Source organism: Amblyomma americanum, chromosome 9, assembly GCF_052857255.1.
Source record: "Amblyomma americanum isolate KBUSLIRL-KWMA chromosome 9, ASM5285725v1, whole genome shotgun sequence".
Taxonomy (NCBI): domain Eukaryota; kingdom Metazoa; phylum Arthropoda; class Arachnida; order Ixodida; family Ixodidae; genus Amblyomma; species Amblyomma americanum.
The window spans coordinates 135,509,038-135,772,247 of record NC_135505.1 but is presented as its reverse complement, the minus strand read 5'-3'; the positions used below and the strand labels follow the sequence as shown (position 1 = coordinate 135,772,247).

General features: G+C 47.6%; 2 protein-coding genes across 2 annotated transcripts; one reads left to right on the top strand and one right to left on the bottom strand.

The window, feature by feature from the left end:
* The first annotated feature begins 6,273 nt into the window (after positions 1-6,273).
* On the top strand, positions 6,274-21,451 carry LOC144105572 (uncharacterized). The gene is made up of 4 exons (XM_077638693.1): positions 6,274-6,396; positions 13,788-14,347; positions 16,783-16,992; positions 20,332-21,451. The coding sequence occupies exons 2-4, from the start codon at positions 13,808-13,810 to the stop codon at positions 21,010-21,012; spliced, it is 1,431 nt and encodes a 476-aa protein (XP_077494819.1). The 5' UTR covers positions 6,274-6,396; positions 13,788-13,807; the 3' UTR covers positions 21,013-21,451.
* Positions 21,452-29,161: 7,710 nt separating this feature from the next.
* Positions 29,162-241,920, bottom strand: LOC144104475 (uncharacterized). The gene is given in 37 exon segments (XM_077637516.1): positions 29,162-30,350; positions 31,834-32,088; positions 34,307-34,453; positions 38,240-38,445; positions 41,863-41,940; positions 50,389-50,541; positions 52,525-52,659; positions 54,720-54,860; positions 57,498-57,528; positions 93,683-93,738; positions 93,740-93,823; positions 146,435-146,502; positions 149,209-149,299; positions 149,838-149,874; positions 152,253-152,612; positions 153,127-153,208; positions 155,028-155,124; positions 159,716-159,817; positions 161,727-161,771; positions 163,055-163,086; positions 163,595-163,635; positions 179,291-179,403; positions 180,373-180,446; positions 180,902-180,954; positions 182,930-182,976; positions 184,391-184,492; positions 184,847-185,093; positions 188,045-188,109; positions 189,145-189,204; positions 191,813-191,947; positions 194,317-194,485; positions 194,923-195,081; positions 196,013-196,088; positions 201,599-201,804; positions 205,931-206,097; positions 208,124-208,457; positions 241,600-241,920. Coding segments are annotated over 36 exon segments (4,473 nt in total). The 5' UTR covers positions 208,418-208,457; positions 241,600-241,920; the 3' UTR covers positions 29,162-30,085.
* Positions 241,921-263,210: the final 21,290 nt, after the last annotated feature.

The following is a 263,210-nucleotide window of genomic DNA, read 5'->3' as shown; positions in this document are numbered from 1 at the left end:
GTCCATGCGCGCCGTGTTCCCATTTGTTGGTACGTAGTACTTTTTTCGGTTAATGGAACGGTTACATAGCATAAAATCTTTTTTTTTGCGTATTTGTGTTTACAAAACGGGTATGGGCGACATCAGCGTGTCATCGGCTCCGAACTGGCAGGTTGTCACCAGGCACCCTTAGGGCGTGTAGGGCTAGCGGTCTCAGTCACTAAGGAGATTCCCTCGACTAGGCGTGGCAAGCTCAGCCAGAGACCGGCTACCAAGTGACAAGGGTGGTGGTCGTTTGGTGCCCGGCTTTCGCCGGTCGCCAGCCAGAGAATGGGTCGGAGCCAAAGGTTCACAAAACAAAATAAAGTGTATTCACCAAAGATACGATATAGATGATTTCACAATCATTCGTACGAGCATATACAAGGTGATTTACAAATACAATGCAACTCGTGCAAAGGAACAATCGAGAGAGATTACTATTCAACAAAATCTTTGCACCTACAGTGCACTAACAATAAGAGACAAACAAGCAAAACATTATTTCTTCACCGGGCACTGCTACAGTCCGACGACCTGAGCAGCACGACAGAGCCGTCCCGCAGGGTGGCGCTCGTTGCCGCGCCGGTCCGTGGCAGGGCGGTGGTGTTCTCCCCGGAGTCGAACGGGCGCGCTTCTCAGAAGCTTAAACGGCGACTGGAGCTGACAGGCAGCGGTTAAAGCCCCTCATTTATAGGCGAGGTCCGCGTCTGTTCTTCGCGCCAAGGCAGGCGCGCACATACACGCAGTATCTACTGCACAATTTTCTCTTTTTCGCGCCTGGCGCGCAATACCATTGGTCGAGCGCGGAAGCCGACTTCCAGAGGATTCTGGGTCCTTCTCGCGATGCGAAGCCGCCGGCGCGAGAGCGAGGGGAGAGAGTACCACATCAGCGTGGTCAAAGTTACACCCTCTCCGTCGAGAATGAGTAGAAACTATTCGGACATTCTAGAGAAATCGACGGCGCGCGCGGCCATGTTTTCTTTCGCGCCGCGCCAGCGAGCTGAGTGGAAAGGGCAGCAGCCCACACAAAGTTTCGCGCTCTCCTGGGTTCCTTCTCCCCTGTTTTTGTTTTTACAGCGAAAGCTTTACTGGGCGCGAACTTGCGATTTCACCGTGGCGGTGCTCCGAGGAGGCACATGACGTCACAACGCGCGCCTCGCCGCGGAGCAGAACCGTTCTGGCCGGGCCGGTCGGCGGCTGGCGCACTCGACGCGAAATAAAGACGTGCTCCAAGTCTCCGCCAGTGCGGTCACAGTGCGCCGTAGCCGCCGAGCGCGTCGGCGGTTGAGCGCAGTTGTTATATAGAGGGTCTCGGTTTGGCCGATGTGACGTCACCGTGCAGCGCTCGCGTTACGCTGGAGTACAAACGCGCCTTAACAGAGCCTCCGCTTAAACGCTAATCAACGTATGCGGTGGCGGCATCTATGGGAGCCACTGAAACACCGCACACTCAATAATAAAAGGAAATCTGTGCCGAGGCTCCGAATCGAAGCAGGGCCTTTGGTTTTCGATGCGGAGACGCTGCCACTCCGCCACGACGGCGCAACGTTTAACCACGAATAAAGGCGCATCTAGCCAATGCACTCTTCCGATGCAGAAGACTCCGCGCTTTCGCTATGCATATCCTGGCCTATCAGATCTAGGCCATCAGCAATTTTTATTTACACAACGCGCGGGCGCAATTGCTTCTGCGCAGTGCCGTTTTGATTTTTGAATATGCGCCGCATTTTGTGACACAGGTACATAGGGAGGAACGAAAAAATACTGGCTGTGCGATCGTTGCGTCGCCGCACTTTTACACGCGAATACAAACGGCAAATGTATAAATGGTTAATGTTAAAGGTGCACTAAAGAGGTTTCTGAGCTCGTCTTTTCACCGGGGGAACTCGATCTACACACTCCCTGCATTCTTAGAAATTTCGAATTATTGCCCTGTGCGGCCCATTTCCCTATTAAACCGATTTAAACATCCTGGCTTCCAGATTTTTTTTTTTGGAGTCAAACAACGCGTGCAGTCTCTTTCAGCCAGTCGTGTAAGAGCTTCGCTTTTACATTTATTTTGTGTTTAGGTTTCTGCGAATAAATAGTTTCATTCCGAGGCAACATAGCCGCAAATTAGGCCCACAGAAATAAAAATACGCGTGGACTCTTTGCTTTACGTATCACTCCGCCGATGGCAGATCGGCGCTTAGTTCAGAAACGTTTCGTCAGTGATTCCACATTTCTCTGGACTTATCATGTTCAGAAAGATGGGAGCAGAAGGATAAGCGCAGGCACTGTGGGGAAAGAAGGATCCTCGACCATAAAATCTGGGAATGCGCTAGCTCCCCAGGGGCTAAAGCAAATATAAATTGTAGAGAAACCTGGGAAGCTCTGCTGTGGAGCAAGGTCCCTGGACCACAGCATCAAGCCATCCGCCTGGCGGAAGAAGCCGCGAGGTGTCAGGACCTCTTTGCTTGCTTCTAATCGCGGAGATCCCGGCCCCTGTCCCCCATGCATGCGTGCTGGAGACGGGGAGTAGGGGGCCTCCTTATCTGATGGAAAATAAAGTCGGTATCATCATCATCACATCATCATCCACATTTCTCCTTCAAACTTCCTGAAAATAAAGAGTGCAAGACGGGTGTGAGAATCCAAGAATGTGCCCATCTCCTAGATACACTGTTCGAAAAGTCTCAAAGAGCATTGTCCTGTGCGCGATTAATGATACACTACATAGGATTCTGAGCTCATCTTTTTATCGCGAGAACTCGATCTACGCACTGTAAGCATTCTTAAAAACTTCGAATTATTGTGCTGTGCGGCCGATGTCCCTATTAAATCGAATTAAACGTACCGGCTCCCGCTTTTTATACAGAGCGATACACTGGGCTACCAGTCGAGCATTTCGCCATGAGCCAGGCTATACAGTAGCGCGCATGCGCCGTTACCGTGGCAACCGGAGAGGAGCAGCAGGCGAGTCGTGCTGCGCTGTCGCCGCGGCCGCGCGCCCGCTCCACCGTCGGAGCCGCGCGTGACGCCACGAGGATGAGCAGTTGTGCGCATGCGCCGATACCATGGTAACCGGAGAGACCCCACAGGTGCGTCGCACGCTTCGTCGCCGTCTCGCCCCATGCCGCTGTAACACCCGAACCGCGCGTCGCGTGCGCAGCATTGCGTATAAAAGGCGGAGATGTTATGGGCGCCTGCATCACAACGTTTGACATGCATGTAGAGGAGAGTCCAGCGGCTGCTAAACGGCGGTATAGACAAGAGAGTTAATAATAATAATAATTGTTTTTTTGGCGAAAGGAAATGGCGCAGTATCTGTCTCATATATCTTTGGACACCTGAACCCTTCTTACGCTCATTCTGTCTGTTGAGTAGCCAACTGCCAGGCGACAACCTCAGGATCGGAAAAGTTGACAAGAGAGTTAAGGTTAACTTTTCCGATCCTGAGGTTGTCGCCTGGCAGTTGGCTACTCAACAAAGACAGAATGAGCGTAAGAAGGCGAAGAGAGCAGCGGAGACGCCCGAAGAGAGGAACGGCTTGCCAAACGGAGATGCCAGACTGCCAAGCGTAACAGAGGGCGCATAGCCACCGATATGGAGCCAAATGTCCCTCATTGCTTAACATAGACTGACCACAAGGTCAGCGAGGGAAACGTACCCCTCGCTACGTATATCCTGGCATAGCCGAGCTAAGCCACCGCCAATTGTTTTTGTTTGTTTTTTTTTTGGAAATCGGCTCCGAAAGTCGGTGATACAGAAGTAGGTGGCTCAGGAGTTAGAGCGTTCGGCTACTGAACCGGAGTACCCAGAGTTGCTAGAAATATTTGTTCTAGTAAGATTGGGAGTGCCTGGGGCGAAACCCAAAGGGCGTCCGTGTGCTGTGCGATGTCAGTGCAGGTTAAAGACCCCCAGGTGGTCGAAATCATTCCGGAGCCCTCTACTACGGCACCTCTTCGTTCCTTTCTTCTTTCACTCCCCTCTTCTTCCGCTTCCTTATGGCGCGGTTCGGGTGTCCGCCGAGATTCGAGACAATTACTGCGCCATTTCATTTCCTAAAAAATTTTTTTTTCAACCACTAAAATACATTGACATCGCGGTGTCAGTGCACGTTAGAGATCCCCAGGTTGTCAAAATTATTCCGGAGGCCTCCACTACCGCACCTCTTTCTTCTTACTCCCTCCCTACTCTTACGGCGCGGTTCAGGTGTCCGCCGATATGTGACAGATACTGCGCCATTTCCTATCCCCCAAAACCAATTAACTTCGCCTCCATCTACAAACCACGGCAAAATATTCAGAACGCGGCATAATATTCAAGTGATTCTGAACAAAACGAGATTGCTCATTCAAGTCAAGCGAAATGCAACTTGCGATGGAAAAAAATGTGCGAAAAAAAAAGTTTCACCGTGCGGTATTTGAACCCACGCAACGTCAGTTGGATGTCGATTCTCCGGAGCGACGCGTTAGAACACACGGCCACAGAACAGCGCGGAGTGACACGCCTCTATTTATTTCTTTTTTTTTTGCGGACTACTTCTGTAGCCTTCACAGCGTTGCACTTGATGTTTGAAACGGGGTATAACCACGGCTGGAAGTTTCCAGCGGCTTTGCGAGGAGGAGGTTGAACCATATAGTTTCTTACCATTAACTAGAGGGCACCGTGTAAGAATAACATACTTCGTGCTAGAGGGAAATGGAAAGCTGGCTACCCGCCTATGGGAGTTTGCATGGAGGTTCCTCGAGACCGCCTGTACCACCATGGGCGCTCTAAAGCATCATGGGGCGGAGAGCTACCGACTGCAGAACTACAACTTTTGGCCAAAAATAATGAAAAAACAAACGTCCGATAATCAAGAATGTCCTATCATTCAATATCCTGCCTATAAATTGCAACAAACGAGCAGAAAAGCATGTAACTGCAAATTTTGCTCAAAATAAGCGATGGCTTGCTATCCTATTGGCCAAGCATTGCAGACCACAAAAGCTAATATTTCGTGCTTAACAGGCGCATTTTTAAAAATAAATGTGCTTTTGAAAAAAATATTCGCTTCAACATGTTATAAGGTTTTTACACGGCATTTCGGAAAACAAAAACCTTTTATTGGTGTCGTGTGCTGTTGCGTTTTCGCTACTATGGCTTTTGCGCACTACTTTTTCGCAACTGGTCATTTAAATAGTCACCGCCTGGTTATGGCCAATCCCCCTTCTGGGTATGTGCCATTGTGTGAGGTCAACAACAACAACAACAACAACTTTTACGCCGAAGTCGTCTGCGCGTGGAGCGCGCCGTGGATACGGAATATGACATCTCAGTAATGCCACTCTATGTTCCTGAAAAAAACCTACTGTCCCGCACCAAGTAGCTAATCGTCCCATGATGCTTTGCGCGTACATGGGGGTTCAGATGCAGCGCCGCCAGCTTTCCCTTTAGTTAAAAAAACTCTGGGTCGAACTACATAGCACTGAAGAAAGTGTATGCGCATGTAGCCTTTCGAAAAGCTACGTCACGTTTCCTGGCTTTATCCCCCTCGCTCGATTGGGGCTCCCTCTGTCTATTCCGATCCTACTCTCCTTTGGGGCAAGCACCAAGGGATATGCCTTGAAACCTGTGTGCGATTTTATTCACGGGTATATAATTGCGTCAGTTCGATTATTATGCTTAAATGTGAATTCACGGCTTTTTCATTTCCTTTTGCCCCGCCGCGGTGGCTCAGTGGTTAGGGCGCTCGACTACTGATCCGGAGTTCCCGGGTTCAAACCCGACCGCGGCGGCTGCGTTTTTATGGAGGAAAAACGCTGAGGCGCCCGTGTGCTGTGCGATGTCAGTGCACGTTAAAGATCCCCAGGTGGTCGAAATTATTCCGGAGCCCTCCACTACGGCACCTCTCTCTTTCTTTCTTCTTTCACTCCCTCCTTTACCCTTCCCTTACGGCGCGCTTCAGGTGTCCAACGATATATGAGACAGATACTGCGCCATTTCCGTTCCCACCAAAACCAATTATTATTATTATTATTATTATTATTATTCATTTCCTTTTTCTCACCTTTTTTCTCCAAATTTGCGTCTTCTTCACAAAATTATCCAATTACTCTACTCCTTCCCCATGTGTGCTTTTGTATCAACAATGTACCCTGGCCAATCCCCCATCGTGGGTACGTGCCATTCATCCAGAGGGCACCATCATCATCATCTCCTTCTTTCTAGCCCTTGGTGCTCAGGGCCAGCGAATCAGATCATGCTTGTTCGGTGTGTGCGCGCTGTCTAGACTGCGAGTCGGCGTCCCATCGAAGGAGTGCGACTTTTCCCCCCTCCTGTATCATTTGCAGCAATAGGCTGTTGAGCTTGAACAGCAGCACCTAAGGGAAGCAACACCGTGACGGGGTGGTAAGTGTTCGGAAGGTTACTCGTTTCTTTACACGTTCGCACCACGGGTTCCTTCGTGGAACGCTTACCTACGATGCGCGTTTGCCGCCCTACTCGGGTTGGTTTTTTTTCTCGGGTGGCTCGTATCGAAGCCGTTATGAATGACAGCGCTGCCTTTGCTGTTTTGACTTATCGGCATGCAAACGTCGTATTGGGAGTTAGCCTCCAGTTCCGTGTAAATGTTTGTTGGTATGTGCTCACAAGATGCGAGGAGACTTAGCCCTGTCCGGCCTCCTTGATAAGGAGACGAATGCGCTGCCTTCGCTGGATTTGAGAGTCATGAGGCACTCGAGTGAAGAATTGCTGCGTTCTCACTACCTGCTACATGCTCAGGGTAGCGAAGTGATCAAGAAGGAAGTAGCCAAGTGGCCGCGTTTCTTTGTGTTTTCATGGTATCGTAGCCCCAGCGACAATATCGTCGGGTCATACCATGGAGGTTTTCTGACGTTCGCTGTTGCTTGGGCATAGAGGTATTATAGTGCCTAGAATAGAGCGAATGGTCTTGAGAAAAAGAAATGGCATGCGTCGGGGAGCTCACTACCTTAAAGAAAGAATGTCTGTGGGTTTTGTATTGCTACGCACGAAATATGTAAAAGCCCGGTTCATTTTGCAGGTGGACACCACCGCCGCATATACCTCAATGCGTGGTTGGTATGTCTTAATCAGAAGCTTTACGCCACCGCCTATTCAAAGCGCGATTGAAGTGCCTAGTGACCCTGCGAGACAGTTACACTTCATCCTCAGAGACTTTGACGCACTGCCACCGCTGAAACCCGAGGCATAGGAGGCCATGTCCGAGGATGCGGCTAGGGCTGCTTTCGCCCTGAAAAGGAAACGATACATTAAACAGTGGCACCTTCTCGAGCGCACCGTCAAAGACAGTTACGAGATGGAGTTTTCACACATGATTGGCCAGTCGATGGAAAAAAAATGAATCTGGATTTGCTCAGCTAATCGCGGATACACAACGCGAAAGCTGTCGGCGTTCATTGGCATTGGCGTTGATGATGTTCTAGACGCCGATGATTCTGAGGAAAGTAAGGGCGCATAACTGGCTCCCTGGGTCAGTGGACGCCTCAATCGCGCTTTGAGGTACGTGGGGGGTGGTGAGAGAGATGTGGGCTGCATGCATTAGTGCTGACAACGTTGTGGCAGCAGACAAGCGGCACTGCAGGAATAGGCCGCAGCGTTCATTGGGTGACCAACCCCTGATCAACCATTAATTGCCAGGCTGGCACGGTGAACGCGCTGCCTATCCAGTGTGCGGAACGCAGTCAAAGCAGGTTTTTTGCAGTTGGACACCAACGCCACATAAATGAAAGCGAGAATGAGGTGTCCGCTGAGCCAGCTATGCACCTTTTCTTTCGTGAAAATGAACGGCCTCTACAACGTTGTCTAAGCCAATGAACGCCGGTGGCTCACTTGTTTTGTTTGGTTTTTGAGGAAAGGAAATGGCGTAGTAACTGTCTCACACTTTTCGGTGGACATCCGGACCGCACCGTAAAGGAAGGGATAAAGGAGGGAGCGAACGAAGAAATAATAATAAAAATTATTATAATAATAATAACTGTTTTTTCAGGGAAAGGAAATGGCGCAGTGTCTGTCTCATATATCGGCGGACACCTGAACCGCGCCGTAAGGGAAGGGATAAAGGAGGGAGTGAAAAAACAAAGGAAGTAATAGGCGCCGTAGTGGATGGCTCCGGAATAATTTCGACCACCTGGGGATCTTTAACGTGCACTGACATCGCACAGCACACGGGCGCCTTAACGTTTTGCCTCCATAAAAACGCAGCCGCCGCGGTTGAGATCGAACCCGGGAACTCCGGATCAGTAGCCAAGCGCCCTAACCACTGAGCCACCGCGGCGGGTTGCAAGAGGTGGCACATGCGCAGTAGTGACTACGGACGCTTACCCGAAATGCGCCGCTGAATAGCCTAGTATAGGTTTCGCTACAAAAAGCTTCCCATGACGTTATTATTGGCTAGGGTGCCTCTGAAAAGGGCTGCATAGAGGCACCCTATGATTGGCGAATATCCGGTACGCGCCGCCTGGAGCATATAGGTTCTTGCAATGAGAGCGGGAACGGGCTGCTGTCGGACACGTGGCCGTTCTCTGCCTTCTAGAGTGCGCGCTCGGGTTCATCTCACAAGCTGTTCCCAGTGCAGTGGAAGCCACGAGCTCGAAGTGACATCTTCGACAGGGGCGTTGTCCAGACGCGCTCATGAGCCGACCTGACAAGTCTGAAAGACGACGCCGGCACACACGGGCTGCTTGCACTCCATGGACTACAATTAGCTTGTGAGATAGAGTAATGGAAATAGCGAAAACCCCTGAAGACTGAAGAAATGCGGGGGACACTGAGCTCCTCCTCAGCGGTAAGACGCGATAGTGTTAGTGGGTCCCTCTAGCTGACTGTTGTCCCCTGCATATCACGTCGCAGACACTGGCAATGTTCTGTGTTTAATCTTAGTTCTACTTTTACTCTTTAAAAAAATATTATTTACCGAAAGAAACGCAATGTCTCCCTTGCCAAGTCGAACGACCTTTCCTCAGTGGTAGTGGCATAGCGCGCCCGGCTCACGACACAAACAGCAATGGTTCGAGTACCGGCTGAACCCCGCCGCGGTGGCTCAGTGGTTATGGCGCTCGGCTGCTGGCCCGAAAGACATGGGTTCGATCCCGGCCTCGATGGTCGAATTTCGATGGAGGCGAAATCCTAGAGGCCCGTGTACTGTGCGATGTCAGTGTTCACGTGATGTTTAGCTTGGTTCATGCTGCAATTAGTGATTAGTGATTTTTGAGGAAAGGAAATGGCGCAGTAAGTGTCTCATTAAAGGAGGGAGTGAAAGAAGGAAGGATGAAAGATGCCGCAGTGGATGTCTGCGGAATAATTTCGACCCCCTGGGGATCTTTTACGCGCACTGACATCGCCCCTCACCCCAACCCCACTCGCAAGGACTGGGAGGCGACCTTCCTCGTCTGCTATGACGTGCTGGCCCAAAAGGCCTCGGTCGAGCACGCCCGGGCAGCGGCCGACGCCACTGGAGTCCCGTACTAGGGACCTAACCTTGTATTTGTAAGGGGCGGACTCTAAGGCACAGCTCATGCATACCTCCATGCACTTCTATTTTGAGGGCTATAAATGTTTTTCGCCATCCCCGCCTAGCAACAAACTATGCAGAACTAGGGCAGTCGCCTGGAGGCAATTACAAACATATACCTGAACCCGCTGCAGTACACATGATCTACCCCGAAATATATAACACTAACAACTGCAAGGTCTGCAAGACAGAAGTACTCACACTTAAACACATACTCTGGGAGTGTAAGGCACAACTAACCGGTGTTAATCCCGAAACCCTCTCGTTGAGATGGCCCTCCGCTCTGCGCAGCTCCACTCAACGACCAACTCTGGGCCGCCCAGCAGGCCCCCGAGGCGGCGAAGAGACAAGATTTCGAAGTCCCCACGTGGAAGACCTATAGACGCGCTTAACCCTACCGGACACTAAGGAAAACTGGCTGTGGTTTAGCTCCGGTTAACCCCAGTTTCATGAATTGCGAAAGCTTCGTTTCCACGGCACGTCGTCTACGCAGCGTCTCATTCCGACGCTCTCGAGAACTCAAGCCGGTCTCTTCCGCACTTGAAGAGTCACTCCGGGACGTGGCACGACTTCAAGCCGTATCTTCGTTACGACGCTTCTGGCGTCTATTGAGCGCAATGTCTCTTCCTCGCTTCGTTATGTCGTTGTTGCGTCTCTTTCGCGCTCTCCATAACGTCTGCAATACACTGAGGTGAAGCGCGCGCATATATATATATATATATATATATATATATATATATATATATATATATATATATATATATATATATATATATATATATATATATATATATATACAGTATTGTGCAGTTTCACCGCAAACGAGCCAGCGGTTGAGGCGGGGAAATTTTTGAAAGTGTCAGCGATAAAAACGCGCAATATTGTGTGTATGTATATATATATATATATATATATATATATATATATATATATATATATATATATTATATATATATATATATACACCCATCGCGAGGCGACACCTCCTCTCCCTCTAGCCCAGCGGAACACATCTGGTAGAGCGACGGCAGTGGCGTCGACGGCGGCGCCATCTGTTGGAGCGCGGCTGCGGTTTGCTAGTCAAAGGCGGCTCAAGGTCGGCCACGGCATACGGCGCGACGAGCCGAAATGGCTTGCTGGCTGGCGTAGTAAAGCTTTCGCTGTAATAAAGTTATTCTCACTAACCGGCACGCGGACGCCTTTGCGTTTCGTCTCCATAGAAACGCGGCCGCCTTCTTCTCTGCTCTTGTGGCTATGGCATTCTGTTATAGTGTTGATTCCCTAGCTCAGTCCCAGACGCTACGGAAAGCAGAAAAAATTCCCCATAAATGCTTGCGTAGCTACCCTGTCGATTAAATTTGTTTTCTAATATACTCTACAAACAAACAAAAATTCCGGCAATAGGAAAAAAATTAAACGAATATTTCGCGAATGCGATATCAAGTGAAGAGCGTTAGCTAAGCTGTTTTCGCCTGTGCTTTCGACAGATTTGGATACCAACGTGTACATCACGAAAAGACGGTTGGGTTGGTACCACCCGCATCCCTCTGCGACCACTGACCCGTTCGCCCGCCAAGGCCTTCCGAAGGTCGCCCCATTACGGTTTCGAGGAACAAAGGTCACCCGACGCGGTGGCTCAGTGGCTAGGGCGCTCGGCTACTGATCCGGAGTTCCCGGGTTCGAACCCGACCGCGACGGCTGCGTTTTTATGAAGGAAAAACGCTAAGGCACCCGTGTGCTGTGCGATGTCGGTGCACGTTAAGGATCCCCAGGTGGCCGAAATTATTCCGGAGCCCTCCACTACGGCACCTATCTCTTCCTTTCTGCTTTCACTCCCTCCTTAACCCTTCCCTTACGGCGTGGTTCAGGTGTCCAACGATATATGAGACAGATACTGCGTCATTTCCTTTCCCTCAAAAAACCAATTAATATTATACAAAGGTCATCGGTACGAATTCCTCACACACACCAGGCTTCAACCCGACTAACTGTCTGTTACAGCCATGGTTACGTGATTTAGCCGACATCTTGAAATCTCAGAGCGGACGGAGAAACGGACGTGAAACGAGCAAATGTAAGTAGTTAAGAGCTAACGCTCTTTTAAAAAAATAAGCTGGAGTTTAACTACTGCTGAACCTGGTTTGAGAGTGAAAGCTGTGGTGTATCGGGCAAGTAGACATGGCTTGGCGTCTGTAACGTTGAGTGAGTTCCCCGCAGTGGATAGGCAGTACGCCCACCTTGCCACCCTTGCAGGTGGCAGTTAAATTACTGGTTGATCGCGAGAGGTTGGCCACCAAATGAACGCTGCGGCTTATTGCTGCTGTGCCGCGTGTCTGCCGCAACGTTGCCAGTGCTAATGCATGCAGCCCACATCTCTGTCTCTCAGCCCGGACACGTACTTCAAAGAGCGACTGAGGCGTCCACTGACCCAGGGAGCCAGTCATGCGCTCTTCCTTTCCTCAAAATCATTACAGAACGTTGTCAACGTCAACACCAATGAACGCCGACGGCCTATAGTAGTAAGTGATTTACTAAAATAATAAAAAAGAAGGGAAAAGATTGTTGCTAGCCTCGGCATCTGCCATCGGTACTGAAGCACCTTAGCTGGGGCAGCGGAAATAAAGGATAGCAGGCAGAATGGAGAAATGAAATGAAAGTGGTCAGCGGACAGAGAGAGAGAGTTAATATACGGGTGGATGCCCATGCACAGGCGAGAACGCGGTTGTAGCCATCACGAACCGCTCCCTCCAACCGATTGCCACCCTTGACATATGCCCCACTGCCACTTCGGAGGCCGCCATTGCCTTAGCCATCACGCGCACGGAGGCCCGGTATATATACTGTCAGACTCATACTACAGCCATACTAAATTTTTCTCACGCGAGTGTTCACGTCCCTGCATTTCACAAACTGAACTCCTTCGCCGCACACCCGCCCCGCCACATATGGAGCTCATATGGGTGCCTGCCCACTCCGGGAATCGCGGAAACGAGGCTGTCAACGCTTTAGCCCGAGGTTCTCCCAACCGGGCACCGGCGGCCTCCGATCTAGGGTTCTCACGGGAGCGCATGCATTCATTCAGTGAACTGACGAAGGCCTGTAAAGCTGAGCGTCAGCTCTACCCTCCACCCCATCCCACCCTCGACAATTATCACCAGACAATGTTGTAGGCGGCTCCAGACACGCACCTTGCCCTCCCCTTAAATACGTCCACGCAAACCCCTCCTGTACCCTCTGCCACCGCTCCAAAGCCACTCTCGATCATATCCTTTTCCTCTGCCCGGCGGGTCCTCCCCCGCGGGTCCTGAAACCCCTTACCACTTGGGAGGCTTGGGAGATCCTACTGCGCCTGAGGACCCGGCCAAGCAAGCCATCGCCACAGGCCGGGCTGCCAGCGTCATGAGCCTTCGGGACATGAACGTTTTAGTGCAGTGGGGCCATGCCGGGGCCCATGGACCTGCGTGTCCTAAACTCCCCTGTGTCCATTAAATTTTTGACCTCCACCAAAAGGTATTTACGCAATAATAAATATGTACAGGATGCGCGCGTAATTAGTTCATGATGAAGCAGGCGGCCTATACCTTGAAGTTGAAATTGGTTTTTGAGGAAAGTAAATGGCGCAGTATGTCTTACGTCTCGGCGGACACCTAAACCGCGCCGTAAGGGAAGAGATAAAGGAAGGACTGAAAGAAGAAAGAGGTGCCGTAGTGGAGGGCTCCGGAATAATTTCGACCACCTGGTGATATTTAAAGTGCATTGACAGCACACGGGCGCCTTTGCGTTTCGCCTACATGGAAACGCGGCCGGCGCGGTCGGGTTCGAACCCGGGTACTGCGGATCAGTAGCGGAGCGCCCTAAACACTGAACCACCGCGGCGGGTAGCTTCAATGGCGCGTTTCTGCACCGCGTTTTCAATGCCAACGCATGCAGCGCACATCTGTCACTACCGCCACGTATACAGCGCGACTGAGGTGTCCACTGTCCCACGCGGCCATTTAGGCGCCTTTCCTTTGCTTTCGAAGCTCCCGCTCTTAATCGGTTTCGGCGCTGCTTCACACGCCATGAGCTGATGGTCAATTCTGCGTGGTCGGCGAAACCCGCGGAACCTGCCGTTGCAAAGCTTTCGTATTGAAAGGACAGAAGACGATATATACATGGGCATAAAGGCAGTGCCTAAGAAAGGGTACTTTCTGCCGCATAGAACATCCTCACCGACGAACCTGTTTGTTGCTCTATTTCTTAATTCCAGATTTCTGCGTCGTCGTCACCATGGAAGGAACGCAGCATTTCCGAGACCTACATGACTTGCTGCACGTGGAAGACTACATCGCCCTCAAGCTCGAGACGCCTTGGCCACGGGACTCGTCGCTTCCTGACGGTTGCTCGTTGGGCGACGACAGCGGCTTCCTGCTGGTGACCAGCCAGAACTCTCTAGTTGCTGCAAGCAGCGCTCTCTGCCAGGAGAGGATCTCGGGGGCCCTGTTCGCCGGATGTGCAGCCTTCAACACCTCGGACTTGTTCGAAACGGCCGCTCGGGAGATCCTCAGCGATGCCGAGGAGATCTGCATAGTCCACAACAGGGACACGGTTTACAAGCTCATCCGTATGTTCCCCAACGCCAAGGTTCTCGCCCTACCCCACGACCTCGGCAAGCACGCCTTGGAGATTGACGAGCCGTGCAGAGACCTGTGGGAACCGCTGGTGGAGTCCTCTGAGCTGAGACAACTGGTGGGAAGCGTCGAGGGCCAGCGCGACGGATGCCTCTTCTCCAAGAGAACAGTTCAAGCAATCCTGCTGACCTGTCCCCTGGTACGTCACGCTATGGCCTCGATATATCGTGCGCGTACGATCTTTGTTCGCATTGGAAACGTCTCGAATTGGGCGCAAGTTAAGAGTAAACGCCATGAAAGGCCCCATGCTGCGCTCCGAGAAAACATGGTTTGAAAACGCTTGCACTGAGCATTGCCGCAATTGCTATAAACAGCAGTCGGCAAGTGTGGCACACTGGAGAACTTGTAGATACATAGCATAGTGGGCGAGTTGGTATTGCATCTTACAGGAACGAAACTGCGCAACTAAAACGAAGGACCAAAAAAAGATACGCGAACACGCGCTGACTTATAACTGACTGTTTTAATCGGAAGAGCACACATAAATAATCTATTTACGCTGCGTCACAACCTCACGTCATCATCACAAACTTCCTAACCTAAAAAGAAAGGAAAATAACCATTGCTGAATCGTAAGCACCTGCAGGCTCCCACGTTGTTGCAACAGCCATATCACGCGCTTAGACAAGGCCATCGAAGTGCTGCTCACACACGAGTCAAGTTCTGTGAAGATATAATAAGCGTCTACTACTTCCCATACTAGTTGCTCTTTATGACGATACAGCACAACAGTGCTGTCAAAGTACGAAGTGCACAGACAGGATTTGCGATGTGCAACCAACTTTGACGGACAAGAGCCTCCCAAAGAATTAGTGTGTTCCAACAGGCGTTCATTGAGGCACCTGCCTGCTTGGCCCACGTAGAAATGGCCACACAAGAACGGAATCCTGTACACCACTCCAACTCTGCACCAACTCTGAGAAAGAATATAACGGGTGTTCCAGCTAAATGTAACGAAGCTTATAAAAACACGAAGTGTCCTAGCCCCCGTAAAATGAACTGAGGGTTATTCAGAGTCGTGCGGTCTAGTCTGCAGTATTTTTCGCTCTTCAGACTTCATTATTGGTTCAGCCTAATTAGCTAACCTTTTAATTATTGACACAAGGAACAAAGTGTGTATGGAAAAGTTTTGGATCGCCTCGAAACAGCAATGCTGTTTCCATCAAGATATGATTTACGCAGCTTTATTTAATAATAATAATTGGTTTTGGGGGAAAGGAAATGGCGCAGTATCTGTTTCTGGGGGAAAGGAAATGGCGCAGTATCTGTTTCATATATTGATGGACACCTGAACTGCGCCATAAGGGAAGGAATAAAGGAGGGAGTGAGAGAAGAAAGGAAAAAAGAGGTGCCGGAATAATTTCGACCACCTGGGGATCTTGGAACACGCACTGATATCGCACAGCACACGGGCGCCTTAGCATTTTGCCTCCAACTGGCCTTAAAACAAAGCTACCATGTGACCAGCTGCTGGGTCACATCTCTGCCCCAATGTGCACACAAAGGCTCACTGGGGAGAGGACTCCACAAAAAAAAAACGGATTTTGTTCTTTAAGTCTTGTGAGGTTGAGGTGGCACCGTTGTTACGTAGAAGCCTTTTTTTTTTACTGTGTGAGCTACGGTTTAAGGCCTGTAAAAATTAAACTATTTTACGTAACCGGTATCATGGTGCAAATATTTCAGTCAGCTGCATTTCAAATCGATCTACAACTTTTTCGTAGACAATTTCTTCCTCAAGTCAGTAACCAAAAAGCTAGGCAAATTAGGCTAAACTAATTAACTTTGAAGAACCAAAAAAATACTACATACTAGGTCAGGCGATTCTAAACAACCCTAAATCGGTTTCAAGCGGCTAGGACATTCTGTGTTATTTTAAACGCTTGGCTACATTTAGTTGGGGCACCTGGCATATTCTACACCTAATATAGGGGCTTGTGTGAGTGATCGTTGGGGATGAATATCTGCAGCAGTTGCATCCAGTGGCCTGCGTGTAAAAAAATGAAAATTGGTTTTTCGTGAACCCACCGCGGTGTCTCAGTGGTTAGGGCGCTCGGCTACTGATATTGAGTTCCCGGGTTCGAACCCGACCGCGACGGCCGCGTTTCGATGGAGGCGAAACGTTAAGGCGCCCATGTGCTGTGCGATGTCAGTGCCCGTTAAACATCCCCAGGTTGTCGAAATTAATCCGGGGCCCTCCACTACGGCATCTCTTACTTTCTTCTTTGACTCCCTCCTATATCCCTTCCATTACAGCGCTCCGCTCCAAGGTTTCATGTGTCTGGGGATATGTGAGACAGATACTGCACTATTTCCTTTCCCTCAAAACGAATTTTTATTCCTTTTTTGAAGGGAAGTGATAAAGGAGGGAGTGAAAGAAGAAAGAGGTGTTGTAGTGGAGGTACCAGGAATAATTTCGACCACCTGGGGACCTTTGTGTGCACTGACATTGCACAACACACGGGCGCCTTAGGTTTCGCCTCCATCGAAACGCGGCCGCCGCGGGCATGTGTGCATGAATTGTTCTGTACGCAGCCCGCTCCAGCGATTACCGCTTGCTTGCATGCCTACGTGCAGATCTGCCGCATCGACACCGCTAACTTCATGGCGAGTTTCCTCCGTGTGGGGTGCCTAGCCATACCGGCCACGTGCCCGCAAGTGAAGAACTTCACCCATCTGAGGCTGCTGACTGTGGCAGACAGACACTGCCCTGCACTGGAAGTCGCTGCAAACACAGCTGACGTCACTCTCGCGGCCAAGACGTTTACGCGCGTGGAGCACTTGGTGGTATGTGCACTCTACTGGTCTGAAACGTGCTGGCGGACAACGCACTATGCAGATGCTATCAGCAGGTGTTAAAAGGGTGGAGAAACAATTTTTTTGTTTTGTGTTTGTTCCTCGCAACGATCCATAAGGGAATAGGAGGTATTCACTGAGGCCGCGCTTCCAGACGGCGCGAGCGTCGCCGCGGAAAACGCACCATGTTTGCGGTCGTTTCACGAAAGCTCGCGCAGTGTCATGGTACGCCGTGAGGTATCCGGCCTGTATTGTTAGTGATCTGTAACATTTTTGCACGTTGTTAAATGCGCGAACGTCCAATTTTCTTAGTGGAACGCTTATTGTGCATCAAGTTTGCAGCAGAATTCTGTGCCGTAATTTAACCGAGCTGCGTGCCGCAACTCGGCAGCAAAACTGGCCGGCTGCATTGCACGCAAGGATGTACACGACTTGCCGCTTTTAATATCAGTTCATAACTGTCATCTACTAATGCAGGACAAATGGTGGATAACACAGCACATGACTGATTACCAATATTCCTAAACGGACGCTGCAGAACCTCATATTTCCAGCGGCTGTAGTCCGCGAACTGCCGAAGCCTCATTGTTTCAGCAAAAACGCATATTGCGTCATAGCTGCTTTATTTACGCGATAAAATGGTCGAGCAAATACTGTCATGCACTCGCAGCACGAATGGCAGACATAACAAGAATGTTTTGCAGGTTTTATTATAGAAACGTAGCGTTGCTTTCAGTGCACAAGACCTGGAATCTGTAGGCCGGTTCGCAGCAACGCGATGTGCAGCGATTCCGCTACATTCAGTAGTAACACGTCACTTTCAGCAGACAGAGATGACAAGTTAAGCTAGCTAAACGAACAGACACGTTTAACTACTCACCTATGAAAAACGGCACTTCGGCCGTCGGCACCCTCAGCACGGATGTGGGGCCCGGGTCGACCGCTTGTCAAGCAATTGAACACTCTCATAGATTTGCATGCTTTAATTCCTCGACCTGTCGGCAAAATTACGCCGTGCACAAGGCGGACCTTAATATGGGTGAATTCAACGCACGGCAGCCGTCTTGTAGTACGTCGCACACCACGCCGGCACCTGCACATTCCTACGCGTCGACGTTTTCACAAAGTGTAACATTTTCAGCGTGCCCGCTCTTTTCTGCTTCGCGCAGTTCACGGCGTATCCACTCAGTCACACAGTGTTACCGGTCGGACAGAAATGATTTGCGGCGAGACGCTAAATACACTCACATTTCACACATCACAAGCGAGGTAAATGCTGCGGCTGCCGCGCGCGCGACCCCCAACATGGCGAATGCCGCGCCAGACACTAGCGCCCCTTGCGGATGACGTCACGTGAATACCTCCTATACGTGTACTTAGGGCAGGTAGTGACTCCAGATCTGGATAAAGATAGTGAAATAACTAGAATAAGAATGGGGTGGAGCGCATTTGGCAGGTCCTCTCAGATCATGAATGGCAGTTTACTGATATTCCTCAAGATGAAAGTATACGACAGCTGTATCTTGCCGGTACTCACCTACGGGGCAGAAATGTGGAGGCTAACGAAAAGGGTTCAGCTTAAGGACAGTGCACGCAGGTATGGAAAGAAAAATTGTGGGTGTAACGTTTAGATATTGGAAGAGGGCAGAGTGGGTGAGGGAACAAACGCGGGTTAATGACATCGGATTTGAAATCAAGAGCACGAAATGGGCTTGGGCAGGACATGTAATGCGAAGGCAAGATAACTGATAACAGACTGGATTCCAATTCAAGGGTAAGTGTAGCACAGGGTGGCAAGAAATTTGGTGGGCGGATGATATTAAGAAGTTTGCGGGGATAGGGTGGCCGCAGCTGGCACAGGACAGGGTTGATTGGAGATATATGGGAGAGGCCTTTGTTCTGCAGTGGGCGTAGCCAGGCTGATGATTATAACACGTGGATCATCAGGTAGAAATTGCCTATGGCTCGTAAGTAAATATATATTGATTTATTATGCCACGCACTGTGTTTTGCTTTCAGCAGCCGACAGTTGGCTGTGATTCACAAATCTGAGATCCCGTGAGGCACACAAAAACTGGTATGCAAATGCTGGTTCTTCATTCACTGTCATTCCGGCTGCCGCGGCACAAGCTGGCATAAAAGTCGGACGAAATTTTAAAAAACGACGATTAAGCCAATGTAATGCAGTGTATCTAAAGCCCATGTAATCGATAACCTACTTGTGATGTAACAGTCACTGTTCGCCTATTGAAACGAAACCTCAAATTACACGAGAGAAATTCGATTGAAAATCATTTCTTGGTCGCAGGCGAAAATCATTAGGCGATCCAAGCTAGCTGTCTTGCGAAGCATCCCGGAAAAAATGCAAGTAACAAAACCTTTGTTGCCTATACCTCTTTAACTTGAACCTGCGCCAGGAGGAAACGCTTAGGGTGCCGAGGCATGAAAGTTTGTGAGTCTGGTATGTTTGTTTCTCCCCGTCATCATGCCTACACAAATTCGGCTTGGACTTCCTATCATCTCCTGTCCTAGATGACGAATTTTTTCGCCTCTTACAACCGTTGCGAGAGACATATTCGCTCGAGGCTGCGTGACGGCGCCACCATCATATTGCACTTTCCTGATGCCTACAATGTTCGGCAGAGAAACTCCGCGGAGTTTGCAAAGGGAAGAAGCTTTACTGCACGTTAATTTGGATCTCATATATTCCTAATAAGACGCCTATTATAGATGCCCTTTATTTTGGGTGGAGGGAGGGGGGGAGGACGAACAAAGAGCAGCTGAAAAAATCGTCTTTGTCGAGCATGCCTCGTTTTCCTGTATGGATGGATGGACAAACTGACGGACACTGTAATCTGTAAATTCGCCTTTCTTTAAATGCAGTTTTTGATTCTGAACATTTAACCTTACGTCATCGCCCTGCTCTTGAGCCCGCAATCGTCCAATCACTTTTTCTAAAATTCTGCCGCGGATTCATTCACACGACATTTGTCATCTCCAAAACCCTCAGGGAAAGCGGTTGTGCCTGCATCAACATCCGTATGGATACCGCCACATTCTAGTATAAGAAGTTGATACTGATTTTCAGAATATTCTAGAACACTAGCACCACACGCCTCGTGGTGGCAGCCATGTGAACTAGAAGCGTTTGTTGAGATTTTTTGGGCTTGAATAAGTATCATTTAAGAGTTTGTAAAGTTTTTTTAGGGGGTGCCTTGGTTTCTGATAACATATCACTGCCAGGAAATGACCGTGGTGCGTCGATTATATGATAAAAGTGCAATTATGTATTCCTCAGTGCCAGAATAATGACACACATGACTTTTGCAGGTGGCCGTGAGATCTGTGGAAGCAATTGTTGCCGTCTCAGGTTTCCGGCATCTTCGCAGTCTCTCGCTGAAGCTCGCACCTCGCATCCATTTCGCCGACGTCGATTCAAAGCTTCAGCGACTGTTGAAGTCATGGCCACGCTTAGAGAAGCTTTCCTTGGAGTGGAGCGGTGGTTTGCGACTCAGCACCATAGCAAGGCTTTGTCCGCAGCTCGAGAGCCTAAGCCTAGTGGATTCCAAAGGAGCGATGGACGACGTCGCATTAGAAGCCGACGCTTTCCCCAACCTTGAATCCGTCGAGTTAAACGTAACGCTGCCTATCTGCATTTACGATGAATTGTTCATGGCCACGAGCGGTAGACTGCGCCGGGTGCGGTTGTTCGGTGACGAATGTTCTGCGATATTTCTGCTCCTTTGCTGGCGTCGCAGCGAACGCATCTCCTTCGGGCGTCTCGAAGAACTCACTCTGGGCACAGCACGGACTGTGCGCGAGCTGGGATTAGAGCCTGAATGTTTACACGATGTGATGAAGACTCTGCCTGCACTGCGGCGCCTGGAGACGGACAGCTACGACCTGAGGCTGTTCGTCGATTACTACCGCGCTCCGCTTGGCCGAGTGTCTCTCAATTGGTGCGAGTGTGTTCACTGCATAGTGAGCGGTGTGAACGTCCAAAGGCGTTAGCTCCTAGCGAGGGAACTTTTGTTTTCTCCCCGGCTGTCAAGCTTGTTTGGCTGGGTAGTTGCTGCATGCAGTCTTCCCTCTCTGTCCTACGTTCAAAAGCTTTATCCCGAGTTAGTCAGGCTTTAGATAGGCTACAGATGTTTTATCGATTTGTGAAACAGTGCATGTCAAGACAAGGTCTTTGTTTTGTGTCGCTCCCATTGTGGGCTTTTTAACGAGACCTCCGTTCTGTTACTGCCTGTTATGGCTACAGGTTTTCGCAAGTACTCGAGACTGAATGTGATCTACTATGCCATTCAACTGTCATGCAAGAACTGCTCTGACGGCTAATTTCGGCAGTTCAAACTGTTTTCTGGTATTTGTGTGAAAAGCGGATGCATTTATTATGGTGTACGATGGCTGAGCACACTGCAGAAAAGAATAAAGCCGGACCACGCTCACGTTTGCTCTGGTGGTGGTGTTCACATTTAATGCGTTCTTCTTGGGTGTTCTCGGTACGTCCATTTTTTTTTTCTTAGAGTTTTGCAGCACTTTTTCTCCGTACCAAAGGTAGTATTATAGTGCTGCGCTCAGCAGTACAGTCAAACTTCGCTACAACGATATGGTATATATAGCGATCCCTAGGAGGCTCCCATAAAACCCAATGTATTTGAGATCTAATTTTCAAGGGTAAGATTTTCATTCAAAGGATTTAACGAACCTTGAACGAACCTCACATTTAACGTCTATTAAGTCGATATACGTAATGGTGTTCAATCCTTGAATACGCATTCGATCTCGCAAGTCCAAATTACGGCACATAACCAGCTCCACCAAGCACCGCACAAAACACGTCAAAAACTTCTCCAACGCATCGTATAAAAGACTCCGAAAACTTTTCCCGCCTACGATGGGCAGCTTGTTCCCGACACGCGGTTTTACCCGGTGGTACTATCCGTTGCAATCGGCTACGCCTTGCAGTGTCGTGCGCACGGTACGGTGCGGTGCGTTATGCTGTGCCTTGACAAAGTTGCCAAGGTCATTAGAGTTCCCTCATTCAAACCAGCATCTCTCTCTATGAACAGCCCACTGTGAGCACACACTGCTTAGCAGGTCAAGGATGCGGTTTATATATAAATTGGTTTTTGGGGAAAGGAAATGGCACAGCATCTGTCCCGTGCTGTAAGGGAAGGAGGGAAAGGATAAAGGAGGGAGTGAAAGAAGAGGTGCCGTAGTGGAGGGCTCTGGAATAATTTCGACCACTTGGGAATCATTTAACGTGCCCTGACATCGCATAGCACACAAGCGCCCGCGTTTCACCTCCATCGAAACGCAGCCGCCGTGGTCATGTACCACAGTTTATACTCGACGACAGATTTTCTTGGCAATGAAGGGAAGGCTGGAGGGATGGAGCATCCGTAACTGTGTAAGTCCAACAAACAACAAATAGTTTGGCCGCACGATGGTGCGGCTGGGCACCTGGCACGTTGCTCTCCATGGGGCACCTTTACTTCTTCGCTGGTGCATCTGTGGAAGCTCCTTTTAGGTAGACGTACGTGCTTAGCAACTTTGTTGCATCAAGAAAATGTCTTTTTCCTTGCTTGTGAATACTGAAAGTTGGTAACTGAGTTAAAAATATGCCTTAACGAATATTACGAATACGTCAAGTTTTGAGAAAAAAAAATCTAATAACTGCATGCCGGGACTATTTTGCTCTGCGTAGGAAGAGAGTGTGTGTTTCGGCTCCGCTGCTTCTGCTCCACCGCTGGAAAAAGTTGTCTCACAGTATAGCTTCCGTTTATGCAACGTGGTCGCATGTTTAGGACTGTCTCAGAGCGTTTGGTGTAATTTAAGGTATCGACGTCCCGCTGGCTACAAAAACTAAGCGATGGAAAAAGCAAGTGCTAAAACAATTGCACCGGGTGTGCTTTCCACAAGACACTGCTGTCATGCAGTGATGGGTTGTGGCCAGAGTGCTCGTTTGGGAAACCAAGACGGGTACCTGAGATGAAATCCATGTTCAGGCTAGCATGTATAGGAACACCAGGCCAAATAGCAACCATGTGCAGTCTTCTATGGCTACCTGTGTCGGCTTCGAAGAGCGCCATATTTTAATATGGCGCTCTTCTCTTCTTGTCCTTTGTGACGTCTTTCCTCCAAGATTAATTTACTAGGCGTTGAAACCGATGCAGCCGTGAAAAAATTGGTACGTGCTGAAGAAGCCTTTTTTAACACACACTGGCGGTAGACAGCACACCAGCTATGCTCTCCTCGCTATATACGATGCAGGTAAGCCGTCTAGGCATGCTATAGTTCTGGTCAAGGTCGCAACGGCTGCAACAAAGGAGCGGCTATAACGAAGCGATCGCGGGGACCCATTGTACTTCGTTATAAGTTTAACTGTATTGGCATGTCATTTACACAAGCACTTAAACTACAAGCCCGTCTCAACTTGCTCCAATTGCACGCGTGACGAATATGGCCGCTTTTGTCGCAACTGGTGACCGACTGTCTATCTACACCTAACTTCGAGGTTCAGCAGCTGTGCTGAAGGACGCAGGTTTGAGTCCAGGCCACAGCGGCCGCACTCAGTGGAGGCGAAATGCAAAAAAAAATGGTCGATTTGAGAAGTTAGGCAAATGCGACTTAGGTGCGATAGCATTTCGGTTTTCCCCTCGGTTCTGGTGTTCAGATCCAGAGTTCCCGGATGGCAGTTGCTCGGATAGCGATAATGGGTTAAAATCTATATACGCAGAATTGGTCCTTCTCTCTATACATCCCTGGCGTAGTGGTCATGTCAAGATGTGCCACTGTTCTTCAATGGCATGTGCTGCCATCTGTGGGACTCAGGTTGTTTAGGTTCGGGTGCAACCCAGGTTGCTGTTCCCGACCAGCCTCTTACGAGCTGCCACCTGACATGTTGAGCAGGTTGCTACATATATTATGTATATATATAAATTATATATGTACCTAGGCGGGCAAACACCCCTCAAAGTAGGCCTTCCAGCAAATGGCGTCGAGTAGTTCTCTTGACGTCATGGTTAATTCCTCAGCGTGATGTCGAAGATGAGCTGGCAGGCGCCTCCGTAAAATGGGATTAACAGCGTCACGAGAACCAGTAGGCACCACTGGCTGGAGGGCTTATTTTGAGGGGCATTCGCCGCTGCGTTCTTGAGTTCTATCCGACTAAAGGTTGGAACTTTCTCGTGCGAACGAGCTTTCCTACCACAACATAAATGGCGTTTAGTGTGCGGCCAGTATGCTCTGCGAGAGCCTTCAACAAGCGCTACGAGTGCCCATCCCTCGGCCGAATACATCAACTGAAATGCCTGCACTGGCAACGTGAGCACCTTGGAAACAACGGATCTTGAAGGAATAATGTCTTAGAAGACAAGGAGGAGGAGGGACAACAGTATTTTAAGAAAAGAACGAAGGTCTCAAGGATAGGCTTGTACTTGCCCAAGACTCCACGGTCTTGGGCCTCATGAAAAAGCTCTGTCCACTAGCCATGTTCGGCCAGCTGGTTGAGTAGCTCGCAGAGCGGTCTCCTATGAGGAGGGCTATGGAGGGTAACTGCCATGGGTTGGGAGCATTCCCATAGGTATTATGTGAGGGTGGCCCTCATGTATAGTCATAGTAAGGCAGGATTGTCTTGTGGCAAATGCATGTACCAGACCGAAGGCTTGATGATGGCGGAATTCTGGTTAACTGAAATTGATTTGTGCTTTCTGCCACTTAGCCCCGTGAAATCAGTGGGACGTCGATACCATCAAGCATGCCAGCTGCACTGCTGAACTGTTTTAACCATCAGACTGCTGCCGAAAAGAAAACTAAACTTCTCAAAGAACCAGGAAAGCAGCGTGGAGTTGAAGTTGAATCCGGGAAATTTTCACTTTTACGCGAAAGAGTAAAGGCCTGGTATCGCAGAAAAGCTGGTGTTGACGTTGTCGTCGGCATGACAAAAAAACCCCGGACTGATAGCAAAGATAACTGTTACAGGAGGCTCCCATAGATGGTGCCAGCCATTCCATCGGCGCGTCGGAAACTCTCGACTATAAGGTTGTGAGTCAGCCGTATCAACATGTCTGCGTGGCGTAGCGGGACCGTGCCTATATTAAAGAGGGGCTTCATATGCATGTGAAAGCAGTGCGAGTGATTGTGTCAGTGCACGTTAAAGAACCCATGTCACTGATACCCTACATAACACGTCACTTGGGAACACTAAACCCAGTATACTATACCAGGGAAACGCCCTGTGCAGGATGCACTTCAAGAGGCCATGGCACCCGATTTGCGAACATAAACTGCTTATTGCACTTTATTCCCCATATTCCGAATTACAGTTCCTCAAAATTTGAGGCTCAGTTAGTGCGGTCGATATATTCAAAATTAACTTTTTCGCTTCTTTTGTGAGCAGCCTCCTGGTCTAGCAACCTTTAATCGCTGACGTCAGAAGGGCATATCCATCCCACATCTTCTCCTGCATGCTGTTCTCTGTATTGAGGTGCATGCAAGCCAATGCTGCTGAGTGAAAAGCTTTCTGGCTTAGAGCGCAGCACTTCTAGCCGCAATCACGGATTTCGCCGATGTCTGTCCGGGGCCTCTCTCTCTCTCCGTGAACTTGAAGCACCAAAAAGGTTGCAACGCACGCGTCACGCAGCGCAGTGAGTAGGCGGTGCTGCCGCACAGCTGCAGCCAATGAGTGTGGCACATATCACAGTTGCGGCCATCACGGCCGTCACCGGGCAGTGCTGTAAAGGCGCTTGCTACTCCGGATTGTCGCTTGCGCACCCTCAACTTTGCCCTTAACTTTGTGTCATTCACCCCTCAGCTTTCACGGGTAGCAGACGTGTGCATGTGGTGCTCCCTAGACCTCTGCTTCACGCCGCTCGCTGCATTGTGTGCACGAGAACCTTTAATAACAAAGCATAACAAAGTGTAAAAATGTATAGAAAAGTATAGCAGGGGTAAGCAGTCCTAGTGCACCTGCTTCACATTTTATTAACTATGCAAATCAGCTACAATTTTTTATTTCATCGAAGTAAAGCTCATTTCCTTCTAGTTTTCAGAAGCCTTCAGCATAGTTAGCAAACTAAGTAATTCATCGAGAAGTGGGCTTGTTTCTGGCACTCGTTTTGAGATTGATGGAGGAACAGAAATGAGCTTATGCTGCATAATAAAGGATACACTTAGAAGTATACGATTATTTGCATGTTATGGAAGCAAACTCCTTTTAGTAGCCAAGTACTCCCACATGTGAACAGCCGATGAGCGCCATGAAACATCCGGCGGTAGCGTTGTGTTACCAACTACATTGTTCTTGTCTACAGCTAAGTCAGCTCGACAATTAAAAACTCACAATAGCACAAGGTGGCCCTAGAGTAAAACTTGGGACACTAAACAGAGCACAGCCAACAGCTGAATGTGACGGCTTCCTCGCTGCATGCGTGCTTGCTGAGATAATGCGCACGTGTGTTCCAAGCATTCTTTTCAGCTGGCCGCTTTCGGTGGAAGAAGTTTCCGGTTACAATTTCGATTGCGTTTTTTTATATACAGTGCATCCAGGACATTGAAATGTTGGAAATAGAATCACAGGCCCTTGCATTATTCACTGAAGTACAAATCTGCCATGTGTTGAACAACAATACTATGGTGCCGAATCGGCGCATAAATTTTGCACGGCGCATAAATTTTGCGCCCCGTAATGAATCAGCATAGTAAAAAATGGCCGATTAGGTCGCTATACAGTAATCTCTCGTTATAACGAAGTCAACGGGACGGCGGAAAAATTCGTTATAAGCGGTAATTCGATATAAGCGACCACCCGAGAAAACTCTAAAGCACTTGAGCTTTAATTGTGCCGCAATGGCGAGGAAGTCAAAATGCAATGTACTCAGCGAAGCAAACTTTATTCAGGTGCAAAAAAGGCAGTGAGCTTTGGCTGTTTCAAGTTCTTACCGGGCGCGTGCAACCCCTGCTCTCATCTGACCAAGCATTGCACGAGGCCGCGGTCGCCGCCCATGCATTCAACCTTCGGGGTATTTCGAATCGCGAAGGCAGTGGCCGCTTTCATGTGGGAGGCGGGAGGGGGGTCACGGAAATTCTGTGGCTGGGTCTGAGGTTGTGTTTGTTGTGCTCGAAAAACGATTAGCCAATCATTGTAGATATGCAGCGCGATCGTGAAAACTGAATGGTTTTGCAGTAGGGGCTTCTCATGATTACTGGGAAGTTTTTTTTCCCGAGGCGTATGGCTGTGAAATTTGCAATTGAGTTTTACGGCGCACCGTTGTCGACGACACTGTGCTAATTCTAAGGTTCGAGTGTCAGTGTTCGTGCAGCGTCGCGTCCGTGCTGCTGACCGATGTCTAGGAACAAAATTCAATGACCCTACCACGCATTTAGACCGTTTGTCTAGTCGGATGGCGCGAATCAAGCATGACCGGCTCGAGAAAATCGCCAGGAAAACAACGTGGTTGCGCTGACCCGCCATGTTGACAGCCTGACTCGCCGCTGGCGACGCTCGGATTTTTCGTGTTTTCGGCAAGTTATCGGTCGATTTGCATTGTCATAAGTGCAACGAAGCTAGGCGCGGTGTTTTATTGCGATGCAGGCAGGCTATGATGAGCGGCAAGCAAATTTCTAGACTGGCTTTCCCAAAGTCGTCTTCCAGATTTGTTAACGTAGGTTCTCGCGTCGAACATGGCAAAGGGCGTGCAACCTGCAGTCGCTTGCGACCAGGGAGCAGCTCGACAGCACCGTTGTTGACGCTTGCAAGCGCGACCTGCGGGTCGCCTTCTTGTTTGAAGCGAAAACTCTCGGGAATGACATTCGCGCACTTTCGAGAGTTTCCTGTTCTTTAGCCTATGTGAAACGGTAGGCTTAGCGACGGCTACAGCAGCCAGGGAGCAGCTCAGTTCGTTGCCGAAAGCTCACCTCACTCGCAACTCGCAAGCGTGAATGGGCTCATAATCGGAGGGACACTTCTTTTGTGCTTTTTGGCATGTTTCAGCGCCAGAAATGTTCTTCAGAGCGGTACAATTTTGCTCACCGAGCGCACCCCTTGGAATGCTACGGCGCAAGTCTGCCTGCGGTCTTTTGGCCACTTTTCGGCATCCAAGAGACTGTGGTTTTCTGGCATCGCAAAGCGTCGTGAAAAATTTTATTTTTGTTCGGATGCTATCACAGGGTACACCAGCGATGCGACTACGACCGATTCGGCGCGCTTCCGTTTGCATCCGCTGTAGACAGCTGGGGACACTTGGCACTCGCTTGGTACTCGTTGCTGGGCAAATCATCGGTCATAGGTTTGGTACTTTTCTGGCCTGTTCTGTGCCTGCCTGAGACTAATTCGTCAGCGATATTAATTTGTCACTGCATGCACAAAAGGGTCGCCGCTGCGGCGACGATGCCTCCGCTCGCCACTTCGCTCTAAGCGGATCATGCTCTTCGTGTGCTTTTGATAATGCGACTTAAGATGCATGCGCTTGGATCGGGACCGGAAGAAATTTCGAGTAAAGCGATTTCGTTATAACGAGGAATTACTGTATCTTGCTGTATGAAAATTTAATTTCTATAAATGAGGTATCTAAAACATAGCCATTAACTTTAAAAACTCCCATTAAAGCCCATTCCTTCAAAATAACTTATATCCATTATATTCAACAATAAACCATTTCCTTAAAGTGACGTTTAATTTTAAATATATCGACCAGGTTGGTACTGCATGCAGCGAGCTCACCTTTGATGTACTAGCAAGGATGATGTATGAAAGTTTTGGAAAAAGCTTAGTCTGGTATCATCTGGTTTTTGTATTAAATTACATGCATACATTTGTTTAAGGCTCAATTATGGCAAGAAAAAGTGTGTAGCAGTATTAAATTTGGGTGAATAGCATAGAGAGGTATAATGCTATGCATGGATTACTTATTTTAGCAACTGCACCAATAAGAAACACGAGGCAGATTTAAATTGAAGAGTGGTTGCTCACATAGCGTACAACTGTTGGACATTTACAACTTCACAAAACTAATAAAAATAGTCACCAAAAACTTTCTGAACCTTGTATTTGCATTTGCACATGAGAATGTTGCCACTACTACTATGTATGCAGAGACATTCTGCCATCAACATGCTGTGAGAAATGAAGCAACAGGTTCATGCGATGCAAGTAGTAATGAACACTTAACTAAAATTTATTTTTCAACCAAAGAAGGCATACTCTAACTGTGAAAATGGTCAATTCGAAACAACTTTCATCATAAACTTTCACAAACAGAAAAGAACCAACACTAAGCACTGTTGCTAACAGTTGCACACACAAGAATAATATTCTATTTAAATACAAATCCAGTGCACCTGACACTGGTCCAGATCTAAAAGCATGGCTGATGAGAAAACTGCCAAACACAGGATAAACTACCTTTCAGCTAAAGAGGTCTTTCTCAACTATGAAGATGGTCAACTTTAAAACTACTGCTGTTATAAACTATGGAACAAAAACAAAAACATCTTTAGCATTTTGCCAACTCTCACAGATGAAAAGGCCTGTTTGAACAAAAATAGTACACCTGGCACTGTTACAGATGTAAAAGCATGGCTTAGATAAGAATGCAAAGCACAAAGCTAAACCTTATATAGTGGATAAACAGGCCTTTGCAACTTGGGAAACAGTCAAATTTACAACTACTTTATTTGTAAACTTATTAGGAAAGAAAAACAAGAACATATTTAGCACTGCTGCTAATACACGGTAAGTCTTAATTAAATACAAACTGTGTAGTACACTCGACACTCGTCCAGACATAAAACAATGGCTTATGTGAGAGTGCCGCATCAACAGGAGCCTAATAATCTCTCGTCTCACATGTTTGAGAAAAATATTGTGGTAAGTATTGCACAGGGAACAGTGTTAGTTACATGGCACTCAGCAATGTGGCGAAACAAAAAATGAGTGCCCTGGGTTTCAAGCAACACTGACCTGGTTTCGGCGAGCATTCTGTATGCACTCTGTGAAATGGTGGCTGTACAGTCACCAGGACAGAGATAACAAAGAAAAAAAAATGAGAAAAGAACATTTCCATTCTTCTGAGAGTCATCACACTGGTGGCGGCCCGTCGCCGCTCCAGCGCGTCACAAATTCAGGTCCGTAGTAGCACAGGTCGTGCCAGAGCGCGATGAAGTTCGCGCTGTTCGTTGCGTGTGGGCAGGATGACGCTCCAGGAAAAAGCACCACGAGAGCAGTCACGAGGGCAGCGGTGACTAGCAGGCCGCCCAGAAAGTAGCGGGCGGCATTGAACCGCTGCTTGGTCACTGGCGCCAGCCTCTTGCGGCCGGCGAGCACCTGGCGACTTCGATTCAACCTGAATGGAAGCCGCCATGACGTCAGCCAAGAGAACAAACAGACACCTGCTAATTCTGAACTATAAATCTCGAAAATACAAAGGGAAGTACTGTAGAATATGAATGATAACTGTCAATATAAATTTGTAACGTCCCCTTGCTAGAGTGCACTCTGTACAATGTATAGAATTTCGGACGTTGTGAACACTGCGGATGACATGAATGTGCGAGCCGCAACAGCACCTTCAAGTGCTCACTAAGCACGGCCTGCACACCCTCAATGCCGGGGTCGCCAGTTGCGCGGTATGCACCACAAGCAGTGAGTGGTGGTAAGCGGCCCGTACATCATGGACATCGCGATCGCCAGTCGCACTGTACGGGCCGTGAGCAGTGGGCGGTGGCGCGCGGCCGTAAATAATTCCCACCAGCTGCAAACTTATCTGCAAGAATGCATTTCATATGCTTTTGCATACGAATTTTGTTCATTTTGAATGGAACAAGTTTCGGATGTTACGAATATTTTTCACGATCCTTTCAGGTTCGTGTCATCGAGATTCTGCTGCACCGCTTTGCCAGTATTGAGCAACTGTCCAAAAGGCTTTACAGTACGGGTAATAAAGGAAAACAAACGAAGGCTCATGCATATTCTGCATTTTCCTCTAGTTCCAGTCGCACTTTGATTAGGCTAAATTTAAGACTGAGGCAAACCGACATTTACGACTATTCTAAAGTTGAACACTCCCTAGTTACATTGGTGTAAAGTAGAACTGCGCTCATGCATTTTTTTCAATGCGGGGAAAGAACGCATTATACAGGAAAGCGTATGGCCCAAAGCCCTAAGCATTTGAAAAATGCAATAGAGGATAAGATAAAAAGGCATTCATTGACACTGATATTGTTGGTACTAGGTGATATTTTGTGCTCTCAGAATTCTATCCTCATTTGTGCAGTCTTTAAAGCTGAAGAGCCTTGAGAACGCATCTGATAATTCAAGTTGGCAATGATGAAAGTGGACAGGTTTCTACATCATCGCTTTAGGATACTTCGGCAGCCCGTGCCAGCGCACTGTGGGTAGGACGCCGGGGCGACTCAGTGTCACTGGTCTCTCTCAAGTTGCGTGAATCCGGTAAGGGCCCATACTGATCGCGCCATCATGGCAGATGACTGCCACCACCTCTCCATGTCACAAACCTCCATGTTCGGCCACCTCGTATGTGTATGCATCTGCTGTCAGTAGTTGAACATATCACACGACCAGAATATGTCGAAATTTTGAATGTAGTTATCAAGAAATATTATGTGACAACAGGTAACACGAAGAAAAAGTGTGATGTCTCTGGAACATTTTCATTACTCAGGAATTTGAGCGTATGAACAGGGAAACAGCGCTAACGTACCGAAGAGGTTCTCTACACATTATAAAAATATAGAGAAACTCATTTCCAGTTCTGACGGCCACCAAGCTTGACAGGATATCACTGTGCACAAAAATCTCCTACTCACCAGAACTTCACCCTAAGGACTACTCGGGCAGCCCAGTGCAGCAGGTCAATGCTGGCAATGTCCATCCGTCCACTTCCGCCTTCCCTCTCCCGCTCTTCCTCATCCACGTCATGTCCCTCATCCTCCGTGCCGTGAGCCCGCAGATCGTCCACATCCATCATCTCCTCAACACCGTTCAGCCGATCCGACAGCTCCAGGGTGTCTTGCACAGCAGCGGCCACCAAATCCTCCAACACACCGTTCTGGAGGGTGCCACTGCAAAGACAAGCACCAACCAACCACAGGAAACTCGAAAAGTAAGACACGTGGAAGAGGTGCGCCATGCGCAAAGAAAAGAAAAAATGAAGTTGACTCGAAAGTGAATGTGCAATGCCAGATGCCCAATTGACAGAGCTCTACTAATTACAGCAGCTCCAGGTTGATGCAAGCTGCTTACCTTGTAATTAAACACAGACGATGCAGTTATTTGTCCAACATCTAAGACCTCTAGCAATGATATACATCGCTGCATTTGTTTACCTACCTTGACAAAACAGTACCAACAGCAATGTTACCGTGTTTGCCGTATGGCTGTCCGGCAATGCTGAAACTCTCAAATATCTCAGAATGGGTCATGCTCCCAAGTGCTTGTACCTGCTTTACCAGTATGTTCATGGTAGAAAACACCTGTGCACCAACTTAACACTCATTGACTGAAACCATTTACTGTTATAGTCAGTCGATTCCATATATATATCGAATTACTGCTTATATCGAACAGTTAGAAAATCCTCTTGAAGGTCCCATGCGAAAGTATAGCACTATTGTTAGCATTTACGGAACTCGTCTTCAGCGCAACATTAGACATACTGAACACTGCTGCGCCCCTGCAAGTGGCGCTTCTCTTAGCGGCGCTCCCGCAATCACTTTTTGCGTGCAGAGACGGGTCCGCTACGAAGCCTCGGACTTGCAGTGCAGCGCTGTAAGTCCGCATGACGAGGTGAATGTGGGGTGTGCTTGAGGGAAGCTTTTGGTATCATAATCATTTTCCACATGACACCGCTGCTGTGCGATGAAGCCAACCTAGCTGACTGAAGGTTAACGGCAACCCTCGCCTAACGTGCTTCACTGCCAAAGGAGATAAACCAGCTGTAGCTTACTTTTAATGAGACATTATTATATTTGTGGCATACTCGTGACAGGATTATACCTCTTATGATAGGCAGTGGCTAGTTCCAAAGCACTGTCCACTGTAACTTTGATATGAAGGAAGCTAAGTGTATTTTACAACAGAAGATGGCGCGACGTACAAAGACAACGGAGGCACACAAAACGACAGGATCGGCACCTCCTTTGTCTTCATCTGTTGCGCCGTCTTCTGTGGCAAATTTCATGCACCAACTAGCCCATACAAGAGTCCTAGGTGTAACGATGCTTAGAGAACTGTGTGCTGCCAGTATGCTGGCAAGCAGCGCATTGCTACAGGAAGGGCGCCGCTTGCGCGAGTGCACTGTATTCTTGCTTTTATGCTACAGATAGTCTTATCTATTGCCAACTTTTGCATATTGAATCGTCAATTTATCGAATTACTTCATGACGTCCTTCAAGTTTGATACATGCGAGATCGACTGTTTTTCCGAGTGCATCTGGCCCCCAAAATTTTCCCACCATTTCCCAACCTGCCGCTTCTGCAGAAGAAATACCTGGAACGTGGGTCACCATCCCTGGCTTTTTTTCAGACCCAGAAAGTACCAGATGATAGTTTGCTGGTGCCTATCTTGCCAACGGTTGACTAGAAGGAAATATCCCATGGCCAGCGCAGGTGTTCAACAACAAACCTGTTTGCAGTCAAATGAATGCCTGACATTTCTCTTATGAAGCATGCTTTTCCCAGAATGAGGGCAAGCGGCATTTGGTGTACTGAATAGCCTCTCTTCAAATGACATAAAATCTTCTAGTGTGACGTGGTATAAGAATCGGTGGTGCTCTATCAAACTGCTAGCCCCTACAAAGCCAAGCACCAGGCTGAAGGACAGCTTTATCCATAAAAAAAAAAAAGCTACGAAATCTGGCCAGTAGTCAGATTTGTATACAATACCTCTTATATCTGACACAGATGAACTTTCTTGTAGGTGTGCACTCACAGTTTCATACTTCCCAACAGGTAACCCCAGTGAAGATACCAGCCAATCAGCACGATTAATTTAAGAGAGTTGGAATCTATTTCTATGTCATCTACAGTCCAACAATGTCTGCACCATGCACTACAATGTTGTAGTGTACTAGTATTGCACATGCATTGATCTCTCCTGGAAGCAGCATCTGCTTTGCCGTTCACTCGATGGCTTCAAGACAAGACCAATGTGACGTAACTTAGCGACACTGAAGTTGTTTTAGCATCAGATATGCAATGGACAGGGCACCCTGTTTTTTAATGCTGAAGCCCCGCCAGCATCTCATAAGCCCAAGTTCCTCACAGGATCTGAGGCCTTACCTGTCATCGGCACAAAGGCCATTGTGCTCGTGGGATGTGATGCTGGAAGCTCCAACACCATTGTTGACATCCCTCGCGCCATGGTGGTGGTGTGAGCCATCTGCGTTTGCCACAGAACTTGCCGTGTCTTCCTCCAGGTGGCATTCCCTGTCACAAAGCAGTGGCAAGCAGAGATGTTAGACACTGCTGTGTACTGACCCACTGTGATAGGTCAGTGGGTGTGGCATTTGGCTGCTGAGCCTATGGTCGTGGCATCAAATCATGGCTGTGTGACCAGATTTCGATGGCAATGCAATGTGAAAACGACTGTGTACTGTGCAACGTCAGTGCATGCTGAAGAACCTCAGAAAGTCAAAATTAACTTGCAGCTCTCGTCAAAATTAACTTGCAGCTCTCCACTACAGTGTCTGTCATGCCCTGTGCAGCTCTGGGATGGTTAACGCCAAAAGTCAAGTCACAAAATCAGGGTGCAAAGCCAACGAGCACTTACCAACCAGATTAAACAAAGTAAAAACCTTAGGAGACATTGCAGAATGCGCACAGTTTCAACTGTGCTTGAAAACTGCGTATCCAAATAAACCTGGAGTGACGCGATAGCTACAGCTGGCCAAGTGGAACTTGCTCAGTTGAATTGCAAAGTCAGTCTTTCCCGTAATGTAGCTATCGCTACAAAACTGAGTACGTTCTTGCTACTTAACAGGCATGTAAGCCCATCTCATGAAAAAACAGGACAAGTACAAATCTGAGCGTCCTCTCTTTCAACTACTACTTAACTTAAAGCCAATAGCAAAAGAATTTTAGAATAGATTCCTCAGTGGGTAACTTGAGGGGTAGAATACAGATAGTAGCTACTGTGAAAATACACCTGCTTCAGCCCTCTTGATTACTTCTTGCTCAACTTTCTAGTTCCTACATGCCACCACATGGCATTTACACTGCACAGAAAGACAAAGTTAACTGCATCTGGATTAGATGGCACCTGCTATATCCCCTTTTGTTCCACTCTATACAGGCAGCATATTAAGGGTAAATGTATAGTGCTCCGATTATATTCACGTAATTGCTTATTGAGTGGCTGGCTCTAATCCAGAACGCTGCAAAATGGCACTCTGAGATGGCAGCACGCTCATGATCTGGCACGGCAGTGTCATCATAATAGCCATTTTCACCACTGGTCACATTCACTTGGGCTCATGAGAGTGTCACCAGTGCTGTCACTGCACTGAAGAACTCACAAATGTTCTGACTAAAACAATGTTCCTTGGGATTAAATTGAGAGCTGCTGCTAATTTCGCAGCTGTGAAGCAAAACACTCAAGCGAATACCAAATATGCCAAAGGGTCAGTTCTATTTCCACACTGTTTGGCCCACTCAGAAGAACGGTAATAACCACACTGTTGGCCAGCTGTCCAGGCTCCTCACAGGAGAACAGTAATAACAACAACATGTACACAAGAGCTCCACAAAAGAAGGGCACAACATTTTCCAAAAAACAGCTAGTTTTACAGACCCAACTATAAAAGGCACCAGTAAAGACTGCACTATACGAGCATTTGTGTTGCACAGTTATCACTGCCTTCGTTTGTAGTTGGTGCTGCAGAAGTAATGTCTAGCCAACCAACTCATGCTAGTGTGTTGGCATTTGTCTCAGGAACTGGCAAAACAGTTGACATCCTGGCTTTGAATGATGCAAGCTGGAAGTTCAATCCAACAACTCAACTAACTACATCAGTAAAGAAGGACGAACGCAGGACGACACTGCGAGAATTGTAAGGCTGACAGTCAGGAGTGTTAAAGGGGAAGCGAGGACTTTAGTCTCGTTTAATTTTTTTTAGTAAAAATCAATTTCTTTGCCTGTTTCTGGCTGTGTTGACATTTGTCCAGCAGTGAAAAATGCACCTCTTACCAGGAAAATTGTGTTAAAAAAATTTTCCGTTACTCGATTCACACTCATGATTGGGATTTAAAAGCGAATGGCGCTGTTGCCTATCTTCAGCGATGCACAATAAAAAATGCTCCAAAGCACCACAGTTCGCTAGCAAAAACCTCCAGATGTAGCGACACATGTATTTCTTTTTTGACCTTTTCTAGCTTATAAAAGGTATGCTTTGAGTGAAATTAACTACTTCTGTCATTAGAATGCATTAATCTACCAATAGAGGTCACCTTAAGTTTGTTACTGCATAGTTCTTAGAGTTCTGCATTTGTTTTCTCTGCGGCGCTCGCTCATCTACTGGCAAAACGTGATCACATTTGAAAAGCATCTATGTATTGTGAAGAAGCCAACTCCTTTGCATCATTAAGCACTAGAGCATTGCTGACGGTCCATTTGTACACCAACTGGTCTCGCGCTTTGCGGCATTTCATTTTTTCCCCCGAGTGCATATTGTCACTGAAAACGATGTTTTTTATCGCAAGTGTTCGCCGATTGTTGAAACGTTTGTGACTTGTGACATTTACAACAGATGGCGCCACCCATCCACATGGCAAGCATTTTGTTCGTAACTAATTGAGATAGGGCTTAGTGCAGCAGACGCATTACTAGCAAGCTACATCATTCAGAGCAACAGTAATCTGCCAAGAGTAAAATGAGTTCGGCAGCAAGAATCAAAAGGACTGAGCCTGCACTCTAAGCACTGCACCATGTCTGCCTCCTGCATGCAAGAGATGCAGCTTTTCCTCAGAATTTGGGCACTTGGGAGAGCAATGTTGTGGGTCAATGCGCAACTCTTACCTTTACAGTAACTCAAGTCCTCGTGTCTCTCTATTAGACACCTTTAGTATAGCGCATACCGCTACCACTCACCGCCACTGTGCATGCGGAGATTACTTCGAGGGCGCCAGATGGCGCCATGTTCCCGTCAACAGCGCGCATGCCTCCCGCGTCAGGACCAATCAGAGCGTGCGCAGTGGCGGGGCGCGGTACGCGTTATGCTAAATATAGACACCTTTAGCATACCTTGTCACCATTGCCAGTGTACCGGGAGCCCGCCCATCGCCAGTGCGGCCGCGCTGATTTGTCTGATGCGGCTGGCGCGCGCGCAGCCGCCGGGTACCTGGCGCCCTCCAGACGATGTGCGCATGGGCCCTGACAACGCGCAGAATTATAGTACTCCGTAACGGTAGCCCGGTATGCTAAAGGAGTCTAGTGGACAGTTACAGCATAGCGTGATGCGCAATCCGCTACCGTGATCCTCTTCCGCGAGGCAATACTACGTACGCGATGATTAATCCCGAGGCAGCAGGCGCGCACGCAGCTTACGGGAACGTGGCGCCATCTGGCGCCGCCATACCGTTTTGGGCATGGCGGCGCCAGATGGCGCCACGTTCCCGTAAGCTGCGTGCGCGCCTGCTGCCTCGGGACCAATCATCGCGTACGTAGTAGTGACCCGCGGAAGAGGATCACGGTAGCGGATTGCGCATCACGCTTTGCTGTAACTCTCTGCTGGACTCCTTTAGCCTACCGTGCTACCGTTATTACGGAGTACCATGAGTCCGCGAGTTGTCAGGGCGCACGCGCACATCGCCTGGAGGGCGGCAGGTAACTGGCGGCTGCGCGCGCGCCAGCCGCATCAGGAAAAATCAGCGCGGCAGCACTGGCGATGCGCGGGCTGCCGGTACTCCTGTTAACGGGGTATGCTAAAGGTGTCTATTTTTAGCAAAACGCTTACCGCGCCCCGCCACTGCGCACGCTATGAATGGTTCCGACGCGGCAGGCATGCGCGCTGTTGACGGGAACGTGGCGCCATCTGGCGCCCTCGAGGTGATCTCCGCATGCACAGTGGCAGTGAGCGGTACGCGCTATACTAAAGGTATCTAACAGAGGGGCACGAGGACTAGAGTCACTGTAAAGGTAAGAGTTCCAGCTCGCCGAAACAGATCACGGTAGCGGATCGCGCTCTAGTATCTACTGGCGCGGTGGCCGCGACGTACGTTTTGCCGCCGGCGTCTCCCACGCGCGGCCCGGCGTCCGCTTCGTGCGCCGTGGGTGAGGGCAGGTGCACGGCGTGAGGCACGGGCAGCGAACAGCGCCGGGCGCCCAGGTTGAGCGCCCTCAGCGCACGCATGGGACCCGGCACGGAATTAGCCGAGCCGGCCACGCTGCCGCCCGGTATGCTGAACAGCCGGCCCCGGGAATCCTGCGAGGCACGCACACACTGACATCGCACTTGCAGACTTGTGAACACGCGGCTGACATGCTCCACTGACTGCAGGTAGAATATGGTTACGGTGTAACAGCCCACGTTGGTGACGCCACTGAGCCTTCCGTTACGCTTGCCACCGACGCTGTCAACCCTGCAATACAGCTAACGCTACGTAGGAATTGGTTTCTTTCAACTGTCCTCAAAATTGGCGGTGGTTTAGCTCTGGTTAAACCTGGAGTGACGCGATAGCTACAGCTGGCTGAGTGGTACTTGGTCACGTGATCAGCCACGGCGCCGGCAGCTGCTCCGCAACACGTGACCAACCACGTGAAAGGGTGGCGACGCCGCCACGCTGACGGCCCGAAATGCTACCGTAACGTAGCTATCGCTACAAAAACTATAATGCCGTGATAATAGTTATTTCCGCAGCGGGAACGACCCACACGCAGAGAAACACACTCATTGATAAATATACAATGACACTGCTCCGATTTCACATGACCATGTTAAATTAGCGGTGTCTTTTTAGAACACGCAAGAGACGTCAGCCAAACCAAATGGTTGCACTGCTTAAGTGCTCTAAACTAGCACCAAAAGGGTATGAATAAGCAAAACGGCCCGAAATGACATCTTGCAAACACATAAAGGACACATAATAAGAAACGAAAGCTGCCCAATTCAGCTGTATTTCCGGCGTAAACAACGCGAAACTAAGCGCAGATTGCGGGGCCTCATGTTGGGCCGTCAAATGGAAATCTTTAGCCAGTTAAAAGCACAAAACATACTGAACTAGTTTTCAGCGGCGGTTATGTGCCAGTGTTTAGAGGATATCGCGGGCTCAGTTCGCTAAAAACACAACGCATACCTGTCAAAACCTCAGTCACAGGAAACAAGCTTATATTCAATTCCTTGCTCTCGGTACCGAGAACCAAAAACCGCTTTTATCTCGGCCTTCCGGCCTCGTAAGTATAGGGAACACGCTTAGTCTCTAAACGAGGAATCACTTTCGTCCACAAACGCTACGTCCCGAACTGGCTCGCATGGCGCGGGACACAAACGGCGCTTCTATGATGTCTACACTCGCGGTCAACTTTTTTTACTCCACAGCGAAGGCTAAGCGGGAAACGGAAGGGGACGGGCCTTTGTCACCGCGCTGCGTTACTGCACCAATTAGTCCAGCCAGTTAAACGCGTTGAGAGAGGTCGATCATTTTCTGTGAGCTCGTTGGTCTCGTCCCCGTCGCCTTTCGTATACTATACGTTCTGCTTCGGTCCTCCAGCCTTCAGGAGACAAAGGCCCGTCTCCTTCCCTTTCCTGCCCAGCACTGGCTGCAGAGCCATAGAAAGTTCAGTATAGTGGCTCCACGTAGCGGTCATCGTAAGAACCTACCGGCTCCACTTACCGTTTCACTTCCTAGGCATCCGAAGGATGCCCTTGGGCGTCTGAGAGCAGCGTGTGGGGAGTAAGACAAACACGCACACAAAATGAGAGGAACAGCAGGGTTCGGTGTGTGTACGTAATAAGGGAAAATGACAGCGGGTGGTGCAGAGGAAGACAGTGCCGCCCCCCGGCCCGCATCCCTTGAGACATGCGCTGCATCCCAAGCAGCACAGGTAATCAGCCGAATATTGGAAATTGATAGTTTCACTCCGGTCCTTTGTAGGACAGGCCTTCGCCAATACATTCCCAATATTAGGCCGATTGGCTGAGCTGCTGGGGATAGTTTCCCGCAAATCAATTGCCCAGCCCGTTTCGCCGACAGCGCCACCTAAATCGCGCGTCGTGCTCCGTCGATTATACGGCGCACCGTGACTCGACGGCGGCAATTACAGGCGCGCCTGTAAGCAAAGGCTACCGACTCGAGTCAGCGGAAGGAAAGTTCTACGGGCCAATCACGGCCAGGAAGACCGTGAAGGCAGCGAGCAGCACCCACTCTACATCGTGATCAATTTCGCCCGAAGGCATGCCTCCAGGCCTCAAAGAGTGCGCAAGAGTGAATGGTAGAAGCGGGCCTCTGCAACGTGCGTCGCCACTAAAAAAACAACAACAACAAAGAAACGCGAGCGCCAAGTTTCCATAGAGGAAAGACCGTAATTTCTGAGCACGCATATCTGATGATTCGAGTTATCGGTCATACGAACGTCACGCTCAAGGTGAACGATGTTTTCATCGTTGGGGTTCCCACTGCAGACTTCCGAAGGTTATTACCTCAGCGGCTACCCCGAGAGCCCCCGCTTTGCCGATGGCACAACCTTCGTTTAGGCAAGCCGGGAGACGAATTAATGAAGACGAATTTAGAAGTGAATACGCTCGGCGCAACATAGGATTGGCATGCGAGTAAAAAAAAAAACAACTAAGGTAACGCTCAACAGGCGATGCACCAATAGGTTGCCATACGCTAATGCGACCTCGGTATTGATTTTTTTTTCTGCTCTGGCAGCCCAAGATATTGAGGTGTAACGGGCAGGGCAAGGGTTATTTCATTTCGGGCTGCTTTTTTTTTTCTTCTTCTGAAGTTCACTACCAAACTCCACTCAGGTCGTGAGGCATTGGAAGTGGCGGGGAGTACACCTATAGGATCCAAGTAGAGAAGGCAGATTTGGGCGCAACATGCAACGCCAAGGACATGGGTCTAATAGGGCGGCTACACAGAGGATATCGAGGAAATAAACATATTTGGAGGCAGCAGTGAAAAGGGTGCGTCGAGGAAGTCAAGGAATTCACAGGAACAGGTTGGCGTCATTGGGAACACTCTAGGGATGGAGGGAAATGGTGACTGGAGATTACTGGCCGCCGTCAAGGACCGCCGTACGAAGGCAACCACAGAGCAACAGGTCAGAGAGAACATACAACAGCTTGAACAGGTGCCGAGCTACACGAAACAATGCTAATCTTTTCTGCTCTTTTAGGCCAGACAGACACTTGCTCCTACAGAGAGCACGAGCAGAGAGGAGTGAGTGTTCTGGTGCTTCAAGAAAGCTTGTGCACGACAGAGGTCTCTATCTTCTGCCAGGACTATGAAGGGGATTGAAGAGACGGGATCGCGAACACAGGACAGGGGACACTAAAGGTCCAGGATGAGGTGAAGCACATCACGGGAGCTACCAAGAGTGAAGCCGAGCCCGTCACCAAAGGCAGCAACTCGAAGCGAAGTGGGATAGGCGGCCTCAGCCGCAAGGAATGTCGGGGAGGGGAGATGCGGCCTTAACCACAGGCCAGCGTGAAGGAAGCCATATACAAGCACACAAAGTGTGTCACGGGGAGAAGAAAGAAGCAAAGACTGGTACAGCCCCCAGCGTGAAAGCAACACAGAAGCACAACTACATGTGTTCGAGAAGCTGGACACTGAGGATAGACTGGCAATGCAAATGCCCAGCCATCATTTTTCTGCGTGTTTCTGAAGAAGCTTACGAGGTAGACAAGGTTTCCGCGGGAGTCGTCTCCCGAGGGTCGGCGGAAGCAAGCGACGCTGGCCCTTCGACGAGCATCCTGGAGGAGAGAAGATGGCGGGCCAACGCCCGTCTCATTACTCGTGTTCCAGCGGACAAGTGTTGAACGGCAGGCCATGCCGCAACACTTCCGTGAGAACGGACGGGCCAGAGAAGCCTAGGGCCGTGAGGTGTCCACTCAACCTAACAGTACGCCAACTGCACACGTGCAAACACCCGAAGTGTGTTATGCAACGAATACAAGGTTGACTATTGGTACCCTTCAAGCAGGGTAACGTCCTTTGCGTGTTAACACACTTTTACATTCTATATATGATGCTTGCCCTGAACATAATATGAAGGGACATGGTAAACTAAACTATGCTGGTACTGCTCTGGACAAACCTCACGGCCGCAGGCTGGGGGAAAAAAGCAAAGTGGCCCGTGCCATTCTCAAGGAAGCGTTGGCCATTCCGTAGGGAGGGACCGCAACCCAGGCAGTTTTAGTCGGGGGAGAAAGCGATGGTCGTGGATGCACCGATGATGCCAGAGGCATGCGCTTTTGAAAAGCACTGAAGGCTCTACCGCTTGTTAGTAACCGCAGAGTCCACCATCGACCACACACGTATCCCAGGAGGATGCCATTGCCATGCCACCAAGTGCACACAAGTAGCAACGTCAGAAAGTTCCCAAAAGGCGCAGAAAAAACCCACCGAGGCCCACGCTTTCCGCGACTGTGACCCGAACTAACTTGACGGACAAGTGGACGAGGAGATAGCAAACTGTGACCTAGAAAATCTCTCTCTGCAGCGTGTTAGTGAATTCGTTACTTTGCTGCTTAGCGTCAACGACGTTTCTGTCACGCAGTGCAAAGTAAAAAAAAAAAACGACGAAAGCAGACATTTTTGACGGCTGCTTCTTTGTGCGCGTTCCGAGTTTTGGCTCGCGATGTAACTCGAACACACCGGCTTGACGTCCCGGCTGCTCTCCGCCAGGTAGTTACACGCAGTGACCGAACGCTCCGCGAGTTCTACCTTGAACGCTTAATAACTGGACGCCCCACTCCAATTGTAGCCAACACAGTGCTGTGCGCGGGTGTGATTTATTTCCTCTAAAATGAACTAATCACGCGCACAACCTGGACACATTTCTTATTGTGTAAATAGTTTGTACACATTACTTCTCCCCCTATCCTCTCTTCCTGTCCCCTCACCTCTTTCATTTCATATCTCCATTCTGCCTGCTATCCTTTATTTCCGCTGCCCCAGCTCAGGTGCTTCAGTATCGACGGCAGATGCCGGGGCTAGCAAAAATCTTTTCCTTCCTTTTTACTATTATTTTAACAAAAAAAAAAAAACCACTACCACCACCACCTCGCGATATCACGCGGCATCGTGGGGACAACCAAGGCGGTAGGTAGCCAGGAAAGCTTAGCGCCACACCAGAAGAGAAACTAGTACTTGAACTGGCGTGACCAGTTTCACAGAACGCAACCTTGCCACGCACCCTGCTGAGGGCCCTTCGTACGAACTACACACTGCGCGAGTAGATCGCGCAGCCTATGTTTTCAGATCACGCGTTTGTACCAGTGCCGCTTATCTTCGAGATGTCGGCGATTTGCTAAGAATAGCAACTGCGAAATTATGTCGACAAGCTCATCGCATAATGTTTCGATGTGTTGCAGTCAGTACCTAAAAAAAAAAGCGAAGGAAAAGCTTGCCCCAAAATAAGATAAAATGTTCTCTAGTTCTGTCGTATCGACCGCCTTTTCTGTATTACTGCAGCATTTTACAGTAGTTGTGTTGCTAAGACAAGGGGGGGGGGGGGGCGTAACTACAAAAAAAATTGTGCTGTTACTACAAATTTTTCTGTTGTTACCACGTGTTTACGGCCAAAAATACTAAAAAAACTGTTGTGACTGCAGATTTTTTTTTTGAATTGGGTACCAATACAGCAAGTAGGCTCTGTATATACTGCACAGAACTCGGCACTAATTTGCGGGAAGCTTCTTCAGTTCCTTCCAGAACTGGAAATTAATTTATACTTAGTTTTCTTCACTGATCACCGCGAGTGTGCGCTATGATACGATCCGCTGAAACAGTTTCTCGGATGAAGACATTTTTTTTACGCAGTTTTTCGACGAAAATCGACAGCGCCAAAGCTCAAAAGTCATCTCAAAAAGAACTAGTTTTGCGGTGTCGAGTCGCTTGCGCCAATGACCACAAAAATTGGGACACTTACGCTCCGCCTTCAGGGTATGACGCGATATGCAGAAGGACATTCCCCCCTTTACATTCACAGACCTCTGGGAGTCCTCATACTCCTCCTGGCGCAGTGGTGCAGCGGATAAGCGATGCGCCACTGCCCTGCGATGACAGGTGCTACCAGCGGTGGGGTCTTGTGCGGGCCAGTTTGCTCTCCCCCAGCGCCCAATCATTATTTTAACTGCCACCTGTCACGGTGACCTGGTTGTGATGACGCCGCAAGGTCACGTGACCTAGGTTCCCCCACCCCCCTCCCCCCACCCCCTACCTTCAAGGTTGCTCTCTGGGGACCGCCTGCCAGAGCCATGCCCGTGATTTCTCGCTCACAACGGCGACATCAGATTTTCTGCAGACCGCCCGCGGCCTTTAACGCTGTCGCGTTAAAACTTCGTACAGAACGAACGCGGTACAAAATCGCGGCATTATCCAAACTCCGGAGAACCTGATGTCTTCCTCTACACACTCTGGTTTCTCGCCTTGCCTTGCACGGCGGGATGAGAAGCGGAGGCAGCGAAGCTAAAGAGTCGGCAGAAATCGGAAAAGCAGATCACGCACCACAAACGGCGCTCAAGCAGCGCGCGGGGACGGCTTACTACGGGAGGGGGGCTCTGCCAAGGTCACCGCAGGCGAGCGCGCCACTCCGATAAGCGGTACATCCTGCGTAGCGGCGACGGCGGCGCGCATTCTACAAGACTTCTCGTCCGGTTCTTGCTGTCGTCTCCTCAGAGGGGAGGGGGGCGGGGGGCAGTTAACGAGCACCGCCGAGAGACAAAAAAAAATACAAAACAAAGCCCGGAGCAATACAGATACCAAGCAGGCATTTTTCACTCGCAGGAGACGCGGCTGACACGTGCTCGAAAAGTTGGGCCGCTATAGCGACGCCCCGCTTAGAAAGGGAGACCTGAACGGCCCACCGAAGGGCGCTGCAGTTGCCGCGCGATAATAAATTTAATCCCCAAGGACAAGGGTCTTCAGCGTAACAAAAGGGCAATTACGATGGCGCGCAGTCCGAAGAGATTTAGCTGCTAGCTTGTTTTAGGCCTAAGCTTACCAGATGGTAAGACCCTTGCAAAAATGGTCAATAGACAGTCCATACACTTCTTACAGACTCTATTGCCTTGCTATAGATATTTGTTTTTGTCCATTCATAGTCTATAGACATGAGATTTGCATTGCCAATAGACTCTTCTCTAGGATTTGTCTATACAGAGTTATAGACTTTAGAGACAGAATTATATGGACAGTCTAAATAAATTTTCGTAAAGGAGAGCGCCCAGTCGCGGGTTACCAGTCGCATTAGTCGCCAGAACCCCCCCCCCCCCTCCTTCCCCTTTTAATTTTTAAAGGAATTAGGAGCTGGTACTTGACTACGCGAATGCGTCGTAACGGACCGTGTAACAATTGTCAGGCGCAACGTTGCGGCAAGCCACCTCGCAATAAAGTTCGGAATCCATGCGACGCCAATGACTTTTACCATACGCGGTGGGACATAGTGAAACGACACTCATCAATTTCTGTAGAAAGAGCCCCGAGAACTCTGTCCCGATTGGCTGCCCCCTCCAAATCAAAACGACACACCCGCGAGCACTGCGCGGAAGGTCCGCGAAGGCGGGGAACGCATGCACTAAAAGGGTGCCCACCAAGCCAGCATGCTCTACGCTACGGTGAGCGCTAGAATCACGGTGCAGAAAAAAATATAAAAACAACCCTTCCCCGCATGCTGCATTCGACATACACAATCTTCGACTATACTACGAATAGGCTCACTCAATACAACACATCACTCTCAGGCACACCCATTCAATCCGCGCATTCAATACAACACACCGCGGCGTCGAATCAAAATCGACACTCCATGGCCACAACACAGGCAGCGGCGCCGTTATACAAGAAAAGAGGCGCTCATGAATCACACACGCGCTGAAAAACGCGATAAGAAAAAAATAACGGATTGCGCAGCCCGTCCTCAACGCACCGCGTGGCCATCACCGAAAAAACTGCATTTTCCATCTTATTAATGAAACCTTTCTCAACGCACAGCGCGGCCATCACCGAAAAAGCTGCATTTTCAACCTTAATAATGACACTTCAAGCGTCGTTGCCAATACTCATTGTGACGGACACACGAGATCTGCGGTACCGCTGTTAATGACGCGCATGCGCTGTGGCAGCGTAGCAGCGGAGAGTAGCCGCTAGTGCGCTCAACTTTTCGAAGGCCCACATACGTGTGGAACTTGCAGTCTTCGGTCTTGTACCCGTACCAGCCACGTATGCCCGCTGTCACTCGTGAACGATGATTTAGATTAAGCCTCCACCCCAAACGCCGTTTTACGGGCTAAGCTATACATGAAAGCCGCTGCAGTCGTTACCTTCACGCCGTGAAGCGTCATTGCACTGACAAGAGCGTACAGCCCAGAGTAAATTATCAGCGGGAAAGAGCGACACGAGCGAGACACCGCGTATACTCTCTGCCACATTTTTTTTTTTGCAACTGAAGCGGAAGGTGCCAACCAGGAGCGCCGTCACTGTCACTCCCATGCAATCTACTTTTACAGGGCACGGCCCCTCGTCACGCATAAAAGTAGTTTGGTCGTCCCTTCGTCACGCATAAAAAAGCTGGGCACACCCCTTTGTCACGCATAAAAGTAGTTTGGTCGTCCCTTCGTCACGCATAAAAAGTTGGGCACGCCCCTTTGACACGTATAAAAGTAGTTTGGTCGTCCCTTCGTCACGCATAAAAGAGCTGGGCACGCCCCTTTGTCACGCATAAAAGTAGTTTGGTCGTCCCTTCGTCACGCATAAAAAAGCTGGGCACGCCCCTTTGTCATGCATAAAAGTAGCTTGGTCGTCCCTTCGTCACGCATAAAAAGCTAGGCACGCCCCTTTGTCACCCATAAAAAGCTGGGCACGCCCCTTTGTCACGCATAAAAACGGTCTGGGAGTGTCCCTTCGTAACGCATAAAACCATTCAGGCTGGTTACCTGCGCCAGCTTACCAGATGGTAAGAGACATTTAGAATATCGCTATCGTTTAGGGGCATAGGGGAATAGTGGGGGAGGGGAGAAAGTGCGCAGGCCCAGGACAATAAACGCGCCTCCATCCGGTTATTGTCTTGCGCCTGGGCGCTGCCCCCCGCTATTCCCCCTGACCTATAGCGTCACCCTATTCTTAAAGTCTCTTATGGCGTTCGCGTGAATAGCTGAGCACCGAAAAGTGTTGGATACTTGAGAGTTCCAAACCGGCGCAATGTTTATTTTGCTTTTTGCCGCGCGCGGTCAGATTGCGCCCGAGTTGCGCCACGTGCGGCTTCCAAGCCGATGCCAATAGATTGTGAGACAGTGTAGGGGCCCGCTCTGGCGACGCGACAAAACCGCCGCCGGCGCAACCTATTATTATATGTAGTCGCATATGCGGCGCACACACCCTTTTGCACCGCTTAGCGGAAGCGCACACAAGCAGTCAATGCCGCACGAGGTGGACGTTGAGACGGCAAAGAAGTTGCAAGGCAGGGCGCGTGAGAACAGCTCACACGGCCATGGCAGCGAAAACATTACGCAAGCAAGCGTTCGCTCAGCGAAAACTTCTACACCTATACACACACACACGCACCAATAACAGCAAGTGCCACATAAAACACTACGGGGTCATATTTTGTATCGTTTCGCTTTCCCTTCGTTTGGTCCTTTGCCATTGGTCGCTGATACCAGTGACGTTGGCAGCGGGGGATGACGTCAGGCTGTTCGTGACAGAAACACGTACGCCTATCCTTTACAAAAATTTCTTTAGACAGTCTATAGACTGTCCATACACTTGTCTATGAAGTCTATAGACTTTCTAGAGACCTATCCTATAGACTACTCTATAGGCAACACAAATGCTACAGGCACTACAGTATATAGACAATGGCCATACACTTTAAGTAGACTTTTTCGATCGACAGTCTATAGACTGTATGAATTGACACAAGGCAATATCTATAGGAAAAGAACAGAGTCTGTAAGAAGTCTACGAACAATCTATAGACCATTTTCATAAGGAATGACGCCGTAGTTACTCGCAGAAACGCAGCCAATGTCTATGCTGCACCGACGGACCGGAGCCGACGACGCCACTGACACACCTGGAGGTGCGGCCAACTGGGAAAGCTCGGTTCCTATGACACGGCCGGACTGGATGCCGCGGCCGCAGGGTGGCTAGCAGTAGTTCCGCATCCAGACCGGCCGTATCCGTGGGGTGTTTGACTCCCCACCATCGCTATCGCCACGACACATAGGGTCATGACCAAACGAACGGGGAAAACGAAACGAAAGGGTTGCAAATCACGGCACTATATAGGTCACTTACAAAGCCAGAGCAAGGCACGAGACACGTCACACTCAAGTTCCGCGCACACTTACAGCGCATGCGCCACAGAGCAGGGACAAGCGACCGCGCCATGCACAGAGCAGCGAGGGTGTGGGGCAGTGCACGACGACTATAGGGAGGCGTGTATGGCGACAGCCGTGGAGAAGGTCTGCAGGGGAGGCCAAAAGCCAGTGAAGCACTACGTTGCTAGACGAGGCGAGCAGAGGTGGGAAAAACAAAAAGAAAACGGAAAGCTGAAAGTAAGCAGCCAGAGAATGCACAGCGCTCAGGAGCAAGCAGCTAGCTTTAAGGATGCAGCGCTGGTGCCGAATGCGCGCCTCGACCACAAAGAGCGACCGCATAAGGAACGCGACAGGAAAAAAAAAAGCTGGGACCGCCACAAAGCCTTGCTCGCAAATCGGCGTTTCCCGAATGCCGGGATGATATTAATAATAATAATAATAATTGGTTTTTTGGTGGGAAAGGAAATGGCGCAGTATCTGCCTCATATATAGTTGGACACCTGAACCGCGCCGTAAGGGAAGGGATAAAGGAGGGAGTGAAAGAAGAAAGGAAGAAAGAGGTGCATAGTGGTGGGCTCAGGAATAATTTCGACCACCTGGGGATCTTTAACGTGCACTGACATCGCACAGCACACGGGCGCCTTAGCGTTTCGCCTCCATCGAAACGCAGCCGCCGCGGTCGGGTTCGAACCCGGGAACTCCGGATCAGTAGTCGAGCGCGCTAACCACTGAGCCACCGCGGCGGGGTTATCATTCGGTTTCAAAGTGCGGCCGGCGTATGCTACAGCAGCAGCAACTACAGTCGGATAGGAGTCAAGAAAAAGGCGGCTTTTCCCCACAAAGGGATCCCCTTACAGCCAATGGCGTCGGCCGATTCCCATGAACCTACATGCGAGACAATGTAGGGAGTCGCAGAGAGAAGGGGATAGTCACCTGTCTGCATCGTCACACCCCTCCCTGCACTGGCCCGCTAATCATGCTAGCAGGTTCTTAAGTATAGGCCGACGCCACTGGCTGGAAGAATGTCCTTCACGGGGAAAAGTGTTTTTTTCTTGAGTTGTATCCGACTACAGCCACAGCTGTGTTGAGCAGTTGGACAGAGCGAAACACAGTAAATGTCGTTCGAAAGCAATGGAATGATTTGCATTGCACAACAATTTTCGACTACCTAAAGCTCGAACTGTGCAATTCAGACGGTTGGGTTCTCTCTAATCAAATTACGGAGTTCATTACCTTATATTCTGAAAATAGTGTCATCTACTTCCTCATTTAAGCGTAAACTTAACTCATTCATTTTTGACTCTTGATGCATCACGACATTGTTTTTTATACCTATTTGGTCTTTGCTCTGTCCTTGAAATTTAGCGTATATTTTGGAATTATTTAGTATTTTTTCTATATGTTGCTAATCAACGTTTTTGTACCGATGCGCAAGCTGGCCCATTTTATTATATTTTCCTGCGTTTGATTGTAAAACGTCCCACTACAGCGCTGAAGTTTGGTATCTCTTTCGGTATTCTTTTCCTACATGTAAATTTTGCACATATTTTTCGAATAAAAGAAAGACGACCACTGTGTCTACAGGTCGTGAGCACAAAAACTTTAAGCTCAAATCAATGGCGGTACCATTTCATCATCGCAGAGGCGGCGGTCGCCAATGTGGTCGCAGCAGCGCGACTCTACGCGCTTATAAAACGCAAGCAAGCGCCGACGGCCAGTCGTTGCAGCGCGGGACCACCACAAGGCGAAGCGTGCAGGGCGCCAGGCTGGTGCGACGAACGACGCAAGCAGGGCGTGCGCAGGGAAGCGTGCTTCCTCCCCTGGCGGCAAAAGCGTGAAAGAAGCGTCGTCGCCGTCGTGACGTCGTTGGCGTCGCACCTTGGCGGGCGTGGCGTTGGCCACGTCGTGGAGCTGGTGGTCGAGCAGCAGCTTGCGGGCTTCCTCCAGCTCCCGGTGCTCCCGCTCGGAGGCCCGCTTGAGGTTCTCCACGTGGGCCACCATCACCTCGAAGGCCCTGCTCATGCGCTCCTCCTGGGACGGGGAAGCGCATGCGCGGTTCACTTCACGAGGACAGAAAAGGCGCACGGGGGCGCATGCACGACACACTCGAGGAGGGCAACACCCTCCACGGAGCTGGCATACTCACGAGAGGTACTGGACGGGGGTCGCGGTTTCGATGAAACGACGAGGCATGTTTGGCGCGCTTGTCTTGGAATTAAGCTTCACAGTTCACTCGCAAGGCTTCCGGAGTCAGTGCGGTTAAAACGTGATAAGGCCGTTTTAAGCAGCGAGGCTGTTTCAATGTAACAGCACATTAGTGTAGCTTTAAGACGTAGGCGATATTGTGCGACTGCGGAGCGTTGCCACCTCCATGCTCTGAAAGACAACTGTGGGCGCTCTCGGCCAACTCTCGGCACCATCGACCCTCAAAACTCTCGGCACCACTGACTCCCAACTCTCGGCACCATTGACCCCCAACTCGCGGCACCGTTGACCTCCAACTCTCGGCACCGTTGACCTCCAACTCTCGGCACCGTCGATCCCCAACTCTGGGCACCTTCTATCCCCAACTCTTCACACCAACAACACCCAACCCTCGGCACTGTCGACCCCCAACTAACGAGACCTATAGTTGCAGCTGTTCGGGGCCCTCATTTGCGCCACAGCGAAAGGAAGAATACACCTAAGCGCCTGCGTTGCGCAGGTGACCTGTGTTCATGAAAAGGAACATGCGATGACTATAGCAGCGACAGTAACAAAAAATAAAAGCAGAAGCAATTACCTACCTCAGCTGGTGCGCGAGCTTCAGGTGAGCCAACCACAAAAAGCGATAAGAATCGAGACGAAATCGCGTCCCCGCGGCCCGGAGCTCGAGCCCAGTATTATGAGCCAACTGTGAGGCCTGAATGACGTTCATCTTTGGATTGCGCTGAAAGCTTTGACCAGGTAGTTGCAGGACTTCGCGACGACCAGGTTGCGTTAGTCACCACGAGTTACGTGCCACGCCGGGAAGATGCGGTCACGGTAGCAGCAGTGAGCCGACAACTTTTAATGAGCGATCACAGCGCTTACTGCCGACGATGTCACATAGTGCCGAAGGCGCAAAATCGGGCACCAAAATTGGCGGCGACGCTTAAGCTCCGCCTTAACTGTATGACGCGATAGCGTAATGGGTTAATTCCCGTATATGCAGAGTTGGTCACTCTATTCAACATTCACAAATGCCTGTGGCTCTTCGTACCACTCCTGGCGCAGTGGTGCAGTGGTTAAGTGATGCGCCACTGCCCTGCGATGGCGGGTGCTGGCCTCGGTGGGGCTTGTGTGACCCATGTTGCTGTTATCAAGCAACCTCTCGCGACCAATGATTAATTGAACTGCCACCTGCCTAGTGCGCAGTTTGCTCCCAATCAGGTGGGCAGGTTGTGACGTCGCCGCAATGTTACGTGACCCAGATGGCCCACCTGCCTCCTAGGTTGCTTCTCTGGGGATTTGTCGCTCACGGTAAATAATCATAATAATAATAGGCTTTTGGGGGAAAGGAGATGGCCCAGTATCTGTCTCGTATATCGTTGGACACCTGAACAGCGCCGTAAAGGAAGGGATATAGGAGGGAGTGAAAGAAGAAAGGAAGAAAGAGGTGCGGTATAGTGGAGGCCTCCGGAATAATTTCGACCACCTGGGGATCTTTAACGTGCACTGACATCGCACAGCACACGGGCGCCTTAGCGTTTTGCCTCCATAAACGCTGACGGTCAACGACGTCGGATTTTCTCCGACACTGAGCTCCTTAACACTATCGTTAAAACTGAACGACTAATTGATTTTTACGTGCCACAGGCGGGCATAAGAGGTGTCACAGTGAAACGCCAGATCAATTCCAGCCGCCCGGACTTGTTTAACGTCAACGCAAACCGAGAAGACAGTATACGGGGGTGCTCTCATCTAGAAGCCACCGCAGCGGGCTTCAAGTGCGACAAAACGGGAGAGCAGAAGGCGGGCAGAGAACACACGCACCTGCTGCACGGCCCCGTAGACCTCGGCCTGGCTGGACACCCGGTCGGTGGACTGCTGGATGACGTCCACATGGTTGCGGATCTTGGCCACCACCTCGCGGACGCGCTCGTCGTCCGTGTACAGAGAGTCCAGAGTCTGGACCGGCGGGGGAGCAGACGTCACGACGTCGCCGCCGCACGCATGCGGAGACGGTAGCGCCACCAAGCAACTCTTTTTGCGAAGGATCCTTGTCTGGTCCTCTACCTCATTAGTCATCCACAAAGTCATCATAATCATCGTCAGCCTTACTACACCCACTGCAGGGCAAAGGCCTCTCCCATGTCTCTCCAATCAACCCTGTTCTTTGCCAGCTGTGCCCACTCTATGCCTGCAAGCTTCTTAATCTCATCCGCCCACCTAACCTTCTGCCGCCCCCTGCTACGCTTGCCTTCTCTTGGAATCCACTCCGTTACCCTTGAGGACCAGCGGTTATCTTGCCTTCGAAGTACATGTCCTGCCCAAGCCCATTTCTTCCTCTTGATTTCGACTAGGATGTCATTAACCCGCGTTTGTTCCCTCACCCACTCTGCCCGCTTCCGGTCTCTTAACGTTACACCTATCATTTCTCTTTCCATAGCTCGCTGCGTTGTCCTTAAGCTGAACTATTTTCGTTAGCCTCCACGTTTCTGCCCCGTAGGTGAGTACCGGTAAGACACAGCTGTTGTACACGTTCCTCTTGAGGGAAATTGGTAAACTGCCACTCATGATCTGCGAGAATTTGCCATTTGCGCTCCACCCCATTCTTATCCTTATAGTTATCTCCCTCTCATGATCCGGATCAGCTGTCACTATCTGCCCTAAGTAGACGTATTCCGTCCCAACTTCTAGGCTCTCGCTGCCAATTGTGAACTGTAGTTCCTTTGCTAGGCTGTTGAACATTACCTTGGTTTTCTGCATGTTAATATTTAGACCCATCGATCTGCTCTGCCTATCTAACTCATTGATCATGATTTGAAAAATCATGATCATGAAAAAATCATCCACAAAGTACCCTTTACATAATCTATCCCACCATTCTACCTTCTCTACAGCTGTCTTGTTTTGCGGGCAAGAGGGCGGGGTTCCAGTGGCCGCCGTTCAGAGCGGCAGTTACGGTGTCCAAGGTCACTAATCTTTTTCTGGCGCATAAAAAACCGCTACCACTGGCAGTGATTCCACCCTTTTACCACTTTATTGCTCCTCTCAGAAAATGCAACAAGAAGATAAAAAAAAGAGAGGAAGCCCGCACCAGCAACGCTTTCCCAGGCTTAACGCCAATTCACCACCCAGCCAGCATGCTTTGGTTTCGCTTAGGGAAGGCCTCCGGAAATTTCGACCGCCTGGGGTTCTTTAACGTGCACTGACGTCGCACAGTACACGGGCCTCTAGAATTTCGCCTTCATCGAAATTCGACCGCCGCGGCCGGGATCGAACCCGCGTCTTTTGGGCAAGCAGCCGAGCGCCATAACCACTGAGCCACCGCGGCGGTCAGCATGCTTTGTAGTGGGGTAGCTTTGTTTTTGACATTGCTTTCCTCCATTTAACCGGGAATGAGACTTCGATTGGGGTAGCTCCCTAGGGCCTAAAATTCCAAGGCCCTGTCAGTTCCTGCTCTCAATTACGAAAGGCCGAATTGCATAGTGCTAGCGTAAAATAAATGTCGCCATGTACAGGAAAACAACGCACTGCTGATGAATCGCGCATTGTCCCAATGAATGTTATCTGCGTTATAGCTTTTAACTGTGTAACCGCCATTTCGTAATCAAAACTTGCTAAACGGCTTTTCATCCATTTAACACACCGAAGCGCCAATTCGAAAGCTGTAGGATACTATACAACATACCTATTGATAAAACGTCCGCGCAATGATGATGCGACGGCACGTCTCGGGTGCTAGGTATACAGTGCCCTAAAACTTTGATGCAGACAACTAGAGAGATTCAGTCTCGCGCATTTTTTTTTTTTCAGAAAGCTTTGGGCTTGTGACGGCCCGACGGCCCGACGCTTTGAAAGCTGCTTGCCACGTTATCGCGGGAAGAGCTATAGGACACAAAGTTGGCGACGCCCTCCAGTGAGGACGTCCACCTTATAGCTTTCTTCGAGGGCACCATCGTCATCCGAATAAGATAAAGTCGTGTACATGTGACAGGTCTCTGACGACACGGCGAGTACCATACCTGGGCCAGTTCCCGGATGGCCTTCAGCTCGGCCTGGATGTTGCCCTCGGCAATGTCCCGGTGCCGCTGGTGGAGTTCCAGGCGCTTGGTCAGCGTCAGCCGGTCAGTCTTGAAGCCCAGCGAGAGGGTGGTGAACTTGTTCTGCGGAGAAAAACGCACACAAGCGACGATGACACACCGCCTGTTGCGGCGTGCTGCTTAGGGCGAGTTCATAGACCTCGGGCAGAGGTCCTCGCGATGAGTAAGCGTCGAGAGCACTGACAATGCGCACGGAAAGTGAAGTGAAGGCCTGGGTTAAGTGGTGGTCCCTTATCACCAGGAGGAACCAACGACCATGGACGGATGGCACACAACACATGGCGTTTTTTATTTTTTTCTGTTGATCTCGAAGCGATCTGTTGACTATCAAAGCGTGGCAGACTTCAGTGCATTGAACATCATCGCTATTATAATTAAAAATCACAATTCGCCCACTTGAGTCCACTGAAGAACAAGTTCCTCCGCCAAAGAGCTCCAATATGTCCTGTCTAGTGCCCACAACGGCCATGTTGTCCCGCCGAATTTGTGCAGTATACGTAACCAAGTCCAACGCTTCGGTCACCTCCTAACATGTTCTCGTTATCCTGCTGAACACTGTGTGAATATACGGAAGAGTATTCCGTAAACCGAACTGCGTCTGGACTGTGAACTGGTTTTGCGGTTTTACGGATTCTAACTTCCCGAGGCGACTCAGGCTATGAGGGACGCCGCAGTGGAGGGCTCCGGATAATTTCGACCACGAGGGGTTCTTTAACGTGCACTGACATTGTACAGTAGACATAGGTCTCTAACATTTTGCCTCCAGGGAAATGCGACAGCCGCGGCCGGGATCGAACCCGCGTCTTTCGGGTCGGCAGCCCGAGCACCATAGCCACTGGGCCACCGCGGCGGCTACTGAACTGAAGTGGACGACTTCAGTCGGGTTAAGAAAAAGCTGCCAAGCTTGCTTGTGCACGGTGTTAGGGAATGCAAGTGGGAAACGTATGCGTGTTACGAAAAAAAGCACCTCCAACAATGTTCTAAAAAAAAATAAAGAAACGATGCATCAACGGTCCCCGAGACGGAATAGAATTTTTCTTTGAGAACACTCAAATGTGACACATAAACCTACACAACTGCCAAGGTGGTAGTAGAAAAGGGACCTTATAAAAATGGTCTACGGACAGTCTATAGAATTTTTATAGACTATCGCCTTCCTATAGATATTTCCTCTTGTCTATCCATAGTCTATAGACTATCCATACCCAAAAGTCTACTAACAGTGTATGGCCATAAATCTATATTGTCTATAGACTGTCTACCAGATTTGCATTGCCTATGGACTATTCTTTAGGATTTGTCTATAGACAGTCTATAGACTGTCTAAATAAAATTTGTAAGAGGGGGAGCGCAGTCGTGCGCAGTTTCTGCAAAGCGAAAGTCTGCCAACTCCATTTTAGTGCGAAAGCACTAATACTTAACACCGTGCCAGCCAAACATCTGGTGTGAAGTCTCGGAGTAACTCGGGTAAGTTCGGGTTAGTTCGGAGGAGAGTCACGCCAGCTGCAGCCAATGGGAGGGTGACCTTGGCACCTCCAAGGTCCCTTGGCTTCGCACCTTTCAAGCAAGGTGCGCATTCGCACGTCTAGTCTACTTAACTAAGTTGAAACACTACCACTTTTTTTTTCCCTTCACAACTGCGGTGACAACAGGAAATCAAGAACTATAAAAATTGGGAGGCAACGTTGGTTAGTGAGCTTCGAGCGCGTTTACGAAAATTGGCGACCTAATGCCAGTGCTTAGGCCGTTCCAGTTTCGGTTATTTCCTCTGCCTTTAGACTAAAACGCGCGTTCCCACTGTAATTTTCCTGCCTTCAAACCTCGAAGACGGCGGCCTGAAGACAGGCCGCATTTACCAAGGTGAACTGAAGGGGAACGTCGAGAATTGATGCCACGGCCGCCGGTTCAGAAGAAACCTACGTACAGAAGAATGCGCCGCTGACTTCTGCTAAAAGCAATGTTACGCTATAATTGCTATAATTATGCGGACGCCAACCACGGGAAGGGACGGAAGAAAGGCCCGTCGTATGCTGCACTTCAGCCGACCCAGATGCCGACCCGTCAAGCCGAGCGAGTTGCCCGACAACGAAATCGCGACCACTCATACGCGGGCTCCGAGGACACTGCAACCGCGACGGGACGAGCACAAGTTGAAGCCACCCTCAAATCATGCATTCCATATTTACTCGTATATAGGCAGTCCAAGAACGCGTGCCGGCCATCGCCCGAAGTAAAGAGCCACTTGTGGATAAGAAACCCTGTCTGACCTCCAGCAGTATTTTATTTCATTGAAGGCCGACCTGAATCTTTACAAACTTGAACTATATAATATTCATGCGGCGTTGTCATTTTCAAACGCTTTCTTAGACGCCTGCGTGAGCATATGGGGTGAGCATATGCGTATCTCCATCGGGAAAAGCAACCGTCGTCAACCGTCAACATCAACCGTCGTCGGGGTTTGGGAAGACTAGGTCCTTATACACTCTAAACGGAAAGGAGTAAAAAAGAAGTAAGCCGTAATCCAGCGCACCCCGCCAGAAGGCAGCTTCCTCACTTTACTCCCATATAGGTGTATTCGTACTTTAGAGTGTAGAGTCGTGCATGCGGACACGATGGAAGACGCACCATTTTAGATATTAAGTGGGCATATATATATATTCGAATAAATAGGGTATATATGTAGCGGGACGCTATACTCACCTCGATCTCTTCCTCGGTCTGCTGGTCCGAGCTGCACGAAAAAAAAAAGCGAATCCAAAAGTCAAAACAAGCGCAAAATTTGCACTGGACACATAATTACACAACACGGCGGCCGCAAAGAGTGTTCGACCGAATGACATAAAGCGCAGAAACGACGTCAAAGAACGCCCGAGCATCTGCGGGGAAATACAACTGCCGCCGTCGAAGTATCGCCGCCACCCCGGCGGCATACTCAAACACGAACACGTCTATTGGGAGTAAAAAGGGGCTAAGCTTTTCTCTAGCGCACTCTGTTTTAAAAATGGGCGTGCGTCAGAGGACAGTCTATACACCATTTTTACTCCTCTCTGTTTAGAGCGTAGGGCCCAGTCGGAATTCAGCATTAAAAGGCTGCGCCACGCATAGAAACACAGCGTTTGAGCACACGGAGGCACGCCAAGCGTTTTCCTTCGTTTTCTGTCGAATGTGCTTATCCCACGTGGCTAAGCCAAGAAGCAATCACGTACACAATAAACTAGACACGGAGGACCCGCTCTGAAGTGAACCCTTACAAAAAATGTCCATAGACAGTCTATATAGACATTTTATAAACTCTACTGCCTGCCTATAGATGTTTATTTTCGTCTGTTAAGTCTGTAGACAAGTCTACTAAAAGTGTATGGCCATAAATCTATACATTGTCTACAGATTTTATAGACAGAAGTCTATGGACAGTCTACAGACTGTGTAAAGAAAATTTTTGTAAGGGAATGGCGGTTTAGCGTGGACTCCGAGAGCCGCGTCCGAAAGGCGTGTCGACGCTCGCATTTCACGTCCGAAATCGGCCGGTGGTGGCGACACCTGTTGCCGTTTATTTTATATATATTCGGAGATCGTGGGTACCGATCCCACCGGCGACATGGTTGCTTTTTCTGCTGCTTTATAAGTAATTTGCTTTAGGCAACAGGCTAATCAAAGTATTATTCTCCCATTGATTGGAACTGCAGAATAATAAATAAAAACATTCCCCTATGCACCTTGATTTCGGTGACAGTCGGCTATATATATATATATATATATATATATATATATATTCTGGCTTATAACAGCTCCGTTCTCGATAGTGGCACCTTCGAGATTGAAACTTGGTACACCTATATACCGATACATGCCAGCTTTTTCTTCTAGCTGTCCCCTAAAGAAAGGACCTTCACGAATGCCGCGAATCAAAGTGAGCCAACGTGCTCGGCACACTTAAGCGGTTCCCGGGGGGAACTTTCCTCGTGGCTTCCCCACACGGCCTTGCTATCTCCTCACGTCCGTCTCAACACGCACTACCGCGGCATTTTCACGCGTTTTGCCACAAGCGTAAAAAACAACAAGAATAGAGGCGACAAGAACCTCCCGGTTATTTTTGGCACAGCGCGTGTTCATAGGTTTCGCTCCAGTGACGCCACTGACTGCGCCGGTATAAGTGACACGGTTTCACCACCACCCGCTAGCACCAGCCGCATTGCCACCACCAAAGTACGGGGGAAAAAATAAGTGATCACAAAACAAGCAAAAAATGGAAGACCTTGTTTACCTTCAAGCAAGCGTAACGCGACCACGTCGGTAAACCGATACGGATAAACACCGCTGACCGCGGAGAATAACATTAGAAGCAGCGAGCCGCAACGAACGTGTATACACCCACCACGGCTTTTCCCTGAAAGTTAACGCACCCAGACATCGTCCAAGTTGTGTGCACCCGGTCTAACCGTCTCGTTCTGTACAATGCCTCCACCGGGTGCTTATTTACATAACGTAGCCGACACATAGCGTGCGACTTGAAGAACGTGGTGCAGAAGGGTGATGACAGAAAAAAAAAAAACGAACACAGACACAACGCTCATTTCCAGCAACGCTTTATTACAGACAAAGGATTCTTACCTCAGCCGTGTTAACAGCAGAATGAGCCGGTATAAGGATCCTATCATGTTCGTAATAAAAAGTTGCCGGAATTCAGCGCAGTGTCTGTGTGCTTTTTTCCCTTTCTGTCTTCGTCCATTCGCGCTGCAGCTCTATGCCATGTTCCAAGGGCAGCAACACGTTCAAGCCTCTACTCTTCACAATGCGCAAATGCAGTGCTACCTATATAGTCGCACTACTATAAGAACAAAGCCGCTATGAAAAATCCAATGTCCGGGATGTTTGGTGCCGTGTAATAGTATATGCCGCCACCACCACTCCGTTGGAGTATAGCTTGACCACGAACCGCTCGAGCTTTGCAGTTTCCTTCATTTTTTTTTCTTCTTTCTAAGATTACGCATCCCGAATTTCAGCCTCTTCGTGAAAGGAATTGTGTATGCCGGACTTATTTCTCGCGCTTACAACGCTCCGAATAATTTAGCTTCGTTCCCATACGCACTAACCGCAGAGAAATGCAAGCACAGATGCTGATCAGCCACTTAATCGCGGACAGCCAGTAACAGGACGCTGACGCAGCGTTTTCCGCCCATGGTTAATAATATATTTCTTCCGAAGTGCGACACAGCAACAGAATCAACTACTACGAGGGAACTGTAAAATACAGTCACGAAGCAACGTACATTAGTTCTCAGAGAAAACAAACGCCAGTTTAGGCATAAGTTCCACGCCTGCACTGCACGTTTGCTTGTATTGCAGAAGACAAAGAAATCCTTGCTCACACTAAGCAACGCCAATCACTATAGGCAATCATGCCATTCACGGCAGCTTGAGGTATATCGAGGCTCTACTGCCGGATCCCTATACCCTTAAATTTTTATTTGCACAGGTCTGGGCTGGCGCTTAATCCCGACTGTGTATTATGTGGTGAGCACGAAACCGTAGACCATTTTTTGTTGTTTTGTGGCCGATACACCATGATGAGAAGACGCGTCTTTTAGAGAACACCACTACAGCAGCTCGGCCTTTGTTTGAGCAGCCCAGTCATATTGTCGACTGGAGCCACCATACTTGGGTATACAGCCACAAGTCTGTTTTCACCGCCGTCCAAAACTTTTTTAATGGAATCAAATCGGCTACTTTGGTAACTTTTTAAAAAAATTTCAATATTATTTTTATTCTTACAATTACCATTATCATTTTACCACTCGGCTATAAACACCAGTCCCGATCTCCTGCGTGCGTTATGCATTTCCCGTTCCATTTCGTTGCTCCTTTTTGTTCACTTCTTGCTTCCTCAGCATTCGTTTCATTTTCGTCCAGGAAACATTTACCTGAAAAACTCTCTGTGCCCCCCAATTCTTGGCCAATCCCCCTATGTGGGCATGTGCCATTGCATGAGGGTAACGACAACTATTTACTGTGTGTGCGTACGTGTGAACGATAACGATCGTACACTCCTCTATAAGTGAGTATAGGCAGTGCCTCCTACTCGACACGGGGTGATCGCTTTAGGCGTCGTGGAAAGCCCTCACTCACGTACGGTGTTACGCAGAAGCTTCCTGGCTAGTAGAAAAGTACACCAAGACCCAGCTGCGGTAGCAAACGACATTTCTTGCAATCCCGGGGGTAAAGGAAGAACCGGCAATCAAGCGGTCATCATCGGGTCGGTTTTCACGAAATGCGGACGGTTTCCTAGCATCGTTCCCGTGGGCCGCACGCTCACATTACGGGGAAAAAGAAATCTACACCCATTCGCCCGCCCGCCCACCCGCTCCATGGCAATTCAGAATGGCAATCCTCCACGCGCACGTAACCGCTCGCTGTGTCGTGACACCGCAGGATTAATGGAAGACGGTTGCCGCCGCGGAGCCGATACCCGCCGCCCGGGATAATTGGCTGCTTTCGTATGCGGCTTTCGTATGCTTTCGTATGCGGAAAAAAAAATGAAGCGAGAACGAGGAAATATGAAAGATGGAAGGAACGCCTAAATTGAGAAAGTGAGGAAGGAATATGGCGCCTGTTAGACGCCTCAGTGTGGCTCATGACTGAAGCTTATAAATCGACAGCGCCTACCGAGTTTTACGCCAGCAAGGCCGAAAGAACGGGCCTGGCATTGCTTTGCGTAATTTTAGCGCTACTATGAAGGCCAAAAAGTGTACAGTGGGAAACTGCGCCACTTAGTCTGTGGTTAATCCGAAAGGTTATAGACCGAACGGTTATAGTCCGAAAGGTCATAGTCCAAAAGGTTATAGTCAGTGAGGAGACCAACAGTAGATGATGATCCTTTGCAGGTACTCCCTTAAGGGACTGGCTATGAGGCGACTCAGGATACGAGAGGAGCAGTAGTGGAGGGCTCCGGATCATTCCGGCCACCTGGGGTTCTTTAACGCACACTGACATTGCACAGTACGCTGGCCTCTATAGCGTTTGCCCTCCATCGAAATGCGACCGCCGCGGCCGGGATCGAACCCGCGCCTTTCGGGGTGAGCAGCCGAGCACCATAACCACTCCGCCACCACGGCAGTCCCCCTTAAGGGAGTAACGGTTGCTCTTTTGGGCACTAATGGTGGTGGCGAGCCCGTCTCAAAAGGAGTAACCCCTTGCAAAAATTTATTTACACGGTCTATAGACTTCTGTCCGTAAAACCTACGGACTGTCATAGACACACCCTAAAGAACGGTCTATAGGCAATACAAATCCTATAGACAGTCTATACACAATCTATAGATTTATGGCCATACACTTTTAGTAGAATTTTGTCTATAGACAGTCTATAGACCCTGAACAGACTTTAGACCCCATAGTCTATAGATCTATATAGGCCCTATAGACTATAGACTTTATAGTCTATAGACCCTGAAAAGAAATATTTATAAGAAGGAATGCCCCGCCGCGGTGGCTCAGTGGTTAGGGCGCTCGACTACTGATCCGGCGCTCCCGGGTTCGAATCCGACCGCGGCGGCTGCGTTTTTATTGAGGCAAAACGCTAAGGCGCCCGTGTGCTGTGCGATGTCAGTGCACGTTAAAGATCCCCAGGTGGTCGAAATTATTCCGGAGCCCTCCACTACGGCACCTCTTTCTTCCCTTCGTCTTTCACTCCCTCCTTTATCCCTTCCCTTACGGCGCGGTTCAGGTGTCCAACGATATATGAGGCAGATACTGCGCCATTTCTTTCCCCCCCAAAAAAACAATATTTATAAGAAGGAAATAGAGTCTACGAGAAGTCTATAGGCCATTCTTTTATAAGGGACCCTTGCAGCATTTCTGCAGTCCCACTAATGACACATGCGGCGAGCCAGCGCTGTGCGGTACTCGTTAATTCGGCCCCCAGCATTTCTCGAACCGACATACGCGCGATCGAGGGCACCGAATCGGGCACGGAAGGAGGTTACTCTAATATATGCGGCGGCAGATAGACGCACGCACGCGACCTTCCGCAGCGTGCCGACGCTTTTCCTGTACGCATAGTTACTCAACCCCACGACGCGCGAAGTGCGCAGTAGGTGCCTAATTGTTATTAACTACTGTAATCGCGCGCGCGCGTACCACGGCTGTTGCTAAGCCGCGTCGCGTACACGTAAAGAAAGAGAGAGATTAGACGTAATTTATAGCGCCCCAAGCGACAGTGCGTCGCCTTAATTCCACGCGCAAGACTCGGAACAGCAGGGGGTGCCGCCTTGGGCGAAGCCGATCGGTCAACCACGTCAAGCGTAAAATTAGGAGCCCATCGTTAGGGAATCATACGTTTCAGTCCCTGTAATGAAATATTCGGCCGCGACAAAGGTATTGAGAGCGGAAATACAATAATCCGCTTAATCGGTTTGGTTTAGTTTATGGGGGTTTAACGTCCCAAAGCGACTCAGGTTATGAGAGACGCCGTAGTGAAGGGCTCCGGGAATTTCGACCACCTGGGGTTCTTTAACGTGCGCTGACATCGCACAGTACACGGGCCTCTAGAATTTCGCCTCCATCGAAATTCGACCGCCACGGCCGGGATCGAACCCGCATCTTTCCGGCCAGCAGCCGCGCGCCATAACCACTCAGCCACCGCGGCGGCTAATCCGCTTAATCGGGGGAGGTCTGTAAGACTTAAAACGTTTTTTTTTTGTTTTGAAACAGTATAAAGCAGAACACGTAGTTTTTTTTTTTTTCATTAAATGCGCACCACTTACTAGGCTAAGAACTCTCAGGTGTTCGTGTAGCGTCGACAGAATACAACGTTATTCAGGTTACTCGAAGAAGACCAATAAGAAGTAGATGAAGAATGCCCCAGTACAATACAAGGTCTTCTATCGGTTGCTCTCAACTTCTTTTTTGTAAGTTACACCGTCTTAGAATTTGTTTATTGGTGCAGCTTCCGGAAGCATTTCAAATGTCAAGCATCTATAGACCGCCTTTGGGACATGCCACACACCGTTTTTTTTACTTTAATAAAACATAGACCTCAGAGATATACCGCGCAGATATGAAGCTTATAGCGGCCAAGCAGAACTGCGTACACATCTATCTCCACTACGGCACCTCTCTCTTCCTTTCTTCTTTCAGCCCCTCCTTTATCACTTCCCTTACGGCGCGGTTCAGGTGTCCAACGATATATGAGACAGATACTGCGCCATTGCTGTGCAGTGCTGTGCGATGTCAGCGCACGTTAAAGAACCCCAGGTGGTCGAAATTTCCGGGAGCCCTTCACTACGGCGTCTCTCATAGCCTGAGTCGCTTTGGACGTTAAACCCCCATAAACGAAACGAAACCTTCTCTTACGGCGCGGTTCAGGTGTACAGCGATATACGAGACAGACCACTGCGCCATTTCCTTTCCCCCAAAACCAGTTATTATTATTATTATTATTATTATTATTATTATTATTATTATTATTATTATTATTATTATTATTATTATCTATAAGGCCAACAGAGCTAATCCGAACGTCACACGCGCCTATAACGACTTTAGGTGGCCTTGACTGTAGATACCCAAGTCTTTAGAAAGCCTGGCCCGGGGAAAACCGGAGAACTTCGTCTGGACGACAAACTTAAAAAAAGGTCGCAATTTTCGACACGACGACTCGCGCCAACATGTCTCCGCTCACGTCTGCGGGCAATTACAGGCGTCCGATTACAGTACACTCATATGAGAAGCCACCGCGCTCCAGCACAGGAGGGATTATAAATATCCGCACACAAAGAAAAGTCTGCAAACGCACTTGAGTTCAGGTTATCTTCACGCTTATCTCGTCCTTAGCTTTCCATTAAGACGTTTACGCTGTAGCAAGGGATGCTCTATGCCCAAACCCTCGATTGAAGAATTTATGCGGGGTTGAAGTCGCAAGGTTCCACATGGGCGATGAGAGATGCCTTAGTGGAGGGCTCCGAACTAACCTCGACCCTAAAGTGGGGTTTGAAGTCCCAAAGTTCACCATGGGTTATGAGAGACGTCGTAGTGGAAGGCTCCGAATTAACTTCGACCACCTGGTGTTCTCTACCGAGCACCGACACCGAACAGTACGCGTATACGCTTTCTGCATTTTTCGACTGCCCCACCGCGGTGGCTCAGTGGTTAGGGCGCTCGACTACTGATCCGGAGTTCCCGGGCTCGAACCAGACCGCGGCCGCTACGTTTTTATGGAGGAAAAACGCTAAGGCGCCCGTGTGCTGTGCGATGTCAGTGCACGTTAAAGATCCCCAGGTGGTCGAAATTATTCCGGAGCCCTCCAGTACGGCACCAATCTCTTCCTTTCTTCTTTCACTCCCTCCTTTACCCTTCCCTTACGGCGCGGTTCACGTGTCCGACCATATATGAGACAGATACTGCGCAATTTCCTTCCCCCCAAAACCAATTATATTATTTTTCGACTCCATCGAAATACGATCGCCGCGGCAGAGATCCAATGACGCGTCCAATCAGCCACCGCTGCGGGTTTCGGCTCAAATATTCCTCTTACACCCAGCATGAACAGATAAAGAAATAAAAATTTCCCAAAGAAAAAAAGGAGCGGATAGACAGCTTCGGTAGCGAGTCACATGCATTTATCAGACGCGCGCGCACATATGTCAGTGCAGCAGAGGAAACGCGACGTGAAAAAAAAAAAAACAAAGCGACGACTTTCGGCCACCCCTAGAGACGGGCGCTCACTGGCTCAATTGCGTGCGCCGAACTCAACTGCAACCCGCCGGCGGCCGCTGTTATCAACTCTGCAGCCAACAAAAACACTGTAACGAGAAACGCAATCTCGTTGCGAAAGAAAGCACGGCGCGCACGGAGCTGCAGTCTCGGTCGTTTATAAACTTTGTTTTGTTTCCCACCAACGGAGCGAGTTTAGTCAGCGTACACAGCCAGGTGTGTCCCGAAAAGAACGCAATTACACGAATTCCTTTAGCTGTTCGCTGAGGAGAGCGACGCGTTGCTCGGGTCGTGAACCCCTTTCGTTCGCGTTACTCATGTAACCGACCAGAGACAAGTCGAAAGTTGGCGAAATGGCTTCTGACGAGCGGGAAATAAATTCGGCTCACATTGATCCGACTATCAGCCCAGTTACACCGAGTCAGTACGCTGGCGTCTATGCGGTTGAGTGGAAAGCACATCCATGCTGCATGCAACATGGACGTGTGTCCCCACTTTGGGCGCCAATTTACAGAACACCACGTTGGGCGCCAATAAGTGGGTCCACATTAGAGACAACCAGCCTGCTGACGATTTACGCCGAACAAGAAGGCCGTGGAGGGCTCCGGAATAATTCGACCACCTGGGATCTTTAACGTGCAGCTGACATCGCACAGCACACGGGCGCCTTACGTTTTCCTCCATAAAAACGCAGCCGCCAGGGTCGGGTTCGAACCCGGGAGCTCCGGATCATAGCCGAGCGCGCTAACCACTGAGCCACCGCGGCGGGTATGTGGTCGATGATCAGGAAGCATAACGCGCCTATGCTGCCCAAGTTTCTCGTGACGTCCATCGTACTGGTGTCGCTCCTAAAAGACATCGCTTATCTGCAGGCGGACAGTATTCGGTCGAGTGTTAAATACAGTTTGGCTACGGCTGCCGCTTCGCGGATCAAGCTAGGAATCCAAGGGATGACGATATTCGCTAAATGTTAGGAACGTTTAATAATAATAATATAATGGTTTTATTGCGCCTAATGAATACATGGTTTACTGCGGGTCTCCCGCGCCATGTATTCATTAGGCGCAAATAAAACCATTATTATTATTATTATTAAACGTTCCTAACATTTAGCGAATATCGTCATCCCTTGGATTCCTAGCTTGATCCGCGAAGCGGCATGCCGTAGCCAAACTGTATTTAACCACTCGACCGAATACTGTCCGCCTGCAGATAAGCGATGTCTTTTAGGAGCGACACCAGTACGATGACGTCACGAGAAACTTGGGCAGCATAGGCGCGTTATGCTTCCTGATCATCGACCACATACCCGCCGCGGTGGCTCAGTGGTTAGCGCGCTCGGCTACTGATCCGGAGCTCCCGGGTTCGAACCCGACCCTGGCGGCTGCGTTTTTATGGAGGAAAAACGTTAAGGCGCCCGTGTGCTGTGCGATGTCAGTGCACGTTAAAGATCCCCAGGTGGTCGAAATTATTCCGGAGCCCTCCACTACGGCACCTCTTTCTTCCTTCTTTCATTCCATCCTTTATACCTTCCCTTACGGCGCGGTTTAGGTGTCCAACGATATATGAGACAGATACTGCGCCATTTCCTTTTCCCCCAAAACCAATAATTATTATTATTATCATCGACCACACACCATTTGGTAACCAACGCAATTTTTTAACCAATTCAATAGTTTCACACTCTTCAGCGATTCCCGTTCAGGCATCACTATTACTCAAGCGAAGCAGTTACGCAACCAACGCTTTCTCGCTTCAGCGGAGCCGATATTTTGTGCACCCACTAGTGATGAAATCTCAATGTCTCATGAGTACAATCTGCCTTCTCATATCGACTCCAATCGATAATCTCACATGCATGTCAGCGCCAGCAAAAGGAAGCATACGATAAATTAGGCGGCGCCCCTTTTGTAGAGTATGCATCACTTTACCAAACACATGCAGGCCACTTGAAGTTGGCTTTTATGGTAGATGACCGCATTGTAACGACAAAGACGGCACTTTCACCCTAAGTGGAAGCATTGTAATCTAGAACATGTCATGAAAGAAATAAAATACCGGTTCCTCCCCCCCCCCCCCGGCCTTGTTCACAAGTACGGCAATGTAAATGCATAGCGTCGTGCATCTCTGAGGCTAGACTAAGGCGCCATCCGCTTCCAACAGCGATAACGATGTTCATGTTTCTTTGACGTCATCATCAACCCTACAAGTATGAACCCGACTGGCGGGGAAACTATTCCATCTTCAGATAAAAATGTCTCACCAATAAATCTGTCTTTGTTGGCCCAGTTGGTGAAGTATTACGAGATAATAATATTAACTGGTTTGGGGGAAAGGAAATGACGCAGTATCTGTCTCATATATCGGCGGACACCTGAACCGCGCCGTAAAGGAAGGGATAAAGGAGGGAGTGAAAGAAGAAAGGAAGAAAGAGGTGCCGTAGTGGAGGGCTCCGGAATAATTTCGACCACCTGGGGATCTTTAACGTGCGCTGACATCGCACAGCACACGGGCGCCTATGCGTTTTGCCTCCATTAAAACGCAGCCGCCGCGGTCGGGTTCGAACTCGGGAACTCCGGATCAGCAGCCGAGCGCCCCAACCACTGACACACCGCGGCGGGTAAGTTATTACGAGAACAGCGCAGCGCGCACACACAGCATGGACAGAGAAGCACACGCCACTAGCGCTAACTTGCAACAATCATACAGCGAGCGCTCTTGGCGCGTGTTTCTCTGTCAGTGCTGTGCGTCTGCAATAAGCAGTTCTCGTAATGTTCCTTACTGCCGAATTAATTTCAGCGCAGCCACCGAAAACGTAAAATAAATTATGCTAAAAACAAAAACTGCAGGGCAGGTGTGCCCCGCCGCGGTGGCTCAGTGGTTAGGGCGCTCGACTACTGATCCGGAGTTACCGGGTTCGAACCCGACCGCGGTGGCTGCGTTTTTATGGAGGAAAAACGCTAAGGCGCCCGTGTGCTGTGCGATGTCAGTGCACGTTAAAGATACCCAGGTGGTCGAAATTATTCCGGAGCCCTCCACTACGGCACCTCTCTCTTCCTTTCTTCTTTCACTCCCTCCTTTATCCCTTCCCTTACGGCGCGGTTCAGGTGTCCAACGATATATGAGACAGATACTGCGCCACTTCCTTTCCACCAAAAACCAACCAACCAACCAACCAACCAGGGCAGGTGTTCGCTGCGTCCCTTTAACACGACGCACAGCATTCTCCACACTGCTTGCGGCGCTAAGCCACGCAGTGCCTGCTAAGTCCCAGTAATCCCCCTACAATAAAACAGCCCCTGTAATGAGCCTGCCGCAGCTGCGTGGAGCGAGGTCGTCCTTTGTCTGGTAATCGCTAACAGACAGCGCGCGGGCAGAAATGAGCCGCTGTACACACAGAAACAAGACCGCACCCCAAGGCCGCGAGCTCCGTTGCAACATGCCCGCCACCGCTGCTTCTTACTAAGGCCTTGCAGGCTCGTAGAGCAGGCTATGAATCGGATCAGGGTGCAGCATACGGTGAAGGCTTGGAGGCATATCTGCACATGCCCGTTGGCGTAGAGTTTCATCGAGTAACAGGCAACGTAATAAAGATCGCTGTATTGTGGCCCGCCGCGGTGGCTGAGTGGTTAGCGCGGTCGGCTACTGGTCCGGCTCGAACCCGATCGCGGCGGCTGCGTTTTTATGGAGGCAAAACGCTAAGGCGCCCGATGCCAGTGCGCGTTAAAGATGCCTATAGGTGGTCGAAATTATTCCGGAGCCCTCCACTACGCCACCTATTTCTTCCTTTCTTCTTTCACTCCCTCCTTTATCCCTTCCCTTACGGCGCGGTTCAGGTGTCCACCGACATATGGGAGACAGATACTGCGGGATTTCTTTTCCACAAAAACAAATTATTATTATTATTATTATTATTATTATTATTATTATTATTATCATCACTGTATTGTGGCGTGTAGTGTTTGAACTTCCCAGAACTACGAAAATGAATAAAGCCACATTAAGTCACTGTTCCTGTGTCTCGTCAAGCGTAATAGAATACGCACGGATTGAATTTATTTTTACGCCGTAAAAGTTTGCGCTCGATGCGATGCAGTTTGCGAGATGTTGACGTCTAAGCTCTTTGAGAACACGGGGCAAGTAAAAATTGTTAACGGGGCTATCTTTCGCTACGGGTCACAAGCCCCAAGAAGAACAAAAAATGTTATTTAATGCTCGCGACAAGGACAGGATTCTCCGTGAGATGAATTTTTTTACACAGAGGCCCGTGTCCGACGCCCCGAAATACACACCGAAGTGATACGAAGGTCAACCCAAACATGCACATTACCGGTCCAAGCCATAGGTCGCTTTTCTTTACGTCGGCCGACAATTACACCATTGTAGCACCACATGTCATTCATTCGCTTCGCCAAACTACTTCTATCGCGACAAAGCCTGCTGCCAATACTCAAGGCACCGAGGAAAAGAGCCCAAGAATTAACGGTTGATTTGCGTATAGTTAGACCACATGCGAGTTGGGCGCGCTACAGCCTAGAATGGGTTCGTGCCTATAGAATAGTCGGGTTAGAATAGTTGGGAGCGCTATACAACGGGCTCGAGCCTACATATGCCCAATTGGCCACTCTCTACAGTACATTCATAGATCGCTGGTATAGCCCTCGTATACCATTCCTGGCGCAGTGGTGCAGCGGTTAAGCGATGCGCCACTACCTGCCATCGGTGGGGCTTATGAGACCCAGGCTGCCCTTCGCGAGCAACCTCTCGCGACCAATCATTAACTGGACTGGCAGCTGTCACGGCAGGCAGCCCGCCACAAAGCAGCGTTCATACAAAGTTGAGTTGAATTGAGGTGTTCAATGCTACAGGTGCGGTTAGCCTTGCTTATTCTGCCGGCATGCTCCACCGTAGCGTGCCTTCTATGTTAATAATGTCCTAAAGCCTGTCGCATCTACCCCGCTATGCGCACAGTCTCTTATAATAGCCCACATTCTCTCCCACAGTCACCATCTATGCACACAATCAATCCAGACAGTCTACATCTCAGTCCACTCCAGAAGTCACCATCTATGCACATATTCAGTCACAGTAGAACATAGGCCATTGTAGTGCCACACTCCATACACACATTCACTCACAGTACAACGTAGTCCACTCCGGAAGACACCATCCGCGCACACATTCAATCACAGTAGATCATAGTAGATCACCATTTAGAAATAACATCAGTGTCCTGCAGAAATGTTAAAGGAAGGCGTGCAGCCTCCCTTCTGCACGTCCCGTTTCCACTCGGGTAGACAATGTGCTGAACTGTACTGTGACGGGTTCCTGTCTTCTTGAAGGAAGCGAACATCACATACCTTTCTACGAACGCACAACGGCTAAATGCGGGGAATGACTACTACGAGTGCTACAGCATTAAAATACACGTAAACGCTAACCGGCCGCAATGGAGCCCTAGAATATAATAGAGAGTTTTAGTTTCACGTACGTAGAGGCTTCACGTACGTAGAGCTCTTACGGGTGACCAGTGCGCATGCGCAGAACGCAAAGGGTCTGCGCGAGTCTCACGTACGTACGTGAGATTCGGATTCTTACGTTGCGGTCTCTGCGTTGCTTGCGTACGTAGCGTTGACAAACATGGCGGCGCCCTGCCCGCCGCTTCACAGCGATAACAGCTTCGTCGCTAATCACTCGAGGCGTTATCGTGTTCTAAACTGTTGTAGTCGCCTTCGGCTTGCCCATTCTTACCCTGGCATAAGGTTTCAACCGACAAATAGCTTTTGTTTTTCAGACAGAAGGGCGATTTTTCACCTGTTAAGCCTGACGAAGTAGCGTTGGTCGTCGTCATAGCAACCGTCTCGCTATGAATGGCTTGGCTTAAAGACTTGTCTTGGATGATTTAGGCTACAACCAGTGTCTGCGTTTCTTAGTAGATGGCGCTAGGCGTAATGCGCGGCGTGTTTCGCGTACGTGTAACTATAAGGGTTTCAAACCACCTGCGTGCAGGCTACGTAGACTTCTCATGTTTGCGTACGTGAACCCTCTACGTACGTGAAACCAAAACTCTATTATTAATACGATCGCATGACTAAGTCAGCGCTGCCTTGTTCCACTTTGTCATAATTTCCACCACCTGGAAATCTTTAAATACACACCGCGGTGGGTCGGCGGTTAGGGCGCTCGGCTACTGATCCGGAGTACCCGTGCTCGAACCCGAACGCGGCGGCTTTGTGGAGGCAAAACGCTAAGGCGCCCGTGTGCTATGCGATGTGAGTGCACGTTAAAGCTCCCTATAGGTGGTCGAGATTATTCCGGAGCCCTCCACTACGGCACCTCTCACTTCCTTTCTTATTTTCACTACATCCTGTATCCCTTGCCTAACGGCGCGGTTCAGGTGTCCGCCGAGATGCGAGACAGATATTGAGCCATTTACTTTCCTTAACAACCAATTTAACAACCAAGCAAAGCTTCGAAAGCCAGCCAGAGCAGCGGGCGACAAGGCAAATAAATCACCGCAAGATACACGTGGGGGAAAAACGCAATAATAATTAATAATAATTGGTTTTTGGGGAAAGGAAATGGCGCAGTATCTGTCTCACATATCGACGGACACCTGAACCGCGCCGTAAAGGAAGGGATAAAGGAGGGAGTGAAAGAAGAAAGGTGCCGTAGTGGAGGGCTCCGGAATAATTTCGACCACCTGGGATCTTTAACATGCACATTCCTTTCTCTTAGTCCCTCCTTCATCCCTTCCTTTACGACGCAGTTCAGGTGTCCGCCGATATGTGAGACAGATACTGCGCCATTTCATTTAATAATAATAATAATTGGTTTTTGGTGGAAAGGAAATGGCGCAGTATCTGTCTCATATATCGTTGGACACCTGAACCGCGCCGTAAGGGAAGGGATAAGGGAGGGAGTGAAAGAAGAAAGGAAGAAGGAGATGCCGTAGTGGAGGGCTCCGGAATAATTTCGACCACCCGGGGATCTTTAACGTGCACTGACATCGCACAGCACACGGGCGCCTTAGCGTTTTTCCTCCATAAAAACGCAGCCGCCGCGGTCGGGTTCGAACCCGGGAACTCCGGATCAGTAGTCGAGCGCAACCGTTTCGTCGATCTGTGGTGCTAGCACGATCAACGGCGTGCCCTCACGTGCGACTCAGAGAGAGACAAGAGCGAGAACGGGGAGGCGCAGGCTCGGAGGGGACCGTTCTTCACATCTCGACTGACGGGGCTGGCTTCGCTCATTAACGGCGCGCGCCGGAGCAGCCAGCTGTCCGCAGATGTGGGGCATGCACGGCTAGACACGAAGGGGGGGAAGGTGCTCCGAGGCAGACGCGGATCCGCGATCGAAAAAAAAAAAAGGCGCGCTCCGTGACCTCATTCTTCCTGGAGGCCACTTTCTACGAGCGCGTTCCGCGGTCAGCACTTTCGCTTACGTGTCCTCCGGCGCATTCCCCCGAGGAGAAGCCAATAAACCGAGTGACAAACGACTCTCTTACATAGACTGCGAATGTGCTCGCGCGAAGGTGATTCGTACTGCATTCACAGGTGCGCAGTCTACAAGAGTATGGATGCGACCATTTTTTTTTTAGTGAAGTAGCCCTACTAGGCACATTTGCCGATTTCGAGCATAGGTATATATGTACAGTCGAGGACAAAAGTCCCTGGACCACATGCTCCGTAAACGGCGCCGACAGCGCTATTGTTAACCGGCGGTTGGAAACGACACTTGCGCGGGTGAAAGTCAAAGTTCTGTTCTTTCACCTCCACCAAGTGTGGTCTGGCGGCTAACAACAGAGCGATCGGCTTTGTAAACGGAGCACGTGGTCCAGATACTTTTGTCCCCGACTGTACGTCCGTGAAGCCTGCTTTGTGTCAGGCGACCCACCTGCCCACCGATTTTGTAGGCACCCAGGCCTTCATCTGGGAGGAGGCATGGGCTTCGGAAGGCCTTCCCAGCCCAGGCCATCTCCCAGGCGAATGCCTTTATGGTGAAGGCCTTCATGATAAATGCCTTCCGAGTAAAGGCATTTAGGTCAAATTACTTTAGGCAGAAGGTCTTAATAGTTAAGGCCTTTAGGTCATAGGGTACTATCGCATCTGAACATGTGAGGATTAAGTGCCCGCCATAACCAGTGTTGATGCACGATATTCAGCGCTTAGCCATGCTAAACCGTCTGCTAATCTTTTTTTTCCGCATGAAACTTGAATAGTTAAAGGGCGCTTCATTGAAACGAAACTACTTGTAGAAAAAAGCTGCCCGCTTCTTCACCACACCTGGGGAATAATCACCGGATGCGTGTTACTTTACAAACATCAATCGATCTTTTCGCCAGGGCTTTACATAAGAAGTGGGCCGATGCAAGGGGTGTTATAAAACATGTGGTTCAATGGGGACTTTGATATGAACCATCTTGTAAGGAGGATGGCTCTTGCGGTAACATACTGACAGTCTCTGACTGTTGCTGGTCCAGTGATCCCTATTCAATTGCTTCTATTCCTAACCCCAATCAGTGAAATTTTTTGCTGTATATACAGTCGCTTTTCCAGCGTCCGGAAGCTCAGCTCCTCGGTGCCGTAACGCAACGCCAAATAAAGTTTAGTCAATAAGATTAACGGCAAAAAAAAACAGGAGGCACTAGGCAGGAACTCTGGCACCATTACGTGTGTACCTTCGAACGCTAGCGGCTTAAAGCAGCATTTATAAGCACGGGCTCACACAATTAGCAGCCAATCAAGTGCAATAACAATCACTGGCACACACATCATAGGCATGACCTTGAAGGCAGTAATTGTGAACGCTACAGTACGCGCAAACAGGAACGTTGGCTTGCCTCTACGAGCTGAAACAGACGCCAGTGCTTGGCCTCTAAGATAAAAATACTGGCGAGCGAGGCTAACTTACTAAGTGGAACTTTCGGCCTAGGTATAAAAGCACACGCGCGAAATTTTGACACCGAAAAAAAAGGCTTCAAATAAAGCGAGTCACAAAAGTAATCGCAGTGGCGCAACCCATACAGGCAAGATGAAGATCGAGATAAAATTCCTGGCATTCGTGACGCGCCGAGATTTTTAGTATTTTTTATACGCCGTCGAACTCCTGCTGAGGCAGCTGCGGCTATTCCCGAATTACGCGTGATTCCACGAGAGGCGAATGCGACAACGCTACAGTGAGACGACATTCGGCGAAATGTTCCGTCGCTATCGGCGAATGTATGTACTATATTGCCGCGGGGTAAGTGAAAGAGCGAAAGGCGAAGAGAACAGAATAGGCGTTCATTTGCGCGGCAAAATTAGCGCTGCCAAAATGGTCCCGGCAAAGTGCGTAGCAGGGTTTCTTAAGAAAGAAAAACCCACGCTCATATTGTGGGGGGGGGTTAACGCGAAGGGCGAGCTTTGCAAAACAATTTTGTGCTGCAACTCCCGTCGCAGGGCTGACAACAAAGTCGGACGAAAAGCGAGCACAGTCATCTCCATGATCTCATCACTGCTGAGACTAAAGTTCGAGAGGCTAAAGTACGAGAGGGTAAAGTTCGAGAGGGTAAAGTACAAGAGGCTAAACTTCTAGAGACTAAACTTCAGGAGGCTAAAGTTCTAGAGGCTAAAGTACGAGAGGGTAAAGTACAAGAGGCTAAGCTTCTAGAGACTAAACTTCAGGAGGCTAAAGTTCTAGAGGCTAAAGTACGAGAGGGTAAAGTACAAGAGGCTAAACTTCTAGAGACTAAACTTTAGGAGGCTAAAGTACGAGAGGGTAAAGTTCGAGAGGGTAAAGTACAAGAGGCTAAACTTCTAGAGACTAAACTTCAGGAGGCTAAAGTTCTAGAGGCTAAAGTACGAGAGGGTAAAGTACAAGAGGCTAAACTTCTAGAGACTAAACTTCAGGAGGCTAAAGTTCTAGAAGCTAAAGTACGAGAGGGTAAAGTACAAGAGGCTAAACTTCTAGAAACTAAACTTCAGGAGGCTAAAGTTCCTGAGGCTAAAGTTCTAGAGGCTAAAATACGAGAGGGTAAAGTTCGAGAGGGTAAAGTACAAGAGGCTAAACTTTTAGAGACTAAACTTCAGGAGGCTAAAGTTCTAGAGGCTAAAGTACGAGAGGGTAAAGTACAAGAGGCTAAACTTCTAGAGACTAAACTTCAGGAGGCTAAAGTTCTAGAGGCTAAAATACGAGAGGGTAAAGTTCGAGAGGGTAAAGTACAAGAGGCTAAACTTTTAGAGACTAAACTTCAGGAGGCTAAAGTTCTAGAGGCTAAAGTACGAGAGGGTAAAGTACAAGAGGCTAAACTTCTAGAGACTAAACTTCAGGAGGCTAAAGTTCTAGAGGCTAAAGTTATAGAGGCTAAAATACGAGAGGGTAAAGTTCGAGAGGGTAAAGTACAAGAGGCTAAACTTCTAGAGACTAAACTTCAGGAGGCTAAAGTTCTAGAGGCTAAAGTACGAGAGGGTAAAGTACAAGAGGCTAAACTTCTAGAGACTAAACTTCGGAGGCTAAAGTTCTAGAGGCTAATAATGTACGAGAGGGTGAAGTACAAGAGGCTAAACTTTTAGGGACTAAACTTCAGGAGGTTAAAGTATGAGATGGTAAAGTACAAGAGGCTAAACTTCTAGAGACTAAACTTCAGGACGCTAAAGTTCTAGAGGCTAAAGTATGACAGGGTAAAGTACAAGAGGCTAAACTTCTAAAGACTGAACTTAAGGAGGCTAAAGTTCTAGAGACTAAAGTACGAGAGAGTGAAGTACAAGAGGCTGAACTTCTAGAGACTAAACTTAAGGACACTAAAGTTCTAGAGGCTAAAGTACGAAAGGGTAAAGTACAAGAGGCTGAACTTCTAGACTAAACTTCAGGAGGCTAAAGTACGAGAGAGTAAAGTACAAGAGGCTAAACTTCTAGAGACTAAACTTAAGGAGACTAAATTTCTAGAGGCTAAAGTACGAAAGGGTAAAATACAAGAGGCTGAACTTCTAGAGACTAAACTTCAAGAGGCTAAAGTACGAGAGGGCAAAGTGCAAGAAGCTAAACTTCTTCAGACTAAACTTCAGGAGGCTAAACTTCTAGAGGCTATAAGAACGAGAGGGTTAAGTTCGAAAGGGTTAAGTTCGAGAGGGTAAAGTTCGAGAGGGTAAAGTTCGAGAGGGTAAAGTTCGAGAGGGTAAAGTTCGAGAGGGTAACGTTCGAGAGGCATAAGTTCAACAGGGAAAAATAAATCGACCGGCTAATGTTCGTGAGAGTAACCTTCCTCTGACTAAAAGTTCAGAGAAAAGCAGACTCAGCGAGCGAATTAACAACGCGCACCCCGTCCGCAGAAACGCTCACCTGTTTCGTATGGCGACCATCAGGTCGTAGAAGCTCGTGATGGGTCCACTGGGAGGATCCATGGTGACGACAGGCCCTGTTTATATATCCCCTTCCAGCGACGTCACAGCGAGACACACACACCGGCACGCGGACAACGAGCTTCGCTTCGAAACCCTCCAGCTCTAACTTTTGCAAGTTCCAAGCGAGGCCAGCGTTTTGAAAGAAAAAAAAGAACAAGTCACTTTCGTAGATGCATCAAGGAGACACGTCCCAGCCCTTCAGCAACGACGCTTCTATGCACTCACAGGACGGGCACATTACGAGCAAAGTAAACACATTGCGGAGTTCTTCGCTCGCACCTGTCTGCTTTCGAGTCGCAATATAAACCGGCGTGTTTACGCGAACAGATATGCAAGCGGGTCCGGGGGCAGCCGCCGTCGCCCGGTAAAGGCCGCGAACGACACGCGCGGCGACCTCGGGGACGCAGCTGCGGTGTCGCCGATAAAGCGGTTGGCGGAACAACTCCGGACGGGCTAGCACACGCGGCGGTCGTGGCGACACGGAGCCTGTCGCCCGCACGACGACGTCAGGTCCCGGAGAGAGTGACAGCGAACTGACACGCGTCGAGTCCACCGTCACAGGTTAATCCAACTGTCCGGCAAATTACCTGCCGCGACGTCACACTAAACGAGGGGCCAAGCACCGCTTTCTGGAGCAGTCGGCGTCGGGTAGCGGCTGCCTACGACGAAACAAAGTGACAAGTAGACGCCTCGTTCCGTCGGGTCAACGCCGGTTCTGCGATGCGAGACACCAAACGCCTCTGACGTGCGTCAGAGACCGTAGACGACCTCGAGTTCCTTCGAGCCACCGTCGTTGTAACAGCCTCCCCTCGCTTTCACTCCAGAAGTTGAATTAAGCAGTCTCTAGCCCGCAGGGAGATTTCGCACGTGTCAAGCAGACACCGCTGCCCTTCTCGAACACGATACCGGCCTGCAGAGAAAATCCCAACGGGCTGTGCTCTCCTAAGATTCAACTTGGCCGACGTCCAGAAAGCGAAACTCGGGGCGCGCAAGCCTGCTCACTTACACGCGGTCTTATTCAAAACGGGTCCGCTGCCTCCGCAGTACCGATGGTTCCTCGAACAGTCGGTTGCCCTCGGGGTCTACGGGAGGCGGACGGTGGGAAAACGTGCCCTTCCTTTCTCGCCTAGCCCCAGTTTCTTTTTTTTTTCCCCAGTCTGGAAACAGACACCTACCTCTGAACGAGTCGCATCACGGTCAGACGCAAGCTGAACGGGGTCAGGTTTGCCGCCTTACCGGGGGATATGGCACCAGAGAGGAGAGGACGAGTAGTAACCAGGCAGGATTAATAATCACGGGCGGATACGGCTACAGAGATTTGCTACTAGAGATCTTGATGCTACAGTTATTGATAGAAAGCGACACTTCGGTGTTCCACTTGAAGCAGTTCAAGTATTTCGCTTTGCAACGAAATTAGTGCTACTGACAAACCACGAACACTGTCCCATTTCCTCGGAAACTCTTTCTCCTCTTCAAGCAGAAAGATGCTCAGAGGCACGCGTTGGAATTGCGAGACGTGTGAAGAACCGCACGCCAGACACGTTCAATCCTTTTGGAGGTTGCCTCACGGACAATGGGAGCTTCGGACAGCCTTATAAATTAGAAACCAGAGCAGGACACCTTTAGGTAATTAGTTCCTGCGTGTACTTGGCCTCGGCATTCGCGACACGGTAACCAAGCACCCAGAAAACCTGCACACCACACGTTCCTCGCCGCTTGGTCTTAGCTTTCTTCCAGAGGGCGTGATGCCGGGAAACGAACACCTCCGCTCGAAGAACCGTGCCTGTCGAACTGACGCGGCACGTCACGCCTCCGAGGTATACGAACCGTCCAGGAACCCTCAAGAAACCGCAGCTGGAATTCCGTGAACTCCGGAAAGGGTAGGCAGGCGGTAAAGACTCCGATGCGCTTCTTGAATCGGCGCAAAGGCTGAACGATCCTTTTCGCGGAAACGAACACACCTCACCACACGTGCAGCCCTTTTACGTCGCGAGGTCGCAGAAATGCGCCGGCACTCAGAGGGGCACGATCTTTCGGAAGTGAGAGCTCCCGGTCGCGTCGACTGAAGATGGACGAGCCTTCGCAGTGGCGGTGGTGGTGGCGGCAAAAAGAACTCCTCCGATTATATAGATTCTATGGTGGGCGAGATCGTCGATGACACAAAAGGAGGTACGTCCCACGAAGCAAGCAATGAGCCCCGACTGTTTCAGGCGTCACGGCGAACAGCTAGAGATTCACCACCAGGCAGGGTCCTTGGACGATGTACCAGGAACGGAACAAGGGGATCCGCAAGACACAGGTCGGAGGTACAGCGAGAGCCGTCGACATAACCACGGCTTCGGAGGGACGTCAGGCTCGGAGCAGGCAGGAGCAGCAAGCTAGATAACCAAGCACGCTAGCAGCGGTCGGCCGCCGCTCAAGGAGCCAGCGGAACACTCACGACTTCTTGGGGGCCGCGCGGCGAGTGCGGAGGGATGTGGAGAGAGTTGCGAACGGAGGAGGAGGAGGGGTCAGAGCGAGGCGGAGAGGCGTCCGCCTCGCCGACAGCTTGCGTCGCGTTGTGCCGGCGGAGAATCAGCGGAGAGGAGGAAATTTCCGAGTAATAAAAAGGCGGCAAGAAAAACAAGCGACGGGTCGCCAGGAGGAGGACGACCTAGAACAGAATGTGCGAAAGAAGCAAGGCTGCGCTACAACCGCCGCCGCACCGAAGTCCGCAAACGTGTCGGATCGAGACGCAACGAAAACAATGACGACGCGCCTGGCGTCGACTCGGAATGCGACGTGACTAAAACGATCGGTGGCCGGATTTCCTGCCGCGAACAAAGCTATACGAGCAGGACAGGAAGCAAATTAATTAGCTGTCCGCCGTAAATCGATAAGCGTATAGGAAACCGGCTTTGCCATCGAACAGAATTCGAGATTGGGAGATCCGTTTTTCGCGGATATTAATTAAAGGTTGCGAGTTGGGCTGACATGCGACATGACGCAGGGGCAGGAGCCATTCGTCTGTCAGATTCGCGCAGCTCCGGAGGTCATTTTGGCAAGGTGAATCGCTATCGACAAGCAAGTTTGTTGTTCAATGGGAGTTGCAAGTGCAAGGCCAAGTACTTTTTCGCTGCGCAACGAACTCCAGACTGTCCACAAGCACCGCTGAACGCCAGTGGTGAGATTCAAACCTTGTGGTTTAAAACACTAACGATAGCGGTAAATCAGAACATCATGATTGCAAGTAGATGGCTGTAAGGCACCAGTGCAAAGCTCCAAACTCTAACACAAAACGGTGCAGCTCATAGAGACCACAGAAACACAGTACCGATCGCTATCCGATTGTGTCCTTAATAAGGCAGGAAAAGTGAGCAGAGTCGAAAACTGCAAAACACTAATACAGCCGAATTAAGCTTCATCCAGTTCAACTTCCAGCAGTTCTGCAGTCTAGCATTTAAATCCAGAGCACGGAACAAGTGTGTTATTCGCCGCAATAGCCACCGTGACAATGCAGCCCACAGCAGCCTAAGCGGATACAGATCGACACGCCGCGAACGGCCAGCACCTCCGGTGTTCCACCTATAGTTCCACTTAAAACTTTGCCGCTAAAGATGGCGTCCTCTGTGCAGAGACCAAGTGAAACTAGCAAAAGAAACACTGACCAAACGCGTTAATCGGATGTTACTCGGACCGTACAAACGTTCGTTATCGTCGAAACGTGTTTAAAGAGGGCCTTGGCGAACAACAACGCCCAGTTTAGTACGCGCAGGCGAACGCGACAAAGACGGAGCACAATGGAACGATGTACACACGCGAAAGGACACGCGTTTGAAGATGAAGTGGACTTGATCGCGACGACGGCGACGTCGCCGCGCCAGGCCAGAAAAACAAAAATGTTAAGAAAATGAGCGGGAAAACTTCCGCTCGCAGCACACACGACTTTCGCGCGGGAAACTGGCAGCGATAAACAGCACGCGGAGCACCACCACTCCCCCCTCCCTCTCTACGCTTTGTCTCCCGACCCGCGTAACAGCGAAATACGCGACCTTCTCTCCCGTAGAACGCGCCGCTTTCACCACCACCACTACTACGGCGACCACTGGCGAGCGCGCCAGCGAACTGCGGAAAGCGCGGGAAGCGAAGCCGACCAGCAGTCGGGACCGGAGAAAGTGGCGGGAAACGCCGCGAGCGCCGCCGACGGCAGCGCACAGCGCCGGCGACGACATCCAGCCAAGACAGCGGCGGCGTCGGCTTGCCTGCAGTTTCGCTTTAGAGAATCCCCCTCTCGGCTTCTGCCTCCGCTCTCCCGCGCTAAGCATTGGCGCAAAGGCGCGCGTCGGCAGATTCCGCTCCCGATTGGCCGCGGGGGTTAAGGTCGGTTGGCAGCGCGTGTAACGAGATTGTAGCGCGCGAAAGCAGGCCCGCAGGACGTCGACGAACGCTGCGCCTAGGCGCACTTCCGACTCTCGGCGAATTAATTAGCGAATAAATCTGGCTCAGAAAGAGCCCGGGACCAGTCCTGATTTCGGAAATGGAGGGAGAATAGTTAGGCATGAAGACTTGCCTAAGTCTGCCTCAAGTGAGGAGGTCATCGTGAAGCTGGAAGCTCCTATACCGGGAAGACTTCGGAGATTTGCCGAAGTTTCCCTCAGCAAAAATGGGATCGGGAAAAATGAATGGTAACACGGAGTCCAAAGGATCAGGCCATACCAGACCTGCAGCCCAACCTGCCCGAGACACTAGCTGTGGGCACACCAGACATTGTCCCCCTAACGTGGGTCTCACGCGATTTTCCCAAGGCAGGAACCAACAAACTCAAAGTAAGCATCAATAAAGACTGGACCGACTGAACAAAGGTTCCGTAAAGTGCAATTAGCGGACCTTGTAACTATGTAGCAGGAGCTTACCTACGGTGAACAGCGCACTAAATTAGGGTGCCTTGAATGCAACGTCGCCACCTACATCATTTTTGTGCCCACTAGCAGGCCCGCGCTGCTGCAATGTTACTGGGGATGGCAGCGTTTTAGATACCTTAGTCTGCGGGCCACGAATCAGTACAATACTGCTGCCAGGCGTCTGTCTTATTTCAAGGAGAAATTTAGAAATGCCGAGCCCGTACCATACCTTTGCACAGCCTATGGGCCCAAAAATGGCGTATGCCAACCGAAAAACAAACACCATCACGCTAAACAGGGGTTCTGGGCTCCCTCAATGCCACATAGCTCTTTTAAGACGAAGTCCAGTGAACCAAGGCGCTCTCAACCAAGCACGCACCTTCTCGGGAACGTCATCGTCTATAAGCTCGAAGAAAAAAAAAAACGAAAAATAAAAACCCGAAGGCAAAAGTAGAAGGAAGGCGCTAGAAACGAGTCATAAAAATATCCACATTGGATCACAACGGTGCCACCGTTTCTCACAGACACTGGGTCTATGCTTTCACGTAGGAGGCTTCTGCCACGTGTCGGGATATCTCAGAGATATCTCAGAGATATCTGGCAGATCGAGCATAGCTTGGTCCCCGATGAGCTACAGTGATCCGCTTCCGCGGGTACCCATATGCACTTTCGCAGTGATGGGTGTGCGCCCCTCGGAGCCATTTGTACTCTAAACAGAAAGGAGTGAAAAGGGAATATACTCTCTTTTCACTCCCATGTAGGCGTATTCTGTTCAGAATGTGCGCACGCGCCGCTGGCGCCTCAATGAAGCAATACACGGTAGCCGATTGCGCTATGCTAAATCTCTCTGAACAAACACTGCATGAGCTCCCATCTGGGTGCCCAACTCAACGCATCATAATCTCGCCCACAGAAGTGACATTGAATAAGCATCACGATACTGGTAACACAGTGGCTTTGGATAGAGAAAGCGTCCAAGCGTATACTCTGTGGGAACATAGTTTTCGTGAGATCAATTCGGCAAACTGCTTTATGAGAGGCTTGAATTAAACGTATTACTTAGAACCCTGCTTGGCATTCATAGCAAGCACGCAAGCCTTCTTTACATGGATCGGTATCGGGCGTGACTTTCAAGAACTATCACCTCCGTTCAAATTGGACGCGCGAACACCGAGCTTCGGAGGCTTTTTGGAGTACGTAATGGTATACACTGTCCTCACTCACGTGTTCACGCGAAAGACTGGGCTTTGGCGGCTTCTTTGGCCCAGCCGACAGCTGGCCATTGTTGTAGAATCTCCTATAGGGCACTCGGCCAAAAGTTCTTCCGCAAGTTCCGGACATCGTTCGCTTGCTTAGCTTTTCGCAGCTCGACTCGCCACTGTGATCAGGCGCGCTGGTGATGAACCGTCCTTGCCAAAAGTAGCCGGGCGACTGTGGTTTGTCTCTTAGCCGCATAGCGAAGCATTTGAGGCAGCCCTTAATTAAGCTCAGAATCTGTGCAAAGTAAGGTTAAACCTTGTCCTCACGTTTTGACACCTTTCGGTATTTACGGGTGCCGTGAAGGCTCAGTTGTACTGTTAAGAAGCAAAAAACCTGCTGCTCGGTTACTTTGGGCAAAGAGGGTACATTCACACCTCCTCAGATCAGTGCTGCTCAGTGCCGAATGGTAGACTACAAAATCCTAGCTCAGTTCGGCTTTTATTTCTCTATTTTTTTGTGAACAAACCTCTCTCTCTCGATGGCCCTGAGACTTCATACGGGAGCTTTACCTTAAAGCTCCTGCCAACTCAATGCGCGTGGCGGAAAGGTTTGTAAATACCAATTTTCATTTACCCCTCTGATCGATTCGTCCCCAACCTCTACATCCTTCTTGTCTTGTACATGCGACGCTGACAAGCGAGCAAACAGAATAGTCATGGGAGCGCAAACGCTTGTCTTATAGTTCTTGCGTCACCGTATAACACCCGAGGAACACAAATAACGAAAGCAACATACGTGCATGCTAAACACAAATACGCCTCTACACGAATAAAAAGGGATTAAGCTGTCATCTATCGCACACCCTTTTATAAAAGGGAGGACGCTAAGGGAAACCTTAATTACACCTTTTTTTACTCCTTACTATTCGGAGTGTGGCGACAGGAACGCGATGTAGCCACAGCCCACGGGCAACGTGGGAGGCGAGGAAACCTCCATTCTACGTACATTAGAAACGGCAGTGGCAGTCGTCGGAACATTACTTCGAATTTGTGATTGCCTTTAGTTCGCGGATCGCAGGCACTAATGGCGTGCCCGGTAGCAATCTGTGTCACCGGAACGCATTCCTTCGGGGCGAGCGCCGACGCACTTACGCACGCGGCGTCAATTAACAAGCCGAAGTGCGTCGAAGGCTGAAGAAACAAAATGAAAAAAAAAATCGCGCGCGTCACTTCCTTCGATGAGGGGTAGTCCCGGCCGGCACAAGAAACGGTGGGTATAAAGCCGCAGGACCAACCAGAGCTTACACGCAAGTAAGTAACGTATATGTTCGGGCTGACAAAAACGCTTTGGAGCAAGGCTGCTTACACAGAGACGACGGGGAACCCCACTTGGGCGGAGTGCGTTTATGCGAGCAAACAACCTGCTCACATGAATCAAACAAATGCATCAGAGCGAGCCATCCGAATAAAACGCGAAGGGCACCGGCTTGCGCGCAGTGAAATAAAAAACTCACACGCGAAAAATATAAAAGTGCAACATCCCCAATTTCAAATCAGCACTTGGAGCAATCGACCGCGGCGGCTGCGTTTTTATGGAGGAAAAACGCTAAGGCGCCCGTGTGCTGTGCGATGTCAGTGCACGTTAAAGATCCCCAGGTGGTCGAAATTATTCCGGAGCCCTCCACTACGGCACCTCTCTCTTCCTTTCTTCTTTCACTCCCTCCTTTACCCTTCCCTTACGGCGCGGTTCAGGTGTCCAACGATATATGAGACAGATACTGCGCCATTTCCTTTCCCCCCCAAAACCAATTATAATTATATATACACTTGGAGCAAAACGCTAAGGCACCCGTGTGCTGTGCGATGTCAGTGCACGTTAAAGATCCCCAGGTGGTCGAAATTATGCCGGAGCCCTCCACTACGGCACCTCTTTCTCCCTTTCTTTTTTCACTCCCTCCTTTATTCCTTTCCTTACGACGCGGTTCAGGTGTCCGCCGATATATGAGACAGGTACTGCGCCATTTCCTTTCCCCCAAAACCAACCAACCAACCAACCAACACATATCGCTGGTACAGACTCGAGCGAAAATACAAAACCCGGATATTTCGCTTCCCCGCCTCTTGCGAAGGGTAAGGAGGCGACAGCGAAAATTGAGCAGCCCCAAATGCATCCTCTCAGGCGCACTTGATCCTGACGAGATTTCTTTTTTTTTTTCAAGAATGGTGGGGGGGGGGGGGGGGGGGGGGCATATAGTTTCTCTGCCCGCATGTCTCTAGGATGTCAGACCTTGGGTTAAATATTGGCTCTGACTAGACAAATGGTGCGAGTTGAGGGGGTACGCGTTCACACGCGACACAAAAAGCCCGTCACAAAAGGTACACAGCTGTAAAAATAATGATTTAGCGCTTTCTGTAGTATCCCTCTTGGAATCGAGCGAGGAAGGCTTAAGGTAGTAAGTGATGAGGGTACCGTAGCTTCACAGCGTTTCCTTATCAGGCCCCGATTTACGGCCCGCACTGTCGTCGGGGGCCGGGACGTCCCGATCGAGAGGGGGGGGGGGGGGGGGGGGGGGGGGTCAGTGCCCAAAAGCGGAAGCGAGCTGCGCTATACTAAAGCTCGCGCATTACGGCCCGTTTGTTCCTCCAGGAAGAATACATGACAGTTACGGCGCAGTGCGATAGCTACGCGCGCTTACTTTTTTTACGATCGAACGTCAAGCGCCGTGAACACCTAAAGGCTCCACGCGCAAAGATTTAATGGGGCAGTAACAGAGCAGTTGGGGGCTGTCGCAGGAGTGCTTCACGTGCCGTGCTCTTCATACGTTTCTAGAGGCCGCCCAGTTCGCTCCTGAAAGCTGCCGCGCACCTTTAGTCACCGGAACCGAACGGATCGACATTACGGCGGACATCGCGCACCAAGGTGTGGACAGGAAGACGAATGATGATGTTAACAAAGAAAGAGCAAAGCTCGTTGGTCCAGTTTACATACAGGGTGTTTCACCCAAGACATTACACAGTTTTTAAAGACGGGCTTTTTGAGTTAGACTAGCGCTTTTACCGGCGTAGCGTGTTCAGCAGTGTAGTACGTACACCCAAAATATAACTAAGACGTGCAACGAAAAGGACGCTAATGTTGAATAGTTAGCTTTCTAGCTATTATTGTTAGGTTAATTTAACTATTGAGAGGAACGTAGCCCACCGTAAGTAATAACCATATCAGTATTTAGAATTTTGAAAACACGCTTACCCTCGGCGCTGCAGGGCCCAACAAATTCTTGCTACGTATTTCGACGAGTTGCATGCACTGGAGAGGTTGCTTGGCCTGAAAGCTTCTCGAAGAGCCCATGTACGTATTTCGGCGCGATCTAGCCAGAGCTGAAATCACAGAGACGCTGGACAAATGATGCAGAAAACCGACACCGGCTGGTCCCTAAAGATAACGCAGCTGATTGCGAGATAACAAAGGGTGCCAGAGACTCAGGTGGGGTGATAAGCTGAGGAAATCTGCGTGGAAAGGGCGGTCGCAACTGGTATTACAGGACACGGATAATTGCGTAGCAGCAATGAGAGCTTTCTCCAACAAGTGACGTAACCGGGCTGATGCTGCTGATGATGATGAGAGCGTGTTTACTCTGCAGAACCTCCGAAAAGGGAAGGTGAGCGGTAAATTTGTTTCTGTCATCTCCCACGGCATAATTGACGCAGACCTCACAAAAATGGTCTCTAGATTTTTTTTCTAGACTCTATTACATTCCTAGAGATATTTCTTTTGTCTATTTGTGGTCTTTAGACTGTCTATAAACAAAAGTCTACTGAAAATGTATGACCATATGTCTGTAGATTGTCTATACACTGTCTATAGGATTTGTATTACCTATAGATTGTTCTATAGGGTTTGTCTATAGAGAGTATATAGACTTCATAGACAAAAGTCCATGGACAGTCTATAGACTGTGTAAAAAAATTGTAAGGGAGGGATCGTTTTTTTCCAGCAGGAGCGGGGGGGGGGGGGGGGGGGAAGGAAGACGGACGGCAGAAAAGTGCGCAAGAACAATGCGACACCCTGTTCAGTGGTCCCATGCTCCGGGCCAGCAGCTAACGGACACGCGAGATCGCGGCATAAAACCGCCAACACCGGGCGGGCAGCCAAAGAGCGGACGGGAGAACAGATGTGACCGGGAGTTAGGAAGGGAGGGAGAGGAGGTCTGCGTGCCTTTTTCCTCTGCATCCCTTTTCCGGGCCCCGCTGTTACGATCGGAGATCGGCCGGTAATTAAAAGGCAGCGACATTCCCCTTCACGGGGCGATCGATGTGCCCCAGTAACCGGAGCCAGCTGGTTATAAAGAAAGAAAGAAAAGAGAGAGAGAGAGAGAGAGAAAGAGAAACAGCGAACCGAAGAAAACAATGGGCGACTTTTAGCTCCGAACCATACTCCTCCCACGGATCACAGAAGCCATTTTATGACATACGCTGGGGCGCTGCCGAGACGCCGAATGTAAACGCTATAGCCAAAACATGAGACTAGGAGAGGGGGGGTGGGGGGTAGGGAGACCGCAGTAGGAAAAAAGCTTTAAAAAAAACCACACTAAGCGCGAAAAAAAAAATTGAGAGAGAGGGAGCAAGAGGTCGGAGCATATAGATTTGCATGCATGGCGGGATCGATATTTAGGATTATTCCGTTTTCCCAGGAGGTTCTTTTTCACCGATCCAAGGGAACAAAGAAAGGATGAGAAAGAGGAATGAATGTGCGGGGAAGTGGGGGCGTGGAGCTGAGAACAAATCGATGTGCCACACACACGCGCGCTCACTATATAGGAATTTGCCTGAGTGGAACGTTTACTCGGGCGAAGGAAAAGAGGCGGAAATCGGCGATCCAGCGGCGTTTTTGTTAGCGTGTATAATGTAACTGACCGGAGGGAGATCGCGGAGAAAAATGCAAATCAGTGCGCGCGAACCCCGCCGCAGATATAGCGTTTCAGGCGCAGAAGGGGGTAGGAGGTGCGGAGGGCGAAAAAAAAAAGCGAGTTACACTACGAGGAGATTTCTAGCCTCGGGACGCGTGCCCGGTTCGACAACAAACAAGGGCTCGAGAGCACAATGCAATCGCCCTTTCCTTGGATTTGTCCGTTTTTTTTTTCGACGCGCCTACTAAATTACTCGATCTGGATCGCTTTTCGCCAGGTTCTTCCGGGCCCAGTGAGGAGAAACGAAACAAACGCCGGACCACTTACTCGGGAAGATTAGTGCGCCTAAACGCAGAAAGATACGCTGAGCAAAGATCAAATAAACGAGGCGACAAAAAAAAAAAATCCTACGCGACTGTTTCTTTCCAAATGCAAACACTCGTACACAGTCCGTTCCGTCGGTGCTTTCTTGAACTTTGCTATCGTGAATGTATTCAATACCTTTACACAATAAAACACTGCAATTTAAGCCCCTATACACAGGAGGCGCAAATGCTTTTTGTGCAGTAAACTATGCCCAGTGTCGTTCTTCGTTTTTTTTTTATTTTTAAGGGCATTAATGCACCGAATTTGAGTATGCACTGGAAACGCAGAGTAGAATTCAAACTAATATTTTTTTTTATTTTTAACAAATCACCATAAAATACTTCACTAAACTGTGTAATAATAAACTGATTTTAATACTAATCCTTACAAACAGCTCAGTCGCTTCAAGACCTTCACCAACAGCCTTGTTTCAGCATCTCGCAACGGAGCAAAGCTGATTAGTTATTTAGACGCAGCATGGGGCATCCCACTGATTGCTACAACGGCAGCCATTTTGAGGACAACGCGCGTCCCACTGAATCAGAGTTCAAGCGAGGGTTCAAGGCCACTTCGGCGTCGGTCCACGGACCAAGTACAGGGGGCGGCGCCAGTGCTTTCGCGGGGTGATCCGTCCTTCGACGACTCGGCCCCCAGCTTCGGGGAATTACTCTCGATAAAACCACGATCCCCGAAAATTGCCTCACTGCGGTTTTTCCCGGTAGCCACGACATCCCCCTTACAAAATTTTTGTTAGACAGTCCAACTTCTGTCTATAAAGTCTATAGACTCTCTATAGACAAACTCTAGAGAATAGTCTATAGGCAATACAAATAATATAGATAGTCTATAGACAATCTTAGATTGATGGCCATACACTTTTAGTAGACTTTTGTCTACAGACAGTCTATAGACTACGAATAGACAAAAAGAAATATCTATAGGAAGGAAATAGTATATAAGAAGTCTATACACCATTTTTGTAAGTGCCCGACAGGACGGACTCAACGCTATATACTGTGCACCCAAAACGAAACCCTGGGCCTGTATACGTGGAACATCGTTAATTTGATCAAGATAAATTCGAACCTGCGCTCAAGTGCACGAAAAATCGGCAACAAGAGCACGAAAAAAAATTGCCTGAAGTTCTACCCGGCTGCTCATGCGCGCGTCCCCTCCTCCAGCTCCGCTGGTTGAAAACAAACCGCCCGCGCCTACTGCGCATGCGCAGTTTATGTTAGTTACAGTCGAGTCCGGCAGATGGCGGCAGCTGTAAAGCAGCACATTTTCCAGTTCACGGGATTCGTTCGCACCCCTGTGGCACCGGATCGCATCTGCGTCTAACAGGTTCGTTTGTTTCCAACCAGTAGCGGACGAATTTTGCGCCACCCCTCCTAGAGGGCGCCACATCTTGTGAAAACGAAAAAAAAAAAAAGGCGGACTGCAGTTCCCAATTAACGGCTCGATCGGCCAAACAACCCGGGACGCTGAAAACGACATCACGCCGAAACGAACAAACCTCGGCAAGCAAGCGCTAAGAAACGAATCTGCGCGTGCGCGTACTTGGTTCTCTGTCCAGCATTTCTTTTTTTATATCTTCTTACTCTGGACCGGCGCTATACGGAGGACTACGCAAGTCACGTCCGACGTGTGCGAACGAGCCACACTAGCACTGCTGCCAAAACCGGTGGGGGGCCCAAAGTACGGCAGCTATACCTGCCTGCCCACCCCACCTCATTACGTACACTTTCTGCTTTCATTTTCATCCCGAAACCCGGACCTCACACTTCCTCCACGAGCGGACTCTCATCCATATTCTAAACGCGCAACTGCGAGAGGAGGGCATCAAAAAAAAAAAAGAAGAGGAGGACGAGATACGGCGAGAAGTTCTACTTGGAAGCTCGATGTAGTGGCATCGAAAGAGTGATGCGACAGTTAGCCTTTTGCTCCCACGTAACTGCCCCTGTATTAAGCCAGACTCCAAGAACAGCGGTGTACTGCACGAGAATTATCGTGTACAGTCTCGGACAAAAGTCTTAAGGCCACAGCGTTCAGCTGCAGCGAAATGAACGTTCCCGGAATGCCCCGTGTGGCGGACCATTGAAAACACGAGTCAAGCGGGAAGCTTCTCGACCCCAAGAAAGCTTCTGCTAGCATTTCAAGGTCATCCGGCCTTTAATAATGCCTTAATGGCTCTGTTGTGCGCCTGAAGCGAAAAGCCTTTGGCCTTAAGACTTTTTACCAAGACTGTACCCGTACAAATGCGTCAGCGAGTATGTCGTATTCCTCACGTGGCGCAAGCGTTTTTTTTTTTTTTCAAAGCAGAAAGGCATTGCCGGGCTTGCGGGTGATTTTAACGGACACACTTTCTTTGAGTCCGCATTTCGGACAATCAAAGAAATTACGTGCTTGTTCTTAATTCGGGAGTACTGACTGTAGTGATCGTAGATAGCATGCTAATACACAATTGACGGAAAGGGTGTAACAGCGCTAGCACGCGACAAGAGGAAAGCTACACGCTTACGCTATCGTGTTCCCTTAGTTTCGCCTTAGAGCTGCTAAATTCTTACCGTCAGCATGCACCAATCAGGCCTTATCAGCCCTCTTCTCGAATACCGGGTTTTTCTCCTAACATGTTCTGCAATTTTTTTAAAAATCCCTTGGGTTACAAGATAGCTTTTTTGGAACAGCATTGTCAGCGGTGTAGCGCATCAGCACGCAGCTAAGTCCTGCTAACTGGAAGGCTCGTTAACTAATATTAGGTAGTTGACTTTCTAAACTATTACTGTTAGTCTCCTTATCTTGTGCGATACCTACAACCCACCGTAAGTAATATCCAGATCAGTCTAAGAAATTCGAAAACGCAGTTGCCCCTCGGCGCTGCAGTGGGCCAACAAACTTTGACTATTTCGACGAGTTACTTGCACTTGAGCGATTGCTTTGCCCGCAAGCTTCTCGAAAGCCCCTGCATTCTGGCGCGACATAGGCAAAATTTCTTGGGCCGCAGCCCCGAGGGTAACTGCGTGTTTCAAATTCTAAAAAGCAATGTCGATAATGCTTACGGCGGGCTACACGACTCTCAATAAACAAGGCGACTGACAGTAAAGGTTTAAAAAGTCAACCACTTAATATTAGTTAACCAGCCTTCCAGTTAGCACATCTTGGCCGTATGCCCTGCACGAATGACAATGCTATGCCCCACCAAAAAAAAGCGCTTTGCTGACTGAAAAAGCTTATTTAAAAAAATAGCAGAGCATCTTGGGTGACACAGCCGGCACAGCTTTCCATTTCACATTGCTTCGACCTGCTCATAGCCTACACGTGTACAAGGCGAACCAAGTTTGGAAACAAAAACTCTCAAACGCCCCGCATTCGCTGTGAAGGCACCAAATGTTACGCAGCGATCTCATCTTTCACGCCAAGCCGTACCCCCTCCCCCTCCACCCCCTCCCAGAGCAATCTCAGCGACGATGTACGCGCCTGGCTTCGCCGCAGGGCTGTGCGGCATTCGAAACGCACATACACAGTGTAACGCAGAGCCGGCGCGAAAATGACCGGATGGCGTGATTCTTCCTTCCTTCCGTGCGACGCAGCGCCGACCAGCCAACCCACCAACGCGCAGCGCTACCAAAGAATGGACGCGTCAGAAACGACCGAAAACAAACAAACAAGCAAACAAAAGAAGGCAGCAAACCGGTCCGGGGGCACTGCGCGAAATGAAGTTCGTTAAGGCAGCAGGAAGGGACCAAAGTTTCTCCCAATCTCCCCAAAAGGGAAACTAAGGATGGACGATCGAAACAGTCGGGAAAAAAAGAAGGGATAAGAGGGAACAAAGACGAAGGGGGAGAGGGAGGAGAGCGGGAGAAAGAAAGAAAGAAATCACGTCCGTTAGTAGGGAGGCCGTGCGAAACTTTCTTCACCACAGTAACATATACTTTAGGCCTCAGGGGTCGAGGTAGAACGAAAGGTGCAGCTGCCCATCGACCGGGGACCCAAGCTGGCTTTCCCGAAATAACACCCTTCGTAGAGCAGCAGCTCTCACCCGCACACGCAGCAAACATGCTTGCCCCTCGCAAAACTCTCCTTTACTTCGCCCTAAAAGCGCCCGGACCCCGAGCGACGGCTGTGGCTCCGAGCGGGACCTGAGCGCAAGGAGCGCTCCGTGGCCTGGGTCTCGGTTGCGAGCAGACTTTTTTCGGGGGGCCAAGGCCGTCGTTTGTTTGGAAGAGTTTTGGATAAACGCCGCAAAAAATAAAATAAAAATCCTGGCAGCTCTCTCGCTTCACAGAGGGCCGGCCTGTATATCCGAACGACGCCAGATGGAAGTGACAGGCGCGCCGCGCCGGCTGTATATATTGAAACGCTGCACGAAGATTCCGACGAGAATGGCGCGTGGCAAAACAAACACGGGATGCCGAGATGAAAATGGATACGGGCCGAAGTAATATAAGGATTCGAGGTTGATCCGATTGCATTGTATATATATATATATATATATATATATATATATATATATATATATATATATATATATATATATATATATATATATATATATATATAGATATATATATATATATATATATATATATACTATATATATATATATATATAATATATATATATATATATATATATATACTGGTTCTGGCAGTCTTGATGCCATAGGTAGCATAAGAGGGCTCTCGCACAGTTTCCGCCCTCGCCGTTAGATGACGTTCTACGTCACACTCGAGTTATTACAGGACGTGCTACGTCCACCGCTATGGACGAGGGTGGCGCTGGTGAACACTCTCAAGGTTCGCTTACACGCAAAACATAAATACCCACGAAAGCAGCAGACTGGACAGCCGTCGCCGTAGCTCAGTTGGTAAGAGCAGCCGACGCGATATTCGGCGGTCGTGGGTTCGGATCCCACCGGTGGCATGGTTGTTTTTTCTGCTGCTTTATAAGTAATTCTCTTTAAGCGATAGATTAATCTTAGTATCATTATCCCACTAATTGCCCTGCCCCTCCCCCATCCCCTTTTGTTATAATTAAGTTATAACCGCAGAAGTAGCCTCAAAGCAACAGCGCCCCTCAAACAGTCGCTCCTGAAACCGCCAGGCGAGGAGAGATAAAAGGATAGAAGAGGGGGAAAGCAAGAGCGCCGTGTTATTCAGTTTTTACCATCTCCTCGTAATGAGCCCTTCGAAGTCATCCAAATTTAATCAGCGACTTGCTAACTGCATAACTGGACAGCGGCAAGACTGAGCTTGACATCAATTATGCCCAGCCAGATGCACTCTTTCCTTTCCTCAAGAGGGTGCAAAGTGAGGTAACTTCATGAACACGTTCGGTTCGAAACCCGTCAACGGGAAACCTCGAGGAACCGGTCTAACGCAATGCAACCTGCGTTAAAAGCCGGAGCGGAGAATAAAGGAGGGAGAGAGCGTAAAAGGGACGGACCTGGGCGAGTCCTTGGAGAGCCCCTGCGAAGACAGCACGAGGTCGGTGAAGGAGGGGGAAGGCCTCCTGGCCCTCCAGGCTCCCCTGGGCCGACTCTGTCTCGGGGCGCTCCAGCATGAAGGTGGTCTTCTTCAGGGGAACCTGCACACGGAGAGGGAAAGGGAAAAAACAAGGTCAACACGCGAGAAACATTGAAGAGTGTACATCTCTTGCTAAGTAACTCAAAACACATTAGGGAGTTTTGGAATACGGGGACCCTGTCCCTATAGAGGAACAAGGTCCCTACATGGTTATAGCGCGGCGCCAGCGCGCATGCGCCTGAACGATAATGCCCCTCGAGGGTCACTGCACTGCGTACTGACGCCCCACTATTCAACTATCCCCCTAAACGACAGGGTCGCCGTATTCTAAATCTCCCTATTATAAAAGGCTCCTCAAAACATTTGCCGAGAGGTTCCTTTTTTTCGTGATTCTTTATTCTGCGGAATGGAGCGCATACCAAGTAAAAGAAAAGTTAGACACAACGTTTAAAACAACTGTATTAAGTTGCATTACGTTACATACAACTTTAAAAAATTATACTACGTTCTAATGCGTATGCTATGGTGCTCGGTTGTATATGTGTAATATGTGTGCTATGGTTGTAATATGTCTACTATGGCGATATGCTAGAAGCCCGTGTACGGTACGATGTCAGCACGCGTTACACAACCCTAGGTGCTGAAATTATCCGGAGCCCTCCACTACGACGTCCCCTGATAGCCTGAGTCGCTTTGGGACGTCAAGTCCTATAAACAAACCTATTCTTTTTCTACAGTGAACATAGATCACCACACATAATTCCCCCGCGCCCAATAAATCATTTATAACTGAAGTAACTTCAGTAACATTGTTCTGCTTTTCGTTTCGGCATGTAAACAATAATTATGACGTCGTAGATAAGGTTATGATGTAACATGCGCGGGATGGAGACACAGCAGAAATCCGGTGTCTCCACCTCCTTAATCGCCGTATATTTTCAGCGATTCCCACAACCATGTGGACTGGCGACCTCACCGGGTAAAAAGTAAACAAATTATACAAACAATAAAGAGAAAGAGGGTGGCAGGATCCCGAAACACAGAAACTAACGCGAGTCGAAGACACAAAACAATCGCGCGACGTTCTAAGCAAACTCTACCAAACGGCACAACCAACACCGCCAAGGCCCAAAACTAAACCGAGGAAGACCGTTACTCAAGGTAGCCAGCATCGCTACAAAGAGCAGCCAACTACGAAACAAACAGTACGCAATACACGGCTAGAAGCACTTCAGCGCAGGAGAGAGTGCTCACGGAAAAAGTCCCACCTTCGTCGACGGAGGGATCAATTTCGATTCTCGCCCAAGAGAGAAGTCCAGCGCTCGCTTGTTCACTTACACGCTTGCGGAGTCGTACAGGTTTAAGAAGCGCATTTTGTTTGTTTATTTACTTCCTTCCTTATGTGACATTCTCTATTTTTCTCCAACCCGGAGTCTCTCTCTTCTTTTTGTTTTTACAACGAACGCATCTCACGCGAATGCACACCCTTACAAAAATGGTCTATAGACAGTCTACAAACTTTCTATAGACAAAAGCCTACTAAAAGTGTACAGTCACAAATCTATAGGTTGCATATAGACTGTCTATAGGATTTGTATTGCCTACAGGCTGTTCTCTGGGGTTTGTCTACAGACAGTCTATAAACTTTATAGACAGAAGTCTATGGAAAGTCTATAGACTGTCTAAAACAATTTTTGTAAGGGGCAGCACTCAGCCGAAGGGAGCAAAGACCAACCGGCTATACGCCGAATGCAGCGTGGCGCCTGAAATCGAGGCGAAATGGATCGATCGAGGTTACACCTATCAACACTCCATACGCCCATGCCTGTGCACGGGTATACGAGCTGTCTTCCGCGTTGACAGATATGCCTTCGCCGCAGACGCTGAGTGTATACACACACGCAGGCCTATACTGAGCAGCGGACCATTCAATCTTCCGCGACGCCGCCCGCGATTCATCAATATCCTTCCCCCTGGCGACAAGGAACGCGTCACGAAGTTTCCCGACTCGACGAGACAGCGCCTGTCTTCGAAACGCTTCCTGCCCTGGGCGTAACGAAAGGCAAATAGAAAAAGGCTCTCTCCACAGAACCACGCCTACAGGCCCGCGCGCTCAGAACACTCCCCATGGTGGTCGGTACAGAAGTATTGGGCTCTTAAAAGCAGACTAGACGCTGGAGTTGCGCAACAGAACGCGCACGAAAACTAGAAAACTTTGCTAACATTGTGTTAACCCGACAGGGATCAGCACGCTCTCCGAAAAAGCATACTGTTCGTTTCATATTCACCGCTATCAACGGAGATGGCGCGGTTTTGAGCAGAGGAGTCAGGGCCACAAGACGGCGTACTGTGAAGTAGCGCTGCTTTTCAAAATCCAGTTCATAGCAGCTATAGAGCAGAGTTGTACCGGAGCATTTTATACAGCGGGTGAATTCCTTGAATTAGGTCGTTTTTTGCCCGGAAAGCCAACGGCACTCGGGCTGGGTTATTTGTGACAACCCTGGAAGTTGTCCCGGGCTACTACGAAGTTGTTATGAATATGTTATGCTGAACAACCGTACACTGACCACATCGAGGGCGAGAAAGGCGAGCCAAAACAGCCGCTATACAAAGCGCACAAGGAGATAACTCTACCGTTCTCCCATACGCAACCTCTTCCCTTTCCCGCTAGCCGACGTGGCAGCCATTATGGTGACGCCTCCTGTTAGCCAACCGTGAGAATTCTCGGGGCGCAGTAATTTGGCAACAACTATCTTTCCCAGACCATGCGATTCAAACCGGTATCATGACAGGCGCTGAAAAGAACATCTCTGAAACGCTTTTAGATCAGAGTGCTCAGAAGTACGAAAATGGCGTTTTTTAAAACATATTTCAAGGCATGCTGAAAGACAGTCATTAATTTTGTGCCTTTTGTTTGTGAAAGCATTCTTGTCCTTATAAAAATGGTCTATAGACAGTCTATAGACTTCATATCAAATCTATTGCCTTTCTATAGGTATTTCTTTTTCTCTATTCATAGAAAAAGTGTACTAAATGTGTGTGGCCATAAATCCATAGATTGTCTATAGGCTGTCTACGGGATTTGTATTGCCTATACACTGCTCTCAAGGAATGGTCGATAGCCAGCCTATAGACTTTATAGACACAAGTCTATGAACGGTCTATAGAGTGTCTAAAGAAATGTTTGTAAGGATGGCAGTACCGTGATGGAGCCGCACTGAGGGTAAGACCTCCCACTCGCACTTTATCGCCCCCCTCCCCCTTATCGCCCTGGAATTCGATATCTAGCAGGGCCAGCATACTCTACATAGACAGCCCATTTTAATTCCGCTCCAGTTCGCCCTTAATCGCCGGCTCAATCTCAGTCGCCACACGCGCCCCTGATATCCCCTGGGAAAAGGACACTCCACACACATCACGTGACAAGAATGGGAGAGACTATGCGAAAAAAACAAAACAAGAAGGGTCGTTGCATTGTACCGACCTCGTCGGACTTTTCGTCGGCGACAGCGCAACAATGCAGCCACATTAGGGTGCACATACTAGCAGCACGCTGTTCAGAGAGGAGCCATTAGGGATGCCCGCGGCTCCTCGCAACTGAGCGACTCCGCAACAAGCTCGCTGTACACGGGGAAACGGCCGCGCTCGCTAAGGCCGTAGTCTGTTGCCGTATTGAGCTCCGAGTCCCGTGTGCTCTATTGCATTCTGCGCGTAATGGAACTCGCCCGTTGAGGGGCTATATACCGGCCAAGGCGGTAAAAGGTTGCCGTCACCCCAAACAAAGGCGGAGAAGGCGGTATAGTACGAGGGCTAGCGAAACATTTCTGAGGGCATGCACTTAAGTCTGCTCGCGTGCAGGAATGCGAAAGCATGCAACTTTCCACAACGCGGGTTTTTTTCCCCGACGGCAGTACGCGTGGTGCTTTTAAATATTTTAAAAAATTTTCTACTGTATCTTATATTTACCTTCATTATTTTATTTTACATTCTTCCCGATTGTTATTTTCATTCCTTTTTAATGTTTTTGCTTTTTATTACGTTTTATTTTGATGACGTCATCAGTTTGACTGACGGCTATAGCGTGACACTTTTCTGCGAACACCCCAGCTGGCGAGTCATGAGCCTATAAAGGCATTCGCCTTTAAAAGTGTGCAACCCACACGCGAAGTGTTACAGAGGCGTTTAGGCGAGCGAGCTTTCGAGAACGAGAGAGGCCACGTGGCAAATGATACGAGCCAGAGAAAGAGAGAGAAACGCACTTAGAACGACGAACCCCGCGGACTGTACCGTAAAAGACTTCGCGGATGGCAATGCGGCTGAACCGAGAGACAATCTGACTTAAGGTCGGCCAAGCGCAACTATCGAAAACCGTTCTCTTTAAGAGCGAGAGCGTAATCATTAGGCGAAGAGAAAAAAGTGCGTTCACCGAGAACTGTCGCACTCTTAGACGGTGCCCGCGCGGAGTGCTTAGCGAGGCATACTTCGAAAGCAAGCAGGCCTCAAGTTGTAACACCCTAGACAAAAGTTTAAGGGTCAGAGTGGCTTTTCTTGCATACGATGTGGAGAACAAGTCCATGGAGGAGCCCGCTTGGAGCGCTCCCACGCAAGAGATTTGGAGGCTAGCGAACCCCGTAAAGCCTGTTCGTGCTGTTAGGGATGTTTTTGTTAGTTTCCACGCGTCTCAAGTTGATTGCGACCCTTAATCTGCGCCAGAAAATAGGAGAAATTCTGAAGTCACACGGTCCACAAACGACGGCAAATGCGTCCGCATCAATGCCACCGAGGGGGTACGGTACGTTCTGGCTGTACTAAATTTCGCGCGCTACGCAGAAAAGAAAAAAAAAGACACAAAAACAAAACAAAAATTTCAGGCATCTTATAGGGCAGCCCAATACGGACGTGGCGACCAAAGCTCTCGCCTGTAATGTTGCAATGCCGTACACAGGGTGTTACGAAAGGCTGTGTGGGTGTGCAACGCAGCCCTGCATCTTGAAACAAATCTGGAAGCGGGCTCCTCTTGCGCAAAAGTGCGTGGAAGATCGCACAGATGGCGGTACAGTTACACACGCATAGTTTCGTAATCTTGTTACATGTACGCTATACATACATAACCAGAGCGCAAAAGGGACGTGGCTGTTGGTGCTGCAACACGACGAGGCATGTATTAGCGAGACGGGTAGCATAGCCAGCCGCGCAAACATGCAGCGAAGCGGTGGTGGGGGGGGGGGGGGGGGCAAGCATCTGAGGAGGGCGGGGGGGTAGACGCATTCCGAATGCGCCTGCAAAGCATGACCGCGATGAAGACACAGGACGCCCGGAGATTAAACAGCGGCACGTCTTTCTTCTAAGGTCCCACGAGAAATAGGGGTGACGCGACAGGTGCGCGCGAGGGTGCAAAGTGATTCTCGGAATTTATTGGCCAGATGCGACTCCTTTCATGCGTTTTTGGCCCTGTAAAAAGGGCCGGGCAGCGGAGGGACAAATTCCCCTCAACGAAGAAACTCCAGCCAATGGCATCGACTGATTACCACGAAGTCTCAGTTAATCGTTAATCAGTGGTTATCCCTGAACACCTGCTAGCTCACTGTCATGTCATGCTACCAGGTGCAAGAGGAAAAACCGGTTGACGCCATTGGCTGGACAGCCTCCTCTGAGGGGAATTAGCCGCTGCGCTCTTGAGTTGTATCCGACTATAGACAGCAGCGGGAACGAACTATAATCGCTTCCATACATGGGCTCCATAAGACTCACCGATGGCGCCTGCTAGGTCGGCAGCGCTTCTGTCCAGCAATAAGCGGATAGTGAACTTTGCCAAAGAGTTACTTGCGCTACACTTACCTTATGAACAGGAGGATATGACCAAAAACTACTGTTGTGAAAAAAAAAATGGACTGCAATCCATAGTCACAAAGGTGTAATAACAAAGATAAAAGACCCCGGACCAGGGCTTATTTTTCTTTAACGACGAAGTTTCTGTGGAAGCTGTACAGCTTTACTTCGCAGCCCTATGGCTGTGCTTGGGTGGATGCCAAAAATTACAGGATTCCACTTAAGTCTGCTTAAGAGCTGAAATGCGAAGGCTTTTCCCTTTCCTTTCTTTCTCCCTTCCTTTTTCATTCGATTTATTTTGTATTATTGTAGTTGTTTTTATCTTTAATTAAATTGAAGTTTATTTTCTTTTTCATTTCGTGTTTTCCTTTCTTATCCTAAGTAAGCTTATTCTCACGCATTTACATCGTTTTTCGTCGAATGAGTCACACAAAACCTGCTTCAAACACATTAATTTTTATTAATTCAATTTAATTAACCAATTACGATTAATCAACCAAACTTTTCCCATTTCGAGATCTACCCACGCACTACCTAACACAATCAAACTTTTGCACATTTATATCCACAGATCGACATAATCGTGCCGACAAAACTTGCGGACACTTTTTGCTGACGCCGCATAACCATATAAAAATCTTTCCCGTTAATAAGCAGTTGTTCTTTTATTACGAATCCACTCCAGCTTGGGGGATCCCCGTCAACATTGGCCCAAACACGGAAAGCTTCATAGGTAGTGCGGGGATACAAATATCCGCACAGGATCATCGACGCACGCGTTTTTCGCCCGGACAAGCAATCTCTCTCCGCTTATGGAATACACTGGACTGTTGGTTGCGGGTGACACTGAACAAAACCAACATGCACAGACCTATACCGAAACAATAGGCGCACGAAGAGAAAAAAAAAAACAGCGCGAATCCAACGTGGCGGAAAACTAGGTGCACTCACTATATACGGACCAGCCCACCACCGTCCAATCATTCCGCCTCCACGCACCGAGGGGCGCGCCCATCGTCCCTTTTGTGGACATTGGATGGGGCGGCCACAAAGAAAGGATCCCGTTCCGCATCGAGTGGCACGCGGAGGCATTTTGTTCGGCCGCTTTGTCGGGACGCGTCGGAGCGGCAACGAGGGGCGTGTTTTATTATATACGGCGACCAAGGCGCCGTCCGAAGGCAACGTCGGTCTCTCTCGTATAACGCCGGAAGACCACGCTAAGACGGTTGTCCCCACCGTTTCCTTATCAGTCGTCGTGCAGAAGGTGCAGGAAGGACCGAGCACGAAAATCACCGATAAAACCCGAAAATGCATTTACAAAAACTTCTTTAGACACTCTATAGACTGCCCATAGACTTCTGTCTATAAAGTCTATAGACTGACCATAGACTTCAGTCTTTAAAGTCTATGCATTGCCTATTGACGAACCCTAGAGAACGGTCTATAGGCGATACAAATCATATAGACAGCCTACAGACAATCTACAGATTTATGGTCATACATTTTTAGTACACTTCTGTCTATAGGCAGTCTATAGGCTACGAATAGACAAAAAGAAATATCTATACGCAGGCAACAGAGTCTATAAGAAGTTTGTAGTGAAGGGTCTGACGGAATCCCGTCTGATCGGGATGGTACATGATTGTGAACAGCTCATTCTGAGCAAGGCTCTCGTGTAGAAGCCAAAACGTCATTCCATCACTATTTTCAGTCGATTCGACTTGCTAATATCATCTATAAGAAGGGTAAAGACTGTCTATAGGCCATTTTTATATGGGCACAAACCCCAAGATCTAGCGGTGCGTAAGTTGTGCAATACTGGACCGATCAATCTCGTTGCAATGGTCAGGAACCGTTAGCCATACGGGAGATTATACCAACAGCCAGGAACACAAAAGGCGTGCCCGCGGCTGGGCTATTAGTCAGGCCCCGGGGGTTTTCACTACCCGGCGCCGTTAAAACTCCGGAGAAAGTCCCCATCGCCGTAAAACCGGAAAGCTTTATGGGCTATAGCGTCAGCTGGCGTCGAACACAAGACTATAGCGGAGAACCGATGCCCACGAATGATAAACGATGAAACTCGCGCATGGAGGCGCCACGCAAAGCGCAAACAGATGACGTCTGTTACGAGGGCAAATCGCGTTCGCGACACAACTCTCGCATCAAGGAACATATATTCAATTCGCTGCCATCGAATACAACGAATTCGGCGCAAGGAATGGCGGCGGGGGACGAAGAAAAAGGACTTCACAAATCCCACATGGCGACTTTTTTCTCTCTCAATAGTTCGTAAGCCTCTCTTTCCGAGAAAACAGAGGTTGAGCGGTGAGCCTGCACGACAAAATGCGCTTCGCGTCTTTGTCACACACACGTGCGCCCAAGCGGGACTTTCTCAAAGGACACCGCGGAAGATGTGCTCGAATCACGCGAGGGGCCACAAAGGCACCCGACTGCCTTTGACACCTTCTGGGACGGTTCCAGTGAGGTGCGGCCTTCTGCAGTTATGCATTAAGTACACAGTAAGACTAAAGCGGTAACCCTGGTCTAATCATGCACACTATTTTGCGACCTCCAAGACAACACGTTTCTCTTACAAAAATGGTCCAAAGACTGTCTACAGGCTTCTTAGAGAGTAATTATAAGAGCCAGTCACTAAAACATAACCTTCCATCACTACTACTACTAATACTACTACTACAACTACTCATAATAATAATAACAACAATAACAATAATAATAATTGGTTTTTGGGGAAAGGAAGTGGCTCAGTATCTGTCTCATATATCGTTGGACACCTGAACCGCGCCGTAAGGGAAGGAATAAAGGAGAGAGAGAAGGAAGAAGGGAAGAGAGAGGGGTGCCGTAGTGGAGGGCTCCGGAATAACTTCGACCACCTGGGGATCTTTAACGTGCGCTGACATCGCACAGCACCTTAGCGTTTTGCCTCCATTACTACTAAACAGGTACAGTTATGATACTAGGCCCACGCTAAACCAGTTGAGGAAACAATTTCTTAAGATTTCAGAACAAAAATCGCATGAACAATGCTCTGATTACTAGTCTTAGGTAAAATATCTGTCGAAGTAGTTGTGCTTTTCTCACAGTGCACTTGTCTGCTGTACTTTATTGCCCTTTTTTAATTTACATATGTGCTGTGGTGTTTTAAATATTGCATAACTGGCAAGTGTGCCATTTCAAGTAGTTCCGGCTGTCGTGTATGAGAAATCTGTTAGGAGACGTCTTATGGCTTAATGACTTGATTGCCATGTTTGATTGCACGATTTATTTATTGGAGCTACAATGCTTTATATACTGCATATATTGCTTTTTAAGCGCTTGCGTAGCGCACATATGGGCACGTCGGTTCGTGAAATGCAGCGGATTCTTGGTAATTCCAAACTCGCTTAACTCGAACCTCCGGTTTATCCGAAACGACGCGGGTTGCTCCCGTAAACATCGCGTCCACAAAGAATAAGCTTGGCTCCCACTTAATCCAAACTGCGCGCGATTCAAACAGTTTTCACCCCATTCAAAACTTCGAATAATCGAGATTCGACTTTAGTTTAGTTTTAGACACTCCGGTATCGCACGTGATAAACGCAGGGCGGTACAGTTAGGTTAACGCAAAGAGCAGATCAGTGGCGGTTCGGTTTACGAGGGTGACCGTAGCGGATGATTCCGTATCGGTGATGATTTTTTATGGCGCAAGGGCATCTGTGGCAAAAGAGCGCCATGACACAAGGTTGTACCTTCTACTCAAGGTGGGGTCAGAGACCCATTTCCCAGGCATTTTATCATCATAATTAAATAGTTTTTAGGCGCAAAAAAGGACAAGACACATAGGGTAGGTGACAGGACGAAGCGCCAACTTCCAACTGATTTTATTGCATGCGTGAAACGTACTTAAATAGCTTGTCGTCACATGTGCAGATAGGTCACCTAAAGCTCAAGTACGACTTGATAAGGCGCGTGACCAAGCTTTAGGTGACCCATCTGCACATGTGACGACAAGCTATTTAAGTACGTTTCACGCATGCAATAAAATCAGTTGGAAGTTGGCGCTTCGTCCTGTCACCCACCCTATGTGTCTTGTCCTTTTTTGCGCCTAAAAACTAATTATGAACCAAAACCAACTAGCCCAGCAGCAAGTGCTCTTAGATTTTATCATCAATAAGCCGAGCACGAGGCAGGCGAAACCTTGTACCCATTGCATCACCGGTGAGTACCCGGCGGCACTGGGGATCGAACCGCGCACCTCCCGCATGCGAGGAGGACGCTCAAGCGACTAGGTCACCGCTGCGGTAAGGATTCCGTATTAATCTCGAGCGAACAACTGGGATCCCTCAACGTGCGCTGACACTGATCAGCACACGGGCGCTTTGACACCACAGGTCTCCATCTAAATGCGGCCGCCGAAGTGAGGATTCGATCCCGCGACCTTGAGCTTCCGGAGCCGAACGACCATGAGCCACCAAGGCAGGGTATAGCAGAAGAGAGGTGAAATCCGTTCGACGCGATGAGGGCGCCGAGGGGGAAAAAAAAACGAGATTATAGAATCAGAAAGGCATAATCACGCTTACCTAATCAGGGTACACGTTTTCCCGCAGTCCGACGCAGACGCGAAGCGCACAAGGCGTATGTGCAGCGGCTACCACCGAGGAGAGTGCCGTGCTCGCAAGCAATACCCACCACCACTCACAGACACACGGCTCTCTCACCCTTCGGAAACGAGCGCCGGAAAATGTTTTAACCCTCACCTCCTCTCTCTCCCATCCACCTCCTCACCCTGTTCTTGACTGTTTATCTTGTCTCGCTTGGAGCTTTTGTTTCTACTTCCCTCGCCAGCAGCGGCCACCAGGAGGGAGGAAGGAAGGAAGGCAATCGTCGAGGGTTCGACACAAGCTGCGGTCACGCTCCTATAAGCGTCGCAGCCCTGGGCTTCGCGTGTGTAGTATGCGGTACAAGCTAGCAGCTCGGTTGCGCAGAGCGGCGGCGTTTGAAACATCGCAGCAGTGCGTACACGTGCTCGTGAGTGTGGGCCCATGTGTTTATTCGAGCTGTATAGTGCTGTTCAAAAACTACCCCCCCCCCCTTTTTTCCGCCCTATAAAAGAAAAAAAAACAGACAGCGCGGCAAGCCGGAATAAGAGCGGCTAGACCGTCACTGAGAGGCTGCTAGCTGGGTTGGCGTGACTGCATAGTTAAAGAAAAAAAAAAGAACGTTAGAGATCACTGCGGCGACCCGCATTGGGAGAATGCGAAAGCACTGACACCTCCTCAGCACTCGTCGCCTCTCTTCACATTTACTCTGATTACGCCCCATTCACCTCAATCACACGCTTTGTTTTTCAAATTTGGCGTCATTGCTGCTTTTCCGCCTCCCCCCCCCCCCCCATTCTTCTGCACGACTTCTGCTTCTAATTAATCTATGTCAATAAAACTCTTCGTTAAAACGTTTATTTCCACTCCTCTGCCTTTTTTGTCACTATTTTACCGTCCACAGTTGTTTTCCCGTTCACCCACTATATATCGATGTCCGCGCTTTTTTGACGGTTTTTCGACGTTTTTGGCTCTAATCTAATTAACTAATCATCCTATCGACATAATTTATTTTGCCCACCATTCTCACATCGTCCTCTATAAATTACTACCGTTCGTTTGATCCTACCTCTTCTGAGAACGCCACGACTGCTGCGGACACGTTTTGATGACACGACCTCGCCGACACAGCCAAGTAATGCTGTCGCATTGAAAAGACTGCTCTTCCACTGTGATGCATTTCTGGGAGCATAACGACTGACGAGATACGCCAGGTATCATCGGACGGCTTGGCGGCGCAGTCAACGCAACCCGACGCTTCGGAACCTTCAGAATCACGCTTAGAAGGGGCCGTGTGCAACGGATACGGGCTTTTGCGTAGCAGGCAAATATATCCAAGTTTTCGGGAAGGCAGGCCGACACTTTTGGCGGAGAGAATGCGGTCTGCTAAAGAAAGAGAAAACCGACTGGCGCAACGCAACTGTTCATCGAGCTGAGTGGTAACACCGCAACTGCGCTACGCTGCAGGGATAGGGGAGACGGGGATTAAAAAAAGAGAAAATATAGACGAAGATGCGGGAGACACGGACAGTTTCGGTTGTGCGAGCGAGGGCAAAGGAGAGAGTTTATCATTATTTTTTTAGCATGACGGCGATTGCATACACCTGAGAAAAATTACACCAACGACCGTAATATGAAGGAGTGGACGTGGTGCGGTGAGAAATGTGCATTTCTATGGTGCGACGAAAAATTAAAAAAAAAATGAGCATGCTATAGTGTTCTCCAGCTACCAATCAGCGCACGTTCACTTAAGATAACTTTTCCTTTCGCTCACAATACTGGCTACATTGCCCCTCGTTTCAATGACAGGTTGAAACTTCAATAGGCGTCCTATGTTTCAAGAACCTGCATACAGCGCAGTATGTACAGGGCGGTCCGCTTTTAAGGTGAACACGAGAGCACGTGGCCCCACATCAAACTAACAGGCATAGGCGCAGATGGACCCGGACGTGACGCTTCGCGTCGTCTAAAACTTCGCTTCGATGGGCGGTCGCGACGGACACACTGGCGCACCGAAGAGCACGGCAACAAAATCGCGTGTTCCCTTTAATAAACTTACCGCCCTGCCTTTATTAAAATGGTCTATAGACAGTCTATAAACTTCTTATAGACTCTATTACCTTCCTATAGATTTTTTTTGTCTACTCATAGTCTATAGACTGTATATAGACAAAAGTCTTCTAAATATGTATGGCCATAAATCTATAGATTGTCTATAGACTGTCTATAGGATCTGTATTGCCTATAGAGTGTTCTCCAGGGTTTGTCTATAGAGAGCCTATAAACTTTATAAACAGAAGCCTATGGAAACTCTATAGGCTAAAGAAATTTTGTAAGAGTACATCCCAACAAAATCTGTCACGAGAACCTACACCTCTATACGTGCCGCAATCGCTGTGTTTTGGCGCTCGGATGTTGATCCCAATTAAAGGCAGCGAGATCGAATCCCGATTGCATTGGGCCCACTTCGACGGCGGCGAAATGCGGCAGACGCTAGCCGCCTACTAGTAGCTCTCCCTGTAACTCGAATCATGTGGCTCCTCATCTTTACTCTTGCTATTGTTAAACACAGCTCGCAGGAATACAACACGGAGATAATGAGTTATATGAAACAAGTGCACTGTCCTAAAATCACGTGATTAACACTGCGAAGCCACAGTGGCAGCTCCAGTGGCCACTGCAGCGTATATCCCTAACGATGTCCTTCCGAGGACTATTAATAGCCGCGCACGCTGCATGTGTGTCGGATACAACTTAAGTCTGCAATGAAACTCCGCTCATATTCACGACCACACCACAGAATTCCTCCACGACAAGAAGTAATCCGTTGTTAAAACTTTGCTGAAGGCCTAATGACAAAGAGAAAAATTATATTCAGAATTTTGATACCTGGCTTGTTTAATATAGTCACACAGTAAAAAGTTGATATAGTTTAGTAGTGTTACTCCAGCGGAGTAATACAGGACGCCACGGACCGTGGCCCAGTGTTAGCAACAGCTGTTCTTTTTTTAAGTTGTATCCTACTATGGCCGTTGATACCCGATACCCGCTGTATATATAACCGCAGCCGTCGATACGGCTGATGGGGAAAGCAGTCCTCATCATTAATGGCTAATGGCCTATTCATTAATTTGCGTTCATGACAAACGAATATGAACAATGAGGGTGGTTCCGCGTTTTGTGCGCCAGTACAAAGTGCAGACATCAGAACAATTTTCATTCCTGCTCGCACAACTACATGCACTGACGTATTTGCAGAAGGCGCCTTGTCCAACATATTCATCGAAGAATAGGGTCAAATCGTCAGTTACCAAAGATAGCGGAAGGCGGCTGAACGTAAATTGATGCCAAAGCCAACCCTAACATCAGCGCGGCCGGTTAGGCTTAGCTTTCCCATCGCCACGACTAGTCGCCGTTGATTTCAAGGAAGCCGGCGGTCCACAAATACCAGCGCTGTCGGGCTAAAACGGTCCTAATCAATGCTTCAAAATATTTACTGAAACTATATTAACTTTCTATTGAGTCCTAATAAATGCTGCAAAATCTTTGTTGAAACAGTATTGCCTTTCTATTGAGTCCTAATCAATGCTTCAAAATCTTTACTGAAACTATATTAACTTTCTATTGAGTCCTAATAAATGCTGCAAAATCTTCGTTGAAACAGTATTGCCTTTCTAGTGAGTCCTAATCAATGCTTCAAAATCTTTACTGAAACTATATTAACTTTCTATTGAGTCCTAATAAATGCTGCAAAACCTTCATTGAAACAATATTGCCTTTCTATTGAGCCCTAATCAATGCTTCAAAATCTTAATTGAAGTTATACTGCCTTTCTATTGTCACATTGATTTTATGTAGAGAGTACACTTAAACTTAAAGAAAGCTTCAAGAATAAGATCTTGAGCCCATCACGTCAGTATAGCACGCAGCGCACCAAGGCGACTAGAAATCACGTTCGATTTTCCTGCTCCGCCGACACTGCACGTAACTAGCTAGGTTGCGACATCACATTAACTCTCTCACCGCGCAGCGCCAACCCAGCATGCAATGCGATAAAACCGTGCACTGTTCGAACAACGCAACGCGAAAGCGCACGCACGTGCCACACTGTGAGGCAACTACGGCAGTGCCGCAGTCACATCACTCGAGAGCCGCCAGAGGAAACAAAAAAAAAAAGACGGATGCATACGCGCCGCGCTATTTAAAGGGTCAGGAAAGAAAACAGCCAAAAAGAATGAAAGGAGCGGCAGCCAGCCGGAAAAAAAGTTGTTTACGCATAACGGGAAAAAACGTTTATAGCCCGTGGCTCCCCTCTTCTTGACCGCTTGAAAGATGGTGTCCGCACGGAGCCGATTGGCCAAGCCCCTGGTGCTTTTTATTGCCAGTTAAACATTTTTTTTAAATTTTGTGTCGCGCCTTTCTGGCCATCCTCACCGCCCTAACCTCCCGCCGCACCCCGGCCGTCTAGAGAAAAAATAGTCATGGAGCGATAGCACTGCTTGCAGCGTTCGAAAACCAGAGAGCTGTTAAGGACACAACACAGGGCCTTGTTAGCATCCGCTATACATACGTTTTGTACAAATACATGCATTTTCTATTCCTTGCTGTATCGTCTTCTAAGCCGCCAAAAACTAAGCGGACGTCCTTGGCATGAGTATACAGACTAGTCGTGCCTAGTTAATACGACTCCCGTTAATATGGACGTCCCGAATTATGGACAATTTGCCTGGGGGGACCAGAGTTTTTTAATGTATTTACGTCTCATTAATACGGCATCTCGTTAATGCGGCTTCCGGACTATGGACGAGCAGAAATGCACAGAGAACGTTGAGGCCATGCATTTTTGTTTCGTTAATATGAGATGAGAACAGGATATCGACTGCCCCGACCAGATGTTTCACTTTCTGCTTGTTGAGTGCAAAGCACCGTAGAAATGTAGTGCAAAATTGCTAATGACTAAGTGATGGTTCTTTCATTTTGTGGTTTCATGCTTTACAGCGTGAAGTTGCCCAGTCGATGCGCCTAGCCCGTTTTCCGAATTGCATGAATGTCTGTGAAAAAAAAAAACACGCCGCAGCTTGTGCAATGTAGAGAGCCACATTCAGCAGCTGTCAGCTGCTGAATGCTAATATGCAGTAGCGGTTTGTGGGATGAGAACAACAGTAGCAGGAGTTAGGTCATTTAGTCATGGAACGCCATGAAGCGTGTCATAGACGACTAGGCGCGTGAAGCTGCAGTGCATTAATTCATCCATAATGGCGACCAGGATAATGGGCTGAACACCCCCCCCCCCCCCCAATTGTGTATCTCAACTTGACTGGCCACCATTCCTTAACCAAAGCGTCTTTTTATCTTCTGATTAGTTATTTTCCTTCGCGATTCATTCATGCCGAATGAGCAGACTAAAATTTTATTTCAGCTCTGAAGAAATTCCTTCAATATCAATACCTCCCATTACTTGGTCTCAAAACAACTTACACGTCTGAGAGCAAGCAATGAATACTCATACCAAACCCCGAACCCAAGCATTAATATGTACGCTAATTCCTACTTTCGTGGGACGATAGCAGAATGGAATGGTTTACCAGCATGTCTCTTACAGTCCAGTACATCAACAACGTTCAAAAAAGCTATCCCCATTTCGCACTAAAAAAATTTTTTTTTTTCAATGTCATACGCCTAACCACTTGGTGATTCATCTCGCCTAAGATGAAGGTCGGGAATGTAGAAATGTTTTCCTTTTTCCTTCTCTGTCTGAAATAACTATTTTTAAAGTAAATATTTATTAACACTGCTTCTGTAAAAAAAAATACGCTGCAAAATATATGTGTAGATGACGATGACTTTGTATTTTCGCATTTCTGTATAATGGAAAAGAAACATGTAACTCCTCAAGTGTCACGTCCCACCACTGTAACGGCCCCACGGCCAGCAGTATAATAATAATAATAATAATAATAATAATAATAATAATAATAATAATAATAATAATAATAATAATAATTGGTTTTGGGGAAAGGAAATGGCGCAGTATCTGTCTCATATATCGTTGGACACCTGAACCGCGCCGTAAGGGAAGGGATAAAGGAAGGAGTGAAAGAAGAAAGGAAGAGAGAGGTGCCGTAGTGGAGGGCTCCGGAATAATTTCGACCACCTGGGGATCTTTAACGTGCACTGACATCGCACAGCACACGGGCGCCTTAGCGTTTTTCCTCCATAAAAACGCAGCCGCCGCGGTCGGGTTCGAACCCGAGAACTCCGGATCAGTAGTCGAGCGCCCTAACCACTGAGCCACCGCGGCGGGGCCCAACAGTATTTGCAAATAAATTACTACGGACGACTCGCTTTACGGACAGTTTTGCTCTGGAACCAAATTTAAGTGTCCATACTAATGAGGCATAACTATATAGGGCCTAGAGACGGCGCCACATATAGAGAACCTGAGAATAATTCATATCGGTTAACATCTGCCACGCGCCTGTAAAAAGATTTCTTGCACCAGGGCAGACAATGGCGCCCGTTGGTAGACATCCATTGTGGAGTACTTGAGCGCTATTCAACACTCAACCGATTTCTTCCTTGAAATACAAGACATGCGCCGAGAAAGCGGTCGCCCTCCGCCGTCAAATGTGCGGGTCGCGGGGCCGTGCTTATTTCAATTTCAGCTCAGTCAGACTGCGTTCTGCATTGCACGCGCTTAATTGAGCGCAACCCCGCGAGAACAACGACACGTCCTTTTCAAGTTTACTGGAACAGGCTGCAAAGGCGTAGAAATGCACGCACGTCTGCAAATTCTGCATGCGTTCAAGGAGTCGAATACGCCGGAAGAGGGCGCGACGCGAAAGTCTGAAGAACAAATGAGCTGACAGCATCGCGCTGGAGGAGCCTGGCTCCCTCGTCGAAACTTCGTAAGAAAGTCCACAGAAAGTTCATAGCGAGTTCATTGACCAGGCACTTAAGATGTCAATGGACGGCCCACGGATTGTCTATTGATATGCTTGCGACATCCTGGTCTGTACCATAACCAACAAATTGTTCGAGCAATATCCCGGCAAAGGAAGCCCCACGTGAAGCGACAACTATCAGCGCATGCGCACCGAAGTTCAATTCCTTACACGCGCACAATATGTTCACGCAATCATGGCCGAGTCTGGAGCCAAGTGCGGCCCCCACGAACATTTGTTTTTTTTTATTTTGTTTCCATGGCAACCAAGTTCTCCAGTCTCTATATACTTCAAGCACGCCGCCTCAATGGGAAAGCATTACACTTCATATTATCCTGCGTTAGCCACGAAAGTCGCTGACTGGTCGAGAGGGCGATGAGGTATCAAGGTCACGTGACGAGGGCGCGGAAATCAGTAGCTAAACAACAAACGGGAGCGCGCAACCGAAAAATGGCGAGACAAGCAGGTTGGAACCGGTTCTTGGCGGACTCGGCGCGTGATTGTGTGTGCACATGAATACAAGGTGACAGTGAAAGCACTGAGTATGTGGTGAAATAACTGACACAGAAACATGTATCAGCAGCGTACGTTGCTACCAATGCTGTCCCTTTCCACTCTTAAGGTGTATTAAGCGTCCCTATAATTTTTTTTCAGCTCTAAAACAGGGCTTCTTTGTTGACATCGTTACGAGCCATCCAGTCGCATTCGTGGCTTTCCTGACGTCACAAGCGGATACCACAACGCGTCAGGAACTTGCAAAAGCCTAGTTATGCTGGACGGCGAACTGTGCGATGAATGCACAACGCACAAGCCTGAAGGTCAGGTTCAGTCTGGAGGTTCACGGTCGTCTACTGTTTATATTTGCGCGGTTCCTTCAAGGTTTGCTCGAGAACGTGACTCAAGCACAGAGAAAACAAAACCAAGGTTCGACGCCTTCGCTTCTATGAAGTCAAATGAACGAAAAGCTGGAGTCCCAAACTCGACAAGAAAACAGTATAACCGCCACTACGTTTAAGCAATAAAAATCAAAGCGAACCGTGATAAACACGACTCTCGCACAACAAAAACAGAAGCCTGCCCCCGGCCCGTGAGAAAAGTTGCGTCAACCAAGTGCACAACCGTCATTCCCACAGGCGATCAGTCTCCGCGAATTGCCGTCAATTAACGGGTTCCCACAAGCTGACGCGAACACGAATTGCCGGTGGCGCGGAGAAAAACACACGAAAGCAGTGACACGCGAATATATGTACGAAGCAAACTGATGAGAAGCTGGCAAACATTCGCTTTCCGTACCACCCCCGATACGCGCGGCCACGCCGGGGCCAAAACAGATCCACTCACTGGGGAAATCGGCCGGGGAAGACCACGGCCATTAACGGAGAGAGCAAGGGCCTATTATGTGCGCTCGCTGCCCAAAGCGAACGCCGCTTTTTGCAGCGTCCGCGAGAGCCCAGCTAGGTTCGTCGAACGCCCCGAATCACTGTCATCACCGGCGCTGAAATCACGCTGTTCGCGAATACGTCGATACAGAAACAGGCTACGAAACAGAGGGAATTAGAACAAAAAGGACGCGATCACGACTTTTTCAACCCACGCAGAAAACCCGTGGTAACACAGTCAACATGACCTTTCGTGTATTGCTACAGTTTGTAAACAAACTCAACAGAAAATCAATAGGTTCTTTTTTTAAGCGGGGACTGCCGGATCAGTAGTACATGCGTACGCGGACGATGCAGGGCGACGTACCTGCTTCCGCTGATTATTTCTCTTACGTGACCTGCGCTTCAAATAGGGAGTAATTACTGACTACCGCCCTTCGTAGCCTTTCTAATGAGTAGCTATTGATTAGAAAGCTGTGTAGCTTTACTTTGTAGGTATATGACTGCGCCCGAATGGTCCCTTAAAAAACTTTCTTCACTCTATAGACCGTACATAGGCTTATGTTTATAGTCTACAAACTCTCTATAGAAAAACCCTAGACAACAGTCTATAGGCAATACAAATCGTATAAACAGTATATAGACAATATACAGATTTATGGCCATACACATTTAAAAGACTTTTCTCTATAGACAGTCTATAGATTATGCAATAGACAAAACTAAATATCTATACGAAGGCAATAGAGTCTGTATGTAGTCCATAGACTGTCTAGATGCCATTTTTGAATGTGTGGACGCTAATGAGTAATTACTTCCCCAATCGAAATTTACTCCAGTTTAAGAGATTCCGATAAACCAGAGAGCACTTACACAGTAACGTGGGCTTCTTTTCAACGCCTTCAGCCAACGCTGACGAAGCCGTCGGCAGGCCTCGGTACAAGCATCACTTCGCAGCTATAGATGAGAGCGTAACACTGCCACGCTCACTCAACTGCCAGCAGCGGAACGATTTGTGCGTGCAGTTTCTTCGACCCATCAGTGATGAGACGCGCACCGCGGTGCAGCTGCATGTGGATAAGGGCACAGCTGCGAAGAAAGCCCGAACACGTGGTCCGCGGCCCATTCTAACTACTATATACAGGTCGAATCACAGCTGCGGAAGTCGAAACTGTCAGAAAACAATTACGAGAAGTTTTCAACTTTTTTTTACAACGGATCATCTCTAATGCACGCTCTTTTGTTTATGCTTGCCGCCGCGTCGGGATTGTTTCTAGTCCGCATAGAATATGCAGTTTTATACAGTTCAGTCTCTGTCCTGACGGAATTCGAAAAGATGTGCTCCAGATAGCTGGCGCACGCTAATGCGTGATGTTAGGCAAACCCTTTAAAGGTGCACTAAAGAGGAATCTGAACTCGTCTTTTATTAGCGCGGGAACTCGATCTACACGTTCCGAGAGTTCTTAGAAACTTCGAATTAGTGTCCCGCGCGGCCGATTCCTCTAATTCAAATCGAATGAAACGTCCCGGCTCGCGCCTTTTTTTTTTAACTCAGCGCCGAAGGTATGCGAGGAGTCAACCAACGCGTTTCATTTTATTTTATTTTCCCTTTTATCTTCGAGTGTACATAGGTCTGCCCACAATGTAAAACATCTCATACAGGTCGCAATGGGTCACTGAAGTTAAAACGAAGTTCGCATATATGAGTGGTTACAGCGTTCTATAGGTTACAGCGTTCTATAATGATAAACATGCCAATTTCACTGAGAACAGCTTTTATATATAGGTCAGCAAAGGCAAGAAAAAAAAAAGACTGAAATACTGGTATTGCCGCCACCAGCCTTTTTTAAACGAAACTACAATATGACGCCAGTAATAATTTACTCTGATCTCTGAACTTAGGCGAATAACGCTACAATTGGGACTAGTACGTGCTGCTTTGTGGTTATGCAGAGAAGACATAAAAGATGGAACCAGAACGAAAACCAAACTAGGACAATGCCCGAACTTACAACTGTTCAACACACACACACACACACACACACACACACACACACACACACACACACACACACACACACACACACACACACACACACACACACACACACACACACACACACACACGCATACATACACACACACACACACACACACACACACACACACACACACACACACACACACACACACACACACACACACACACACACACACACACACACACACACACACACACACACACACACACACACACACACACACACACAAAACTGACTGGCATATGTGTAAACAATGCAAGGCCGATAAAAGTCGACACGCGTGGGCTTGCTCACGGAAACAAATTTGAGGAATGCAAGAAACAAACTGCACACAAGGCTGAGAGAACTTCTGAACAGATGCCAACTAACTAGTTACGCACCCTGATAATTTCCACGCACATTTCCAGAGACGCGACTGCACCACTGAATTCAAAAGCACGCTCATCCTTATTGGACACGCAGAAGAAAATAGAAAGCGAGATCTCAGAAGCGCACAGATTTGTGCGTCACCAAAGCTTCCATTCAGCCCACAGATAGCGAAGTGCAATTCACTGTATGTGCATATTAGGACTGCCTTGTGACGATGGTGATCACCCTCCTCCTCCTCCTTAATTGACCTTTACTCTGCACAGTGCCCCCTCCCCTGAACTGCTCCTTCGTATAGTTTCACCAGATACGTTTGTGTGGATATGTATAAAGGTGCAGTTTAGATTGCAATAAACAGTGGAAAGTTCGCGCACTGCCCTAGTTGGGTTTTCCTTCTTGCGTATTTTCTGTTTTCGTCGTAACTACGCTCTAGACATGAAGACGCCAATATTGGAGTAAAAAGGGAGAAGGCATTTTTAGTAAAGGCAGTGCGCTAGAGGGCAGCTTACTTTATTTATACTCATTTCTGTTTCGACTGTAGAAAGCAGCACGCAGGTGAATATAGCGATCTATGCCTCCTGATTCTTGGACGATCCCCCAGTGTGGTTATGCGCCATCTTTTGTTAGGCCGACAACAACAATATTAATAATAATCGGTTTTTTGGGGAAAGCAAATGGCGCAGTATCTGTCTCATATATCGTTGGACACCTGAACGGCGCCGTGAGGGAAGGGATAAAGGAGGGAGTGAAAGAAGAAAAAGGTGCCGTAGTGGAGGGCTCCGGAATAATTTCTACCACCTGGGGATCTTTAACGTGCGCTGACATCGCACCGCACACGGGCGCCTTAGCGTTTCTCCTCCATAAAAACGCAGCCGACGCGGTCGGGTTCGAACCCGGGTTAAAATCACGTGGTAGGAAAAATATCTTCCATTTTCGACTACCAATTTCGAAGCAGCAATAACGTCATGCGCTGGCATACAAACATCTCAACACAACCATGAAAGGCCGACCCGTGGAATCAACACGATTCAGAGGTTTGGCATGCAAGAATCTCCAGACCTCCGCGAGTCGCGTTTTCGTGGCAACGGTTAACATCGAATGATGAAGACTAAAGAACGACTAAATGCTGCACAAGTAACCCTTGCGCGCTCAACGAAACATGCACGATCTAGAAACATGCCAATCACGGTTCCGTTTTGTCGACTAAACCGGAAGCTAGTGAGCCTCTAATATGCGTCATGTATGCAATTTCCGGTCTTTTTATAGAGCGCGGGTTCCAAAAAAACTATTCAATGGAGCCAAAAACCGCTCGGCATTTAGCGAGACGAACATTTCATCTAAATGCTGCAGATGCAGCTTTCTCTTTGGTGCAGTGGTTTTTCAAAAACGAAAACGCAGCGGTGGCCAAGTGGTCTGAGCATCCGTCTCGCATGCGGGAGGTGCGGGGTTCGATCCCCAGTGCCGCCGGGTACCCAACGGTGATACAAAGGGTACAAGCTTTCCCCTGCCCTGGTGCTCGGCTTCTTTAGGGTTAAATGCTAGGAAAATGGGCCTTTGACCCCACCTTGAGTAGAAGAAAATACCTTGTGCCATAGCACTCTTTGGACACTGATGCCCTTGCAGGCATAAAAATCCATAATAATGATCAGTTTTTTTTCCCCAAAACACTTGTTAAAGACAGGCAGGTCGAACAAAGTGTTGTTCAATGCACTCCGTGTCTAGCTCGCTCTACTATAGTACCAACATTAACTGATGTCAACAAAGTACCCCACTGAAAAAGTCAACACAAGTGTCTTTCTAATGACCTAACACTTGTTTTTCCATCACAGGCGGGATCGGGTCCCGGCGATCGCGCAAACATTGTGAAAAACATTCATTGCGAAAAGCGTGGGAGTACTCCAAGCCTTACAACAAACGCCCTTCGTGCGAAACCTTCGGAGCACTGGCAGAAGCTTAGCCGGCCTCACCGGCGGCGACAACACGAACGTCGGCCGCGTCCCTGATTCGTACAGAACAGATCACACGCACATGGCGTCTCCTCCTAATCCCGGTGAGAACGGCGTGTGGCCGGCCATAAGGCGTAGAAAGAAAAAAGGCCGTGCTGTCAACGAGCGCGGGGCGTTCCGGGAGCGGCCAGCTAAGCCGCTCTTACGCAGCGCTTTCAAGCACCGTATATTTACGCGTATATGCCCCCCTTGTTTTTTATTTGCACCCACATGCAGTGCTGGTAACTTTCTCCGTGTTAAACGACGTCGGCATAGAGTTTAGTAAAAGGAAACTCTCCCTAAACTTCCTGTTTCGCCTGCTCTGGTCAAGGGAGTAAATTGTCCGAGTGGGCTGGGGGGTGAAGAACTTTCGAGAAGGATCCCTGTGTGGTCACGTGACCCTCGTTTGTCAGGGGATATTCTCAGTGGGAGAGGGGGTGCCACACAGATATCGCTGTCGATGCCTTCTCGCAGCGAGAATGAAATTTCAATAGAGATAAGACCTCGGCACCAAGAAAACAAGCCCGCCGCGGTGGCTCAGTGGTTAGGGCGCTCGACTACTGATCCGGAGTTCCCGGGTTCGAACCCGACCGCGGCGGCTGCGTTTTTATGGAGGAAAAACGCTAAGGCGCCCGTGTGCTGTGCGATGTCAGTGCACGTTAAAGATCCCCAGGTGGTCGAAATTATTCCGGAGCCCTCCACTACGGCACCTCCTTTTTCCTTTCTTCTTTCACTCCCTCCTTTACCCTTCCCTTACGGCGCGGTTCAGGTGTCCAACGATATATGACAGATACTGCGCCATTTCCTTTCCCCGAAAAACCAATTATTATTATTATTATTATTATTATTATTATTATTATTATTATTATTATTATTATTATTATTATTATTATTATTATTATTATTATTAAGAAAACAAAAACTCACAGGACGGTTACGACCATAGATATGTAACGCGAGATTCGGCGATAGCTGTTTAGCCGTTTAGTCACGTTACCACTGGAGTAGTGGTCACGTGATGCACCCCCGCACTAGCAGGCGGCTGTTCCAAACTACAGCCACCCGAAGGCTTATGCGACCGAGGGTGACTGGTTACGCCGACGGCGACAAGAAAGCCAGGGACGGGCGACTAACAGCTCTCGCTGTAAAAAGAAAAAAAAAAGAAAGCACTGAACGGAAAAAGACACTGATTATGCGTACTCAACCCGCAGATCGAAATTCCACGATCTGAAGCGGGAAAGTCAAGTACTGCTGACCGAAAGACGGCAGTGCTTATACGCGCGATAACGCGGTAGATGGTCGCGTCCGACAGCTACTTTGGCCAGAAGGCTGACACGCCGTCAGTACAGAACATCGCTGACCTTGCCGGCCACGCAACACGCTCACAAACACACTACACACGTCGGCTTAGCGGAAAACGGGAGTTTCGCGACGGGTGGCACTCACGTGTACTAACGCACAATGCTTCGCGCCGTCGATGGCGCCAAGGTTCGGTGGGAAGCGAGCTACACACCGCGCACACAGAAGCTAGTCGCTGAGCGTTTGGCTTTGGTCGTATACAATCGGCGTAAACATAGGAAGGAGGATTGTGTGTAGACGTTAAGATGTACGTACGCCTTGTGCCTGGGGCATCGAGCGGAGACAAGATTACACCAGGTGGGAACATGTTTGGGCTACACAAGATTACACACTTTCCATGCATGCCCTTACAAAAATGGTATATAGGCTTCTTATAAACTACTGCTTTCCTATATATATTCTTTCTGTCTACTCATACTCTATAGACAAGAGTCTACTAAAATGTATGACCATAAATCTATAGATTGTCTATAGACTGTCAATATTTTTATTGCCTATAGAATGTTCTCTAGGGTTTGTCTATATATAGACAGTCTATACACTGTAGAGAAAGAAATCTATGAACAGTCTATAGACTGCCCAAAGAAATTTTTGGAAGGGCACACCCTTCGTCAAGGGTGTCATTACCAATCCACCCAGTTTGCTATGAAACTGGGTAGTGGGAGCTCTTAGGGCAGCCCTGGAACTTCCCGGCTCTTGAGAGGTGAAGAGAATGACATTCCTTCCTTTCAAGAGATTTGGAGCGTTGCCCACGCAAAACGAGTCTCCAAGCACAGCCGTCAAGCAAACCTGGTGGCCGGTACACTTTTCAGCAAGGCTCTACATGGAAACGTCTTAATACAGCACCACTCGCGGAGCGTTAAACTGCAAAGAAGGCGTGTCCTTAAATTCCAGAAAACCGCCTTGTACTACTGCCTCTTCCCAGTTCTGCGAAGTTCCCTTTTACGTTGCCCTGTATGCCTCGTCTCCACTAGTACGATCTGCTGTGTGTTTTCGCCCCAATGGGAATCTGTTCCGAGATACAGATGGGTCATGCCACTTCACCGGCACCCGAACTCGCTTTTCTGATTGTTGATCAGCCGGGACCGACACCTTCGCCATTACACCACTGTGTGCCAATGCGAAAACTGTAGTAATACTTCTTCGCATTCGAAAGTCTAAACTGAAATCAGAGTTGCGCGCAGTCAAGTTCGCGCTTTCTGCGGTAGGGCAAAGCCAGACTGAATGTACACTGACGAAGCGGAACATTTCCCTACTTTTCAATGGCGACACGGAGATGTTTTGCCTCCTACTGCAACTGGAATACTAATATATACACTTGTACGCCGACACCGGATACCTGTATTCGATACGGGAAAACGGCCTTTGTGAGAGTCGCCCTCTAGCGCCCAAGCCTCACAGCTTCCAGTCCATTGCGAACAAGCTGAGACGGAGTTGGAGGTGGCTTGCACGTGACATCATGAGCGCCATGACGGACCACCAGCCGTAGCTCCAGGATACACTTCATTTCCGAAGGAGGCGGTGAGCGGGTAAAATAAAAAGTTGGAGCAATTTTCTGCTGCGCTAATGAGTTGACACGATAGCGTATGCCGTTTAGTGCGTCATCTGATGTTGATCACACTCTTCTGATGCTCTTCAGATTCGTTGACTCGTCATATGCTTTCCATTGTGAGCAGTTTGACACCTTTGACCGCATTTTTCATTTGTCTCAATTAATTAGGCGATCAATTACACACTCTAAATTTTCTTAATTAGCATCATCAAGCATTGGATGTTGATTCTTGGCATTTTGACACCCTTGAGCCCCCTTTTTTCCATTTCTCTAATTAATCAGCTGATTACAATGATTTCATTAACTCCTCATCGCCTATCACACACCAGTCAATCACTAGAACCACAGATTACCCTATTGAAAAATGTCTACAGGTTTGAATCGGTCGACAAATAGGATTATGACACATTTCGTTTAACGTTATAGGCTGAAGCTTCCAAAGCAATTCAGCCTTTGAGAGACTCCTTAGTGGAGGGCTCCGTATTGCTTCGATTACCCGTGGTTAATTACCGTGCACTTACACCACACAGTGCATGGAAGTCGTGGGTTCGAATCCGCCCGCTACGGTAGAACTTAGATGGAGGGAAAATGGGAAAGGTCCGTGTACTGTGCTCGTTAAGAACCGCAGGTGGTCGAAATTATCCGGATCCCTCCACTACGGCGTCCCTCATAGACTGAGCCGCTTTGGGACGTCCATCCTATAAAGCCAAACCAAATGTGCCGTAGTGGAGGGCTCCGGAATAATTTCGACCACCTGGGGATCTTCAACGTGCGCTGACATCGCACAGCACACGGGCGCCTTAACGTTCGTGTGCTGTGCGATGTCAGTGCACGTTAAAGATCCCCAGGTGGTCGAAATTATTCCGGAGCCCTCCACTACGGCACCTATTCCTTTCTTCCTTCACTCCCTCCTTTATTCCTTCCCTTACTGCGCGGCTCAGGTGTCCAACGATGTATGAGACAGATACTGCGCCATTTCCTTTCCCCAAAAGACCAATTATTATTATTAAATGTGCCATAATCCTATTTGCTGACCCATTCAAACCTATATACATTTTTCAGAAGGGTATCTTGATAAGATTTTGTTCCCGCTGCCCCCGATTATTTCCGACACGCGGTTCCGACCACTGCTACGCCGACGGCTTTTCGACCCAATTGGCAAGCTGTATATGCTATCGCAAAAAAAAAAAACGCCCGCTTTTATGCCATGGTCGACGGTACCTGACATGGCGAGCATTATACGACGTTAGTACACGGCAGTGCGAGCATAAGCCGACTATACAAGTACACAAGAAAGGGAAAATTGCTCAACTCTTTGCAGCTGAGTGGCTAGAGATGTTTGCTTGGTAACGCACCTCGCATGCTAATTGCTCCAAGTGCGTCTGCATAGAACGAGCAGCCGTATAAGGCTGTTTATCCCGCTCAAGGAACAAAATAGAAGGCGCCCCGAGGCAGATCGCGAAAGACGATTACGCACAAAGAAGTCCGAGGTTTGCACACACAACAGGTACGTGCCTTCAAAGCACGGTAAGCACGCGGCTGCGGTGTCGGCAACGCTAGAACTGGTCACAGCAGCTAGCATACGTGGAAAAGTAGCAGTGCGTTTCGGCATTCCTCTGAAAAAGATATTGCCAGCGGCGACGGGGGAGGAAGGAATGCTTCTGTGTGCAAAGCGTTCCGCTATTGGGAAGCATAGTCCTGCAGTTCCATCAATTAATTCTTCCATCAATTTGTCGTAACCAGACCCTGTGTTGTCCAGGTTTATAAAAGGGCTTTATATGAAATTTATACGTAAATTTATTACTGTATAAATTACAATGAGCGAATCCGGCTAATTTCTGCACCTCTAAAAGTTACGAAGCCGTGCGCGCTTAGTCATGAGCATGGGAAATTTAAGCTACGCTATACTATACACTTCAAGCTAAGCTATAGCGCATTCAAGCTGAGCTGTAGTCCATGCACGCTAAGATGCACCACATTCAAGCTATGCCGCACCACATTCAAGTTATGCTGCGCCCCATGAAAACTAAGCTGCACCCTATACAAGCTAAGCTCTATAGCACTCAAGCTAAGCTGCGCCCCATGCGAGCTAAGCTGCACAGCATTCAAGCTCTGCTGCACCACATCCTAGCAATGCTGCCTCACATTCAATCTATGCTGTTACACATTAAAGTTGTGCTGCACCCCATGAAAGCTAGCCGCAACTCATGCAAGCTAAGCTGCACAGCACTCAAGCTATGCTGCACCACACTCAAGCTCTGCTGCACCACACTCTAGCAGTGCTGCCTCACATTCCAGCTATGCTGCCCCACATTAAAGTTGTGCTGCACCCCATGAAAGCTAGCTGCACCCCATGCAAGCTACGATGCACAGCACTCAAGCTATGCTGCACCACACTCAAGCTCTGCTGGCACCACACTCTAGCAATGCTGCCTCACATTCCAGCTATGCTGCCCCACATTAAAGTTGTGCTGCACCCCATGAAAGCTAGCTGCAACCCCATGCAAGCTAAGATGCAGAGCACTCAAGCTATGCTGCAGCACCACATTCAAGCTCTGCTGCACTAAATTCTAGCAATGGTGCACTACATTCAAGCTTTTCTGCACTACAATCAATGTACTGCTGTTCCACCAAGCTATTGCGCAAGCAATCGGCATCGCTACTGCTACCTCTATACAAGCTACTGCTACTTCCAGCCACTGCTAGCCCTACAAGCTACCGCTACATCAGCTGCTGACGTAGCAGTACATTGTTGAACTTTCAGGAATTTTTGCTTGATGCTGCAAGGAATGCTCTCTCAACGAGCGTTCCGCGCCACTGGAAGACGTCACTTCGACCGAGAAAAAGAGCATAAAAATGCAGTAAGCGCAGTACGGAGCATCGCACTGCGTTAATCAACTTAAAAAACCCAAACCTTCCTCTCAGGAGTTGTCACGCAAAAATCAAATCAAGCCACGTACCCAACTCATCGGTTCCTGCCTCTCGTGGGCCCATAATTGCAGGCGAAACGCGCTTGTTGCAGACACGCGTCTCAACTTGCTCAAGCCGGAAAATACATCCCAGCGTTAAAAAAAAAAAAAAACTCGCACTGCTCGAGTTTCGGTCGAAATTTCCGCGCACGAAAGCAAAGACGCGGCTCCACGACGAGGAAGAATTAATGAACGCGAGGGAAGGCAGGCCGCCGCGCCCATATATATATATTATATATATATTATATATATATATATATATATATATATATATATATATATATATATATATATATATATATATTATATATATATGCTTCCCGCGAAACCCAGCCGTTACACCTCGCTTCCAACGAAATTTCACCACGCCACGAGGCCTTCGTTCCGTTCGCCACCAACCTCGCCAGGGCGCCTCGCACTGTTACACATACGTATACGCACTGCCTCGGGGGGGATTCTCACGGCTCGGAAAGTTGCACCGCGCGTAGTACACACTCAACGTCAAGGGTGCGCGGAGTCGGTTGGAATAAAACATGAACTTTCTTGTCTTTTTTTTTTCTGGTCCGGGGGCAGAATAAATACGTGAGTAAAGCTACAGTATATGCGCGGCACAGCTCCCGGCGGCAAATGTGCATAACAGGCGGCAAATGTGCATAACGTAGCTCCCGTTGCCACTGCAACACGTATACCTGTAAAGCTCCTGCCCCCCTTTTCTTGCACAATAGCAGGATGACGAGGAGGAAGGGGGGGGGGGGGGGGGCTTCCCCTCGCACGTATTTCGAAACAACGCCCGGCCGACGGTTACCATTTGCATAACGCTAGTCGCGACTCCCAGTCCCGCAAAACAACACGCCCGGTCACATACGTACAGCAGCAGTAGACGAACGCGCATGCGCAAACACACACAGAGGCACCCCAGCCACAGCACAGGATGTGCGCGGTGGTGAGCACTGCAGTACCGGCGATGCAAGACTCAACAACACCTTCCTCCAAAAAGATGAACATTTCCAGAAAGAAACCGCAAAGCATAGAAAGCCGCGGGGTCGCTATGGGCAAAGTACTATTCAAAAAAAGTGGAAGAGAGGGGGGGGGGGGGCAAGTAGAAAGGAAAGGAGAGAGGGATTTCTTCCCCGCGGCGTCAGAATGCGGCACCCAATTCCATTCCACGCACCGCGCGCATGCGCATAGAAGGGAAAGGGGCGCGTGTGGAAATGAGATAACGGCCACCAAAAAAAACAACCCCACCTTTGAAATATAAAGACCAAAGTAGATGGAAGGCGCGGCATCGGGAAAGAAAAAAAAAAGGGGGGGGGGGGGGGAGGGGCGTTATCGCGCCGAACGCCGCGCAGCGCTCATCGCAATGCAACACTGCCGCCCCATAAACGGATGCCGGCAGAATGGCGGAGTCTCCGGGGCGAAAGTGAGGGAAGCCAAGCGGATGCGAGTATATATATATATATATATATATATATATATATATATATATATATATAACCGCTGGGCGTAGCCGTCACCCCGCGAGAAAAAAAAAATGACGAAACGGCTCTCGCAGCTTAAAAGGCACAAGAGGCGAGAGACCGAAGGGGGAAAGGGAGCGGAAAGCTGCAAAGATGCCAGTCACGTTCAGATGCACTATAGCTACGCAGTCCGGGAAGGGTTTTTAAAGAAATGGCTTCTCGGACTTTCCGGCCTTCCGCGGTGAGAAGTGGCGTATAGTGAGAGCTACAGTAGTATCTGTCATCATAAGTGACACTTCATCAATCTATACCGATTACTGTTGGTCCTCGGCGTCCTCTCAACAGGGCCCACTCGGTGCACGCCACAGAGGCCCTTACGGTGCACACTATACGCCACAAGGACCAATTCGGTTTACCCCGACGCTGCTATATCGCAGCAGAAAAAAAAATATGGCGGACGATTTAGCGTGGTTAAGCCTATTTCGAATTGCGTGCGGCTTTCAAGATCAAGCAGGCTTCAGACAAAGATCGCCGAAATCGGAACTAACCTCCCCATTAACGGCTATGACACGATAGCGTTAATGCCCATATACGCGGAATTTGTTGCATAGAAAAGGAACCAGCGAAAATAGACGCAAGACAAGAACAAAGGAGGCACACACCACAACGCTGGAGTTGTAAGTCCAGCGTTGTGGTGTGTGCCTCCTTTGTTCTTGTCTTGCGTCTATTTTCGCTGGTTCCTTTTCTATGCAATATGAACCAACTAGCCCAGCAGTTTGCACTACTGAACAGCGGAATTTGTTATTCGCTACTTCGCATTCGTAGAGCGCTGGGAGTCCTCTTACCGCTCCTGACGCATTGTTACTGCCCTGCAATGGCAGGTGCTGCCACCGGTGAGGCTTTTTAGAACCAGTGTTGCTCTTTGCGAGCAACGGAGAGAGGCTTCGGACAAACATCCGCAAAAGTTAGTCGGCAGGTATAGCCGTGCTATATTTAGCACTGTCATCGCTACCAACAATCAGGTCATTACAGCTGCAGAACAAAGTCGTCTCCCCACGAGTGAACTCCAGTTACTATTCAAGTACTGCCCAGTTAACGTCCTATTCGTGTCCTGTTTATGACCTCTTCATGTCCTATCCATGCCCTGCTAGTGTTCTATTCGTGCCCTGCTCACGTCCTATTCGTTCCTTGTTCATGTCCTATCCGTGCACAGTTTTCGCCCTACCATGCTCTGCTCATGTCCTATTCATCGCCTTGTAATGTCCTATTTATGCCCTGTTAATGTTCTATCTATGTCCTGTTAATGTCCTATATTTATGCCCTGTTAACGTCCTATTCATGTCCTGTTTATGTCATACGTCAGGCATAAAACAAGAAATACGCACCAGTTGTTAAAATGTTTAGAGAATCCCCCGAGGTGGAGTAGATTTGTAATAAGGAATTCATTACTCCCTCGGGTGGATGCCAATGACGCATCCACAGCGCTCTTTTTTTAAAGTATTAGAGTGGTGACGAATGCTAAACGCAGATTGAAAGCCACTATAGGTGCGTCAGCTTAAGAAGCGTAAACGCAAAGCGGAAACAACCTTGGATTTACCGATACAAGTGAATAAAGAAACTCACAGGGAAATTCCAAGCCCCATTTCCGCGACCCGAAAAGACGGCATCACTCACCCAACAACGGAGTTGCTGCTTGAGGGCACTTTCAGAAATACATAATGAACGCTAAAAAAAAAGCACGGCACAACTGAACGCAGTTCACCAAAACCCTCTCGACGAGAACCGAGGCCATGCAAGTTGAACAGAAAGGCCGACGCAGTCTGTCGTCAACTCTCCGATCGAGGTTTAGCGAAACGCAAATCCAGTGACGGCAGAGAAAAAGTGTGTGTGTGCCCAACTTCCAACGACGTCACTGTTGTACACAACACATCCTTAAGGGACACTGCTTTCAATAACGGTACTTAGGGCGCAAACGCGCTCCGTCGGCCCGTCATCAAAACAGAAGCCGTTGCATCTCCCTACAGCGCCTCCGGCAAACATGAGGGGGCGTGCCGATCGCTGAGGCCTCGGCCGCAACCTGGCCGCATTTGGCGGGAGGGGGGGGGGGGGGGGCTATAGCGACGTCATCGGCGCGAAAGCGACACACGGCGGGAAACACCCAAGGCCACACCGGCGCGCAATTAATGTGTGCCCTGCCAGCATATCGAAAGCAAATGGCGGGCCGCGCGAATCGGCCGATATCCGACAGCGATCGGTTTCGAGCGAAAAACAAAACTAAAGAAAGGAACCTATCGCGGCACACTGGAGGTTCCTCAGAAGGTAGCCGGGACCATTACGGAACCTTGGGGGCCTCACAGCGCTAATTACTCCCAAGATAAACACAGAAGACGGGGTGCTTAGTGTTTGGAGTACGTATACACGCAAACAAATCCGGTGAGGTCAGAGTATCAATTAGAAATAAGGGGGTGTAGGGCAGACAAAAGAAGGGTACGAGGCAAAAATCAGCAAGTTTACTCGGAGACACGAAACATCAGCAACATACGCGAGAGCCTTGCGGCCGAGGGTGCGGGGTACACCCCAGACAAGACCCCGGACGGTTGACGCGTTCGAATTCGCTGAAAACACGTTAAACTAAGCACAGCTTTGGGGTATGCGCCACTGCCCTACTGAAAAATGTATATAGGTTTGAATGGGTCAGCAAATAGGATTACGGCACATTTGGTTTGGCTTTATAGGGTGGACGTCCCAAAGCGGCTCAGTCTATGAGGGACGCCGTAGTGGAGGGCTCCGGATAATTTCGACCACCTGGGGTTCTTAACGAGCACTAACAACGCACAGTACACGGACCTTTCCCATTTTTCCTCCATCGAAGTTCTACCGTAGCGGGCGGGTTCGAACCCACGACTTGCATGCACTGTGTGATGTAAGTGAACGGTAATTAACCACGAGTAATCGAAGGTATAAGAAGCCCTCCACTAAGGAGTCTCTCAAAGGCTGAATTGCTTTGGAAGTTTCAGCCTATAATGTTAAACGAAATGTGTCATAATCCTATTTGTCGACCTATTCAAACCTGTACACATTTTTCAATAGGGTAAGCAGTGCCTCGATTCGACGCCCACCACCAGCGTTAATAGCTTCTGAGCGAGTGCAGGCATAGAACTACGTTGTTTAAAATCCCGCACAGCATCCAAAGGAATTACGAATTGCCCAATTTCCGCGAAGCCGAAGGACAGCAACTGTAACCCAAGAGGCACTTCAAGATGGCGGCCACCGGTCGAACCAAAGCCGCACGGAGGCGCTGGCATCAATCCCCCATGACGTCAGCGCCGCTGTGCTCCCATGCACGCGCTCTGCGCACTTTAACCATGGCGGCAGCCGTTAAGGTAACGCCTCTTATGCGTACCAGCACAATTTGTGGCGCCCTGATCTGGCAACATCGACTTTCCAAGATTCCGCTAGGCATTAAAGAGCTGGGCATGCAAGGCCGCATTTGTGCTTTCGAATGCAAGAGAATTATACTGCGCTAACCCTGCGTTTTCACTATCCCATGAGCCACTAATTCTGTAAGAACAAGCTTTGAAGTTTCCAGGGACACTGTCGGCCGTGCTCATTACACTATCGACAAAAGCCGAAAACGGCTTGTATCCTTATACGAATTCCAACTCGCCAATTTATTCGCTCCCCTTAAACATTTGCTTTCAGGCTTTAGTTACATTTCAACATGGAGTTACTGTGTGCTTTTGGTGCATTATGATGACGTTCATTTGCATGCGAATCACTAAATTCGAAGTGCTACAATGGTTTTTGGTCTCCTTGTTTAGAGATATGAAGAGGCGGTATTCATAATTGTACTGACACTTGTAAAACATTATCAACACCCAATGTCACTGCCTAAACAAAGCTCTAGAGGTGTACGATATGATTTCAGCTACTTGTGAACAAAACGAAATTGTACCGTCGCGAGGGTCGGACTGACAGTGCGGGAAGGCAATGTTATCTATTGCTAAGAAAGAAGCTGGAAACTCTACAGGCTAGCTCCCTTTAGATCCAAGCATATCACACCCCTCCCTGGCCTGCTGAACGATTGATTGTACCACCGCACTGTGATATAATATTATACAGAGTATTCAAACTTTGTCTTTGACGACTGAATATATATATATATATATATATATATATATATATATATATATATATATATATATATATATATATATATATATATATATATATATATATATATATATATATATAAACATATGAAGGAAGCCAACAGTCACCGAAGCCAAGGTGCACAGGGGAATGTTTCTATTTTTTAATTTGTAATGCCAATCAATTGGTTTAAAGAAAATTACTTATAAAGCAGCCGAAAAAAACAACCATGCCGCCGGTGGGATCCGAATCCACCTCCGAATATCGCGTCCGGTGCTTTATAAGTACTGTCCTGTACGAGAGGGGCGCGCGGATCGCAACACTGTAGATTCAAAGGGAGCATAAATGCAGTATAGGGTGACGTAGATAGTCGGATTGGGCAGATGAGATTAGAAAGTCTGGTTTATGGGGTTTTAACGTCCCAAAGCGACTCAGGCTTTGAGGGACGCCGTAGTGAAAGGCTCCGGAAATTTTGACCACCTGGGTCAAAAAGAACCTGGGGTTCTTTAACGTGCACTGACATCGCACAGCACACGGGCCTCTAGAATTTCGCCTCCATCGAAATTCGACCGCCGCGGCCGGGATCGAACCCGCGTCTTTCGGGTCAGCAGCCGAGCGCCATAACCACTGAGCCACTGGGTAGCGCTAGAAAGTCTGCTCGGACAAAGGTGATCGCGTCTGGTGAAGGACACGGCCAGTTGGGAGATCATCGGCAGACACCTTAGCTCCGTAAACAGGCTGATGATGATGATGAGAAACGGGTGGGAAAGCATCCGGGTGTCCCCCTTAAACGGTGTATAGGTCCTCAGCGTCGCAAACATAACCTTTACAGTCTCGTAAACTCCTACTCACCGCACAAACTCTCCGGCAAAATGGCCAGCCAGCAACGAGGTCACCCGTCGTGACATCAATAGGAACGCGTCACCGCAAGTCACTCCCCCCGCGTCCAGACAGACCACAGCGCGCCGTCGAAGAAAAACGGCCAATTCACCGCAAAGCCACCGCAAAGGAAGTTCCACCACAGTACGAATGCACTAAAATTACGAGCGCGACGACACGTAGCGCATAGGCTCCACACTGCAGTTGGACGGTTAAATGTCACACGCGCATTGAGGAGACTACTGTCCTGAACGTATGCGTACCAGGAAAGAACCTGTTCGAATCGACCAACTGTCCCAACTCGCCGAGGCGTCCAGAGCTGAGCGCGCACACATCCCCGCACGCAGAGACTGGAGGCGCAAGGGCTGCGGGCGACTATACGCAAAAGCGGCCGGCGCTAAAAAGGCGACACGACAATACCCCTTTTCAAAAAGGGCAAGCGCGCGCAGCGCACGCGGCAAGCTCAAAGGCCGGCAGCAGCCGCCTTCTCCGCGCCCGCGAACAGAGGCACTGAGACCGGCGGCGGACAACCGACAACTGTTCACGACGAGGGCGCCTCCGAGAATCGCGAAGGGGTGTGAATAGAGGGTGAGAGGGAGTAGCGTAGAGAGAGAGAGGGAGAACTGCTATCCTGTTTGTACACAACGCCGCAACACGCTGCCGCGCGAATGAATGCGCAGGTTCAAACGCGGCACACGCCAAATGCAGACAGCTCCATGGGGACGGCGAGGTGTACGACACGGTTGGAAGGCGCGTCGACGGAAGGTCGATTCGTCGGCGGAAAACGGTGACGTCCCGATTGGAACGAAATAAACGAGGAAAGGAGGAAGACGGACGAAGGGGAGAACGAAAGGGCCCGCGGGGCAAATTTCCGGACGACTAACTCGCCGGCCGTGCCTGAAAGAAAACTGCCGACATGCGCCCGCGAAACGATGAGTGCGAGTGCTGCAGAAATTCAGTCTTACCGACTGCCCACAAAGGCTTTTGTATTTCTATCGCGGTTTTTTTTTGTCTTTGCCCTCTAAAACTACTACCTCTCTCCCCTCCCAAGGTCGCTTGGATAAGCTGTGCTCCTAACTTACGCGGACATCCGAACAGAGTAGCGTTGCCATGAGAACAGAGTAGCGCTGCCATGAGAACAGAGTAGCGTTGCCATGAGAACAGAGTAGCGTAGCCACGCGAACAGAGTAGCGTCGCCATGAGAACAAAGTAGCGTTGCCATGAGAACAGAGTAGCGATGTCATGAGAACAGAGTAGCGTTACCATGAGAACAGAGTAACATTGCAAAGCAAACCGAGAAACGCTGATATGCGAACCGAACAACATGCAAACCGAACGTTGCCATGCGAGCCGAGTAAGCTCCCATGTGTACCGAGTAAGTTGACATGCGAACCTGATAACGTTGACATGCGAACCGGATAACGTTGTTATGTGAAACGGATAGCATTGCCATGCGTACCGAGTGACGTTGTCATGCGTATACCGAGTACACGCTCGTAAACCCATGGATCGCATTTATTGTTACTAAGAAAACCTTGAACCCGGTTCATTACGCGGGTGAGCGCTATAGCTTTGCAGCAGTCGGACGGACAAAAATGTCCGGACACGGGAAATAAAACATGCGCACGTATAACGCACTATTGCAGTAAAACTGGCGCTCTGAACAACGTATACCGCGCAGCCCCTGCATTCGGGCTAAAAATACGGCACCTCACAAGTTGTTGGCAGTGAGAGCCAGAGCTATGCGATCACAAGACGAGAGCTTCCAGACACGTGTTTCTGGCACTCGCGTCCGTGAGAAGAGCGCACACACGCTTCTCAAAAGCATCACGTTGTGCTCCTACATACAGGGTGTTTCATCTAAGACTTTACACAATTTTTAAAAATAGGCTTTTTGAGTTATAAGAGCGCTTTTTTCGGCACAGCACTGTCAGCGGTGTAGTAGATACGAATACAGGCAAGATGTGCTAACTAGCAGGCTGGTTAACTAATCGTGAATAGTTAACTTTTTAACTATTACTGTTAGGTTCCTTATTGAAAGGCGTGCAGTGGTACCCATATCAGTTTTTTAAAATTTCGAAAACGCAGTTACTCTTGGCGTTCACCTTCTTGTTTTGGCGTGCCTCAGGGGCCCTCTCTTGCCCCCCCCCCCCCGTTTCTCATTGATATAAATGACTTACTAGCTAACATATACTGTTAAATTTGTCTCTTTGCCGATTACTGTGCTATTTGCCGCGAAAACAATGATCATGATGTCCCTCTTATTCACCAGGATATTAACAAGTTTTTGGATTGGTTTAAGCCAGAATACAGCCTGCCCTCGTCGATAGCGCAACATTCCCATGTTGGTACTGGAAGGGCTAACCGAATCCGCATCCCCGCGTTTAATCTGGCTCTGCCCCCTTCCTACTTAATGAGGCCAGACTACGCGTGGATGCCTTAGAAGAGGCCTCGGCAAGCCCAAATGCGGCACCCGACGCCATATACCTCAATTGGTCCTATACACCGGCTGCAGCGGGGCTGAAAAGTCGGCATTCCTGCACGTCAGTGTACGCATTCTCTCCAGTGGCTAACCTGCACACTTGATATGTTCATAATTGAATGTCACAGGTGCGTATACGTAAGAAGATAACCGCTGGTCCTTAAGCGTAACGGAGTGGATTCCAAGAGAAGGCAAGCGTAGCAGTGGGCGGCAGAAAGCTAGGTGGGCGGACGAAGTCAAGAAGTTTGCGGGGGTACGGCGGACGCAACTGGTAAAGGAAAGGGTTAATTGGAGGGACGTGGGAGAGGCCTTTGTCTGCAGTAGTAGACGTAGTCAGGCTGATGATGATGATATGTAAGAATGCAACACTTATTTATTTCACTGTTTGTGCTCAGTCATGTTATGCACGCGAAATAAGCGCAGCACAGTTGGAAGTAACTAACCCACACAAAGAGCTAGACGCACCGCACTATACATGTGAACAGCTCACGTCCGCCCAGCATGGTAACTACTAACGTGCACCACGTAGGCTGCCCGACTATACCGGCCCAGTGAGGGACCAGTTTTACAGAGGCCCATATGGGGTGCCCATACACTGGTCCCGACGTATCACAGTACACTGAACTCCCCCAACACTGGTGACTGCCCCATAGACCCAATATGGAGCTGCCTACATGGCACCGACATGGCACTTGGCCCGACATCAGCAGACTTCAGGGGCACTGGACAGACAGGGGGAAAGGTCGTTTGCAGCAGCCTACATCTGCTGCACAGAGACTTGTCCATAAGATACATGCAGATAACAAAAACCGCCTGCTCCTTAAACCGCAGGGAACTGAAACAGAGGGATAGCGCTACCACCTCCACCTTTCTTGCGCCAGGCGCAGATAACAGTCCAGCGAGCAATAGGCGGCGGCGAGGAAGCGCTCATTGGAAGGGTTCATAATACTGATGAAAGGCCCAAGGGCTGCCGACATTGGGCCGGTGCAGGCCCGACATGGAAAACTGGCGGTGGGCAGCACATGGACTGATGCCTGTATCGGTACTAAACTGGACGGGCATAGATACCCGGTGGGCTGCCACCATTGGGCCACTGCTGGCCTTAGTTGTAAATCCACAGCCAAACACCTCGGAGGGCTGGATACCGCACCGCAGGCTGCATTCCGCGCTCTTTCGCGAGACGATGACCACGCACAGAACGGCACTCGGATCTAATCGGGGCGAAGGGTAGGCTAGAAGGAACATAAAGCAGGAGATTCAGGAGATAAGTGACCATCACACAAATATAATCAGCCCGAATTTTCATCCCCCTTTGCACTCAGGCCATAACAGTGTCCATTCCAAGGCAAAGAACACGGCCCGGCTTATACCATGCCTATCGCATCGCCTTATATAATATACTGGACACTATCTCGTTGACCGCCACAGCCTGGTCCGCCTAAGTAGCATTCTTCTGACCAACAGGTGAAAAAAACACCGAGGCTTCGCTGATTATTACGCACAGAAGACTTCACACCGCTATCATCGCTGAGATGAGTAGCGGCGAAAATGCGTTTAAAGATGTGCTATCGGCGAAAGCGCGCGTTCCACCCCGCGTGCTGCGTAGCGACCCTACCCAAGGTCGAGGCCTGCGAAGAAGTACTTGCACTGCCTCGCTGGACATATCGGGCTCCCATACGGCACGCCGGAGAAAATACGGTGATCGCTCTGCCAACAGCGCACTCGTAAATCAGCGCTTGGTACTCCGCGCACGTACCAAGACACACAGGGCGAACGACGACAGGACTTGGTCGGACACGTCGACGCCGGACGTTATCGGCGAAGCCGCCTTCGAGGTCCAGGATCAGGCGCACGGGGACGTCATTCATCACAACCGTATACACGGTATACATCCAGACGCTCATCGACGACATCGCGCCAGGGTCTCGGTAACGATAAACGGTACTTCAAAAGTTTTGATCGCTTCGTTTGGCGCCCCGCGGACATCCACCAGCTGAGGTTCACTCGCGCTATACACCACAGCTGAGCAGAGGATCCCCCAGCAGCACAAGTCGGCCCAATATTGGAAATATATTGGCAAATCCAAACATGTGGTGAGCGACGCGAAACCAGGCATTTCGGCTCTGACCGCCCCATTTGGCGTCCCGCGGACATCCACCAGCTGAGGTTCACTCGCGCTATACACCACAGCTAAGCAGAGGATCCCCCAGCAGCACAGCTAATCGGCCCAATACTGGCGCCCCGCCGCGGTGGCTCAGTGGTTAGGGCGCTCGACTACTGATCCGGAGTTCCCGGGTTCGAACCCGACCGCGGCGGCTGCGTTTTTTATGGAGGAAAAACGCTAGGGCGCCCGTGTGCTGTGCGATGTCAGTGCACGTTAAAGATCCCCAGGTGGTCGAAATTATTCCGGAGCCCTCCACTACGGACCTATTTGTTCCTTTCTTCTTTCACTCCCTCCTTTATCCCTTCCCTTACGGCGCGGTTCAGGTGTCCAACGATATATGAGACAGATACTGCACCATTTCCTTTCCACCAAAAAAAAACTATTATTATTATTATACTGGCAATATATAAGCGAAGTCCGGTCCTTTAGAGGAGAAGAGTGATACCAGGCATTTCCAATATTAGGCCAATTACCTGTGCTGCTGTGGTCCGGTCGGTTATCCGATCGCTCTTGAAGGAGCTACGTCGACCCTCAGAAGAACGATACCGTGCCATCCATGGCTCAAAATATGGGCGTGAAGGTACCACACCATGCGCTTGCAAGCGACCGACCACCCGGACACGTAGCACGCGAGATCAATGCAAGGGCGCCGAGAGTTACAAGATGTAAGCTAAAGGACAAAATGTCATCGCGGTTGCGTGGTCAAAACGCCGTTCGTTTTGACGCCCGTGAAGACGGCGCCTTTCCGCGAACAACCACCGCACGCTGGCGTGGCTTCCTTCCCGAATACAACGGCACGCAAGTGACGGTACACCCACACCGCTCGCGGCGCCGCTTCTTCTAGAGCACACATCGACAGCGTTGCGCTACACAGGTAACACAACACGCGCACCAAAACATCTCTCTCCCGTCCACCTCACGGCAGCGCATGATATAGCTAGAGTTCACGCGTGAGTCTTAGCCGGCACGACTGCGACGACTGAGCAAAAATAAAGAAAAGGGACGGCGGCGCGCCTCCACTTACCCCGGACACGTCCACGGCGACCTGGAAGCGTGCTCTGCTCTTTCGCCGAGCCATGGTGTATCGGTAGAGACGATCGCCGGGCGCCTCCCGCACCGGTTTCCTTCGCTACTGCCGGCGGGCAGCACCGACAGCTCGATCGACAGGGCGCGCCTTTCTTTATGCCTCAACAGAGGAGAGGCGGATACGACCACCGCCGCCGGTCGAGATTCGCGCCGGAGGGAGGCGAGGAGGTTGGGGGTGGGGGAGGTCGCCTCTGTACCCACGATCTTCTTCACTCTACACGCCCACTTCGTTTCCAGTGGTCCTTCCACGAACACGAGCTAAGGCAAAGCATGTTCGGCCTGTCTAACTCAACACTTCTCCTCTCTGGTCATAGCACGTTTGCCGATTCCTCTTCTTTCCGAGAGAAAGAGAAAACCAGCAAAAACTGAAGAAACCCTCTGAAGACGATGAAATCCAAGCGAAGCCGTCATGCACACAAACACGCACGGAGATGTGAAGACATAACACGAGAGAAAGTAGTCGACGAGTGCATAACGGACGGAGCCACGGCGTTGAAGAATAAGAAGACTACCTTTCCCTCCACCTCACCCGGCTTTTCAAGGGCAGACTGGCGTCTTTTTTTTTTTTTGCTTCCTCCCTTTCCTTAATTTTAAAACGGACACGCCTCTACCGCGCAAGTGTACGTGAAAGCTCGCGCCGCTCCACCACCTGATCGGCCTCCCTCGACGCATGGCGCAAATACACGACCGCCCTCCTTGGACGCGTGGCGTATATATGGCCGACCTCCCTGGACGCGTGGCGCATATATGCATGAACGGTCCTCTATCACGCATCCGCGAGCTCCCATCCAACACTGCAGCAAAACAACCTTCCCAGCAGCGCCCGATACAGTGCACAGTGCATACAAGGAGCAAGCATATCTCTTCGCAACCGTCGCAGCACCGACTTGGACGGACGCCGCACGGCAGCTCGCAGTCACCGTTATACACAAGTTCAAGGTCGTGCGTTCGCCAGCGACGAGACCAGCGGCACAGCGTGAGCGGTGAATATTTTTCGCAACCTGCAGCGGGGGAAAGCGCGGGCTTGTGTCGGCAAAACCTTGCGAAGCTCGCCATCGGCAAACACTCGCCACTCTAAGCAACGTTAGATCTGCTGATACCCGCTAAATTCAAAACGAGTCTGCGCTATTTCCCAAGGCCCTTGAATCTGCGCAGCCCTGTAGACACGCCGCGGTGGCTCAGTGGTTAGGGCGCTCGGCTACTGATCCGGAGTTCCCTGGTTCGAACCCGACCGCGGCGGCTGCGTTTTTATGGAGGAAAAACGCTAAGGCGCCCGTGTGCTGTGCGATGTCAGTGCACGTTAAAGGTCCCCAGGTGGTCGAAATTATTCCGGAGCCCTCCACTACGGCACCTCTTCCTTCCTTTCTTCTTTCATTCCCTCCTTTATCCCTTCCCTTACGGCGCGGTTCAGGTGCCCATCGATATACGTGACAGATACTGCGCCATTTCCTTTCCCCCAAAACAAATTAAATTAAGCCCTGTAGCGTACGCAGGTGTGTGGCGAGTAGGCATATATGTCCAAACCGCCAGCACGAGCGGTAGTGTAAGTACAGCTTTTTGTCAAAAATACGCATTCAAGCCGATTCGCTTCTGGCCCGTTCAGTATAGTATATGGCTCGTTTAGCGCCGCCATTTACGCCCTCAGATTCCCTTCCACCACTAGTGATATTCCAAGCGCATGTAAGCGCGAATCCCCTTAATTAGACCAAAATTCCCTCTTTCTGTCCCTTTCTGCCAGCAATTTGGGTAATCCAGCACTTTCGGAGAAAAAAAAAACTCGAAAATTTTGGTCCCGAAAATTTTACGGAAAAACCTGATAAGTTTCGCTTTACGAACAATTTTACCCCTAAAATTCCATTTAAGATAGCAGAAAATTCTCCGAATGGCTCCTGTGCAGCGCTATTATACGCTCCCCAGTATAAGGGGTCATATTTTTAAAAAGTTGGCAGTGGCTTAGCTCGGCTATGAAAGGGTATACGTAGCGAAAGCTAAGGCATAGCTTGGTTAGCCTTGGTTAATCTTGAGTGCAAGTCCAGGTTAGTCTGGTTGTCTGGCTAGTTGTTGTCACGTGGTTCTTCACGCGGTTGGTCACGTGACCAGTCACGTGGTTGGTCACGCGGTGCGGTGCGACCACGGCGAAACTGCGAGCTCGTGGCCAATGTAGCTCCCGCTACAAAAAATTTACTTAAAAAAAAACTGCCAGAAACAAGTTGGTACGGTTTGCTGAGCTGGATTGCAAGGCAAGGCAAATGTACTGTACCACCTCACATGGATCAATAATTAGACGATTAAGTAACTTAAAATAGCAATAAAATAGGAGGTCCCGACACAGCTTTCGTGCTCCGGGAGCTTCTATATATTCACTGATGTACAGTTCATATCACCGAATAAAAATCTTCAAAATAAACACCTTTTTTGCTTTAGGGGCCAAGGCAATACTGCGAAATGGTTGGCCATCAACAACGACGGTATTCTTTAAATTTTCGTGACCCGCAATGTGGTTCGAAATATCGAAAGTCAAAAACACGCATTTGAAAGCTTACTGAGTTGGCTTTCCAGCATTACATTGGCGTCCAAAATCATGTTAGCTCCTTCCACATCCTCATATACACAAATTGCGCCTGTATTTGATGGTTAAAAACTACGAGGGACTATTTTATAAATAGTCAATGCGGGAAAGCTAACTCAACGAGCTGTCAAATGCCTATTTTTGACGGATGATATTGCGAACCACATTGCCGAGTAAGTTTTATGGTTTTACGGTGTTTTAACGTCCCAAATCGACTGAGACTATGAGGGACGCCGCAGTGAAGGGCTCCGGATAATTTCGACCACCTGGGGCTCTTGAACGGGCACTCACATCGCACAGTATAGACGGACTACAAGCATTTCACCTCCATCGAAATTCGAGCACTGCGGCCGGGATCGAACCCACGTCTTTCGGGTCAGCAGCCGAGCGCCATAACCACTTATTATTATCAGCTGTGGCCGCGTGACTAACCACGTGACTCTCCCTTTGATGATGAAATAATAATAATAATAATAATTGGTTTTTGGGGAAAGGAAATGGCGCAGTATCTCTCACATATGGTTGGACACCTGAACCACGCCCTAAGGGAAGGGATAAAGGAGGAAGTGAAAGAAGAAAGGAAGAAGGAGGTGCCGTAGTGGAGGGCTCCGGAATAATTTCGACCACCTGGGGATCTTTAACGTGCACTGACATCGCACAGCACACGGGTGCCTTAGCGTTTTTCCTCCATAAAAACGCAGCCGCCGCGGTCGGGTTCGAACCCGGGAACTCCGGATCAGTAGTCGAGCGCCCTAACCACTGAGCCACCGCGGCGGGTCTGGTGAAAGGAGCCGGCGCAGCTCTCGCGGCGTTCGCACTGCAGTCCTCGCTGTGGACTGAGTGAGTCGGCCGGAGCCGTCCACGTCGTCGGGACGGCTTCGCTAAACCACGCTTAGCTGAGCTAAACAGCAACCATTTTTGAAGCGATAGCTTCACTACGCCATGCAAAACCAAGGTCACCGGGCCGAGCCGGAGCAGTCGATGCGCATGCGCCGAGCAACAGGTGCGCCGCGCGTGACGTCAGAGTTGCGTCGCGCATGCGCAGTAGCTACGGGTGCGGTACACATGCGCAGTTGGGCAACAGATGCGCGCCACTGCTCGGCCACTTTATAAACAGAGGGTGCGAAGCGCCCGTTCTTCAGATGACCGATGAGTGAAGACGCAGAAAGTCCGTGTGTATACTGCGACTGACATCAACGGCACCTGCGGGAAGCCACGTCGAAGGATCCCGAAGTTGTGGCATGGTATAAGGCGAGCCGACAACAAGCCCAAGAAGCCAGGAATGCCAAGTGCGCAGCCGAGACGCCGAAACAACGAGAGGAACGGCTCGCCAAACGACGCTGTCAAGAAGCGGAGAAAAGACAGCGACAAGCCCCTAGCGAAGCCACGTCTTCGGGTCAGCTGTCGCGTACGCGCACTATGTTTAAACGGAGCTAAACCATCGGCAATTTTTTTTTAATAACAATTTGTAAACGTTAAAAATGAATCACCCTGTATACGCCGCTCAGAAGCAATGCCGGTGGGCCGCATATATCTAAGACAAGGGCTGCAGCTGCTCTTATTTCTCTATCCTTTTTTTCGGCCGCCTTGTCCCTTCCCTGAATTCGCGATTAATCATCATCATAATGTATCGTGGTGGTGGCCACGCCGAGAACACACGATGAAACCAACGCATACACGTGGCACCGAAACGAACTCCTTGGTGGGCTGACTTGCTCGCGCAAAGAATTAAGCAACTAGGCGCAACACGCGTGCTCGGCGGTCGTCCAAGAACACCACTACTCTCGGCCGCGCTCAATTTAAAGAAAGCTGATGATGGACTTTCGACGTAAGACGCCGCAATCGCCTACTACAATCTGGAATAACGCGTACAAGCAGTTGCGCGCGATTGCAATCATTCCAGTTATATCCTGTGGCACCTCGCGCCACAAACAAAGTGATGAAGACACAAGCCAGAGGCTCAGCACGTGTCTTTAATCTTTAAAACCGGCCACAGACTCCTTGTGGCAGCTTTGGTAGCACAAGAAATTGCGATATGTAGCAGCAATTTCGCGTTTTCTAGCAGAAAAAGTGGCGCTTTTTAGCATTAAAATATTGCGTTTCGTAGAGTAACTTCAACTCTTCCAGCCGTGCCGGCAAGTTTATATAACAACAGTGATCACACAGCAAAACAAAAAATCAAGAGCTCTAAACCCAAATGTTATTAAAGCACTGCTTTAAAAAATGAAATAAGCAAAAGGAAAAGCCGGTGTCGGCGTGACCGAAAAGTTAGAAGTAGATTGCAAGAGGCTCCCCATAGATTGCGCTAGCCAAACCAGGGGCGCCTCGGAACGGGCTTTATATATATATGTCGCGTGCTCTTTCACATAATGATTGGGACTGTGAAAGGGGAAACAGCTTGCGTGTCTGGCAAGAGGAACCGCTGTCGCGTCACACCTTCGGGGTGTGACATGACAGTGTCACTTAGGCCTAAGTGAGGCAGGTACACTTAAGCGGACACTTAGGCGGTGTACCTGTGGTGTAAAATGGGGTAAAATGGGGGTACACTTCGCCTAAGTGTACCCCCATTTTTTTTCGTGAATATAGCTTAGACGTAATGCCACCGGCAGACTGATATCAGAGGCCGTTATCAAAGTGCCTCAAAGAGGTGCACTGCTCACCAAACGCAACGAAACAGCTCGCGATATGGACGATAAGCGGTAGCTCGGGTAGACAACGAGAGCGACACCATCCCAAGCAGCAGAGGTAAACGTATTGGCTAAGGCCGGTCCTACAAATGACTAGAATAAAACCATCCATTTTCAATATTGGGCCGATTGCCTATATTGCTTGGGATCCGCATTCGGCCCTGCATTTGAGCGGCCATCAACTGATTTCGACAGCGATGTCTTCTCAGCATATTAACAACGCTTGATTAATCTGAGCCTTCAGCTTTGGCAGCTATGGTTAAATCCCGCATGAAAATATTAGTGACACTTTTAAATCATTTGCAAGGTTCGTGGTCATATCTGAAGGTGCTTGGAGTATGCTTTTACAAGAGCATCAGACAGCTCCAGTTTCATAAACTTCCAGGAAATTTCTCAAATGGTGCTCCGCTTTTTTGCTTATGTGTGGCATGAATGTATTGCTTCTGCTGACAGTTCCGTCGACGCACTGGGGCAAGTGCACGCAACCGAAGATGCGAAAACGAAACTATGCCAAGAGACAAAGCGTGCAGGCAGCGCTCAACAAGATGTATAGACGTGGGCAAAATTAAGAGACCCCCCCACTCGTGTTCCGAAGCTAGTAGCTCTGCATCGTGGCGCCACTTGACGAAGCCTTCCTGCTGTCGAGACCAGCCCTGTGCATGGAGGAAAAAAAATCTAGGGAACGAGCGTCCAGCGATAAACATGAAGCGTAGACATAAAAAATAAAAAGGAGAGAGTCACTCCCCCATGTGGTCACACCACATGACAGTGTGCAGTGATGTCTATTCCCGCTGCACGTGCGCATGCAATGACTAACGAGGGAAACCAACTGTAGACCAATCTCCTTGCTGTACACGCCCGCGCCATAGGGCGCACAGACACGCGCACTAAAACATACCGACACCGAGACTTTGAGGACCGACTCTGAGAAAGAAAAACCGAGGCAGGGAATGACTTCGTGAGCGCTTGGCTTGTGAAGGCTGACCGCGTGACGTCACGCTCTCTCCAGAGTTATTTTTCTCGTCCAAGGCCCAGGGTACCGATCTCAACAGCAGGAGGCCTTTGTCAGGTGGCTCCCATGTAGAGAAGCAAGCTTGCCAACATGAGCGGGGGAAGGGGGATCTCTTCTGCCCACTACTGTACATGCAACTATGTGGGCTGGCTCCGAGGCTGTTGCCTTCCGTCTTCCACTTTTTCTTGTCCTGAAAACGCGGAATGATGGCGGCGTCGGGACGCTCTCCACTCGACAAATATTTATTAGGATACAAATTTTTTTAAAAATTTGGCAAAGACCCATAAGAGTGGTTACGTGCGGGAATGCGAAAGCATTACAAACGCTGTCGTGGTTCTTTGACGTTTGCGTATTTGAGCGGATGACCACGTTTCACTCCAGGTGGTGCCCATGTTGAAGCTGTAGATTTTGATGGTCCACTGTTCATTGCACGAGCACACACAAGACAGGCCGCAATGAAATCCAGCGATGACGTATGACACCATTCACAAAACACGCCCACGTATGACACCACCCAGAACACTGTAAGACGAATGGTTGCATCACAATTTTGATGTAAAAGTCCAGAAGGCAAAATTTGAAGGTGCATATGTCGGTGTGAATCCCTGTTGCAAGCTGGCCTCAAGCTTGACTTGGACATGTAAGTTATATGCAACGAGAAATTGGACGACACCACCCGGAACGCCACATGACAAACGGTTGCGTAACAATTTTGGTGTGCAATGGCGGGAAAACTGCCGCCCCACGGAGGTCAGCCAGGTGCGGGCATATATGGATGAATGACATGTACAGAATTGTCTGAAGTGGCAGCTCTCAGCTTGCTGTGCGTGTCATACGGACGCTTGATGACGGCACCCTATTTTTTTGAAATCGCTGGGTTTTCTGTAGCATCTGCAAGTGCGTATACACACACACACATACTGCTAGCTTTTCTCTTAATGGGACTAGTAATGCTTTCACATTAATAAACAGCAGTTAATAACAATGAGCCATGGTTCGTGGTAACCCGTATTTTCTGCTGAACAATCACAACAATAATTGAAATCAGCTTTATGATGCTTGTATTAAAAAAAACCACAGGCATGGTATGGAAATTCCTGAGCTTATAGGTTAATCTGCTGCTTACTTTTTGTCAGGAAGGATTCAGTGTGGCGGTCACTGCAGACTTAAGTTGTATTCACTTACAAATTCTTTTATATCAGCGAATGACTTCAATAAATTTTGAAGCAAGAAAAGAAGAAGTGGTCAAGACCCTTTTCCCAAGAATCTCACCCAGAAGAGCCGACCACCAAGCCGGGGGAATACGTGTACCCATTAAAAACCGGTGGGTACCCGGCGTCACTGGGGATCGAACCCAGCACCTCCCGAATGTGAGGCGGATGCTCTACCACAAGTAAAAAAGGACCACAAATGGGCTTCTACCACACGAGGCAGATTTAAGGTTGTTGACACTAGTTCAGTGTAAAGCTCGTATGGAATTTAGCAAAGCATTTCTTCGAGGTTCGCCTTGAGAAAACCCACCCTGAAGCCCGAATCCACGCTTCTGGTCCAACACTAACCAAGCCAAATGCAAGGTGTCAAGTTCCCAGCATTCCTGTGGTGGATGAATTGCCGCATTGCTACTTTTCCCCCTAGGTAAGTGCATGAACAGCTATGACAGTGGCCACAACTGTAAGCCAACCAACAGCACAGCTGCAAGTTGCGTGTTTCCAAAGCCGTTTATCATCACCTGCTCCTCACCATGGCCGACATGAAGTCACGTCCCTGGCTTGGCTGCGGCGATAGCCTAGTGCGCTCCAGCACTGGCCAGCAAAGCCAATTCGTTCGCGTCGCTGCGGGTTCCACTCACAGTTGCGGCAATATTTATATGATATTTATTTTTACTTATATATTTTTCTTGGCACAAACCAACAAATATCGCAAGAAACTTTGCATAAACTGACAAACAAAGCAAAATCCTGCCCGGGTTTTGCCCATCGCAACAGTGCTTTCACATTAGTAGCCGCTACTCGGAGTGGACCAAAGTGTCAGTACGAATTAACCAGCTATTCAAATTGAGTAACTTTGAATCAACGGGACTAAGTTGTGCGTTGAAACTTTTCAATGACCGCTACATCATGTAATGTGCATGTGACATTAGGTTTAGCTATTCTGTCCACGACATGCTTAAACAAAAATTTGAGACTGCATTCGTAATCCCAATGACAAGTGAATGCGAATGCGTGCGGGGATCTCTCATGCCATCTCTTAACACTATGATGTACTTCACGCACTAATAGTTCTGGCGACCACCGCATGCTGGCACCACTATAACACATCAAGCAGAGTCACTGGATAAGTTTCCTAGGTACTGGGCTCCTCTTCTCCGCACCACTACTACTGGAAGAAATTTTGGGGACGCTTAAGTAAACCTTAAGTGTGTAATGCGATAGTGCTGCAAACTATGTGGTATAAGGTGGTCATGGTTTATGGGGTCCCAAAGTGACTCGGGCTATGAGGGTTGCCATAAGGTGGTCACATAAAGCCCCCGAACTATCGCACTGAGCGAACGTTCCTCAGTGGCCGAGGGTTAGTGCGCCCGGCTCATGACCCAAAGGGCAGTGGTTCGAGTCACGGCTCGACCACGTTTCTTTTCAGTGCAAGTGCTTTTCTTTCTTCACAAGCACTACGCAATGATGGCGGAATGACGTCACGACCATGTAGACTAACGAGCAATTGTGCACTGACATCATCAACGTTGCGCTTTGTGATCGTGGTGAGGTGTTTGACTTACCGAAGCCAGGTCATTTGGCTGTGATGTCACGACTCTGATGACCAATTGCGAAATTTTTTGTTCCCCCTGGGGTCCTTGCCAAACGTCCGCTTTAATGCTATCGTGATAAAATATCGATACGTGTCCTACTTGACAAGTCACATAGAAAGCGAGGCAAAGCAGCAAGAAATGAGCGTGTTTAACCACCAATTTTCAGCATTATTAGCAACTAAATTTTGTTTCTGCCATGACACCTCAGGGTACACAATTCTCATAAGAACGTTCCTATGTCAACAATCGCAGGATTCATGAACAATACGGTGAAGTAAAACCTCATTATTTCTACCCGTTATTTTTATAATTCGGATCATTCAAAATGTCGGCATAGTCCCGACCAACACCCATGTGGCATGTCTATTGCAATATGCGCTTGTAAGTTCGGATGCAGCTAGGCTCACACCAGTTAATTCGGACTGGCTCAGTGAAGGGTCATGTCGAGATGTGACCGGAACAGCAAACGATTGCCCAAATAGCCCGGCCCAAGCCTCAACTGCATGGCACAATATTACCATGAACCTGTGGTATGAACGACCGGAGGGCACAGTCACTGAAAAATGGTCCGGCTGCATCGTTTCGGGTTCTCTTTTCAGAGCTTCGCGTCGTACCGCAGTGATGCCAGCTACGTTCCATATGGAAGATGATTCGCATGTCACTGGATTTTTTTTTTTTTGAACCATCACTCCGTTTCAGCACCAACATGTGTTTCCCCGATTTCTATCGCAGTGGTTCTTCCTGTGTGCTGAAACTGCGCACCAGACTCGTGCTGTTTGCAGTTTGTGCGGGACAACCTCTTCTCATGCAACGGTGACACTTGTGAGGAGGCTCCCCTGCTAGAGTGTCGTGAAGGAAAGAGGCCGGCCTTTACATTTTTAGAACACCTCTGCGCTAGCATCCCAAACAGTGTGTATGCAGTAAAATATCTGACAGAATTGCAAAAAATCGGCGGTGGCACAGTTTCCATCTTAAAAGCAGACCGCTACCGCAGAGATTTTAAACCAAATAAATTTACTGAGACGCAGACGGTTCATGGCAGTCTTCTGAGGATAATTTTTTAATTCGGACCTTCGGGTAGTTCGAACATTTTTTTCAGTCTCTTGAAGTCCAAATCAAAAGTATCACTTAATTGCAGGGCTATTCAGTACTGTGTGCTTCAGTGCCAACAAGCAGCTGAAAACACCGTTGTACCCCAAGCATACCATACAAACACCTGTAAGGGCTGCACCCTGCTTTCCAGAAGGAATTTAAAAAAAAAAATATCCCTGTGAGAGCCGCACCCAACCTTTCCATGACCTACACGAGAATAGCCTTCGAAACGCACGTGCCATGGCTTCTGCGATCTGTTCCGGCTACGAGTAACGGTGCACTTGATCGCGGAGGCGACGCGTACGCACAGGAGCTTCCAGGTACCGCCTACGGATGGCGCCAGAGGCTGCGGCTCATCACCATCATCAACTTTTTCCTCCACCACAAGCCCCCGCTATCCATATTGGCATTAGTATCACCAGCTCCAGCTTTTTGTGGCTGTCAAAGGCACGGGAGATGTGGTAGCGTGTTAATTCACCATAGTTAGGCTTCCGCGTGCCGCCGCCGAGCGTTGCAATTTTAGCATGAGGGGCAAGCACCTTAATAGCTACATGCCTGGGAGTTTGCTGTCTAACACGGCAAGCATGCGGCGGGAGGGAAATTCGACATGGCTGAGAAGGGCATCCGACGATGGTGCAACCAAAAGGATGCATTGAGGAACACAAGCTGTAAAAAGCGCGCTTTCCGAGGCAAGCCGTGCAAGTTTCCCAAACTGGAAGAAGAGCTGCCGTGCTAAGTGATGGAAGCGCGGTACAACGGCTACGCGTTGACAGTGGGCATGCTACGCGACTTCTTGTGGGATGAGCGCGCACCAGAGCACAGCACTAGCTCGGAGTCGGAGTACTGTGCGAGTTACGATTGAACGTAGAATAAATGCCGCTCATTCCCTGATTGGTGTATTTTTACTTATTTTTTTTTGACCATCGCGTGTGTGGGCCGCACCCCGAAAATTGGCCCTCAAATCTGGAAAAAAAAGTGGCCCTTACATGTGTTTATACGGTATGTAATCAGCGACTCCATTTCTAAATCTACAATCAGAGCTCGTCGCTATTCCATTGCACAGCTTAGAAAAGAATTCCCTCCCCAAAGGCGACACCTAGAAAGCTGGCAAGGGCAGTTTGCTTCCAGAAGTGCACAAATGTTTCAATGCGAAAATGTTTCAGTGGCAGATTTAAAGCGACTAAGTAGCATATCAGGTGAAGCAACTAACGAAGCACTGTTGGACTGCACCTGGAAGTAAAGGAAGCGCTAAAAACTGATACATACCCTCGGTCGCGGGGTTCCCATTGAGCCATCCGGTTGGTCCAAGTCCATGGCCACACTGCGTCCGACCTCTGCATGAAAAACAGAAAGAGAGAGAAAAAGAAAGAAAAGTTGAACACTAACATTATAGCAAGAAAACTGGGCGAATATTCAGCTGTACTGTTAAGTATAGGCTTACAAGAACCCAAATATGTCAAAGGACCGAAAAAGAGTATTACATACAATTGGCAGAATTTTACTCAAAGAAAGTGTAATCATTTTTCACAAACAGATACTACAGCGGATAAGGGATGTTAAAACTCAGAGCAAACCAAACAACTGAATATATGCTTTTTTTTTTTCCCGTCATAGCTTTGTAACATTGGTCCATATGGCTAACACCGTGAGAATGTGGTACATGAAAGCACAGCACTCCTTGTTAACATCAAAGCAACGAAAAAAAAATCATGCGGCTAGAGTACAATACGGAGCATGTAGCTATAGAGCTTAAAGTTATGTCTAATTAAGGGGGAGCCTGGTCTTGAATACAATGCTTTATTAATGTAGTCATAATTATGAAATCTTTAGGAAACATGTATTTTTGCACATTCTAAATATTTGTGATTCTAAATATGTCATTTAATTTTATGCAAAAAAACTATTTCTTGGACACTTATGCAACTTTTATGCAAGCATTTTGCAAAGAGCTTTGAAAAAAATTTGCTGCGGGAAACTCGCTGACGTGTATGCCATTGGGTTCTCTTGATACCAAGGAATGCAATAAGGGTAAAATTATCATCCTGGCTATCATAGAACTTGAGTTACAGGGTATTGAAGCTGCCACTTCAGAAACAGGAATACACACTTTTCTTCGCATTTCTGAAGTGACAACTTCAAAACCCTGTAACTTAAGTTCTATGATAGGTAGCAGACAATTTTACACTTCATGCATTCCTTGGTATCAAGAGAACCCAATGGCATACATATCAGCAAGTTTCCCACAGCAGATTTTTTTTTCAAAGCTCTTCACAAAATACATGCATAAAAATTACATAAGTGCTCAAGGAATTGTTTTCCATGAAATTAAAAGACCTTTTGTAGAATCAACACATAAAAATGCAAGTTCCCTGAAGATATCTTAACTGGGGCTCCATTAATAAATTTTTTTTTTTTCAAGACCAGGCTCCCCACTGAAGAGAATTTCGCATTTAATGAGATATCTGGCGATGCCTTGATGTCACGACTGTACCAGTTTTTTTATGTGTAACTTCAAATGCAACACAAACTAGGAAAAGCAGTCTGTACAATTTGTCTATCTACTTTGGCTGCTTACTAAATGAAACGGAACACAATTTTAAACATTGATTACAATGCTGACGATATCCCTAGCAAAGAGCGATGAAACTGATTTTATATATATATATATATATATATATATCTTATGTCCTACCCATATCATGTGGTAGTTTTTCTTCTGTTTTCTAACCAGTTATCTTTAAGTGATAACAAAATCACTCACAATCTCGATTCATCAACCCCACAAATTACAAAAAAAAAATCCCCAATGCTCTTTGGTCCAGGAGCTGTTTTCTGAGCAAGACAACAGTCTCTGTGCAAGCACACAGGACCAACAAGCATGGCAGTGAATATGGCAAAAAAGAATGAACCTTGAGAGAGGTGTTTCAAAATTAATGCCCATAAATACATGACATTAGTTGAAAATATCAGTTATAGACTTACTGCACAGTTTGGCACTTGTCAAAACGATAAATTCAGGGCAGCAGCTTATTTAAAATCACAGGGATAAGTAAATTGTACAAAATCAAAGAAAAATGTACATCGGTACTTCCCTTGCCGAGAACCTATTTCAAGAAAAGGAGCGAGAATTAAATTACGAGACACATTCCAAAGCAACATCAAAGCTGCAAGACATGCCATGCTCAGGGGTCTCCAGTCAATTTCGGCCGCCAGGTGCTCTCAAATGTACATTTAGGTCCCAGTACACAGCTGCTACTGGAATTCACCTTTACTGAAATGTAGCCATGGTAACTAGCAATCAAGTACCTAAACATGTGGTCAGTACCAAAATGCCAGAGGCAATGAGCCACCGCAACTAATAAAGCCAAAACACTTTATCCCTGAAGAAAGCTTTTATGCTACCATTTTGAGGAAGATGGTGGTACCACATTCAATGAACTTAGTGCCCTCCTTTAATAAAACGTTGCGGAACTTAAGAGTGCTTGCGAGACATGTACGATGCTAACATCAATTTCATGTCAGAGACGAACCAAGCCATATAAGCAGAATTAGCACAACGAAGACTAGAAAAATGATCTCTGCAGAAATAGAGATATGCCATGCCATCATTACCGATGTACCATTACCAATGTACTGCGCAACATCCTATACGTAATGATCAACGAACAGAACTGCAATGAATTAACTTTACAGAAGCAAGAAGAAAACAATTTTTCATCACCACACGATGACCTAGCCATAAAGACCCTACATGCTGAATTACCCTGAACTTTCGTCCACTGCAGTTTACTAAGAAAGACAAATTAGTGGATGAAATTTCACTGAGTGGTTTTCCCTCCAAACTTCTACACACCTGCTGCTTTACCTTGGTGACTTATATTAACTTCACGTCACATTATCCAAATCACACGCAAGCCACTTCGCAGCTCTTGGGATGCGGAAAACCCCACAAACAACACCAAAAAGTTTTCCATACTCTACAGAAGAAAGACAAAATAACAAATTCCATTTTCGCACCAAGTCCACAACTGAAGACTCACCAAGGAGGCATTTCCTGAAGGCTGCCTTTCGAGTCTGCCCGTTGGGATCCCTCCGCTGGGCGTCGAAGTCCTCGAAGGTCAGCGTTGGCACCTACGAGAGTAGACAACCAGGTATGAAACCCAGTACACATGTCCTACTGGAATTCATGCCCAAGTAGGATTATATATCTGCCGACAACTATCAGATCACATTCAAGTAGACTGCGATTCTTGTGGCCATCGCAACCATCACTCGACAGAAATGACACAATGAACTGCCAGCGTGTTGTACTAGTATGAAAAAAAAACCATGGATGCACCCACTGTGCAAGAGAAATTTTCTGACAAAGCTCCATGCAATGTGCACGAATGTCAAAGTGTGCTAGGCACTTGGAAATTTCCTTTTGTCCCGATCAGTTTGTGGCAAAAATGCACTGAGCCATCATAAAGTGAAACTATGTATTAAAGGAATTTATTCCGTGCCTTTTTGTCACTGATTTAATAATTTGTCGCTCGGAAAATATGGACATGTTTTTCTCGCTCCCCAGAGGTCCAAAAACAACAAGATTTTGCTGCAGCCATCAAGTGTTTGACACTGAGAAGAATCAGTTATTCCATTGTATTTCACGAACACAGTAATGCATGCTTACCTTTGGTTTGGCACTGCTGGTGTCAGCTGCAGACCTCCTGTCAGCAAAACGAAACGAAAAACGAATGAGAGCTTGTTTCAGCTACACATCTCAGCAATGCGTGGATTCCCATTCAAATGGGAATGCACATGTAGAGAGCACCCAGGTTATCTCGACACGATAATCACTGCTGCACCACCTACGGCCGAAAACTTGGCCTAACATATTTGAGGACAATTACATAGAAATAACAATTCATAAATAGAGAACCACCAACAAAGTGTTCAGCTTTATGAACGTTCACAAAACTGGGTGCTGATGAAAGAAGGTGTGACTGTGAACAAGTTGCCAGAACAAGTAAATGGATTTGATGATGCGGCAACAAATGATATGTGCTGTTTCAGCAACCTCTGAAATGTACCATAGACACACGCAAATAAAAAACACTACTCTTTTCATATACAGTGAATTCAGTGAAACAATTTACTTCATAGGGATTAACCAACTGCATTGCCTATCTATGTGTCTTCAGTGTTCAGTGAACAGCTGAACAGACCACAGCCCATTTCATATATCCTTTAGTCAGGACTAATGGTGAAGCGACTGGACTCCATCGCCATATAGTGTTTAGTCTAGTGATGCCTGTTCACTCTTTTCTACTGTTAAATGCTCATCCTCTGCATATGTACCATTATGTTCTCTGCAAAAGGAATTCAGTGCAAGTGCCCTTTTGTACCCTGTCAAGCTGCTAAGTCTGGGCACCCAATTCAACAGACTAATGAGCCTAAAAAAAAAAGACAATACGATAAATGAACTGGAGTTTTGTGCATCTATGACAAACATTAGGATGCACGTACATTTACACATGCGAAACAGAGTAGAGAAAAACATCACACAGTAGAGATACAGGCACTTCTATACCCACTGTTCGTTTTCTTGAACAAGATGCATCAAGATTCACACCGGGCATAACAGTTTTTTAGTTTCTCTTCTTCCTTTTCCCCCTGTGCTATTCTGATGCATTACGGTGACAGAGACAGACTTGCTGAAACTGTTCAAATTACCACAGCCATAAAGTACCCTCAGGACGCTGGACTCACAGGGTCTGAAAACCAACCTAGCCTAGATGTATCATAAGATTATGATGGAAATTAAAAGATCGTTCCCCATATTACAAGGATTAAGCACTGTGCTATAAAAGAAACGAGGTCCTATTATGTTAATTTGGCCCTGATAATTGCATAAAACAAGCTGGAGCAACATGTTGCGGTGAAACTGTGCCATTATCTGTATATCCCCCCTCCCCTCCCACCCCACATGACCACATTTCAGTAAAATACTACTTATATGCACTTATACTACTTACATACATTGTGTTTTTTTTCTTTCGGAGATATTCGTCATATTTTATTAAAGTCTGCACTCTCTCCAGTGTGCCCTTCAATAAAATGCAATGCTCCCTTTGAATCATCGGTGAAGCGTTTTGAGGTTTCGTTAACAGATGGAGCCATATAGTTCTGCATTTCTTGGTTGAAGCGGTAACCAGTCGACTAAAACTGTTGTCGACAATGCGTCCACCACTGTGCGTTAAGAGTTTTTGATGCAGCAACTGAAATGGATGCTACAATACACTAAAACTGTCTATTTACTGTACGGCAGCCGGCACTGTATTAGTTCTTGGTTGATCATTTTTGCTGATGTGGAATCGCCATCCCATTTGCTCATCAAGGTTCCCATCTAGAATTTGTACAAAAAAAAGTGGACCCACCAAGCTTTCTGTTGTGCCCCCCAAGAAATCTGGTCCTTAAAATTCAATTGTCAGTCCCTATAAGAACAGGTTCTTTTTGCCAGCCAAATGCGTTTTTCCTTGCTTTCAAGCTTGAGTAGACAACAAGTAATTTCCAATATACACTCTTCCCAACAGACAACACGCGATTCCTCTGCTCAAAAGTGTTTTTGTCATCTCTATACAATGCATCGCGGGGCTGTAATGAACTTGAAAATACTAAATACACTACCTTGCCGTTCAAAGCTTACCATTGTAAAATGACATTGCTGCTTGTCACACTGTACCTGCACTTTCCAGAGAGTACTGAGTTTGCATAAGAAAAAGATTGATAATGGCAAATACTAATGCCAATTTGTTTCTCTTTTCTAGCCAAAGCACAATGTTCACTACTGCAAACCCGAATGTAGCACGACCACATCTGCAACATGGAGGTCGCTTTTGCTGGCACGAAACAATAAGAATGATTCTATTACTCAATAATATTGGTTCAATTATTATTCAAGAGGTGACTTTTCACTTGTGTTACCAGTAGAAAAGGCCCTGTCATATCCACGTAAATAAAATAATTTTACATGCATCGCTGAACATTTTGCCTAGAAAAAATTGAAATAAAACTGAACTTGAAATGGAAGCCACAGTCAACACACCTCTCCCCTGACGCTCCTCGACCTTCATCAGGGGTCTTGTTCCCTCCTTGAATGGCACACACAAAGCTGTTGCTACGATGGCGCGGAAAAGGCGGAGACAGATCACCAGGCAGAGATGAAGTCGTCCGCGCGGTGGCCTCGACGGGAATCTCTGGCACAACACTGGCGTCGTCGCGCACCATGTCAACACTAACAGTGTCGAGCTCGTCGTCTGTCTGACAGTCGCGCGATCTCATCGTTGTTGTCATCGGTTCCGTCTGGGTTGACCTCCCGATGGAAGTGTCGCGTGCCGGCAGCGCGGGACACGACAGCGTGCTAGAGAGGCGGCCAGCATGCCGACCACGACAACGGCCGACACACCTGGGTGTAAAAGTCGGGCCAACATTTAATGTTTGTCACTGACCCACTGTGGTAAGGCGGCAGAGGGTCTAATAGTATGATCGCTCCGATGGAAGGACCCCAGTAAACATAGTCACATTGGGCGGCATTGAAAGATCTCCCAAGGCATTGTGTCGAAGTGTGCCAGACCTTTGTATCACATAGAAGGGGCAACAAATATGAAAAAAATTTGTCGGTTGCTCTCACAACGAATCCTGATTTTCAATAGACACTATCCCTATCTTCAACAGACACTACCCCGGTCTTCAGCAGCCACTACCCCGGTCTTCAACAGACACTTTCCTTATCTTCAACATACCTTATCCCCAGCTTCAACAACCACTATCCCTATTTTTAGCAAACAGTATCCCGATCCACAGCACACACTATCCTGATCTACAACATACAATCCCAATCTACCGCAGACCTATCACAATCTAAAACACACACTATTTGAGTCTCTATACAATAACATGCTTGTAAAAGGCCAGCTCACCCGCATGCTTGGCAGCCAGATGACCTCCTTGGCTTGCGATGTGCCTCTAAGGTGTCGTAATGGCGGTCATCAGGGTGGACCCCTGCGAGAGAAATTAACATGACGGCTCTCGCTGAATGCTTTAACTAAGCTCCAGCCTAGTTTGACCAGCAGTTTTTTTGGCCTTGGGGGAATCCCAACAGCTTTCAAATGGTGCTGAGTGGCCCCATGTCTTCGTTTGCGTTCCTTCCTGCTTGACATGTATGCAAAAGAGAACATAGAAATGCCTGACCCCTGAAAAAAAAAAAAAATGCTCAAAGCGAATAATGACTACAGGTACTACATATTAAATCGGAATGCTATCACACTATAGAACTGCTATGGTCAGTTCCAAAACATCCCGAAATAAAGTGGGCAAAGGTATGGTGGAGATTCAGGTATACATGAATTTAAGGGCCCGCGGGAAAGCTGGAACTCCAAGGTGCCCAGGGATTCCACCACAAAAACCCAATTTAAGGACCACTGCTCCATACTGAATGTTCAAGTGATGGTACCTCGATCCAAACAAATGCTAGTTTCAATGAAGCAAATTTACGCCTTAGCTCACTAACTATGAACTAGGCTTAGAGCACAGGTTCTTTTAGATTCAGGACACACCAATGGCTAAAATTATGTGCTGAAGAGCCAGCATGTCGAGTTCCACCCCTTCTTAACTAAGGTACACCAAAAAAAAATCACGGCGGCCGCGCACGCCACTAAAAAATGGCCAAATCTGATTAAAATTGAGTGGCAGTATATAGGAACAGTCTGCTATAAAGCAACGACAGTCTAGTTAATCCCAAAATAAAGTGCCTAAAAGAAAGGTATGAATGGATTCAGGTTCATGGGGATACCAAAAAATAGTCCAAAGAACCCAAGGCTTCCACAGAACTCAGTTTGAGAACACTAGACTTAGAGGGCTGGAAAAAGATGCATTAGAAGGGCAGCGCTCATCTTGTTGCAGAGAGTTCTCACCCCTGAAACAAGTGTACCAGAAATCTCCATCGGGCCTGCTCAGGCATTGGCGGGTGTCATGGGTTATTTTCTGCCTCTACAAAACACGAGCCCACCAATTGCAGAAATGTTGTTGCCCTATAACCGCTATTCGTCAACTTAATATGCCACTACTGCTAAAATTAGGTATTGTAAAGTCTAAAGTGCCAATTGAAACTGTTGAATTAACCTTTTCCATGTTGTGTGCTCCCGACTCCAATGGCAGTTTCATTGTATCATTGAAGAAAACGTGCTGGGAGGAACGGAGACAAATTTTCAAAAACTTCAAGCAATACTGTTACTGGCTGCAGAAGAAATACAAAGTAAGAATCCGGAATGCAAACGTGACAGAGAAGCCAGAAAGCTCCCTGAAGTTTTTGCGCAGTTTCTTTAGTATCCTTTTCCAGTTGAAAGACTAGCAAGCATCTGGCACCCAGCTTTCTCAGCTAGGACAGAACGGGAGCATGTGTAATTTTTCAAGGTGCCGTGTACAGTACTCACGGATTGAAATAGGACATTCGGAGCGCGTGGCCGTCGCTTCATGGAGCGCCGCCCGTAGACGCTCATGGAACCAAGGTGGTGCATTGTGGTATGGCGTGAGAGGGAGAACATCTACAAAGCAGAATTGTTCCTTCCAGTAGCCAATCAGCCGGCCTGTGGTTTACCACATGCCTGCGTGGCACTGCAAGGCTAGCGCTCCGAATGTCCTATTTCAATCCGTGAGTACTGTACATCCCCGTCAGACTTTGTGAACTTAAACAATTACCGCTTCTAACGAGTCAAACCACTAGCAGGTCTCAAACTTGCTGCATATATATATATATATATATCAACCAATCCTGCGCAAACAAAGAAGAGCCACATCGCTGTTGATGTGCACCTCAACTTGCCTTCTTCTGAGTATCCGCGGTGTGGAACAAGGGCCTTGCGGTCAATGGTCGCACACTCTGACACCGGCTGGACAAGTGTCCTCGACCCACGGCTCTGCTGCATAAACAAGTGCAAAAAGGCAGGCTGTTTGCACAAAAAGCTGCGTTACACAACAAAAAGAAAGCTATACTACAACACTGTTGCAACACGCCGTAACAATGAATATATTATGACATGCTGCAATGCATACCTGTTCAAGCATGTCGTTTTGCACATGGTCAATGCCTTTTCAATATCTTTTCGACTTCTTGTGGACCAATGTCTTGGAATCAATAAGGAGCCTAAAGAAACTGCTGCCTTTTAATTGGCAGATGCACAAGCATACGCATTAGCATACACATTAGCAAATGCTAAAGTGGCTCCAAAAGTGCTCAGTGTAGAGTTGTCTGGCCTGTCATCTTTTTACTGAGGTAGTAAAGAGCTGTTAGCTATGCTTTTTAACAACAGGTGTGCATGTCACCTGGTTGCGATAACAGATCGAGGTTCTACAAACCATGGCTGCTAGCAGAGGCCAGGAGGTTGACTACAGACAGTAGCCCGATGCCATAATACTCAAAGGGTGGTGGGGAGACCTAGGGGCACCTACCGCACTTCGTTCTGGAGATGTATTCAACTGTGGGCAATGCCATTCACTTCTGTGCTAGCAAAGCATTGGAATTTAATTCCCCAGGAGCAGATGTTCCCAAATTGGATTCCTTGGAGTGCTTTTTGGGCTCCACACGCACTCAAACATATGCGTCACCTCTCACCTTTCCCGTTATCTTGGACATCTTCTGCACATGTGTTATGTTACACGTCACATTCCAATACATCTTGCGTTACGCTATGTTTGCTTACTTGTCACATCATATGGTACATTTCTGCAGACATATGACATTTCTCAGCACTCCTCGAAAGCCAGTCGGGTCCCCTCGAGGTAAAAAAAACTGAGAACCGGTGCCTAAGGGAGAAATCGTACTGGGCCTCGCTGCTTTCTCAATTGACAGAGGACGGAAGATCAAAAGAAGACACATTACGAAGGGTTAATAAAAACTGGAGAGAACACTTAAGCTCCGCCTTAAGGGTATGATGCAATAGCGTTAATTGGCTCATGCCCCTATATATTCGGAATTGGCCATTCTCTTCTTTCCATTCACAGATGCCTGGGAGTCCTAATACCCCTCTCTTGGAGACATGGTGCAGCAGTTTGGTGATGCACCACTGCTCTGCTACCACCAGTGGGCCTTGTGAGATGCAGGTCGCTCTTCCGGAGCAACCTCTCGCGACAAATTATTAATTTAACAGCCCCCTGCATTGGTGGGCAGGTAGTGATCATGTCACAAGGTCATAGGTGGCAGGCAGGCCACCTGCGTCTCTGTGGATTTTTTGCCACCGCCACCACTGATGCTCAAGAGCAAGGCTACTCAACTTGAGCACACGGACTCATGCAAACACTCCGCTCACACGAAAAGCAGATCCAGTTTACGGAGCGTGCATCGGACGTGGATAACCACGTGATGCACCTCTGGGAAGCTCACCGCAGCCTCACTAAACAATGGCAGCGGCAGGAACACAATCGTAAGCTCTGCGCTCGCATTTCTGACCTCACCCTGCAAGCTGCCGAGTATGCTGACCAGCTCGCTGACAATAACTGCGTAGACGGATGCAACAGTGCAGCAAGACAGATGTTGAGCCACAACACTTGGCGGCTCTTTAGGAGTCTCACAGACCCTACACAAACACGCTCAGAAACCCATAAACACCTCACTCGTGCGATACACAATTTTCAAGGAAACACAGAGCAGTTAGCGAACGTCTTACGCTCACAATACCTCAGTCAGGATCCGCGCGGGCAGGATTATTTGTATGCAGGCAGCAATAATCCGGAACTGGATCAGCTTTTCCAGCTTCACGACCTTCACGCGGCTCTTATTTATTTATTTATTTATTCAAAATACCTTACAGGGCCCCGAAGGGCTTTGAGTAAGGGGGGCAAAACAATAGATTAAGCAAATAGGAAGAATAAATTAAAAACAACGCGTGATACAAGGCAAAAATTAAACACAATTATAAATATACAGGGCAAAACGTAACTAAAAGACATACATCACCGCGAGCAACAAAAATTAAATTAGTAGCAAGAATGCATCGCAAGTGCCCAATAGGCATCAAAAGGAAAAAGCAGTAGTCATAAAAAACATACAGATGGCTGAAATTGCACAAGAAACCAAAACTTTGTAAAATACCAACGAGAAGAAAAGGGGACCAAGGACACAGAACAACCTGAAACAAGACACAATGTCGTTAAAGAAAATGTTTGTGCAGTTGGTCTTGAAATGATTGGTGGTTGCCGATAGATGCGATACAGTCGGGAAGATCATTCCAAAGAATAATGGCACGTGGAAGTGCAGATGAATTGAATGCTAAGGTTCTTCCGTAAATGCGTGTAATGCTATGCACAAATGCCAAAATGCACAGGGGGACGGCGCCCGGGGGGGATCAGGTCACAGTCAAACTGTTGGCAAAACTCCCCGATCAGGCATACAAAACCCTACTTGAATATATCAATGCCATTTGGACTGGCGACACTTCGTTGCCGCCCGAATGGAAGACATCATTGGTAACCTTTATCCCGAAGGCGGGGAAACCGGTAAACACAAACAACCTCCCGCCCATCTCCCTCACTCCATGCGTAGGGAAACTGATGGAAACAATAGTCCGTGACCGCCTCTCGGAATATCTCAAGAGCAAGAACACCTTCGCCGACGCCATGTTCGGCTTCCGACCTCATAAGTCCGCAAAAGACATACTTTTACAGCTTCATCGCGAAGCTCTCGAACCCATATAACAACCACAGAATGACAAGATAGTCGTAGCACTCGATCTGAAGGGTGCGTTTGACAATGTTAAACACGGCGTGATATTAAAACATCTTAGCGAGACTAACTGCGGTCCTCGTACATTCAACTACACCAAACATTCCTTAACAGACCGCTTGGCCTACAGACACATACAAGAGACCGAGTACGGCCCGTTTGAGATGGGAACGCAGGGCACACCACAAGGCGCTGTGTTGTCACCGCTTCACTTTAATATTGCCATGATGCACCTCCCGGCACAACTGGCGGGTGTCAGCGGTGTTCAGCATGCACTGTACGCCGATGACATCACCATCTGGGCCACTATGGGAAACATAAGAGAGATGGAGGAATGCCCGCAAGCAGCGGCGAGCACAGTAGACCACTATGCTACGTACTGCGGCCTCCAGTGCTGCCCATCCAAATCTGAATTTGTGCATATTCGACATTCTCCTAAATGCAAAATCTCGGTTCAGCTCTCTCTCGCCAGCGGCCCCATCCGTGAATTGCAGGAGCTGCGAATACTCGGTCTCTTTACTAATCAGCATCGCAAGGCAGACACGACCCTTGCCAAACTCTGCAAAGTTGGCGACCAGGTGGGCCGAATGGTTCGCCGCTTTTCCAACCAGCGAGGAGGGTTGCGAAGTAAGGATGCAGTGCGGCTTGCCCATGCCTTCCTAACTAGTCGAGTACTGTACTCGACTCATTGGGGATGGTGAACCCCTATCGGGAACTTCGCGAGGTGCATCTCGTTAACCAATACATGCGTCTCGCCCAGACCGTGTCCAGTCGCCACCTCTTAGACTGGTTATATATCGAACATGACCACCATACGATGGAACGGGTTCGAGTGCCTGAACTGTGGAGACGCAAAGAAACACGTCTTCTACGTCGACATTGCAGGCCCCTACCACTCCAGGGAAGAATGGTACACGGCTGCAGTCATACAAAAGGAAAAACAGGTGGACGGCCTCTCATTCAGAGCACCCAGCTCAACTCATGCGGAGGAGGTAGTGATTGCCCTCGCAGCCACCCTTCCCGACTCTAAATTCATCCTTACAGACTCTCACGGAGCCTGTCGTAACTGAGTTTGGCTGGATCACTCCACTTGCCCGCCAAATTCTTCACCACAGTGCTGGCGACTGCGATCCAACTCATCGCTCAATCATATGGGTCCCCGGCCACCAAGGCATGCCAGGTAACGAAGCCACCCCCATGAGGCAGCCCGCGCACTCACTTACCGGGCACCAGGCGTTTCTTGGGCGGACCTTAACCCAGACCACAGCCCTCTTTTTTCTTTTAAAGACATTACTGAGCACTATCGTGCCCAACACCGGCGCTACCCAGTTCCTATGAAGAGACTAGGTAAAGCTGGCAAACGAACTCTCCTTAGGTTCTTTACAAACACCCTGCTGTGCCCGGCGCTTCTCAAGCACTTTGACTCTTCTTTTGATGGCCGCTGCTCATTCTGTTGGGAGGTGGCCGACACCTTTCACATGGTTTGGGCTTGCAGGCAAAACCCTTCTCTCCCCCCCATCACCCCTTCCCCTACCCGAGAGGACTGGGAGGCGGCTCTGCTCCGCTGCCAGGAACTATCTACCCAACAAGCCCTAGTTCGGCGGGGACCAACAGGGTCCCGGAATGAGGGACTACACCTTCTATTGTAAGGGGCGAGACCCACTAGAGGCCTCTCCCCGAGAGCCTCTCTGTACATATAGATGAATAAATGCTTTTCGCCACCACCACTGATACTGGGTTTTTCACAGAATGGGACCCTCAACAGCATTGAAAAAATGAACAAAGAGACTCACCAGATAGGTGAGCACAGCTTGGCTTTTGGTGATCTGTGCCCGGAGTGTCTGCAGCTCCAGCTGGATCTGCTCCCGGACCACGTCCTCGGGGAACGAGTATGCCTGTGGAGTTGGAAGTGCCAACCTTCTATATAGTACCAGTCTGAGTCAATGCGCTTGGCATGGTTTGAATGCTATGCTTGTACGAATGTGCAGTGCATTTGCAAGTTGGTTTCCAAAAGGAAAAGTTTCCCAGAAAAAAATTATCAGAAATAGAAATAAAAAAGAAATGTCCAGCCAGCTAGTCAAATGACGGAGCAAGGATAGAAAAAAAATACAACTGGGAATTAAATTTCCACTTTTAATTTTTCACATTATATCCCACCCTTCTGATTACTCAAAACACTATGATAAATGTGTCTCCACAATTCTGACGTGTGTGCTTTCTCTGAAAGCTTGTCTCTTCCTGCTATAGGAATTTTATAGCCTCTCTTAGCCCAATGGGCACTGGAACTCCCGTGGATCTCATGCGGACATCCTAAACGTCCGCACGACAGCCATCGGAGTTTTAATGTTCATTGGGAACTTAGTTTCTTGTTTGGGTCTTGGTACCTTGAATCTTCCTACTTTCTATAAACACTTATTACATCAAGAACATCATCATTACAACAAACATGCTGCATTCAAAATATGGCTGAAGTGCCTCAGTTACTGCTGTGTCATGCAAGTGAGTACTACCTCGATGGAAAGAAATGTGAAAAACCCGGCGCCAACACGCCCCGCTGTTGGTATTTATTTTCATCGCGTTTTTACCTAGGTGGTACGAAAAAGACATTAGAGTCATCCTAGAATGTATCATGGACGAGTCTAGGTTTTTCTTTGCTATCACAGAGGTAAAAGCGCAGTGAAAAGAAATTGAAACAGCAGAGCGTGTCGGCACCGGGCTGTTCTTTTCCGCTTGTGTTATCGAGCCGTTCGCTTAAAATACAGCCATTACCATTGTTTAAAACCTCAATGAATTACCATATATGAAGTGTCATTAAAGCCAAAGTGGTTAATGTCATAACACCCTTCTACTTCAGTAGTTCAAAACAGCGGGCCCCGTTAGGTAGCACGTCTGATCCTGTATTGATGCCTAAAAAGTGCATGTTGTGGTGAGAATCACTGCGTAAAGATGAGCATCATTATTTTGTTCCCAACAATGACTTTTGAATGATGCTTGGTCTTGTTAGGTGTGTCCAGGATTACCTGTACCAGAGAAGTTCGAACCTTGCTTGTGCAAATTCCTCTACTTAAAACTGGACAGTTATAAGCAATCTTGATTGTGCACTCTGCAATGAGCGCTAGGACCATGTTTGCATAGACTATTTGCATAGACACCCATTTTATGTCACCGCAGAGGACACTAAGGAAGCTTCAAGGTGTGAGGTGACTACTGCCTCAATATAACTAATATCCTCTACTGGTCCTCAGGTAAGTGCCACTTTTGGGCGGCCATCGTCATCCCGCAGGAAGCTACATAACTGGAGGCGGGGCGAGAGGGGGTATGTTCCTCACACTTGGAGTGAACTTTTTTTTATTGCCAGCGAGGTGTGCAAGTTAGGGGAGGGGTTGACATACAGGGGGCAATATACATTATATATTGCACATTGTGACCATTGCAGTTCCTTTAGGGCATTTCCGCAAAATCTTTGTGTAATTTGCACAACTCCTTTTTCTTTTTTTTTTGAAGCATCAATTTGAAAAAACAAGTGTGCAAATTACACGAGTGAATATGGTATTTTTGTGACACTACGCCGTGCGACGTCTCTGCAATCACTCATCCTGTACTAGTGGTTTTCATTCCGCGCAACCAACAATGTGGGTAAAGGTGCATTCTTGTTGGCAGCAAGTAAGCCCCTTCGTTTTCAGAAAGCCGATAATAGGTGCAAGCTCCAAGTCATCAACTCAACAGGCTCATGCTGCCATTAACATTTCAACGTGTTTTTTAACAATGCAGAATTATGTCTCCAAATGGCAGAGTCTCTCTTACCGACTCTGGGCTGACATCTTCAAGAGCAGACACCAGTTGCCTATCCTACAAAAGAGAAAGCAGAGAACGAGACTATGAAATCATGTAAGAAATCAGATGTGATGCACATAATTGCAGCACGCAAACAGAAGCAAGTGGTCTTCAATGCGAGAGCTTCTGAAATCAAATGAGACCAGGTTTAACAAGTCTGACAACGAAACGCTGAGGATCAGGGTGTTGAGGTAATTATAAATTACTAGATACTAGCTAAATGTCACAGGGAAGTCAGTGTTAAGACAAACTGCACGTAGGTGTAATTTAGAAAAGCTCCATTTCACTAGTAACAAAGATATTCACATAATGTTGTACAGTACTTCATAATATCATGTGAGAAACATTAAGCCTAGCAGATGCAGTGCTTTGAACCATAATTTCATGCAAAAGCAGAATGAGACAGCCATTAATGAGAGCTTACAAGTGCATTCACTCCCGAAGGACATCTTTGCATTGCGTGCAAAAGAAGCCCAATATCTTTGAAAGATTGCTGAAAGGCTATTGGCTTCTTTATGCTATAATTGAAAGATCACGTTAAAAAAAGACGCGCCTTTCAAATCCCAAAAAATGGCCAAAAAATTGATATTGTTAAAAAGGTTGTACCCCATTTTATGCCCTATTTTTTATGCTGTTCTGAACTTTAATTTGCGAAATCAACCGGTAAGTACTGTAAAAATTGTTTGCAAAGAAATGCTCGAACAAAGGCGTTTTTCTCCATTACGCTTCTCTCTCTAGATCTCACTTACTTAACGCAGCAGATTTCCTTACAACTATTTCACCTATTTTGACCCCATTTGTTTTGTGGCACTCCTAAAACCATTGTGCAGGTGAAGACATTTGTTTTCTTCAAATTTGTGAATTTCAAACTTCTTGTATGAAATATTTTTCTAATTAGATATGTCAATTAACACTGCATCGCAAAAATTCAGAACCGAAATTTTCGCTTAGCAAAAACTTATAAGAATGTCTTGATCTGTAGGACGCCAATACAAATGCAACGACTGCACCAGCCATCTGCCATTTTCTCAACTCAGCAGCCTTTTCACATGATTCAGAGAAAAAAAATATGTTAGGAAAAATTTTATGCAGATATAATTGAAATTTTGTGAGGAGTCATAAAATTATTTCCAATATGCTCAAAATCTTTTATGTGAATACGTCAAGAAATAAACAAAATTTTGCACATACCCGCACATCCCTTTAACTCAAATTCACTATTTCAAACTTCCTGTTTATTCAAACTGATGCCCTGGTCCAAACAACAATAAGAATATGTTTGGGTACAGTCAACTCACCTGCTGGGCCACGGCCAGTATAGAAGATGCTCCTTCAAAAGATAAGGAAAACAACAGCATGGGATGAGGAATACCGGACACACATGAACAAAACCAAAACATCTCGATAATGCATCAAAGAGCGAAACATTAACCATGAGCTCGAGCAGAAAAAAAAAAGCAAGGCATTTACTGCACTACCAAGAACAACCATATGATTAATATATTTCTCGGTTGTCAGCTAGCACGAATTTGGGCTACACCACACCCAACACGCTACAATACTCCCACGGGAACATATGCAGCTGCGTTCCCCTCTAGCTCGATCATCTGGTGTGGGAAGCCTCTACACAAGAGGCCATCGGTCAAAAATTCCTGCCAGAGACCTGTTTTGGAACCCCAAATTCACCAGGCTGAAAATGAATGAGTCTTGAGTTTCTCTGCGAAGTTGCATTCAGTTCTGTTAAACTGACACTTTCCCTTTCAAAGTGCAAGACATCCCCACCTCCAAGATTTTCGTGCATGAAAAGTGGATGCAAGCCTACGAAAAAGAAAACTCACCAGCGTGCGATTCCAGAACCCTGACAGCTTCATCATTCAACCTGCACAAAAGAGTTGCTCATCAAGCATTGTAGCCAGCAGAAGCAAATGTAGGATAGTGAGAACTTGGAACTACCTGTAATATACCCAATCTTCATGCCTAATCAGAACAGCCAACTAACCAGAAGCAAAGCACTGATCAAGTAACAAACACAAAAGTGCATGTGGTCAGCCAGCGCAACAAGTGCCAGTTCTAGACCTCTAGGAGTGCATGTCTACTTGCCAATACAGACAAACAGTCACAAGCCATGCAAATAACCTACGGACAAAGAAAAAAAAAGATGGACTAAATGCAAACAAAGGCAGCTAGCAAAACTCTTCCTTTCTTTTTTCACTCCCTCCCTTATCCCTCCCCTTACGGGTGGGCGTGGTTCAGGTGTCCAACGATATATGAGACAGATACTGTGCCATTTCCTTTCCCCAATAACCAATTATTATTATTATTATTATTATTATTATTATTATTATTATTATTATTATTATTAGCAAAACATAGGTTTACACCTAGCACTAACATGCTAACCGGGTATAATCATCCACTACATGGCATCAAGAGAAAAGAAAAATGTGCCCGTTTTCAACTATGCTTGAAAAGAGCTGGCCCTGGTATAATGTTTTGGAGATGCAGCCGGCCTTACACACACTTCCCGCATATGACCCATTCATAACAGCAACTCAAAACCTGTCAAAGCCATGAGTGATGGTTATGAACATGCTCAATTCATCAGGCAACTGCACAGCAAGAACCAACAATCAAAGAGCTGTCAGCTTTTTCCTTCCATGAAAAGCGTTGCGTGAGCAATAGGGTAGATGACTCCTTTTCCACTTCAAATTGACTGCCTACACAATGGCACCCATGAAATAGACTATGTGTAGACTTCTTGCTCTGCATAATACCACCCATTTAGCCTGAGCTAAGAGGGTGATCTTAAGTACTGTGCTTCATCATGTCTACGTATTGGTACACATCCATTGTCTTTACATAACACAAGTTTTGACGACATTTCGCGTAGACTCTCATTCAAACCAAGAGTCCAACAGGAACAGACACATCCTGATTCCGTGCCCTTAAATAAGCTTTCCGTACTGACTGCGTGCAGAGCTTTAACACACTGTAGCTTGCACAGCGAAAAGCTCCTTGCAATACCCGCACCAATTTCATGACCTCCATTTGCTCATGCACATATTAAGAGCATTTGGCTGCTCCCAAAGTCATAACTATGTGTGCATTGAGTGGCAAAGCCATGCTGGGCACACCATGCTAAGGAATGCAGCCAGCGATACAGATGCCGTCATTGAGACTGTCACCCAGTTTGCACTGAGGCGTAAGTGGCAACCGCCAGAGACTTTCAGCAACACCGCCGAACAAGCATTTCATCAGTGAGTGTTTAAACATGACACTAGTGTAACTATCCTTCAGCAGGCATACACGTCAGTACTTCATTCTGTGCTTCATTTTGCAGGCAACGGAACCCTTACCGATGAAAATTGAAAGCAGATGTTCATTACTTGCAGTAATGACAACGCCAATGACAACGTCATGCTTCAGCATGGAAGCAGCTATTCAAAACAAAACTGGTTCATATGGCAAGACCTCAGTCTTGTGTTCTTTCATCTAATCCTGCCATTCTGTCCCCAAGCCTGCACATTTTCCTGTGCCTTGCACTTTCCAGTGTTCAATCTGACGACTACAAGATACACTAGTGCTCTCTTGTGGCACTACCCACAACAAGGCCTGGTATGACAGCTGGTGTCGCCACCGCGCGTTCTTAAAAAAAAAAAAAATCGTAGAGGAGCGCTGCCTTTCAGCTCTGTGATGTGAAGAATGTCTTAACCTTGAGGCTACACGAGAGAACATAACCTTCAGTATATGGCCTTTTTTGTATTTTGTACATCAAGCCATAAGGCTGGAAAACTGAAAATTTCACTGTTCTTGCAGTTCCAAGTTTCTTTACTACCCTTGGCTGCTAAACTGCACCATTGCGGCAAGTCTGTAGTCATTGTGGCTGAGCGAGCATGTACACACCGTACCGAAGAACTCACGACAACTTCATTGCTGGCAAATTTCACAGATGCTACATGTCAGGCAATTACAATGAGGAAGATGTAAAAAAAGCTGATATTCCACAAAAAAGAGTGGTGCGGTGCTACATAAATGACAAAGACCATGAGAAACATTGCTGAATAGCTGGGTTGCAACTACCGATGTCAGCGACTACAGCACTTCGTACACACATCGGGCGCAGGCAACATGCGACTACTACGGGGCAAAAAAAAAAATGTTTTGCGCAGGAACGTGCCAGGTTAATAAGAAGGCAGTGTGCCTCTGCACATGCGGTGAAGAATTTTTCAACATGCTTCAAAATGCAACTGATGACTGCCTTCGTGTCTACCAAGGTGACGGGGAAGTGTGGGGCAGGGTCAATTTTCAAACCTCTGAGGCTGCCGTGAGCCACACTGCGAAACGCAGCTGCCCATTGGCTAGCTCGCCGCTTGGTGGTGTAGTCTAGCTTTGGCCAATCGCTTTGCTCGGGCCACGGGGGCGTAGTCTTTTCCAAGGTCGCCAAGGCACATTGTTGCTCACTGACAGTGCAGCAAGAGAAGAAAAAAAAAGAAAAAAGGCGATAGCTTTGGTTAGGCCTGAAATTAGACAAGCTTGGCTTACCACAACTTCTTTTGGGAGTTGGGGGCAAAAGGTGTTTTCAATGCATTATTGTTCAACGCAACTAGATTCCGTACTTGATGATGAACTCACCCCGGTCATTTTAATTTTTTGAAAAAAAGTGCATTTGTTAAGCAAACAATTACGATATATGACGTACACAGCACATCCCAAACATTATGGTAGCACAGAGGAAATATTTATAGCTTCAGGCGAAAACCTGGAAGATGTCCCTTTGGCCTGGTTCACGTTTCGCTGCTACTAGTGTCAAAGTGCACTTAAAGAAATATTTAAACAACTGCTTGTAACAGATCTTTTTTTATCCCATCTGACAGACAGCCTTCTCAGGACACAATTCCAGTGCTCAACGGCACTGCTGAAGAGCACTGTTGAATGAGCAGAAAATGCCATTTTGCGACAGCATCACTTTTTTTAATGGACACTTATGTTACAGTTCTTAATAAAACCTGATTGTTCGGCCTTTTGCGACTCTGCTGGCACTTGTTCAGCAATAAAAGACCGCTTTCATTGCTGAAAAATTTGAAGCACACCAGTGGCAGCAATACAAAAATTACTCTTATACTCAGACATGAAACCCTGCTTTCTCTTCTATACAGCCTCAAATCTCTCCAGATGTCACTGCACTGTATATGTGCGAATGGGTGATGGTGGCAAAACATCTTTCATCCTTTCCTAGTTTACAAGAGCTCTGTTTTCTGTGAAGGTAGGCTCTTTGTTAATAAAAAGCGGCAATCCACCATTCTAGAACAACTTCACTTGGTCTTCCATATCCCTTTAAAATATAAGGACGAGTTCCATTACCTCTGCAGGAGATCGCAACAACAAAAACAAAACATGAAAATTAGGCAACCACACTGCACCTTCATAAATGTGCAAAGGGACGCAACCACCATTCCTCTGCGCCAGCTCAACTACAATCAGAGGCAAAATCTGTGGGATGGACTGTACAAAATTTTACAGGCAGCATCTCAGCTCTAGCGACAACTTGCTTACGACATTATTGAACATGGTGTCGTAAAATTTTTCTATTCGACTTTTCACAATATTTTCGAAGAGAGGCAGCCCAGCTATCTCAGTCAAAAGGCTTTCACAAACACCTGGTTTTGCATGCATGTGAACAGCTGCCTTTGTTATGCCCCGTTCTTCTTTCTCTGGATGTGCCTTCCTGGTTCCCATCTCCCCTTCCTCCTGTTATTTGTTTCGCCAAAGTTCAGCAATTTCGCCTCTACTGCCCAGAAGGGCAGCACCCTCACTTCGAACATTTCCAGACTAGAAATACTGTGCAGGCTGCAGCTGCAAGCTTTTTCCTACGTTGTCATCACTACCACTCAGCCAAGTAGGTGTTATGTTATGTGGGGCTTAACATCCCAAAGCAGCCCCTGGGTTGTGGGTCATGCCATATGGAAACCTCCAGATTAATTTCCATCACGTGGGGTCCTTTAATGTTTTACGGCATCACAAAACTCATAGGCACCCCTGCAATTCGTCACAACCAAAATGCAGCCACCACAGTCCTGTATTGATCCTGTGACACTACGCTCAACGACGCAATGCAATCACTGCCCCACTGAGACCAGATTAAGCTGAGTTAAACTGCCCACAAGATAAAGTCCTCTCCTAGTGATCTTCAATTCCCTCTGCCTAGCAACACCTCTAATATCACAGGATATTTCCAAATGGCATTGCTCAGCCAGATTCTATGCTGCCTTGTACCTTCGGTCTAGCTGTTCACTAGAATTAGAGGAATGGCTAAGCGCAAATCCAATGCAACTGATGTGGATGACGGCAAAGCAGGACCAGTGTACCCCAAATAGGGAAAACAAAACTTGGTTCTTCAACACCACATTTCTATACGCACTACAAAGAAAAAAAAACACCCAAACCTTTAGGGCCCCCTTGCGACAAAGTTCCCCCCTTGGCCACGTTCATCTTGATCAAGTGACCTCACAGGCCAACACCGTGCCCACTCCCTGGTCTTCCTACGTAATGTTCTTACCAGGTGATTGCCAGTTTTCCATCATGACGCACTATGACGCTTCAAACTTTTCATGTCTTAATTCGCCTCCAAATACGACCAGTTTCTCTTACTTCCCCCCTCACACTTGAATCCAATGTTTACCAGTTGCTGATGAACTGGAACCAGTGTGCCTCCCACTTTGCCTTTAATTGGGACCAGTTGATTTCAGACTAGAACCAGTTAAGACTAGTTCAATTCCCACTGAAGATTTTCCTCACTGCAACTTAAACTGCTTACTCCTGAGAAAGTCCCCATTACAGCCATCACTGTAAAAAGTGACAGGCCCACAAGTGCCATGAAGTTTGGAACTCATACCACAAGGCAATGAACATGTTATAGACGTCCTGTGGACATCCGGAATGTCCCATAGGGTGTCCATGGGAGCTCTAGTGCCCATCAGGAAGTACCATGAAGTTTGCAACTCACATTGGACAATAGCTGATAATACCAAATAACAGAAAAGAAAGCAATGCATAACCAAACATCATGAGCAGTGCAGAATGTATGCCCTATTAAGACAGACTTGAAACAGGTCCCAAAAAGATCCTCCAAAGAGACAGCCGCAACCCCAGTGAAACAGAATCAGAATTGGCACCTCGATGGAAACCAAGGCGGACTGTATGAAGAGAAAATTTCAAATCTCGCGCCCATTTTCGAGGCAGTCTCCCTTTCGTAATGCAAAAATCAATACAAAATACGGGATATTTCCCGACGCCAACGTGTAGCGCGGCCCTCCGGCCAGTTATCTGCACAGAGCGCGCGGGACTTCTCAGAAAGTATACCCTCACCCCCCTCACACACACACACACACACACACGCTCACGGATGCACACAGCAGCCTGACAGGAAAGGTCAGCGCCGGCGCCTCCCACAGGGCCACCGATGTCTAACAGACGTCCCCAAGCCGCCGGAAATCCAACAAACCAATCGGGACGTCTGCGGGACGTACGGTGGACGTCCCTCTCCGTAACGATTCTGAAATGCCGTCAAAACACGCGACCGCAACGGCACTTCACGCCACAAGCCGAAGCCGAAGAACGAGACGATGGTCGCGACGGGATCAAACACGATTAGAGGTGCACGGATCAGAGCGATAACGGACAACTACACGCTCAACACGGTCCGAAAAGGCGCCGAGGTCGTTCGGCTGTAGTACGACGCACCGGGGAATCACACGCCGAAGCCGACGTCGTCCGCAGATCGTCCCGAGGGAAGCACATCGGCCCACACACTCCGGCGGACGCCGGGAAGAAGAGCGCGCGGACGCAGGGCGACCCGGGTGGCACGCGCCGCTAAACTATACGCCAACGGGAGCAGCAGCGGCTGGGAGGAGGACTACGTCGGCCGATGACGGAAAACGCGGCGCAGCCGCAAAGAGACCGGGGAGAGGCGGGAGAGCACGACGTCAGGAGGACCCTCTCCCAGGGACGAGTACGCGAGGGAGAAAAGGGAACGCTACAGGGAGAGGGGAGACGAAGAAACGGGGAGGAGGAGCGCAGTCGCGGCGAGGCGCGAGAGTGGAACGGGGGGCTCCTGTGGGGAAGGACCGACGAAGAGCGGGATGCGCAGACGCCGAATGCGAGAGTAGAAATGGAATCGGGAGAGCGAATGGGGAAGAAGGGCCGAAATTGAGAGAGCGGGAAATCTGACCGCCGAAAGCGAAAAGGGGGGCAATCGTAGGGAAAGCACATAGGGAAGGTGCAAAATACATGCGAGAAAAATAGCCGTTCGAACGCAGGGAAGAAGAGGGGATGGTAGGGAAAGGATACACTGGAGCGGCAGAAAAGGGGAGTAAGGAGCATCGGCATGGCGCGAGAGCAAACGGATGGAGGAAGCAGCGACGCGATGCGGGAACAAATCCAGGAGGTGCGGGCTTCATCCCTCGCTCCCCTTCTCCCGTTTTTTTCTCTCCACGTCTCTCCTCTTCCCGAACGAGAGGAGGGCGAGCGGAGAGAGCGGGAAGCTCGCGTGCGAAGGCAATCGATATCGTCCAGCTGCACGCCTCCGTCGGCGAGTCTTATTCACTCTCGCATATAGCCATGCTCCCTCAAGCGAAACCTAAAAGCCGCGGGAACAAGGAATGGGATAGGGACGAGGAGGAGGGAATGCAAATGGGCACGTTTCTCCTCCCTCGGGAATGAAACGAAGCGAGTGAATCTCGGCCGGTCGGCTGCGCCCCGTTTATGTAAATCAGCCAATAAAGACAGCGGGAGGAAGGGGGGGGGGGGGGGGATTCGCTTTGCGAATGGGGTCCGCTCGCTTCTACACATGTTGCGCCGAAGTGCAAAAGCCGACACAAGTGTTCGATCGGTCGTCGAAATGGGGTATCGGCGGCAGGATTTTTTTTTTCTTTATAGTTCGAGCTGAAATGCACGGCACGTCCCCTTCCCGATCAGCCGACGTCAGATTAAATTCACGCAACACTGGTAATTAGAAATTTCTCTCAGTGACGTTGGCATGAGCGTTCATTCGTGGGAAATGGACAAATTTATTCACTGCTACACTTTCAGCATCGAGCTTGATAAGTTATAGCAAAGCAAAACAATTACGAAAAAAATTGGTTGGTTTTTTTTTTGGGGGGGGGGGGAAGGAAATGGCGCAGTATCTGTCTCATATATCTCTGGACACCTGAACCGCGCCGTAAGGGAAGGGATATAGGAGGGAGTGAAAGAAAGGAAGAATGAGGTGCCGTAGTGGAGGGCTCCGGAATAATTTCGACCACCTGGGGATCTTTAACGTGCACTGACATCGCACAGCACACGGGCGCCTTAGCGTTTTTCCTCCATAAAAACGCAGCCGCCGCGGTCGGGTTCGAACCCGGGAACTCCGGATCAGTAGTCGAGCGCCCTAACCACTGAGCCACCGCGGCGGGGCACGAAAAAAAATGCTTGGATTACACTTGGGTGCATGTTCCCAGTCATACTGCTTTGCCATGTAAGTTAGATTGCAGCTGGCAGAATTTAATAATTCGAACAGCACAGAAAACAAGAACCCAACATACATCGCACACTCCTCCAAACATGCTGAAAGGCAGCCCGAAGCTCAGTTTAAACTGCCTGAGAAAAGCGCCGCGAGGCACAAATTGAAGAGAGAGGAAAAATGCGGAAAGCACGACGATCGCGTATCAGACCGTATTTCACGCCAAACCGATTTCACAAAATCCCCGATACAACAAATAATTCTACAAAGAACCCAAATATCCGCAGTCAAACGCGATTTTTCCTAAAGTCTCCGCTCAACGAAAATATTTGCGACTTCCCTGAATTTTCTGTACGACGGACACGGAACTGTACCGCGCAGCTGTTTGTAAAAAAATACCGAGTTATCGAGTTAATCTATCTACGGCTCCCTTGCACCGCGCTCCCCCGCTGCACAGTCAGAACTTCCTATTAAACAGACACAACTAAAACATCGATCACAAATTCCAGCCACAATTTCCTCGACCACTGCAATCAGCTGCTGGCAAGGCGCGACGACCCCATTGCTCCGGCAGGCCGATATGTCGACGGTGGTTGCGACGCCCGCGCGAGCCAGTCTGCAAGCGCGACAGTACTACTTGCCAGCAGCTGATTTCGTTCGCTCAAGCCAAGATTGAGAGCAGCACAATCGTGGCGCGTGAATACGCTAGTCACGTGAATTTTTTGTATTTCGCCGGCTTTCTTAGGAGCTCGGAAAAAAGATACACGTGAGCCTTTCTTTATCGCAAATAAGTGGAATGGGGGTTTCTGAAGGCGCTCTCCAACTTTGCTATTCACATCTGCTGTCTAAACTCAATACGCATTTAGAAAAATTACCTTAATTGCTAATTAATTGCACAACAAAAATTTGCATGATGCGCAAGCCGGTTTGTGGGTGTAGTGGTTTCCCTGGCGTACCTCAAATATTTTATCTTTTAACCCTTGGCTAAAATTAGCCTGGACACACTGTATATGCCCCTCACCCATCTACAACGCTCGCTCCACGCAAAAAAAATTTTACAGACAGTCTTTAGACCAGCTATTGACAGTCTTCAGATTATCTATTGACAGTGTTTAAACAATCTACTGACAGTCTACAGCGAGATGTCGCTTTTGCTTCTTCGTCCCGGGAGAGGCCGCAGTTTTTCCCCCAAGTACGAGGCCGCCGGCAAGACGACCGTCCAAGACTGCACCTATGGTACAAATCCCCTTCAGCCGGCAGATGAATGCCGGAGTTTCGGGTTACGACATACTACGACGCCAACGCCGTTCACGCCGGACGTCTTTATAAAACAAAGCACGGTTGAAAGACACACACGCTCGTTTCGCAAACACTGCCCCTCCATTTGCCCAAGGCGTTCCCATAGCTACGCCCCAGACCCGGCACTCAGCGGGCGGCTATATATAGCGGGAAAAGTCTGCACCATCTGCTCGCGGGGCGCCCGGCGCGGATCGGTCAATTCCCGGAGCGGCCTAGTGTGCCTAACGGCCCGCGAGAGAAACATAACGCGCAGCGAGAGAGGGAGAAAAGGTGACCGTGCAGCACCTTACACGGGGGGGATAACAGGAGAAGCCCGTAAGAGAAGCGCCCGTAAGTCTGGGCGGAGAAAAAGTTTTAGCCTATTGGCGCACACATCCAGAGTACCTGGGAGGCACATATAAGGCGTGCAGCAATTACTACGCTCCTTTTCCACACTGGCTGTGTCACGCGAAACGCGCTTGAAGTAATTAGTTTGCCTTCGGAATTGCCTTTGTAACAGCCCCACCCTACTTGCCTCAGTAAAAAAATAATAATAATAAATAAGTACACTACAGTAAAGGAAACTATATAAAAACGAAATAGCTTCCTTCTTTTTTTAATTCTGCCCGGATAGAGTAAGCCTTTATGAAGGCTGACATTAATAAGTGCCACAGAAAGGGGTGTTTGAGCTTGGTTTTAAAATGATTGCACTATGTACAGGCCACCGAGCGTCGATGCCGCGTACGCGACCTCAAAAGCGAGCGGGAAATTTGCAGTAGATTTTAAAAAATTCCCGTTTTCGCCCGGCGGTGCCGGCCTTTCGCGCAAAAACCTGGCATATAATAAACTGCACACCTCCAAACAAAGCCTTTAATTTGAAACCCAACGTTTCAAAGCCGGCTCGGCTCCTTCATCAGGGGTGACTGGGGGGCAGTAGCTAGCAAGTATGGAGGGGAGGAAGGGGGTCAAAGGAACGAAAGCTGCCATGCGAAAGGCGTGGGGGAGGGGGAGGAAGGAGGTGGGGGGTTAAGGCTTTTAGTTGTCGCACTGTGGGGAGGCGGTCAATGGCGAGTATTTTCCTTCGAGTTGCAGAGCGAAGTCCTTGTGCATATACTGGGGGCTTCTCTCTTAATTAGCACTTGACCAGGTGCGTTTATGAAGCGGCAGCCTAATATTTAGCACGTGCGCAACTTATAATTGCAAATTACGAGGCCACTGCTTCGTTTCTGGACGTTGCCAAAATTGCGCACAACGTCGGTTTAGCGAATGATTAAATTATTACGTTTGATTTAGGATCTCCATTAAAGCGACACTGAGGAGAAATTGAAGTTGGCTTGTATCCATAGAATAGCAGCTCCTGATCACAAAAACTCCACTCTTCCTGAAAACAAAGCCCTTGTAATGTAGAAAATAGCAAGAACCAAAATACAGGTATCGCCGCCACAGGCCAATCTCGCAAGTACAAGCGCGATTACTTCCTATGACAAGAGGCGCCACCTTGGAGGAATTTTCCTTACTTCATGGAAGTCACGAATCTCTGAGGCTTGCAAAGGAAGGTTGCGCACAGCACCGCTAGCCGTCAGAAATCACGGAGTCTGCGTTTACGTCACGATTCACGTCACTCCGTTTTGTGACGTCATAAGAGTTGCCGTGGCGTCATAAGAGTTTCCTGAGTTTGAATCAGAGGGGCGGGAAAAACTATTTCAACTTCGAATCCAAATGTCTGAAATAAATGCACCTTTCGCGCCCGGACAAGCGGCAACAAAGCCATGAAATGGCGAACTGTCAGATTTTGCTAACAAAAAAAAAATTGATAGAGTTCTCCTCAATGTCCCTTTAAGCAGGCACCCGCTGCGCAGTGTGGCAGTGAATTCTCTAGAGTGATGCAAGAAAAGTGCTTTTTAATTAAAAAATTTTATGAAATGAGTTATTTGATTTTTTTTTAGAAGAATGCGCCTTTGGGCTGTTTTTTCAGATACTCGCGCAAGCACAGCGTGCAAAAACGCTTTCAAATACATAAACTCCATGACAAATAGGCGGGTTTACTATGCCCAGAAACCGCACAAAGGCAACAACGTGAGCTCTTTCCGTGCACTTCTGAAAAAAGAGCATATTTTGTTGATTAGCGGCTTACCACAGCCCTACATAATTACACACATCATTACTACTGGGTCATGCCAGCGAGCATTTGTTACAAGATTTACGGGACCTCTTAAAAGAAATTTCCTTGAGTGGTTAGTTGCAGCCACTTCTAGTTGCCCAGTACTAATGATAGAATTATATAGATCTGTAGTGGTTGGTCTGGATGGTGTCATCGTCAGTCTTATGCGACAAACCGATTCCTCTGTGGCGGAATATGCACAGCCCACTGGCCCCCGCCGAAGTCGTCGTCACGTCGTTGTACCACTCAAAATCAGCGAACGGACAGAACAAAACTCGACAACAGCAGCACCATCGCTATACAGCGAGCGAATACATTTAGAATGCTTCCGAAAGCGTTTGTTGTAAATTGTTGTGAAGCACCTTAGAACTCCGTTTGGTCCGAATGCCATTCGAAGTGTCGAATACCATTTGACTCAAATGCCACTTAAAAGTCCGCGTAGCATGGGTATTATGATATAATTGCAGTAGTAGTAGTAGCAGTACGTAGTCGTAGTAGTAGTAGAGTAATAGCACAGCACTACTCTAATACTGCTCAAATGCAATAATGTGCTACAGGAACATGTGTTTTGATCTCAAGGATCAATGTAAAACATCTACTTTGGCCACACATACATGCCAGTTATAGTTAAACTGGGATGACACAGGCCTATACAGGCCTCAAATCCCTTATAGAGAGCTCAAGTCAGTTTTTATGGGTTCGAAAAACTACAAAGTGTCTCTCTCTGTTGTGGCAATAGTGAACATAGCCTTGTTGTTTCAGCAGATGGCATAAGGTTGACCAGCGTTTGCCAGTATATGTTTAACACTGGATGAGTGATGGCAAAGCTAGGCCAATATTGACAGCTTTCTAGAATGGCATAGCCAATTCTGGCAAACAGTGGGGGAACTCTGGCTAACATGGCCAGTGACAGCCATGATTCCAGGATTGCACAGCCTGCGATGGCGAAGAGTGGGAAAGTTCTGGCTAGCGTGGCCCATATAGCCACGATTTGATGACAGCACAGCCAGTACTGGAAATACGACTGGGAACCCGAGACATTATTGGATGTGTCTGTGAGTGGATCAGCCAATATGAGATGCTCATTGGGAACTCTGGGCCTACTTAAGGCCATGCTTTGCCAACGGATTTCTAATATTGGCTCGTTGTAATGTACTACCTGGGTTATACCACAGGCAGCTAACTGCAGTCAATAACTGCAGTTATTGCAGTTATTTATTATTTTTTTCTAGCCCATGACCATAGTGATACTCTGAATCGCTTCTGACGAAGGACCATAGTGTTTGAACCTGACGCTGGTTAGAGCGTACGAGTCTTGAGTCGAACTCTTCACTGGGGAGTGAAACACGAACCACCTTTGCAGGTTGAGTTGTTCGAAACTGGGTTTTCCCCCGAAGGGCCATAGAGGGGTTTGTGGAGCCTCCTCCAAGCACACACCCCTGAAGAAGCCGGGGGCCGGGCCGGGGGTGGCTTGTACCCATTTTTATCGGTGGGTGTCCGGCGGTGGGTTTCGAACCAACCACCTCCCACAGCCGAAGCGGACGCCCAGACCACTAGGCCACGACTGCGGTTAACTGCAGTGGGTGGGGTAACTGCAGTCACACCATAGTGAGCTAGCCTCCTTAAACTATCTGTGATTATGTGCGGGTTTTGATAGGAAATTTAGAAACTAGAACAACTTCACTCTGGTCCGAAGGGTCAATTTCTTTTTTTCTAATGGGCGGGCAGAAAACAGCTACAATGCATGTTCATTTGAGCTAATCAGAATTACATGTCGCAACTTTAGGTTTTGGTTTGGTTTATGGGGGTTTTACGTCCCAAAGCAACTCGGGCCATGAAGGATGCCGTAGTGAAAGGCTCTGGAAATTTCAACCACCTGGGGTTCTTTAACGTGCACTGACACTGCACAGCACATGGGCCTCTAGAATTTTGCCTCCATCGAAATTCGACCGCCGCAGCCGGGATCGAACCCATGTCTTTCGGGTCACCAGCCGAGCGCCATAACCTCTGAGCCACCACCACATTCTTACAGCCTAGAATTGTTCCGACACCTGGCAACTAGCTAAAAACATGAAATTGTGTTATGCAGTCAACTATCAATAATTCAAACTTTAACAAGACCAGCAGTATGTTCAAATCATCTGGAGCTTGAATTCAAGGTAGAATTTTTTTTTTTTGCCACACTTGACGTTGTCCACATGGAAGCTCCATCAGTTCAAGTACTCTGAAAGTTCAAACTAAGCTATTTTAAAGCAACGTGAAAGAGAAAACCTAATTCTAAAGTTCAGCATAATTTGTTGCGGTATTATTCACTGCATCCAAAAAAAGGCATAAAGTACTGCACTTATTTCACAAGGGGCACAAAGCAGGTGGAGAGGAAATAAGAAATAAACTTCAGTGACAAAAACAAATGTAGTAAGACAAAGTCAAGGAGAGCTAAGTTATGTGTGAATCCAATAGGGATGCAAGTTGTTGCCTTTAGAGGCCAGCATTTGTATTTCCATTATTTTAACAACCAGCTCAAAAGAAAACTTACTGCAGCATTGCCAGATCATTTCTCCCATTCATTTTTTGACTATTCAATAACAAAAGTGGAATCCGGAAAAACTTCTCTTTTTTTAATGAAAACAGTGTGGATACCACTTTTGAAATGCATACTGCAATGCTGGGCTTGGACGAACCATTCTGCAAATTCATTTTTCAGGCAAAGTGGAGTTTTTTGTGGGAGAGAACAAAAAACAAACCCTTTCTCGAGTATGGTTCATCGGTACATCATTTAATATTGCGATGAAGAACACAAAACTGGCAGTGGTGCAGGACAGAGCGCTCGTGCTACACCAGCGGCCATTAAATCATCTCAATGCCATTAGTCATCTCGTCTCATTTTTCAGCTGGCCGCCACGTAACATTTGGTGTGAGGTCCTGTGTAATCATCGGCATCCTAGTCCTGGAGCTTTAGCGTCCTGTGTCAGCCATGGTCGTCAGCCGCGAGTTCTTGGCCTGCGTCGCCCGGCTTGACCCAGCTTTCAGACCCGAACCGACCGCGCCATTGCTCCCTCGCCCAGACCACCCGACACGACGAACTGCCACTGACACAAGGACCCGACCTGCCGACCCCACCGACCTGAGATGCTGTCCACATGTAAGGAGACAGCCTCCCTGCCACTGCCGTTCGGTGCGTCCAAGGGCCTCGACCGTCGGCTCCTGCAGACCTGGGGCCCAGAGGCTTCACGGACCAGGCATCATTCGCCCATCTCCTTCATCATGGCAGCCAGCACCTCACCACTTTCTCCTTCCTGTTCAACCACCCTCTCAAGCCCATCACCATTTCCCGCATCCCTTTGTCAACGATTGGGATGCTCCCTTGGTGGCCTCGGGTAGGAGTAGTGTGACGAACAAGCCAAAGCTGGCAGTGGTGTGGGACGGAGCACTCACATAAGGCCGGTAGCCATTAAATCATCTCTTTGCATTCAGTCATCTCATGTCATTCTTTGGCTACCCACCACGTAACAATATGAATCAAATTTCCATTCAGCCCATAGTTGGCAACAGTGAACAAACCCACGACCATGACAGAAAAAGGCGGCCACTACTGCAAAAAGCAAATAGCACTATGCCTAGAGAATGCAGCCACCATGGAAATGTTATTGAGCAAAAATATTAAATTTTAGCACCAAGGAATCTCTGCTGCAGTTCCTTCCTAAATCTATAATTTTATCCCTGTTAACCAGAAAGGCAAAGATACAGTCTCGGTCAAAAGTCTTAAGGCCAAAGGCTTTTTGCTTCAGCCACATAACAGAGCCATTACGGCATTACTAAAAACCGAACAACCTTGAAATGCTAGCAGAAGATTTCTTCTTGCGGTAGAAAAGCTTCCTTCTTGACTTGTGTCTTGAATGATTCCCTACACGAAGCATTCTAAGAACATGAATTTTGCTGCAGGTGAATGCTAAGGCCTAAAGACTTTTGACCAAGACTGTACAAGATTCAACAGCTGTCAGAAAGAATAGAGGACAACTGCAACTGTGCTTGTCCCTTTGAAAAATGCATGGAGCTATGAATCCACAGAGCTTTACTGCATTCTGACTGTTTCGCCTGAGCGTGTCCTAGGAAATGCTCCCCCCTGCCCCTTGTTAATAAATAAGGCACTATAAGACCATAACAATATTTCCCCGCCAGAAACGGGTCCTCATTCAAATACAGAACAGCATTATACAAGCATTCCACTCAGCCGAACATGTCAACCGGCAGCCTCAAGAGTTTCGCAGAAAAGAAAATTTCTTCAGCAACTGACCCCTCGAGCTTGCCATGCCCAGCGTCATGTTCAATTAGCAACGTGGCGACATGCGGTGTCATTATACGTCACTACTAGAACCGTACGTGACCTCTTAGTAATAATTCCAATCTCCCTGAGCTGGCATCCCACTGCATGTCAGATGTGTTGCCAATTCCCGTCCTGCGTACACCCAAATGCACCAGGAACCAGAGTAGCGGCCCCTTGCAAACTGCAGCACGCACTTTGGGCGCTCAACCATCCAAAGAAGCTCTGCTGCATGTTTGGGAGGAAAGCACGGATGAAACCAGAAGCATGAAACTCACATCTGGAGGTCGCAACGAATCGCTTTGAGCGCAATCAGCGAAACCCCGAGGAAACACCACAGCTCCGTCTGTCGCCTCTCCAGTGCTGATTGCTCCTCCTTGGTTTTTGAAACCTTAGAAAAAAAAGGGGGAGTGGGAGGGGAGGCAAAAAGGGGACAAGGGAAACAAAGGCAACGCAGGCTTACACACACCACCAGCACAACAGCCTCCACTGCGCTCGCTAGCAACGTGCAAGCCCTGCACAACACGAAATGGAGAAAACTAAGCCTTTGCTTGTGCCTCATCAGATTACGAAATCTGGACCCAGGTCACGCAGTTTTTCACCTCCTTTGCTGCAAGGATAACATATGCCTCCAAAAATTGCCTGTGGACCTCGCCAAATTTTTTTATTCAGATACTCGCAGGCCTCCGGGCCAAACGTAATACACTACACTAGAATGACAATGATCATGACGGATTTTAATGGATTGAAAGCAGCTTTGGCTGAAGAGCGCCATAAAACAAGGTATTTTGTTTACCCAAGGTGGGGTCAAAGACCCATTTCCCAAGTATTTCACCCAGGTTAAGCCGAGCACCAGGCCTAAGGAAGCTTGTACACACTGTATCACAGGTGGGCACCTGGCAGCACTAGGGATAGAACCCCGCACCTCCCGCATGCGAGGTGGATGCTCAAACCACTAGGCCACCGCTACGATCTTTAATTAGGAACTTTTCACAGCATACCAGTACACCATTACTGTCTATTCAGTTTTCATAACGTAAGTACAGTCAATTTGCAAACAATACAATTTTGCTTTCTTTTATGGTACTGTGCACACATTCACCAAAACTATTAATCTTGATTTGTATTTTTTACAACGAAATTCTCTTTCCTGCCATAGCTTGTGTGATTCATATTTTTTACGATGAAGTTCTTTTTTCTGCCATAGCTTGTGAGTATTGCAATATAGCGGGATATCAATGAATATCAGAAAGCTGTACAGCTTTCACTCAAGTGTGAAGCTCTGTTAGGATAGACGTTAGTGTCTCCCGAGTGCTAATCAAATGTTAACTGCAACACTGCCTAAGCCTGCCTTCCTTACCTTTGCTTCCAGTTCTTTGATGACCTCTTCTTTCTTCTTCAACTCCTGCTCCAGCTTTGCCTGCAAAGCTTCGGCTAGAAAAATCGAAAAGAATAAAAAGGTGTTCTAATCGCACAAGTGCAGCAAAAAGAATGACAGGTAGAAATTAAGCGCAAGAAAATCTTGCATAATTTGCACTTCGGCACTCAACTGCTGAAAAAAATTATGTTCTACACCATCGTACTTGGCAGTAGTCTCCACTCTCTCGCTGGAAGCCAAACTCCCAGCTAACCCACGATCAGCTGCCAAAATCTCAACGTCACTAACTCTCAAATTAACCCAGCTTCAGAAGTGCAAATAGCATTAATTGAAAACACAAAATAGCTTTTACCTGAGATAACAATCCAAAACAGCACTCAGCCTGACATTGCCCTCAGCGTAACATGCCAGGCAACCAAAAACCACAGATGACAACCCAATATTGTCCAGCAGTGTTTGGCAGTGCCAAAAATTAATATACACCAATAAGAGAAGCGAAATTAACACACACCTCCAGCACTGGCCAGGTTCTCTTGGACAAGTGCTGTGATCCTCGGTGGGAGGCTGCACATGAGCAAAGCAAGGTCACGTGACTCTGCTTAATTGTTCACGCGAAGTTGCACAATTTTTGAGCTACATTTGTTTGTGATAGCCAAGAAAGATACAGCCAGAGGTTGTAGGCCGAGTTAAAAAAGCCAGGTGAACACACAAGTTGATTCTTACAAGATACCAAGCATCGATGTGCACTGTGAGTTCCCCTCTACTTGCAGGTCAATAAAATGCAAAGTATGCCAGCATAGGTAGAACAAATTTAAGAAACAAACAAACGACCATGCCGATTTGCAACACAAAGCACACTATTCTACTCTGATGCACAACACAGTGGATTTAATAATTAATCCTTTGAACTTCATCCACAGTGAAACCATCGCCATCATGAAACAGCCCACTGCAAGACAAAGGCTTTTCCCAAAGACATTTATTATCCCTGCGTACCATATGCCTGGGCCACATTACGCCGGCCAATTTCCAAAGTTTGCTACTTCTTTCGATTCTTGGCAGTTCAACTATGAAGTGACAATTAACATGGTATATCGTATTTTTTGGTGTATAACACAATTTTTTTCTGAATTTTTCGTCGGTCTGTCTCATACAACAATGCAATTTATATACGGGGAAAAATGGCGCGTCACTGCATGCCATCTTTTGCCATGCCAAGGAACTATGTTTAAGAAGAAAGCTGATGAGTAAAAAAAAAACCAATCAATGTGTTGAGATCCATTTTTCCCCTACAGTGTCCTCTCCGGTGACTGCTCAGCTGCACCTATGCAGTGGCAGGTCTGCGCTTCTGGGGCCCAAACGCATACACGCAGATAGATCTCCGCCAAAGTGAATAACAGTAACAGAACGTAGATCACGCTATGCGACAACTATCTTTTTTTTTTTTAGTGTTATCCTATGAGTAGATTCGCATAATCTCTCCACAACGTAAGTAGATCAGGCAACGGCATGAAGTGCATGCCGCAGCCACAGCATCACATCAGTTTGGCTTTGCACACGTAGTGCGTTGCTTTTGCTCAACATGGCACCACCGGCGAGGTGAGGAAGCTACAATGCGAAATGCAAGTTGCAAGCCGTTGAATACACACTTGAGAACGGGAACTGGGCAGCAGAGGGACAGTTCGATGTGAGTGAAAAAATCACATGGGACTGGCACAAACAATGAAGCCAGCAAAAGAGGCAGGCCGCGTACCGAATGAACACACACATCTTATACACCAGTGCTACATGTGCAATTTTTTTCAGAAAAGCAGCCGTTTACACGGAAGTGCGATTTAGTCACAGGTGTGACTTATAGACTGGAAAATAGAGTACCCAAGAAATGCAAAAACCAAAAAAATATTTGTATATGTAACTTGTAAATATCCCGTATGAGGAGTTTTGATGTGCTGATGCTATATGTAGACTGCTGGGAATGCTGTAATGGAGGGCTTCAGTTCATACTTTCGATTACTTGCAGCATTCCTAACACGCACAGCACATGAACGTCGTTTCTCCATTTCGCCTCCATCGAGATGCGGCCAGCGGAGCAGTCGGGGTTCAATGCCACGGGCTCAGCAACTAATCGTCAAAGCCATCAAGCCACCATGATGGATATAAAAAAAAAAATTAACGCAGCACAGAATAGTGCTTTCCACAATGCATTCAAACTACTACAGGCCTTGCCTATTGTAAACTGGACTACTGAGTAGTTATGTGGCCATGAATCGAGATTAGGCCACAGAGAGGCAAACCAAGTATAATCAAGCAAGAAACGGTACAAGCAAGCGAAACCACAGAAATGGCATGGCCCGCAGCACCCAATACAACTTCCTTCTAAGGAACTGAGCATGATGCACCTGAAATAACGCCCCTTCACCCTGTTCAAGCGGCTTGAGCAAAAAGATACTACTAGTGGAAGCTACTTCATGCGAGCAACTCTCGTGGTTGCTCACGAGACAAAAAAAAAGACCAACAGATTAAATGTGACCACACTCACCTACTGTGGTTCGACTGGCTCAGCAGGACAGAGTTCAACAGCCCTTCCTGCACAATACAAGAACAAAAAAAAGATAATTGAGGCAGGTCAGAAAACTACCACTCAAACCTGAAGGAGTCATCCTCCCTTTAGCAAAGGACCTGGCAGTGAGGTTCGCCGCCGTAATTGAAATTGCTTCAACCCGAAAATCCCTATTTCAGGCACTTTCTGAGTAGCAGCTTGAAAACTTTGCCAATTTGGGAAAAGTGACAGTTTTGGTTCTTAATACTTCCTGAAACTCAAAAAAAAAATCCCGATTTGCCAAATTTTACCCCTCAAATTCCCCTGTAACAGGCAAAATTCCCCTGATGAAACATCCCTGAAACCTAGTGAGCAGGAAATGATGACCAGCTCCTGGCCACCATAGCCTGGTGACAAGGAGCCGATGACCACAGACCGCTGACCACTCAACATGGTCTCAAGCGTTGCATTTCTGTCGAAGAGCTCAGCATCCTCTGAGTAGCATTCACTTTTGGTCAGAAAATTTTGCAGCCTTTATACTCCTTCACAGCAATGAATCTGAAGCTGAATGTTTGCTGCCACGCATTTGTGGCTGCACATTTTCAATTTTCAGGCACATGCATACATGTGCGTGAAACTATATCCCATCAAATTCACCCCTAAACATTGCAACAATGTTTACACGCAGTGAGAAATGAAATATATTAACAGTGAAGGCCTTCATTAATGTCAAAATGCATTGATAACAATAAAAAAATGAAAAGGTATGGCTTTTAAAGCAATGACTTTAGGAAAACACGAAAAAGCTGAAAAATCATCTTACAGTTTTGGCTGAGGTCAAGTTACTGTTTGGCATCTGTGCCCCAAAAAATTTGCAAATGGAAAATATCTACCCTGAAACGGCCACTGACAACAAACTGAATTGAAGTCTTGCCAATAAATGATCGAGTACAGTGTTTAAAGACAAAAGGGCTGAAAATGGAGGTTTTTCTAAGCAACAGCTAAAACTGCGATGATGTTGAGCACAGCATTTTGTTTACGGACCTCAGAGACAAGGCCGTACTGATAGCAACTTCCTATGCTGATCCCGGAGTCCGTAACACATTGCAAGTCGTCATCGACATTGCGAGCCTGAATAGAGTGGCAAAAAAATTTTGCAACTCCAACTCAAAATTTCTCAGTAATAATTAGCACATCTATTGCTGTTGAACAAATGCCAGAACAGCAAACATCAAGCTGAACCGTTAAATTTCACTAAGCGCAAAAATTTGATGGAACCGTCCTTCACATTGCTTCTTGGTTAATTTTTCTTGCAGCATTTCAGACCGCGTGCTTCCTCTCACGTCTCTCGAAATGTTCTCGACAAGCGTGAGTGAATAGTCGGGCAGCAATGAAATACAGTCGCGACACCAAGTCAGATTCTCACAATCTTCTCACAAAACACACAGGTTCCCTGCTCACATCCGAGTAGCGCTGCTGAATCGCAGAGCAGTCCCAGGTAGGCAGTCTCGGGATTCCGCAAAACGGCAGGCGTGACCTCCTCACTGGACTCTGCGGCGGCCGCTGTGGAAGAGTTTAAAAGAAGCAGCAAAGAAAACAATGTAGACAAGACTGTCGCACTACTTTACATCAACAAGAATGAACTAGCACTTATTTTGATCCAACCAACATTTTCATTACCTTTACAGAATCTCTACATGTATGCATCTCTCCATTTCTTTTTTCGTGTCTCGCTGTTCATTTATTTTTTTCTGCCTGTCTGTTTGAAAGTTGGCCTGTACATCTTTTTGATAGTTCCCTTTGGCTGGTTGTTTGGTGCGTTTTGCTGTCCCCTTGTTTGTTTGCCAGACTTGTCCCAGTTTGCTAGTTCCCTTGCAGGTCACTTTTTTTGTCACACGGTCAGCAATACAAGCTCACCGGTGTGCTGGTGCACTGCAGGTCTAGGGCGCTCAGCGACAACTCATCGCAGATGGTCCGCGAGCAGCTGTCTGCGGAGAAGAAAATGACGCTCGCTGGAGAGATGGAGCGGCTGTTGAAGACGCCCTCGTCACTGTCCAGATTGCCCTCGGCAGAGGTCATGGTCCCGGACTCGGCTTCAACGGCATCGCCGTTGACGTCGCTGCCGTGCAACGACGTGCTTCGCTCAAACAGCAGCTCCTTGAGCCTGCGGAGCAAAGGGTGGAAAAGAAAGCAGAGCAGCGAGTGTGAGTAAACATGCTCTCTCACTGTATGGAGCCCAAGCTTACAGAATCAAATCAAAGAATCAAATCAAACTTTGACGAAGGCCGCAAATGCAAAAACATCCGAGTGCCACTCGGCGCCTTTTGGCTATAGCAGCAGCATGCTGCCAGAATCTAGGAGAATAAAGAATGTGGTTGTGAGAATACATTTTGAGCCAGAACAGATGCACAAAAAAAAATGCACAAAAAAATGAACGAATGCATGAAGATAAAAGGCCAACGTAAATACTGTATATACTCATGTAATGAACCCACTCGCCTAATGAACCCGCCCCCCAACATTTGTCAGCCAGAATTTACTCTTTTTTTTCAGACTTTAGCTTTTTGTCCGCAGCACAGACCTTGGAAGCGTGCCAAGATGCTGCCCGCCCCAATAACATCACCACTTGTTCGTTTATCTTTTGAGAAGAGCTCCTGCCAGAGGGGTGCAAAGGATGGGGAGGCGCTCTGCGAACTTGGCAGAGCGCCAAGACGTTGCATGCTCTAAGCTAAGGCTTAAACATTCGCAGTACACACTTATCACCGTCCTGTGTGTTTTTTTAACCTCGCGTAAAGAAACGTGCGCCTGACCTTCAGGGTCGGTGTTCAGCATGTTCGCGTTATCTGACACGAATGGCCGGCCGGCACTGCCGACTACCACAAAATTGCCAGATCGCGTCAAAGTGAACGATGCTAAACACCAGCGGCACCAACGCGTCTGAACGCGTACATTTATTGATGACAGAAGGACGGACCGGACCGAGGTACAATATGAAATCTCGACCCTTCCAAAAAAAAAATCTGTTGAAACTTTTTTCCCCGCGTAATGAATTCTCCCCCCAAACTGATGTCAACGTTTCTGAAAAAAAATGTGGGTTCATTACGCGAGTATATACGGTATTTAATGGCCACAGGTTTAAACTCTTGTTGCATCAAACAGCTCAAACAGACCGATCTCACCACACTCCCTGCGCATGCTCAAAGCATCTGCGGCTGCCACAAGGCTGGTAAGTTCCACCGCAATCACCTATCTGTTTATGCTTGTGCCAAAATTTTGGTGAATACCGAGAACAGCCAGGCTGTGCTTTCTACTCATAAATTCTGGTGGAGAGCGTTCTCCTCAATAAACACAGCGCCATGTATTCTGGTATATTCCTCAAATTAAATTAATTAAGGTGGTGCTTGAATTTGTTGCCACGAATCAAGACAGAAGATGGCCTGCATGCACATCTCCCACGGCCTAAATTCCATTTGTTTCGGAGTTCATTCATATACAGCAGAACCTGTCTGTAGTAAAGTCACTCAAACCAGCAAAAACTTTTATTGCACCAACGTCTTTTCTATATCAGCTGTTAGTGATGGCATGCCTGAGGATGTTGGCTGGTATTTAACTGGCTACTTACTGAACACACTGTGCCGGTTTACAGAAAACACTCAGAAATGCCTTCATTCCTGCTCTTATCGTCCCTTTCTGAGATAGTTATTTATTTTCAGTCATCACTTTTTACGTTATCATGTCGTCGATTTCACTTACTTCTTGTAGAAGTACCACATTTGCACGAATACAACATGGCTACAAGTATAACGAGAGTTTGATTCCATGTGAAAATCAAAGCTTTCTGTGAGCCGGCGTCGCCTTCCGCTGCCTCAGTGTCATTTAAGAGGCAGTACTTAACAAACGCACGCGACACAGTCAAGTGTAGCAAAACCATTCACACAGTGTCGGCACGCCTCTGCTTTCTGCCACTGCTGCCTCGTGCTTCGTGCCACCCCGTGCTGTGAATCTTTGTCCTTTTTTTTTGCAGACCGCATACAAGCGCAGACAAGCGAAGACAGAGAAGGTTTACCATTTATTGACACAAATGCATGATATATACACCTTCCTACATGGTGTCACCCAACTGAAAAATGCCGACATCAGCTGGCCGCACTAAGAAATGCCGATTCTTTGAAAGTCAGTGAAATGGATGGGGCGCTGACACGTGATGCGTCCGCTTTTGCAATAAAATTTGCTTCAATTGTTCAATTATCTCCTCCCTTACATCATGGCTCCTATATACAGAGCTAGTATTCTGCACGCTTCGAACAAAGGTTTACAAGGCTTTTCATTCTTCATTTCATTTCACAATTGTGACAACGCACAGGAAGGTTCCCATCCCTGTAATTGCCGACCTTCCTCCTTTGCTCCATTAATATACTGGATCAGCAAGGCAAAGGAACTTCATACACCACCCCAGATGAACATGCAACAAAAGAATGACAATGTTCGATAGTCTGATCCACTGTTTGATCCACCGCACTGATTTTCAAACAATCAATGTTTCTGAGTGCGGCCACCTGATGTCGGCATTTTAGTCGGATGACATCATGAAGGAACGTACATATATCATGCATTTGTGTCAACAAACGATTGGTTGGAAGTGAGCGCCTGTGTTGCCTGCGTCCTTCTCTATCTCTGAGCGTGTGTTCTCGTACGTGGTCTACAGTGCAACACCAACTCTTCCATCAGTCTATGCTTTTGCCTTTTTCTCCCTACGTTACTCCTTACTGCACTTTTAACGTCTTTCCTCTCTCGGCGACCCGCACCACCTTCTTTCTACGTTCATTACCAGCTTTACCTTTTTATTCCACCGTGCACGCCCGCGCTTTTCCTCCCAGCCCCAAGGCCTTTGAATAGTTGGCTTCTCCTCGCAGCTCATGAATATAGTGGTTAAGCCATCTCAAAGAGCACCGTTTTATCGTCAGTGTCCGCTCATCATTCCGGGGGAAGTACTTCGTCATGACAGTTGCTTTATTAAAAATGTCCTTGCTATAAAGGAAAAAACGCAGTCGTCTATGGAAAGCAAAACGAAACCAAGGTGAAATAAAGAAAAGAAAAGGAAGCAAACATGCTCACCGGCAGTTTTCCGCTCGCTCTTGCCGCAGTTCATCCTCCTTGTCTTTCCACGTTTGCTTCAGGGACTGGAAAGGAATGCAAAATGAAAAGAGTGAAGGACGCGACTAAGCATTGCAGCTAAACAAGCTTCCCACAAAATACTGCATCTGCAGGAAACTGTGCAAAGTTCCTGCTCCAAGCCTGACAGTCATAAGAAAAAATGAAAAACAAGGGTGTGGAATGAGTAAGCCTTGTATATGGTGCCATGCTCAGGCTTGCGTGTGCTCTCTCAAACTGATGTGCTTAATGTGCAGCTTCCTAGACTAGCCAGGCCTTGTATCTTGAAATTAAATCTTAAGACAAATGTTCAAGAAAGTCCACTACAGTTACACGAAAAAGAATGTTTGCATGTACCACAGTAGAATCGCGGTGATACGAATCTCATGGGGTCGCGAAAAAATTCTTAAAAGCCGAAATTTTGTATCATCCATACGAACAAAATTCGTATGCAGATCCATGAAGAATGCATTGACACAGATCTGTTTACGGCTGACAGGATTTAGTCACTGCTGTGCGGCCACAGCTTGCTACTAACGATGCGTACCGCGCGATTAGCGATCACGGCTTTGGCGATGTGCGGGCCGTGCACCACCACTTACTACGCGTGGTGCGTACCGCGAGATTAGAGATCGCGATTCTGGCGATGTACGCGCCACACATGACCGCTCACTGCGCGTGGTGCGTACCGCGTGATTAATGATCGCGATTTCGGCGATATGCGTGCCGCGCACCGCCGTTCACTGCGTGCGGTGTGTACCGCGCGATCAGCGATAGCGACGTCGGCGATTTGCGGTCACGGCTCCCGCGTTCGTATCAACCGTAGAGGCGAGGAAGAGTTTGGAATATCCGAAATTCCGCACATCGTACACGTCTGGCCGGGGAATTTCGTGAATTCGTATCATCGCGAAATTCGTATCAACCGGGTTCATATCACTGAGATTCCACTGTATACAAGAATTCCTCGCAAAAAATATCTTGGCTCAGAGATTTCGCAGTAAGGCTGCTTTCAAAGCTTGCAGAAAGAAAAAAATCTACAAACAATAATGTAATCAACGTCATACCTCGACAGTGCTGGTCAGCTCCTCAATGGCTGCACTGCTCTCATCAAGTCTGCTGGCTTCCTGCACAACGCCAGGGAGACAATGGTTTACACGCATTACATAGAGTACTCACTGCTCAGTGACAAAAAAGAAAAGGACAGGTATAAGTACATAGCACCTCTGACAGCAATGTCTAGTCCAAAAGTCCCGGATTTATTTGTGTAATATGTGCACCGTTTCCCTAAAATTATGGCTTCAAGAAGAGGGTGCGAAAATTATGCGAATATTTTGCAAACACGTCCTAAAAAACTCTACGAAGGTAATAATACGCAATGTATACAGTGTACTGCCGCATACAAGTTGACTTTGCAACTCGCGCTCCTCGCTGGCTAAAACGAAAGACCTGACTCCAAAAGCAAGTCATGCATAGTGCAGCGCACTGTGCAATTAATGCTCTATTTGCAATTATCCTCTCTCTGAAAGGCTATAATGATCACTGTTTCCAAGCAACATATCTGGACACACCTAGCATGCTCACACACCTATTTTAGGGGCACTTCTGTTAAGATGAACATCTGACAAGACAGATTTTCGGGTCCCTCGAAGTTCATCTCAAAGGGAGTCTATAAATCCTCGTAATTAATGCACACCCATTTTTGCAAATGTTTCAAGAAAAAAAGTCCATTCTTGATGCCGGTAAATAGAGCACCGACAGCACAACCACAAAAACACTAATAACACACAGCAAAGCAGTTGCACACACGTCAAGGCATTAAAATATCTCTTAAACATTTTGCAAACCGCCAAAGCAATAGTATGCTACACCTTTTCTCTATAGCTTCTGAACCATTCAAAACACAGTCGCAGTTTTCTTCCGTCTCCTTGCACCCTGACGTCCTCTTCCACATCTGTTCAAAGCAGCATTTCTCCACGGAGATGCTAAGGGCAGCTTACGCACTGAGTAAAGTAGACAGCTGCGACTTCAAGAAGTTGTTTTATTTTTGTTCATTTTAGTTATCGCTCAAACAAAGAATGAATTCCATAAGTCTTACCAGCATAAAATACATAAGGCCCTGCCGAAAGATTTACAAAACTCCCACTGGCCAATTAGGACACAGCATGCAACATTTAAACGTCTCCAGAGAGCATGCTACACATTAGAGGTCCACGAGAGGGGACGATTCCATGGTACTATGGCATGAAGCTGAAACTTGCAAAAGATGGTCGCTTCCCAGCAAGAATTTCTATAGAAAATCTCTAGACTATCTGGTAACAGTCTATGACCTGTTTTTATAAGGAATTTTGGCAAAAATATAGAGGTCCCACTAAGAAAACTCACATCCTGGCATGCTAAAAACGAGTGCACGACAGTTGCACAAGACATGGTAGTTTTGCACTAGCCGGATAAACAGTTAAAGAAGACAGCAATGCAAATGCCAGGTGCTTCCCATATTAGCTTGCATCTCGCAAGTCACGTGCCGAAAGAACCTGACTTTGCTATGAAAGTGACACCAGCATCACATTGACATTTGCAGCTGACGGTATAGCTGACGGTATATTTTCTCTTAGTACACTCAAACCCCGCTACAACGAAATTCACGGGGTGCGCAAAATATTTCGTTGAAGTGGAAATTTCGTTGTGGCGAAATCAGCCCGAAAACACAGTCAAGTTGGACAACATAGTCCCAAAACATCATTTATTTTCAAAGAAGTCAGTAAGCTTCCTCTGCTGCTTTTTTTTTCCACGAGTGCCGGCAGCACGGCTTTCGCACTCGGTGAACAGTTGGATCACGACGTCGTCATCGTGAGCACCTAGAAATCTGCGGAGCACATCAAATGCTTCCATCACTTTTAGTGCAGATGGTGGTGCTAAATCCTCTGCATCGCTTTCATCATCCGATGATGCGTCGCTGTGGCGAACGCCCTTGATTTTGACTTCATCACTCAGCTCCTCATAAGAAAGGAACTTCCACTTCATAGACAAAGTCACTATGCTCGTGTTGATTGCAGCACGCAAGCACGAGTGAAAAAAACTAGGGCAAACGCGCTGCTGCTGTTGCCAGGCTGCTGCATTCTTTGGCGACGGATTGGTTGTGGCTCTGGCTTGGAAGAAAACGGAAGCTTGCACCCACACCTTGCCGCAAGGCAGCCAGCCCGATGGTCATTACCACCAAGCAATGGCGGTCTTCATGTGCATTTGAACGAGTGGATCAATTGGTTCCAGCGAAAGTTTAGTAAAACAAATCAGCAGGGACCCACTGAAGTACACAGATGGGTAGCGATATGCTTGTTTTATTGTAAGATAGATTTTTAAAACCAGCTTCACATAGCAAAAATTTCGTTGAAACGGAAACGCACCCCAAAAATGGTTCATTGTGATCATAAATTTGTTACATTGCTTTATACGGCGAGCTGACGGAGAATTGAAAATATTTTGTTGAAGCGACGTTCGGGGTTCAAATGTATTAAATATGTCATACTCAAATATATGTCATCCTTCTCCATGCATTAAGCTGCAAACATTAAAAATTTGCATCTTTCACCCCCCTCCACCAAAGCTGCATTTATGCTCCAAGGCATCTGCAAGCTTGTGGGGGAAGCTTGGCTATCTAGACAGTGCGACAGTGAGTGGTCCTACACTGAGATGACATGGAACACACGTCCAGCATGCCTCTGACACAATGCGTACCTGCGAGAGCTGTGCCTCGAGATGCCGGTTCCGTGCCTCCAGCTCACGCAGATGTTGCCGGTGCTGGCTTGCCACCAGGACGGCCTTCTTCTCGCTGTCCTGGCACTTGGCGAGCCTCTCGTTTAGGCTGTCCACCTGTATCCGAGTGGTGGACGGCAGGCAGTGAGAAAAAGAGGCTCATCATCATCAGCATCAGTTTGCCGATTCTTAACTACTTATTTATTTATTATATATTATTAATTTATTATTATTATTATGAATTATCATTTATTTATTTGTTTGTTTATTTATTATCACAAGTTTATCTCATAGCGAACCAGGTCATGGTGTGTTATGTGGTATGAGAGGTTTAACATCCCACAGCTGCACAGAGGCTACGGACCACTCGGGCTTTTTAGCATGAAATGATATATAACACAGCATATGAATATTTTTTGCATTGCGCCTCCACCGAAATGCAGCTGCGATGGATTCAACCCAACGTTCTTAGCCACAGCAGCTGAATGCCAAAACTACTGAGCCGCCGGGGCGAGTTAGAACAGTCAGGTCATCACCATAACCATCAACTGCAGGACCAAGTTCACTCTCAGATACCTTTGTGCCAGCCACATCCACCTCGCTCAATTAAGCAGCTTCTGGACATCATCGTACCGTGTGACCCTCAGCTGCCCAAAACTACACTACCCTTACCTGTATTTCACCCTGTCACTCGACAAGAACATCGGTTACCTCCTTTCTACATTGTGTGTTCTTCCTGGGTACAGCTGACAACAACAGTGTACGAAAATATGTGCACATATACAACTGACTACCAATAACAGCTCATAAACAACACTCCTCACAACAGTTTTGGAATAAACACCATTCTTATAAACTCAAATAACATGCTCCTCTACGCTCCAATAACACCACTCTACGCGAAAAGGTTTCATAGCAACACACGTACAACCCTTGTAAAAAGTTCAAAGCCCAAGGCGTTTGCTTCTGGACCATGCTCTGTAGCTTGCTATGTCTTCAGTGTTCTAGTTCTCTTGAAGAAAAGAGGAACTCCAGTCATCTTTCCTCTAAAATATAAAACTCCCACGGGTGCTATACAAGAGCCCCCTAGACAGCTTAGTAACAAAACTCTTGGGGCTTTTTACGTCTATACCCAACAGAACAACATAGCAACAAGTGAGAAAAAAGAAGTGACTCGGCAAACTTTTCGTTTCATGCAACGTGCTACTTACAGACAGTTCATGAAAACAAAAAAAACTGGAAACAAAACAACAAAACAGCGCACAATGAGTTCAGCCACAAAGCCAAACGCCTGAACTTCAAAGAAATTAAGTCCCCTTCATATCATCCCCCGAATAAAGCCAACACAAAAATTCCGAACCCAAATTAATCTTAACTATGCAGTAACAAATCTCTATCCTAATCATAAAACTCTAAGTATAGCAAGTAGCTCCAACCCAAATGAACCCTAATTCCAAAATAAATTTTAGGAAAATCATATCTGTGCCCAATTTTTTAGCTCTGCTGTGCTCCACCTTTTTGTCTTCCTACAGTGAAAACAGCAGCAGGAGTAGCTGCATCGTTCACACTGCTTCAGCACTGCTGAACCACGATGCGCACTACAGTCAAACAGTCAAGTAAAACTCGCTCCAGGAAGCTCCACAAAACATTGCCCCAGAGCACAAGTTCCCAAACCGGGTTCCGTTCAACCCTGGAGTTCCTTGGAGTGCCTTCCGGTTTTTCAACCCTCTAAACCTATGCGTGCTTCAAACCCTGCCCACATTTCCTTTCAGCAACTTAATTCTGGAACTAATCACACCGCAACTACTTGCAGCAGATTGTTCTCACTTTACAGCCAATCAGCATTAATTGAATCTGGGCATTTTTTGTGGTGGGGCTGTCCATCTGCACGCACTCAGTACAGAAAGGTACCGAGGCCAAGACATGTGGTGCTCTTCGGTGCACCTTTTGAGAGCCGTTGGGTTCCCCCATGGCTAAAATAACTGAGGACCTCGGTGGACACCTGAACTGTGCTGCAAGGGAAGGGATCAAGGAGGGAATGAAAGAGGAAAGGAAGAAAGAGGCACCTGAACAAAAAGGTAGTTGAGCACCGCCTAGGCTTGTAATTAACTCATTCTCAAAGCAATCCTGCCCTGGAGAAGTTTACTCACCTAATAATTCTTAATAATAATAATTGGTTTTTGGGGAAAGGAAATGGCGCAGTATCTGTCTCATATATCCTTGGACACCTGAACCGCACCACAAGGGAAGGGATAAAGGAGGGAGTGAAAGATGAAAGGAAGAAGAGGTGCCGTAGTGGAGGGCTCATGAATTATTTCGACCACCTGGGGATCTTTAATGTGCACTAACATCATACAGCACACGGGCGCCTTAGCATTTTTCCTCCATAAAAACGCAGCCGCCGCGGTCGGGTTCGAACCCGGGAACTCCGGATCAGTAGTCGAGCCCCCTAACCACTGAGCCACCGCAGCAGGTTCTTTACCCACCTCGGCGATCCGCTTTTCCAGCTGACCCTCCAGCGCTGCCTTGGCGGCCCTGGCCTGGGTGAGCAGTTGCTCTGCCTGCCGACAGGCGGCGCTGGTGGCAGCCAGGCTGGCTTTGGTCTCCTCCAGTTCCGAGCACGCCCGCTTCAGGGACTCCACTTCGTGGCACAGACTGCCAAGAGGAACGGGAGTGTTCGCACATGTTCATTTAGCATCGACACATTTGTAAAATACCACATTAAAAGGGCGACAAAGAGTAACACAGCTTGCATAGCAGCCTTCTCAGCATCAGGATGTGCAAGCAAGGGCACTATATAAAGCCCCACATCAACTTCGTTAGTCACAATTTCCCCATGGGTTCCCGTACTAACTTGCTTTTTTGCGGAAACAACACATAGCTGTGTCACAATGCAAAGCACGACAGGGACCATGACAATTACTCTGGCAACTATCACAGCAATTCATATCACAATTACTGTGGTAACTACTATGAAAAGTACCAGGGCAACTACAACGGCAACTTGCATGGCAACTACCACAGATACTACTGCAACAACTACGAAGGCAACTACAGCGGCAATAACACACAGCCAGCGAGCACTTCCCCACCTCCGCACGCGTTCCACCAGGTCCTTGTTGGTGGCCGCAAGCGCCTGGTGTGCTTCATCCAGCTGTGACCACTGGCGCATAGCGTCCTCCTTCTCCTTCATAAGCCGCTGGACGGTGTGCTGGTGCTGGGCGCACTCTGCTTCGTACTGCGCTACGTCTCTGGAATAAGAGGCACAAGGCATCGATGCAAGCACTGAAACCGTCACAAACCATTTTCTAACCAACTGCAGGCTCTAGGGACAATAATAGAAGCAAGTTGCACACTTCAGAAGCGTGTACAGTCGCGAGTAAAAAGGATTAGCACAACACCTGACACTTTTGTTATCGGCGTGTTCGTAACCACAGTGCCGAGCGTTGCTATCTGCCGCTCCTGTGGCACGTCACTAGTGCTACTCTTTTTTACTCGTGACTATACTTCTGCTTGAACTTATACCGACCCATGCCTTCAGAACAACACAGGTGCAATTAAGTTAAGCATTCAACATAAATTCATCCCACATTGATGCATGTAACACATTCAGCATTTACTACAAAATCTGCGATCAATCAACTACAGAGTTTACTGACAGTAACAAAAGCAAATCTCGGAATCAATTTGCAAGTCTTACATTGCACTTTGTAGTTAGTTATCAGATCCCCGGAGCAAGTGCACAACAAAAATTCAAATATTGTACAAGATGTGAACTTCGAACAAAAAAGCTCATTGCCGATAATGTATCGCCTGTAACACTCTAAACACTGTACACCGTGCTAGCAATATTGGAGGAGAATAATGATTTCAACATGAATAATGGCTGCACGTTTCATCAACTGCAGCAGAGGCAGGCGATGAATTCACTGTGGACTACAATGCGAAAGTTCGACCAAATGCACACTTTACTGATACAGTAATGGAAGCTGGCATGGTGACCGCTTTACAAAAAAGAATTCACTACAAACCAGCTGTGAAAGCAGTCGGATTGGCTTCATTGCAACAAAACATACTTATGCAACAAGTCATACTAAAATAAAAGAGCAAGCACTAGCCTAATACTGCAAAACAGCAAACAAAACAAAATAAAAATAAGCAAGATAGATCTAGTTCACTCACAGGAAGCTGATGTCCCCTCCTGTTCCTTCCTTGCTTCCAGTGCTGAACATGGATACTTCGAGGGATGCGAGAATCCCTAATGACATGTGGTACAAATCTTGTATAAGCACATCAGGGATACTTACACACTAGTGATTAAACCATCACTTCGCTGTTCTGTAAGATTACAACACTGGTTTATTTACCACACAACAATTTCTTAACTGCCGATCAAATGGTATGCATACTGGTCTTAAACCAAATGTTAAAGATACCTAAAAATTGTTCCATAAAAACACCACTGAATCGCTTGGTACAGCAAAAACAGTGATCCACAGGCCCTTTGCTCCATGTTCATTCCAAAGCTCAAAGACCATTCAGTGCACAAGTGTGCAAGAACCAAATGTAATGCGAGAAACTTGTGCCCTCAACTGGCATTACCCTCTTCTTGCACTCTTTACCCGTTTCATGCCCTCTCTCCTTCCCCAAACCCTCCCCACCTTCCCTTCTCCATTCCCTTCCCTTTTCCTTATCATACATTTCTATAGGAAGCACAGTTACCCCGTCACTGAGATTTATGTTAATACAGCCAGTCATGCACAACACAAACCACAGCAGGCATCCAGAAAGTAAACACCACACGCAGCCACTCATGCGGTAAACCACACAGCCAAACACACCAGTGGCAAGTCTAGTGACACTACAGTGCAAAGTCAGCATGGAAGTCAGCGTGACAGCCAGTGCGAGAGTGCGACGGTCGGCTGTTACGGTGCAGTGGCTGACCCAATGGTCACCAGTGCAGCTATCGGTGCTGAAGTGCTAAACAGAAGTAGAAAGCCGAGGGGGTCAAAAAAGGCATGAATGTGATGCGACTCCTAGGGTGAAAAGTTTCAGCAGAAGCTGCGAGTGTTTTGACATTAAGCAGGGCACTTACTTGTGAGCCACAAGCGCACCGTCGCGCCGGCTGTCACTGAGACGACCTCCGGATAAAAGGCACTAATCAGGACATGCGATGGTTAGTGAGAGCCCCAGAGCAGCTTTCCCCAAAGTGTTTGCTCGACATGAGATGTTACCAAGAAAAGAAAAAAAAATGCCAATACCAGAACAAATTTCTTGACAATTTTAATGAAGCTAAATGTGCCTGGCCCACAATGTTCCATATAAGTATTTAACAATGCCCGAGATGTAAATCCACAGGCATTGAGATTCAAACCGAATTGCTGAAGCAGTACCTCGTGGGAAAAACTACAGCATTGCCAGGGCTCTTGTGGTTAGTATACAGAACATTTGCTCTCTGCGGAAAAACAGCAAACATTCAGGGCTGCAGTTCATTGAATTCGCATTCTGACTGTAAAGTTTAACAGTCTGCCAGAATTTGAGCTGAATGAACAATGCTCATCAGTCTTGAATCATCAGTGGCCAGGCAAGACTGTACTGCCCAAATAAATTCCTTCATTAGCTTTAAAATTAGAGCAGAATGTCGATGATACAAACGCAGTTGATACAAATTCATAAAATACTCCTGCCAGAGTACATCGTGGACAATGTGTGCAATTTTGGACGTTCCGAAGTGTCTCCTGCGCCGTTACGGACAATACGAGCACGCGAGCTGTGACCGCGCCCTCAAGCATTAAGCGCTGCCCGTACATTGCTGGCACCGTAATCACTAGTCGTGTATGTACTAGTGGGGTAGGTACCGCAAGCAGTGACTGGCGGCGCACAGCCTGCATATCGCTCACCGAGCTGTGCACATCGCTACCTTAACTCCGTTAGCTGCAAACAGATCCACAGGAATGAATTTCCCATGCTTCTGAATATGGATTTCGTTTGTTCCCGAAAGTATGAAATTTCTGATGATACGAATTTTGTAGCGATAGCGACATTATGGTAGCATTTCGAGCCTTCAGCATGGCTGCACCGCCACGCTGTCACGTGGTTGGTCACGTGGTGCAAAGCAGCTGCCGGCGGCACGGCGCCGTGGCTGATCACGTGGTTCGTCACGTGGTTGGTCACATGACCAGCCACGTGACCAGCCACGTGGTGCGGAGCAGCTGCTGCTGCCGGCAGCATGGAGCGCCGGCGAAACCGAGCTGCCGCAGATGTGTCCATGCGTCATGTCAAGTGGGACAAAGATGAAGATGGAACGCCCAGCGAAACAGTGTGGCGAAAGACCGACTTTGCAATTCAACTGAGCTAGTTCCACTCGGCCAACTGTAGCTATCGCATCACTCCAAGTTTAACCAGAGCTAAACCACCGCCAATTTTTTTTTTTTTGAGAGCCCATGAATGCCAAAGCATGAAAGCACCTAATCCTATGGACAGAACAGAGCTGGCAAAGCTATCAAAGTTAATAAAGAAACGCAAGGTAGCTGACATAAGGAAGTTTAAGATGGAAAAATTGAGCATGCTCTAATGGACGAAGGTAACTTAAAAGCGGTGAAGAGGAAACTAGGCATAGGTATAAAACCAGATGTATGCGCTGAGAGACAAGGAGGGCAATGTCATTAGAAATGTGGATAAGATAGTTAAAGTAGCCGAAGAGTTCTACACAAATCTATACAGTAGCTAATGTAATCAGAACGTTAATGAGAGAGGCAGTAGCACACAGCAATGGGACCTCCCGCCAGTAACGAAAGAGGAAGTAAAGAAGGCCTTAGAAGCAATGCAAAGGGGCAAAGCAGCTGGGGAGGATCAGGTAACAGCAGATGTCTTGAAGGACGAAAGGGAGATTGTGCTAGAAAAACAAGCCACTCTGTATACGGAATGCCTCATGAACTCGAGTGTACCAGGAGCTTGGAAGAGCACAAAGATAATTTTAATTCATAAGAAAGGAGACACCAAGGGCTTGAAAAATTACAGACCGATCAGCTTACTCTCCATTGCCTGCAATGTAATTACTAAGGTAATCACAAATAGAATCAGGACAACCTTAGATTTCAATCAACCAAATGGTCAGGCAGGCTTTCGTAAAGGATATTCCACAACAGATCATATTCGCACTATCAATCAGGTGATAGAGAAATGCACAGAATATAACCAACCCCTATGTATAGCCTTCATTGATTTGGAGAAAGCATTTGACTTAGTGGAAACCTCAGCAGTCATGCAGGCATTGAGGAATCAGCGTGTAGAAGAGCCTTGTGTGAAAATAGTGGAAAATTTCTATAACGACTGCAGAGCTACCATAGTCCTCCATAAAGTTAGCAATAAAATTCCAATAAGGAAGGGCGTCAGGCAAGGAGACAAGATATCGCCAATGCTATTCGCTGCCTGTTTACTGGAGGAATTCTGAGGCCTGGATTGGGAACAGTTGGGAATAAGAATAAATGGAGAATAGCTAAATAATCTGCGATTCGCTGATGACATTGCCTTGCTGAGTCACTCAGGAGGTAAACTGCAAATCATGATCAATGAGTTAGACAGCCAGAGCAGAACGAAGGGTCTAAAAATTAACATGCAGGAAACCAAAGTAATGTTTAACAGTCTAGCGAGGGAACAGCAGTTCACAATTGGAAGCGAGGTGCTGGAAGTGGTAAAGGAATACGTCTACTTAGGGCAGGTAGTGACAGCTGATCCGGATCATGAGAGGGATATAACTAGAAGGATAAGAATAAGGTAGAGCGCATATGGCAGGTTCTCTCAGATCATGAATGGCGGTTTACCAATATCCCTCAAGAGAAAAGTATACAACTGTATCTTAACGGTACTCACAGTGGGGCAGGAACGTGGAGGCTAACGAAAAGGGTTTAGCTTAAGTTAACGACAACACAGCAAGATATGGAAAAAAAATTATAGGTGTAACATTAACACATCGGAAGCGGGCAGAAAAGTTGAGGGAACAAACCGGGTTAGTGACATCAGAGTCAAAATCAAGAGGAAGAAATGGACTTGGGCAGGACATGTAATGCGAAGGCAAGATAACCGTTGGTCCTAAAGAGTAACGGAGTGGATTCCAATAGAATGCAAGCGTAGCAAGGTGCAGCAGAAAGTTAGGTGGGCGGACGAGTTTAAGAAGTTTACGGGGATACGGCGGCCGCAGCTGACAAAGGACAGGGTTAACTGGAGAGATATGAAAGAGGCCTTTGTCCTGTAGTGAGCATAGCCAGGCATGATGATGATGAGATTTGTATCATCAAGATTTGACTGCGGAACCAAAATGCTGCAGCGATATTAAGCTGAACCAGCTCACTGTGTACTTATTTACTTCGCTATCTATTTTTTTTAGCAATTATTTGCTCTTTCACTTATTGCTAGAATTATCGACGATATGCTGCTGCCTTTTATTTCTAGAGCTCACAAAAAGTGCACATGACTGAAGCAGAAGTGTTAGGATTTCCAATAAATGCATCCATTCAATGCCTTTCAGCTTGCAGAAAAAAAGAGTGACAATACCCGGCCTAAAAGATAATTTAGAGAAGCGACAAAACATATTCTCTTCATACAAACCGCATCGCCGCAATACAAAAATGAGCAACCTCTGCTAATGCACCTTAGTTACGGCTAGTTACATTTAAAAAGAACAGAATAAAGAAAAATATCAGTTGCACAAGTAAGAGCAGGGCGGTGAGCAGAGAAGTATGAAATTCTATTTGCAGGTGCCATATGCAAGGAAACGTCCATGAAAATTACTTTTCAGCGCAGAGAGCAAACAACTCGAAAGAAAACACAGGGCTGCCCCTCAGCGACACCTAGTCGGTGCCGGATTGACGCTCCCAATAATGTGTCTTTGTTTTACTAAGGTAGAGGAAGCTGTGCTTAGGAGGTTCCAGGCGTGCACTGTCATCACAGCAGTCACACCCACCTGCACTCTGAACTTGCCGTATGGTCCACAAGGCGTGACATGCTCCAGCTTGTCCCCTTTCAGTGATGGAAGTGCATGTTCAATGCCTTATTAATTTCTCATTCAGATGAAGACGGGCACACAAAATGCCACCACTCCGTGGTCCTGTCTAGGAGGCCTGATGTAGAGATTTGACATGGGCTTCTCTTGTCCTGCAGCCAATGTGCCTTCGCCAACTACCACTAACGCTACTTCTGCTAAACCACTTTATCAAGCTAGGGCCACATAGTAGCAGATGCACACTGCGTTGATTAAGTACATGCCTAGAAGGTTTGGTTTAACTTCTTTCTGTGCCTAAGGGCAAATCTTTTGACAAATTTACAAGAAGAAACAAATGCTCACCAACTACACTGCTAACAACAGACGAAGTTTAAATTGCTATAAAGTCAAGTCTTAATGAATCATGTTACCTCAGACGGCATTATACCACATTTTTATCAGAGCCCCGACGGCTCAAAAACCTGACATGACATGTACAGCACGACACAGCTGAAAACATGTGTATCTAGCATGACTTTCGCAACCCCGGACATCGAGAGACTTAGAACTTTGACTGAAGTTATTTTCGGGTTCTTCTAGAACATCTCACTTCACCGAACCTGCAGAACAGCGCCTCTCAAATGCATCGACATTAACATGCAAACAACCCCCCACCCACCCCGGATAACAAACGCCCCGTGCAGCCCTATGTCTTCCCTCCGTTGCACGTCCATCAGTCAGTCGTGTTAGTGGCAAGCAGAAAGAGAAGAGGGCTGCGCCCCTCTCACCTGCCGAGGAGCAGGTAGGCGGGGTCGAGCCCACCAAGGAATGGCCGCCACCCACTCTAGCACAGCTACCATCATCATCGCCACCACCACCACCGCACGGGGGGCGGTGGGGAGGCGTCGAGAGAAGGACACCGTTCCCGTCAGGATCGGAGCCGCCCAACTTACTTGGGTCCACAAGCAGGGAGAGTCCTGGCTCCCACATCCCCCTGTGCAGTCAAGGATAGGGGGAAATGGGGGAAAAGGGGGGGCATGACATGAACATGCTGAGGCCACAGACATTGCTTGCCATTTTAGTTCTAAATTTTTTTCCCTGCATAAGTAGTCTATGCAGGTCAAAAGAAAGCAAATTAAAGCGCACTCTATTAACCTGAACTTGCTTAAATGAAACTAACACTTTGATTCCGTCAACATCATGGGAACTTTTTTAAAAAAGCTCTTGTCGATTTGAACTCGACATATACTTCAAATTTTCAGTCCGGTTTGAGTTTTAATCATCGAGAGTCAAGTGGAGTTCACTTTGAAATATGAAACACCCACCATTCACTTTCTACAGCTCAGTACACAATTGCATAAAAGGCATCATGAGTGCTTCATAGATTTCATTTCATTTGTTTATTTCCATATCTGTATCAAAAAATGAAAATAAAAATTTATATGGCTGCAAAACAAACTCTTGATCACCAAAGGCAATGCAACTCGAAAAGTCCCTTCTCTTTTCATAGAAGCAGATTACATGAGTCGAATTTTTGTGAACCACACCGGCCCTATTAGATTGTTGTCGACGCAACCACTTTTTCCCAGATTTGATGTTTTACCTGCAAGTTAAGTCTATTTATGGATACTGGGACAGCAAATATATAAAAAGAAACTTCACAGTGTTTACACACCTATTTTGGCTCAATATGATATTCGTAACCCCAAACGCAGAAATAAAAAAGTCAGAACAAATTATGGAAAACAAGATCTGGAATACCAATTAATAGACATGTTAAATTACTCTGCTTCTATTTTAGATTTCTGCCTACCCAGAAAAAGGTTCAAACGTGAACTGCGGGCAATTTTGTTTTCCGTTGAGATTGTTAAGTAACAATGATAAATGTAAATTTTGTTTTCAATTGTTGACTTCTTTTTACGTGTTTTTGTGATATTTGAGCGAATATTCAATGTGATTAAAAAGAAACTGTCCATAGTGCTTAAGTACAGCCATATGTTGTATGTATGCGTGGACTATCTGTAACGATGCTTCTCTTTTTTTGTACCAGCTCTCTGCTGTACTGCTGTAGGTTTCTCCTTTTGTTACGGGGGCAGAGACCTCATCAGGCAACCATGCCTTTAGTCTCTGCCATACGCAGGATGATGTGATTTTCCTGCAAATAAAAACTGACTGACTGACTGACTGACTGAAACCGAGAATAAAATGGTAGGAAAAATAAATAGGTCCGACCTTGTGAAACTGCATGGTGTCAAGCCCTTTTTTTTTTTTAATCACTCAATTTGCCATATAACATAAACAAACACCAAAGTTCCAATAATGATAGTATTAAACTCACTGCACACAAAGCCGCCATCCATAGCACACTTCAGATTTGCATGCTACTGTGTACATAATATGGCACCTGAAAGGACTGACACTGCACAATGCTTTATATAAACTGCTTTCTCCCCACAAACAGTAATTAGGTTAAAGAACTTTAAAAGAGAAGCTGTCATTATTAAAAATAAGTCATCTGCCTAGACATTTTCTTCCTCCAATTTTGCCCTTTGCAAGTGCTATACGAAAATTCCTTCCCTGCTTTTTGCAAGGCCTTTGGCCTGCTACGATTGTGTTTATAGTAATTTATTACCTGCCAGAATCTCATGCACCATAAAGCAACACAGTTCCTGCAAATCAAAAGCAAATCTACCAAATAAAGCCAACTGCAAATAAATACTGCCTTTTAACAAAATTGGCGCCTTTAAAGCTAGCCTAATTGGCCATTTTTAATAACACACTAGCAGTATATTTCGTCATGCAGTAATACTAGTTGTTGGGTTTTTTTGTGCACATTGGCAAGTCAAAACATAATGCCCAGAAACACAAGGTGGTACCATGTGTATAGTTGAGACTACAAGGAACTAGTACAAAAACTAGGCTAAAACAGCACAATATGAGACATCAAGCAACTGCGTGGTCCAGAACTAGACCATCGTTGATAGCTGTCAGAACGTGGATAAGTGAATGACACACGACCAGTGTTGCCTGTATGAAATGATTGGATCGTTACAGATTAATAATGCAAAGTGAAACAAAATCTTTCTCTACAAAGTATCTTTCAAAAGCTATCCAGCAGTTCTTTTACATGCATACAATGTCATTATCATCAGCAGCAACTTAGCTAGGTACAGCCATAGCCAGGACAGAGGGCTCTTCCATATCCCTCCAAATAACCCTGTCCTGTGCCAGCTTCCCAGCCGCCATATCCTCGAAAACTTCCTAATCTCATACGGCCACCCGACTTCCCGTCCCCCCAATACGCTTGCCTTCCCTCTGAACCCATTCTGCTACCCTTAACGACCATTAGTTATCTTGGCTTCACTGCAAACCCCAACCATGTTTATTAACTGTTCTTGATTCAAGCTATCAGTAGAAACTGGAGGGGGAAGCAATAGCTTTATTTACTATATTATTTGCGCAATAACACTGCAGGCAAGAGCCATAGATAAAGTAAAAACGGGAGCCGCATAGACAATGTGGAGTCACAGAGTCATTGTACAGGAAATGCACCAATGAGCAAACTGAATAAGCTATGCAAATGTAACGACGTAGAAAAACCTTGCGTAATTAGAATCTAAGCTCATGCACAAAAATGTGCGCATCAAATAGAATCAAAATATGAAAAATAAAAGATTGACCAGCTGTTAAATCCAGCAAGTTGTTCAAAGCACTTGCTTCTGTCATACTCTGACCTTAAATGCAGTCATTGGTATGTTGCCCCAATTTGTTATTATTCAAGAGAAAAATAAATACTGGAATAAATTTGGCCTGGCAAATTAAGATGGCTGAAGTTCAAAGCTTTAATATCCTTGTGTGACCTGAGAAACAACTAGGATTTGATTATTTTCATCCCAAAACATGGGTGAAATACCTTTTGTTGTATTCCAAACTTTTGGATTAACCCATATATGCTGAAACTTCAGAGATTTGAAAAAATAAACATTTTTTAAATAAAATATTCATTTCACTTCACAATTCAGAATTATTCTGTTATTGGTGCCGATATTTTTCGAGACACCAACTTTTGAGTCAACCTACAATGTTGGCTACCAGGCAAATTCCCTACCTGTTACGTGTGGTAAAGCTTCAAACACTGGACATGACTTTAAAATCAGATTTCTCATAATGCACGCTGGTTTCTTGATGACAATGTGCGAAAATTATTCCTTCTTCTTGCAGAATTAAAGTGCAATCAATGAGGCCGACTTTCAAAAAAACGCATCCAGACAAGACAACGCACAAGACTGAATGCACACAACACAACCCTTGAACAGGAAAAGTTTATACCCTCCTGAACCTAAGCTAACGGGCACAAGCCTTTAAACACAACAGTTACTGTTCAAAAAAGCAGTGCCTTACATGTAGAGCGCTAGGCATAATTTGTTCCAGCATGGAGAAAACGTTGAAATTTCTAATGCACAGATGGTTTATGGGGGTTTAACATCCCAAACCGACTAAGGCTATGAGGGAAGACGTCGTGAAGGGCTCTGTAAATTCCAACCACCTGGAGTTCTTTAATGTGCGCTGACAACGCACAGTACACAGGCCTCGAGAATTTCGCCTCCATCAAAATCTGACTGCCTCTACCGGGACTGCACTCCGTCTTTTGTGTCAGCAGCCGAGCGCCGTAACCACTCAGACACCGCGATAGCTCTCTGAAGCGCAGAGGAAGATAACAGCTTTCATAACTCAAACATGTGCTTATGTCAATTGGTGCACTTTTATGAGTGCTCAGAGCCTGAAAGAGTTTCACCGCTAGCTAAAGTGCCCAAGCCCCCCCTTGCCTTTTTGACTGCCACCCGACCTTTTTAAGAGCCCATGAGCAGGAGAAAAATGACACGACTTTGACAACACTTACTAGATGGCAGCTCAGGGCATAAAACTAGCCAAGAAAGAGCTTTTTACAACACTATACTTCCTTCCATGGCTGCCTCCCCTGCAGGTACGTTGTCCAATGTATATTAAATAAATTTTCCATTGTCGGGTCTCGGGACAGAACGACACTGTCATAGCTTGGACACTGCACAGATAACAGCACTGATGTTGTGTCCTGTTGTGTGAAGCTCGGAAGCACTCACTCGATGTGTGCATGGCTCTGGTAGTGGTCGAACAGGTCCCGGATCACCTTGGAGTTGTGGATGTCCACCTGAAAGTCCCGCTTCCCGGACCCGCCAGTTGTGACCAGGCCCTTGGACTCACTCTCCGCACACAGCGCGCTGTAAACCTGGTTCAGCGAGTGGATATCCTGCATCCATCACATCACACCCGTCAGTTTCAACATTCATACACTGGCCGTATAGTGCGGTAGCACTACTAGGCGCTCTTGCTGATTTCGGGCATACATGCCTACATGCATACATACGTATGTGCATCCCTGAAGCCTGTTTTGTGGTAGGCGGTCCACCTGCCCACCGGGTTGTGGGCAACCTGCCAGGTGTGTGTACACCTTGCACACCTTCACATGGATGAAGGCATTAAGGCTTTTACCCAAAGGCCTTTTGGTCAAATGCCTTTAGCACGTAAGGACCTTAGGTGCCCACCCTAGCTAGCGCTACAGCACAATATTCCGCACTTAGCCATGCTAAACCATCGGCTATTTTTTTCACAGAGCACAATCACTTGAAAAAGCGACGCTAAAGGCATATGTATAACAGGTATTTCAGGGAAGGTGAGCACTAATTTTTAAAAATAAGGTTTTTGAGGTAACGAGAAGCAATTTGCGGCATATTATTAAGAGTGTTGGCGGACGTCAAAAAACAGGCGACTCATCTTAACTAGCTAAGTGAATAACTATATTCCAATAGTTAACTTTTTAACTATTACAAATAGGCACCTGACTACAATTAGAGATTTGTAGCCGGCCGTTAGTAATAGCCGTATCCGTTTTTAGAATTTCGAAAACGCCATTATTTTCACTGCTGTGGCACTACAAAATTTGGATATTTCGACTTGTTATCACCACTGCAGGGGTTGCTTTGCCTGCATACATTACGAAAGTGCATGTATATTAGCACGATGTGGCCAAATTTTGTTGTGCCACAGCGGCGAGAGTAATCACGCTTTCGAAATTCTATAATCAGATATGGCTATTACTAACGGCCGGCTACAAATCTCTAATTGCAATCAGGTGCCTATTGGTAACAGTTAAAAAGTTAACTATTAGAATTTAGTTAATCACTTAGCTAGTTGATTCGCCTGTTTTTTGACGTCCGCCAACGCTGGCATTACTATGCCGGAAAAAGCTTCTGTTTACCTCAAAAACCCTGCCTTTTAAACACGAGTGACCACCTTCCCTGAAACACCTGGTATATATATCGACCGATTACTGCAATCTAACGACTAAAGACACTATTTTCACTGAAAACGGAGTTTCTATAATCAACAAAATGCCAAAAAATGAAGTACAGGTTTTTACACAGTTTTTTAGGTGCAGATTCCAGAGGCTCGTCTAAGCAACCACTTACTTCAAGGCAGTAATCAGAGAGTCCTTTTTAGTGTAGAATTACAAGATTAAATGGAGTGGGAGGAAAATTTTTAAAGGTTATTTTGTCCGCGATAAATGCATCTCTTGCTGGTGGACAAATGACAATACAGCCAGAATGAGACAATGAATCGATTTTTACTAACAATTCAAGTTGGATGGAATTGCCACCAACATCCCTTTAAAGGGACACTGAGGAGAACTCTATCATTTTTTTTGTTAGCAAAATCTGATAGTTCGGCATTTCATGGCTTTGTTGCCGCTTGTCCGGGCGCGAAAGATGCATTTATTTCAAAGAAATTTGGATTCGAAGATGAAAAAGTTTTTCCCGCCGCTCTGATTGAAACTCGGGGAACTCTTATGATGCCACGGCAACTCTTATGACGTCTCAGAACGGAGTGACGTGATACGTGACGCAGACTCCGTGATTTCTGACGGCTAGCGGTGCGGTGCGCAACCTTCCTTTGCCAGCCTCAGAGATTCGTGGCTTCCATGAAGGGAAATTCCTCCAAGGTGGCGCCTCTTGTCATAGGAAGTAATCGCGCTTGTACTTGCGAGATTGGCCTGTGGCGGCGACACCTGTATTTTGGTTCTTGCTATTTTCTACATTACAAGAGCTTTGTTTTCAGTAAGAGTGGCATTTTTGTGATCAGGAGCTGCTATTCTATCGATACAAGCCAACTTCAATTTCTCCTCAGTGTCCCTTTAACACCTCTCCACGGGTCATGCAAACGTGCATGAAGTTTGAGTCTGGCTACCACAGTATGCATGAGCAACTCAGTCAACCAACCTGAGGTGAACACTGGAAGCCCTGGCTTTCAATGACATCCATGAGCTTGTCCAGGGCAACGATGCCACTCTCGGGTGCGTCGCACAGTTCGACAAGTTGATTCAGGGCGTTCACGACTGAAGAGCTGCCAAGGTCGTCGGTCCTCGCCACCACTTCCTCAGAACCTTCACCCTCAAAAGTCTCTCTGTCCTCATCACCGTCATTTACCAGAGGGCTCCGAGGTTTCTCCGAAGGCAAGATCATCTCTTCTGATGACAGGAAGTCGCAAGGTATCAGTTCACTGTCGCCGTCCATTCGGACACGAATGAGTCACGAGTGAAGCTTTAACCCATGGCTGCCGAGAAATAATAGCGAGAGAAAAAAAAAGTGCACAGATTTAAGTGTCCAGTCTGTTGCTTTAGCAAGTGTGTAAGCTGAACATTCTGAGACATGACACTACAGTAAGCAACAAAACCAGCGAAAAAAACTTGGCATATTGTTTTTTGCAATCACTAGGTGTGACAACAGGTTATCCTTAGTTCAATTAAATCACAGAGTACGAGTGACCTAGCACAAAGAGATGGGCTACATTTTTTGCTTTTCAATAACTTGGATTATCGTAAAAGAGAAGGATATACAATGGTGGCAGGAAGCCCTCACAAATACATGGTGTGTAGAGTCATGGCATCCGAATTTAACTAGTAACTCAGCCACTTTCTTTTACATACTGGTCTAGTCTGACATGTCCATAGGCGTGCACAGGTCTCTGCCTAAGGGGGGATGGGGGGTGGCCAAAGTTCACAAAGTTCATGGTAGTGCCCATTCATATCTTCTGGGTAGCGGGAACATAATGGTACAAAATCTGCACCCCCCTTTTCCACGACTATTGGGGCGGCCGCTGTGCTCCTTCCCACCCAATGCACGCCTATGAATATGACTTAAGCAAAACCGACTATCCACGTCGTAGTTATAAAACAGTGATCCGGCTTAGTACAACTCATTCTGTGTGGGCATAGCATGGAGCTTTCTTTGATTACTAGTCCGGACAGCTGACAGCAACAAGGCAACTATTACCCGTTTTTGGATCGTACTAACGTCTGCTGTTTCGTTTATTCCGATTGCCCATAAATGAGACGGTGGTTACAGTATACATATCCACGTTAATAAAATGAATCAAAGGAAATACCAGACAAAGTACTGATCCCACACATTCTGCAGACGGACCATGCATAGTTGAGCAGCTAGCCTTTCCACTTGATGCACAATACCCAACGGTCACAAATAATAGTATGAATACTTGCATGTTTGAGATATTAAATGTTAGGCGAAACGTTGGGTTAACTTTAACATACCGCGCGAAAACGACAATTGTATGTCTTCTACATCGCAATCGACATTGTAACACGGTTTGATAACAATTCATGCAAACAAATAAGGGTACGTCTGCCCCAACGGCTATAAAAGCAAGCACACAAATGAAAACGAGGGATAGACAGGTCAGGCATGAAAAAAAAGAAAAAGGCGGAACGAATTAGACAGGCAGCCCGCGAATTACAACTGGGGCGAAAGGCCAATGGCACTGAACAAGCACTAACGAGACCAATACTAGGGTGGCTAGAAAGTCCTAGCCACCCTACCGGTACGTTAAACCTCGCCTGCATCGATTATCTGGCCCGCAGCAGACGGCCGGAAATCATGGGTCAGTTTAAATTTACTCACGTTTTCGATTCAAAACGCACAAGCAAGCTGCAGAGATGATTTTGTTGCAACTAAACCTACTATACAAGTTGCGCACACGCAACACAATGCAAACAGTTCGAGTTTTTTTCCTGGCCTTAAAATCTATTCGCTCTATATATTCCTCCTTGTGCGGCAAATTAATGAACAGCGACAGGCATTTGCAATTGAAAACGTGAATGTGTGCACGGTACTACTTAACGAAACATACTCAACGGCACAAGTAAACGATTCTCATGCACCGCACAAGTCAAGCCGCACGAGTTCCAGGTTCCCATCACTAAATTGAGCGAAGATGAGCGTCAGTCCTACAGTTTCTTCGCTAACGCCCAGACATCGAAACGCATTTCGAAAACGCCGCCAATCCTTAAATAAACCGCCGCGTGCGTAACCTCTACGCATCTTGGCGGATGGCCAGGAAGATTCAGCGCCACTTTTGCAAACATAAAACGACTCAGTCAGTATATATATCTCGAAAAGGAGCTTACACGTCACACGCCCAGACTAATGTGCCGCCGCTGAGTCGCCTCCAAACGCCAGTCATTAACGTGACAATATGACAATGAGCAGAAAGAGGCTCCCACTGAGCGTTTGAACTCGCAGAACGCCCGAGGGTCTCGATGCGGTCGAATCGACAGCCTCAGTAAGCGCTAGACAACGTTGTCGAAGTTACCGTGCGGGGTAGAATTCACGATAGGAACATACAAGACACGACAAACTGACAGTTAAAGCAGTGAAAACAACTCAGCGTGCAAGTATCAAACGTGGGCACCGAACGGCACCAACGAAGGCAACGAAGGCCCCAAGGAGGCTGGACCCTTCCCGACATGCTCTACTCTGCTTTCTGTCGTCTGCTGCGAACTGTTGGGGACAGATTGTGCCTAGCCTAGGTTCTCTGGGGAATAAGCGTGCTCAATAGAAATATTCTCAACGGTGGCTAGAATACAAAAAAACTGCTTGTCTGTGGTGTTATTTGAAGTTTTCTTCTTCGGAAGCGTTATCGTTTCTTTCTCAGTTATGTCGTTTTTTATCTATAGGTTTTCGTAGAGAGATATATCAACCCCTTTAAATGTGGCACATTGTGGTGGTGGCAAGTGCCGCCTTAATTGTTTAGTATTTTTGAAAGTGGAAAATGAAAATTAATTTTTGAAGAAAGGAAATGGCGCATTAATTGTCTCACATTTATGCGGTCACCAGAACCGCGCGGTAAGAAAAGGGATTAACGTGGGCGTGAAAGAAGAAAGACAGAAAGAGGTGCCGTAGTGGGGGGCTCCGGAATAATTTCTACCACCTGGGGATCTAATCGCACAGCACACGGGCACCTTGCGCTCTAGAATGGTAGCGTGACGACCGGCGGCGTAGAGCGGGCCGCTTTTGCGACGACCGCCACGAGCACCCGATGGAGGACGCTGCGTGCAACTGCGTGCATCAACGTAATTTTTTTAATGCATTTCTGCAGGGGAATCGTCATTCCTTCGTTATATCCATTATTTTGTTATAACGAGGTTCGATTGTATATATTGTTGCGGGAAAGAATATATTTACAGTTATTTACACAAGCGAAGGAACAGCTGCGAGTGGCACTGAGAACACAGCCAGAACTTCGTTGCCTTCTTCGTCTCCGTCCACTCGTTCGTCGTCTATCCGCTTCGATATTAAGTTCATACTTCAGTGTCGACCTAGGCAAGAAAACGGACATTTCGAAAGCGTTAGGAACCATAGCCATCCCAAAACATCGTTTTTTCTGATGGAACTGGTCAGTAACCTATGTCCCGTCTGGGCAAATAACACCTACGAGACATTTTCGACTTAGTGTAGAAGAAACAACATACCGCCGTCACTGAAACGAGAGTGGCAGTAACACATTTTTGTCCTTCCCACGTGTTGGCTGTTCGTCATCATTTGTATGGTACTCTCTGTGAGTTTCTTCTTGCGTGTGTACTATAGCCGCTCCCTTTGATATTGAAACTATTTGTATTTCCGTCAACGGCGCGCTCCGCATGCGCATGCCCTCGTTGAATAATATCCGCCTTACCGACTCATATAACAGCCTGAAACCTATGGCGTCGAACTGGTTATTAGGAACTGACGCCAGCTGGTATTAGGATTGGCGCCAGCAGGTCCCGAAGATTGCCACCAAGACAGCATCTCTCGCCAGGTGTCTGCGGGGTGCATTTACCGCGCTCGCCCGGTCGTTGTGTGGGGCAAGCGGGGAGCAAGGTCCTGCGAACATCCCTTTAAGGAGTCGCCGCCGCCGCCAGCCAAGTGGTTCCGGCTGTCTTCTGATTTTCCGCGGCGTCTCTACCGACCCGACTACTCCTGGCTTCCCGGGCACAGCACCAATGTGGGAACGGATCGCCACGGCGGCTCGTCCACAGGCTTCGCCGGGCGTCGCTAATGGCAGAACCACTGGGGATTATCTCCCGACGGGGCGCTCCGGCTTTGCGCCTCGGCTTCCTCGAATTTCACCGACCGGCGGAGATCGGGCCGACCAGCTGACGTCTCCTGCCAGCCCGGCGGGGTCCTGGCCGCATACCCCTCTCTCTCGGGCTCAACTTATGCCGGGGGCGTGTCCTTGTGTGCGGAGGTGTCTGTATGTGCGTGAGAGTGGGAGTTTTGGCCGCACCCACCACGGCGAGGGCGTCCCCTACCTGGGGAATCTAGGGAAGACGCAGTGTATAAAACTGGACGGAAGATGCAGTTGAAGCAGCTCACTTCTGAACTCAAAAGCTTGTAAATATGTAAAATAAACCAAGTCTTCTTTCTCCACTAACGAACCCCTTCACTCAGCTGCGCTCCTGTCCGGGTCGGGGAGGGCGTCATCTTGACCGAGGTTGTGTCGAGAAGTGACCCCGATCCCCACCTTCAACATGGTGCATATTTACAAAGATTCACCACTGGCTTCACTCGGGCTAACGTGCCACCGAAGGCACCTTTGGTGTGCCGGTGGTGTGGCATTGGTGTCACGTCCACCCCGATTCTTTCATGACTAATAGGGTACCATGGCGGAAGTTCATGATCGCTTATGGTGAATGGATCGAAAATTCATGTGTTGCTTAAAAAAGAAGGTCGAAGCTGTCTTGAATGCATCAGTCAGTTGTGCCCTTTGCCATGGGGTGGAAATGAATGACGCCTGCCACTCCTTCATTCCTCAACAATAAGCAAATAGTCCGTAATGAAATGTTTTTTCTTACCTGAACGGAGCTTAATTCTAATCACAAGGTAAATATGTTATATGGGTAATAATCTGGATGGCTTGTTTTGTTCACTGGAGTGGAACATAAACTTGTCGACTTCCTTCACTCCTGTAATTTCAATACTTTAGTTTGATATAGTTGGTTGTAACAAGACATAATTACACAACTGGCGCCAGTCCTGTCTCTGTGTGTTCGTCCTCGTGTCTTCGCATCAGCTCTCATTCGTGCAACTATGTCCCGTAATTGCTTATCGAAGTATAATACAGCAGGCTGTGGACTATGCTCTGCCATTGCCATTTGCAGTTTCTTCAACTTGCATCCTGTAGTACTATAGTGAACATAATAATAATAATAATAATAATAATAATAATAATAAGAAGAAGAAGAAGAAGAAGAATTGGTTTTTAGGGAAAGGAAATGGTGCAGTATCTGTCTCATATATCGTTGGAGAAGTGAACATATTTCCCGGCTCAAAAATATAACAGAATAAAGATATAATCTAATGCAGAGGTCCTGGCCAGCGGAGCTGCACAATAAAATAACAAACAAAAAAGTGTGTATTAGGAGCCAGGAAGATAGTGCTATAGTGAATCTATCCTCTACTCAAAAAAGACAACAAAACAAAGAGATAATCTAATGCAGATGTCCTGGCCAGCGCAGCCGCTCAACAAAGATATCAACAAACAGAAAAGTGTCTACTGAGGACCAGGAAGAAGCGCACATGGGGTCAACCGGGGTTCGGGAGCGAAACAGTCTTAACGCGAATGCGTTTTTTTTTTTTCCGTCGTCCTCTATGCGCGTGCTTGTGTCTTATTCTCCCTCCTGGACTGTTTTCTCTGTCCTGCACGAATGAGACCGCTGAGAAGCCGCCGCAAAGGCGCCACCACCGCGTCGGCTTGTAGTGCACACGCTATCTGGTAGATGGCGCTGCACGAGAGAGGTCGCTAGAGGTCGCTGGCTGCAGTGAGCTGCAAAAGTGCGGTCTGTCACGACCGGGGACAGACGGCTCGACGCGACTGCGTCGTGATTGTCTCTTCACGACGTTCTCTACGGCGGTTCTTCTGTGGCTTCGCGAACGAAAGAAAGAAGAAACGAATGAAAGAAAAAAGAAAGTAGATGTGCCTCCTGAAGAGCTCGAATGAAACTCTGCGAGACAAGAGGAGATGACAGGCAAGGAGAAAGGAAGAAAAAAGAAAGGAATGTACAGTACCGTTGAGGAACGTGCGAGACGTGAAAAGCACGGAGATGCGAGTGGCGAAGAAGCAGAGCAACACGAATGCAGCGTGGGCGGAGATTTTCGGCGCCGCGTGGAATTCGCGCCGAAATGACGAAAGCGTGACAGCGCACGCCCCCCTCTCTCGCTCGCCTGTCGGTTCCTGGTTTATGTTCACTGGTTTATGTTGCCTCTTCTGTGTGTGCATGCGCTCAAGTACCGGATTTACCCGGATGTAACAAGGGCTCGTTTTCTTGAACCAGGAAGTGACGAAAGTTTGGTTTGGTTTGGTTTAAGGGGGTTTAACGTCCCAAAGCGACTCAGGCTATGAGAGACGCCGTAGTGAAGGGCTCCGGAAATTTCGACCACCTGGGGTTCATTAACGTGCACTGACATCGCACAGTACACGGGCCTCTAGAATTTCGCCTCCATCGAAATTCGACCGCCGCGGAAGTGACGAAAGGAAACAATTCTTATATATAGGCGATGCAGTTGGTGCTATACTGCTCAAGAAATGCACTACCCCCTCTATGACTATAGAAGGTCTGTCGGTGGATACATGTCCGGAAGTGCATCCTCCGGAGGATGAAAACTTTACAGAACCGAACACGCTCTCTCACACACACACACACACACACACATACACATTTCTTTTTTTGCAGGGAATTACAGCTATACTGCTAAAGCATTAAAGAGTGAAAGTTAAACGACATGGAGGGGATGGGGGGGGGGGGAGCTTTGACCTAATGAAAGGTGCACTTTACAATCGAACACATTTATGTGCTTTTTCACCATTGTCCGTAGAATATATATCTCAAATTTTTTTTTCTCATTCTGCATGCAGTCTTTCGCTTTCATCGTGAGTCCCAGTTACACCTCTAGGCAGAATGCACAAAAGCTGTGCATCTGTGCCATTTCGCCCACTGGCGATCTTATTTCCACGGCGAAGTTGCGACATTCACCCAACAGCCATTTACACAATCAGCACAATTCAGAGTTAGCGAGGATTCAAACATCCACCCAGGTTAATATCTCCCTTACGCATGATACCAACTTATCCCGCAACCCCCTTAGTAAGTTCCAAGTCCAGCAATTCCAGACAAAAATTTTGAAAATTGGAAACTTGTAAGATACTTTTATGATAATATTGAAGCCAATGGTCCACTCTTTTTTTATGTAGCAAAATCTTTCAAAAGAAAGTGTTTCCATCGGTGGCACCGAACAGTTAAGACTCCCATAGAAAACCAATGGGGAACGCTTTTGATGATAGCAAAAACGTTGATAGAAAAAAAAATTCAAGACTGTGGACGGGTGATCTGTAGATACGTATAGTGAAATCTTGCATTCGGGTTCGGCTGCATTCGCGGTCGGGTTCGAACCCGGGAACTCCGGATCGACTACTGATCAGTTCCCGGGTGCGAACCCGACCGCGTCGGCTGCGATTTTATGGAGGAAAAACGCTAAGGCGCCCGTGTGCTGTGCGATGTCAGTACACGTTAAAGATCACCAGGTGGTCGAGATTATTCCGGAGCCCTCCACTACGGCCTCTTTCTTCCATTGTTCTTTCACTTCCCCCTCTATCCCTTCCCTTACGGCGCGGTTCAGGTGTCCAACGATATACGAGGCAGATACTGCACCATTTCCTTCCCCCAAAAAAACAATTATTATTATTATTATTATTATTATTATTATTATTATTATTATTATTATTATTATTATTATTATTATTATTATATGAAAAAATTGCGTTCATAAATGGTTTCCCGCTCAGAAAGGCGTTTGTCCAGAAACTGCTGGGTACGGTTGGTCCCCTGTCGTCTCACTGAACGCGGCTAAAACCCCATCTCCAAGGCAAGCCCGAATTCCCGCTCTTTCGTCGCTTATTATACTCTACACCGAGTGCGCATTATGCAGTTTTGCCTCCAGCACAGCGCACAATGAAGCTCACGCAGAGTTCTTCCTCGTAGCGGGATCGCAGGAGCTCGGCGAAGTGATTCACGACACGAAACTCATTAAGACGCTCGAGCAACGGCATTCATCAGCGCGGGACACAACGCAGCGAGCGCGCATACGGGCTCGCCGCCGGCTTTTCCTGCGCGGTTATACCGAGGTCAAAAGCGCTGCCGGGGAGCGCGAGAAAGCTTTCGGCGAGGCTTAACGGTCTCTCTCATTGTCTTGCCCTGGCAGCCCGGGGAGAGTTTTGCACAATGCGTTCGAATGCAATTACGTGACCGTTTTATTTATTCGCTTACGTTCCTCTCATGCGAGGCTCTCAACTTTCGCCCTGCAATACTCAGGCAGCGCGTTCGCACTCACGCAAGCACGGGACTGCCTTGCGCAGAGTATATAGTCTTGCTGTAAGTGGAACGGTGTCAACGTGCGGGTCTTCAGTTAACTCTTTGTGAAATGCGTCAGGCGGGGTCCTCTGATAGCTTTCCCGGTCGCGAAACTTACCTAAGAAGTTTTCTGCAGTGATAGTTTCAGGCACGAGCTACGAGAGGCGCCACCGTCGATTGGAGGGTAGCATGCAAGCTGCTGTTCATGAAACAACCGTTGCACACGGGAGAGGTTGCCGTGTTTTAAGTGGGACAGAGGAAGAGTTACCTTGATAGAGTAACACAGAGCGAAATATAACTATAGGCAGTATGGCTAACTCATTTATGGAACATAAAAGACGTGATTACGAAGTAACTTGGGTCTTTGTGCAGTGGTTTCGCGCGTGTTGTACGCGACAAGAAAAAAAGTGTGTGATCTGATCAGGCTAGTGGGTATCGAACGGTGCCGATCTCCGTTCACACAGAAGGGCGAGCCCTGCAATCGACGTGACACCTGGACGTGGTCGCTGTAGGCGGCGTACAAAGCTGTGGGCATCAGCTAAGTAAAATAGTGGTATAGTGGTGGTTCAACAGCGCAAACACGCACAGACCAAGAGACGAGACACACAAACCACACTCATCTCTTACTTGGTCTGTGTGTGTTTGCGCTGTTGAAGCACCAGCACTATGCATCAACACCAACTAGCCCAATCTGCAGTTCTTCTACAGTTTAAAATAGTGGGATACTAGTCAAGAAAAGAGCGGCTTTTCGCCTTCAAGGGACCCCATTCCAGCCAATGACGTAGGCAGTTTCTCATGAATCTGCTAGCTTGAGTAGCAAGAAAATGCAGGGAGTGGCGTGATAATGCAGGGAGGCGACTATCCCATTTCATCTGTCACTCCCTGTATTGTCACGCTAGCAGGGTCATGAGAATCGGCCGACGCCATTGGCTGGAAGGGGGTCCTTTGACGGGGAAAAGCCGCTTCGTTCTTAAGTTGTATCCGACTATCAAAGGTCCTGCCTTAACCACCAAAACTAGTGGAACCAAACGTTATCCCACTTTGGCAGGCAACCCGTTTGCCAACTATCACGCCTTGGCGCCATGTTAACTTGCTTGGTTAATGTGGTTAAGTTTCCTGGGTAATCGCATGGGTCCATAGGAGCGTACACGGCACTATTCCATCATTCGAATCATGAATGGGGAAAATAAATATCCGATCGGCATCTTGGCGACTGCAGATTCAGTGCTGAGATGCAACAGCTCGGCACATTTGATTCGCTTGGCAGCGCCTTGGCAGTAAGGTCACTTCAAACTGATTTATAATGTTCCAAAGCTACATAGCAAAGGTATGGAAGGGACTTAATGTCTCGGTAGTGATTGCGGACATCCGAAGTTTTCAGTCCACTGGAATTTCAGTCCTCGAACCTGAATCGTTTAAACAGTATCTGTCATACTGGTGGAGTGATTAGATAGGGACAAGGTGGAGGAATAAGATACAATATAATGAGTTAGATAAAAGATATTATAACATGGGATAACATAAGCATAAGTGATAAGATGCACGGGGCAAGCCCCTCGGCTAGACATCACACTGCCACCTTGGCTAGGGTATAATCAGGGTAATGAACCAGCTGCTTCGCAGTCAGGTGTGTAACTACTCTTATAAAAATGGTCTATAGACCTTATATAGATTTACTCGATTGCCATTCTATAGATATTTCTTTTTGTCTATGCATAGTCTATACACTTTCGATAGCCGAAAGTCTACTAAAATGTACGGCTATAAATCTATAAATAGGCTATAAACCTTCTGTGGGACTTGTATTGTCTATAGATTACTCTATATGATTTGTCTACGAAAAGTCTATAGACTTCATACACAGGCACCATACACACCATGTGCATGTAAGGTGGAACATCAGCACGCCATCTCAACGGCAGGTGATGCGGGCTCCGCACCTTTTTAAACGGTATACCGCTTACTTGTTCGACAGTATAACAACGGACGCCGAGATGGCAGCCTGAAGCCTGCCCGCATTGTCTCTGCCCCGTTAGAGATAGCACTGAATCCGGGTGTTACACTGCACCCGATACCGAACGGGTTTTATCGGCACGAGTCACACTCTGTTCCGGCGGAGTATCGACGAGGGGGCACTGCAGATAGAATGCAATTGTCCCACGGTCAAGGGGCCACTCGAAACAGAGGCCGCTTTAGTTGTTGATAAGGGGCTGCAGCCTTAAACTTGCGTCAGTGTCACCGCCGTTTCTCCCGCAGATTAGAACAGTGTATTCCAAAGGGGATCCGGAGAAGCGCCTTGAATCCGTGATCGAACACCGCCGCGGTGGCTCAGTGGTTAGGGCGCTCGACTACTGATCCGGAGTTCCCGGGTTCGAACCCGACCGCGGCGGCTGCGTTTTTATGGAGGAAAAACGCTAAGGCACCCGTGTGCTGTGCGATGTCAGTGCACGTTAAAGATCCCCAGGTGGTCGAAATTATTCCGGAGCCCTCCACTACGGACCTATTTGTTCCTCTCTTCTTTCACTCCCTCCTTTATCCCTTCCCTTACGGCGCGGTTCAGGTGTCCAACGATATATGAGACAGATACTGCGCCATTTCCTTTCCACCAAAAACCAATTATTAACACAGAAACCGCCCAGGTGTCGGGAAATAAAGAATCGACGAAAAAGTCTCACTGCTGTGTGGGGCTAAAGCCACTAGGAAGAAAACGTCATGGAGGGGCTTTATGTGGGGCAAGGCGGGGCAATCTCCACCTGAGGTTTGGTTTATGATTTATGGGGGTTTAACGTCTCAAAGCGACTGAGGCCATGAGGGACGCCGTAGTGAAGGGCTCCGGAATAATTTCGACCAACCAGGATTCTTCAATGTGCACTGACATCGCAGAGTACACGGTCCTCTAGAATTTCGCCTCCATCGAAATTCAACCACCGCGGCAGGGATCGAAGCCGCGTCTTTCGGGCCGGCAGCCAAGCGCCATAACCACTGAGCCACCGCGGCGGCGCCGCTGCGGAGTAAATTGCTCCTGATACAGGATGCGAAACACGGATTTGAATAAGATCGCCCATTGAAGCACGTGTTTCAGCTCGCGGAGCAAGAAAGTGTGCTCCGGACCACCGATTGCAATGCGCGATTAAATACAGAAGGCTTACTGTCGGAGGAACTGTTTATATTAGAGCAACAATCCTTAACGAACAAATGATGATGTAAATTACAAGAATGAAAATAATAATACACAAAAAGCTCCACAGCAGGAGGTAGAAATCCCCTCGCGATCAACCCGCCACGGTGGCTCTCGAATATAGGTGTGCCCGAAGGGTTCAAATTTAATCCCGTACACTACGCTGTTTCCCAGATGACATGGAGTGGAGGGCACTGAGATAGGTCCCCTCTGGCATGACTTGGCATGGAGGTCGTTACCGTTTTGCCGGAAAACAGGACTGCGTCGCTCTATAGTGTCTGCGACGCGATGCGACCGCCATGTTGCTGCACGCTGCGGTCTATAAGGTCTATATACTGCTAAAAATCTGGTGCTTGCTGGAAGATGGTCACTGTACACTATTCTGGGACTCGAAAAAATTCTCTGCAGGTTCCCAGCTTACATTACGTGCATGCTCCACGAAGTACTGGTGCAGATAGTACATATGAAAGAAGCCAACAGTCACCGAAACCTAGTAGGACATGGGAATGTTTTTTTTTTCTTTTTTATAATTTATAGCCTTAGTAAATAGGAAATTAACAGTGTAATTATTTTATCGCTGAAATATAAATGGTCAGAAAGTATTAGAAAGAACAACCACATGCCACCGATGGGAGCCGAACCCACCTCCTCCGAATTTCACGCCCGGTGTTCTACTAACTGAGCTACGGCGGCTATAGTAGGAGTAACTTAGAGGAGGTGGTGGGCCTTCAAACCTAACACATTATGCTTGACTCGTCCGCCTTATGCGGTGTTTTATAATGGCCTATAGGTAAATTTATGTTCGCGTGGCGTCGCATCCAAATGAATTTCAAGTGCACCTTACCTACGGCAGCGCCCACTGTCGGCCTGAAAGCAGTGAGAGGCCAAGAGAAATAATAATAATTGGTTTTTTGGGGGAAAGGAAATGGCGCAGTATATGTCCCATATATCGTTGGACACCTGAACCGCGCCGCAAGGGAAGGGATAAAGGAGGGAGTCAAAGAAGAAAGGAAGGAAGAGGTGCCGCAGTGGAGGGCTCCGGAATAATTTCGACCACCTGGGGATATTTAACGTGCACTGACATCGCACAGCACACGGGCGCCTTAGCGTTTTTCCTCCATAAGAACGCAGCCGCCGCGGTCGGGTTCGAACCCGGGAACTCCGGATCAGTAGTCGAGCGCCCTAACCACTGAGCCACCGCGGCGGGGCAAGAGAGGCCAAGAGCATTTGAGGCATCTGACGTTTCTGTGAGCCTTTCGGGAACGCAGTATGAACGCTGCCCCGCGTTCTTCTATTAATACTGCCTACACGCGACGTCACTGCCAATGCACCCGACCGCCGCTACACTGTATATACCCGTGCCGACCGTATAGGGTGGGGCACGTGCAAGCCGCACCTTGGCTACCCCCCCCCCCCCCCCGCCCTCAGTTCGCTTGGAAACGCTTTCTTTCCTCCATCTTGCTCCATCCATCTTCCGATTCAGGAGGCGTGAACGAACGAACGACCTTCCTTTCTCTTCGCACCTCGGCCACTGCTCAGGTAACGCGGTGAGAAATGCCGTTAGCGCACGAGCGCAGAGGAAAGGGTTTTGAACGGTGTCGCTATATTTGGCATCTGGTAATCAGCATCTGTGGGTTGTAGCGACCGCAAAAACGTGTATACACACAATAGTACACACACGCACACCTACTCATGCACGCTTACAAACAGGCGTTTTAGAGCACGCCCTGAAAAAGCAGCCGTTCAATCATCACGATTAGAGGGAGCGGCCGATAGGTCTCGTTGTTCTAGAAGCCACTGTATGTGTACGGAGGCAAGCGGTTGTACCACAGATGCAAACACCGATAATCTGTATTCTTTCGTTCTCTCCTATCCGGATCTTCTTGCCCTGTGATACGCTATCTCGCCGTGTAGTGAAAGCTGGTGTTTGCACAGGCGCTGCCCGCACCTCCTTATCGCGCGATATGTTATCTCTGTCCCGCGAACGTACAACAGCGAAAGCAACTGTGGTTTGCTAGAAATTATATCGAGTAATCTTAGATGCCGCAAATGCGACGCTATACCGTATTTACTATCGCGAAGTGTACAACGTTACTCTGACGGTCACCTTTTTGCACGAGCAGTGCCGTTGTGGGAGAGGAACTGACGCGCTACATTGTAAGCAGAAAGGAGTAAAAAAGGGGTTGGCTGTGGTCTAGTGCACTTCCTTTTATGCAAGAGGGGGCACTGGAGGACAGCTTACTCGCTTTTTACTCCCATATAGACGTATTCGTGTTTAGGATGTACCTGAGTAGGTGAGAAGTGCTATAGACAGATAATACGTCGTCGTGGTATTGTTCCCTAAGAGACCACAAAAAGACAGGAGCGCCGATGCCTCGCTGTAACTCTTTATAGAGGGCGCTGACATTTTACAGGGCGCGTGAAATGTATTCCTTTCATGTCCAGCCATTTCGGGCAAAAACTTTGAACTTAGAAAAATTGTAAGATACTCTTGCGATAATATTGAAGGTAATGGACCATCATTCTGATTTTTAGCAAAACCTTTCTTTTAGGGTGCTTCCATTGCTCGCACCGAGAAGTTAATACTCCCATAGGAAACTAAAGAGGAACGCCTTTGACGATAGAAAAAACGTTAATAGAAAAAAAATTTCAAGGCTGCCATGGGGTGACCTGCGGATATGTTGATTGTTATAGTGAAAACTTACACTGTATGAAACAATTGCGTCCATAAACAGTTTCCCGTTCCCAGATGACTTTGTCCACAATTGCTGGGTATATGTTGGTTTGGTTTGGGTTTTGGGGGGAAAGGAAATGGCGCAGTATCTGTCTCATATATCGTTGGGCACCTGAACCGCGCCGTAAGGGAAGGGTAAAGGAGGGAGTGAAAGAAGAACGGAAGGAAGAGGTGCCGTAGTGGAGGGCTCCGGAATAATTTCGACCACCTGGGGATCTTTAACGTGCACTGACATCGCACAGCACACGGGCGCCTTAGCGTTTTTCCTCCATAAAAACGCAGCCGCCGCGGTCGGGTTCGAACCCGGGAACTCCGGATCAGTAGTCGAGCGCCCTAACCACTGAGCCACCGCGGCGGGTTGGGTATATGTTACAAGAATACTTTTAACACGTCTACATTTCCACTTTGCCGGGTCAGCAAATTTTCGTCCGTCTTCCCATCCGTTATAGAGGTATAGGGTGGAGGCTAGGGTAGAGACAAAGTTCAGCTTGAAAATCCGCCGCTCGCACATTAACGTCACGTCACGGGAACTTCCAATCCAGAAGCACAGCGTCGCATGCAGCAGCTAAGACACCGCGACGGCCGGTATTGAACGGGTGTGCCGGCTTCTAGCAGCTAAAATGTTCGAACGAATTCACCTGCTGTTCTTGAGCGCTTGCCAGAGCGCTCGATAAAGCGCCGCAGTTTCCGGAACCATGAACAAACGCGCAGCCGCTGACTCGCGACTAGGCTTGAGCACGGAACACTTGTGATGCAGGGCGCCAAGGGCAGCGTGCTTTAGCTACCTTGGGTAAAATTTGATTGCGCAATCGCTTTTTGTCCTGGCTAATGTTGATGTCGTCTGTTATAGCCAAAACTTGCCTAATGAACGCTACCTTGCAACGCACGTTGGTTGCGCCCTCTTCGTTTTGAATTGATTTCCATGAATTGATTTGCTTTTTCTTATTCATATCCTGAGTGTACAGCACCCAACGCAGATAGAGGGTAGAGAAAAAGAAGTGTTAGAAGATTTTGGTCATTTAGATTAAGCGCACATTAAACATTCGCAGGTTGCAGAAATTATTCCGTAGCCCTCCACTACGGCACCTCTTTCTTCCTTTCTTCTTTCACTCCCTCCTTTATCCCTTCCCTTACGGCGCGGTTCAGGTGTCCGCAGATATGTGAGACAGATACTGCGCCATTCCCTTTCCCCAAAAACCAATTATTTATTTAATTTGACTTAAGTATGTGTTAACGCGCTAGCGATAGAGGTCCCGTATCGCAGAAAAGCCGGTGTCGTCGTCGTCGGTGTTGTTGGCCGTCACTGAGAAATCCACGAAAAATCCCCAGAGAAGAAAGAAATGGCGTGACCATGTGACATCGTTGCAAACTGCCAACCGGATTGCGAGAAAACTAACCACACTGACAGGTGGCAGTTAAATTTATGGTTGGTCGCGAGAGAGAGCAACTTGGTTCTCACAAGCCCCACCGATGGCAGCACCTGCCATCGCAGAACCGCTGCACCACTGCGCCAGGAGTGATGTGAGGATGCCCAGGGATATATGAATGTAAGGGTAGAGAACGACCGATTCCTCACATATATGGGCGCTAACCCATTGACACTATCGCGTCATATCCATAAGGAGAAGCTCAAGTTTCCCCTTCAGTTTTCGTGCCCAGGTTGTTTCATTTGATTGATTTGATTTATGAGGGTTTAACGTCCCAAAGTGACTCAGGCTATGAGGGACGCTATGAGGGACAGTTGTATTTATCCAGACATGTGACTTTTTTTTTTTTTTGGATTGGAAAACGTTTATTGTCAGATGCGGGCGCTATACTAGATGGCCTCGAGCCCGTGCTTCTCGGCGATCTTGTGAGCCCACTCAGTGGCCCGGACTTGTTTCAACGGGTCTGAGCTGGCTAGTATAGTCTTAAAATTGGTTTCGTTACTTTAAACCCAAGTGAACATAGTGCTGTGCACGTGTGTTTTTATTGCTCCATGAAGTGATCACGCGCGCAACCTGTATATATTTATTATTTTGTACATAGCTTTTGTGTATATTACCTCTCCCACTTTCCTCTCTTCCTGTCCCCGTCACCTCTTTCATTTCATTTCTCCATTCTGCCTGCTATCCTTACTGATCCGGAGTTCCCGGGTTCAAACCCGACCGCGGCGGCTGCGTTTTTATGGAGGAAAAACGCTAAGGCGCCCGTGTGCTGTGCGATGTCAGTGCACGTTAAAGATCCCCAGGTGGTCGAAATTATTCCGGAGCCCTCCACTACGGCACCTCTCTCTTCCTTTCTTCTTTCACTCCCTCCTTTACCCTTCCCTTACGGCGCGGTTCAGGTGTCCAACGATATATGAGACAGATACTGCGCCATTTCCTTTCCCCCCAAAACCAATTATTATTATTATTATTGCTACCCTTTATTTCCGCTGCCCCAGCTAAGGTGCTTCCATAGCGATGGCAGATGCTGGAGCTAGCAAAAATCTTTTCCTTCCTTGTTATTATTATTTTGATAAACAACTTACTACATTACTTTCAAGGCCAAGCAACCCGTAGAACACAGCACGGAAAGATATAATAAAGATTTGTTTGACTTGCGGCTACAATTGGTTTTTGTGTACAGTTCATGGGAACAGCCAGAGCTGTGAAAGAGATTTTCATTAAAGCTGACCAACCAAATTTTCGTTCCTGCATGAAGAGCACATATGTCTAGACCTATACGCTCTAAGCAATGAGGAGGACATTAGTGCGAGCCAACGAGTCCGGTCTCTTCATTCTTCCGAGCGTCGCTCTCCGCGACAATGGGTGCACACATACACACGTGGAGGAAGAAGACTGCCCTGGCCAGTTCTTTTCCCAAGCTTGCAGTCTTTTTTTCTTTATCCTCTTTCGCATTATATTCACTGCCCGCATACGCCGGCCAGCGGTCTCTTCTTCTGTCTCCATCCGGGCACCCGCGGAGACAACGAACCGGCTATCTCTCGCCTAGCGAGCTCTCAAAGGCAACGAAGTCGGCCCGGACAGCATTAACCTTCGCACGCCTTGTCCCACGTACCATTGTTCGAAATCTCTGCCCTACGGGCCCACCCATCCACCGCTGGGGCCCATCCACCGCGTTTGTCCCGAAAGCTAGGTGTGTGCTTCGCTGGCCGCTGGATGGCGCCTCTTGACGAAGTACGTGACAATGAATTCGCCATCTTGGGCCGCTGTTAGGGTGCGAGCTCGCGAATTTCGTCTGTCCAGTATCTTTTGCCGGCGCGGAGGTGGACGATGAAAAAAAGATTAGTATTTTTGTATTCCATTGTTGTGACCACTCCCTTCCTCTATGGAAGACCTCCAATGGAAGAGATTATGACGCTGGCGTGGAACCATTTGCCGTGAGGGGGAGGGGGGGTGCTTTTATTATGGAAGATCCAAATGATGGACGGCCGTGGGCTCTTCTTTGACCAAAGCGTCGGTTTTCCACGCCCGGCGCGACCGGGATCTTTTCAAGTTGCTAATCTTCAAACGAACGTTGCTTGCATTCCCGTGATAATTGGTGGAACGAGTCTCTGCCCAGGCGCCCCAGTTGCGCCTCCTTTTGTCACTGGATGGCGCTTTGGAGAGATGGTGCCAAAGGTACTGGATTCAGATCGCTGGCAGCGCCGACTGCCGGGGCGTTCACGAACTACGCCGAACGCGAGCGCCGAGTGATGAGATGTGCATTGTTGTTGTCGGCTACATTAAAGACAGCCAGCACGCCTTCCGCAGTATCCAGAGAACAATGGCGCGCCGTGATATCTGACAATAAAAAATCTAGCAAGTCGGGTTTTGTGTTTTCAAGAATATCGAGATTTGGAGATTAGTTTACGATTCATTCTTATGGGTTTTTTTATCTTCCAGCCTTGTCCTGGAATATGTTCCCATTGATGCGTTAGAAATAACTGCGAAGCACGCTGGCGTTGTTGATGGAGTTTAACAGTCCAAAGCGACTCAAGTTATGAGGGACGCCATAGTGGACGGCTCCGGATAATATCGGCCACCTGGGGTTCTGTGCCGTGCAATGACATCGCACAATACACGGGGTTTCAGAATTTAACCTCCATCGAAATGAGACCATCACTGCCGGTATGGAACCTATGTCTTTCGGATCAGCAGCCAAGCGCCACATCCACTGGACCACCGCGGCGACCGCTCCCTGACGTGGCAGCCGTTAACCGAGGTTTACAGCAATGGTGACGTGCACGTCACGCGATGAACAATGTAGATAACGTGCGAAGCACCTAGTAAGCAGGGGTTGGATACTGGTGTCAAAATACGGCAACCTCAATTTTGTTTGGGTTTATGGGGGTTTAACATCCCGAAGCGAATCAGGCTATGAGGGACGCCGTAGTGGAGGGCTCCGGAATAATTTCGACCAACAAAGGCCGCGTTTGGGCGAGTTGGTTTTCCATGCTGAACGTAAAAGCGTAAGAAACAAGGACACAGAATAAGACAGACAACACGAGCGCTCACTTCCTTAACGCGCACTGACATCGTACAGTACACGGGCCTCTATAAAGGCAACCTCAATTGTTACCGCTGATCATCGAGGTTCGTGCTGGATGTCACCGCCTCTCGCTGCTCAAATTTCGGGTTGGATATTTCCGGTATAGCATTTTTTTTTTCGACATGCCCAAACTGTCTGGCTTCCGTCCCGTATGTCATAACGAGTCCCTGTTTTCCTTCCCCTTATCTGCTCGATAGCTAACGAGGGCCTCGATTCTGGCAGTCTTGATGCCATTTGTAGCATAAGAGGGCTCTAGCAGAGCTTGCGCCTTCACTGTATGATGATGTTCTGCGTCGCACTCGCGATAGTGCAGGACGTGCGACGTGCGCCGCTATAGACGAGGGTGGCGCCTGACGAACACTCTCAAGGTTCGGTTACACTACACATAAATACCCCCTAAAGCAAAAGACAGCACAGCCGTCGCCGTAGCACCGTTGGTGTAGCACCGGATGCGAGTGTCGGAGGTCGTGGGTTCGGACCCACCGGCGGCATGTGGTTGTTTTAATTAACTATCTTTAAATATAATAACCCTATTAATCTCCCATTGATGAACAATACAAAATTAAGAAAATAACATCCCCTACGCTCCTTGGTTTCGGTACCTGCTGGCTTCCGTCATGATATCAGCTTGGGTGTTCTCCGCAGAATGGTCCTGCGTTCTGATATATCGTTAGATGTATCTTGTGCGTTAAACTTACGTGAGGGTACGTGTTTATCTACAAGCGTCTGATGGTGATTCCTTCTTCTTTCACCAAGGACTTATCTGGTTTGGTCTGGTTTGGTTTATGGGGGTTTGACGTCCCAAAGCGACTCAGGCTATGAGAGACGCCGTAGTGAAGGGCTCCGGAAATTTTGACCACCTAGTGCTCTTTAACGTGCACTGACATCGCACAGCACACGGGCCTCTAGAATTTCGCCTCCATCGAAATTCGACCACCACGGCCGGGATTGAGCCCACGTCTTTAGGGACCGGCAGCCAAGCGCCGTAACCACTCAGCCACCGCGGCGGCTAATCCAACGACTTATCTGGTTGTGGGTATTTCATTCTCGCTAACTTGTAATACTGTAATACAGCGTATATGATCAGCCTCTGGAATTCATTTGAGTGCCCCTCTCCCAATGCCCGGCCTACCAGTCCGCGTACTCCAGAATAATTTCGATCACGTGGGGATCATAAGAATCACAAACGTGCATTTATATCATACACTACAGGGAAATGCTTTTTACAGACATGAAAAAAGAATTCGCACTCGCCTCGGAAGCGGGCGGTAAAAAGGAAAGGCTGTGAAGTTAAGTGGATTGTTTCCTCTTTGTTACCGCGCACTCCCGGAAAGGAATGAGGGGATTGTATGGGGTCCCGCCGCGGTGGCTCAGTGGTTAGGGCGCTCGACTACTGATCCGGAGTTCCCGGGTTCGAACCCGACCGCGGCGGCTGCGTTTTTATGGAGGAAAAACGCTAAGGCGCCCGTGTGCTGTGCGATGTCAGTGCACGTTAAAGATCCCCAGGTGGTCGAAATTATTCCGGAGCCCTCCACTACGGCACCTCTCTCTTCCTTTCTTCTTTCACTCCCTCCTTTACCCCTTCCCTTACGGCGCGGTTCAGATGTCCAACGATATATGAGACAGATACTGCGCCATTTCCTTTCCCCCAAAACCAATTATTATTATTATTATTATTATTATTATTATTATTATTATTATTATTATTATTATTATTATTATTATTATTATTATTATTATTACTCCAGCCGACCACCAGATACTCGAATCCGGATCCATGGGCCCCAATACCGGGCCTTGTTGGCATTTATAACCGCCACCGGGCTGCACATGTGCCTATAACCAACTTATGCTGAAGGCCACATTTGCTCAATAAAAAAAAATTCAGGGGGGCACTTTGTTTACCTAAAGTGAGGTGAGGCGAAAGCTTTTGGCGCGGTGTTTCTGCTTGTGTCACTGATGTGTGGTTTAGATGTCGATTAAGTACGCAATTGTTTGTGAATTTGAAATGCTGGAGACACTGGCGGGCAGAACTACATATACGTTGGCAGGAAGTAGCCTAGTCGTTAGCACGCTCGGCTGCTGAACGGTAGGATGGTGGTTCGAAACTCACCGTGCACAAAGATTTTTTTTCTGACAGAGTTGCTGGATGTAACGGACGCCGGACAGATTCATGGCCGCGAGTATGAGCCATTAAAGGCTTTCGTTAGTTGCTGGATGTAACGGACGCGACTATGAGCCATTAAAGGCTTTCGTTAGTTGCTGGATGTAACGGACGCCGGGCAGGCTCATACCCGCCGCGGTGGCTCAGTGGTTAGGGCGCTCCGCTACTAATCCGGAGTTCCCGGTTTCGAACCCGACCGCTGCGGCTGCGTCTTTATGGAGGCAAAACGCTAAGGCGCCCGTGTGCTGTGCGATGTCAGAGCACGTTAAAGATCTCCAGGTGGTCTAAATTATCCCGGAGTCCTCCACTACGGCACCTCTTCTTTCACTCCCTTCTTTATCCCTTCCCTTACGGCGCGGTTCAGGTGTCCAACGATATGAGACATACTGCGCCATTTCCTTTCCCCAAAAAACCAATTATATATATATATATATATATATATATATATATATATATATATATATATATATATATATATATATATATATGGGGATGAAGGCAGAAGCGAGGCATTAAAAATGAAGGATGTCAAGTAAGGACCTATGCGGCAAACTCGTTAGATTATCGTTCAAGTACACCACCCAGAGGAAACGGAACAGTTGCTCGCAAGTAAGTCTTCAGATCTGACCCGGCCAGCCTTTCCAAAATATTTCTTTCTCTCTGTTATCACCACTTTCGCGAAACACTCCTAACTCTTTTCCGCACACACTCGTGCCGCTTGTCTGCGGCGTCCAGTTCCCTGATGAACCCCGCGGTGTTGTTGGAGGCGCTCGACCGTGCAGCGGCGTCGCGGTTCGCCTACGCCTCACACGTGACGAGACACGCGCGCACAGCGAGAACACGTGGCGCGCGCGTTTTACACGCGCGCGTACTCCACGTAATCGCTGACGTCATCACCGCAGTTCGCTGCTCCCGCAAATGTAACGCTACCAGGAAGGAAAAAGCCTGTGCCAGCAGATTTGCAAGGAAAATCGGCAACCACGAAAACCAAAAATAAAAAGCATACGCATATGGACAAGTTGCACAGAATATACATATACATATATATATATATATATATATATATATATATATATATATATATATATATATATATATATATATATATATATATATATATATATATATATATATATATATATATATATATATATATATATATATATATATATATATATATATATGTGTGTGTGTGTGTGTGTGTGTGTGTGTGTGTGTGTGTGTGTGTGTGTGTGTGTGTGTGTGTGTGTGTGTGTGTGTGTGTGTGTGCGTGCGCGCGCGGGGGGGGGGGGGGGGGTGTTGTACAGAAATAGCAAAACTGCCCCGAGCGGGACCAGAAGCTTCCTTTTGTTTTTGTTGTTAACAAGAACGCAGATGCATTTTTGCCGTTGGTCGTCGAGTCGTGTAAGAACCGCGCGAATTCGCTGGCGTGGAAAGCGCGCGCTGCCAGTAATTTCCCGCGTTTTCTTTTCTTTTTTTTTGGCGCGCTTCCTAGTGTTTTTTATTACATGCTTCGAGAAAAGAGTGAAAAGGGCGTTTATTTTGTCCGGTGTATAGCTCACGCAAGGCTTTCCAGTGGTCTTCTAGCAAGACAGAGCGTAAACACGGCTTAGCTGAGGTTGTTGCTTAGACTTCACGACTGCTACATTGTCTTCCTTCTGCACTTGATGATTCAGTGGGAAAATTTTAATAACGTTGATGATTATAAATTTTATGGCGCAAGGGCAGCTTTGGCTACGGAGCGTCATGGCCATACTCCAAGCATTTCATTCCACATAAGTCTCTCCAAACCAAAACTATTCAAAATAGCTCCGTTTACAGATATGTTTCACGATTTTGGTCAGCTCGGTTGACTATGGCCGTAAGGTTTATATTTTACAAGGGCCTCGGTACGTTCTTTGATAGTTCCTCTACTATAAATTATGTCATAATGTGTTGTTTGTAATTGTTTGGTTACCCTTAATTTCACATTTGTCTGAACGTTAAGCCTCTGAATCAACAGCCTATTAACAAACTGTTAACAGACTGTTGATTAAAAGGACGCTGGAAACAAGCCCATCGAATTAGTGTTGGCACTAAAATTTGATTCACTGGCTCTTTTTGGGTGTATGTTAACGTTTGTCGGGCAGCAGAATACATATTTATGGCTGAGAAAGTTGAATTTAAAAATTTTCCTGTAGCTTAGTTCAAGCTCGTGATATCTACATCGAGTAGGGCTTGATGTGGCCATTTTGGAATGTATGGCGGCGCAAAATTGCCACTGAGATCCGCGCAGGAAATTCGGTGTCGACGCACGAACTTTACTTGCGAAATCGGCCGGTGATGGTGACACATCTGTTTTCTATTTCTGGTGTTATCTAGCTTATAAAAGCGCAGCTTTCGGCTAGAGTGGCCTCTTCCCTTACAAAACTTTTTAGACTGTATATACACTATTCATAGACCTTTGTCTATAAAGTATATAGACTTTTTGTACACAAATCTTAGAGACTAGTCCAAAGACAATACAAATCTCACTGGAAGTCTATAGACTTTCTATAGACTTGTCCGTAGACAATACAAATTTTTTACAGTCTATAGACGATCTATACAGTTATGACCGCACACTTTAAGTAGACTTTTGTCTGTATAAAGTCTATAGGCTAAGAACAAACTAAATTTCTACAGGAAGGCAATATATTCTATGATAAGTCTATGGCAAGTCTATGCACTATTTTCATAAGGGTTTATCGCTGGAATGTCGTAGTCTGTCGATACCAGCTAACTTCAGTTTGTCCCCCCAGCCCCTCTAAGAGGTCCTAGTAGTTTCTACCTGCACGAAGGATTCTCAGGTGCAAGCTATATATACAGGAAGACTTGCACATAAGATAGAATTGCCTTGTTATTACCGCACTGAAGTTTGAAATGTATTTATATAGTTGGTCCAGAAGAAACCTATTTTAAATTAAAAAAAAAATACGCGCTTTTAGCTGAATGAAGTAATCGTTGGTTGAGTGTTTGACAATGTCACATTCCCTTTTATATTGAGGTTACGTGTAGAGTTCCCAGCCGGGAAGTTCACCTCCAAGGTCTTTACTTTTCCCCTGTGGAGGACTCGGTAACAGGACGGTCAAGAGGTCCGGAAAAAGAAAGGCTGGTGGGCGGGCCAATGTCACGCGCACATTATATGACGCACAACGATATAGGAAAGCTCTCGCTCGCTGTACTACACGAGGAAAAACATCATAGCGGTGAAATGATAGCTATACTTATAGCGGTTACAAATGCCCCCCCCCCCTTTATTTAGCCGGGCAGCAACAACAAAAACGACACTAACGTCATGCTTAATGATGGTGCTTTCATGAAGCTTTACAACTGCAGTTGAGTTGGGAACTTCTATCAACGTAAATGTCTGTCATAACAACAAAAAAATTCACAGGGACGCGAGATGACCTTATGTCTTGGAGAAGCGACCGAATTGCGTGCTGTTGATGTCTTTACCGGAAGTGACGCTGCTTCCGGCCTGGTGACGCCACTTCCTTCCAGGCAGCGGCCGAATTTTCACCGACACATTTTTTTTTCATAACGAGGCTTTTAATGCTATTGCATTAAAAATCGTCGCGTTGGCTTATCCACCGTTGAAACTGTTGTCCAGGTTTGATTTGGTGCATGATAATCAATGATTGTGAATATTTTTGAACTAGCCCTTAGAGTAGTTTCAAAACCGCAAACCTCCTCCAACAAGTTGCACGTCCCTCGCGTGTAATTCTAGAATTACACGCTAGAAGCTAGAATTTTCCAGAAAGCGGTTTATGGACGTGGCACAATATACAATAACTTCTCGAAAACATTCGATATTTGCATGCCACTAAATCCACTTGGCGCTCCAGGCAGTTCGAAGCTCGACTTGCGTGTTCGGGTTAAGAGTACATGCGACTGAACCTTCTAGATGTACTGCGGTAATAGTGCAGTGCGATCCTGCGTCTTCCATAAGGCTCCTCCCCATGAGAATTGTAACGGAAATGACCGTTTCCGTATGGATCTTTTCCGCATCTGTAGTCATCGGTCCATGCGTTCCAGTGGTTCACTCGTGCGTGAGGAAATGAGGCCCATTCCATATCTCCTTTGCCTCGCTTCGGAAGGGGCCAGTTTCCTCCACTTTTTTCGGTCATTCGTATTTCCGTCACACAAGCAGCGTCAGAAGAAGATCCAAACTATTCGCGAGAGCGCAGAACCTACTGCACTTGCGAACTGATCCCTTTTATGATGGCAAGGGAGAAAAAGACAGCGAAAAGGTCTTCGTCTATAGCGCATATTTCGTGTTACGTTAAGGTATATCCCTCGTGTTCTCTCCTCATCACTCAGGACTCTTCTCAAAGTCCTGAACTTCTTTCTCTCTGCCTTCTTTTAAGTCACTTAATGTCCTCCCTCACAGCGCAGTTCAGGTGTCCACCCAGAGAGAAGCAGCTATCGTGCCTTTCCATTCTTCATGGCATGCATAGGCATGCACAGATCTCTCCGCCCTTACAAAAAATGGTTTATAGACTGTCTATAGACTTCTTATCGACTCTTAGATCATATATTGCTTTTCTATATATATTTACTTTAGTCTATTCATAGTCTATAGACTGTCTATGGAAAAGTATACTAAACGTGTATGGCCACAAATCTATAGATTTTCTATAGACTGTCTACAGTATTTGTCTATAGAAAGCCTATGAAACTTATAGACAAAAGTCTGTGGACAGTCTATAGACTGCCTAACAAATGTTTTTCAGGGCTTAAGGTTGGGGGAGGGACAAAAGTTTATGGTGGCGCCCGGCGATGTCTTTGCAGCAGTAACCTATAGGATTGAGTATGCGCGCTACCCTTCCCCATAATTATTAGGGAGGCTACTGCCTCCTTGCCCCCTATGGGTACGCCTATGATCACATGACATGACCTGACATAACCTAACCTAACATCCTATCTTGACGCCAGGAGAAGAATATAGATATTGAAAACGAAATGTCATTACGCGTACGAAGAAAGCAGGAAACAAAAGGTACCAAAGTAGACTGACGGCCAACCAAAAACTTTCTAAACTGGCAAAACATCCAGTATGGGACATACGGAATGCGCCTAAATCAAAGAAAAAGAGTACTGTAATGTAATACGCAGAGCTAGTTGGCCCGTATGTGTGTATAAGGTGGCGTTGGCAATCTTATTGTGGAGCCAAATTTTCTTTAGCAAACATCTGAATAATGAAAAAAAAAACATTAAACCTAAACCTATATATCTATCTACCCATAGGTATGAGCATATACCTAAAGGAAATAAAAAATATAAGAAAAATAGAAACAGACAAGAGCAAAAGAAGCAAGCTATTAATAATATTTTTTTCTCAACTTGATGAAACGAGACGAAGCCAGTTTCTGTGGTAAGCAGAAAAATGTTGGCAATGTAGGAAGCGAAACAAGCGGGACACGATTAAAATGGGAATCTGGATCGGACGGGCGCTTAAGAATGCCGGAATTCTACTCAGCAGCGCAGACATTTGCGTGGACAGGATGATATCCGCATACAATTCTTTTCTCAATTTGCGTCAAAGCTTCACTACATTGCGAAAGACCTCGCTTAGACTTCAACTCAAGTTTCCGGAGCATGCTCAGTTTCTATCCATTTGTCTCTGCCAGCGAAAGTGGCACAGAACGCTGAAGAGAACGGCGCAAGCGGCCCAAAACACAAGACCTAAAAGGTGGATTATATGACTAGTTTGCGTTATTGCGCACGGAAACAGTACAACAAATATACCATTCAGTCGAAGAACACAACAGAAAGGTTTCTGTGATAACAACAGATTTTGTAATGTTTTTGAACAAAAACAAAGTAACAACAGTCTTTTTTTGGTAGTAAAAACAGAATATTGTGTAGTTACTACAGAAAGTGCTACAGAATTACAGACTTCAGAAAAGTGCACAGAAAACACTACAGCACTACAAAAAGTACTCCAAAACAGCAAAAATTCTGTTATTACGACAAAATTAAGAAACATTTTGTTGTCTACAGAAAAGTTCTGCAGGAATAACTATAGTAGTACAGATAAGTACTCCTAAACAACAGAACAATTTGTAATTACGAAAAAATTACGAACATTTTGTTCTATTTTTGACACAGTCGTCTTTTCCGAGTGACAAACACCTGCGAAACAAACAACTTGGACACCAGACAACCCGAATGCAAACACCAACTGCGTCACGTTGTTTGGAGCCTCCCTGCACACTCTCAGCTTGCCGCCCTCCCGGTTGAGTGAATCCAACGGCGCTTGTGTGCAAATTAGGCACGGAGCGCTCTTTGTAATTGCGCGCGCCGCCAGGGAGCGGAAAACGCGCCGTGACGTCAGCGGCGCTCGTTGAGCGTTTATAAAAAGAACAAGCGACGTTAATGGCTGAACTCCGAGCTGCCGCGTTTCACGCGCCAGGGCGTCGTGGGAAACTGCGGTGACGAAAGTACGTCACGAGTTACGTCACAGGCTACGCGGGCCTTTCCACTGCCGTCTTCTGCTCCCGAGAAAAACCAAGATGGCGGCGTTCCCGCGGAGCATCGTCTGCTAGCACCTGCTGATCAGGGCGTGTACTGCCGAGCTGTAAGTTATGCGTGGTTTGACAAACAACGCTTCAGACGAAAGCGTCTCAAAGTCTGGGGGCTTCACAGAACACGCGGAAGGAAGAAACATTGTGCATTGTGGCTGCGTAATGTGTAATACACACAAATCCTTTATGTGTGTACTTCTGTAAATTCAGCGCTTTTTTGCCTTTTGTATGTATTTCCTTCAGTTATCACTGCTTTCGAAGCTGTTTTTTGTAGGGGGCTGGGACCTGTCATCAGGTCCTTGGTACCTTTAGTCCCAGTCCCCACTCGCTATGACGGGAAATGAAGTTGATTAATTATTATTAATTAATTAATTAATTCAAAATTGGCTACTAGCGAGGCTCCAGGGGAAAAAAACGACTCGACCGAGACGGGCGATACACGACTTAAAATATGTAAACTCCGACACCGGAGAAAACATCGCACGGTGTCTATGAAACATGAATGAAAGAATCTAGGAAAGTCCGTTACGTCACATTTTTGAACCCGGACGTAAGGATCCCCTCTCGCTAGTTGGCTGCCGTCTCGGCGCATGCGCAGACAATGAAGCAGACGACACCGCTGAGCCGATCGTTACTATTGGCTGCGCCATCGGCCAGAGACTCCCAGCTGTCCTTGCGAAAGCACGTGACTACGGGAACATTTTCTGTCGTGCAGCTCGGATAGCGAGGGCATCTCCTAAGCTTTCCTTCCTACATGTTATGAAGCTTCACCGCCACTAGTGTGGGTTAATCCTCCAACAAATATCTGTAGGCAAAGCATTTTAGTTAACAGAAATAGCGTATAGTAACTTTTAGCACTGCTTAAAATATTCCCAAACCTGCATTTGAAGCTTGTGGATTTCTTCCCTCCATAGGTTGATGTGCATTCACTCAAAAACCACACGGCAACGCGAAGATGCAGTAGACGAGAGTGATGAGGAGGTCAGAGGCCAATGTGGTGCTGCTTTCAGGTTGTAACTGCGTATAGAATAAGGTACAACAGGAGAAAAAAAACCCTCATCTTTGATATTTTCAGCACCTTTATGGAATTTCCGCCATTTAAAGGGGTGCGTATGACCGCGGCTGTGAGACATAAAATCATGTATTTTTTCCAAGCACAAAATGTGAAATTTGTAATTGTAGAAGTAGCAAGCCCCTTCACGAAACCAGACTATATTTAAAAGCAAAACAAAAAGCTTTTAAGTAACGATTGAAGTTGGAGAGTAAAATTAATATTTGCTAGTAAAAAAACAAACGCGCTAGGCTTACTTTCTGCAACAGAATTAAACCTCTCATTATTCTGAAAAAAAAAGTATTCTCTGTTGAGAATATTTTAGAATCAGTTTCAGTGCAGTGCCTGGCCTTGCTTGTGCTGCTTCAACTTATTTCAGTTTTATTGGCACCTTAAGGGTGCTCACTCATCAAAAGGAGATAATCATAGTGACTCTTTGGACTTTACTCATCACACGCCAATTCATTTATTTACTCATTCGTCCAATCATTTACTGGTTGTAGGCTTATACTTAAATAAGTGAAAGATCGACATATTTTCTGTTTACTGGTGTAATACAGAACAAACACATTCAATTGCTTCATGGTAAACTTTGCTATACTTGCGATAGACCTTCCGTAAACTGCAACCCTGGCAAATTTTGATGAGTGCTCAATCATCACTTGACCACAGCACCTACGCAGATAAATCTATACATACAGTCCCGGATAATTTATATGTGTTTAACTGATTACACTCGCCTCTCGAAACGCGCATAAAATATGGACGCGATGCCTAAGACAAAGAATACCTGGAAAGGAGTAGAAAGAAGGTGAGCAAAGATAGAAACACCCTTTAACGGTGTAAAGCTCAAATGACATTGAACTCAAGGACAAAGGAGAGCTGCGCATAAGAAAACTGCATCTGCGCAGGGTCTCCCTAGCGTCTGTTGAGAAAACGAAGTAAAATAAACATAGCCGAATCACAGCCGGTCCCTGCCTCCGATTGAACAGGCATGTGCAATTAAACAGACATTTATTTTTTAGCACTTTATGCTTTATAGCAGTCCGATCGTCAGTTATTTTCCAATTATCTAACTCTTTCTTCACTAAGGAGAGCTCAATTTCTAGCGTTTTTTTTTTTCTAGAAACTCTTCAATTGAAACGATTAGTTATTTCACGACGGATAGGTGGAATTTGTGACGTCAAAGGCGACGTCATAAAACAGCACACCCAGGATTTCATTAGCCGTATGTGAAGAGTACCGCTGCGACCCCCCCCCCCCCTTCCTGCTATTTTTATTTCGCCGTGATTTCTTTCATGCTTTGTGCTCAATTATTCATACACTAGCTATTCAAAAAAAAGAAAGGACTGGTGGAAGCAGCTGTGTGTTTCAGTTGAGCCAATTTTAGTCGGCGATATTTTTTTTTTAAGCAATTCACTCTGCGCTGTAATTGAAGTCGGTTGCCTCAAAATTGCTGTCACACACGGCGCGGAAAAGTGCTGAGTTAGTTGTCACAACTCTCTCAGCGGAGTTTTGCAACAGGCGAAATTTGCGTATCTGACATCCTTGAAATGTAATCAGCGTCAAGATACGGCTCCCAGCGTTCAACGAACATAAAGTGTCGTTATTTTGACGCCTGCCTGCAGTGAATTTCGAGCCTTCACCACTGCAACAATTCTGCGCACAACTGGCTCGCGATGATACGCAGACGGCAGCAAGAACGCAACAGATGGCACAACCTTCGCCTATATCTCCCAAAAGTACATTTCCTCATACACGTGTGCTCGGCCGCTTAGTCACCGGCGTGATGAAGAGCCGACAATAAACCTCTCAGTTCTCCCTGCTTTCCCGGCGTCGACTGTTAGGAACGTAATTAACGAAGCGGGCATTAGCATCACAGCTGCCGCGTGTACTATCAGTAGTACTGCTAATTACTTCTACTAATACCCTTACCTATTACTACTGCTTATTAAAAGCCAGGGCCACCGCGGTGGCTCAGTGGTTCTGGTGCTCGGCATCAGGTGGTCGAAATTATCCGGAGACCTCCACTACGGCGTCCCTCACAACTTGAGTGGCTTTGGGAAGTTAAACCCAATAAAACCACAAACTAATAGTCAGGACTTGGTCAAAATATCATGACTGAAACGAAGTATTGCAGCAACTAATCATGTCACACACGATGACATTGATTTTCTGAGCCTCTACAGGTCGCTTGTTCGCAGTCTAATAATGCTACTAACGAGTCACTAATCTGATATTACTGACTAATACTACTACTTTCACTATTACTGCTAGCCGCTGGGACTAGTGCAACCATAACTACTATTACATGTTCCATTTTCTTCAATAGTTTATGATCTCTGGGCTTGTAACGGTGTCCCACTGTGCGGATCTTCAGTGCATTTGCGGCGCTTCAAATTGGTGGAGAGTGAGAACTTTTTGCTTGTCAATTAAAGGCGAGAACTTCGTCTTTCTCCCTCTATACAAGTCTTCGAAGACGTCCCCTGGAACTCCTCTCCACAACCTAGCATTAAACTCATTGGTTGAGGATAGTACACTTTCGGATACCATCTCGGCCCAAGCTTGCTAGTCCTGTATAGTAAACACACGCCTAATTGTAGAAATGAGTAGGGTGTACATTGCTTCTGGGACATCCCGGGGACTACAAAATGGTTCGATGGAACTTCAGACACTTATGCCACGACTCTCAACATGTAATCAGTTACGAGACCAAGCATCACCTGACACATCATAAATTAAGACCCCAGAAACGGAAGAAAATGTAGTATTTTTTTAAAAATATCACAGTGGTTATAGACCAACGCAGATATTTGATGTGTAAGCAAGGTGCGATGGCGCTGCTGTTGCCGGCTAGATGCAGCAGCTGGACGTACAACGCGTAGGAAAGCATGTAAACAAAAGTTTTTAAAGTAGTTTTCTGATGGTGGGGCTCCGAGTGCACCCTAAACGAGCATTTGAAAGTGTGAAAAGTAATTTCAATGTCGACGTGTTTTTAAAACACCAATATTTGTGCATGTCCGCGAAGGGGGTACCACGGTCGATCAGGAACGCGGTTCACAGCAGCAGATGTAAACAAAACTTTCCCATATAATATTCTCATTTCACACTGCACCAATAAAGGCGGCCGCTCATTAGCACCTGGCAATTACTTTTAAGAAGGGTTCGATCCCGGCCGCGGCGGTCGAATTTCGATGGAGGCGAAATTCTAGGGGCCCATGTACTGTGCGATGTCAGTGCACGTTAAAGAACCCCAGGTGGTCGAAATTTCCGGAGCCCTTCACTACGGCGTCGCTCATAGCTCGAGTCGCTTTGGGACGTAAACCCCCCCCCCCCCCCCCCCCTAAACCAAACCTTTAAGAAGATCATGAAGAAGAATGAATCGTCATTTCGAACCTGATTGCTTTTTTATAGGGTCACGTAAAATGTGTGCTCGATCAGCTTTGTGACTGGCCTCTCGTGAAGTCCGACATGCTGACGAGTGCGCTACACTGGCTCACAGATACAGTCGTTCAATCAACAGACATCTCAGACCAAGAGATTTATGGAAAGGCAGTTATTAAACGACATGATAAGCGAAGCACACGCCGCAGTGGGTGACGGCTCAGGTGATATCACCAGCGACCTCCGGCTTGCGCCTCATATGTTCGTATATGCGGTGTTGATTTACAGAAAGTAGCCAGATATATAATTTTCAAAGCTGTTTCGAAAAGCAACTATTCAATCGATGGATATATGGGCGCTTTAAAAAGGTCAAGTAAGACAACCACGCGAATATAGGATATAGTCACATCTGACATGCGCTCTGAGTTCGGACAGTTAGGCAGTAGTAACAGACAATACCTTCTGCCGCTGTCCTGGGAAATTAACAAACACGCATGAATCTGAGACAGATAGATAGCTACCTCACGAGAGGGTTGTTGCGGTCATTGTATGATATCAAGTACGCCCTTGAAACAAAGCAAGGCTGCGGTTTTTCGCCTTTAATTTAAATAACGATCTTGCTGACAACACAGTTGAGGATTTCTACCCGTTAAAGTGTTATACTTATCCCCCCCCCCAAAAAAAAAAATGAATAAATCAGGTGATAAAGCTCAGTAGTTTCATCATATCAAAACGCGTGCGCTTACATGCGGGAAGACACCGCAGTTTACATTTGCTCAGGTGTGTACATGCAGGGACGGCATAAAAGGGAACGCCATATTACCGTGCAGTCAGCGCATATACGCCGAACATTACGGGTAATAAGACCTTTTCTGTTCTTTAGTGCTTTCGCCTCAGTGCCCGATATATTTATTGTGCTTTCCAGTTTGATGCAATAGTAGAAGTGTATATGCCTTTCCGAGCGCAATTTATGCGTTCCCTCTAATACTGACCACGCCTGTACACAGTATAGAGTTCGGTAGCCAGCGACGCCAATCCATCAGCCGAACCGCGGAAAATACGGTCTGTTGTTTTTTTTTTCCCCTTTTTAAATTTCTAGGCCTGTTTCTCTCGCTATAAAGGCACATACTACATGACATTTTTAAAATTCTTTTTCTCGTCGTGGGTGTAAGCATATACAGTATAGAGTGAAAACGTAGTCTGTGTGAAAAATACAGATCCCAAGCGGTTAGCTTAATAAAACACTTCGCGGGGTTAGTTAGTGATTCTTATTTCCTAAAATGAGCGTCCGCTTGCGGGCCATACTCCGCGGCTTGTCGCATACATCTTCATCCTTCTATCCGTTTCGAAGGTGGGACGAACGCACGCATTACAAGCGAAACCTCTGGCCTGCAAATTTTCGACAAACACTGTAAGCACTTGCCTCTGGAGGGCGCTCACCTTTCTCGACGAGTGAAGTCCACTCAGGAGCTGCAACAATCCAGCGACCGACGGCTGTGGTGAAGCTTCGTGATATCCACAAGCACGTCACAACACAAGCGCGGCCGGCACGGGAGCTCACCACAGCACCGGCTAAAGCGCAACTACGCCGAGCTCTCGCCGGCTCGCGCGCGGCGAACAGCTGTCCGACAGGTCGACGTTCGCCGCCAGATGACGCGCCCGCTAGGGAGTTTCTAGCAAGCTGCGGTAGCCGTTCCCCATTTTCCGCCTCCGACGGATGTGGCCTGGAGAAGTGGTGTCGCTAACAGCTCCAGGCGGTACCTAGGCGGAAACGAGAGGGAAAAAGGTGATTCTCGCTGGAGGACTGGCGCCTCTTTTCAAGCGATGAGTGCACGCGTGCTCGGGTTAGACATTATGTGTCTTGATAAACGAGCGCTCAGAATTTTCGTGACGTACTTAAGAGAACTTTAATGGTGTCTCAATAGATTTATGGAGCACCCATTATTTTCGTGACGCACTCAAGAGACGTTTAATGGTGTCTCGCTGGATATACTTCAGGCGACGGCAACTTCAATGCAAAATTTCTAAATGTTTACTTTTGACCAAGACACGTCGGCAGGGACCTGCTCTTGTGCTTTTCGAGTGTTTTTGAGATAAAATTCTCGTAATATTTCTTCCACAGAATCGAAACGATCTTTTTAATTTTGGAATAGGCCGAAGCGTATTCTGATCACTCAGCCGTGACGTAGTTTTGTTAACGACTGGGCACTTTACGCAGCATTTTTTGTCCTTTTTCACTATCATCAATATATATGCATTTTTGTGGAAATAGGCGTTTTTCTTAATTAATACTGAAGCCAGTAGACAGACACCGCTCTGTATATTTAAGAATACAGTGTACCGTTATTTAGATTATTTCTAAAAACACAAGAACGTTCGCAGTGTTGCGCCCTTAAAAAAGTGGTCTATAGACAGTCTATAGACTTTTTGTAGACTCTATCGCCCTCCTATAGATATTTCTTTTCGTCTATTCATAGTCTATAGGCTGTTCATAGACAAAAGTCTACTAAAAGTGTACGGCCATAACTCTATAGATTGTCTATAGACTGGCTATCGGATTTGTATTGCCTATAGACTATTCTTTTGGATTTGTCTATAGACAGCCTATAAACTATATAGACAGAAGTCTATATACAATCTATAGACTGTCTAAATAAATTTTTGTAAGGGCGGACAGGCATGAAACGTGTAGTTTCCGTTTCGTTAAGTTTCGCCTACAACTTGTTCGTTTAGAAAATAAACTCGTAATACTTCGAAACCGAAACTGCACCGAAGGTCGTGAAAGCAACCGAACTGCGGATCTTCACAGAGCTGTAAACTTAGCTTCAACGTCACTGCTCAAGCTGGAAAATAATCGGCGAATGACAGAAATAAATTCAAGCCATGGACACTTTCCGTGCTGAACTTAATACTTTGACTTCATCTACGTCATAAATTAAAATATTGGTTCACGCATGAATGCACCGACACACCTGGGGACAACAGCATTAACTGATATTTCACTTGCCCATTCGCCACGGAAACAGTAAAGACAGGGACTGTCAAAAAAACAAGGCAAGCAAGGCGCCAATGGGGCTAGTTGGTTGTACACCGTTTTGGCTCGTCTAATTCCTAGTGTACCGCATTTATTCATTCAAAAAAGTAAGAAAAACAGTTCGCGATGATACCAGCGACAAAAGTGGGAGAAATAATGCAAATACTGAGAAGCATACATTCGCCATTAAGGTTCACTTGCAAAGGACGACCACTTGGTCCATTCAAAAGCTACTTTTGTTGATTGCAGGGTGTGTTGCTGGGCGAGTTGGCGGTGATCGAACATCTTGGAATCGGAGCGCTAGCAGACAAGGACCCAGGGAGGACACTAGCACACACCTGCGCTGATTATTGTTGATTATGTTGATTATTTTGTTGATTGTGGTCCAGCGTAGCACGCATCAACAATCATAAAAGAGGACAGCTCATAAAGGTACAGTCGCAGGAGACGTCAATCGGATGGAAGACCAAGTAGCCAATTCCTGAATGGCCTTACCGCTAATATAGCACAGTAGTTCGTCGACTACAAACTGAGTCTGATTTAAAACTGTTCTGCTTCATAGGGCATCCGCCTGTCGTAGCCATGACGCTAGAAAGACCGCTCAGTATACTACACCACGGTCGCTAGACCTAGCGACCGCGGTAGCACCAGAGTCTTTCAAACGTCCCTGGTAATAGCCGAATCCTGTTGTTTAAAGATTTTTTAAATGTTCCTTTTCCAAAAGCGCTGGTCCATCGTCTAATCAGCCACTATCAAAAGGGACCCAAAGCGACAGCTACATCGGTACGGTATATGTAATCTCGTGCACTGCAGGTTGCGCATGCGCTCGTTGTGCGTGAAATGGCTGATGACTTCGCCTTAATAACAGACGGCAATACCATCAGCATGGACCGCAGTGCTATATGCGGTGACCTGCGCTGGAGTCACACATCGAAAAAGTACGCACAGTTCCATATTCAATCCTCCGGTCATAATCAAGGCTCCAGTGGTACGAGGACGGACACGACACGACACGCACCTGATGCGCATTAGGACCGGCGACGAGATTTCCAGGCCGTTCCCACCATTATAGCACAGCGGTGGTCTTTAGAAAACGGCCGCTCGCAAGCACACATCGTGTCGCCTCTTCTCTGCACTGATTGTTCACTAGCCATGCGTGACAGTGCACACCAGCTCGCATCTCGTCTGCCCGTCGGAAGCAACGGTATCTATTTGCTCAATCAGCGTCTGAGCGTCGGCGACGTTTTATGAGGCGCCGAACTGACAAGGCTTGATAGTAAACAGTTTCGGTCTACGGCAACGTATGAACGCCATTGCGTATAAATCGCCTGGAATGATTGCGCATTCGAACACTAGTAAAGCGCTGACACGTGACATTACATCGTGTGAAGTGGGTCACTCCTCAAAACTATTTTTTATTTTTTTTTCGCAAAAGGCAGCTATCACTTAAAGCCTTCCCCGAACCCACCTTCCCCAGCAGAAATCTGCAGCGGTCAGGAAAGCCTCGCCCTGGCTGTTTACGTCATAACGCAGCGCCGCCTATCGCGATTTCTTTGCTCCGACCGTCGGTCCCTTGTGCTAGTTTCTTTTCGGGCGGACTGTACGTTATGCTGCGCCACGTTGTCAAGAGTACTAACATTGATCTTGGAATAGTTATGTTCACTCGAATGATCCCGACACAGTTTTACGTCGCGATGAATTTACTACTTGCCAAACACCGTGAAGTGTACTTTTCGGACTGCTGAATCACTGGCGACGCGTAGCATTAACGTCATAATGACTGTCACTTTCGTGGGTGGTTTTAATTACAGCGAGAGCTGTTACTGGCACACCACTCCGAATGATGGCGTAACTGAAGCCCTCTGTAGTCGTTGTAGTTGCAAAAGTCCGCAAACCAGGGCAATACAAGTCAAGAGCCAGGCCAAGAGAGAGAAGCTAACGAAGAGAAAGAACTAAGGGGGGATGAATGCACAAGAAGAAAGAAGACAAGCAAAGTAAAGAGATAGAAGAAGTGAGGCAAGAAGCGGAGGAGAAGAGAGAGAGAGAGAGAATGAAGGAACTCGGACTTTGCCGAATATATGCTTAAACTAAGTCGTGGTCAACCTTGGCCGGCCTTTTATAAAAAGTGAGAGCTGTACTACTCGTGCTACAACTTCCGATTTTGATGTGGATGAGACAATGACCTCCAATGCCTCACAAGGTCAAACTGAACTTAACTGCGGAGTGTTATGGCCCAAGCACTGGCAGTATGACCACGTGATCATATGGCTATGACCATTGGGTACCTGGCCTTGACCTTTGACCTTGACATTTTATTTGAGACATTGGAAACCATGCTTAACAGAGCTTTCGCTTATATCAACTAGGTTCAAGCCGTGTTGAACCTCAGCAATTTTTTTTTATTTCCAGTCTTTTGATTTATCACCGGGGATGAAGAATTCACTCGACCCCTTGTTTTCGGTTTCCGGACATCATGTCACGTGTCATGACCATGTCGGCCGAAAAGAATTCGCAAAATGTTACTTTTGACGGCAAGTTATTTCAATCATTTCTTTCTCTTCGATTAGGCCACACGTTTTCGGGTATTACATTTGTGACAGTAGGTATCAAATCATCTTCCACTTTGGGCTGTTTTCTCACAGACTGGAAATAAATTATCACAAATGTGACCTAGTTTTGTATTGCTATATCATTTCCGTCTGTTTCAGCGACTGTTTCATGGAACGGCTTCTTTGTCGTAGTGCCGTGAATTAGCTTCCGTACACAAAAAGCTCGCGATAAGCAAGCGCAGGAATAAAACATTGCACAAAATGACAAATATCGGAGCTTACACTAGGCTAAGCAAGTCCAAAAGAATAAAGTAATCGGAAGTGAAATCTGGACTCTGGAAGTGGGTGATCATAGATATTCAATGTCTTTCTCCAAGAATTTTTTTATCACCTAGATTGTTGCGTACGCAGGACCTAATATGTCAAATTAAAGCCATGCGCAGCTATAATTATACATTTAGCTGTTTTTGTTGGCTCTAAAGTTCAGCTTCTGAGCGCCATGTCTGCTCTGGCAGCCACTTTGACGAATGGGGCGAAAATAAAAAAAAATCAAGCTCGACTAAAGTTTCGCAATGCGTTAAAGAACTCCAGTGTCTATCGCTGTTGAACCGGAGCCATTGACTCCTGCGCGCCTCAAAGCCCGCAGTATTTATGTGACGCCTAATGAAACATCATTCATCATAGTTATCAGTTACACCAAGCTAAACAAAATTCGCGAACCATCACCAGCACATTGCGGCACGACTCTCGGCACTTAGTGTTCCTGTGCAACATAACAACAGATCAGTCATCGTCACTGCGGCTGTTAGCTCCACTAAGCTAAAATAAATTTCTCAAGCATCGTCAGCACGTTCGCAAAGAACCGCCTCCTAGATCACAGTGCCCAAAGCGCGCGGGCACGCGGATCTGGCACCGTTCCTACACCCGGCTGGAACCACATGAACGAACAAACATCGTAACAACGAAATACAAGCCGCGAGCCAGAGTCCGGAAGTGAGTGGGAAGACAAGACAGCAAGGCGGAGAGAGAGAGAGAGAGAGGCCTCTGAGCGGCGGAGAGAAGGTTACAAGCAAAGAACCGCAAGAAAAATAACCCAGCTTTAGTAATAGTACCTTGCGAGAACCCCGTCGAGTACCCCCTGGCTGATGAAGCGGCCGTTGACACTTAAGCGAGCGGCGGAAGAGGTGAAACCTAGAACAACGACACTCCTCCTAAACACCCACACACGGAGCAGCGGTTGAAAACGCAGCCAGCCAGGCAGGAAAGCAGGCAGGTTGGTCGGTCGGTCGATCTGAAGAAAGCGCCGGAGCAACAGCTGGCTTCGGAGCGAGCGACCGACACTGGAATGCCAGGAGGAGGCGGCGCTGTCGACCTCCATGAAAAACGAAAAAAAAGTTTGAAAAAAACTAAACAGAGAGAGAGAGAGAGAGACCGGTCAAGCGTAGTTGGAAACGCAGCCCTCGACGACGGCACAAAGCGTCTAGGCAACAGGCGGGAAGGCGGAGGAGCTACAACAGGTGAAAGCCATGTCGGCCATGTGCTGGGGCCAAGCAGACGCAGACCGGTCTGGAAACGCCGGTCCGGTGTCGTCTGCTACGGGAGAGAGCTGCTGACACGGGGCTGTTTGTCCCTTGTGTCCCCAACGTTCTTCGTTTCTCCCTAGCGCTTTCAAGAAACACAGACACCATGTCCCTAGCCTTGCTAGGGCTTGCGCGATTACCATCTTAAAAAAATGTGTGTGTATTCGTGCGGAAATAGCGCGTGTGCTTACTGTGTAGTATTTGCGTGCAAGAACTGGGATAATCTCTTTTAGAGCCGTGGTCATGCCGTTACTGTGTCGTACTTCGTTAAGCTCGAAATGGTTTCAGCTCCCATTCCTAGCATTCTTCTAGCAAATCGTCGTCGTCATACATGTTTCATCCATTTGTTCTTCCCTTTCAAACGCTAGACGGGAGCAGCGTTGTGGTTGCGGCAGTGAAATGGAGCCGCCGATGGGTCAAAAGATAGAATGGCTCGCTGAGACCGCCAATGGCAGTTTTACGTAGCCGCACACAAATGTGAGAAGGCAGCCAAGGGGGCCGAACGCTTCGATGAAGCCGAATAGCTCGTATGTCTCGTCAAGCAGCGAAAGCAGCGAAGGACGCTCAGTGCGCCGCCCAGCACTAGAATGAGAAACGTCTGAAAGTGGCCGCCCGCAAAACACCAAAGGCGGCGAGGTGCGCCTTTGCCAAGAGTAAGCATTCCGTGTATTTAGTGATCGAAATCTACCATGGAGCTTAGGCAGCATACCGTTCCCCTAAAAGGGAGAGCACTAGAGGGCAGCTTACTCCCTTAATACTCCCATATATTATTATTCATGTTTACAGTGTGTAGCCAAACGATCTGGCGATACCCGAATGTGGCTACCAAGACGCGCCATTGTAGTGTGTGCTACACCCACCCTGCAATGCACTTGTCTCAACGACAAGATAGACTGCAAAAGTTTGCGTCCTACGGTTTCGTTACGTAGGTAGAAAAGAAGTAGACTTCTCCAAAGGAGGGCAGAGCCATCCCCGTAACACACGTCTAAATAGATGAAATGAAGTATAAAATAAACAGAAGCACTGAAAAGGAGGTGATAATTCAGACGATTTTTGATGAGGGACATTAAATACTTGCGTTGTTATTCTAACATCTGTACAGCAATAGCCGCTCTTCGGAAGTGGTACACTCTAAACAGAAACGAGTAAAAGGAGAGTATGCTGTCTTCTAGCGCACTATGTTTCATATAAGATAGTGCGTTATAGGAAAGACCCGCCGTGGTGGCTCAGTGGTTAGGGCGCTCGGCTACTGATCTGGAGTTCCCGGGTCCGAACCCGACCGCGGTGGCTGCGTTTTTATGGAGGCAAAACGCTAAGGCGGCAGTGTGCTGTGCGATGCCAGTGCACGTTAAAGATAATAATAATAATAATAATAATAATAATAATAATAATAATAATAATAATATTAATAATAATAATAATAATAATAATAATAATAATAAAAGTAATAATAATAATAATAATAATAATAATAATAATAATAATAATAATTGATTTTTGGGGAAAGGAAATGGCCCAGTATCTGTCTCATATATCGTTGGGCACCTGAACCGCGCCATAACGGAAGGGATAAAGGAGGGAGTGAAAGAAGAAGAGAAGAAAGAGGTGCCGTAGCGGAGGGCTCCGGAATAATTTTGACTACCTGGGGATCTTTAACGTGCACTAACATCGCACAGCACACGGGCGCCTTAGCGTTTTACCTCCATAAAAACGCAGTCGCCGCGGTCGGGTTCGAAGCCGGGAACTCTGGATCAGTAGCCGAGCGCGCTAACCACTCAGCCACCAGGTGGTCGAAATTATTCCGGAGCCCTCCACTACGGCACCTTTTTCTTCCTTTCTTCTTTCACTCCCTCCTTCACCCCTTCTCTTATGGCGCGGTTCAAGTGTCCAACGATATATGAGACAGATACTGCGCCATTTTCTTTCCCAAAAAACAATTATTATTAATTATTATTATTATGTTATAGGACGGCTTACCTCCTTTCTACACCCGTATAGGCAGACTCCTGTTTAGAGTGTAAAGAACTGCGTTTGTATTTGCTCTTCGCCGATGTGTTGGCTTTTGGATTAGCATTAAATTTAATGCAAATAGCATAAGTCTAGACACAATTTTATTTTCACATACTCTCAGGGTATAGCGCATTGCAGAAGGGGCGAGTCACCCAACGAGATAGATTTCGCACACCCGATACGCAGAACAACGAAATATACTACTTCGTTCTTTCGTCGCTTAATTTTTATTCTGTGCGCACTTTGTGTTCCGTCCTTCACGCTTTATGTGATGACGGATGCGGTGCTCTAGAGCAAGCAATTTCTTTTGTACAATTCACACGCCTGTTTGTGGCGCTAGGCAATCGATCAAACTCTAATGCTCGCCTGTTTGTATGAGAAGTATGATGAATGGGTCCTTTGTGCTCAGGAAAAAAGTTCACTCGCCGAACAAGTCTTGAGTTGCAAAGCATTTACACGGAGATATTGAGAAACGAACGCCACCATCATGGGACTGCGGCTGGATCTGAAATGTGGATACGGTTGTTTTTTTAACTACGGAATAGGTACGCACTGCTTTCAAATAATAGCTATGCTTCTTAGCGTAACGACTAGATTTTTTTCGACGCCGAACACAACCATGTGCCTTTGTTCGCGGGCTTTGTCGTCGATTTGTGGAATTATCTGCACTGTTCTCTGATGTATTTTGTACTATAAGGCTTGACACGTCAGTGATACGGGCAAAGAAAAAAATGATGGTCAGTTTGTGTAGTTAGGCCAAATGCAAATTAGGTGCACTAGCAGTTCGGTTTTAACTTCTGCTCCTGCGTTCAGATCCAGTGTTCACGGATGGCAGTTGTTCGAATGGGGATAATGGGTTAGTGCCCATGTAATCGGAATTGGTCATTCTCAACATTCATAGATATCTGGGAGTCTTCCTACCACTCCTGGCACGGTGGTGCAGCGGTCAAGAGATGTGCCACTGCCCTTCTATGGCAGGTGCTGCCATCCATGGGATTTGGATTGCGATACAGGTTGCTTTTCGCGAGCAGCCTATCACGGTTAACTGAGCTGCCGCCTGACACGGTGGGCAGGCTGCTCATGCTCACCTTCCCACAGAGTGGTTGGCAGGCGAGCAGCCTGCCACAAAACCGGCTTGAGACAGACGAACTCACAAACAAACAGACCAACACACAACGCCTATGGGGGACCTGCGCTGCCAAGGTGGCACTGCAATTGTTCCATTCGGTGACTCAAAACTGTTTTTGTCAGCCGCTTGGGCCACTGCAAACGCGAGAACGCAGTCTGCGCGATTAGATACCCGCGTTTGGCTGACAGCATTCATTGCCTAGCTTCTCTCGGCGTAGCCCAGATAGCTGACGCACGGCACGTGCGCCTTCGACAGAGCGCGGAGGCTCACGCCAATAAGCGCCTGAAGGTGGCGCGGAAAAGTACTAAGAGTACTAGCCAAAACTGCTTGCTCTTCTCGCTAGGCAGTGTGTTATGGCGCTGCAATCGGCACCGCTAACTTCAGCGCAAGTTCCCCATATGCGGGGAATGGCCTCTGTAAGTGCTAGTGCACCAAAACAGATTGCATACGGTAAGTAACCCTTGGTCAGAAGTCTTCAGACGAGAGGATTTGCGTTTGAGGACATACAGTCGGCAACGTGCGCTTCACTGAAAGCTGGAAAAACTCCGGAAAAGTGAGGAAGAGTCTTCCTCCTTCTGCAAGTCTGCAAAGCAACCCATCTGGAATTAACGCTTTTGCACAAGGCTGCACATGCAACCATGCACGTGTACTGTACAGTTTTTGTCATAACTACACAGCCCAAGGCGTTTGCTTCCAAGCTGTGCAGCGGGGCTGTTAAGCACATTTGACAGTCCTAAGCTTGGGAGGTGTGAGGACGCAAGTTACACCCGCCTTCGGGCAGCTATAGCTTAATTGAGCAATTGAGCCGCAAAGAGAAGCTGCACAAAGTAAACACTCTTCTGTGAGCATCTCCCACAAATCCCTTAAGCATCCAGTGAATATTCTCGTTGAAACTGAAAACAGAACAAGCGCGTCTCTGTTTCAATTTCTGACTTCACAAAGGTCGAGGACCTCGAGGGATGGAACAATGGCGGGAAACCGGTTTGCTCGGGTTCGAACCCGACCGCGGCGGCTGCGTTTTTATGGAGGAAAAACGGTAAGGCGCCCGTGTGCTGTGCGATGTCAGTGCACGTTAAAGATACCCAGGTGGTCGAAATTATTCCGGAGCCCTCCACTACGGCACCTCTCTCTTCCTTTCTTCTTTCACTCCCTCCTTTATCCCTTCCCTTACGGCGCGGTTCAGGTGTCCAACGATAAAAGAGACAGATACTGCGCCATTTCCTTTCCCCCCCAAAAACCAATTATTATTATTATTAATTTGTCTGTTTCTTGCATCGAAGTTCGCGCCACACCACACGAGCTCATGCCCAGCAATTCTCGACAAAAGCATTTTTCAACGAGAAATTATTTATGAACGCAATTTCTCCATATAATGGAAGCTTTCACTATAACGTCAATATATCCGCAGATCGCCAGAGGGCACTCTTGCATTTCTTTTTCTGTTAACGTTTTTGCTATCGTGAAAAACGTTCGCCACTGGATTTCTGTGGCAGTCTTGACCGCATAATGCGAGCTATAGAAAAACTTTAAAAGAAAGATTTTGCTGCGCATCGGAAGAATGGACAATAAACTTCAATATTTACATAAAAGTACCTCGGAATATTCCCATATTCAAAATTTTTGTCCAAGAATGCTGGACATGAGCGCAGCATAACCTTAGGGCGCTCTTCAGCGCTCCACCCAATAATACCGTCGTAAGTGATGCTCCTTTCTAAGCGACAGGGGCCAATTGGAACGCGGTTAAAGGAGGAAAGAGCTGCAGCTATGTAAAACCCCACTTACTGCCTCATTTTCGTGACTCCTAGTTTTCCGCTATTCTTTCGCTCTTTTTTTTTTCGTTTATTCAACCAAGCGCCCCGCATTCTCATATGATAATACCTAGGAGTGGGCAATGAATAATCACCACCCTTTATTTTCCTCCTTTGGGATAAACAGAAGAAATGAATGGGTTCGTGGAAGCTCCAAAACACGTCCCTGCACGTATATCTCGGTAAGCGATCAACAAGCCCAGAGACAAGTCCCAAACATAGAAGTACAGGGACGTGTTTTGAGGCAGTATAATAAAAAAAATATGAAATCCCTGCATTTCTCATTATTCCGAAAATGAGAACAGTTAAACCCACAGGGCCGTACGCAGACAATGCGATATGCACTCCTCTTGTGGCAAGCTGTAGAAGCAGCATCAGCAGCAGTAATAACTCCCACCAAAATGAAAGCGATCGGGCAGTCAACGCCCCCTACAGGCCGCCTCGACGGTTCGTTATCTACCCAACGATCCTTACGGCAGCGATGAAAAATTCGAGCGTGAGGTATACATCATACAGGCTCGTTTCGACTAAACAGGTCAGCGGCCCAGAATGGGCCCACGTTGTTGGCCGAGCTTTCGCCGAGCGGTTTCTCGACGCTGTGTTTTAATAGCTTCGCTTCGCTTAATAGTCAGTCATCCGTTATCGGAGCCAGTACAGCTTCGCGAGACGCCTCTGAAGAGCTTCTGCTTTTAATATCTCCAGTGATCCGCACAAGAAGCGCCCGAACACGCGCACGAACTACGGGCACGGTTGTCCCGACTGCCCAAGCAAAACAGGTCAGCTCCGTAAGCAGCAGTTATAGGCACGTACAGCCGCGGTCAAAAATACGCGGCCCACGGCTCCGGTGCAAGGAGCGGCTGCGGGGCCGCACCGCGGCGCTGCTACCTCCGTCGGGCTACGTCGGTCGCTGGCTGCGAGGGTGCACAGAGTGACGACAAAGCTTCGCCCTCACTCTCTCCTGGGTACGCAACACGGCTGATAATTGTCAAGTGCGGCGTTCTGCTGAAGGGGAGTGCGCGCGGTTCGCCGTTGCCGCCTCGATTCTGCTTCGCTCTCGTATGTCCCGCGCGACCATGCGTGGTGAGCCTTCGTGCAAGGGCATTACGGTGCTCAAGAAATAGCGCAGAACAAGTTATTGTCGCGTCAGGACCCCGGTCTGTGAACTCGGTGAAGGCCTGTTTTGTTTCTGGTGGTGTGTTACTCGTAATTTCGTTGCAGCAGGAACGTGCTTAGATTTTTTCTAGCTTTGAATTAACAATTTTAAAGGAGCGAGCTCCAGCTACTAATTAGAGTTAGCCCGACCAAGCACCGGGCGCTGGAGTGCGGCGTACACGAACGCGAGACGCGCGTAAGTATGGAATGCGAACCGAACTCGGACGCGTCGCAGGCAGACGCGCTTAGTCGAACTGCAGAACGTGTGCCTGCCGAAGCCAGTCTGTGCATAGGGAATGCGAGATATTCGAGTAGGCGATGAAAGTCACACGCAGCACGCGTTGCAGAGCTCTCTTTCGTACGGACCGTCAGCCGCGAAACAGTTGAACGCTGCACTTAACATTCATCAGCCGTGTGGCGTGCTCAGGGAAGAGTGAGGGCGAAGCTTTGTCGTCACTCTCTACACCCTCGTACTGAGCGCCCGACGCAGGTAGCAGCGCCGCGGTGCGGCCCCGCAGCCGCTCCTTGCGCCGGAGCCGTGGGCCGCGTATTTTTGACCGCGGCTGTACATGCGATATTTGTTTTATAGTACGTACTGGTTCTCGCGTCTTCTAATAACCCGTCCACGAAACAACCCGATCGTCTGCAGCTCACCCCCCCATCCGTCCGTACGTCTTCACTGTCCTGGTTTCGGGTTATTCGGTAGCTCTTGACAACCTATCGCTATTGTTAGCCTCGTGGAAGGAAGGCTTGGCTCGCAGCAATTAACGCACCTTCGAGAAACTGGGCTTACACGTGCACGATTACATCTTTCAGAATCCACGGTGCGCTTGCGGAATCGTTTTCGGCGGCCGTGAAATCCACCATAGATCGTTGACTCCTTGGTATCCCTCGAGTCATGTATTTCCACTCTGCTTGTGAAGAGCATTGCGTGAGGTTGCGCTTTGGGAACCAGCTCGCTTGGAGCTAGGTTGCTTTCAGGCTTGTTTTGAGGTGAGGCTAGCAGGGGGCCATGGTCACGTTCGGAGATGGCGATATACGGCGTTTTCGTAGAGAGTGTTAGCACAGCGGGCATCTCCTAAAGCATTCACGTATACAGACAGAAAGTCAGTATACTGACTCTAGAGGCAAAGTGGGTACAACTAGCTAATGCTACCCGCGTCTTCATTGTCGCTAGCCGTGGCGAAAGCCATTCTGGCATTTCCAGTAACCCGCCGCGGTAGCTCAGTGATTAGGGCGCTCGACTACTGATCCGGAGTTCCCGGGTTCGAACCCGACCGCGGCGGCTGCGTTTTTATGGAGGAAAAACGCTAAGGCGCCCGTGTGCTGTGCGATGTCAGTGCACGTTAAACATCCCCAGGTGGTCGAAATTATTCCGGAGCCCTCCACTACGGCACCTCCTTCTTCCTTTCTTCTTTCACTCCCTCCTTTATCCCTTCCCTTGTGGTGCGGTTCAGGTGTCCAACGATATATGAGACAGATACTGCGCCATTTTCCTTTCCACAAAAACCAATTATTATTATTAATATTATTATTATTCATTTCCAGTAGAAAAAAAACTAGAGCTATGCCCTAAATACGGCAGAACGTCTTGTCGTTCTCTCGTAAGGGCAGATTTTTCTGCAGTATTACTAAGTCGCCTGTTGTAACGACAGAACTGGTCCGTCGCTACGAGATGGCACTGCGTGATGTTAGAAAAAAATTCTATATTTACTAAAAGAATTTCCATTCTTACTACAAGGCAATGTTCCAAAACACTACAAAAACCTGGTTTGACGAAATCAGATGTTTTGTTGTTGCTTTCGGTATAGTTGCAAATACACGGGTGCACATGTGCTATCCAGGTTAGCATCGACATTTACTGGTGGGGTGGCTGCACACTGGAGCCTATGTATTACAGCGCCAGCTGTATAAGGAACGCTGGCCAGTATGACGATGTTCGGTGTCCGCAAAGGTGCACCTCTGCACAGAATAAGTGAAGACGCATAGTAGGCGTAGGTGTACCTGCATACAGGTGCGCACCTGTGCGGAAGGACAGCGGTACAGACATGAGTGGACTAGGGAAAGCAGGCAGATGAAAGTAAGAAATGAACTGCATACTGCATTTAAAGCATTAAGAATGCTCGGTACTGTTTGGGGATGGGTGAGTTTAATGTGCTTTCGAGCACGCGAGAGAAGCCTCCAACGCACTTTAGCTTTGGCTAAACTTAAGTTAGCTCATAGTTTTTCAGTGCGACGGCACACAACCAAAGAAAAGAAGAAGGAAGAGAATAAGAACGAACACAGCGCTGACCGAAAACTGTTTATTCAGAGACGCACACACAGTGTAAATACACTCAGACCAGTGCCGGCGCACACCGTTAAATAAAAAAAAAAGAGCACGCAAGAGACCTAAGGCATAGGGAAGGTGCTAACCTTGTCGAGTACTGCACAACTTGCAAGTACTGCACACCGATGTTTTCGGGAGTGAGGATTCTGAGCAGAAGCAAGGTAAAAACAACCCGTCAAACGATAGAGGCATACTATATTCAAAGAGCTGCAGGTCAGAATGTTCAAGCGATACTTCAGTCATTTTGTATAACGCAGAAAAAGCGTTCATTTCAAAGTTTTTACGATAAAGATGTGATGCTATTCTTTTTTTTCCTTTTTTTTCCTTTCACAGTGTGCGCCTGCGCTGGTCTGAGTGTATTTAAACTGCGTGTGCGTCTCTGAATAAACAGTTGTCGGTCAGCGCTGTGTTCGCCTTTCTTCCCTTCCTTCTGAAAAACTACGAGGTTGAATCAGGAATACCAACTAGCTCAAGAACTAACTCTACTGAACTCTAGTTTAGTTAGCTTTCGTTTAACTTTAGCTGTCTGCCAATGGACCAAACCACTCACGTCTACAGTACGTGCCAAGGAAAGACTGCATGTGGTTTGAGGTCTCTGGATAAATTTAGACCACTAGAAGAGTTTACTACGTACCGTATCTCTGTGCGCGTGCTTTGTTACATTTCGAGTCCATCTAAGTAACGCTGAAAGCATGTAGAAACAGTGACAACGAAGCTTCATCTGTAACAGCTGATTGTAACTCTATCAAGGTATGTTCGCGCGCTGCCATGCGTGGTGGTTGTAAACCCGTTTCAATGCACGGCACCTGATGCAACACTTTGGATCGAGTTTCTCGCTTTAAAAAGTTGAGAACAATAAACTATACAGGTTCTAGTAACTGACAGACGCACATTTGTATTAATGCACATGACTTTGAGACCAATAATCCGCGCAGAACTCAATGAACTGTATTTTACGATGATAAAAAACTCTACAAGTTGAGACGTTTTCCGGGGATAGTTTTCTAAGTCCCGATTGGACAACCCCGACACTTCAGTGAACTTCTCATACGTTCGAAGACGAGAGTTGAGAGAATCCGAGCACCTGCCACCGATTATAACGGATCTGAAAATTTAGTCTGCACACCTGAAGAGAATAAAAGCGTTGAAAAAAAAGCTCTATCATACAGTGTCCGGAGGTTATATTTATTAACTCTTTAACTACACGCAAGAAAGATCTACACAAACTAAAAACAAATGAAGGCAAGCTGGCATGCATAAACAGTACGCGAATGAAGCATTCCAGCGAATGGAGAGGCTCAGGTAACAAAAAGAAACGATGAAAATGCAGAAAATATATTAACAAAAGCAGGCAGTATCAGTGAAGGACCCATTGAAGATAACTACTTCATTCACACGCTATCAACCACATAAGCTGTCGGTGTATTCATACAACCTCGAAAGGCTTCACGCTGTTGTCATCACTACAAAACCGGATTCATGCGCTGACTGTTGCGGCAATGAATGGACTCTGGAAGCGACCACGCTTGGTGTCACCTCGACAAAAGCAGAATATCGCAGTAGGCTAGTCCTTGTTCCCAGCATTTGCGAGACAAGCTCAAGGAGATGACTTCAGTCACATGCCAGCTGGCCTTGATGGCCGTGCTTACAATAGCTATCAGAGAGAGCCCCAAACAATTAACGGAAAACCCAGTACTCGAGGCGTTTCCGGCATTAATTGCTAACCGCAATTAGCGCGGCTATGCGGCTGTCACGTACGGGCTGTTACTGTCCATGACGAGGAATAAGGGCGACGGTATAAATGAAGCCGCCTATTATTCGAAAATTCTTCCATCGTTTTGATGACGCATTCTGCACATCAAATCCCATCTTGTTAACGATACTGCATGCATATAAACGTAGCAATCTTATGCGACGTTCGCATTAGTTCAGTAGTGTGAAGAGCAAGGATATGAATCTTCAGAAGTCCTTCTGTGCAGGATGCCGAATATTTCCCAAAAGTATTTTACCTGAACGTGAGGAAATTCGTATATATCGAGAAACATCAGCGGAGGGCCGGCGAGCTGTTTTCCTCAATAGGTATTTAAAGTTCTGATGTGATTTCTATGTTAGCTTCAAAAGTTGTTCCCTGTCTTCTACTGCTGCTGACTACTGCGTGTTTTCTGGAGTGTCCTAGTTATACGTACTCTAGCTCAAGCCAGTGTAGGGCAAGCACCAACCACCCCGGTGAATAGGAGCTCGTAGAGTATCTCTGATCGTCAGAGGAGCACCTTTGGTCTACGGCCCACCGCTAGTACGCGAAGGAGAATCACGACATGAAAAAAAAATATTTGACGGGACACTTAAGCTTCGCCTTAAGCGTATGACGTGATAACGTCATGGATGAATTTGTATATATGCAGAAGGTCATTATCTACTCTACATTCACAGATTCCTGGGAGTCCTCGTACCCCTCCTGGCGCAGTGGTGCAGCGGTTAAGCGATGCGGCACCACCCTGCAATGGCAGGTGCTCCCAGTGGTGGGTCTTGTACGACCCAGATTGCTGTTCAGGAGTGACCAGTCATTTAATTTACTGGCACCTGCCACGGTGGGCAGTTTGCTTACTATCCGGTGGGCAGATTCTAATGACGCCGCAAGGTGCCGTAACGTATGTGGCTCACCTGTCTCCTTGTTGCTCTCTGGGCAACACCTGCCAGAATCATGCCCGTGATTTTTCGCTCACAGCGTCGACACCGACGCCGACAACGCCGACACCGGGTTTTCTGGACAACGGAGCGTTTAGCGCTGTCGCGTTAAGGAATCGCATCCAAACCACCACGAACAACCCGCTGAAATTCTTAAAACGCTGCTGCTCCTTCAATTCAATTCAATTCAATTCAATTTATTAAACATCTTGAGGTTGTTGGGTGCGTCGACAAAAAGCCAGAGAGAAGGCTTGACAGGGGTCGACGCACCCTACAATGACTTGACAGCAGCATCAGGATGGTATACAGAGTGTCATATATGTTAATAACAGGATCATAACATCAATATGAAAATAAAATAAAACGGCAAGTAAGCATACAGGAAAGAAAATACAAATAATAAGTACAACTCTCAGTTGGTAATAAGTACAACTCTCCCGGTACTTAAGTGCACACAAATTTAGATGCCTTATTTAATGAGGACGGAAGAGTGTGTGAAAGCATTTGGCGACCGTAATTTGTACGAGTTTTCGGCACGAACCATGTGAAACCAGTACGGGTGGCATACATCAGTTCTTTGTTTCCATTCTGTATTTTTATGAACAAGGGTATTAAGTGTTGAATGACGGCTCCCCAAGCGCAAGGAGAACCGAAAAGCCAGAGCTCGCCTTCGTTCATTCAAAAGACAAAGACGCAGCAGAAAAGGGGGGGCGCCCACTTCACGGTTCAGTGGAATCACATCGAGCGGAGAGGATAGCGCGTAGCTTCTTTGCTCCCACATTGCTTCGCTGTTGGCTGTGCCGCACTCTGCGCATCAAAGCGACTCCCTGCCGCGTGAAGCGTTGGCAACCTTGAACGGCAGAGGCCGCGGCCATTTTTCGTCCCACTTTTCCGGTCCCTTCAACGCAATGTGAAGCCGCTGATGCGACACGAACATGCATGCACCGACGCAAAAGTGTGACGCAATCAAATCACGTGAGAGAGAGAATGATAGTCTTAATCTTCTCTCGTGCTGGGCTGCACGTCTGTTAGTTTTGGAGTGGGCGTAGGGTCGCGCTCACTATTTATTTATTTATTTCAAAATATTGCAGGCCGGCCAACATTTATGGCCTATGGAAGGAGGCTATAGAAATCATGTAAACAAAGGATGGCACATGAAAAGGCAACTCACGAGGCTGAAATCAATAATACAAACAAAAAAGCAGAATACTCATTAACTCTAGCAAATGCATTTCAAAAACTTTACTAAAACCAGAGGACTGGAAAATGGCCCCCAAAAGAGAGTTCCAGTCCGAAACGGTCCGCCGGAAGAAACTGCGCTCGAATGACTCATTCCTCCCAAAAATTGGTTCAAAGAAACGACTTTTAGACTGGTGCGTTCGTCTTGACAACTCTGGGAATTTCGGGGTGAAGTATGTTTGGTTTGTGTTTTTGTTTAGTTATGCTAACACAAAAACGTTCACAGGAAGTGCTCCCGCTGGCGAATGTTGCTGCAGTAAACGGCGCCAGAGGTCGCCACAGAGTGCATGCTTAATCTTTAGCCTGATTATCCTTCAGTAGAGTACAGGTTTTTCTGCGAGCAGGGAGAGACTTACAGCTCAATTAGCAAGGAGGCAACAGTAGAAAGCACGGCGGGTAGAATTTGCACTTTCAACCGCTAAGTATACCATTGAGCACATGACGATCTCACAGCTGTTTCTGGGGACGTGCTGCACACACATATGATTTCATTGTTTTAGGCGAGTTTATTGCTTTTCATATTGCAACTAGGATGCTTTATTATGCCATGCTATTATTTGATAAGCGAACGCTGTAAATAACATTTCTAAAAACGTGGTGAATTTGGCAGCATGTCCTTCACTATTTTTACGCAGACAAATTTTATTACCAGTAGTAGTGTATTTTTGCTGGGTTCCCTGCGTAATATGCATTTTAGAAAAAAAAAAATTGTGATTCCACAATCTATAAGGTGTTCATTTGAAAAATACTGATATTGCAATGTTACAAGTTCCATGTATTGTGAACGTTTGTACCCGATTTTGTAGAAACCCGCAGCAAATTACCAGCCGGTGCTTTGCGTTGCAGACCTAGCCAAATGGCTTCCTTTAGACCACGATAAATTAAATGTTTGTTTCCAATCGAAGTAACGAGCTCAGTACCGTTTGAAATAATTATGCACCATTATCAGTATTAAAACTACCAATCTGAGAAGAATAGTTCGCTTAAAACTTGGCATTATCGGTCAATGATTCATTGACTGATTCAAAAGGTTTCTTCCAGGAAAGGAATTCACATAGCCTCTGAGTTAAAATTTCCTGCAGAGGGCAAGGTCAGCGGTCAAGGGTGAAGGTGTGTTGAACAAAGTATAGTCGGACTACCAGGAGATGGATTGTCTGGCTGCGGAGGCCGTGAGACATCCTGTCTTCTTGCCACAAAGAGAAATCATAACTGATGAAAGCGGAAACACAGATATACCATCTATGGACCTGACAGTCGGTTCTCGCTGCGCCCTAGAACATTTCTTTCTGCGGCATAACCATGTTTCGAGCAGCACTGAGCAGTGAATACTGACTGCGACGGGAAAATCGGCTGACCTCAGAGTTAGCCCTTACAAAAATATCTGTAGACAGTCTATAGACTGTCCATAGACTTATGTCTATAAAATCTATAGACAAACCCTAGAGGACAGTATATAGGCAGTATAAATCCTATAGACAGCCCATAAAAAGTCTATAGATTTATGGCCATGCCCTTTTAGTGGACTTTTGACTATAGACAGTCTATAGACTATGAATAGACATAAAGCAATATCCATAGGAAGGCAATAGAGTCTATAAGAAATCTATGGACTGTCTATAGACCATTTTTATAAGGGAGGTAGCATTGAGAAAACAGGATTTCTATACATGAGACGCAGGAGGATTTTCACGACTGGTACATACGACCAAAGAGATCTCAAAAGTTGTCAGTGCTACCGCAGTGCAAGCGAGCTTTATCGGCCTCCACGCCTATGCCGTCAAACCAAGGTCGCACTCCTTTTGTGTGCTGAGCACTTTCCTCTTGACTCGTCTCAAGAGGGTGCTATTGTGGGTCGGCCGTTCCTGTTTATCCGCTGTTTTTCCTGCCGGGCTGTTCAAGCATTTGTGAGTACCGAGTCTCGCGTGCAAGGTTTCATGTCACATCCGGGTATGTTACTATGGTTACGAAGCTGACTGGCTTTTAAATGTCCACCTAAAAAAGTGGCCCAGCAAAACGTGATCACCTCTGAGGAACAGATTGACGTGGCAAGCTTAAACAGTTACGCCGTCCAGATGATGAATTCGTACTTTTCTCTTTAAGAGATTCGTTTCACCTCAGAGCTCACATTCGCGTATTGCTGGTGCGCTAGAGGAGACAATTGTCGGTGTTCGTGATCTACTTTGTCTGTGACTCGTAGGATGGCCTGGCCATGAGAAGCCTTGTTTCTTTATTCTTCTAGAGCCCGGTTGTTTTGGAACGAAAACTTGCAGCTTGATTACGATTTCTCTTTTCGGCAAAAACAGAACTACAAAAGAGAAAGTAGAAAAAAAAAGAAAATAGAATAACCGTAAATTGAAGCGCGGAGAGAATATCAACGGTTGGCAATGTCTGTGACGAGGTCACCTCAATCGAATCAAAACCAGAATCTAAACGTTGGTCATTGTAATTTTAAAAAAGTGATACACAAAAGGAGGTGCCAGGGTAGATGGCAGGATGGGAGTCTCCTGGAACCTTCTGGAGGCCTCCGAGGCCGGGAAGTGGAAAACTTCGGAATTCTTTCTTGCAGAAAGAGCTTTCTTGCAGAAAGAGCTCTCTGCACGACCGCGAAATCCAATGAAAAAAAAATCAATTGGAACCCCGAGAAGAACCTGGAGAAAAAGTTTCGTTAAAAGCCACGAACTACAAAAAAATTCCCGGACACGCCTTTAAATGCGGTTAAACGTACCTCCGGAGCACACACGTATACAACAATACAACATCCGCGGTGGATATTTCCTCTACCGGTTATGGATGCATGCATGCACGTGTGCATGGCGAAGAAAGCAGTGAAAGAGCAGAATCCCACGGTCCGAAACGTCTCATGCGCGGGCCAATACAGAGGCCGGCAGTGCAACCAGCGGCGGTGGAGCGAGACGTTCCGGATAGGAGAGCTTTCCAGCTATGCAGGTCGGGTGGGTGCACGGTGCCGGCTAAAAATACTGTACGCGAACGGCATCGTGTATACCGTAAACCTCTTTACCTGATATTGCCAGCCGAAGAGAATGCGTCGCCGAAGGGAATGCCACGCCTGTAGACCCTGCACAAACCTTTTTTCTCATCTCTATGCCTAAAGACGCGTGACCATATGAATGGGCGGCCTATTTTTATTCTAGCTGTAGTATGACATCGCCGAAAAAATAAAAGAACACGCAGCTGGAAAACGGGACCCCCTTGTGGGCTTATATGAATGCCGTATAGTGTATAGGTAAATAGGATTCGGCTTATTCTCTGGCGAAAACGAAACAGGAAAACACAGAAAGCGTTGTCTTGTCCTTCTAGATGTTCTTTTCTTTGGGAAAGAGATTCCAGATGCGAGAAGCCGTTAGACCGCTTCCGAGGCGGAGCGTCGGGTTTTTGGTCGTTCATAGCGGCTTCTTTCATGTATAGCTGACTCTCGTTAATATCAAATGAAATCACATCAGGCAAATTCAAACCAAACAAAATTAAATCAAATTAAATCAAATCAAACGACAGCGAAGTGTGACGAAAAAAAATCA

Excerpts from the sequence above, each read along its gene's own strand:
- LOC144105572 (XM_077638693.1), top strand. The coding sequence starts at position 13,808 with ATGGAAGGAACGCAGCATTTCCGAGACCTACATGACTTGCTGCACGTG. Across the intron at positions 14,348-16,782 it reads TCCTGCTGACCTGTCCCCTG|ATCTGCCGCATCGACACCGC; the intron begins GTACGTCACGCT and ends GCCTACGTGCAG. Across the intron at positions 16,993-20,331 it reads CGCGCGTGGAGCACTTGGTG|GTGGCCGTGAGATCTGTGGA; the intron begins GTATGTGCACTC and ends TGACTTTTGCAG.